Source organism: Triturus cristatus, chromosome 1_1 (genome assembly GCF_964204655.1).
Source record: "Triturus cristatus chromosome 1_1, aTriCri1.1, whole genome shotgun sequence".
Classification (NCBI taxonomy): Eukaryota; Metazoa; Chordata; class Amphibia; order Caudata; family Salamandridae; genus Triturus; species Triturus cristatus.
This window is the reverse complement of record NC_140579.1, coordinates 634877097-635165454: the sequence shown is the minus strand read 5'-3', so window position 1 is coordinate 635165454 and position 288358 is coordinate 634877097. Positions and strand designations below refer to the sequence as shown.

General features: G+C 46.9%; 1 pseudogene across 1 annotated transcript; it reads right to left on the bottom strand.

The window, feature by feature from the left end:
* Positions 1-64498: 64498 nt before the first annotated feature.
* On the bottom strand, positions 64499-261080 carry LOC146870744 (E3 SUMO-protein ligase KIAA1586-like; annotated as a pseudogene). Its single transcript, XR_014979150.1, has 2 exons — positions 260953-261080; positions 64499-66914 (listed from the first exon to the last, which is right to left on the bottom strand). The product of XR_014979150.1 is annotated as an E3 SUMO-protein ligase KIAA1586-like (transcript).
* Between the last annotated feature and the right edge of the window lie 27278 nt (positions 261081-288358).

Below are 288358 nucleotides of genomic sequence, written 5' to 3'. Positions count from 1 at the left end.
AACAGGAGTGTAGAGAAAGTGAAAGTTTGATAAGTGTAGGTGTTGAATAAGAGGTGGAAGATAGTAATACTGAGAAGTTTGAAGAAGAAATTGCAATGTTTAAGGTAATTTGTATTGAAAGACCAAACTATGTTTGTATTTGCTGTTGACATACTCACTATAGAAATCAAACTAGGAATGTTGATCTGTATTTAAAAAGTGAAAGAGAAAACAATGATAAGTGGAAGGAATTTGGTGCTTAGTTGTTCTCCAGAGCTGGTTGATTTAAATACATAGGAGTCCATTCTGATTCAAGCTGTGCACCTGTTTCAGGCTATTGTTCGTATGGAGCCTAAAACAGGTTAATTACCTCCCACAGATTTACAGAGGATTAAAAGGAAGAGTTGTGTATTTACCTTTAGATTTAAAGAAAAATATTGAAACTAATAGTATAGAGAAAGAGGAAACTAAACCTGTAGTTATTCTAGTTAATGGTGTTCCTACGAAGAGTCGCAAAATATGGCAAGAATTGGTAGATGTGAGCAAAGAGCAAAAGGCTACGTTATATCTCATAAAAAACAATCTTTACTACAAAAATGTGTATGTGGACGAAGAATTAATAGTTTTAGGAGATGATAGCGAAATTTGAAGTGGCCAAATTGAGAACGTGGACATCACCAAAAGAGAAGACATTTATGAACATTATAGTGTATATCCTTTACATTCAAAGGAAGTGATTGGAATTACTATTGAATTATTCCAAATGAAGAAAGCGAAGGGAACTCCCATGAGTGTTTGGGGAAAAAAGTCTGGAAGCTTGTTGTTTTCCACAGCTTTTCCCCACTGGAAAAGGTGAACGATATAATGAATGACCAGTACAGATTCCAGCGTCAGAATATCGTACAACCAGATTGTACTCAGAAGATCCAAGATTTCGACAGTGTATTCCATATATATTTCATCTTTTGTTTGAAAGTGACTTGTCTGGACTTTCATATGCAGTGAACCATATATTAAAAACAGGAGTTCATCTTCAGCATGTATCTGCAAAGGAATTCATGGACAAAGTACAACAGAGAAACAATTTAGAATCTCAATTAATTAATTTGATGGCATGGCAACGTGGTACTAATGAGCATTGGTATCATCGTCATGGAGAACTTAAATGTATGTTAAGGAACTTAGGAACCCCTACATGGTTTCTTATGCTAAGCTGTGCTGAATACACATGGGATGATTTACTTTAATTTCTTCTTGAAGCAAATTCAAATATTAAAAACATTGAATTCAAGACAGCTGGTGAACTGTGTTCCTTGGATCCTGTAAGTGTGTGCAGATATTTTAATCATAGGTTTCAAGCTATGATGTCTTATCTGTAATAAAAACAACACACCTCTTGGAAAAGTTATTGATTTCTTATGGAGAAGGGAGTACCAAGCTAGAGGTGCTCCTCATATACATATGCTTGTATGGCTCAAGGATGCACCTAAATTTGGAACTGATTCAGAGGAGACTGTTTTATCTTACATTGAAGAGTATGTTACTTGTGTTATTCCAAAAACAGGAGAAGAAAATACTTTAAGACAACAAGTTTTACGGTTTCAAACTCATCGATGTGGCAGATACCGTCGACAGAAATGCAAGTCAAGAGAAAAGGTTTATACAAAATGTCGTTTTGGATTTCCACGTCCAGTAATTTCAAAAAGAAGAGTCAACAGTTTCATGTCAGCAGTGAGGCATACTATAACTGGGAAATCTCCCAAATATACTTAAAATTCAAAAAGTAGTGACCATTCAAAGTATATTAATGATTACAATCCTGTAGTTTTGTCGATGTGGAATGCAAATATGGATATCCAGTATGTTGCAGATAATTCCATTGCTGTTGCACGCTAGGTTACGTCATATGTAACAAAATCTGAGAAGACGGAGTTGAAAGAAATGTGGGAAGAAATTTCACAAGAGAAGACTCTTAGTAACAAATTGTACAGCTTTAGCTTGAAGATGCTGTCCCATCGAGAGATTGGATCCTATGAATGTTCAGATCGGTTGACATCTGCAAGTTTATATTCAAAGTCAAGAGGAATCATTTGGGTAAGCCTAGGTCTTACTGCAACACGAAATCGAGTATTAAAATCTGTGCAAGAAATTGAATACTTAGCATTAAATGAACCAGAAAGTACAGATATTGTAAAAACAAACATGTTGGATACGAACTATCTTATAAGAAGTCCACATCTGGAAAGCATATGTCTCTATGAAGTACTGCAATATTACAGTTTTAAGAGAAATGTTACAGAAAACATAAATGAACAAAAATATGAAGTCATTGGCTGTGAAGGATGTTTGGTGAAACATACCAAAGGAAATCTCATTAATCACAGGAAACTCAGTTGCGGAACACCAGATAAAAGGGAAATTTACTATTTCGCACTTCTGCATTTGTTCAAGCCTTGACGTACTGAAATGGAATTACTTGGAGATTTTCGGTGCTATGAAGATTCTTTTAATGCATGTAAAGATAGCATTGAATGTACAGTTTTTCCAAATTATCTACAAATGTTGAAGGAAGAAACTGAACAAGAAGCTACTATTGCCGCTGAGATTGCTAGAGGCAGTTCAAGATAGTCAAAGTTCTGCTTCACTGAGTAAAGATCCACTAGGAGAACCAATTCTTGAAAATGAAGCAGCAATAGCCATGAGTGAAGTAGAATCAACAATGCATCAAGCTCAACAAGATATTATGGAGTTGGAAAACTTGAAAGAACAACTAAATATTGAACAGAAAGAAATATATCAACAAGTTACGCAACAGATAGACCATGGTTTACTTCATAAAGAATGCAACTGCACATCATTTAAACCTATTCAAATGTGTATCAGTGTTCAAGCTGGTACAGGAAAAAGTTACTCAATTAAAGTTTTGACCTGTTATCTAGAGAAATCCACTGAATCACATGTATCTTGTGTTGTGACCGCTCCAACTGGGTTAGCAGCACACAACATTAAAGGGATTACATTACATTGTTTACTGATGCTTCCTGTTGAACATGAAAACAAGTGAAATATTACAAGCTATCTGGAGAAGCTTGTTATGAAGTTTCAAGAGTACTAAAGAAAATTAAACTTCTGATAATTGGTGAGGTGAGCATGGTCTCAAACTTAATACTTGCCTTTGTACATTTAAGAATGCAGCAGAATTTAAAAACAGATTATGATATACTATTTCGAGGAAAACGTGCATGTTTTCGGCGATCTACTGCATCTTACTCCTGTAAAAGGGGAACTAGTTTTTAAAACACTTGTGCATGAAGACACCAGGAAATCTTTGGGAAGTATTGGAAATGTGAATATTTGGTCATATTTTGATTACAAAGTACTTGTTAAAAATATGCGACAGGCAAATGATGAAGATTATGGAAGCATTCTTCAAGATATAAGATTGGAGTATTGACAGAACATGGTAAAGAAGCTCTACAAAGTCGGCTACTTACAAACTTGTTTCCAAATGAAGATGTTGCTCCGGAAAAAATATACAAAAAAATTGGAGAAAAGAAATCCATAATTTGCCTAATGCCAACACTGCAAGAGTGTTCTACATTCAATGAAGATCTTTTAAAGCTGGAAAAAGAAGAAATAATAAAAATTGAAACCATTGATAAAATAGAACACGAAGGAATTACTATTATTTTGTCAGAGAAATTAAAAATGAAATTGGATTCTTGCAAAAAGTCTATATCTAGGACTGCTGGCTTAGAAAAGAATTAATATGTTTGTTTAAACTGTAGAGTAATTTTACGGCATAATTTGGATGTGGAAAAAGGTTTAGTAAATGGAGCATTTGGAAAAGTTGTTGATTTTGTTAATTATCCAAAAGAGATGGAATTGAATTTTTGAAGATTAAATTTGATCAGATAGAAGAGGTAAAACAGATTGGATGTTGTGCTGTTCGTTTTTTGCTTGTTAAAGACTTGTATGTTCGTAGAAAACAGTTTCCTCTTTCTTTAGCATATACAGTGACAATTCACAAATCTCAAGGTTTAAGTGTAGACAGTGCTTTGGTAAACATTGGAAGCACCGTGTTTAAAGAGGGCATGGCATATGTTGCATTGTCCCGATTCAGAACTTTATCTGGATTGTATTTGATTGATTTTGATGAGAGAAAGATTAGTGCAGATGCAAATTGTGTAAGAGTATAATCGGTTAAAAAAACTGTATGCTCTCAACTTAGGTGAATAGCCTGTATATGAAAAGTGTGTAGTATGTCCGAAAAGAACATATAAGAAAGTCTGTAGTGAGGTTGGAAATAAGAAAACTCATGAGAAGGTTGAGGTTCCAAAAAAAAAAAAAAAAAGGCACTGTTGAAGATATTGTAGGATATCAGTTAGAAAATAGTTCAGGTATCAATTGCTATGCTAATGTAGTTGTGAACGTCATATTTGTTCTAGAAAATCTTCAACAACAAATTATGGAGAATCGAGAATAAAGGTTTTGTTCTTTACTGCATTCTATTTTTGAAAAATTGACAACCGATAAATCTAAAATCCAAAGTGTTTCTGGCATTCGGCATCTTCTGGATATATGTTCTGGTTCTTCACAATTTACACCTAATGTACAGCAAGATGCTCAAGAATTTCTTATGTTTATGCTTGCAGTATTGGAAGATGAAGGAATACAAATTGAAAATCTGTTTGGACTTCGCTACAGATGGGATCATAAATGTGAAGACTGTTCATTTTCTTCTACCACTGAAATAAACACTGAAAGATTCATATACTTGACAATACCAGATTGCAAAACAGTGTCTTTTAACAAATTAGTAAAATCAGCTAATCAAAATATGGAATGTACTCACTGCAAATCTGAAATGTTATCAACATTATTTATAGAAAGTTTGGACAATATGTAATTTTAATGCTACAACGTTGTAGAGCAGATGGAAGAACATGGGAAACTAAAATTAAAGATTTTGTGGCAAGTCAACTGTCAATTTCAGGAAGAACTTACAAAACAGTAGCAATTATTTTCCACCATGGACCTTCTATAACATCTGGACACTATATTGTGTATTTAAAGTGCAATAAAGGATAGACAAATTGCAATGATGCCCACTTGGAATTCAAATGTCTGTTGCCCGATGAATTACCAAATTCATATCTAATATTTTTGATGCCAAAGTTCTGAGAACATCATTCGGCCTATTGGGAAGATGTCAAGATGAATTAATGAGTATATTTTGGATATTTTCAATACAAACGATTTCAGAAACATCATTTGGCCCGTTGGGAAAATGTCAATATGAATTATGAAGTTTATTTTTGGTATTCTCACTGCAAATGATTTCAGGAACTTCATTCAGACTATATATGGAAGATATCAAGAATTGCTGATTCAATTATCGTTTCTCTTCTTTGATATTGTATTTAGAAAAATGCTTTAGAAAAAAGCATTTAACATATTTGATCTTTGTATTATATGCAATGTTATTGAGGATGTTTATTTTAGGAAATGTGAACAGATAGTTGAGTTTGTTGTAAATATTTTGAACACAGATTTGGTTTTTTTTAACAATCTTATTGATTGTATTGTTTTGCCTGCTGCTACATGATGATCAACATTGAAATCACTGTCTATGGTGAAATTCAATGGAATCTGAGAACAGCAAAAAGGCAAACTGAATATGTTATGTAATTGTAAAATGATGTTGTGTACTTTAAACTATATTATGTTATAACTGTATTTTTTCTTCTCTTTTACAGACCAAAGTTCCAAAGTTTGAAACTTTTTAAAATGTAACTTATAAAAAAGAACTGAAAAAATTGTTTAAATGACTTTCATATCTACTATCGAAAAGGTAAGATTAAGTAACCCAAACACTACCCATGCACTACAACATTCACCTCTGCACTACCCATACAGTCCTCTAACAACCTAGACACTACTCATTTATACCTTCAATTACCCATGTAGTACCCATGCAGTCCAGCAATCCCGTCACTCTCCATGCACTCCTCCAATCACCCAACCAGTACCATGTACTTATCCAATCACTCCGCCAATACCCAAGCACTTATAAATTCACTCAGGCACTCTCCTTGCAGTACTCGAATAATCGTATCAGCACCCATGTCCTCATGCAATGACCCAGTCACTAACACATGCACTGCTACAATCCCCTATTGACTACCCATACAGTCCTCTAACCACTTACACACTTCTCATTCGCTCCTTCAATTCCCCAGGTAGTACCCATGCACTCCAGCAATCGCCCTCTCACTCCCTGTGCACTCCTCCAATCAGCCAGCACCATGTACTAATCCAATCACTTTGCCACTACGCAAGCACTTATACCTTCACCATGAACTCTCCTTGCAGTACTTTAATCATCCAGTCACTACCCATGTACTCGGGCAATGATGCAGGCACTAACACATGCAGTCCTCTAACCACCTACACACTTCTCATTCGCTCCTACAATTCCCTTGGTAGAACCTATGCAGTCTAGTAAACACACTGTCAATCCCTGTGCACTCCTCCAATCACCCAGCCAGGACCATGTACTTATCCAATCCCTCCGCCAACACCCAAGCACTTATAAATTCACCATGCACTCTCCTTGCAGTACTCTAATCATCCAGTCACTACCCATGCAGTAACACATGCACTGCTACAATCACATGTGCACTACCCATGCAGTCCTCTAACCACCTAGACACTGCTCATTCACACTTTCAATTACACATGTAGTACCCATACAGTCCAGCAATCACCGTCACTCCTTGTGTATTCTTCCAACCACCCACTCAGTACCATGTACTTATACAATCACTCTGCCAATACCCAAGCACTTATACATTCACCATGCACTCTCCTTGCAGGACTCCAATTATCCAGTCACTACCCATGTAGTCATGCAATGATCCAGGCACTAACACATGCACCGCAACAATCCCTGTGCACTGCTACAATCCCTGTATACTACCCATGCAGTCCTCTAACCACCTACACACTGCTCATTCGCACCTTTATTTTCCCAGGAACTACACATGCACTCCAGTAAACACACTGTCAATCCCTGTGCACTCCTCCAATCACCCAGCCAGAACCATGTACTTATCCAATCCCTCCGCCAACACCCAAGCACTTCTAAATTCACCATGCACTCTCCTTGCAGTACTCTAATCCTCCAGTCACTACCCATGTGGTCATGCAATGACCTAGGCACTAACATGCACTGCTACAATCCCCTGAGCACTTCCCATGCAGACCTCTAACCACCTACACACTACTGATTCACTCCTCCAATTACCCAGGTAGTACCCATGCACTCCAGAAATCCCTGTCACTACCCATGTACTCCTCCAATCACCCAGCCAGCACTATGTACTTATCCAATCCCTCCGCCAACACCCAAGCAGTTATAAAATCACCATGCACTGTCCTTGCAGCACTCCAATTATCCAGTCACTACCCATGTATTCATGCAATGACCCAGTCACTAACACGTGCACTGCTGCAATCCCTTGAAGACTACCTATGCAGTCCAGTAATCTCCCTGTTACTATCTATGCAGTCCTCCAATCACCCAGCCAGTCCTATGTCCTTATCCAATCACTGCGCCAAAACCCAAGCACTTGTAAATTCACCATGCACTCTCCTCGCAGTACTCTAATCATCCAGTCACTACCCATGTACTCATGCAATGACCCAGGCAGTAACACATGCACTGATACAATCACATGTGCACTACCCATGCAGTTCTCTAACCACCTAGACACTGCTCATTCACACTTTCAATTACACATGTAGTACCCATACAGTCCAGCAATCACCGTCACTCCTTGTATATTCTTCCAATCACCCACTCAGTACCATGTACTTATACAATCACTCTGCCAATACCCAAGCACTTATACATTCACCATGCACTCTCCTTGCAGGACTCCAATTATCCAGTCACTACCCATGTAGTCATGCAATGATCCAGGCACTAACACATGCACTGCAACAATCCCTGTGCACTGCTACAATCCCTGTATACTACCCATGCAGTCCTCTAACCACCTGCACACTTCTCATTCGCTCCTACAATTCCCCTGGTAGTACCTATGCAGTCCAGCAATCACCCGGTCACTCCCCGTGCACTCCTCCAGTCACTCAGCCACTACTATGTACTAATGCAAACACTATGCCAATACCCAATCACTTATAAATCTACTCAGGCACTCTCCTTATAGTATTCTAATGTTTCAGTCAGCAGCTATGTACTCATGCAATGATCCAGGCACTAACTGATCACTGCTACAATCCCCTATGCACAACCCATACAGTCCTCTAACCACTTATACACTTATTTGCTCCTTCAATTCCACAGGTAGTACCCATGCAGTCCCGCAATCACACTGTCACTCCCCGTGCACTCCTCCAGTCACCCAGCCACTACCATGTACTAATCCTAACAACTATAACACCTATAGTGGTAAAAGACTGACAGGGGGATTGCTGGAGTGCATAGGTAGTCCTCTGGGGATTGCAGCACTACATCGGGTTAGTGCCTGGGTCATTCTATAAGTACATGGTTAGTGACTGGATGATTAGAGTACTGCAAAGAGAGTACATGGTGAATTTATAATTGCTAGGGTATTGGAGCAGTGATGGGATAAGTACACAGTGCTGACAAGGTGATTGGAAGAGTGCTCACGGAGTAACAGGGGGAATGCTGGAGTGCATAGGTACTGCGCTGGCGATTGTAGCAGTGAATGTATTAGTCCCTGGGACATTGCATGAGTACATGTGTACTTACAAATTCACCATGCACTCTCCTTGCAGCACTCTAATCATCCAGTTACTACCCATGTACTCATGCAATGGCCCAGGCACTGACTCATGCAGTGCTACAATCCCAAGAGCACTACCCATGCAGTCCAGCAATCCCCTTGTCACTCCGTGAGCACTCTTCTAATCACCCTGTCACCATCGTATACTTATCCAATCACTGTGCCAATACCCAAGCACTTATAAATTTACCATGCACTATCCTTACAGTACTGTAATCATCCAGTCACTATCCATGTACTGATGCAATGGCCCAGGCACTAACACATGCACTGCTACAATCCCCAGTGCACTACCCATGCAGTCCAGCAATCCCTCTGTCACTCCCTGTGCACTCTTCCAATCACTCTGTCAGTACCATATACTTATCTAATCGCTTTGCCAAAACCCCAGCACTTCTAAATTAACCATGCTGTCTCCTTGCAGCACTCTAAATCATCCAGTCACTACGCATGTACTCATGCGATGGCCAAGGCACTAACTCATGCAGTGCTACAATCCCAAGAGCACTACCCATGCAGTCCAGCAATTCCCCTGTCACTCCCTGAGCACTCTTCCAATCACCAAGCCAGCACCATGTACTTATCCAATCACTCCGCCAAAACCCAAGCACTTATAAATTCACCATGCACTCTCCTTGCAGTACTCTAATCATCCAGTCAGTACTCATGCAATGACCCAGGCACTAACTCATGGCAAATACAGAGGAGGTCATGCTAATCACAGGGGTACTCCAACGCATAGTGTTCCCTAGTGTATGTAGGTGGTTTCACTGTATTCCAAGTGTCTTTTAGCATAGCACTGGCTCTAGGCCTGGTTAGTCAGAGTCAGTTACCACCAGGACCCATCAGCAAAAAGTTGGGGGCAGAGGAGGACTTTCTGCTCCTCTGTTGGTTCTTCCTGCACATCTCTTGCTTCTTCCTGCACTTTTCTTCGTCTTTCTGGACTTCTGTTGCCTCTTTCTGCATTTGTCTTGCTTCCTTCTGTGCTTTTTTTCCTCTTTCTTCACATGTCCTACCTTTGTAGGCATAGTTAGAAATGAGTATTTATAAAACCTTTGAAATTCACTGAAAAAACCATAGGTTTCTGGGACGTTATAGTTAGAAATGAGCATTTAAAAAAAACTTAGAAAATTCCCTGAAAAAACAGGTTTCAGGGACATTAGTTGGGCATTTCAATCGTACAAAACCAGAGAAATTCGGCCATTATAGTTAGTTCAGCTAACTATAACTCGAGCCCCGTAATGCACTGCTGATGACGTCACATATTACATCACTCATGACATGGTCAGTGACATCACTGATGACATCTCAAATGACATCACTGATGACATCATCCACGTGATAATCTGATGCACCTCCTCATACCCTCATATAAATTAATACACCCACTCTAAAATACAGTTTACCATTTTCGAAATCATAGACACACCAATACCAGTTAGTACATACCCACTCACTAATTCCTAGGTCTACACACACATCCACTCACTCACCCATACAGTCACTCATACATGCCGTCAACCATCAATACTGCATTATCATATGAACTTACATATCTATACAGATACTCACACCGCCACTCATCTAGAGTTACTCACACACCTAGTCATTCATGCAAAGAATCAATCACACTCCCATTTACTCACCTATACAGTTATACACACACCACCTCACTTATTCAAACATATACTAACACATACTTACACTCTTATACAATAACTAATACAAGCACACACAGATCTATACAGCCACTCTCACAATCACTCACTCTCACATATAGTCATTTATACACTTCAACACTCATATACTGCCTTTCACATAAGCGGTGACTCACACATGTACCACTGAGGCATCCATTCACTCACCAACACACCTATACAGCCCTTCACAGATGCACCCTTCAACCCATACACCCAGTGAATCACCTACTCACACATCTATGTAGTCACACCCCCACCCACCCACACAAGCACCCATACAGATACTCAGACACCCAATCAATAAACCATATTGATCCTCATTTAGCTACTCACTAACCCATGCAACCGCTTACACGCCAACTGACAAACTAAACTGTGTGACTGTCTGGATCAGTCACTAACCCATGCATGCAGGAAGACATTTAATCACTCACTTATAGTCAGTCATGCACCTACCAAATCATCAATCCAGACACTTACAAAACCCACCCATTCTTCAATACAACTTTGCATATATATATAAAACATTTAAATTTTATAGAAACACAGTCACTGGATGATGTCATCAGTGATGTCACTGACCAAGACATGAATGATGTAATATGTGACGTCATCAGCAGTGTATTGCGGGGGCGCGAGTTATAGTTAGCTGAACATATATAACAGCCGAATTTCTCTGGTTTTGTATGACTGAAATGTCCAACTAACTATAACATCCCTGAAACCTGTGGTTTTTTCAGTGAATTTCTAAGGTTTTTTTAAATGCTAATTTCTAACTATAACGTCCCTGAAACCTGTTTTTTTCAGTGAATATAGATATATATATATATATATATATATATATATTTAGTAGCATTTACTTACGTGTTATTGATAAGCAGCATCCGATATTGGTATTGTTGTTTTCTGTAGCATAAAGTGAAACCGATTTACACAAATATATTTTCAAATAATTAACTTTTGGTAGCAACCTACCTCTTATATTGTTCCGGAAACACTCAATGTTTTTATGTTCGCTCCTCTGACGGTCTTTATTGGAGAAAGTGGTGGAGCTGGTAGCTGCAGGATATATTCAGCTTCTTGAATTATAGATTGTGGTATTGTATTTGCAGACTTTCTTGATATTTGTTTGTTTTGTTAGGATTAGAAGATTGTTTTTGATAATGAAATTACGGATGAGAATTCAATTTTGTTCTTTAGTTTGGTTGTAATAATAGTCATTGTAACACGTAGCTTTCATCGATCCCGTTTCGTCTGCCAGAGCAAGACGATATAATAATTTGTTTACCTGTTTAGCATTTCTATAAGACGTTTTGCTTTAACATTTAATAATGTTAGAACGTATTGCCTTTTGATATTGGTGTTTCTTCATGTTTGGTTTCTTTAAGATCTTGAATAGAAATCATCTGAAATGAGAAAAGTAGAAGTTAAATTATACATTTGTTTCATTTAAATTGCTATCCATAAGGCTGTGATCACTATAATATGATTCTAATGTAACATACTGTTGTAATTCTTCATTAGTGTATGTATGATCTAGTAATGAATTGGAGTCTATTGTGTAGTTTTGTATTTTTTTGGCTGCAGTTAAATTGTGTGTGCATATATTCTAACAGTAGAGTAGTGTTTTGTGATTGATTTTTTAAATCTGTTGAAATCACCCATGATTATATATTTATAATTAGGATAGAAGTTTAATATATTTGTTAATAATTGCAATAGTGTTTGAATTCGTACATGTGCTGGTTTGTACAATATTACAATTAAGTAGTTTTTATTATTATGTTGAGTAAAATGTAAAATGTCAATTTCTTTTTTAATGAAAAATCCACAGTATCAAAAAATAGAAATACACATAAATCAATAATCAATAGAGAGTAGTAATTCAACAAAATTTCCTTGTAAAAAAAGAAAAGCTCAAGCATAAATACATGGAGCAACATCTAACTACAATAGACAATGATATCAAAACCATTCGCTAAATTTAACACGAGTGTCAATCCATCATATAATCAATCATAGCCCTTCACACGTAGAGACCAGATTTCCACCTTCTGGGGCCTTTGACAGAATACAAGCTAAATTCTAAATTAAAGGAATTACAAAACTTGGCACGCCACATCTCAAAGGGTGGTGCCTTTGACTGTAACCAAGAGGACGCTATACATAAACACATGCTACAGCCGTAGCAATGAAGATTAAGTAACGAAATCTGTGCATTGGCATTCTACGACATAAGTCCTCCCCAATCCCTAACAACATCATGGAGACAGATTTTTATACACAATCCAGTGACTTCTGATAGGAACCTTTCCATACGTCCTAACAAAACAGTTAAATTAGGACACAAATAAAATATATGGAGGATAGCAGCATTATCCGCACCACACCAAAAACATTTCCCATTGTTTTGACCCCCCCAATTTTAACACACTCACAGGGGTGTGGTACAGATTGAATAAGGTTTTAAAGTGCTGTGACTTTAAATTGGCAGCCAAGAGAATTTTCCCTGCAATATGACTCGACTTCTCCAAGGAGATCCAATGGTCTACAAGCCAATTGCCCCATTTGGAATTATATTTCTCCAAGTCATCTACCCTCACTTTTTACCTAAAAAAATCCCATATTTGAAGAAATTTGAAATACTGGGTTTTAGGTAAATGATATTTATCCGCCAAATATGAAAAGGAGGAGCATATCGCCCAAGACTGATAAAAATCACCAATTTGGATAATACCTTTAGATCGTCAGCTAGTTACAACATGGTCCCAGAAGATCGATGGAAGTAACTTTTCTGCAGCTGTGGGTGTGTAACATAACTGTGGTTTCTGCATATTTTTCCGAACTATATTCCAAACTTTATGAACAGATGCCAAAACTATAAAACTGGTTCTTTTGTAATATCTGCCATCAATTCTTTTAAACAAACAGTTGTACGCATCAGGGCCCAAAACCATCTGATATAGTGAAGGGGCCTCAGTTAAGTTATTCATTTCCTCTCCAGTCAAAATACGTGTATTCACCAAGATACACGCATAGTAATAAAAGGCAAAATCAGGAACCGACCACCCACCTCTATCCCGAGGAAGAGTCATGAAGCGAGCAGCTTTACGTGGTTTCCCGGGGGCCCACCGATATCTGGCACACAGAGATTGTAAGTATTGAAGTTGACATGGAGATATTTCCAAAGGGACTGCTCTAAAAAAAAGTACATGACCCTAGGCAAAATATTAATTTTAAGAAGATTAGATCTACCGACCAGTGAGAGGTGCAGGCTCTCCCATTTCTCTATTGATAATTTCACTTTAGCAATAATAGTGTTCCAATTGACCTCTACTAACTCCTTCAAACATGCTCAAATCGGAATGCCCAGATATGTAACTTCTTTGACTATGCTAGAATCGTTAGCCAAAATTTGACTTGTGCACAGAATTTGTGTTTTTGAGGTATTCAGTTTATACCCTGAGACCGAGCCGGACTCCTGTGCCAGATATTCAATTTCTGGTAGAGCCACAACAGGATTGGCTGTTATAATCGCAATTTCATCGGCGTAGGCCAAACCACGAAAATAATCCTGTTGTACAATGAAAGGTGCAATAGGGTCACTCCGCTCAAACAGGTTTATAAAAGGATGGATATAGAGTGCGAATAGGAGTGGGGAACAGGGACATCCCACCCGTGTGCCTCTGGAGATCTGAATCGTCTCCGACAAATAGCCCATTGAGTATATTTTGGCACTAGGAGAACGCTATAAAACCCGAAGTGCCTGGATATATCCCTAGCCGAACCCCAGTTGCTGTAGGAACCCCCCCAAAGAAAGTCGAACGCAACACGTCCAGTTATTTGTAATGTTGGTCTAGCTAGGACCGCTACACCCCTGTTCATTGTAGATTGTTTTGAGGCTACTAAAACCACATAGCCTAGTTCTGATAAAATCTTGCGCTTGCCTCATGGTATATGTGTTTCCTGCAAACACACTAAATCAGTCTGAATCACCCAAAGCTCTGCGACCACTCTTTGGCCATCCTGATGGAAAACGAGACCGCCTGCCATATGTGCGGCGGTCCTGTGAGGGAGATTAGGATGCGCCTGCCACACTGGCGGGCACATCATGCATTTTTAACATTGCAGCAGGTGGTGCTTTAAGCAGCACCCGCCGCAAATGGTAAAAATGCATGTTGTGCATTTGCATGCACAAAGTGGCAGGCACCGCGCTGTGCCTGCCGCATTGTGCATGAAAATGCCCCCATGTGCGCCCCCAACTTTCTGGGGGCCCGCTACGGGCCCCCAGCTGCAAAGACCACGAGCCTTTCCAGCACAATTATCATAATATGGATGGCGGTGTCTCACAGACACCGCCTCCATGTTATGGCCTTTTTCCACCTGGTCGACGAGTCGACCGGCGGACGGTCTTTCCGTCTGCCGGGGTCCGCCATATGGCGGGCGGGGAAGGATGCATGGCGGTGGTGATCCACCCTACATCCTAATCGACCGCTGGGTCTCTTATTATAACTGTTGAGCCCACACACATTAAAAGTGCATATCCGAAGACCTAACTTAGCCATAAATTAAACATAGATTCCACAATCTTGTTGATTCTAAAATAGCATAACCTTAAAGCTCTCAAGTATTCACTGCCACTGTGGACTATTATTATTTTTTTTAAACCCTCCCTCCCCCCAACCCCACCCCCTGACCATACCCCCCCACCCTCCTAAGCTGGCCCCACCCCTTCAATGAGGCTTTAGGACAAATAGTCCTGGTGATGACAAGCTCCCGCCACCCGTAGATCCCCTCACTCCTGTACACCACTCTATGTGCAAAAAATACATCAACTGCCCCTAAAGTAAAATGAGAATAGAACCCACTTTAGCATAACAAAGAGGATGCAGTACAATGCTATATATATATATATATATATATATATATATATATATATATATATATATATATATAGCAAGAACAAATATCATCCATAGGGTGCCAAGAAAAAAGGAAGAGGGAAAAAGGGAAGAAAAAGAGCCCAGCAGAGCGGACCAGCCAGTACTCTAACCGAGAGAGAGGAGCAGAAACAAAAAGCTAGCCACATTGAAATTTTACACATTCTGTAGAGGAATGAGGCATATTAAATAAAAATGGGCATATCCAGAGCATCCGTTAGCAAAACGAGCAGCTACTTAATTTCAGAGATTGAAGAAATTCTTTGGCTGGTATTTCCGAGGTAAAAAAATAAAAATAGAGTATGCGCTTTATACAGGACTTTTCCCTTAGCTGGATTAAGTAAGAATGCTTGAGCCCCTTTAGCCTGAAATGGTGCAATTAACTGGCGTAATTGCCAGCGCTTTTTGACCGTTTGATGACAAAAATCTGGTCGGACAAAAAACTCAGCATCTTTCCCAGCTCTTTTTTTAATCAGGACGTGCTAACTCAAACAGCTTCACGTGCAAGAAAATTATTAAGAGAGATTAGAATTGCTCTAGGCCGGTTTGCTGTTTGTCCAGGTCGATAACGGAGAGAAAACTGAAAGCGATGTGCCCTCTGAATCTCTCTCTGCCAGTCCCACTGCGTAAGTTCAGGGAAGGCCTCAGGAAACAGTTCACTAATAAACATGCGCGGATACGGTCCTTCCATGCCCTCAGGATTTTGAAGCACTCTCAAGTTGTTTCGACAGGACCAATTTTCTAGGTCAACCAGCTTTCATTTAGTATCCACTTTCATGGCTCAAAAGGACTCAGTCAGGGCCTTCTGTGCGGTCAGTTCATCCTCCAAGCCTGATATACAAGCTTCTGCCTCATTAAACCTCGTAGTAAACTCTGTACAGGTCTTAGCTATATGACGCACTGAGTTTTGCAGCTTACAGCAGGAACTTTGGGCCCTCTGGCTCACTGCACTTGTCTCCTCCCTATGCGTCATAATAGATTGATAAATCAAGGCTAATGAGACCTCTTCTGATGGCGATTGTATTGTTTTTTGCTTTGAGGCTATCCATGCGGTCGCCATGCCTAGTGCCAATATCTGTTTCAGTTGAATAGGAATAGTCCCATTGTAGAGCACTGCAAGAATTACTGCTATCTAACTGGTTAGCACCTTCCCCAACAACAGGGTTCTTACGAATTGTCCGGGGGCCATCATCCGACGAATCCCCTCCAGGATCCTCCGGGAGCGTGCTACTGTGATCACTCAAGCTGCCATCCTGTAAAGCAGTCTTGGCCTGTATCTTTAGACCCGGCTCCAAATCATCACTAGAGGAATCTGAGTGATCCAAGAGGGAAAAAAAAAAGTAGTCCCCAGAATCTCTTTTATTGGAGATTTGATATTTTGGGTCACCGTCTCCTTGCCAAAACCTGTATTTTCAATAGTTTCAGCGCTAGAGATATGAGTTGCCTCCAAACCACTGTTATTTATTACAGTTCCGGGGGTAGGTGGAATATCTGAGATCTGTAAAGAGCCCATACATATGGCTCCGCCAATCATTTGGGTATCATTAGAAATAGATAATGAGCCAAGCACGATTTCACCCATATCAGTTCGTGAACTGACAGCATCTTTCCCCCCAAATTCCTGTCCTCCCAAAAGATCTGCTCCATTCCTACCCCCTGTAGCCAGCAACAAAAAGTCTGCCTGTGGGGGCTGCATCGTTTATTTTTTGTCCTTCCCCACTGAAAATAATAAGGGGATAGTGCGCTTACCAGAAATGTCTTTAGTAATTTTATCAGCTGATACTGCAGTCGAGGCTTCGGCAGAGTCTTTTCACCCGGTTTTCAAATTAGAGCTTGCCACCGTCTTAATGCTTAACAGGGTGTCTCCTGAAGCAGCGGGGGTCAACCACAGGGTGCAGCCTTCCTCTCCCAGATTTGGGAGGCATCGTCTGCAGAGGACCGCCTTCTTCCCTCAGGCTGCTGTCAGACACAGCTTCCGTAAGTCAGCTTCAGCGCAGATTCCTCGCGACACTCCAAAAGACCCTTCACCAATAGGGCAATAACAATGAAACGCAGCATGCCAGCACCGCTGCTCCAAAAAAACGAAGGAGACCCCCGTCGGATGTCTGCCAACACAGCTCGGTAGGCACACTCTCCCCTCCCTCAGCAGATTAAATCTTCATGTGAGTGCGGGAGTCCGGGAGCAAACAGCTCAGTCGTCCGAGCTTGCAGACGCCATCTTGCCTCCGAAAAATTTCAATGTCTTGTTGTGTTTCATAAATTGGTAGTAAAAAAAATGTTTTTTGTAATAAATAGCAATTCCATGATTTGTTTGTTGGTTGTGGAATTTGTCAAATATAATCAGATGATATTGATTAACTAAATAGCGAGTGTTATCTGCTTTTTTGGTTGTTTATTTCTGTTAGACATAGAATATCAGTATTCATGATATCAGCTATTGCTTTGAAATATTTTTGTAGTAACCTTTTATTATGTACAATAATAGAATGTGTGCTGTATTGTGCCATTTGTGGTACTCACATTTGCAATGGCATTTTTGTTTTTAATCTTAGCATTTCTTCATGTACTTTTGGATGTACTAGTATTTTGTTTTCATCAAAGTTTTTAATGTACATGTTTGATAATGATTTTGCTCTGCTTAAAGCTACATAATGTAAGTAATGTATTTTGCTATTTTTAAAGTGTATATAAAGTGGTTCAATTGTTTCGCCTTGTATCCTATGTATAGTACGTCCAGATGATTGGCGTAATGGAAATTGTTTGCATATAATTGTAATAATAATTTTTGTGAATTGAAAATGCCTTGATATAGGATGTATTGGTGTCCAATTATGTGAAATGTTAATGTGATATAAGTGTGTGTTTTGTAGTCTTGTAATTTTCCCTACATTTTCAATATCAAAACTAATCCAAATTACAATTGTTGTGTTAATAGCTTCAACAAATTCTACTATACCTGTTGCACCATTAGTTAAGCCATTGTTAACATTAATATAACAAGTAAAATCATAGCGTAATTTTAATGCAATGTGTAATATGTATGAAAGGCCCATAGTTTTTGTTTGATCAGTTGGTAATTGTTTGAGTATTGTTTGCTTTACTTGTTCTGTAAGATCTGAAGCAACTGTATCAATTGCTACTGTTGTGTAAACTGGATATTGTTGTATATGTTGCATTAACCCCTTGAGTGCCCCGCCCTTTCCCCGCCCTGTGCCGGCCCTTTCATTAGCGGGCGGGGTTCATGACGAGATAGTCTCGTCATGGGCACAGCGCAACCGCGGCCCATGACGAGACCATCTCGTCATGGGCACTCAAGAGGTTAAAACTTCATTATTATTATATGGTATTAACTTCTTTGTTAGTTGACATAATATATGGAATAGTTTTGCAAATACTGGTATGTGGTTGTATATCATGTAATTTAATATGTGAAATATCAGTGATTGTTTTCCTTCTCTTAATCTGTTCAGTAATTCTGCAAATGGAAGGTCATTTAGTTGCCTCAATAATTTTGTGTGTTCAAATAATTTGAAATGTGTTTTCCCTAAGTTAGTACTTAATGGTCCATATGAATGTTTGCAATTGTCAAATATGTATGTGTCAAAAACAGGTTTTAATTGATAGAAATCTCCAATCGCTAAAATGGAGATTCCTCCAAAGGGTTGGTTAGATGTTTTTATTTCTTGTAATCTGTTATGTATGATATTGAACATATTTGTTCCAACCATTGATATTTCATCTATTAGTAGTTTAAGATGCATTAGCTGGTTTTGAAGTGCACTTTTGTGTTCATGAGTTAGTGGTTTATAATTTAACATTTGTGATACAGGTATTTTAAATGTACTATATAATGTTTTTCCATTTATGTTATGTGCTGCTTTGCCTGTTGGAGCTGTAAGCAATATATAGATGTCTAGATTTTCTCCTGCTTTGCTATTGAAGTAACGTAATAATGTTTGATAAAGTGCAGTAATAAGAAAGCTCTTTCCAACTCCTGCACCACCAGTACAAAATGTAGAACAGGGTGCTTCTTCAGTTTTTATCCAATGTAAATGATAAAGTTTAGTTGTTCAGTAGTTAAATTATGCATTATATCATTGTATTTGTCATTCGGTAGGAAGGATATAATTAGTTAATACTTCTTCAGTAGTGCTTCTAATGCCTAAATCTAATGACAAGTCATATAGCAGTTGTCAATTGAATTGGACATCAATGGATATGGTATCAGATGGGACTCTAGCTATTGGTGATACTGGAGGTGTGTGTATTATATCATTGTTGATATTGCTGATAGTATTTGTAAGCATTTCATTATGGTTTTTATAGTTGTTGTGATGTATATCGACAGTGTCCTTAATTTGAATATATCTTTCATAGTATGTGTCCTTATTACAAATTATTTTTTCTTCTTCTCTCCATGGGTAATAAGGCATTAGCAACTCTCGATAATTTTCGGAGCCATCGGTTTTGTTAAATCTGCAATAGTGAATAATTGTAGTTTTTTTGCGTTTTGTATACTCTGTGGCTATTTGTTCATGATGCAAGTCATCTATTTCAAGTTTTTTCTCATCTGAGCTGTAAAACTTGTTTTCTAGAAGTAAATTGTCACGGTCATTTTGATTTTTTGTTTTTATTGTTTTCATTGTACATGGGTGCAGTCGGCTAATGTACATTGTTCTAATGTTTTTGGGAGTTTGCTGTATTTTACAATAATATTGTATGTTCCTGGATGTATCTGGGAATGAGTTTATAGTATCTAGGTCACTCATTAAATAGGTCTGTTTTGCTAGTGGGTTTGTATTAATGAATACAAATGATCTAGAACTTTTCCGTAAAGGAATATGAAGAATAATGTAAGCTGTTTCTTGTGCACTTATTTCAGTACAGTTTAAGAACTTGCTACCTATGTGCTTTAGTCGATGTTAAATATTTGGATTGTGGTATACTTTTGCTGCTTGTGAAATTATTTTACTCATCCCGCGTTATGATTTGCTAATATATGAAACAATATATACAGCACAAGCATCTAAAATGCACTGTAAATCTATGTTTGCTTGCCATGCTTGTAAAATTATAGAATTATAGTTATTAAGAAAGTATTCAGCTGGTATCCTTCTTAAAAAGTAGTTGTTTTTTACATAATTGATTTTATACATTTAATATATTGTTCTACATTTAATTGCATATATAAAATGTATAAAAGTATAACTATTAAATTCTTGTGTATTCATAGTTGCATGTATTAGTTTAATATGCTGTAGTAACTATCTGTTTTCTCTAGTGTTAATGGTTCTAGTATCAGTTTGTGGCATTGGCTATTTAGTGTACCGATATTGTGCAGGTTCTTTTATGTGGCAATTTTTTGTGTGTCCATGTCTTTGTAGTGGTAATAAAGGTTCTAGTTATGGATCATGTGTTTTTGCACAGGTGATGTACTTATTGATAAAAGTAATTACTTCATTTAGTTCCGATTTGCCATATTGTGGAGCATTTCCAATCCACATTAAAGCATGTATATGTGGTGATCCTCATTGTTGAAATTCAACTCTATAAAAGTAATCTATTATTTTGCCAATGGGGTTACTTTCATGTAATAAAATACAATCAAATAATTTTCAACTTGAAAGTCAAAATGGCGTGCACATGTAATAGGATTCTGTTGTATTAATGTGCATTTAGTTCCCCAAGACATATTTTCAAATTCTTCTTTTGTGCATCCAATCCTATTTTCGATACGTAATAATATAATAATTAAATGATACCATTTTGTTTCTGCAGCTGATGAAGTTTTAAAAAATGTTGGTAATCCACATTGTCTTATTGCAGAAAGATCTTTTTTGCAATGTTCCCAATATGGTGGGGAACTACGAATAGTTTCAAGTATTTTGTATCCTTCATTGTACAGTAGAATGCTTTCTAAATTGTTTGTCTTTTGCAGTTATAACTTAAAATGTTTTCTAAGTGATATGTATATTTTGCCTTGCATTTGTTTTAAGTGTAATTATTTTAGTGTAAAGAAAATATTATAGATTTAGCTACTCTTCTGTCACAGTTTCTTAATTCCCATTGACATATTGTACTGTAATGTACAGGTACGGGTCTATCTTTATTAATAGGCCTTAGATCAGAAACATTTGTTGGAAAAGCTAAATATTCAGAATCTTTATCTTCATATAAACCTCTTGGTGCGTTATGATCTGCAGGTGCAAAACTTAAGATTTTAATGTTACTTAACAGTTTTATATAGCGCGCTGGCTAGACCCGGAGGTATCGGAGCGCTTTACAGGGGTTGGAAGTGGGAACAAGTTACAAAATGGCATTAGTACAAAAATGAAAAGCATGAAAAATATGAGCTAAATGTGAAGAAAAATAGATAGCTAAACAGAACAATAAGCAGTTCATTAAGTCTATAACAGTATTTAGATAGATGTGCGAGCGTGGGAGGCCAGGGATGGAGGGGGGAACGTTATGAGTTAGGGAAATAGCGAAGAGGGAGAGAGGACAGGAGAAGGCATGTAGGAGAAGGCAGTAATTATATGGGAGCTAGTAGAAGGAGGGTGGGGGAATGGGTGAGGGGGAAAGGCGGGGGAAGTGAGACAGGTATGATGTAGTGTGAAAACGTCGTACCATCCTGGGCATGAAGTGGGACCCTGAAAGGAGGCCAGAATTAAGGACCTCAGTGTTCGTGGAGAAGGTGTCGCTAGAGATCCTTTTTGAAGCGGACGTATGAGGGGTTGCAACATAAATCTTTGGGGAGTGAGTTCCAGATAGTAGGAGCAAAACCATAGAAATAGCGAGATTGGGTGGATTTCTTGTGTACCAAGGGAGGTACCAGTATGAGGGTATTGATGCTCCTCAAGTCTCTGTAGCAGCCCGCTTTGTGAAGTTTTTGTGAGATACAGTGGGGTTTGAAGATGCAAGGAGTTCTTGTAGGCGGATCTACCTTCGATTGGAAGCCATTGGAGATCTTGGAGGATGGGGGGGAGATGTGATCGAACTTCTTGCAATCGGAAATAAGCCTGGCCGCGAGGTTGAGGACAGACTTGATTGGGGCTAGATGGACTTTAGGTGTTCTGGCGAGTAAGGCGTTGCCATAGTCCATTATGGAGAGGACTAGTGATTGAACAACAGATTTGAAGTCATCAGCAGGAATAAAGGGTTTGATTTTTTGAGGTGATGTAGGGAGAAGACCGCTTTTAGCTGCGTTTTTTATGTGGGGGGAAAGGCTGATGTTTTGGTCAAGGCTTCTACCGAGAGATTTTACTGAGCTGGAGGAAGACAAGGAGCAGTCGAGAGCTTTAAGGTCAGAGAACCAATGTTGAATGGGGAGCTGGTTGTTTTTGGGGGCGAAGAGAATGACTTCTGTTTTTTTAGGGTTGAGTTTCAAGTGGTTGAATCTTAGTTAAGGTATCATTGAGGTGCAGAATGTCTGCATGGGATTTGATTTTATAGTAAAGTTGGGTATCGTCTGCATAGAGGTGATAGTTGATACCTGCTTGCTTTAGAATGAGGGTGAGGGGCTCCATAAAGAGGTTAAATAGAGAGGGAGAGAGAATAGACCCCTGGGGAACACCCAAGGAAACAGGAATAGGTTTAGAGAGGCAATTGTTGATTTTAATTTGTTGCGTTCTGTGCTGAAAGAAGGAGGTGAACCATTCGAGAACAGGACCATTGAAGTCGAACCGACCCTTGAGGGTGTTGAGTGGTTGACAGTATCGAAAGCAGCAGAGAGGTCGAGAAGGGATGCCTCCCCTTTGTCGAGGGAGTGATGGATGTCATCAACAAAGTTGAGCATCGCAGATTCAGTGCTACAGCCCTTACGGAAGCCTGACTGTAGTGTCCAAAAGGTTAAATGAGTCGATGTGTTTGCCCAGTTGGAGCAAGACGCATTTTTTGAGGGCCTTGGATAGAAGGGAGATAGGACGCAAATGGTTAAGGTCATTAGGGTCAGCCGTAGTATTTTTGAGGATGGGAGAGATTTGGCCGAGCTGGAGGGAGACGGGGACACAGCCAGTGGCCAAGGAGGAGTTGATGATGGTAGTCCAATAAGGCGCAATGATGTGCTTTAAATCTTGAACGAGGAAGGCAGGGAGCGGGTCAAAGGTGTGAGAGGAAGGTTTAAGCTTAGAGATGATGTTGAGGACTTCTCGCTCGGTAACTGGCCTAAAATAAAGCCAAGATGCGTTATTTTCTAGCTGTGGGCAGGCGGGGAAAAGTTCCAGGGGGGCACCAGAGTGCTGGAGAGGGACAGAGTCAGGAGGGGGTGAGGGAATCAGAGGACGCTTGGGTGGGAGGACATAGAGTGGCGATGAGCTCTGTGGTGGGGGGATAAAGCAAAGGATAGATCGATCTTGGCAATTTTATCAGAAAAGAAGGAAGCAATTTCCTCAGATCGTTCAATAGAGGCAGTCAGTTTGGGAGGGGCAGAAGCTGTTTGATTTTTGATAATGCTGAATAGTTCCCTGGGTCTATTCTTGGCTCGGTCAAGCTGAGCGCGGAAGAAGGCCTTTTCATTGAGGATGTTTTGTTTATAATTGGCCCTAGCGGTCCTGAGGAGGGCAAGATTAAGGGGGGAGGGATGCTGCCTCCATGTGCGTTCGGTCGTCCTAAGCGCGCGTCTCTCACTGTTGAGATCAGCGTTAAACCAGGATTTGGAGGGAATATTTTTTAGTGATTTTAATTTGGCCGATGCAATTTGGTCAAGGACCTCAGTGATGGATTTGTTTTGGTGTTCAGTAAGGTCATTAGTATTAAGTGATGGAGGAGGAAGTTGGAGTTTTGCTTTGATTTTATACTCCAGATCGCGCGGAGGAATCAGGTGGAGATTTCTGGTTAATTTCTTAGGTTTGATGTTTTTGGGGGAAGGGGGAGGAGCAGCGCTATTGATCGTGAAGAGGATGAGGTGATGGTCCGACCAATCAATCGGGACAATTTGCAAAAGGGAAGCCAGGTCTTTGCTAGTGATGATAGCGTCGAGAGTAGCCCCTTTGGAATGTGTAGGTGAAAGACAAAGTTGAGTCAAGTTTGTAACGTCAAGGAGGTCATTGAGGGTGCTAACCGAGGGATCAGTGTTATTGTTCCAATGAATGTTGAAGTCACCAAGGAAGATGTTATTGGGGTTGGAAATCGAGGCTTGGGAAAGTAGGTCAGACAATTGCTCCACAAAGGGCAAAGGGTCACCAGGGGGATGGTAAATGTGTAGCCGAATAGAAGGGGCCCCCTGAACTTTTAGTTCGGCTCCCATGTATTCGAAGGAGGTTTGATCCGAATTCTTGATAAGGGTGAGTGGGAGTTCATCTTTATAAATAATGGCTAGTTCCCTCCCCCCCACCAAGTTTGTCAAGCAGGGGGGAAAGCATGCCAAGAATCGATGAGGAGTGAGCCTTGAACCAGGTTTCCGTAAGGAAAGCGATGTCAATAGCTTCACTAAGGATAGTTTCCGAGATTTCAGTAGCATGTCGTGCAGCCGATCGACAGTTGACCAGCATGCATTTGAGGGGTATATGGTTGGTTTCGGGGAGCAGCCAGAATGGATGGTGGTGAGTTACTGTGGGGGCCTGGGCGAGCCAGGGGAGGTGGGTATACGGATTGTCCCCAGGATCACAGGAATAGGGGAGTGAGGTGTTGGAGGATCGGTAGTAGCAGTGCGTTGTGGAGAAGGCATGGGCGGGCCAGTGGAGGAAGGGAAAGGTTACTACCCAGTGTCGTTGGAATGGTGGGGTAAGGCATAAGCGAGGCAACAGTCAAGGTACTGGGTGGGTAAGTATTGTTGAAGTCCCCAGGGTAAGGGGAGGAGTGATGGTTCGGTGCTTGGGAAGGGATAGGGAGACAGTTACCAGGAAGTCCATCGTCTGAGATGTCGTAAGGGAAAGTGCATCCTTGTAGCGGGAAAGAAGTGTTCGTAGGTGAGTCGCTGAGTGAGAGTTGATGATTGGCTGGTTTAGTTATAGAGAGTGCATTAAAGTCTTTCCGGAGAGATGAACGTTCCGACGTCAAGATGGAGAGGTGAAGTTCAATGTTAAGAAGCGATTGGGTTAAAAGCGTAGATGGTAGGGAGGATAAGAGGCCAGAGAGGAGCAGGGCATGGTCCGCATTAGCCAGGGAGAGAGGAGTGGGAAGTATATGTGGAGGGAACCCAAGGGGAGGGGGGTGTTCAAGATGGTCGATTGAGGAAGGCTTGTAGTGTGGGCATCCACATACCCGGAGGTCTGGTGGTTGTTATGAGGAGATGAGAGGGAAAGGGGCAAGTGATGGGAGGTGATATCTCTTTGGGGGAGAGAGACATTAAGATAGGAGGGGAATGGTGTCCATCGTGGAGCAGCAGGGGGGCTGATGGGAGGGGACTCGGTGTGTAGGGGGTCAGAGTAGGGGGCTCAGACTCAAAGCCCTCAGGTTATGGCAGCTTATTTAAAAAGTCTCCATACGGCCCAGTGACGGTCTACAGATTCCAATCTGATTTGTGCTGGTGACGAGGTAGCTGGAAGATCGTTCTGTACATTTTTTTGACTGTTTTATCTAATAGCGCACTATTCTGTTAGCGCCTTACACCCGTAGGTTAGAGTTGGAATGACCTTTGCCTGGGCCACCTGGAGGATTGGAGCGAAAGATGGGCCATTTAGTTTTTTTTAATGTAGTTAAGTGCGAAGGACAACGCAATTCCTTATTTTTTCAATTTAACTTTGCATATCTGCTGTAGTTGTTAAAAAAGACTCCTAAATACTTATGGCATCTGGTTGCTTCTATTCTTTCTATTCTAACCATGCCGGATATTTGGGCCCTGATGTACGGACCACAAGAATTTTAGTTTTCTTGTTGTTTATCTGCAGCCCATTCTTGTTAGAATATGTGGCAGTTGCATCCAAGAGACCTTGTAATCCTATCTTGGTATGACTAAGAAGGACCAGGTCGTCGGCGTACAGATGATTGGACAGACAAAGGCTACCTATCTTGGGTGGATGTGAATTGACTAGATTGAGGGCTGCCGGAAGATCAGACAGGAATAGATTGAAAAGTGTGGGAGCAAGGACGCACCCTGGCTTGAGGCCTTGCGTTGTTGGTACTGGTCGAGACAGTCAAGAGCCGTCTTCGATCTGGATCCTGACCCACGAGTACTGATGCAAGAGCTGCAAGGCCCTAAGTAAGCTATTTGGAATGTTCAGTAGGGAGAGTTTCTGCCACAGCTTGGTCCTGTTGACCTTGTCAAAGGCCGATTTGTAGGCTATGAACCCCATGTATATGGGCTAGTACTGGATTTTGCCTGGTCGATCAGAGAGAAAGTGTGATGAGGTTGACCATTGTGCCAGTGTTGCTCATCAAACCAGTCTGATTTGGCTTGCGTCGGCCCATTCTCGTAGGGAATTTAGCAGCATGCCTGCGAAATATTTTGCATCATTGTCGATTAAGGTGACCAAGTGGTAGTTACCAGGAGAATTTTTGTCGCCACCTTCGAAAAACGGAACGAGGATCGATCCTTGCCATCAGGCCGGGATGGTACACTTTTCTAAGATGGAAAGGTAGAGTGGGGCTAGCTGAGTGGCCCAAAAAGCTGGATCCTCCTTGAAAACGGCTGGTGGAATGCCACCACGACCATGCGGCCCATCCTTAGGACCTTTTTCGATCTGCTATTGTATTGTTGTCACTGTGTATGAGTGCCTGAGAGGTGACTTGTCGTGAGGCAGAGGCTGCGCCTCCGGGGCCATGCTGCCCTCAGTATCATTAGACTGTATGTCAGATCGGGCTGTGGAGGGTCATTGAAATGGTTATAGAGAAAGAGGTACCATTCAGACTCCAGTATGTTGGACGATGCAACTTTGGGGGCCCTACCCCCTAAGCTATTTATGGTGCACCAAAACCTCACAGGGTTGCTGGACCTTATATCGTATTGTAGTCTGGCCCAAAAACTTCCAGGAGTTCCTTCGTTGTTCCCGTTTGGCCACGTTCAGTTGACAACGTGCCTCTCTTAGTTTAGTTAAGGTAGTTGGGTCAATTGGCATCGTTTTCAGTTTCCGCCACAACCGATTCATGCTTCGTTTGGCAGACCATATTGCGGGAGCATGAGAGGTCGTTGTTTGGGCCCAGTCGCTTGTACATACTGTATAGGTTTTGCAAAAATGGCTGCTAGGCAGTCCGAGAACATTGCCCAATTCGCAATTGGGCCATCCGTTGACCTACTGGTGTTCACAATTATTTGCTTTGCGTCTGTCGCCAGGAGCTGAAGGTTATTAGCTGAGCACTTGATACATTTTAGATTGCTAGTGAAGCTTTTGAAGCCCTGGTCCACTGCCTAATCATATTGCAACAGCCCAATGATCAGGGAAAGTTCTTGGGGACGGTGATCACTATCCATTTTGTTGCAAAAACCAAAAGAGGAGACTTGGTTCAACAGGGGGAGGCTGGCAAAAGAGTAGTCAATCAGAGAAGCTCCGTTTTAGATAGAAATGAGAGACCAGGCTGCTTATCAGAATAGAAATGGCCATTGAGGGCTCTAAGGCCAAGATGTTCCAGATTGCCCTGGAGGGCTCGACCCTTTAGGTCCACTTTACCCCACCTGGGGCGGTCCTTTGATGGAATTGCCCAGTCGCCTTCCTGCAGCTGTTACCTCGTTCCGTTAGAGGTCAAACATCAGCCACATGTTGAAATTTCCAGATACCAAAAGGTCTGCGTTAGGATTTCCAGATCTCACATTTAGTACAGTAGAAGTCAACACGTCGGTTAAGGCTGACCTGGAAGCTGAATTTGGGTGAATGTAAACATTCATTATAATTAAGGTCCTCAACTGACCATTTGAGGATCTAAGTGACGTGTCTACTATCTGGAACCCCTGGGAGTTGCTTACTCGATCCCAGGAGCTAACTGCACTGGTGGCTGATATCTAAATTACTAGACCACCACTGCAGCGGCTGGGGGACTTTGATTTGATTGCAGGGACTTGATGGATTTTGAACCCTTCCAAGTGCTGCGGTTCCAATAGCCATGACTCTTGCAACAGAATTTCGAAAGCGCGTAGATAGGATACTGTGGCCTTGTCCCCCAGTTTGTTTGCTAGGTCATTAATGTTCCAAGAACATATATTTAGGGGGCTGCCTTCGTGATCACTGTAGCCATTTCTTTGTCATTGCAGCAATCTGGTTGAGTTTAGAGACCCCGCCAGCCATGACCGAGTGTCAGCTTGCTCCGCTCCCATGGTTTGGGTAGACTGACCATCACTTGAATTTTTTAGGCTTTAGGTAGTGTTTTGCTCATTGCACTCCTCGAGACCGAGAACTTGCTTTGGCCGGCACGTTGTCAAGGACGTAGGGCTAGCCTGGTTCCTACCGGGAGAATGGAAATGCCCCACTGTTTGAAGGTTTCCATGTGCCTCAGAATCTTGCTTGCTGTCTCCGCAGATCGCCAGGTAACTTTAGTGGATTCGTTTGACTGACCATGGCCTGGTGCAATAAACTCAATAAAGAGAATCTCTTGCGATGTAACTTCTTTCATCAGGCCTGTTGCTTGCATCAGCTTCAAGATGTTCCCACAATTTAAAATGTCAAAGCTACCTTTTGATTTATATTCTGGGTAGAATAAGGTCTAGGCTGGAGGTGCTTGAGCTATATTGGTAGACGGATGTCCTTTGGGCTTGCTTGCAGGTTGATTACTCACTGGATCGCAGCTGGAGTGGCTTCTTTGGCCGGGTTTCCTGAGGGGGTCTTCCCACCCCGCGGTTACCACAGAGAGCCCCAAAGATATCCCCGCCCCATGACCACAGCGCAGGTGGCACACTGGATTTCCTTGAGCTCCATTGGGCTGCACCCGGGCCAGTGTGCATCCCACTGGGTTGGGCGGGATGAGGTAAACTAACGCTGCCAGATGGATCTGTTAGCCAGGTGCACCCTGGCCCCTCTGCTCGGCATGGAGGTGCAGAATCAGAGGCTGGTCCTTGGGTATTGTCGGAAGCCTTAATTGAGCTCCTTTTTCCTGTGGCCTCAGGGTCTTCCCCAACTGCTTCAGCCTTCGCCACAATAAGAGCTAGAGAAGCTGACTGCTGCTTTTCTGCCTCATTAAGTGAAGGAGTTAGGTTTCCCGCTTCTTTTACGGACTCATGTGCCCAGTTTGGATCCTTGTGTCCGGTCAAGTCTGTACGTGTGGGAATGTTAAAGAGTGGATAAAGGTCGGAGTCGTGTGTTATGCGGCAGATCTTGTTGTGACCCTTTCTCCTTTTGGTACATTTCCCCTTGCAGTTAGCATCCTCCGTGTCCTGGCTGGTGGAAGTATGGAAGTGGACCCCTGAGTTGTCGGCACCTACGGGCTCTTGTGGGTTATTGCTGCCGCAGTACATGTCCAAAGACCCCAGGGGCAATGGTGAGGCCATCACCTGGTCCCCCTTGCCCATGGGTCTGCTGCCCCTTGCACATTGCTGGCATATTTTGTGCCCGTGACGCCGATACCTTCGCTTGAAGTGGTAGACTTTGAGTTAGTGAATTCCTTTAGGTCCGCCAAAAGCTTCAACATCACCTACGAGAGTGCACTTAATTTGCCTATTATTGGTGAACAAATGCAAAAACAACAGTTGATGGACAGAATACAGAACAATGTCATACATTCACCCCAGTACAGAGATCTGGGCCTAAATCCATCGTTTTTTAGCTCACCATGCCATTCCAGCTTGGACCCAGCCATATGCAAATCAGTCTTGACCCTGTGCCTCATGGGAACAGTCCAGCCCGAACTGCCAAACCAGGTCCTCCCTGGACTGGAAACAAGCATCCTAGGACCGGTTTCAGGGTTTCACCCCTCTTCAGCCAGGATAGCTTGATTCCAGTGGCATGGAGAGCACGGGCTGGACTGTTCCCATGAGGGTCAGACTGATTTGCATATGGCCATGTGTGAACTGGGGTGGCGAAGTGAGCTAAAGAATGATGATGATGGATTAAACCCAGATCAGTTGACTGGGGGTGAGTGCTTGCACTGTTCAACACTCGGTCCATCATCCCCTTTGGTTTTGCTTTATTATTGGTGAACAATCGCAGCTTTGACGCGGGTGGTCGTTGCCCGCCTGGGCCTGTCTAATCAAATTGTTTAAGTTTGTGATTTTGTCATCTATATTGGTGACATACACGGCCAGTGTGTTTAATAAGCGGATTTAAATGTCTATTTTGTTGGTTTGGTATGTCATAGCGTCTGCTGACCTCTAAGATATTCAGTGGTGTGACCCAGGCCGATTCTGGTTTGAATTTCTCCTTCCCCTCATTTGGAACCGGTGAGGGAGCAGGGTGATCAGGGGCATCTGTCCCATACGATGAGAGCATCATTTCCCACTCTTTAGATTGAATGTAGGAAATGTCCTTGTCTGGGTCAAAGGAGTCATCGTCATAGGGAGATAGTAAGATCCGTCCCTGCCTCTGAGGTGTTTTTGGGACGGGCTCACTCACGCCATCCCCGAATTGTGGTGGATGCTCTGTTAGTTTAATATCTTGAACGATCTCTCCAAGATTCCCTTGTTGCAGAGCATTGGACATTTCTCTGCCACGGTCGCCGCTCCTACCTCTTTGTCCAAGCTAGGAAAACCAAGTGGAATTTCGCCACCTTCTTTAGTTGAGGAGGAGAGTAAGGACTGAGCAGGCGGAAGGTTTTACTAAGAGTGTGTACGCTTCCTGTGGAAGGCCTGCTGTATTCTCAATTATTTCATGCCCTTCCATTGACATAGCCTCAAGACTGGCCAACGGGGTAATTGGTAGACCCCTTAGGGTGCGTAAAGCTCTGCAAGTTTGCTTGTGGCTAGATGATTTGCCGGATTACCAAGATTAGTGTTGGCATCAGTGCTTCCCTTGCTAACAATCACAGTTGGGCTCAAGGGAAAGGGTAAGCCCTTAATACTCATGTTACTGGAGAAGATGGCGGAGACAGCATCTTTCAGAAAGGCAAATTTGGTCATGATATTTGGTTTCAGGTAGACAGGCTTGGGACCTACGGGTCCGGAATCCAAAGTGTGAGGTTAGGGAGTGTTAGCTATATTACTTGATGGTAAATTTAGTGTCAGATCGAGTATCTGGTCGGTATCTACTGTAGATTTTCGGTGAGCTGCCTTCTGCTTCTTTTTCTTGGGTGAGCCGCGGAACCCGTTTCCCAGATCGCATCCTGCAGGTTCTGTAGATTTGACAAACTGGGGGGGGGGGGGGAGAGGGGGAATAGGGGGGCAGGGCCAGAGAGAACGAAGAGGCGAAGTCACAAGGAGTCAGAAGCACAGGGGGTCAAGTAAGCAAGGGAGCAGAAAACAGAGCAGGGCACACTGGCGAGCCGCAAGCCGCACCCAGCCTAGCTGAGCCACTTCCACACGCTCTCTGGGCACCTACTCCGCAGCCGCCCCCATTCGGCAGTAGCGCTCTTTCTTGCTCTTAACTGCTGATGATTGCTGCCGAGTACTGCTGCTGGGTACTACTTTCCGCCCTGTGGCTGACCTACTAGTCAGCTTTCCATGCTGCCTCGTTCACGTCCAGTCCCTTCTGAGCGGCAGCCGCGGTTTGGAAGATCGACCACGATGTGGAGTGCTGAGTGCTGGTGCCGAGTGCCTGGAGCAAGGGGCTGTCTCAATCGCGGAAATGGAGCAGATTAGCAGTGAGCGGGCATTGCTCGGACCATGGGCAGACTCGATCCAGGTCCCGGCCTCGGTCCGTCTTAGCCCATTTCCTCCATGATGCTCCACTCTGCTGTCATCGTTCCACTAACGCAGTACACCGCGCTCCACTCATCACGGCCCCCCGTGACCCTGCGGCCCCTACCCAGCTCTGTCGCTCCTCACTGCTGCTGTAGTAGGTATAAGTGTATTGCTAAGTATATGTGTATGTTTTATTAGAATGTGAATTATATATTAATGTAGATGGTTGATCTATATTTACTATGCTGTTAGGATTCTCCAAAATATTGTGGTCTGTTTGTGTAGTAGGTGTAATATTTGTTAATGTATTTTTATATGTTTTTGTAGTATGGTCATATATGTTTTTAATAATTGTTAGTGTTTTTTTGTGCGGTTTCTTTTTTGTGTTTTTTGAAGTGATTGCTATTTAATTGTATTGATATCTATTGTAATTCATACAAATGCAACATTATCTGCATTAGGTAGCTTTATACTGGTAGCCAGCTTCATTATGTATTCTATTTGTTTTTCAAAGGTATTTATTTGAATAGTAATGCATGTTCCATTAGGATAAGGCATTCCTTTGTTATCTCGGCTATGTGAGTCAAATATAAAGTATGTATTTATAGTTTTAACAATTGAAATTACATATGTATCTATGCATAGTAATATGCCAGAATGTAAATTTAGTGCAAAAGTTAATGTTGTTGTACTGTCTGGATGTAAAGGATCAAATGGTGTGAATAGGTTTTTAAAATAAGGTTTACAGAGCTTAATAGAACATACAATGGTATTGTGTTGTATGTAATTAGGTAAATCTTCTGGATGCATTAACATTTTCTTATTAAGAGACTGCATTTCTATATATAAGGTTGTAATTTCCTTCAAAGTTAATATTGCATTGATGTCATTATTTTTGGTTATTATTGTATCAGTTTTAGTAGTAGATGTGTGTCTTGTGAACTAAATATGCAGATGTGTTAGCAGTATGTGCATTATATACTGATGTAGATGGTGGTAGTAAATTAATTGTGCTGTTACTAACTTGTATACTACAGAAACAGACAAAACAATGTCACAAGTGTATTGCTAACTATAGTGCATATGTGTTAATAGTATTTGCATTATATTGATGTAGATAGTTCTTATATCTTTATTATGTTTTTGGTGTTACTTTTTTAGGGCATTACTTTTTTGTGGTAGGTATTAGTGTATTGCTAACTATATTGGCACATGTTTTAGTCATATGTATATTATATAATGATGTAGATGGTTGGTCTGAATTTACTATGCTATTGCTATTAGTATTTTTTTTCTGTTTCTATAGTATCTATAATTGTTTTTCCAAATGCATTTGAATATGCTTTAGTAGTAAGCACATACATTTATTTTATTGTTGCAGGTGCTGCTTTGTGTTGGTTTCTTTGCAGTGCTTTTTTGCAGTGAATCTTTTTTAATCTTATTTAGATCTATGGGAGTTAATTAAAATGCAACATAATCTGCAAATGTAAAATGTATTCCATTAGTTTATTGAATGTAATTATTTGAATAGTTATGCATGTTCCATTTGGGTGAGGCATTCCTCTGTTATCACAGCTATGTGAATCAAATACAAATTATGCATTGATATTGTTCATAATGGAAATTACATAGGTATCCGTGCAATGTGTAATGCCCGAATGTAAACTTAGTGAAAATGTTAATGCCGTTTCAATATCTGGATATAATGGATCAATAGGTTTTAATATGTTTCCAAAATAAGGGTTACAGAGCTTAAAAGAATACACGTTATTGTGTTGTATGTAGTTAGGTAAATCATCAGGATGCATAAGTATTTCTTTATTATTGGAATGCATGTCTGTATATAAAGCATCTCCTATGTTCATAATATAATGTAGATCTTCTGTAATCCATGTATGTGTAGGTTAGTAGTAGTTATGTATAATTGCAGATGTGCTATTTGGTAGACATTGTTTTCCTCTTGAATTGGGAGTAAATCTTTCATGTCCTTGATGATAGTTCGCTTGTATTATTGTATTCAAATTTATATGTAAAGAGATATGTTGCTTTTAATAGCTCTATGTATCTATTTATTTATCTATGTAATAGATAGATAGATAGATAGACACAGCAGCGGCTCTTTTCTTTCGGCATCCGGCGCTCTTGACGGTGCGAACAACGTGGAAACGGCAGAGCCAGCCGTTATTATATCCCAAACAGTATTCCTTTTACAGAATTATTCCACACACACTCACTGGTATCGCAGTGTTGTAAATCCAATTTTAATTACGGCAATAGCATTTTACAAACAGGTTCATAACCAAACGCGTTTCAGTCTGCACACAGACCTTGTTTACGGGTAGCAAAACGTTTCAGCCATTGTTTTTTATACACTAGCCACATGATGTTACATCACATCCTAGTTTGTTTGTCGCCTTGCATTCTGGCCCTTGTAATGTAATAAAGAAAAAAGAGAGAAGAAAGTGGAGTGTGCGATTTATGTGATTATCTCCATCATCACTTTAATGACAATATCATTGTTTCGAATAGTGGTGCCAAGCCTCTTTTTTGAGGAGGGGGGAGGGGGGGGGGGGGGGTTCTGAGCCTTTTCATGAGGTGAACATAAGGTATGTCAATTTTAATGCGATACCATGCATTGTATAATGCCTACAATGGCTCCAATTTGATATCATATGCTTCTTACCAAGTTTATTTGTACTTTATTTGTATAATCATACCCACTGGTGGGTCTTTTTTAATAATAATATACTGCCCGTACCCAGGTTATCCAGTATATTTACCTCTCCTGTTGCTCCCATTATTCCTGAGTAGTATTACCCTCTGTTGGGTGTTATTTTTTAATAATCTTTTTAATCTCAAGGTAGCTCGGGCTAATTATATGCTCTTTTATCACTATCTAATGTGTGTATATATATATATCTGTATTTATTTATACTTTAAAAGTTTAGAAATGCCTTCTAGTGGGTGGTTTCCTTTGTTGTACAAAACCTATACCTTATTGCACCCAGTAGTGGATATATCCCCATAAAATCGTGAAAAGCGTGATTTAAAAATTACATTTAGAGAATACACTCAGGTCTTTCCATGTAATAACCATATTCCTGTCTGGATAGAGAGGCATTTACCAGAGTTAATTTCTGACTGTGGTATACTCTATCCAATATAGTTTACCAATTTCCTGGACCTTATTGTTGTTGATTAAACAAACTGCTTTATAAATGAGTACATCTCCTCGTCCTTATTAAGACCATAAGGTGCCAGAGTTCTGAACTACAAAATGTGGCGCGATTCCTTCTGTCTCAAAGTTTTTTCTCGATTGCCACCTCTCACATGACAACCGACCATTTCTACAGTATAAAAACTTAATTTCTTCCAGTCACTTTCATGGTATCTCTCCATATGTTCCGCAACAGCATAGCTTCGGTCTTTGTTTATTGTAGCTCTTACGTGCTCAAGAATGCGTTTTTTTAGTTCACACACTGTGCTCCCCACGTGCTTCAGTTTGCACGGACATTCGATTATATAAATCACATATTGGCTTTTACAGTTAATCAGTTGATTGATTTTCCATTTCTTTTGATTTGCCATTGTTATCTTTTTTGTATTGTGCGCTATTTGACAAACTTTGCAAGTCGAACATTTGTAAAATCCTTTTGTTTGTAACCAGGTCTTCTGTTTTTGCATTTCAAAGTGACTATGAACTAATTCATCTTTTAAGTTTTTAGCTCTCCTATATGTGATTTTTGAATGATTTCCCACCACCTTTGCCATAGTGGGAACCAAAACCAGAATGTTCCAATGTTTCCGTAGGGTTTGCTCAATTTGTTTTGACTGTGTAGAAAGTGTTGTGATTAATCGGATTACATCCCCCTCCTCTTCTTTCTGTGATTTGTTGTTCCTGATGATATCAACTCTTTTTTGATTTTCAGTTCTTTTCAAACAACTTGTCAATACTTTTTTATTGTATTTTCGTTTCCTGAATCTCATCATGGTTTGTTTACTGTGTTTGCACCATTCATGTTCCTCCGAACAAATTCGTCGCATCCTTAATAGTTCTCCATATGGGATGTTTATTTACAATGGTTGCTTGATGGAATCTCTCCGCATGTAGTGTAGCATTGCTTGCTGTACTCTTCCGATGCAGTGTTGTATGCATTTTCGTCTCCACGATGTAAATCTCCGTAGCCAGGAAAACCACTCTGTTGTTACTGATGTTATACGTGAAATGTAGATTGGTGTCAGTGTTGTTTAGGATGTTAAAATATGAGTCACAATCTTCTTCTGACCCATCCCAGATTATGAGGAGATCATCTATGTATCTCATCCATGATACTATTTTCTCCACATATCGGTCATTTTTGGTCTCCCATGCCACTTAAGATTATTAAAAAAATAACACCCAACAGAGGGTAATACTACTAAGGAATAATGGGAGCAACAGGAGAGATAATATACAGGATAACCTGGGTACGGGCAGTATATTATTATTAAAAAAGACCCACCAGTGGGTATGATTATACAAATAAAGTACAGATAAACTTGGTAAGCAGCATATGATATCAAATTGGAGCCATTGTAGGCATTATACAATGCATGGTATCACATTAAAATTGACATACCTTATGTTCACCTAATGAAAAGGCTCAGAACCCCCCCCCCTCAAAAAAGAGGCTTGGCACCACTATTATTAGAAACAAGGATATTGTCATTAAAGTGATGATGGCGATAATCACATAAATTGCACACTTCACTTTCTTTCTTTTCTCTTTTTTCTTTATTACACTAAAAGGACCAGAATGCAAGGCGATAAACAAACTAGGATGTGATGTAACATCATGTGACTATTGTATAAAAAACAATGGCTGAAACGTTTTGCTACCCGTGAACAAGGTCTGTGGGCAGACAAACGCGTTGGGTTATGAACCTGTTTGTAAAATGCTGTTGCCGTAATTAAAATTGGATTTACAACACTGCGACACCAGTGAGTGCGTGTGGAATAATTCTGTAAAAGGAATACTGTTTGGTATATAATAACGGCTGGCTCTGCCGTTTCCACGTCGTTCGCACCGTCAAGAGCGCTGGATGCCGAAAGAAAAGAGCCGCTGCTGTGGTAATTCAAAACTGAATTCGGTATCGGTCAACGCCGGCAATATCGGAAAGGATGCGCCGACGCGCAGAAGCCGAAAGGAGGAGGACGTTCGAACCACAAGCCGGAGGGCGACGGGGAAAGCTGAATCCTCTGACTAGGTGAGTGTGCAATACAAAAGTTGCTTGTGCTATAATTGAAAAACAAACAATGTAAGCCGGTTGAGCTCCGAATGTATAACGTGCAAGATAGTACGCGATAGGCATTCACTAATATGCCGCAGACTGTTCTGAAATAAGGAAACAAAGCGCTGTTACGACAAGGAGCCTGGTATTTAAAAAAGCTAAAATAGAACAATCAAATAGTGGCAAAATGGCAACACCAACAGGTTCAATAATGGATAAGAGAGAGGCAAAAAGAAATGAAATAATGGTTTCTTTCTTCGAAGAACAAGTGGCCACAAACAGTGGAAACGGAACACAAACTACACCAAGAAATATTGATATCAGGGCGAAATTGAGGCTGTGGGAGAGTCTATCCAAAAAATAAATAAACAAATGGTGGCAGGTAACTTCATTGAAAAAGTATCTGGAGATTAAGAGCGTGCCAAGGGGACTAAGGATTAACCTGATGCCAAACCACCAGGATACAAGCAGTGACCTGTTACATGAATGGGGGGGGCGGGGGGGGGGGGGGAACATATCCTCGGATCTTCAATGGGCCTGATGGAAATTCTTATTAAGCATATAACAGTAGCATTGGAAAAAACAACACTACAACTGAAGGAATTAGAAAATGAGTTGGATAAAATAGAATTAAATGCAGATTTGTCCAAATTCAAACTGGATTTAGAATACCAAATAGAGAAACATGAAGAGGCAGTACAACTGCGCAAACAGGTAAAATTCCAAAGAGATAAGGAAGATTATTCTGAAGAGCGTTTTTTTACATACGCAAGAAAGTATGATGTTCTGAAACAACAAGACACACTGGATTTAGCGACAAATATATCCAGCAGTGTGTCGTCTCTTATATCAACGGATGCGAGTGAAAACGAAGGAGAATCAGGAGGTGCACGTCCCAAATTTAATTTTTTAGGGGAAATGAGGCTGGCCCTCCAACAGCGAAACTGGGAGAAGAGCATGGGGGCGCAACCAGGAATGGGCAGAGGAAGAGGCAGGGGAAGAGGCCGCCCAAAAACAAGCAAACCAGAAGAGGCAAGCGCATCAACAGACCCCAAAAAAACAGGAACAGGGACAAGAAGTACGAGACAGAAGAACTAGAAGAATCCCAAGAGCTGGAAGTTATCAATTTATCAAAAAGAACAATAACAGAAACAGAGTCAAATACTCAAACGAGGTCTGTCTTTTTGTCCTACTAATGAAATGGATTTGGCTCAAACCAGAATAGATATATACAAATATATCAGAAAATTAAAACTCGCAAAAATATTTAAAGAAAATCCAAAGATGCTTGAATATAAAAAAAACACATGGAGACACCCATAATGGAGTTAAAAGCAGGAGATGAATCTCATTTTATTGCGCTAATGGAGCTAGACAAGGATAACAGTGAATTACCCAATGAATTGGAGGAATATTGCATACAACTGGGGGAAGGAAGTAGTGGAAAGAAATCTAAATCCTAAAATAAAGTTTTCTGTTTAACTGCATTTATGGCTAGTATAGTATCTGTCAAACTAAATGTTAACGGTGTGTCACATATATTTTGCCCTAGGCATTCATGTGTTTTCTCTTCCTCGACCCCTCCACATGAGTACAGTGTAGAAAAATGTTTGGTCCAAACATTATCTTCTAGGAACCTATCCCTAGATGAGGCACTATCTTTGGTGCCCCTAGCTATGAGGCTGTTTTTGGATCCCACTATGGCAAAGGTGGTGGGAAATCATCCAAAAAATCACATATAGGAGAGCTAAAAACTTAAAAGATGAATTAGTTCATAGTCACTTTGAAATGCAAAAACAGAAGACCTGGTTACAAACAAAAGGATTTTACAAATGTTAGACTTGCAAAGTTTGTCAAATAGCGCACAATATAAAAGAGATCACAATGGCAAATCAAAAGAAATGGAAAATTAATCAACTGATTAACTGTAAAAGCCAATATGTGATTTATATAATCGAATGTCCGTGCAAACTGAAGTACGTGGGGAGCACGGTGTGTGAACTAAAAAAACGCATTCTTGAGCACGTAAGGGCTACAATAAACAGAGACCGAAGCTATGCTGTTGCGGAACATATGGAGAGATACCATGAAAGTGACTGGAAGAAATTACGTTTTTATGCTGTAGAAATGGTCGGTTGTCATGTGAGAGGTGGCAATCGAGAAAAAACTTTGAGACAGAAGGAACATTTTGTCATTCAGAACTCTGGCACCTTATGGTCTTAATAAGGACGAGGAGATGTACTCATTTATAAAGCAGTTTGTTTAAATCAACAACAATAAGGTCCAGGAAATTGGTATACTATATTGGATAGAGTATACCACAGTCCGAAATTAACTCTGGTAAATGCCTCTCTATCCAGACAGGAATATGGTTATTACATGGAAAGACCTAAGTGTATTCTCTAAATGTATTTTTTAAATCGCACTTTTCACGATTTTATGGGGATATATCAACTACTGGGTGCAATAAGGTATAGGTTTTGTACAACAAAGGAAACCACCCACTAGAGGGCATTTCTAAACTTTTAAAGTATAAAAGTATAAATAAATACAGATATATATATACACACATTAGATAGTCATAAAAGAGCATATAATTAGCCCGAGCTACCTTGAGATTAAAAAGATTATTAAAAAATAACACCCAACAGAGGGTAATACTAAGGAATAATGGGAGCAACAGGAGAGGTAATATACAGGATAACCTGGGTACGGGCAGTATATTATTATTTAAAAAGAGCCACCAGTGGGTATGATTATACAAATAAAGTACAGATAAACTTGGTAAGCAGCATATGATATCAAATTGGAGCCATTGTAGGCATTATACAATGCATGGTATCGCATTAAAATTGACATACCTTATGTTCACCTAATGAAAAGGCTCAGAACCCCCCCCCCCCCTTCAAAAAAGAGGCTTGGCACCACTATTATTACAAACAAGGATATTGTCATTAAAGTGATGATGGCGATAATCACATAAATTGCACACTTCACTTTCTTTCTTCTTTATTACACTACAAGGACCAGAATGCAAGGCGACAAAGAAACTAGGATGTGATGTAAATCATGTGACTATTGTATAACAAACAATGGCTGAAACGTTTTGCTACCCGTGAACAAGGTCTGTGGGCAGACTGAAACGCGTTGGGTTATGAACCGGTTTGTAAAATTCTGTTGCCGTAACTAAAATTGGATTTACAACACTGCGATACCAGCGAGTGCGTATGGAATAATTCTGTAAAAGGAATACTGTTTGGGATAGAATATATATATATATATATATATATATATATTTATTTGTGTGTGTGGATCGATATATACATATATATATATATATATTCACTGAAAAAACCATAGGTTTCACACACGTTATAGTTAGGAATTAGCATTTAAAAAACCTTGCAAATTCACTGAAAAAACCATAGGTTTCACACATGTTATAGTTAGCGGAAATTTTACTGATAAAAAACCAGTGAAATTCCCCCGTTATAGTTAGTGCAGGCAACTATAACTCACGCGACCGCAATCCTCTGCTGATGCTAATACTGTATTTAGACACTTATTTGCCCATGTCTTCTTCCATACATTTTTAGCTATACATATATTACAAATATTTTTCTTTCATAAAGACACATATGTCATCAGCAGAAGATTGCGGTCGCGTGAGTTATAGTTGCCTGCACTAACTATAACGGGGGAATTTCACTGGTTTTTTATCAGTAAAATTTCCGCTAACTATAACATGTGTGAAACCTATGGTTTTTTCAGTGAATTTGCAAGGTTTTTTAAAAGCTAATTCCTAACTATAACGTGTGTGAAACCTATGGTTTTTTCAGTGAATTTGTACGTTTTTTTAAATGCTAAGTTACTTTACGCCATTCGTGGCGTGCGCGCCCACTTAACGCCACCAAAAGCACAGGGGGTGGGGTCAATGTGGATAGTGGTTTTTTATTTCGATTTTATATTTTTATTATAATTTAATGCAATTTTTTTTATTTCATTTTTTGTAAGCCTTTTTTTAATAATTTATGTACTATATCCTGCATTATCGAACGGTTTTTTTTTATGCATTTTTTTCCGTGCGCGTACGGTAAGCTGACGCTACGCGCTTGTAAAATACGCGTACGGTAAGCTGACGCTACGCGCTCTGGACGTAATTAGTGCAGCGCGCCTACGTGATACGTGCGTGCCGTACGCGTATACCCGGAAGCAACGTCGCGGTTACGCAGGGGCGTGTAATGCGCATGCGCGATACGTGATACGTGCGTGCCGTACGCGTACACCCGGAAGCAACGTCGCGGTTACGCAGGGGCGTGTAATGCGCATTCGCGAAAGTGACGTAAGCGCTGCGTAAGCGCACCGTAAGCGTCACGTGCGCGCACGGTAGGCCATGTGACTTACAAAGAACACTTTTTATTGGTTGAAATTACTTTCACTTCCAGAAACTTCCCACACCACACCCATTCCCCTCTTTACTGCTTGAAAGAACACTTTTCATTGGTTGATACTACTTTCAGTTCCAGATTCTTCCCACACCACACCCATTCCCCTCATTTCTGCTTGTGATTCTCTAGGAGCAGGAGCTGGATTGACATTGGGATACAATGGCAGAACAGCAGAGCTCTTCTGAGAGTGAGGCCAGCCGCACCACCATGATCCAGAGAAGGAGGAAACAAAAGACTTCTTTTGTATGGGAGTATTTCACTTTTCCAGAGGGGGAGAAAAAGGTCAATGCTCCAAAGGTCACTTGCATACTTTGTGATCGTGTTTTATCAAGAGGAAATCCAAGTAGGAAATATTCCTTTGGAAATCACTCTATGATGAGACACCTTCAGGACAAACACCCAAGGACCTTTGCTCGACATACTGGAGAAAACTCTTCAGTAAGTCACCAGAGCCCAGCCTCAGATGCTCAGCCGAGTACATCATCGGCAGCTCAGCTGAGCCCTTCCTCTGTTGTTGGAGCATCACCTTCTTTTGCGAGTGTTGAAATGAGGTGTACAAAATGTGGTGGTCTTATTGTTTTTGGGGAGGTCAGTCTTCCCCTTATTAACAATAAGATAGACCAGCATGTTTGTAGACGCTCATAATACTCCCATTCTTTCTTTCCTCCATCCCTGTATGAACCCAACGGCTCTTATAAGAGCCAACCTTACCTCACCATTTTTTTTTTTTATTTTTTTTTAAGCTTCCCTTTTCGCAATTTTTTTTTTTTCCGTGCGCGCACGGTACGCGTAATTCCGCAGGTCGCCGTGCGCGTACGCTACGCGCATACGGCGATTTTTCGAAAAAAATTTTTTTTTATTTTTGCCCTTGAGGGTCCTTCTGGGACCCCCTGACCAAGGCTAGGGGGTCAGGAACTGTCGAGCCTGCCCCCTTTTCACATTATCCACCTTTTTTATTCACCCCCCTGACAGTTCGAGAGAGAAAATGGCGGCCGCCACTTCCTGGTTTCGACCGATTCGAATGTTTACTAAGATCTAACAGCCAATCAGAATCGCGCTCGCGCACGCCACCGTACGCGTACGGTAAGCTTACGGTAAGCGCACCGTAAGCGCACGGTAAGCTTCCACAGATATATATATTGATTTAAAGGCTATTTTCTCAGGATCTACTGAACAGATTTACACCAAACCTACAAAAGGCACTTCCTTGACCTGAGGACTACCTCTCTGCCAAATTTCTAGTAATTCTGTTCAGCCGTTCGGGCTGTAGCTCGTTCTAAAGGTCCTATGGAAAAATGCATGGGAAAAACGTGTTTTGGGACCCCCCTTTTATCTCAGCCCCCGCTTGACGAATCCCCCCCGAGACTTTCAGGGTAGGAGCGGAGCGTAGCGTAGCGCCCCACCTATTTTGAGAAATTCGCGAGGATTCGTCGACCGGCGCCAAAGTTATTCAAAATAGAATGTTGAGGTTTTCCTATGGAAAAGTGGTCCTAACTATAACTACCTACTGGCGACCGCCAGTAGGTAATATATATATATATATATATCCAAGCAAAACTCCGAGCACGGAGCCCCAGACCCTGCAGGGCGGCCTCACATCAATGGGCACGGAGCAGCCCATCCAATAACACTCCATTAACAAAACACCGTGAGGCCCAATACCAGAGTTGAAGCATTTAATTCGTAGGCACAGCAGCGCAATGTAATCTCTCTCTCCTTCCTTACGCGTTTCGGCTTCTGCCTTGATCACAGGTGGAGACAGTGAACTGTAACGTTTGTTAATGCGCGCTTTAAATTTGAAAAGTCACGTGACAACTAATAAAGAATACAGTTCCCATGATGCAGTTCGTTGGCAAATGTAATACATGGAACGTAGATACCTCCATATGCTTTCATGATAAAAGTTCGTTTACATTACCACATCAGTTGTCATAGTGGGTTTATTCCTTCATGTTGTCCAGTGATGAGTTTATCATGGCAGGTGCTCTTATATCAAAAGGGGGCCTTACGACAATGCCTGTCCTCCGGCACGATTAGAGCAGGAAATCATCCTGCCCCAAATCCCTTCCTGCGCCGTCACAACTTCGCCAAATTAGCTTTTCCTCATGTGGGCTTGCGACGGTGAGTGGGTCAGACTCCGAAATTAAATCCAAGCAAAACTCCGAGCACGGAGCCCCAGACCCTGCAGGGCGGCCTCACATCAATGGGCACGGAGCAGCCCATCCAATAACACTCCATTAACAAAACACCGTGAGGCCCAATACCAGAGTTGAAGCATTTAATTCGTAGGCACAGCAGCGCAATGTAATCTCTCTCTCCTTCCTTACGCGTTTCGGCTTCTGCCTTGATCACAGGTGGAGACAGTGAACTGTAACGTTTGTTAATGCGCGCTTTAAATTTGAAAAGTCACGTGACAACTAATAAAGAATACAGTTCCCATGATGCAGTTCGTTGGCAAATGTAATACATGGAACGTAGATACCTCCATATGCTTTCATGATAAAAGTTCGTTTACATTACCACATCAGTTGTCATAGTGGGTTTATTCCTTCATGTTGTCCAGTGATGAGTTTATCATGGCAGGTGCTCTTATATCAAAAGGGGGCCTTACGACAATGCCTGTCCTCCGGCACGATTAGAGCAGGAAATCATCCTGCCCCAAATCCCTTCCTGCGCCGTCACAACTTCGCCAAATTAGCTTTTCCTCATGTGGGCTTGCGACGGTGAGTGGGTCAGACTCCGAAATTAAATCCAAGCAAAACTCCGAGCACGGAGCCCCAGACCCTGCAGGGCGGCCTCACATCAATGGGCACGGAGCAGCCCATCCAATAACACTCCATTAACAAAACACCGTGAGGCCCAATACCAGAGTTGAAGCATTTAATTCGTAGGCACAGCAGCGCAATGTAATCTCTCTCTCCTTCCTTACGCGTTTCGGCTTCTGCCTTGATCACAGGTGGAGACAGTGAACTGTAACGTTTGTTAATGCGCGCTTTAAATTTGAAAAGTCACGTGACAACTAATAAAGAATACAGTTCCCATGATGCAGTTCGTTGGCAAATGTAATACATGGAACGTAGATACCTCCATATGCTTTCATGATAAAAGTTCGTTTACATTACCACATCAGTTGTCATAGTGGGTTTATTCCTTCATGTTGTCCAGTGATGAGTTTATCATGGCAGGTGCTCTTATATCAAAAGGGGGCCTTACGACAATGCCTGTCCTCCGGCACGATTAGAGCAGGAAATCATCCTGCCCCAAATCCCTTCCTGCGCCGTCACAACTTCGCCAAATTAGCTTTTCCTCATGTGGGCTTGCGACGGTGAGTGGGTCAGACTCCGAAATTAAATCCAAGCAAAACTCCGAGCACGGAGCCCCAGACCCTGCAGGGCGGCCTCACATCAATGGGCACGGAGCAGCCCATCCAATAACACTCCATTAACAAAACACCGTGAGGCCCAATACCAGAGTTGAAGCATTTAATTCGTAGGCACAGCAGCGCAATGTAATCTCTCTCTCCTTCCTTACGCGTTTCGGCTTCTGCCTTGATCACAGGTGGAGACAGTGAACTGTAACGTTTGTTAATGCGCGCTTTAAATTTGAAAAGTCACGTGACAACTAATAAAGAATACAGTTCCCATGATGCAGTTCGTTGGCAAATGTAATACATGGAACGTAGATACCTCCATATGCTTTCATGATAAAAGTTCGTTTACATTACCACATCAGTTGTCATAGTGGGTTTATTCCTTCATGTTGTCCAGTGATGAGTTTATCATGGCAGGTGCTCTTATATCAAAAGGGGGCCTTACGACAATGCCTGTCCTCCGGCACGATTAGAGCAGGAAATCATCCTGCCCCAAATCCCTTCCTGCGCCGTCACAACTTCGCCAAATTAGCTTTTCCTCATGTGGGCTTGCGACGGTGAGTGGGTCAGACTCCGAAATTAAATCCAAGCAAAACTCCGAGCACGGAGCCCCAGACCCTGCAGGGCGGCCTCACATCAATGGGCACGGAGCAGCCCATCCAATAACACTCCATTAACAAAACACCGTGAGGCCCAATACCAGAGTTGAAGCATTTAATTCGTAGGCACAGCAGCGCAATGTAATCTCTCTCTCCTTCCTTACGCGTTTCGGCTTCTGCCTTGATCACAGGTGGAGACAGTGAACTGTAACGTTTGTTAATGCGCGCTTTAAATTTGAAAAGTCACGTGACAACTAATAAAGAATACAGTTCCCATGATGCAGTTCGTTGGCAAATGTAATACATGGAACGTAGATACCTCCATATGCTTTCATGATAAAAGTTCGTTTACATTACCACATCAGTTGTCATAGTGGGTTTATTCCTTCATGTTGTCCAGTGATGAGTTTATCATGGCAGGTGCTCTTATATCAAAAGGGGGCCTTACGACAATGCCTGTCCTCCGGCACGATTAGAGCAGGAAATCATCCTGCCCCAAATCCCTTCCTGCGCCGTCACAACTTCGCCAAATTAGCTTTTCCTCATGTGGGCTTGCGACGGTGAGTGGGTCAGACTCCGAAATTAAATCCAAGCAAAACTCCGAGCACGGAGCCCCAGACCCTGCAGGGCGGCCTCACATCAATGGGCACGGAGCAGCCCATCCAATAACACTCCATTAACAAAACACCGTGAGGCCCAATACCAGAGTTGAAGCATTTAATTCGTAGGCACAGCAGCGCAATGTAATCTCTCTCTCCTTCCTTACGCGTTAGGGAACTGTATTCTTTATTAGTTGTCACGTGACTTTTCAAATTTAAAGCGCGCATTAACAAACGTTACAGTTCACTGTCTCCACCTGTGATCAAGGCAGAAGCCGAAACGCGTAAGGAAGGAGAGAGAGATTACATTGCGCTGCTGTGCCTACGAATTAAATGCTTCAACTCTGGTATTGGGCCTCACGGTGTTTTGTTAATGGAGTGTTATTGGATGGGCTGCTCCGTGCCCATTGATGTGAGGCCGCCCTGCAGGGTCTGGGGCTCCGTGCTCGGAGTTTTGCTTGGATTTAATTTCGGAGTCTGACCCACTCACCGTCGCAAGCCCACATGAGGAAAAGCTAATTTGGCGAAGTTGTGACGGCGCAGGAAGGGATTTGGGGCAGGATGATTTCCTGCTCTAATCGTGCCGGAGGACAGGCATTGTCGTAAGGCCCCCTTTTGATATAAGAGCACCTGCCATGATAAACTCATCACTGGACAACATGAAGGAATAAACCCACTATGACAACTGATGTGGTAATGTAAACGAACTTTTATCATGAAAGCATATGGAGGTATCTACGTTCCATGTATTACATTTGCCAACGAACTGCATCATGGGAACTGTATTCTTTATTAGTTGTCACGTGACTTTTCAAATTTAAAGCGCGCATTAACAAACGTTACAGTTCACTGTCTCCACCTGTGATCAAGGCAGAAGCCGAAACGCGTAAGGAAGGAGAGAGAGATTACATTGCGCTGCTGTGCCTACGAATTAAATGCTTCAACTCTGGTATTGGGCCTCACGGTGTTTTGTTAATGGAGTGTTATTGGATGGGCTGCTCCGTGCCCATTGATGTGAGGCCGCCCTGCAGGGTCTGGGGCTCCGTGCTCGGAGTTTTGCTTGGATTTAATTTCGGAGTCTGACCCACTCACCGTCGCAAGCCCACATGAGGAAAAGCTAATTTGGCGAAGTTGTGACGGCGCAGGAAGGGATTTGGGGCAGGATGATTTCCTGCTCTAATCGTGCCGGAGGACAGGCATTGTCGTAAGGCCCCCTTTTGATATAAGAGCACCTGCCATGATAAACTCATCACTGGACAACATGAAGGAATAAACCCACTATGACAACTGATGTGGTAATGTAAACGAACTTTTATCATGAAAGCATATGGAGGTATCTACGTTCCATGTATTACATTTGCCAACGAACTGCATCATGGGAACTGTATTCTTTATTAGTTGTCACGTGACTTTTCAAATTTAAAGCGCGCATTAACAAACGTTACAGTTCACTGTCTCCACCTGTGATCAAGGCAGAAGCCGAAACGCGTAAGGAAGGAGAGAGAGATTACATTGCGCTGCTGTGCCTACGAATTAAATGCTTCAACTCTGGTATTGGGCCTCACGGTGTTTTGTTAATGGAGTGTTATTGGATGGGCTGCTCCGTGCCCATTGATGTGAGGCCGCCCTGCAGGGTCTGGGGCTCCGTGCTCGGAGTTTTGCTTGGATTTAATTTCGGAGTCTGACCCACTCACCGTCGCAAGCCCACATGAGGAAAAGCTAATTTGGCGAAGTTGTGACGGCGCAGGAAGGGATTTGGGGCAGGATGATTTCCTGCTCTAATCGTGCCGGAGGACAGGCATTGTCGTAAGGCCCCCTTTTGATATAAGAGCACCTGCCATGATAAACTCATCACTGGACAACATGAAGGAATAAACCCACTATGACAACTGATGTGGTAATGTAAACGAACTTTTATCATGAAAGCATATGGAGGTATCTACGTTCCATGTATTACATTTGCCAACGAACTGCATCATGGGAACTGTATTCTTTATTAGTTGTCACGTGACTTTTCAAATTTAAAGCGCGCATTAACAAACGTTACAGTTCACTGTCTCCACCTGTGATCAAGGCAGAAGCCGAAACGCGTAAGGAAGGAGAGAGAGATTACATTGCGCTGCTGTGCCTACGAATTAAATGCTTCAACTCTGGTATTGGGCCTCACGGTGTTTTGTTAATGGAGTGTTATTGGATGGGCTGCTCCGTGCCCATTGATGTGAGGCCGCCCTGCAGGGTCTGGGGCTCCGTGCTCGGAGTTTTGCTTGGATTTAATTTCGGAGTCTGACCCACTCACCGTCGCAAGCCCACATGAGGAAAAGCTAATTTGGCGAAGTTGTGACGGCGCAGGAAGGGATTTGGGGCAGGATGATTTCCTGCTCTAATCGTGCCGGAGGACAGGCATTGTCGTAAGGCCCCCTTTTGATATAAGAGCACCTGCCATGATAAACTCATCACTGGACAACATGAAGGAATAAACCCACTATGACAACTGATGTGGTAATGTAAACGAACTTTTATCATGAAAGCATATGGAGGTATCTACGTTCCATGTATTACATTTGCCAACGAACTGCATCATGGGAACTGTATTCTTTATTAGTTGTCACGTGACTTTTCAAATTTAAAGCGCGCATTAACAAACGTTACAGTTCACTGTCTCCACCTGTGATCAAGGCAGAAGCCGAAACGCGTAAGGAAGGAGAGAGAGATTACATTGCGCTGCTGTGCCTACGAATTAAATGCTTCAACTCTGGTATTGGGCCTCACGGTGTTTTGTTAATGGAGTGTTATTGGATGGGCTGCTCCGTGCCCATTGATGTGAGGCCGCCCTGCAGGGTCTGGGGCTCCGTGCTCGGAGTTTTGCTTGGATTTAATTTCGGAGTCTGACCCACTCACCGTCGCAAGCCCACATGAGGAAAAGCTAATTTGGCGAAGTTGTGACGGCGCAGGAAGGGATTTGGGGCAGGATGATTTCCTGCTCTAATCGTGCCGGAGGACAGGCATTGTCGTAAGGCCCCCTTTTGATATAAGAGCACCTGCCATGATAAACTCATCACTGGACAACATGAAGGAATAAACCCACTATGACAACTGATGTGGTAATGTAAACGAACTTTTATCATGAAAGCATATGGAGGTATCTACGTTCCATGTATTACATTTGCCAACGAACTGCATCATGGGAACTGTATTCTTTATTAGTTGTCACGTGACTTTTCAAATTTAAAGCGCGCATTAACAAACGTTACAGTTCACTGTCTCCACCTGTGATCAAGGCAGAAGCCGAAACGCGTAAGGAAGGAGAGAGAGATTACATTGCGCTGCTGTGCCTACGAATTAAATGCTTCAACTCTGGTATTGGGCCTCACGGTGTTTTGTTAATGGAGTGTTATTGGATGGGCTGCTCCGTGCCCATTGATGTGAGGCCGCCCTGCAGGGTCTGGGGCTCCGTGCTCGGAGTTTTGCTTGGATTTAATTTCGGAGTCTGACCCACTCACCGTCGCAAGCCCACATGAGGAAAAGCTAATTTGGCGAAGTTGTGACGGCGCAGGAAGGGATTTGGGGCAGGATGATTTCCTGCTCTAATCGTGCCGGAGGACAGGCATTGTCGTAAGGCCCCCTTTTGATATAAGAGCACCTGCCATGATAAACTCATCACTGGACAACATGAAGGAATAAACCCACTATGACAACTGATGTGGTAATGTAAACGAACTTTTATCATGAAAGCATATGGAGGTATCTACGTTCCATGTATTACATTTGCCAACGAACTGCATCATGGGAACTGTATTCTTTATTAGTTGTCACGTGACTTTTCAAATTTAAAGCGCGCATTAACAAACGTTACAGTTCACTGTCTCCACCTGTGATCAAGGCAGAAGCCGAAACGCGTAAGGAAGGAGAGAGAGATTACATTGCGCTGCTGTGCCTACGAATTAAATGCTTCAACTCTGGTATTGGGCCTCACGGTGTTTTGTTAATGGAATATATATATATATATATATATATATATATATATTTGTGTGTGTGCGTGTGGATCGATATATATATATATATAGATAGAGAGAGAGGTTTGTAGTGTTTTATGTATTGTAAAGTGTATTTATGAGCAAAGATGTTTGATGAAGTGTAGAGTAAAAATTGTTTTGAAGTGATCTTACCTCGATAATGTTTTGATTGTGAAAAAAGTATCTGCAAGAGAAATGGGAATAAAAAGTATATATATATATATATACTACGAAACGCGTCATGCCTTGAATTGCCCATTAAAGCTGCTGGACCTGCTGTGCGCGTGTGTGGCTCGTTCTTCTTCTCAGAAGGGAACTTGGTTTGGATATTATGTGCGCGGCCACAGCGCACTTGAGCCCCCACCCTACAAGTTGTTCAGTGTTATAGTGGCATAACTTCTGGGATTACCTCGCGGACCGGGGAAACACTGAACCTCCGCAATTTGCAGCAGTTACCTACCCGCTGGATGGACCGTGACTGCACGAGGGGGCATCTTGCACTGTTGGGATGTTCCGAGGTCTCGGCTGCGCTTTGCGGAAGGGTGAGCGTCCAGGCCGGCTGCTTTTTCCACTAGCTAGATCCAGGTACATTGGGAGAAGAGGCAGTCACCGCCCACCTGGGCAGTACCTACGCCGTTTGACTGCCTTGACAAAAACTCGGAGTGCTGAGTTTTGAGATACTCCCTAGTACCTGCCAGATGACTACAGCCAATCGCAGTGAGACAAGCTGGTTTAAAAGGTGGACACTTACGAGCATTCATGACTTAAAGGCATTTGAAAAAGTTTGACTACGAAACGCGTCATGCCTTGAATTGCCCATTAAAGCTGCTGGACCTGCTGTGCGCGTGTGTGGCTCGTTCTTCTTCTCAGAAGGGAACTTGGTTTGGATATATATATATATATATATATATATATATATATATATATATATTTATTATCTACTGGCGGTCGCCAGTAGATAGTTATAGTTAGGACCTATTTTCCATAGGAAATCCGCAACATTCTATTTGGAATAACGTTGGCGCCGGTTGACGAATCCTCGCGAAATTTTCCAAACTTTTGGCCAGCTCCGCTCCGCTCCTACCCTGAAAGTTTTGCAGGGATCCGTCAAGCGGGGGCCGAGAAAAAAGGGGGGTCCCAAAACACGTTTTCCCCATGCAATTTCCCAGAGGATCTGTTGTCGCAGCTACAGCCCGAACCGCTGAACGGAATGACACCAAATTTGGCAAAGAGGTAGTCCTCAGTTCAGACTCGTGCCTTTTGCATATATGGTGTGAATCTGTTCAGTAGTTCCTGAGAAAATTAGGGTAAAAAAGTTAGTGATATCTATGGCCGCGGAGGATCCGCGGACCGTAAGCGCACCCTCCCCGAACCGTGCGCGTACATTCCCGATCGCGCGCTGAATGCTAATTGGCTGTCGAGTGTCTCTCTACATTTGAAACCAGGAACTGTTGGCGGCCATTTTCTGCCTCGGTAGAAGCAAGGCTGCAGATGCAAGGGGAATAAGTGTGTAAAACATATAAAGGGGGCAGAGTGGAAATACTCTGACCCTCTAGAGGTGCTTAGGGGGTCCCAAAAGGACCCCCTGGGGCCCCCATTTTTTTAAAAAATAAAAAACACGGGGAAATGCGCGCACGGTGCGTGCATCCTATCGCGTTGGATGCACGGATTCTCTTGCGGTGGGTGCGCGGTTCCACGGCAACGTTTTTTTAAAAACGACAAGAAATCATTGGTTGTATGACAACTTTCTACACTGAAAGGTAGGGTGTATATTTCTGTTTTTTAAAGGTATGATTGTTATTGGTTAACAAAAACAGATTGTAAGGAACATTATATATGATAAGCTGATATGTTGAAAAGTCAAGCACACTTCCTGTCTTGTGTAGGAACATTGTGTGCTGAACTTGTGACCTGTGAGCTCAGTGCAGTGTTCCATGACCTGTTTCTATGGTAACAGGCTGAAGGCAGATTGGGGGAAGGTTTGAAATGTATTTCAATTGGAAAGGGTTGGAATGTTTAACCAATAGAAATGTGTGTTTGCTTTTGAGTTTATGTGCGAAGGATTGTGACTTGATGTTTACATGTATATGTGTGGAAAATGAAAGGGAAACTTTTTCATTCTTTGCTTTTGCTGAGAGGTGCACAGTGCAGAGATTCTGTAAAAGAAAATATGGTGAGTGATTGATATACTTCTTAATCTACAAAAGAACTTGAAAGATGAGTTATTTAATTGTGAGGGGATGTATGTAGACTATTTTGATTTTATGAATTTGTGAAATGAGTTATGTTATGTTTCTATACTAAAATGTAGTACTACTTCTAGATGAAGAAATGTGTTTTGGTATAGTGCAAGGGATAGTGTTGTTTGTCTAGAATCACACAGTGAGTCTGTGTGCATTTGGGAACCACTGTGAGAGAAGCATTTGGTAACATTGTGTATTTGCTGACAGATAACTGTTTTAACTTGGCATGTTGTCAAGTTTTAGTAGCATTAGAAGACAGTTATGGCTTATGCTTTCATTAAATGAGTCAGGCATTGACAGTAAATTGCAGTCGTGAAATATGTAGATTGTGTGCAGTTCCCTTTCCACATGCACTGTAGTGAATGAGTTTTGGTAAACTCATAGGGATAGTGGTGCTTGTCTAGAATCACACTGAGTTAGTGTGTATTTGGGATCAGTGTGAGAGAATGATTTGGTAACATCATGTATTTGCTGACAGATAACTGTTTTAAAATCTGTCATGTTGTGAAGTTTTAGTAGGATTAGAATCCAGTCTTTGCTTATGCGTTGATTAAATGAGTCATGCTTTGACACTGATGTGGTGTACTTAAATATGTAGATTGTGTGCAGTACCATTAACTCTTCCAGAGTAGTGAATGAGTTTTGGTAAACTCCTAGGATAGTGTTGCTTGTCTAAAATCACACTGAGTCTGTGCATTTGGGTAAGGATTGGGAGAGAAGCATTTGGTAACATCGTGTATTTGCTGACATATACCGGTTTTAAAACCGGTCATGTTGTGAAGTTTTAGTAGCATTAGAAACCAGTCTTTGCTTATGCTTTGATTATATGAGTCAGGCTTTGACATAAAAGTGCAGTCCTGAAATATGAAGATTGTGTGCAGTTCGCTTACCACTTCCACAGTAGTGAATGATTTTTGGTAAACTCCTAGGTATAGTGGTTGTTGTCTAGAATCACACTGAGTCTGTGTGCATTTGAGAACCACTGTGAGAGAAGCATTTGGTAACATTGTGTATTTGCTGACAGATAACTAATTTAAAACCTCTCATGTTGTCAAGTTTTAGTAGCATTAGAAGCTAGTCTTTGCTTATGCATTGATAAAATGAGTCCGGGTTTGACACTAAGGTGCAGTACCATGTACTATTCTGTTCACTGTGGCAGAACTGAAAATTTAAAAGTTTTACCTAAGCACTGTCCTAGAAGTAGTCTGATTATTTAGTCAGTTTCTAAGTACCAAATAGACTGCTTCGAATGTCTATGTATGGAGTATGCATGTAGTGTTCTAACGTACTATACACTTGTCTTTTACACCTTCAATTCCCTAGTCAGTATCCATACACTTCCAGGAACCATCCTGTCACTTCCTTTGCAGTCCTCTAGAGACCCATTCAACAGCATGTACTAATCCATTCACTGTTCCAAAACCCAAACACTTATAAATTCACCAAGACACTCTCTTTCCAGTACTCTAATGATTCAGTCACTGCCTAATTATTCATGCACTGAGCCAGGTCTTAGCACATGGACTTGTTCAAACCCCTATCCACTATGCATGCAGTCCTCTAAGCACCTACACACTTGTCTTTCACACCTTCAATTCCCCAGTCAGTATCCGTTTACTTCCAGCAAACACCCTGTCACTCCATTTGCACTCCTCTAGTGACCCATTCAGCATCATGTACTAATCCATTCACTGCGCTAAACCCTAATAAATTCACCCAGGCACTCTCCTTGCAGTACTCTAATCATTCAGTCAGTACCCAAGTACTCATCCAGTGACCCAGGCCTTAGTATATGGACTGCTTCAAACCCTTATCCACTATGCATGCAGTCCTCTAACCACCTACACAATTGTCTTTCTCACCTTCAATTCCCTAGTCAGTATCCATACACTTCCAGGAAATACCCTGTCACTCCCTTTGCAGTCCTCTAGTGACCCATTCAGCACCATGTACTAATCCATTCAATGTGCTTAAACCCAAACACTTATAAATTCACCAAGATACTATCTTTGCAGTACTCTAATCATTCAGTCAGTGCCTAAGTATTCATACACTGAGCCAGGCCTTAGCACATGGACTGCTTTAAATGCCTATGCAGTATGGATGCAGTCCTCTAATCACCTACACAGTTGTGTTTCACACCTTCAATTCCCTAGTTAGTATTCATACTCTTCTAGCAAACACCCTGTCACTCACCCAGTGTGTCTCCTTATAGTACTTTAATCATTTAGTCAGTTAGCATGTAGTCTTTTAGTGAGGTAGGCTTTAGGGCATAAACTGCTTCAAAGTAGTATGCACTATGCATGTAGTGTTTTAACGATCGTCACACTTGTGGTTTAGGGCTATAGTTTCTTAGTCAGTTTTTATATAAAATGTGTTTGTACAGTAATGGAATAGTATAAATTTGAAAGTTATTAATATACATTTATTTGTGATTCTTTTTTACAGATACAGAACAGGAGTGTTTCTCATCTGTTTGCACTCTTCTCGTGCAAGATTGTTTGGATGAAGGGTCCTTAGGTGTTTCATAATACTTGCTGTGCCGCACGAGTATTTTTTGTTAGGATCCCCTCGTAACAGAACTCTTTGGCAAATCTTGCGAATGAAGAAGGTGGCATTGGTCTTTGTTTGCCCCTTGGAAAAAGTTAAAAATTTCTTCACCACTGAAGAAAAACGTTGTGGGCGTGGTGCCTTCTGCAAAAAATTTCTCAGATTCGGTAAATATTTTAAAGCAGCAACATTTACAGTTTTTGTAAGTTAAACTTATAAAATTTTGTTAGCTGTATGCATTTTATATATCTGTGATTTCTTTCTTGTGGTATTTTGTTGAGAATACCATGTTGGTTTTTTTTTAAACAAACTTTCTGATTTTCCTTGTTGTTTTGTATTATTGTTGTTACATTTTGTTTATTAGTTTATTGTTCATATATTTGTTAATAAAAAAATAAAGTTTGAAAATAGTTTATCGTTTATATATTTATTATAAAAAATAAAGTTTGAAAAAAAAATAATGTTTTTGGTTGTTCTCTTAACTGCTGTGCGACTCTTTCTTGTTATTATTACTGTTATTTGATGGAGTCCACCATGGTGTTAAATTTTGGGGCACTTATCGCTGGAATACTGGTGATATCTGCAGTTTGCACCAACTTCTGAATAGTGTGTTAGATTTATCTCAACTTTACTTCTGTTAAAGTGCTAATAATGAAATGGAGAGTAGCCGTTCCCGTGCAAAAAGACACGAGGTGCACCTTTGCGATTTATTCTAAATACTAAAATCCTGTATTGTATTGCACTGAGGTATTGGCTGCACTTACAGTGTACACACAAAATCTATTAAGGAATCTCATTGTATTTATATTGATTGGAACAGTGCGTCAGGTGCTGGATCTTGACGAGATACACTGCTCAGTTCGTATATTGTTGTGCACAGGAAAAAAAAAACACATCACAACTTTCACACCAATTGCAATGCGAAACAAATTCCGGCAATAAGACACGTTAGCACCAGGGATTTTACACCTGCTTTCTGCTGGTGTTAAGCAGGACAACTACCTGCACCATGAAAGGGAACACAGCCAAGAGCCACACCAGAACACCCAGAGGTGCCATAGAGTCAATGAGCATGATACCGGGATACCCATGAGGGCCAGAAGACTCATCTCAACAACTCCAGGACTGCCAATGCCCCCCAAACCCACATCTTAGTAAGTGTGTCCCTGTGGTCATTGTCTTAGCATGATAGGCACGAGCCCTGCAACATCACAGTGTGCTGTCACCTCAGCGTTGGCAGTGAGCCTGGATGTGTAGCTACGTACGCATCCTCCTGCATGCACAACTGGCGTGTGCTGGTCTGTTGTTCACAGGTCAGTGTAGGGGTGTGCCTATCCAGCAAGGGGAACGGGGTGTCTCGGACATGTCCGTGTACAGGAAGTGCGGTAAGTGTGTCTCTGTGTTCTGCTGTGGCCTGTTACAAGAGCCGCAGCAGTCGAAGTTGTAAAGTGGAATGCACCACCTCCAAACGGCACTGTGATGTTGTAGTTGGAATGTAGCAGGACATGCGCAAATAGGCATTACAATGGCGTCCCGTACGAGTGCACGAGATACAACAGCTCACCGTACAAGAGTGTGGGGGCTCGTGGGAGGGAGGAGCAGCCGTTTGGCAACATAACACACAGTGAACTCGACCATGTGCCACATGCTGGGAATCTCATCCATGATGACCACGGTCGCAGACATCCCACAACACCAACGACTGGCCTTTGTACACATCCTGTATGAATGCAGCATGGTTTTCACTTCTATGCTCGTTCAGTGGTGTGATGTTGGCAGGTTGTGTGACTTGTGCTCCTTGTTGGTGTTTCATTTTGGCCACTGTTAGTCTATATGTGTGTTGTACTTAATTGTGCATGTGTGCCATTCTGCCCATCTCCCCCCCCCCTCCCTGCTTCTTCCTCTTCCTAGTGCTGTTGTGTCTATAATTTTGTTGCTGCACACATAAATACATGTAAAGAATAAATTAGAATAGTTCCTTGATTCTTTTAGGTTTCAAAACTTCTCTATTGGTTTCTTTTTAATTTTCCATATAAACCTTTTTTTTAATATTCAACAACACATAGAAGTCAGAAGTGCAACGTATTCTATCAACACACTTTCTAGAACATTCTACAATACGTGCAGGTTAAAAGTTCATCAATTTTTTTAAACTTTACGATATTTTTTTGTAACATTTTCTTGAACATTTAACGACACGTGCAGGTTAAAACTTGACGATTGTTTTAAGTTCGAACAGTGCCTTCCAAATGCAAGTAGCAGGTGTGGTTGAGCTGAGCAAATTTTATCCTATGATATGTACTCCACGTTGAAACTGCTTTTTCTTAACCAATCACAAAGATGCTTTTCCACAAAACTAATGTGCACCCTACTTTTAAAAAAGAATGCTTTTCATGATATCTTTAGAGATAAGTTATAGATAGGAATTAGCATTTAAAAACCTTTGAAATTCACTGAAAAAACCATCGGTTTCAGGGGCGTTATAGTTAGGAATTGGCATTTAAAAAACCTTAGAAATTCACTGAAAAAACCATAGGTTTCAGGGGTGTTATAGTTAGCTGGACATTTCCCTCGTAGAAAACCCTAGAAATTCCCCTGTTATAGTTAGTTCAGCTAACTATAACTCGCGCCCCCGCAATGCACTGCTGTTGACGTCACATATTACATCACTCATGACATGGTCAGTGACATCACTGACGACATCACTGATGACATCACTGATGACGTCATCCATGTGATAAATTAGTGCATCGTCTCACACCCTAATATAACCTTTGATACACCGACTCAAAATTTCAGACGGCCTTTTTGACAACCATAGATACTCCAATACCAATAACTACTCACCCACTCATTGACTTTTAGGTCTACATACATCTCCACTCACTCACCTGTACAGTCACTCATACTTACAGTCACTCTGTGCATTTATACACCTATATAGACACTCACACACCGCCAGTTATCCATTGAGGTACTGACACATCTAGTCAGTCATGCAAATAATTAATCACAGTAAAATGTACTCACCTATACAGTTAAAAACACTCAAGTTCACTTACTCATAAAAATACTAACAAATTCTGTGTCTTCCTGCAGAAAAACAAACAGCACATGACACAGATATCCTTGCACTATGGCGCATACAGCCACTCCCAAAATCTCACACACTCACATATAGATAGTTATATACTCATACACACATATACACTGCGTTTCACATATGTAGTTACTAACACATGTACAACTGAGATATACATTCAATCACTAACACACACACATACTCACCCAACCATACAGTCCATCACAGATGCACTCTTAAAACCATGCACCCACTGAATCACCCACTCACACATCTAGTCACAGAGTCACACACACCCTACCCACACAAACACTCAGGCACCCATACAGATATTCAGACAACCAATCAATAACCCATATAGACACTCATATAGCTATTCACAAAACCATGCAGCCACTTATACACCAACACACAGACACATACAGACATTCACAGTTTAGTCACTAGTCTGCAGTAAGATACATTTAATGACTCACTTATAGACTCAGTAACGCACCTAGAAAATCATCCATTCACACACTTGTACACCCACTCATTCTTCAACAGGCCTTTCCCTATATATATTAAACTAAAACTGTTCAGAAACACATACTCAATGGATGATGTCATCAGTGATGTCATTTGAGATGTCATCAGTGATATCAGTGATGTCACTGACCAGGTCATGAGTGATGTAATATGTGATGTCATCAGCAGTGCATTGCGGGGGCGCGAGTTATAGTTAGCTGAACTAACTATAACAGGGGAATTTCTAGGGTTTTGTACGAGGGAAATGTCCAGCTAACTATAACACCCCTGAAACCTATGGTTTTTTCAGTGAATATATATATACGCAGATTTTTTTAAACATGACCTTGGGCAAATTACTGAAATAATATAGCATTAAGCCCTCTGACATAAAAAACAAAGCAATATGTTTGGCTAAAAGCAAAATATTTATTTTGTTGTTAGGGCAGTACTTGCATTACAATTATAATTAACAGTGTAAGGTATAATGCTGTTGATCCTGGTCAATTGCAATGTTTGCATGCTATGGAACGTTTTGTAAAACACCAGGTGAAATTAAGCAGTAGTAGTATAATGGTATAAATGGAAATGTTACTCTGTAAAGGTATAGCGTAAAAAGGAACTATGGCGTCCTTGAAGATAAAAAACAAAGTTTGAGTCTTAGTATCAAAACATTCTGTGATTCTGTTTAAATTACTTAAATAATATATAATTATGTGCTGCTTTAAATAAGCAATCCAATATGTTTAGTAGTAGAAGCGAAATGTAATTTTGTTGTTAGAGCATACCCTGTATTCTACTTAAAATAAACAGTTTACGCTATAACGCATTGATCCTTGTTAAAATTTTTAATGTTTAAAGGCTATGGATAGTTCTGTAAAGCATAAGGTGACATTAAGCAGTAATATTGACGGAAATGCTATTGTGTATAGTCATAGCATAAGAGGCAAAAATATGTAATACTAATGTTATATAGCATATTACGATATAAATTAAAGTTTGAGTTTTAGCAGTACCACCAATCTGTGCTCCTGGGCAACTTATGTAAATAATTAATTATTAAGCGCTACGTTAAAAAAAAGAAGATATGCAATAAGTTTGGATGCCAAAAGCAAAATAATATTTGGTTGTTAAGGTACTCCATGCACCATAAGTAGAATAAATAGTATAAGCTAAAATGCATTGATCTTGCCCATAATATTTCATGTTTGAATGCTTTGGAAAGTTCTATAAAACACCAGATGAAATTAAACAGTAGCAGTATAAATGCAAATGCTATTGTATATTGTGAATATGTGTCGAGCAGTGATTAATGCTTTTGGCTTGAGGTTGCTTTAGTTGTGAGGCAAGGAAAGAAGACAAGGGGAAAAACAGAGAGGATATTTCATTCAATCAATCAATTAAATAATGTATAAAGCGCACTACATACCCGCAAGGGTTTGAAGGCGCTGAGGGTGGGGAGTGGGGAGGGGGGTGCTGTTGCTACTGGTCGAACAGCCAGGTCTTGAGTCATCTCCAGAAGGTTAGAAGGTCTTCGGTTTGTCTTAGGTTGAGGGGGAGGGTGTTCCAGGTCTAGGCGGCGTGGTGGGAGAAGGATCTGCCTCCGGCTGTGGATCTACGGATGCGTGAGACGGTAGTCAGGGAGAGGTCTGCAGAGCGGAGTTTCCGGTTGGGTACGTAGAAGGAGAGTCGACTGTTGAGGTAGGCTGGGCCTTGTGGAGTGCCTTGTGTGCGTGGATCAGGAGCTTGAAGGAGATGCTTTTGTCGACGGGGAGCCAGTGCAGGTTCCTCAGGTGGGGGGTGATGTGGTCGCGGCGCGATGACATTGATGACAAACACTGCATGGCTGCGCATGTGTTTCCACTTTACATTAGTTATTCATTTTGGATTCTTTACCAAGCTGCACCACAGAGGATGTGATGCATGGAATGCGTTTCCACTTTACATCAGTTATTCATTTTAGATTGTTACCAGGCTGCGCCACAGAGGATGTGATGCATGGAGGAGATGCCGTGTTACAATTTAGGTAGGTGAGGGACACCAAGATTTCTCTTATTAGTAGTCAGCCGGAGTGGTATTTCCTGGTGTTCTAGAAATAAAGGGCCCTATTAGATTAACTAGTTGAACAATAAGAGGCTGTGGCTTTAATGCCTGGTGAAATAATTTGCATAAAACACTGCATGTAACAAACTCTTTAGAGCTAAAAAACAAAGTTAAGTGTTGACGCTGGACCAACATCCTGTGGTCCTGTGCAAATTACTTAATATTTACAAAACATACATTAACAACACCATGACCCAAGAGTTAGAAAAATATTACAAAGTCTTATCACAGTAAAAAAAAAAAACTAAAAAAACGTATTGCAGTAGTCAACAGCATGTCATAAAACACAGTATAAAAATTGCAAAATAATAATTAGGCACACAATACCAACATTACAAAAATACTTTTAAAAAAAAACATGTACATGTACAAGTAAAAAGAAATAAAGGTGTAATACAAAAGGTAAACCCGTTTTGCTATCACGCTGTACACTTAAGAGAAATAAAAAATACACGCTAATTGAAACATTAATAAAATGTAGTTAAAATATAAGACTACACATTGTAAAATTACAAATACACCATGTTGTGGCATCATGATCTGAATATTATACCATTAAATACGTACACATTTACATTATCAAAACACTGCCTCTACATCTCCCCAACTTCGCTGCTCTGCTCCAAAACCAATTGTATAATGCAAACAATATGTTACGGCATTAAGGTCTGCAGATTGTATAATTAAATACGCTCAAATTCACACATGAAAACCCTACCTTTCCGTCTTCCTACTTCCGGTGGTCTGCTACCGGCCCGGCCGAAATAAAGAATGTTTACCTATTATGTGAGGGCTGCATGTTTTACAAAAAAATAAACACTCATTTACCCCATGAAAACCCTACCTCTCCGTCTTTCTAGCTTCGGTGCTCCGCTATTGGGCGGGCCAAGATAAATATGCTTAGTAATAAGAGGGCTGCAGATTATATAGAAAAAAAATTAACTGACATTTACACCATGAAAGGTCTACTACTTTGTCTCCCTAGCTCCTCTGCGCTGCTATGCGCCAACATGAATCATGCTTACTAATTACAAGAGGGCTGCAGATTCTACAAAAAAAACTAACGCACATTCGCAACATTAAAACCCTACCTCTCCATCTCCATAGCTCCGCTGCCCTGCTTCAAAAGCAATTGCATAATACAAACCTGTTATAACATTAAAGTGTGCAGATTGTTTAATTAGATACACGCACATTCGCAACATCAAAATCCTACCTCTCCGTGTCCCTAGCTGCTATGCTATTGGGAGGGCCAAATAAGCATGCTTAGTAATTATGAGACGGCTGCAGAATATTAAAAAAAAAAAAAACGTTTACCTATTTTGTGAAGGCTGAATGTTTTACCCAAAATAAAACACACATTTACCCCGTTAAAACCCCCCGTCTCCGTCTCCCTAGCTGTGCTGCTATTGGGCAGGCTAAGATAACTCATGCTTACCAATTACAAAGGGGTTGGATATTCTACCAAGAATAAACACACATTTGCAAAATTAAAACCCTACCTCTGTCTCCATAGCTCCGGTGCTCTGCTATTGTGTGGGCCAAAATAATGCATGTTTTCTTATTGAAAACGGGCTGTAGATTATACGAATATAAAAAAACAGGACATTCACACCATAAATACCTTACCTCTCTGTTTCCCTAGCTCCAGTACTCTGCTATGGGGCCGGCAAAAATAAAGCATGCTTACTTATTACAAGAGGGCTGCATATTATACAATTGAATACATGCATGTTCACACCATAAAACTGCAGAATATACAATAAGAGACACGCACATTCACACGATAAAAACCTCTACTATCAGGGAGGGCCAACATAAGCATGCTTACTAACTATAAGAGGGCTGCAGATTATAAAAAAAAATAATTACAAAGTCTACCTCTCTCTCTCCCTAGCTCCAGCGCACTGCTATCGAGCCGGGCTGTCGAAAAAACACACAGCAAAATAAACGCACGATCGCAAAATAAAAACACTACCTCTCCGTCTCCCTAGCTACGCTGCGTTGCTATCGGGCCGCCACAAATAAGCATGCTTATTAATTAACAAACATATACAAAAATACGAAAGTAGGAGACGACTGCAGATTATATCCAAAACACTAACAAACATATACAAAAATACGAAAGTAGGAGACAACTGCAGATTATACCCCCCAAAAAAACACACATTCACACGATAAAAAAAAGCCTACATCTACGTCTCCCTAGCGCCGGTGCTCTGCTATCGGGCCGGGCAGTCGGAAAAACACAAGAGCAATAAACTCAATGGCAAGTTACAAAACAATAACATGGCAGCCATTATTAGTGTTAAAGCGGCCGCAATGTTAAACGGCCATTACACAAATGGGGAAAATAAGTGCTTACCCAGTAATTAAAGAACACCGTGTAACGCCGCAAGTAAAAGATCCAGTCCGGATGGGCCGTCCCAGAAGGAGACAGGGCGGTAACAAGGAGGGACTAAGAAGCCTCATTTACAATTAAAAGCCAGCGTTTAGCATGAACGATGATGCAAGCCAATGGAAAAAAGGGGCAGGGCTTCCACTCCAGTACTAAAATCTCCTTGACTACAATATGCCTCGGAGAGCGAGCAGCGCTGCAACGCTAGGCGAGACCTAAAAAGGAAGGTTTGGGCCTGTCAAGTGGGTTATCTTGCCAGGTCGACATGGCAGATTAAAACTGCACACACAGGCTCTATAAAGGCAGGCCTGTGACACGTTTAAAGGGCTACTGCAGTGGGTGGCAGAATCAGTGCTGCAGGCCCACAAGTTCCATTTAATTTATAGGCCCTTGGCACATGTAGTAAACTTTACTAGGGACTTATAAGTAAATTAAATATTCCAATTGTGAATAAGCTGTTACCATGTTTTAGGGACAGAGCACCTTTACTTTAGCACTGGTCAGCAATGGAAAAGTGCCCAGAATCCTAAAGCCAGCAAAAAATGAAGTCAGCAAAACAGGAGGTCAGAAAGCACAAAAAAAGTTAGAAGAAACCGCACCAAGGATGCTAGATCTAACTATGGCAATGCCATATACTTCAGTCTACCCAAATACCTCTCATATGAAATGCAGGTTATTGGAGGAAATGGAGGCTACTCAGAACATAGCTGCACATTCGGGTCTTCCACACTGAGAAAATGGGCTTCTTTAATGGCCACCAACAGTGACTTGATCATTTACAAAAGCAGGTAAGATTACTAAACCTCAGCAGTAATCTCAAGATGCATCTAGATAATGGCACGTTACAGGTGGTAGTCCACTTCTGTCGGAATGCAGCATAGAACATGTGGGATTCTGTGCCTACAAAAAGGAACATGGAAACATTAGGCATATGCCTGGCAGGGTACTATCTATGGAGCAAAGTTAAGAAACATTTTAAAGAGATGTTGACTATTTAACATATCTACAAGGGATTTTAATGGGGAATGAAAATCTGATGTCCATAGTCAATTTCCATGTACTGAAGGACTTTACGCAGCAGGAATGCTGAAATCAGAAAAAGCATAATATAATCCCAAGAGTTTCTTGTACACTTATTTGAAAACTCCTTACCAGCAATTGCAACAATACATTCAGAAGGGTAGAGGAAACATCTTGTACATTTACTGCTTGGTTTACAAGTCATATGTTTTCATTATATCTTTATTTAACATTTTAAAAGTAAACATACCTTCAAACTCTAAATGACTTATTAGAATGGACAGCAGCACAGATCTGCATAACCAATTGTTACAGTAGGACTGCAAGAAATCTAGAATAGCAAAAATACAGACACGTCTAGCTCAAAATCTCCCAGAATCCCTTTAAGTGTTCTTTATCATCTTTCTTCTGGTGTGGTTTCTCACAATGTCTTTCCTCAGCTGATCGCCTTCCTTTCACTAGCTAGCTTTCTACATAGGACAATGGTTCAAAAACATTGAGAGGCGGCCATTAAGATTCAGCCATAAACATGAAGAAACAGTGGCTGCATGAGATTATCTTGTTGGAGAAACAATTACATTCATGGCCCCAAGTCCTCTCTCACAGTCTGCACCGTTTGCTGGCAGAGTTTCCATGCACACAACTAATTCTTTAAGTATTTCCGGGCATCTCTTGCCACCAGAATCTGTAAAGCACCTGTAAGCGTCTATGGTCTCTCTTAGGGGCAGACTAAAAGTTGAACATAGCTGTTTAATTTCAACTTCTCCATATAAAATAGGTTTGTCACCGACTGGTAAATTCTCCTGATTAAGCACGCTGAAGCTTTCAAATAATTCTGCATATGAGCCTACCCTACATCGTTCATTAAGCATTACTGACAGACTTTGATAAAATTGCCTTGGGTTAAGCGAACTGAAGTTGACCCTTTTTTCAGAAATCTGAATACTCATGAACTGCCCTTCGACTGCTGCCCTCTGAGCAATAGTAGCAAACTTTCCAGGTGTGTCCTTCCTAGCTGTAAATCTACAAACCTGATTTAGCAAACATCTGTGAGCATTAACAATGGTCATGTCATGCCTCTTTAGCAATTCTGATAAGTCACTGAGTTGCTCGAGCGCATCACACATTAACCCTAAATCTTTTATGAAGGAAGAAGAAGTGAGTTTATTTAGAAGCCCTTCGTATTTGCCCCTATCTCGTGTGGGCCTCGATGGGTCCCTGGAGGCATCTTCAAAATGCTTTTACAAAGCTGGAAAGCAGTGCCACACAGCTTGAACAGCCCCATAACTCGATGCTACCCACCTTGTGTCAAGTATTCTGCCAATTTTCTGTAGCTCCATAACCAGTTCATTAGCAGTCATTTCCAGCTGCCTTGCATTCCTAGGTGACATGCTGTATGTTGCATACAACAAGTCCATGAAGATTTTAAAATGATTGATTCCAGCACCATAGTCAATTGTTTCTGCCACAACGAGCTTCAGGCGGTGTGCTAAACAATGCCACAACAATGCAATATTCGGAAAGTCTGACCTTAGTAACTGTAACTTCTTTGTTAAACACAACGGCTGCCCCATCTGAGCACAGGGCAATCCAGATATCATGCAGAAGGTTCACAGAGAACCCAATATTTTCAAAATACTGCAAGAGAGCCATCTTAGTGGCCAAGGAATTAATTTCTTGTAGCTTCACTCGACCAAAGAAAACAGTCACTGGTTTACTCTGGTCACCAAAAGCACCACGCAGATAGATAATTAATGCTGGTTAGTTGATTATATTAGTGCTCTCATCAACAAGCACAGTAATCTTTGGCTTGTGGTCCTTGATGTAACAAACCAGTTAGCTCTGCATTTCTACTGCTATGTGTCGGAGTATTTCAGCAGCTGTGACATTGCTGTGTAGCACACGACCAATAGCACTGCCACTCATTTCCAGGAGTTTAATTAAATTTGGGTAATCTGTAAAAGGGCAATTGTTTTTTGCTAAGTAGTAAGCAGTTATAAAAACTCTGCATGTGCTGTCCAGGCGGGTGACGTTGCTTTGTTGAACTGCTTCTTCCACTGTGTGATTTGAGCGTTTCACAAATTTATTCCGCAACCAAGTGAGCGCCACTTGCCTTATGCTCTGAAATCTTTTTCCTAATCTGCTTTTGCCGGAAAGATTTTTTAGTACCAGAGGGACCAACCTTTCCTTCTGTCCACTCAGAGCTTATTCTCATCCCATGGACACTACCACCAGCTGCTTTCACCTCTTTGCAAACAGAACATCCAACATGACCTGAACTCCGGTATAACCAAGGATTTGCCTCTTTAAAATAGAGGCAATCTGGAAGCTGGGTGACCTCTACTACGGATGCTTCATGCAATGTATCCATAGGCACAGAATCCATATCAGGTCAGATATGATGAACATTATCACTGTGTCAAGTTGGACTAGCCTCGTCACTATTCATGTGTTTTTGGGATTATGGCAGAAAGTCCAAAATCGAAGTCTGCAGAGATTGGAGTTTCAGGAGTGCTCCTGCTGACAGCGCTGTCATATTAAAGGAAGAATTGATGAGGGGCCCTCTGCTTGTAATTTGTTTCCAGCGGGTCATGCCTTGCTTTACTTGTCTCACCATCCAATCTGTAAATGAAACAAGACAAGTTTACTTCACTAAACAAGTGAACAGCTCTGAATCAGGCATCCACAAAGAACAGAGACGGCCCTCATTGCGGCCAACGATGACATCAGAAGCATCCTCGACCAAGGAGAAATGGCCGCACACATCCTCCTCAACTTCTTCGCAGCTTTCGATGCGGTCTCACACAAGTCACTCATCAGAAAGCTTCAGCACTTAGTAACTGCGGACCGGCCCACAAGTGGATATCCTCTTTCCTAACGGACAGAACTCAACAAGTTAAGACTTCCCCCTTACACCTCAGAACCAAAGAAACTAATCTGTGACGTCCCTCAAAGATCGTTGCTCAGTCCAAGACTCTTCAACGTCTACATGCAGCCCCTCGAGGACATTGTCAGAGCCCACAGCATCAATACAGTATCCTTAAAGGATGACACATTGCTCATCCTCATCGACTTAACCAGCACTATCAAAGCAAACTTAGCTAACTGCATGAGCAACGTCGATGCCTGGATGAAAAACAACTACCTCCAGCTCAACACCGACAAACTAAAGTCCTAAACTTCGGCAACTACTCCCTCTGGCACCCCTCTTGGTGGCCCTCCAAATTTACTCCCCAACCACCCCTGCGGACCATGCCAAGAACCTTAGCATCATCTTGGACGCCAACCTCTCCATGAGCAGACAGATCAACGCCGTCTCCTTATCATGCTTCCACATCCTGCGAATGCTACGCAAGATTTTAAAGTGGATCCCACTGAACACCAGTAGAACAGTCACCCAGGCTCTTCTCACATGTAGACTAGATTAAGGAAACGCCCTCTACATTGGAAACCTACCCATGTCCTATACAGACTCCAAACCACCCAGAACGCCGCCACCAGTTTCATCCTGAACACCGCATGAAATGACCACATCTCTCCACCCCTCAACAATCTCCACTGGTTCCCAGTCCAAGTAAGTTGTAAGTTCAACTTACTCACCCACACCTAAAAAGCTCTCTACAACACCGGTCCAGCTTACCTCAACCACCGCCTCAGCTTCTACCAACCCACCAGACACCTTCGATCTGCATCCCATGCAAGAGCACACATCCCTCACATCAAGACCACCAGAAGCGAAGGACACTCATACCTCGCAGGTAAGACGCGGAACAACCTCCTGAAACACCTCAGAACCTCTCCTTCCCTCATTAGCTTCCAAGGAACCTCAAGACATGACTCCTTCAGACGATAAAGGCATGATTCGCCTCTTCTCAGGCCTGCCCTTCTCAGAACCTGGATGCCCTCATGGCTGATTAGCCGCACTCTATAAATGCACATAACATGATAGAAAGCAACATTATCAAGTAGTGGTGAACTGAACAGTTGCCTGCAGCATAAAAACCACTACAAAAATATTCCACTGGTGTATTGTAGTACCAACCTTCATATGCAGGCAAACCGGAGATAAGCACAGTGAGAGAACTTATCGGAGATAAGCACAGTGAGAGAACTTAAGTATTATTATTATATTTCAACTACTCTCGAACCAATCCAGGACCTGGACAACATTCACCATTTCCAAGCTGTTTCAACAGGTTTCTACTAAGTACTCCAATTAAAGCACATGCTACAGCAGTAAACCCAGTGCCAAAGGCTGTACAAGTCATTAAATGTTCTTTGCAAGATTTACAGGCCGGAGCGGTTAGTGAAGGAGATGGCTAATAATGACCACTAGAGTCCTACACAAAATGGATATAACTGTATTAGAACACCCAACAATTCCAAGAGGGAAGAAATCTTTAAATTAAGAAGAGAGAAACATAAGGAGGACCTATTCTAGCCATTATTAGCCCTCTGCCACTCCATTGTACTTAATGGGCTCACACCGGCCCGTACTGTTAATTAGTATTACACTATGTCTTTGATTATGAATCCAAAAGCAGTTTGTTTTATAGGCTATAACCGAATGGCAGAGACCATATTCATGTCACTTCTCAGGAAAAGAGAAAGGTGGGAAATAATTACCATTTACTCCATATGTGGTACCAGTAGGATCGCCTTATGACTCTTCAGAACAGGGTCGCATTAGACGTCATACTTGCAGACCAAGGTGGGGTATGTACAGTGATCCAATCAAGTTGTTGTGTTTTCATTCCAGATAACACTCCAACTGTTTACCAGGCCATTTCCAAACTGCATAAGATCTCCGAATCTATACACGTGGATAAAGGAGATTGGTCATTGATGGGGTGGTTCTGGGAACTGATATCCGCCTGGGGATGGAAGATTCTGATAGTCATTGGGATGATCTTAGCCATTCTTTTCCTGTTCTGTCTGTGTATACAGTGTGCTCCTGCAGTATGTGGCCTCTGTGCTACATCATGTGTAAGGAAACCTGTATCAAGGGACGAGCTAAGTAATAGGATGATACTACAGCAACATCTCAACGACTTTATGAATATAGACTTGGACTCAGACCTAGACTCAGACTGACGTGAGTATAGGTTAATTGCCTATGTAAGGGCAAAAGGAGGGTCTGTGGTACCTTAAATTCTGGACCCGTGTTATAAACATCGTCGTATCATGACGATTTTGGTATCAGCAGACCGCAAATGATTATGATACTATGAACAAGTATTTTCGCCATGTTTGGGTGAAGAAATCACCCTGAAATCATAGTTTCCGTTCTGATCCCTCGGGTTCCATTTTAGAACGACAGCCATTTTGTGATTGCCCTCACATAGGCCAATGACTAGGCCAAAAATCGAGTCTGAAGGACACATACACCCTTGCTGACTCCTCTGTGACCTGGGCAAGCTAACTCCACTGCCCGAAGCCAAACCAGTTCGGCCAGTTCCTTTCCCAGTGGTCGAACGAGATTAGTATCAAGGCCCAACATATCGTAAAACCCTTTGATCACACACAAACTATGGTTAATCTTCTACACACCTGTCCCTGTTTCCTTCTTTATGACTTGCTTTACGAGGAGGAGGTGCCCGATTATATTGGAGGTCTGTCGCTATCTGATGGAAGCAATGAGCCTTGCCGGGTAATTGATTAAGGGCTGGACAATGGGCTTGTCATCATGACTTTGCTTTTTCTTTGTAGTGAAAATATGTGAATGGTCAACTGTAAAATAAGGAATGTTTGCCTAAAGCACAATATTTTGTATAAAAGGAGAAGGCTGACTTTGTAAGTTTGAGCAGTCTCCTGAGAATATACACCGTGTTGTACTTCTAGGATACCTGTTACTGGCTGCGGCCAATAAATTCGATCTTTGACTTCACCTAGAAGACTCTGTGTTTCTGTAGTCTGAAACAGGAAGAACTCGAAGTCTTTGGGTGTGTCCCCTGGCACCGCTGGGTTCTGAAAAACCCAGTACTTCACATATTCTATTTTTACCTCTACTAACAGTTCTCATCAGTGTTGAACCTTTCATAGCATCCTCCCAATTCTAATCCCCCTCTAGTGTCTACCTCTTGCAGCTCCCTCCCTTCGTGTGCTGCTCTTTCCATATACAAGCCTGTAGTTTTTGCTCAGTCATTAAACACCCCCTCAACTCACTCCAAAATCCCCTCCTGGTTCCCTTTTAAGCCATCTGCTAATTCACCAGCTTCTCTTCTAGAGCCCATGTTGTCTTTTCATTTCCATCTATCCACACCCCCTCATAACCTTGCTTTCCCTGCTCTACAGATCCAGCTATGAATCATAGCGTCTCCCCTCACTTCTGTATTTTCATTTGCTTTCTCTGCCACACCAACACCTCATCTCCTACCTACCTTCCATTACTCCAATCTATAGCTCCCACTCTCGTACACCAACCTATCTATCAGCAAAGGCAGCCGAGCCTATGGAGAAAGCAGTCTGTTAGATACAAGGACGGTCCTCAAAGGTACCAATGGGATGAGGAAGAGCCAGGTGCTTTTCATGCGCCTGGCAACACGTTTTCACACTGGGCCTCTCAGAAATCCTTTCAATTTTTATTTTCTAGTTTCTCAGTTTACCAATGGCATTACTCCGTTCAGGCACAGTTCCCAAATGTCAGTTTTCAGCCAACTGCACTGTTTTGCATTTCAAATGTTTCGACACTGCTTTTCGCACATTACTGTGCGCCTTAATGCATACAGGTCGTAAGTGATACACATAGTGAAAGACAGAAAAACCGCCCGATCGTACAGACGGGAGCTGAAATTTTAACATGAGTACCTGAACTAGGCTGCTCAGGAAGATATGAGAATAACCAGCGGGTCCACTAAGATTTTATAAGTTGTATGGCTGAATACTGAGGAGAAAAGGAGGGATCTAAAGCCATTAGAGCCCATCGTACCTCTAAGGAAGCAGAAATAATAGAAAAAAATTCTTCATAGCGGAGGATAAACAAAATTCATTAAAGAGTCCTATAGCCCATCATTCCTCCAACAAAGTTGAAAAATCTGAGAAATTTACTCAATATTGGAGGATTGATTAAAGTTATTGGAGAGCTTAATTGACTCCGGGAGTGTATCAAATATCCGAGGGCGTCATGTGTACAACAACTACACAGATGATTGTCACAAAATCTGTGTCCTGAAGAAGGTGGTTGATTAGGATATGATCCACCGAAACGCCGCGTCGACAACTACATATTTTTAAACATTTTAGTGGTTAAAATTAAAATGTGAATAAATGAAATGTACTTTGCATCCATTAAATTGATTATCTGATATGTAATGTGATTATTGTTATTGTGTACAGACAATGATAGCGGAATAGTATTACATTGAGATCTGGAGGCAAACAACAGAGTATATAATAGTCCCCATCATTTTAATATTCAAATTGTGTTTACATGTGTGATTACACTGCAATACATTTTTTAATAAATTGTTTAAATTGTATTTACTCCTGCAAAGATTTTTTGGGTGGGAACTTTGGAATAGTGTTGTGGAATTGGGGTATAAACACAGCTAACATGGCCACATGTTGAAGAGTTCAGAATTGGAGAGTGTGGATTAGTAGTTTGAAGAGTGGGTAGTTTGGAAAATAATAGCACAGAACCTTGGGGGGGACACCATTTTGTTGTTTCATAAGTGATACACATCATTCAAGGGCTCTCACTATTATAAATTTAGCCACGAGTAACACACCATTGTGAGAAGTTGGCCTGGCATATGCTGGTCACTAGTTATAGTGGCCAACTCGCACCAGTCCAATTCGACCCTTATGGTAGATAGGTTTAAGACAACCTTTTAAAGAAAACTATCCTAGTGGTAGCTGTGGAGAGCAGCCTTCAGGCTAAGTCTCCGAGGAATGTAAAGCAGCTTGTTTTACCTTATAATCTCTTGAATTACCAAATGAAAGGACACCACACAGGTATATATATCAAATATATATGTATTTATTACTAGACACACTCTACTAATCTCTTTATGAGATTAGAAGTCAGGAACATATGCCAATATCAACGTTTCACAGTAAGTTAAGCATAAATATGGCTGGGGCCCTAGGGGCGTACCAGACCATATACTAAAAAAGAGGTTTAGGAAAGTCGACTTGCAAGGGGACAAGGCCTATGGCCTGTAGAATCGCTGGGGCTTCACTGATCCACCCAAGGCAGGTAAGTAAAGGACCCACGGGAGACGCGTGCAGTGTGAGAACACAGCCGCGGGTTCCCTATTGATTTCAATAGAGCAAGTCGCGGTTGGATTTTTAAAGTTTAAGGGTACTTCTAGAGAGTCTACAAGCAAGCCACTTACAAGGTAAGTAGTTAGTCATGTTTCACTGATGAATTCACCGTACATATGATACCACATATCGAACCCTTTGGGTTCCATTTTCGAACAGTAGCCATTTTGTGGTTGCCCTCACATAGGCTGCGCACTAAGGCCATGCTCAGGCCTAAAGGACACGTACATCTTCTGTGACTTCTCTCTGACCTGTGCAAGCCGACTCCGCTGCCCGAGGTCAATCCTGTCCGGCCGGTTCCTTTCTCGCGGCCTAATGTGATTAGCATCAGGGCTCGACCCATCATAAAGCCCCTGTTCGCACACGATCCCTGACTAAGCTGTATTCACACCTGACTCTGTTTCCTACTTTATGGCTTGTTTTACGAGCAGGAGGTGCCCGTTTTATTGGGGTCTGCTGTTATCTGATGAGGGTTCTGAGCCTCGCTGGGTACAATGACTGTATGCTTAATGAACTGAAATGTGGGATTGTCATTATGGCTCTGCTGTTCCTTTGAAACTAAAATATGTGAATGACCACTTGTAAAACAGGGGCGGTGTTGCCCCCAAAGCGTAATTTTGTGTATATAAGTAAAGACTCGTTTTTGGTTCAGGAGCAGTCTCCTGAGAACATACATTGTGTTGTACTTCTCGGATATCTGTGATTGGTCTGCAGCCAATAAATACGATCTTTGATTTCACCTAGAAGACTCTGTGTTTCTGTAGGTCTGAAACAGGAAGAATCCGAAGTCTTAGGGTGTGTTCCCCTGCACCGCTGGGTTCTAAAAACCCAGTACTTCAGTTGGCGCCCAACTCGGGGCGATTTCAGTGGTACCGGTCCAAGCCAGAGGTTCGTGAGGAGCTTCGTGTGGAAATTCTGGAGGAAGGCCGCCACTTCATCGACCCCTGCATGTCGACGTGGTCTGAAAGTCTTTTCTGCGAGGTTCTCCGCGTCCCGACGGCTACGAAGGACTGCTGCCCTGATTAATCGCCCTGTTTTTGACCCTTGACGATTTGATAGAGCGAAACAATTGAGAGAGTCTTCTGGTGAAGTCATCGATACCTCAGTTAAGTATAAGTGGAGCGTCTCCCAGTTTGTTTGGTATCCTTCGGGATTTTGGTATCCTTCGGGATCGCTTTGATTTGGGTCTTGCAAGTGCCAAAGCCAGAGGACTCGTGTATTCACGAGACTATCGTATTCGATAATCCTTTGAAGTTTGAAACTAGACTAGTGAGCAAAGATGCCTGATTCTAGTATATTTGGAAATTTGTTTTGTTTTGGTTGTAAAAGGGACTCCCGATTGGAGGATTCGTGTCCGGTTCCTCCAATTGGAACTCCAACTTATGAGCTTTATGTGAAACATGGCGTGGGCCCCATTACGTATAATGAAGTATGGGTCCGATACACCAGAAAGGATGGTGTTTTAAAATGGCCCCAAAATGGTAGTTTCGACACAGAGATCCTAGATAATTTAGAAGTTAAATTCTTCAAGAAGAAAGCCCGGCCGGCGATGTTTGATTCCTTCCGCCTATGGCGAAAGGAAGCCAAACAAAAAGAAATTAAATTAGCAAAGAAAAATAAAAGAGAGAGAGGTATGTCGATAATGCAAGCAGCTTTGCAGTTTAAGGATAATGAAGAGGACCGAATGAATGAGCAGTTGCACAGGCAACGCAAACTAGTCAATGATAAATGTTACCCAGTTTTGCCACCCCTTCAACAAGATGAGTCAAAAGAGAAAGATTCCCTAATGTCACATTTGCTAAGTTCGCCACCCCCTTATGCGCAAAATGCTACAGCGCCTCCACAACCCGTGAATGTGCAGCCTCCAGCTAATGCGCAGCAAGCTTTCCCGCAGCCGCCAGCTCCTCCTCAGCCGGCTCCTGTCCTGGTAGCACAGCCTTCCCAAGGGCCGCCGATTTTGCTACCCACCACTTCTGTGCACCTTGCGACTTTCCCTAGCACATCAGCTGCCTCTCTTGGTGCCCCACCTGCTGCTACCCCTGTATCTGTATCTGCACCCGTCTTCCTTCCCTCTGTTTTTCCCCCGGTTCTTGCCTCGACTTCTCCTTCTGCAAGACAACGACTAGCTAGTGCTGTCACTAGTCTCATATCACCCCTCTTTGGGTCATCTACTACGACCCCTGGTCCACAACGTAAGCAGTTACGTAGTCAAATACCTGGTTCTAGAGAGAAAGAAGAACTGGACCGCATGGCACGTAGATGGATTGTTTATCCTTCTAGATATGATGTAGAATCTGTTGTTAATGTTTTTCATCAGTGGGAAGCGCCTCAACAGCGGTACGTTTTTGAGAAAATGTGTGAAATCCTATGTGAGGAATTGGAAGATAATGATTTAGACTCCAGTCCACAAGAGTTGTGTCAAGTGCGATTTGAATTTGGAAAAGGTACGATTGTGGGTTCTGATGTTGAGAAAGCAGTTGCGACACTGCTGTCTTTCAGGAATGGGGATTGTCAGCAGTCGTTGTTTGGACAGGAATTCCCTGAAGGGAAACATGTAAAAGCGCGACAATACCCGATGCGTGAGGTTCCTCCAGTTTGGAGACCTGGTGATGCTGCTGCTAATCCACCTGTTTTGCCACATTTTCAGCGTGTTTGGGTACATGTTCCCTGGAAACGATCTGAAGTTTTAGCCCTTAAACAGACATTGCCTGACCCCCGTAAGAACCCTGCAGGATATTATAAGGAGTTATCGCAGACTGCAGAATCGTGTGTCATGAACCTGGCTGACCTAGATATGTTGTTCGGAAATGTTGTTCCACAGCCTTTGTGGGGATTGATTCGTAATGCAGATCATGCTGCAGAACTAGGTGACACATGGGCTAATATCATTAATGCGGACAATAGACAGGTCGGTGGTGCCAAGCCTGAGCCCGTGGTAGCAGAACTCCCTGGTAGAATAATTAACTATATGAAAACTTTAATGCCCGCAATACGTGTAAATTGGGATAAATTATCCGCATGCAAACAGAAGAAAGATGAAACCGTGTCCGATTTCTTCACCAGGTTTGAAGAAACATTTATCGACCACAGTGGTCAGGACATGAGTACAGAAGGTGGCCAACGGTTATTTGTTGATAAATTTGTGCATAATTTGCTTCCAGAGTTGTGTAAGAAATTAAAAGATTCGGAGAGTTCTTGGGCCGTTTCCTCTTCAGCGCAAATACTGGCTACTGCGCAGTATTATGAAAATAGGGATAAAGATGAGAAGGATAGAACAGACAAGAAAACGAAAGAGTTGAAAACGAAGGTTCTTTTACAGCAGGCTTATCCGCCACGTGCAGGTCAGAATAATTATAGGCAAACCCAGGGTATCTATCAGCAACCCCAACAATTCCAGAATAATCAGCAAATGTATGGTTATTATCAACCACGTGTCCCTATTGGTCCCAATCAATGTTCATATTGCAAGGAGGAGGGTCACTTTAAAAATAATTGTCTTAGATTGTTGCAGCGCACAAATAATGCTTATGGCGCAAGAGGTAGAGGTGGCCAGCAAGCCCCAAGAGGTAGAGGGCGTGGAAATGTTCCCCAGAACGCGCGTCTTCTTCCGCCTCAAAATACGATGAATAGTTTTGCTCAACAAGCCAATGCGACTGGCAAGACAGCGCAGTACTATAATAATGACTACTATGCAGAAGATGATAATAAGGAAGGGAATGATTACTAGGACAGCCATAGACAGAGAGAGGGAGTTGTTTCAGTGCCAGTGGATCAGAGCGGACCGTATGTTAAGGTGACTACAGCGGGTGTAACAGAGCTCTTTCTGCTGGACACTGGTGCTGCAAAGAGTTCTATTATGCGCTCAAAACTCCCTGGCGCGCCTTTGTCTGGCAAAATGAATGTTTCCGTAGGTTTTTCTGGCGCCCCGGTTAGGAACCCGATCTCAAGTCCTATGGCCCTTTCTGTTGGACCTTGTGAGCTGAAAGCACCCCTCATCCTAACGACAGGATGTAATGAAAACTTGTTAGGATTGGATCTGTTGAAGAGATTATATGCGACATTATATTGTTCCCCCTCAGGAGTACAACTTACGCTGGGTAAGGAAGTGATTTCTCCCATGTATTTGTCAAAGAATGAACTACCAGCTGAATTGTCGTCTCTTCCTGATGCCCTTTGGGCCACTGGCCCTAATGATGTGGGCCTTTTGGAAATACCGCCGTACATTGTCACTTTAAAAGCCAATGTTAAATTGCCCCGCATTCCCCAGTACAAGATCTCTAAGGAAGGTGAAAAAGCGTTGTTAGCAATTATCTATGATTTAATTGAGAAAGATGTGATTGAAGAGACAAGAGGCAACGTTTGCAATAGTCCGGTTCTGCCGGTTTTAAAACGTACTGACCCTTCTCAGCCACCTGTCTACAGATTTGTGATCGATCTTAGAGAGGTCAATAAGGTTGTTGTGCCACAGTTTCCAGTCATCCCTGATAGAACTGCCTTGTTGACTATGATCCCAGCTTCCGCTGATTGGTTCTCAGTAATTGATTTAAAGAATGCTTTCTTTAGTATCCCGATTGCAGAGGAGAGCAGGGATATTTTTGGCTTTTGTTTAGGAGGTCGAAGTTTCCGTTTTAAACATGCTCCACAGGGCTACTGTGAAAGCCCATCAATATACAGTCAGGTTTTAAAAGCACAGCTTGATGCCCTTGTTTTACCTAAAAAGTGCTACCCTTATCCAGTATGTTGACGATTTACTAATCGCCGCAGATACTGAGGAGATTTGTAAAGAAGCTACATCATCATTGTTGCGTCATCTGTCTACCTTCCATCACAAAGTGTCTCTCTCTAAGCTGCAATATTGTCGACAAGAAGTGGCCTATTTAGGTCATCTATTCTCGAAGGAGGGAAGGAAGCTGACCCCAAAAAGAATCCAAGCCATTGCACAATTAAGCGTGCCAAAGACAAAGAGAGAAGTGCGTGCTTTCCTGGGCATTACTTCATATTGTAGGCACTGGATCCCGAGTTTTTCTTTATTGGCAAAACCATTGCTAGCATTAACATATAAAGATATACCAAATCCTGTCCCATGGTCTGAAGAGTGTCAGAAAAGTTTTGTGGAATTACGTAAGACATTATGTTCAGCTCCTGTGTTGGGTACCCCCGACTATAGTAAGCCTTTTACCTTGTATGTTTATGAAAGGGACGGTTGTGCATTGTCAGTACTAACACAGCCTTTTGGAGACAGACCGCGCCCATTTTTCGTCGACTTTGGACCCTGTAGCGAGGGCATTGCCAAGTTGTTTAAGAGCTACAGCGGCAGCAGCTGCGTCTATTCGACAGTCTGCTGGACTAGTGATGAATAACACATTGATTGTAATGGTTCCTCATGCAGTGGACACATTGTTAAATAGGACCAAGACACAGCATTTAACTAATGCTCGATTGTCAAGTTACGAGTTGACGCTGCTAGCAAGTCATGTGCACATAAAGAGGTGCAATACGTTGAATCCAGCCACATTATTGCCAATTTCAGCAGACACAGATGAGGTTGAACAGCATGATTGTCTGTTCAGAACAGAAGAAGAAACAAAAGGGAGAGTGGATCTTAAAGATACTCCCCTGGTTGAATGTGACGGTACCTTATGGGTGGATGGTTCATGCTTCAAGCTTCCGAATGGTGATACGACTGCTGCGTATGCTGTCACGACTCTGCACACGATTGTTGAAACTGCACGCATACCTCATAATTCGGCTCAAGCAGCAGAATTAATTGCACTCACAAGAGCATGCGTGTTGTCAAAAGGAATGAAAGTGAACATATATACTGACAGTCAGTACGCTTTTGGTGTGGCCCAAAGTTTTGGGCGTTTGTGGAAAGAACGTGGGTTCCTGACTTCGCATGGAACTAAGATTCAGAATGGTCAGTTAGTGAATGATCTCCTTGAGTCGCTGACCTTGCCATTCATTACAAGTTGCGATTGTGAAATGCAGCGCACACAAGAAGGTTACCGATGATGTTGGGCGTGGTAATGCATTTGCTGACGAAACCGCGAAAGAAACAGCAAAAGATGTGACAAACCGAATGTATGTTGCAGGCCCTGCAAGATGGGTTGGTGATGTTGGAATGTGTGAAGACACGATAGAGAGTGTGAAGTCCCTTCAAGCTGAAGCCACAGAGAAAGAATTAAGTATGTGGAAAGAGAGTAAGGGTAAATTAGATGAAAACGGTTGTTGGATTTATCTGTCAGAACACCGGCGATGGTTGTTACCTGATGCATATGTGCTTCCAGTGGTTACGATGGCGCATGGAATGGCACATATCAGTGTGAAAGGGATTTGTAAGTTGTTGGCTCCAGTATGGCAGAATGCTGGAATCCCTAAATGTGCAGAGAATGTAGTCAAAAATTGCATGGTATGTCTGAAATACAATCCTGGTAGGGGAACCCCAACTCCACCTGGTCATTTTGCGCCTCCATCATATCCTTTTGAAGTTCTGCAACTAGACTTCATCCACATGGAAAGATGCAACAATTTGAAATATGTACTGGTTGTTGTTTGTGCCTTTTCAAAATGGATAGAAGCATATCCCCTAAAAGACAATACTGCCTTATCCACAGCTAAAGCCCTAGTTAAAGAATTTTTCCCTAGGTTCGGAATGCCAAGGATGGTATGGAGTGATAACGGGAGTGAATTTGTAGGCCGAGTGATGAAGGATGTGTGTGAGGGACTAGGCATTAAGCAAAAGTTCCACGCTGCAAATCACCCCCAATCAGCTGGATTAGTAGAGTGCTACAATGGCACCTTGAAGCTTAAGTTGGCCAAAATTCAGGCGAGCTCCGTTCTTAAATGGCCTGACGCTCTGCCCTTAGCACTCCTATCAACAAGAATGACTGTGCATTCGCGAGTGGGACTTAGTCCGTATGAGATTGTGTTTGGCCGTCCGGCCAATGTATGGGGAGTGCCAAGGCCGACAAAGTTCAGTGAAATCGAATATCCAGTACTATTTGATTACCTGTATGAATTGACGGCTAAATTGCATGTCTTACACCAACAGGTTCACGATACTCTGCCCCAGGCCTCTGAAGCTCCAGGACACCCTATTAATCCTGGAATGTGGGTGCTAATTAAAAATTTTCAACGTACGAAGAATGATGAGCCCCGTTGGATCGGCCCCCACCTAGTCCTGCTATCGACGAGGTCAGCAGTTCGAGTGAAAGGGAAAAAGAATTGGATACACGGCATACATTGTAAGAGGATCCCTTTACCCCTACCGTATGATCGGTGGGTCCAGGAAGGGATCGCTGACTCCGAGGCTGAGACTGTGCCTCGTTTTGTGCCATTTAGCGATGCACGCGTAAAGGGGACAAATACAGAACGAGAAAGTGACGACATTCTGCAAGAAGCTATATCGCCATCAATTCGATTGGATACCACAGAGCCTGAACTCTTGTTTCAAGACCAGACAGTGCCTGGCAGAAACAGGTATAATTTGAGGCCAAGAACTATGGACAAATAAAAATTATTTTTCTTTGATATCTTCAAAAGTGCAGCTCTCTCAACTGAAAAACTTTTTGACTTTTTGTTTTTCGAACCACCATCCGGGTTCAGCTGCAGGGTCGCGGTGCCAAGACTTTGGGGTACAAGCCGAAGACGCTAGGTCGACAGTTCTGGTTGGTCTAGGGCGTTCCCTGAACTGACAGGTGTACTCCTTAGCAGAAGATACTCATCCGCCGCGAGCAGCACGATTAGAGGATGGAGTTTTTCAGGATGAAGAGGCCCACCGAGGAAATAAATTTCAAGAGCAGAATATGTAAAATAATGAATAGCAAATGTTTTGTAGTATTATGTCTGTTTGTGCTATCTAGCATAATGATGTTTTCTGTAGGTTGTGTATTATTGTCTTTCAAAGTGCCATTTGCACCCACTGTACAGCCCACACCTCTTCCTACTGTTTTTCCACACTCTTTCCACCCTCTGCCAGAACACGAACAAGCTAGACGTGCTGAGTTTGTAAACAATTTGTTCATTCAACTCCTGCACCAGCACCAACTAGTTATGAATACAACGAACTGCTGGGTGTGTGGTTTGATGCCGCACACCATTAATAAGGGCATCCCATATCTAGTACTGCCGTTTAGCTATAATGGTTCATCATGGGCATTCCAGACCATGTTTCTTTTTGCGCTTGAAACCTACTCCCAGCGACCACCGCGTTCCATTAGACCTAACTCGAACAATAAAGCATTGATGAAAGGAGTTGCAGATATGAGTAGAGATATCTATGCATATACATCTATTCCCAAGGATGAGTTGCGAGCCTATGTAGATTGGAACGCGACTGGGTATAGCATCAGCTTGGGCGAAAAACAGCGCAAAAGTTCATCTCCGATTTGGGTCGTACCCCACATAGGCCGGTTCTGTCTACAAGGCAATGGTCAGAATCCAAGAGCTCAACTAGGGAAGAGTAACTGTACTGAAACATACACTTTTCCATCACAGTTTTCCCCTGCGTTTTTGGCTGCCAAGGGTACATACTTGCAATGCTCGAGCATATACATGGTTGCCCCCTGATTTCTCGGGCACGTGCTATGTTGCGAATTTGCTACCGCCAACATTTACTGCCGCCTCTGATTATCACAAGACCAGAGTTGTGAGAGGCGTTGTTAGTAAGGAAGATACTGCCGGTCAGGAAGCGGGAGACTTTTTCCTGGGTTTCCTGCCGTTTTGGGGACCAATGGTCAATAGTCGGAACCTGAGACAACTGACCCGTGTAGTTGAATCCACTGTTAATGTAACGGCCGGTGCCCTTGGTAACTTGACAGCTGAGCTTCAAGCAGATCGCCTGATGACGTTGCAGAACCGTATGGTTCTAGACGTCATACTTGCAGACCGTGGTGGGGTATGCAAGGTTATCCAATCGAGTTGTTGTATTTTCATACCAGATAACGCTCCGACAGTCTACCAGGCCATTTCCAAACTGCATAAGATTTCTGAATCCATTCACGTAGATAAAGGAGACTGGTCAATGATGGGGTGGTTCTGGGGACTGATATCAGCTTGGGGATGGAAGATTCTAATAGTCATTGGAATGATCTTAGCCATTCTTTTTCTGTTCATGTATACAGTGTGCTCCTGTAATGTGTAGCCTCTGTGTTACATCATGTGTAAGGAAACCTATATCAAAGGACGAGCTAAGCAATAGGATGATGCTACAGCAACATCTCCATGACTTTATGAATATAGACTTGGACTCAGATTAGTATAGTTCTTGCCTATGTAAGGGCAAAAGGAGGGTCTGTGGCACTGTAAAAATCGGAACCGTGTAGGTGGCATGGTCCCACCATGCCAATTTTGGTATCAGCGAACCGCAAATGAGCAACGCAGTATGTATGAGTGTTTTCGTCATGTTTCACTGATGAATTCACCGTGCATATGATACCACATATCGAACCCTTTGGGTTCCATTGTAGAACAGTAGCCATTTTGTGGTTGCCCTCACATAGGCTGCGCACTAAGGCCATGCTCAGGCCTAAAGGACACGTACACCTTTTGTGACTTCTCTCTGACCTGTGCAAGCCGACTCCGCTGCCCGAGGTCAATCCTGTCCGGCCGGTTCCTTTCTCGCGGCCTAATGTGATTAGCATCAGGGCTCGACCCATCATAAAGCCCCTGTTCGCACACGATCCCTGACTAAGCTGTTTTCACACCTGACTCGGTTTCCTACTTTATGGCTTGTTTTACGAGCAGGAGGTGCCCGTTTTATTGGGGTCTGCTGTTATCTGATGAGGGTTCTGAGCCTCGCTGGGTACAATGACTGTATGCTTAATGAACTGAAATGTGGGATTGTCATTATGGCTCTGCTGTTCCTTTGAAACTAAAATATGTGAATGACCACTTGTAAAACAGGGGCGGTGTTGCCCCCAAAGCGTAATTTTGTGTATATAAGTAAAGACTCGTTTTTGGTTCAGGAGCAGTCTCCTGAGAACATACATCGTGTTGTAGTTCTCGGATATCTGTGATTGGTCTGCAGCCAATAAATACGATCTTTGATTTCACCTAGAAGACTCTGTGTTTCTGTGGGTCTGAAACAGGAAGAATCCGAAGTCTTAGGGTGTGTTCCCCTGCACCGCTGGGTTCTAAAAACCCAGTACTTCACTGCATAGGTGTCTTTTGGTGTCGGGTCGTGTCGTCGTTTTCTATGGAAGCCGAAGAAGTTTTGCTGCTTGTGAAGACTGGAGAAGTGTCCGGTGGAATCCAAGGCTGGATTCAAGATGAAGAAGACCTGAAAGCAGAAGGGACAATGTTCACAGTCACTTGCTAGTGACCCGGGGCCAGGAAGATGGATGCCCACGGAAGTCAGGTGATTTCAGGTGATCAAGGGTGTTTTGACTCTCCAGCCACGAGGTCCAGGAGGCGTCCCACGAAGTCTGCAGCTTAATGAGGTGTCGGAAACCGGATTGGAGCCAACAAGCCTTGGCAACAGGAAGTCTCGTGGAAATTGAAGAAAGTCAGGGGTGTAGACCAGCAAGGTCTGAGGGACTCACCCAGCGAGGGTAAGTCAGGGCAGGCCTGGAGCAACCAGGGGAGCCCTTTGGTTCGATGAGAAAGTCTTCAGGGAACCCACAAGCCAGCCGGCAAGGGATCGCAAAGACGCCTCGTGAGGATTCGCTTCACAGGAGCCCACGGTCACTCGGGACGAGGTAGGCCTCTGATTTTCGAGGTAAATCCTGCTGGAGGCTTGGACCACAGGTGGTCCAATGCACAAGTTTGTAGAACGTCGTGAAGGGGTTGCACTCGACAATAGTGCACGGTACCCGGGTATTGCTGTTTCTCGTCACTCGTGGGGTCCACTCGCCTCAGCTTTGCTGGGGACTCACAATGGCCGTCGAGAAGTCAGGAAATCCACTTCCGGGGATGCAGGGACTTCGGACTCCAGCAGGAGCGGGACAGTTTGTGACCGTTGATTCTAGTTTTTGGTGCCTGCCAAGCAGGAGAGTCACTCCTTGACTCCAAGGGAGATCCTTCAGTCTTCCAAAGGTAGTGGAACATCGAAGGGCCAGGATTCCTCTTGTAGAGCGTCGTCCAGGGATATCTGATTTGCAATGGCAAGGTTTCCCTATCTTATACTAAAGAAAGGGAGGGACTAGCTCTATGACCACTCCTATGGGAGGGTCAGGGGAGTGGGTGGTTACACCCACTTCCCTTTGTCCAGTTTCGCGCCAGAGCAGGGGCAGGTAGCCCCTGAACCGGTTTGAGCTGGCATATGCACAGAGGAACCTACTGCTCCCCCAGTGCAGGACTACAAAGCACTCTAGGAGTGCACCCACCAAGTCCCAATACACTAAATCCTGTCTGGAAGGTGGTTACACCTCCCTGTGCCTGGATGCCTATTGTTGGGCCTCCTCCCCTGCGAGTTTCAGTCAGCAGCAGGAGGGCAGCCCAGTGTCTGTGCTGGTGGCATCCATTTTGTGATGCCAGGGCTCTTTCAGATTTCTACCGTGTTTCCACAGTAGGTACATGTCTTCCCCTCTAGAAGGGTGGGATCATACTCCCATACCAGTTACTGGTGTGGGGGTATGATTTCAAGTTGTTTGACACCAAAGACAACATGTTTTGATGCAGTCATTCCAAAAATAAAATTTACCGCTAGGTTATAATGCACTTAAGAGTATATGGTTTAACCACATCCACAAACAGCCACAGAGAATATACTCTGCCTGCCAGCTGCAGAGGGGCCCTGCTCAGGCAGAGGCACCCCCTCACATTGCAAACCAAGCACCCTGCCCTCAGGATTGATGGGGCCTGCCTTAGGGGTGACTGATAGGTTTATATGTGTGTGTGTATGGTGAGATATAGGGAATCTATACCTCAGTGAGGAGTGCTAACACTACCCTACCCAGGCTGCAGCAGAAGGCCTGTGGTGTCAGATTTAGTCTGCTTCCCAGGGGTGGCATAATACATGCTTCAGCCCCTGGTAGGCCTGTGAAGTACCTATGCCCTTGGAACCTAAGGTACCATGTACTAGGGACTCATAAGGTACCACAGTATCCAATCACAAGTGCATCCAATATGCACTCCAAGCTGTTTAGAAAGAACAGAGACTGGGGCCCTGAATAGCAGGGATCCAGCCAGACTATAGCCAGAAACCAGGGTTAACGTCAGAAAAAAAGTGGGGGCAACATAAGTGCAGATCCTACTCTCCTATACAACCCCCCCCCCCCCTCAAACACGCAGGGACACTGAACTAACCTTGACCAGTTGAGTCTTCGTGTTCTAAGTGGAAATACCTTGAGAGTCCATCTGCATTGGCATGTTGGGTCCCAGGTCTATGTTCCACTGTATAGTCCATCCCCTGTAGGGAAATGGACCACCTTAGCAGTTTAGGGTTTTCACCTTTCATCTGTTTAAGCCATAGGAGGGACTTGTGGTCAGTCTGAACTATTAAGTGAGTGCCAAACAAGTATGGCCTCAGCTTCTTCAGGGCCCACACCACAGCAAAGGCCTCCCTCTCTATAGCTGACCAACGTTTCTCTCTAGGGGTAAGCCTTCTGCTTATAAAAGCTACTGGCTGGTCTTGACCATCATTCAGTTGAGACAGTACAGCTCCCACACCCAGCTCAGAAGCATCCGTTTGGACAATGAACTTTTTGGTGTAGTCTGGACTCTGTAGGATGGGGGCAGTGCAATTGGCCTGCTTTAGGTCTTCAAATGCCTTTTGACAGCTAGCTGTCCACTGAACCTTTTTTGGCATTTTCTTTGAGGTAAGATCATTTAAGGGGGTCACTATAGATCCATATCCCTTAACAAACCTCCTATAGTACCCAGTCAGGGCTCTTTCAGATTTCTACCGTGTTTCCACAGTAGGTACATGTCTTCCCCTCTAGAAGGGTGGGATCATACTCCCATACCAGTTACTGGTGTGGGGGTATGATTTCAAGTTGTTTGACACCAAAGACAACATGTTTTGATGCAGTCATTCCAAAAATAAAATTTACCGCTAGGTTATAATGCACTTAAGAGTATATGGTTTAACCACATCCACAAACAGCCACAGAGAATATACTCTGCCTGCCAGCTGCAGAGGGGCCCTGCTCAGGCAGAGGCACCCCCTCACATTGTAAACCAAGCACCCTGCCCTCAGGATTGATGGGGCCTGCCTTAGGGGTGACTGATAGGTTTATATGTGTGTGTGTATGGTGAGATATAGGGAATCTATACCTCAGTGAGGAGTGCTAACACTACCCTACCCAGGCTGCAGCAGAAGGCCTGTGGTGTCAGATTTAGTCTGCTTCCCAGGGGTGGCATAATACATGCTTCAGCCCCTGGTAGGCCTGTGAAGTACCTATGCCCTTGGAACCTAAGGTACCATGTACTAGGGACTCATAAGGTACCACAGTATCCAATCACAAGTGCATCCAATATGCACTCCAAGCTGTTTAGAAAGAACAGAGACTGGGGCCCTGAATAGCAGGGATCCAGCCAGACTATAGCCAGAAACCAGGGTTAACGTCAGAAAAAAAGTGGGGGCAACATAAGTGCAGATCCTACTCTCCTATACAACCCCCCCCCCCCCCTCAAACACGCAGGGACACTGAACTAACCTTGACCAGTTGAGTCTTCGTGTTCTAAGTGGAAATACCTTGAGAGTCCATCTGCATTGGCATGTTGGGTCCCAGGTCTATGTTCCACTGTATAGTCCATCCCCTGTAGGGAAATGGACCACCTTAGCAGTTTAGGGTTTTCACCTTTCATCTGTTTAAGCCATAGGAGGGACTTGTGGTCAGTCTGAACTATTAAGTGAGTGCCAAACAAGTATGGCCTCAGCTTCTTCAGGGCCCACACCACAGCAAAGGCCTCCCTCTCTATAGCTGACCAACGTTTCTCTCTAGGGGTAAGCCTTCTGCTTATAAAAGCTACTGGCTGGTCTTGACCATCATTCAGTTGAGACAGTACAGCTCCCACACCCAGCTCAGAAGCATCCGTTTGGACAATGAACTTTTGGGTGTAGTCTGGACTCTGTAGGATGGGGGCAGTGCAATTGGCCTGCTTTAGGTCTTCAAATGCCTTTTGACAGCTAGCTGTCCACTGAACCTTTTTTGGCATTTTCTTTGAGGTAAGATCATTTAAGGGGGTCACTATAGATCCATATCCCTTAACAAACCTCCTATAGTACCCAGTCAGGCCTAAAAAGCCTCTCACCTGTGTCTGGGTGGTTGGAGCTACCCATTCCATTATGGTCTGGATTTTGCTCTGCAATGGTTGAACCTGGCCTCCACCTACAAGGTGGCCCAGGTACACAACCTGACTCTGCCCTATCTGGCACTTAGTGGCCTTGATAGTGAGGCCTGCTTTTTGCAGTGCCTCCAAAACATTTCTGAGGTGGACCAGGTGATCCTGCCAGGTGGAACTAAAGACAGCAATATCATCTAGATAAGCTGAGCAATAAGTTTCCACACCTGTCAGAACTTTATTCACCAACCTCTGAAAAGTGAGAGATGCATTTCTCAAAGCAAAGGGCATCACCACAAAGTGGTAGTGCTCACCAGGGGTTGAAAATGCTGTTTCGGCCTTGGCATCATCAGCTAACTTGATTAGCCAGTAGCCAGCTGTTAGGTCAAATGTACTCAGATATTTGGCTGAGGTCAAAGTATCAACGGATAGGCATCAGTCCTGGTGACTGCATTGAGGCCAATGTAGTCTACACAAAACCTCATTTCTTTCTTACCACCCTGGGTATGAGGTTTAGGCACAAGGACTACTGGACTAGCCCAAGGGCTATCTGAAGGCTCAATTACACCTAGTTCCAACATTTTCTGGACTTCAGTCCTGATACAGTCCCTGACATAGTCAGGTTGCCTATAGATTTTACTCTTTACAGGCAGACTGTCTCCCTTGTCCACCTCATGGGTGCACCAGGAAGTCTGACTAGGGGTCAGGAAAAACATATGTCTGAACTGCTGCAGAACTTGTCTGCATTCAGTTTGCTGATGGTCAGTAAGGCTGCTTGCCAAAGCAACACCATCTACTGACCAATCATCATGGTTCTGTGAGAGCAGGTCAGGGAGAGGGTCACTCTCCTCCTCCTGTTCCTCATCAGTTGCCATGAGCAAGCCCATGTCAGCCCTGTCAACATATGGTTGACATGGAGCATCTTAAGGGAACTCCTGAGAGTTCCAAGATTCACCAAGTAGGTGACTTCTCCCTTTTGCTCAACAATTGTATGGGGGCCACTCCACTTGTCTTGGAGAGCTGCTGGGGCCACAGGCTCCAACGCCCACACTTTCTGTCCTGGCTGGTATACAGTCAGCACAGCCTTTTGGTCATGCCAAGCTTTTTGTAGTTCTTGGCTTGCCTCCAGGTTTTTAGTTGCCTTCTTCATGTATTCAGCCATCCTAGAGCGGAGACCAAGTACATAGTCCATCACATCCTGTTTGGGAGGTTTGAGAGGTAACTCCCAGCCCTCCTTCACCACACATAATTGACCTCTTACAGGATGCCCAAACAGAAGTTCAAAAGGGCTGTAGCCAACCCCCTTCTGTGGGACCTCTCTGTATGCAAACAGAAGGCAGGGAAGTAAAAGGTCCAATTTTCGCCTAAGCTTTTCAGGGAGGCCTTTAATCATTCCCTTTAGGGTTTTGTTGAACCTTTCAACTAACCCATTGCATTGTGGGTGATAGGGAGTAGTGAACTTGTAGTTTACACCACACTCCTTCCACATTGCTTTTAGATACCCTGACATGAAGTTGGTACCTCTGTCAGATATAACCTCCTTAGGGAAACCCACTCTGGAGAAAACTCCAATGAGGGCTCTTGCCACCACAGGGGCTGTGGTGGTCCTGGGGGAAATTGCTTCTGGGTACCTGGTGGCATGATCCACTACCACCAGGATAAACCTGTGCCCAGATGCTGTTGGAGGGTCAAGGGGACCAACAATGTCAATCCCTACTCTTTCAAAGGGCACCCCCACCACAGGTAGTGGTATCAGGGGGGCCTTTCTTGTGCCACCTGACTTGCCACTGGCTTGGCAAGTGACACAGGAGCGACAAAACTCCTTGGAGTCCTCTGACATGTGTGGCCAATGAAAATGTGGAACAAGCCTGTCCCAGGTCTTGTTTTGGCCCAAGTGTCATGCTAAAGGGATGTCATGTGCTAGGGTCAAGAGGAACCCCCTAAACTTCTGAGGTATTACCAACCTCCTGGTGGCTCCAGGGGTAGGATCTCTAGCCTCAGAATATAGGAGCCCTTCATCCCAATAAACTTTATGGGACCCACTAGCACTCCCAGCAGCCTCAGCAGCAGCCTGCTGTCTGAGGGGTTCAAGAGAAGGGCAGCACTGTTGCTCCTTACTCAGATCTTCCCTGGAAGGTCCCCCTGCCCCCAAGAACTCAACCTGATCAGGCTCAAGTCCCTCTGGGGCAGTTCCTTCTTCAGGATCTGCTTCTCCTCCCTCAGGAGGGGAATCTGAGATCTGAGACAGAGGGGAAGGCACTGCCTTAACCCTACTGCTCCTCCTCTTGGGTAGCACCTGGTCCATACTTTCAGGATCCAGAGCTGGTTCAGTTTGATGCATTTTGGCTTGTGACCTGGTCACAGCAAATACCTCTGCAGGTATGCCCAACATCTCAGCATGAGTGCATAATTCTACTTCAGACCAGGCGGAAGCCCCTAGATCATTGCCCAATAGACATTCGACAGGGAGGTCTGCACTGACTACTACCTTCTTGAGGCCAGTTACCCCTCCCCAGGAGAAATTCACAACTGCCAGACTATAGTTGGTCCTGACATTGCTTGCATTGGTAACCTGGTACATTTCACCCAGGATGATCTGCCCAGGGTCCACAAGATCCTCTGCCACCATGGTGACACTAGCACCTGTGTCCCTGAATGCCAAAGCCTGTTTGCCATTTATTACAGACTGCTGTTTATATTTGCCCAGATTACTGGGGCTCACTAGGAATGACATATCAATGTCTCCATCACAAATCAGCAATGCCTGAGTGGGTACTCTGACTAGGCCAGAGTCCCCTTCAGAACCCAGGGTCAACCCTACCACACCCTTATTCTGATTACCACCCCCACCAGTAGCTGCACTAGGGGGAACAGTTGCCTTAGGGGCAGGAGTGGTGGTGGTTTGGTCTTTGGACTTGGTACAATCAGAAGTCCAGTGCCCTTTCTGTTTACAGAATTTGCACCAGGGCTTCTTTTGGCCTTTTCCCTTTGTAGACTGTGAATCCCCACCAGATGCAGATTTTTGGGGCCCTTGTGAAGACTTCTGGTCTTTTGACTTATCCCCACCTTTCTCAGAGCCTTTAGGATCATGCTTCTTAGGGTCACCCCCTTGGTTCTGGATTTTCTGCCTCACCCTGGTTCTGACCCATTTGTCTGTCTTCTTTCCCAATTCTTGGGGAGAAATCAGAGTCCACCAGGTATTGATGCAACAACTGGTTTTGGCAATTATTAAGGATTTGTTCTCTCATCATAAGATTATACAATCCCTTAAAATCAGTAACTCTACTACCAACCAGCCAATCCTCCAGAGCCTTGGTTGCACAATCAACAAAGTCAGTCCAGTCCTGAGTCTGTGCTTTCTGGGTGTCTCTGAACTTCAACCTGTACTGCTCAGTGGTTAAGCAAAACCCATCTATTAATGCACTTTTCAGGACTTCATAGTCATCAGCATCCTCTACTCTAACAGTGAGGAGCTTGTCTCTACCTTTATCTGAAAAGGAGAGCCACAAGGTTGCTGCCCACTGTTTCTGGGGAACCTGTTGTACTCTACATGCCCTCTCCATAGCAGTAATCCATTTGTGTATATCATCCCCACTCTGGTAGGAAGGAACAACCTTGGACAGGTGCCTATGGTCTGGAATGTAATCTCTGACTCTAGGGACACTGGTGCTGCCACCAGGGGGTTCTAACCCCTCTTTTCTAGAAGCTCTCTGGAGCTCAAAGGCTTCTTTATCTAATGCCAACTGCTTGGCCTTAAGGGCAAACCTTGCTTCCTCATACTGCAGCAGTTTGTACATTCTTTCAGTGGAGGTCTCTCTTCTATTAAAGTATGAGCTCCTCTGATGGACAGATTCTCTGCCAGAGTGATATGAGTGGTCAGAGTCTCTAGAAAGGGACCTAGGCCTCTCCTCCACTCTGTCAATTCTCTTAGGGAGAATTCCTCTGTCCTTTTCAGACCCATGTGGGTCTGGCCCTTCAACCACAGAGTCCTGGTCATCTTGATTTTCATCATCTGACCCAGACACTGTAATTGACCCACTCCCTGATTCAGATCTGTTAGCTCCTAGAGCCAACCTCAGATCATCTTCTATCAGCAGATCTATCAGGCCTAGTGTGGAGGGACTCTGTCCTAGCTTTAGGTGTCTTGCAACACACATGGCCTTCAAGTCAAAGAAGGTCATGTCCTTATACGGAGGCTGGGTGGACCCACTGGCTCCATCCCTTGAGGACATTCTAGTGTTGTGCAGTGTTGTACTAACTACACTAGTTTGTGGCCTACTGAGCCTAGCTTGAACTGTAGCAAGGGTGTGCTATCCCTTCACTCACAGCTCTAAGTTCAGTAGAACTTATTGATACTAAGCTGGACTTTTTTTAATGTACCTTGAGTACCTTAAGTGGTTTTCAGTTAGTAATTCAAATAGAGATTTTCTGGTAAAACAATGGCAAGCTTGAATCCCACACGCTGCCCACCAATGTGTGAAGTTGGCCTGGCATATGCTGGTCACTAGTTATAGTGGCCACCTTGCACCAGTCCAATTCGACTCTTAAGGTAGATAGGTTTAAGACAACCTTTTAAAGAAAGCTATCCTAGTGGTAGCTGTGGAGAGCAGCCTTCAGGCTAAGTCTCTGAGGAATGTAAAGCAGCTTGTTTTACCTTATAATCTCTTGAATTACCAAATGAAAGGACACCACACAGGTATATACATCAAATATATATGTATTTATTACTAGACACACTCTACTAATCTCTTTATGAGATTAGAAGTCAGGAACATATGCAAATATCAACGCTTCACAATAGGTTAAGCACAAATATGGCTGGGGTTCTAGGGGGCGTACCTGACCATATATGAAAAAAAGAGGTTTAGGAATGTCGACTTGCAAGGGGACACGGCCTAGGACCTATGGGGCCTCACTAATCCACCCAAGGCAGGCAAGTAAAGGACCCACGGGAGACGCGTGCAGTGTGAGAACACAGCCGCGGGTTCCGTATTGATTTGAATGAAGCAAGTCGCGGTTGGAATTTTAAAGTTTTAGGGTACTTCTAGAGAGTCTACAAGCAAGCCACTTACAAGGTAAGTAGTTCGAGGGCCAACACCCACAGGAGCACCGGAGTGCACGAGTTACCTCACCCAAGGAAGCCGGGTGCATAGGTGTCTTTTGGTGTCAGGTAGCGTTGTCGTTTTCAATGGAAGCCGAAGAAGTTTTGCTGCTTGTGAAGACTAGAGAAGTGTCCAGTGGAATCCAAGGCTAGATTCAAGATGAAGAAGACCTGAAAGCAGAAGGGACAGTGTTCAGTCACTTGCCAGTGACCCGGGGCCAGGAAGATGGATGCCCACGGAAGTCGGGTGATTTCAGGTGATCAAGGGTGTTTTGACTCTTCAGCCACGAGGTCCAGGAGGCGTCGACGATGACCAGGAGGTGGATTCGGAGTGTCCCACGAAGTCTGCAGCTTACTGAGGTGTCTGCAACCGGATTGGAGCAAACAAGCCTTGGCAACAGCAAGTCTCGCGGAAAGTGAAGAAAGTCAGCGGTGTAGACCAGCAAGGTCTGAGGGACTCACCCAACGAGGGTAAGTCAGGGCAGGCCTGGAGCAACCAGGGGAGCCCTTTGGTTCGATGAGAAAGTCTTCAGGGTACCCACAAGCCAGCCGGCAAGGGATCGTGAAGACGCCTCGTGAGGATTCGCTTCACAGGAGTCCACGTTCACTCGGGACGAGGTAGGCCTCTGATTTTCAAGGGAAATCCTGCTGGAGGCTTGGACCACACGTGGTCCAATGCACAAGTTCGTAGAACGTCGTGAAGGGGTTGCACTCGACAATAGTGCACGGTACCCGGGTATTGCTGTTTCTCGTCACTCATGGGGTCCACTCGCCTCAGCTTTGCTGGAGACTCACAATGGCCGTCGAGAAGTCAGGAAATCCACTTCCGGGGATGCAGGGACTTCGGACTCCGGCAGGAGCGGGAAAGTTTGCGACCGTTGATTCTAGTTTTTGGTGCCTGCCAAGCAGGGGAGTCACTCCTCGACTCCAAGGGAGATTCTTCAGTCTTCCAAAGGTAGTGGAACGAAGGGCCAGGATTCTTTTTGTGAAGCGTCGTCCAGGGATATCTGATTTGCAATGGCAAGGTTTCCCTATCTTATACTAAAGGAAAGGGAGGGACTAGCTCTATGACCACTCCTATGGGAGGGTCAGGGGAGTGGGTGGTTACACCCACTTCCCTTTGTTCAGTTTCGCGCCAGAGCAGGGGCAGGTAGCCCCTGAACCGGTTTGAGCTGGCATATACACAGAGGAGCCTACTGCTCCCCCAGTGCAGGACTTCAAAGCACTCTAGGAGTGCACCCACCCAGCCCCAATACACTAAATCCTGTCTGGAAGGTGGTTACACCTACCCGTGACAGGATGCCTATTGTTGGGCCTCCTCCACTGCGAGTTTCAGTCAGCAGCAGGAGGGCAGCCCAGTGTCTGTGCTGGTGGCATCAATTTTGTGATGCCAGGGCTCTTTCAGATTTCTACAGTGTTTCCACACTAGGTGCATGTCTTCCCCTCTAGAAGGGTGGGATCATACTCCCACACCAGTTACTGGTGTGGGTGTATGATTCCAAGTTGTTTGATACCAAACACGACATGTTTTGATGCAGTCATTCCAAAGTTAGCATTTACAGCTAGGTTATAATGCACTTAAGAGTATATGGTTTAACCGCATCCACAAACAGCCACAGAGAATAGACTCTGCCAGCTGCAGAGGGGCCCTGCTCAGGCAGAGGCACCCCTTCACATTGTAAACCAAGCACCCTGCCCTCAGGATTGATAGGGCCTGCCTTAGGGGTGACTGATAGGTTTATGTGTGTGTGTATGGTGAGATATAGGGAACCTACACCTCAGTGAGGAGTGCTAACACTACCTCACCCAGGCTGCAGTAGCAGGCCTGTGGTGTCCGATTTAGTCTGCTTCCCAGGGGTGGCATAATACCTGCTTCAGCCCCTGGTAGGCCTGTGAATTACCTTTGCCCTTGGTACCTAAGGTACCATATACTAGGGGCTCATAAGGTACCACAGTATCCAATCACTAGTGCATCTAATATGCACTCCAAGTTGTTTAGAGAGAACAGAGAGACTGGGGCCCCCTCATCACAAAACTCAGGCTTGAGAGCTCCACTCTGAGTCATGGAACTCCAAGGTCCTTGCAACCTAGGGGTTACCCCTACTGTCTGAGCCCTGGGAATGTTTCTGAGCAGGATAGCTCTGCTGTCAGAAGCCTGCCTATTAAATATGCATTATCTGAGGGGTAGCTGTGACGTGCGATACCGCCGCTGTGTAGATTGTAATCTGAGGGATACCTATGCTCTTTAAAACCAGAGCCTATATAAACTGTGTAACCTCTGCTCTCCTGATGCCCGCTACTGTGATGTCTGGGTAACTTGAGGGAAAGCTCTGCTGCCTTCGGCCAGACAGCTCTGCTGAATGACGCATCTGTGTTACCTGAGGGATGGCCCTGCTCTAGAACAACAGATAATGGAGGGTCGTGCGAGCGCGTGGTCAAAGGTGGCCGCTGCGTGAGTGTCTTCGCGCGTTTTCAGCCCGTTTTTAATCCTAAAACGCCGAATTCTGTCAGAAAAGTGCCCTGGAGGAGGTCGCTGCTTTCATGAAGGTCTTACCTGCACTGTGGAGCAATTCCAGATGTTTTTGCACGGCGGAAGTGGGTTTTTACACTGCCTGGTTCCTGCTCCCTGCACAGCATTCAGGTACAGCCAGGCTTTCTGTCAAGGGGACGGAGCAAGCTTTCAGGAAAGGGCCTGGCTTGGGCCTAGCCACTCCCCCAGCCCATTTTAGCTGCTGCAACAGTCATTCCTTGGTGTATTCCACAGCTTTCATTGCCTCCTTCGTTATTTTGTTTCTGCAATTATATTTCTGACTCTTTTTCACTTTAAAATGGAAAATAAGAGTTCTGTTAATAAAAGGAGGCAGCAAGTTTCTCCTCCTCCTGCTAAATCAAAAGTAGTGGAGTCTTCTGAACCCTCACTGTCTTTAATATTGGAGGAAATTCAGGCACTTCGTGCCAATACAGATACTATTGCATCTGAAGTAAAAAATATGCGTAAAGATATGGCCAGCCTGCCAATGAAAATATCAGATAATTCCATCAAAATACAAGATAATAAGGTCAAACTTGACTCATTTACTCCACTGGTGGCAAAAAACATTCCTATGTGCTCAACATTATTGGACTTGGAAAATCGTAACAGACAATATAATCTACGCATATTTAATTTACCTGAAAATGTTGAGGGGGAGAACTGTAGACTATATTTGGAGAACGTATTACCTGGTCTTCTACAAATTAAATTCTCAGAAAAGTTTGAAATTGATAAAGCTCACAGGACTCCCTCACACAGGAACCCTCAGCACACAAAAACGCGACAAATGATTTTTAAAGTTCTTTGACACCACCATTTGGTTCTAATCAGATAAGCAGCTAGAGAAATACCTTCATTGATGGTTAATGGGAATAAAATATTTATTCATCAAGACTTAGCCAAAGAAGCGGTTTCAAATTGCAAAGAATTCACTGCTCTTCGTCCTCAACTTCGCAGTTTAGGCTATAAATACGGTCTTTTTGATCCATCGACGATGCGCATTTGGAAGGATAATTTTTCTAAATCTTTTCAACGTCCAGAAGATTTGAAGCATTTTTTTGGATCATCAGTCTCAGCACTCTATAGATTTCAATGACTCTGCTACTTGATTTTTGCCGGTTGTGTTTTTTTTACTTTTTCTGACAGTACTGAAAATTTCTCTTTAATGGGCTCCAGCGGTTTCGGTCATGCTTGTAAAGCGTGTGTGCGTTTCACATTTCCCATTTATGTCTTCGGTTTGTCGTTTTTTCCATGTTTTTTCATTTTTCCTTTCCTTCTTTATCTGGAGCTACCCGTTTCTCATTCTCTTGATCCTCTTTTATCTTCCTCTTCTTGAACTCTTTTCTCCTTTCTTCTATTATGGCTAATATTCATAATATTTAAGTAATTTCATTAAATGTTAAAGGATTGCGCCATCCAGTTAAACGTACAAAAGTTCTAGATTACCTAGGTAGTTGCAAAGCTGATGTTTGTTTTATACAACAGACTCATATAGATGATAACATTTTAGATTATATGAAGAAGAAATGGGTAGATGCTATGGTCTCTTCTCCTGCCAATGGTAAAAAAAATGGTGTAGCTATTCTCTTTGCAAAAAAACTACACTGTCAAATTTTGAGTAAAACTTCTGATAAGGATGGTAGATATATACACTCGTTAAAATTAAAGTTCATGACTCATTTTCTATTTTTATTAAATGTTTATGGTCCTACAGCAGATGATTCTATTTTTTGGACTAACCTTACAACAGAGGTTCTAAAGGTCGGTAATGTCCCTTTAATTGTTGGAGGTGATTTTAATGTCATCCTTGACTCTTTATTAGATAGATTATCTCTTACTAAGTTTCACCCTTCTAAAGTCTATTTTGCTTTCAAATCATTTATTCAAGCCACTAAATTAGTTGACATTTGGAGGTTACATTTTCCTATAGAAAAATGTTACACATTCTTCTCAAATCCTCATAATTCCCATTCTAGAATTGATTGTTTATTGGTTTCCAGGCACCTAATTAGTTCAATAACTGCTTCTAATATTGGTAACATTGATATCTTAGACCATGCTATGATTTCTTTGGTTTTGAACTTGGAATCAACTTATACTAAGCAATCTAGATGGCGAATGAACACTAGTATAATTTTGAATGAGTATAACAAGCCCAAACTTTTAGTTGCTATTCAAGAATATTTTATACTTAATCCTGAACGGTCTACTTCTATGTTCAATAGATGGGATGCTTTCAAAGCTTATATTAGGGGCGTAACAATATCTATTATGGCTCATGAAAACAAAACCTTTCATACTACTGTTAGAGACTTACAAAAACAAATTGCGAAATTTGAACGACTTTTTATTACATCCAACAGTACTCAATATAAATTTAAACTACAAAAATTGTGTTATGAATTTAATTCAATCCTTAGTAAAAGAGCAGGTATTCAAATTTCTAATGCTAAAGCCAGATTTAGTTTTAATGCCAATAGATCTGGTAAACTATTAGCTAATTATTTGCGCATAAAAAAAGATAAAACTCAAATCAACTCACTTCATGGTCCTCATGGTAATATTGCTCTCTCTCACAATTAAATTGTTAATGAATTTTTGAATTTCTATTCAGCATTATATAATAAACCCGATTTTCAGGAGGTCTCCTTAATCGATTCCTTTTTAAATTCATGTAAATTACCCAAGATTTCACAATCCAATAAAATTGGACTTGAGGCACCTATTACCAAAGATGAAATACTATCCGCTATAAAACCTCTTAAAAAGAACAAATCTCCGGGTCCTGATGGGATCCCAGCGGAATTCTAAAAAGAATTTCAGTCACACCTTTTACCATTTTTGCACCAACTTTTTACGTATTTTGGATCCACTGGATCTACCTCTGGTTCTTTTACAGAAGCTTTAATTATAGTACTTCCAAAACCAGATAAAGATCCCACCAGTGTGTCTAATTATCGTCCTATATCTTTAATTAATCAAGACTGTAAATTATATGCTAAAATACTTGCTACTAGATTGGGCCCCATATTAGATTCTATTATACACTCTGACCAATCTGGTTTTATGAAGAATAGATACACTGCTAATAATACGAGAACGTTGCTACATATTATTGAGCAAAGTTCTACTTTATTGGTGCCATCTGGAATTTTAGCCTTAGATGCTGAAAAGGCATTTGACAATTTTTATTTCATACGTTATCCTCATTTAATTTTGGAGATACCTTTATTCGCATGATTTCAGCTCTATATTTTGCCCCTACTGCTCGTTTATTTATAAATGGCCAAGTTTCAACGCAATTTTCACTTTTTAGAGGTACAAGACAAGGATGTCCTCTTTCTCCTCTCTTATTTTTAATTGGCATTGAACCTTTTCTTAATTCAATTAGAAATTGTGTTCATATTAAAGGAATCAATATTAAGGATGTTACTGTTAAAACCCTTGCTTATGCGGATGATGTGCTTTTATTTCTTAGTGATCCTATATCTTCTTTTCCCTCATTAATGGATATTATAACAAAGTATTCTACAGTTTCTGGATACACTTTAAATACCAACAAAACTGAATTATTTCCCTTAAATGTTTATTGCACTCCTGATATACTTCCCATGCATGAAATTATTTTCCAAAAGAATAAGTTAAAATATCTTGGAATTTTATTTTCCTCTTCCATAAAAAAATCGACAATAAATCTAAATTGTGATTTTATCCTAAACTATATTAAAGACAAAACGACTAAATGGTCATCATTACATCTTTCATGGTGGTGTAGGATGGATTCTCTTAAAATGACTATAGCTCCCAAAATATTCTATACCCTTGCCATGGTTCCTACTCAATTTCCATTAAAGTTTTATAAAGATGTTGATAAACTTTTGTCAAAGTTTTTATGGAACAACAAACCTCCTCGTATTAATTATAAAAAATTAAAAGTTTCTAAACGTAATGCTGGATTTGGTATCCCAGACTTTTTTCTTTATCATAAAGCTTTTATTTTAAAACAAAGTTCATTATGGTTTAATTGCTCCTTTTTAAATAATTCTCCTGTATTGTGTTGCAGGCCTCCTCTTCTCTTCTTCCCTCCCCAACCCCAGGACTCAGGTGTTGGAGCTCCTCTTTTGAACAAGGTCACCTCCAAGACAGCGAGGGGGGGGAGCCTAGGGGGAGGGCTCCTGGGAGAGGACGGTGACCCACCTCTACTCCCGGCTATGTGTAATGGGCAGCAGAAGAAAGGGGTGACAGATTGGGGCGGGGATTATGGGAGCTAACATGACAGAGGTGGGGGAGGGAGTCATGTTCAGTGAATGATGGAGAGGTGGAGGGGATACAGTGGTGAGAGGATAGTGAGGTAAAGCAGTGGGGGGTAGATGAGGCGAGTGCGAGGAGATAAAGGTGTGTAATGGGGAAGTGGATGAATGGGTGAGTATTTGCAAGGTAATGGGGTGGGCGAGATTAGGACCGTTAGTGGCAGGCGTGCAACGCCCATGGGGCTAAAAGGGATTTAATGCCTCCCCACCCCTCGCATGGTGTAACAAAGGCCCCCGCAGTGCGGTGGGAGGGCCAAGCTCCAGGGGGCCCCCTCCACACAGCACCCTGGCCGGATAGCTCCTGGGTGAGTTCAAAAGGGGCGCCCTCCATGAACTTTGCAGGGGGGCCCCCCCTCAAGATTAGTTACGCCACTGCGGGCCGCCTCCTCTCTTCTCGCCTCTGCCTTCATCTCACTCTGCAGCGACAGCAGTGCGGCCTTGCTTACTTGTCCAGCTATCATTGGATTCTAGCGGTTGGTGGGGGAGATAAAAAGGAGCCAGGAGAGATGAAAAAAAAAGTGTCAGAGCTGTGTCGGGGGGACGCTCTCGACTCCTCTCAGGCACACACCAGAGGCGCTCTTATCTGCGGCTGCTCCCGCTGTTATTGCCGGCTTCAGTCAAGTGATGAGCTATTACGGATCCAGTGGCTTTTTCATTTACTCCCCCACCCTGTTAAAGCTCCGCTGCCTTACGGGGATTCGGGATGTTGACAGGGAGGCAACTTCTTAAAAAACTACCAGTGGAACTACAAATGCTTCCTCTGGTCGTGGTGTGCACCTTTTTCACACATGCCCCTTTCTCCGTATTCGCCCCACGCGCACTTTTCAAGAGCAAACCAGAAAGTATTAGCATGCAACACCGACATGTATTCTGGGGACATTAACAAAACAGGACCCGGTCAAAAACACGGCTATTTACAACAAGCATTTGCAATGCAATAGGTCTCGCATTTACGCGGAGTTTAAGCTATTGGCATTGTAAATGACAATGCCTTTTATTTATGTTTTAAAAACGAAAACAAATATAAAAGGCATTGTTATCTGCAATGTCAAAAGCTCAAACTCGCATAAATGCAAGACCTATTGCATTGCAAATGCTTGTTATATAGTACTTTAAAGCAGCATTCCTCACTTTTAGCCACTCAAGGCAGCACCAGAACACGTTATCGATGATGTGAGAGTCCAAGTTCGTTTTTTTATAGCGGTTTAATATCAGCACTTTAATCACACTCAAAGCAGCACCAGACCATATTACCAATAACATAAATAAGCGCATATGTATTCAATCCCAGCGTAGATTTATACAGCGCTTTACCTTTATTAGACAGCACCAGGACATATCAATGGCGTACGGAGACTGAAATCTTTACCAGAGCATGGCAGTTTTTATATAGCGCTCGGGAAAAGTAAGGGACAAGGCACGGGGAAATGAAGTGATTGGCCAAACTGGGCTCTACGGTTGACTAGCGATCCATATGTATGTCCTTTTGAAAAGAGTCAATTAAGCCTCACACGGGTGGGGCGGGTTTGAGGGCGTCAAGAAGGAGAGGGCGGTTCCAAACGGGAACCGTATGAAAGAGATGTTTGTCTGATAATATGGTCACTTTTTTTGAATTATTTTGTGATGCTCTGACAGTGACGGTGTGCTATATTTGGACACATCAGTGCGCTTAGGAAAAAGTAAACATAACAGCAAGACAGTTAATAACAGGACAAGAGCTATAATGTATGTATAGGAGCAACGGTGCTTATGTGCATGGACACGGGGGTCAGCAGTAATTATTTGTGAGAACTTGTGTGCGTGCATTTGTGTGTCCCCGCCAGGCATGGAATCCAAAGCAAGCAGGAATAGCTTTGGAAAGACGTCCAAACATGCTCGAGTCCTACCAAAAGAAGTCCAACGCTACATAAAGGAAAAGACAATAAATGCAAGCAGTGGCATAAAGTAACAATAAAAAAAGAGAAAGGCATAACACAATAATTGCCAGTCATTCTTCCCATCAGTAAAACACGCGAGTTCATCGCCTAAACAAAATGTTTAAAAAGAGCAAGTAAAGGAAACAAACATCCATTTAAATGTAATCCACTAAAAGTTATTTTATGTGAAACTGTGACATCTTTTCCTGGGTAAGAGAAGAGGAAATAGAAAGGCGCAGCACATGTTCACTTGTCAAAGCTACTTGGACGTCAATTCCATGACGAATCAAATGTGGGACAGGCGGTACTCGAGAAAGAAAACTCATGTTTACGTTTCTAACTGAGCACTATGTTATGCTGCTTTACAGTATGAATATGCTGGAAGAGAGAGTTACTCATCTGTAGGACGGGGCGGAACTTCCACTGATGCAGCAGCTACAGTGGCACCTGGGCACAGAGGCGTGAGCCACGTAAACGTGTTATTTGTCAATTCCTGGTTTCCATTTGGTGGGGTAGCCGTGTGCCCTCCAGTGTGATCTAGAATGTTCTTTTAAATAGCAGAAGTGAAAAGGGGCAATGAACTGGTCTAGTACAAAGCGAGAGCAAGTCGGTAACTATGTCCCAAGTTTTAAGAGCAGCTTTTAACACAAGACAAGCCTGGCGGAGCATGGCGCGCGCGCTTGGCGGGGGAGCGCATTCCAGGCGGGGGAGCAGACCCTTTGAAGTACGATGACAAAAGCGGATTGCATGGCGGCACGATGCACGTGATTGTGCGCGTGCTCGCCAAGCACTTTTGGGAGCTCCTTTACTAGAGTCTCGCATAGCTATTGCGATCGCAATAGCTAGGGAAGACCTAACAAGCATTTGCAATGCAATAGGTCTCGCAACTGCGAGTTTTGGAGCTATTGGTATTGTAAATGGTATTGTAAATGACAATGCCTTTAATTTATTCACAAGCATCAGGCATGAGACATCCACAAGCATCAGACATCAGGCACGAGACATCCACAAGCATCAGGCATCAGACATCAGGCATCCACAAGCATCAGACATCAGGCATCAGACATCAGGCATCAGACATCCACAAGCATCAGACATCAGGCGTCAGACATCAGGCATCAGACATCAGGCATCAGGCATCAGGCATCAGGCATCAGGCATCAGACATCAGACATCAGACATCCACAAGCATCAGACATCAGGCATCAGACATCCACAAGCATCAGACATCCACAAGCATCAGACATCAGACATCCACAAGCATCAGACATCCACAAGCATCAGAAATCAGGCAGCAGACATTAGGCACCCACAAGCATCAGACATCCACAAGCATCAGACATCCACAAGCATCAGACATCCACAAGCATCAGACATCAGGCATCAGACATCAGACATCAGACATCAGACATCAGACATCAGACATCAGGCATCCACAAGCATCAGACATCAGGCATCAGACATCCACAAGCATCAGACATCCACAAGCATCAGACATCAGACATCCACAAGCATCAGACATCCACAAGCATCAGAAATCAGGCAGCAGACATTAGGCACCCACAAGCATCAGACATCCACAAGCATCAGACATCCACAAGCATCAGACATCAGGCATCAGACATCAGACATCCATAAGCATCAGACATCAGACATCAGACGTTAGGCATCCACAAGCGTCAGGCGTCAGACATCCACAGGTGTCAGGCGTCAGGCATCGTCAGGCATCCACAGGCGTCAGACATCCACAGGCGTCAGACATCCACAGGCATCAGACATCAGACACCAGGCATCCACAAGCATCAGACATCAGACACCAGGCATCCACAAGCATCAGACATCAGACATCAGGCATCAGGCATGCATCAGACATCAGGCGTCCGTCATCAGGCGTCCGTCATCAGGCGTCCGTCATCAGGCGTCCGTCATCAGGCGTCCGTCATCAGGCGTCCGTCATCAGGCGTCCGTCATCAGGCATGCATCAGACATCAGGCGTCCGTCATCAGGCGTCCGTCATCAGGCGTCCGTCATCAGACATCAGGCATCAGGCATGCATCAGACATCATCAGGCGTCCGTCATCAGGCGTCCGTCATCAGGCGTCCGTCATCAGGCGTCCGTCATCAGGCGTCCGTCATCAGGCGTCCGTCATCAGGCGTCCGTCATCAGGCGTCCGTCATCAGGCGTCCGTCATCAGGCGTCCGTCATCAGGCGTCCGTCATCAGGCGTCCGTCATCAGGCGTCCGTCATCAGGCGTCCGTCATCAGGCGTCCGTCATCAGGCGTCCGTCATCAGGCGTCCGTCATCCAAATGCATCAGACATCCACATGCATCAGACATCCACATGCATCAGACATCCACATGCATCAGACATCCACATGCATCAGACATCAGACAGCCACAAGCATCAGGCATCCGACATCAGGCAACATACAGCCACAAGCATCAAACATCAGACATCAGGCAACATACAGCCACAAGCATCAAACATCAGACATCAGGCAACATACAGCCACAAGCATCAAACATCAGACATCAGGCAACATACAGCCACAAGCATCAAACATCAGACATCAGGCAACATACAGCCACAAGCATCAAACATCAGACATCAGGCAACATACAGCCACAAGCATCAAACATCAGACATCAGGCAACATACAGCCACAAGCATCAAACATCAGACATCAGGCAACATACAGCCACAAGCATCAAACATCAGACATCAGGCATCAGACATCCACAAGCGTCAGGCGTCAGACATCCACAAGCGTCAGTCATCCACAGGCGTCAAGACATCCACAGGCGTCAAGACATCCACAGGCGTCAAGACATCCACAGGCGTCAAGACATCCACAGGCGTCAAGACATCCACAGGCGTCAAGACATCCACAGGCGTCAAGACATCCACAGGCGTCAAGACATCCACAGGCGTCAAGACATCCACAGGCGTCAAGACATCCACAGGCGTCAAGACATCCACAGGCGTCAAGACATCCACAGGCGTCAAGACATCCACAGGCGTCAAGACATCCACAGGCGTCAAGACATCCACAGGCGTCAAGACATCCACAGGCGTCAAGACATCCACAGGCGTCAAGACATCCACAGGCGTCAAGACATCCACAGGCGTCAAGACATCCACAGGCGTCAAGGCATCCACAGGCGTCAAGGCATCCACAGGCGTCAAGGCATCCACAGGCGTCAGGCATCCACAGGCGTCAGGCATCCACAGGCGTCAGGCATCCACAGGCGTCAGGCATCCACAGGCGTCAGGCATCCACAGGCGTCAGGCATCCACAGGCGTCAGGCATCCACAGGCGTCAGGCATCCACAGGCGTCAGGCATCCACAGGCGTCAGGCATCCACAGGCGTCAGGCATCCACAGGCGTCAGGCATCCACAGGCGTCAGGCATCCACAGGCGTCAGGCATCCACAGGCGTCAGGCATCCACAAGCATCCGACGTCAGGCATCCACAAGCATCCGACGTCAGGCATCCACAAGCATCCGACGTCAGGCATCCACAAGCGCCAGGCATCCACAGGCGCCAGGCATCCACAGGCGCCAGGCATCCACAGGCGCCAGGCATCCACAGGCGTCAGGCATCCACAGGCGTCAGGCATCCACAGGCGTCAGGCATCCACAGGCGTCAGGCATCCACAGGCGTCAGGCATCCACAGGCGTCAGGCATCCACAGGCGTCAGGCATCCACAGGCGTCAGGCATCCACAGGCGTCAGGCATCCACAGGCGTCAGGCATCATGCGTCAGGCACCAGGAATCAGGCACCAGACAACCACAAGCATCAGGCATCAGACAGCCACAAGCATGAGACATCCACAAGCATCAGACATCAGGCAACACACATCCACAAGCATCAGGCATCAGGCATCATACATCAGGCATCAGGCATCAGGCATCAGGCATCAGGCATCAGGCATCATGCATCACACATCATGCATCACACATCGGGCAACACACATCCACAAGCATCAGGCATCAGACATCCACAAGCATCAAGCATCAGGCATCAGGCAGACATCCACAAGCATCAGACATCAGACAGCCACAAGCATCAGACATCCACAAGCATCAGACATCAGGCAACACACATCCACAAGCATCAGGCATCAGGCATCATGCATCAGGCATCAGGCATCAGACATCAGACATCAGGCATCAGACATCAGGCATCAGACATCATGCATCGGACATCATGCATCAGACATCATGCATCAGACATCATGCATCACGCATCAGACATCCACAACCATCAGACATCAGGCATCAGACATCCACAACCATCAGACATCAGGCATCAGATCCACAAGCGTCAGGCATCAGACATCCACAAGCGTCAGGCATCAGACATCCACAAGCGTCAGGCATCAGACATCCACAACCATCAGACATCAGGCATCAGACATCCACAACCATCAGACATCAGGCATCAGACATCCACAAGCATCAGGCATCAGACATCCACAAGCGTCAGGCATCAGACATCCACAAGCGTCAGGCATCAGACATCCACAAGCGTCAGGCATCAGACATCAGACATCAGGCATCCACAAGCATCAGGCATCCACAAGCATGGGGCATCCACAAGCATCAGACATCCACAAGCATCAGACATCAGGCATCAGACATCCACAAGCATCAGACATCCACAAGCATCAGACATCCACAAGTATCAGACATCAGACATCCACAAGCATCAGACATCCACAAGTATCAGACATCAGACATCCACAAGCATCAGACATCCACAAGCATCAGACATCAGGCATCAGACATCCACAAGCATCAGACATCAGGCATCAGACATCCACAAGCATCAGACCTCAGGCATCAGACATCCACAAGCATCAGACATCCACAAGCATCAGACATCCACAAGCATCAGACATCAGATGTCAGGCATCAGACGTCAGGCATCAGACATCATGCGTCAGGCGTCCGACATCATGCGTCAGGCGTCAGACGTCAGGCGTCCACAGGCGTCAGTCATCCACAGGGGTCAAGACATCCACAGGCGTCAAGACATCCACAGGCGTCAAGACATCCACAGGCGTCAAGACATCCACAGGCGTCAAGACATCCACAGGCGTCAAGACATCCACAGGCGTCAAGACATCCACAGGCGTCAAGACATCCACAGGCGTCAAGACATCCACAGGCGTCAAGACATCCACAGGCGTCAAGACATCCACAGGCGTCAAGACATCCACAGGCGTCAAGACATCCACAGGCGTCAAGACATCCACAGGCGTCAAGACATCCACAGGCGTCAAGAAATCCACAGGCGTCAAGACATCCACAGGCGTCAAGACATCCACAGGCGTCAAGACATCCACAGGCGTCAAGACATCCACAGGCGTCAAGACATCCACAGGCGTCAAGACATCCACAGGCGTCAAGGCATCCACAGGCGTCAAGACATCCACAGGCGTCAAGACATCCACAGGCGTCAAGACATCCACAGGCGTCAAGACATCCACAGGCGTCAAGACATCCACAGGCGTCAAGACATCCACAGGCGTCAAGACATCCACAGGCGTCAAGACATCCACAGGCGTCAAGACATCCACAGGCGTCAAGACATCCACAGGCGTCAAGACATCCACAGGCGTCAAGACATCCACAGGCGTCAAGAAATCCACAGGCGTCAAGACATCCACAGGCGTCAAGACATCCACAGGCGTCAAGACATCCACAGGCGTCAAGACATCCACAGGCGTCAAGACATCCACAGGCGTCAAGACATCCACAGGCGTCAAGGCATCCACAGGCGTCAGGCATCCACAGGCGTCAGGCATCCACAGGCGTCAGGCATCCACAGGCGTCAGGCATCCACAGGCGTCAGGCATCCACAGGCGTCAGGCATCCACAGGCGTCAGGCATCCACAGGCGTCAGGCATCCACAGGCGTCAGGCATCCACAGGCGTCAGGCATCCACAGGCGTCAGGCATCCACAGGCGTCAGGCATCCACAAGCATCCGACGTCAGGCATCCACAAGCATCCGACGTCAGGCATCCACAAGCATCCGACGTCAGGCATCCACAAGCGCCAGGCATCCACAGGCGCCAGGCATCCACAGGCGCCAGGCATCCACAGGCGCCAGGCATCCACAGGCGTCAGGCATCCACAGGCGTCAGGCATCCACAGGCGTCAGGCATCCACAGGCGTCAGGCATCCACAGGCGTCAGGCATCCACAGGCGTCAGGCATCCACAGGCGTCAGGCATCCACAGGCGTCAGGCATCCACAGGCGTCAGGCATCCACAGGCGTCAGGCATCCACAGGCGTCAGGCATCATGCGTCAGGCACCAGGAATCAGGCACCAGACAACCACAAGCATCAGGCATCAGACAGCCACAAGCATGAGACATCCACAAGCATCAGACATCAGGCAACACACATCCACAAGCATCAGGCATCAGACATCATGCATCACACATCATGCATCACACATCGGGCAACACACATCCACAAGCATCAGGCATCAGACATCCACAAGCATCAAGCATCAGGCATCAGGCAGACATCCACAAGCATCAGACATCAGACAGCCACAAGCATCAGACATCCACAAGCATCAGACATCAGGCAACACACATCCACAAGCATCAGGCATCAGGCATCATGCATCAGGCATCAGGCATCAGACATCAGACATCAGGCATCAGACATCAGGCATCAGACATCATGCATCAGACATCATGCATCAGACATCATGCATCACGCATCAGACATCCACAACCATCAGACATCAGGCATCAGACATCCACAACCATCAGACATCAGGCATCAGATCCACAAGCGTCAGGCATCAGACATCCACAAGCATCAGACATCCACAAGCATCAGACATCAGGCATCAGACATCCACAAGCATCAGACATCCACAAGCATCAGACATCCACAAGTATCAGACATCAGACATCCACAAGCATCAGACATCCACAAGTATCAGACATCAGACATCCACAAGCATCAGACATCCACAAGCATCAGACATCAGGCATCAGACATCCACAAGCATCAGACATCAGGCATCAGACATCCACAAGCATCAGACCTCAGGCATCAGACATCCACAAGCATCAGACATCCACAAGCATCAGACATCCACAAGCATCAGACATCAGATGTCAGGCATCAGACGTCAGGCATCAGACATCATGCGTCAGGCGTCCGACATCATGCGTCAGGCGTCAGACGTCAGGCGTCCACAGGCGTCAGTCATCCACAGGGGTCAAGACATCCACAGGCGTCAAGACATCCACAGGCGTCAAGACATCCACAGGCGTCAAGACATCCACAGGCGTCAAGACATCCACAGGCGTCAAGACATCCACAGGCGTCAAGACATCCACAGGCGTCAAGACATCCACAGGCGTCAAGACATCCACAGGCGTCAAGACATCCACAGGCGTCAAGACATCCACAGGCGTCAAGACATCCACAGGCGTCAAGACATCCACAGGCGTCAAGACATCCACAGGCGTCAAGACATCCACAGGCGTCAAGAAATCCACAGGCGTCAAGACATCCACAGGCGTCAAGACATCCACAGGCGTCAAGACATCCACAGGCGTCAAGACATCCACAGGCGTCAAGACATCCACAGGCGTCAAGACATCCACAGGCGTCAAGGCATCCACAGGCGTCAGGCATCCACAGGCGTCAGGCATCCACAGGCGTCAGGCATCCACAGGCGTCAGGCATCCACAGGCGTCAGGCATCCACAGGCGTCAGGCATCCACAGGCGTCAGGCATCCACAGGCGTCAGGCATCCACAGGCGTCAGGCATCCACAGGCGTCAGGCATCCACAGGCGTCAGGCATCCACAAGCATCCGACGTCAGGCATCCACAAGCATCCGACGTCAGGCATCCACAAGCATCCGACGTCAGGCATCCACAAGCGCCAGGCATCCACAGGCGCCAGGCATCCACAGGCGCCAGGCATCCACAGGCGCCAGGCATCCACAGGCGTCAGGCATCCACAGGCGTCAGGCATCCACAGGCGTCAGGCATCCACAGGCGTCAGGCATCCACAGGCGTCAGGCATCCACAGGCGTCAGGCATCCACAGGCGTCAGGCATCCACAGGCGTCAGGCATCCACAGGCGTCAGGCATCCACAGGCGTCAGGCATCCACAGGCGTCAGGCATCATGCGTCAGGCACCAGGAATCAGGCACCAGACAACCACAAGCATCAGGCATCAGACAGCCACAAGCATGAGACATCCACAAGCATCAGACATCAGGCAACACACATCCACAAGCATCAGGCATCAGACATCATGCATCACACATCATGCATCACACATCGGGCAACACACATCCACAAGCATCAGGCATCAGACATCCACAAGCATCAAGCATCAGGCATCAGGCAGACATCCACAAGCATCAGACATCAGACAGCCACAAGCATCAGACATCCACAAGCATCAGACATCAGGCAACACACATCCACAAGCATCAGGCATCAGGCATCATGCATCAGGCATCAGGCATCAGACATCAGACATCAGGCATCAGACATCAGGCATCAGACATCATGCATCAGACATCATGCATCAGACATCATGCATCACGCATCAGACATCCACAACCATCAGACATCAGGCATCAGACATCCACAACCATCAGACATCAGGCATCAGATCCACAAGCGTCAGGCATCAGACATCCACAAGCGTCAGGCATCAGACATCCACAAGCGTCAGGCATCAGACATCCACAACCATCAGACATCAGGCATCAGACATCCACAACCATCAGACATCAGGCATCAGACATCCACAAGCATCAGGCATCAGACATCCACAAGCGTCAGGCATCAGACATCCACAAGCGTCAGGCATCAGACATCCACAAGCGTCAGGCATCAGACATCAGGCATCAGGCATCCACAAGCATCAGGCATCCACAAGCACGGGGCATCCACAAGCATCAGACATCCACAAGCATCAGACATCAGGCATCAGACATCCACAAGCATCAGACATCCACAAGCATCAGACATCCACAAGTATCAGACATCAGACATCCACAAGCATCAGACATCCACAAGTATCAGACATCAGACATCCACAAGCATCAGACATCCACAAGCATCAGACATCCACAAGCATCAGACATCAGGCATCAGACATCCACAAGCATCAGACATCAGGCATCAGACATCCACAAGCATCAGACCTCAGGCATCAGACATCCACAAGCATCAGACATCCACAAGCATCAGACATCCACAAGCATCAGACATCAGACGTCGGGCATCAGACATCGGGCATCAGAAATCAGACATCAGACATCGGGCATCAGACATCAGATGTCAGGCATCAGACGTCAGGCATCAGACATCATGCGTCAGGCGTCCGACATCATGCGTCAGGCGTCAGACGTCAGGCGTCCACAGGCGTCAGTCATCCACAGGGGTCAAGACATCCACAGGCGTCAAGACATCCACAGGCGGCAAGACATCCACAGGCGTCAAGACATCCACAGGCGTCAAGACATCCACAGGCGTCAAGACATCCACAGGCGTCAAGACATCCACAGGCGTCAAGACATCCACAGGCGTCAAGACATCCACAGGCGTCAAGACATCCACAGGCGTCAAGACATCCACAGGCGTCAAGACATCCACAGGCGTCAGGCATCCACAGGCGTCAGGCATCCACAGGCGTCAGGCATCCACAGGCGTCAGGCATCCACAGGCGTCAGGCATCCACAGGCGTCAGGCATCCACAGGCGTCAGGCATCCACAGGCGTCAGGCATCCACAGGCGTCAGGCATCCACAAGCATCAGGCATCCACAAGCATCCGACGTCAGGCATCCACAAGCATCCGACGTCAGGCATCCACAAGCATCCGACGTCAGGCATCCACAAGCATCCGACGTCAGGCATCCACAAGCATCCGACGTCAGGCATCCACAAGCATCCGACGTCAGGCATCCACAAGCGCCAGGCATCCACAGGCGCCAGGCATCCACAGGCGTCAGGCATCCACAGGCGTCAGGCATCCACAGGCGTCAGGCATCCACAGGCGTCAGGCATCATGCGTCAGGCATCATGCGTCAGGCACCAGGAATCAGGCACCAGGAATCAGGCACCAGGAATCAGGCACCAGGAATCAGGCACCAGGAATCAGGCACCAGACAACCACAAGCATCAGGCATCAGACAGCCACAAGCATCAGACATCCACAAGCATCAGACATCAAGCAACACACATCCACAAGCATCAGGCATCAGGCATCAGGCATCAGGCATCAGGCATCATACATCAGGCATCATACATCAGGCATCAGACATCAGGCATCAGACATCATGCATCAGACATCATGCATCAGACATCATGCATCAGACATCATGCATCAGACATCATGCATCAGACATCATGCATCAGACATCATGCATCAGACATCATGCATCAGACATCAGGCAACACACATCCACAAGCATCAGGCATCAGACATCCACAAGCATCAAGCATCAGGCATCAGGCAGACATCCACAAGCATCAGCCATCAGGCATCAGATCCACAAGCGTCAGGCATCAAACATCAGGCATCAGACATCCACAAGCATCAGGCATCAGACATCCACAAGCGTCAGGCATCAGACATCCACAAGCGTCAGGCATCAGACATCAGACATCAGACATCAGGCATCCACAAGAATCAGGCATCCACAAGCATGGGGCATCCACAAGCATCAGACATCCACAAGCATCAGACATCAGGCATCAGACATCCACAAGCATCAGACATCCACAAGCATCAGACATCCACAAGCATCAGACATCCACAAGCATCAGACATCCACAAGTATCAGACATCAGACATCCACAAGTATCAGACATCAGACATCCACAAGCATCAGACATCCACAAGCATCAGACATCCACAAGCATCAGACATCAGGCATCAGACATCCACAAGCATCAGACATCCACAAGCATCAGACATCCACAAGCATCAGACATCCACAAGCATCAGACATCCACAAGCATCAGACATCAGGCATCAGACATCCACAAGCATCAGACATCCAAATGCATCAGACATCAGACGTCAGGCATCAGACATCATGCGTCAGGCGTCAGGCATCAGACATCCACAAGCGTCAGGCGTCCACAAGCGTCAGGCGTCAGACATCCACAAGCATCAGGCGTCAGACATCCACAGGCGTCAGGCGTCAGGCATCCACAAGCAGGCGTCAGGCATCCACAAGCAGGCGTCAGGCATCCACAAGCAGGCGTCAGGCATCCACAAGCAGGCGTCAGGCATCCACAAGCAGTCAAGACATCCACAGGCGTCAAGACATCCACAGGCGTCAGACATCCACAGGCGTCAGGCGTCAGGCATCCACAAGCAGGCGTCAGGCATCCACAAGCAGGCGTCAGGCATCCACAAGCAGGCGTCAGGCATCCACAAGCAGGCGTCAGGCATCCACAAGCAGGCGTCAGGCATCCACAAGCAGTCAAGACATCCACAGGCGTCAAGACATCCACAGGCGTCAAGACATCCACAGGCGTCAAGACATCCACAGGCGTCAGGCATCCACAGGCGTCAGGCATCCACAGGCGTCAGGCATCCACAGGCGTCAGGCATCCACAGGCGTCAGGCATCCACAGGCGTCAGGCATCCACAGGCGTCAGGCATCCACAGGCGTCAGGCATCCACAGGCGTCAGGCATCCACAGGCGTCAGGCATCCACAGGCGTCAGGCATCCACAGGCGTCAGGCATCCACAGGCGTCAGGCATCCACAGGCATCCACAAGCATCCGACGTCAGGCATCCACAAGCATCCGACGTCAGGCATCCACAAGCATCCGACGTCAGGCATCCACAAGCATCCGACGTCAGGCATCCACAAGCATCCGACGTCAGGCATCCACAAGCGCCAGGCATCCACAGGCGCCAGGCATCCACAGGCGCCAGGCATCCACAGGCGCCAGGCATCCACAGGCGCCAGGCATCCACAGGCGTCCGGCATCCACAGGCGTCCGGCATCCACAGGCGTCCGGCATCCACAGGCGTCCGGCATCCACAGGCGTCAGGCATCATGCGTCAGGCACCAGGAATCAGGCACCAGGAATCAGGCACCAGGAATCAGGCACCAGGAATCAGGCACCAGACAACCACAAGCATCAGGCATCAGGCATCAGACAGCCACAAGCATCAGACATCCACAAGCATCAGACATCAGGCAACACACATCCACAAGCATCAGGCATCAGGCATCAGACATCATGCATCAGACATCATGCATCAGACATCATGCATCAGACATCATGCATCAGACATCATGCATCACACATCATGCATCACACATCAGGCAACACACATCCACAAGCATCAGGCATCAGACATCCCCAAGCATCAAGCATCAGGCATCAGGCAGACATCCACAAGCATCAGACATCAGGCATCAGATCCACAAGCGTCAGGCATCAAACATCAGGCATCAGACATCAGGTATCAGACCTGCATCAGACATTAGGCAACACACATCCACAGGCATCAGACATCCACAGGCATCAGGCATCCACAAGCATCAGACATCAGGCATCAGACAGCCACAAGCGTCAGGCCTCAGACATCAGACATCAGGCGTCCACAAGCATCAGGCATCCACAAGCATCAGGCGTCCACAAGACGTCGGGCATCAGACATCAGATGTCAGGCATCAGACATCAGACGTCAGACATCAGACATCAGACATCAGACGTCAGGCATCAGACATCAGACATCAGACGTCAGGCATCAGACATCATGCGTCAGGCGTCAGACGTCAGGCGTCAGACGTCAGGCGTCAGGCGTCAGGCGTCAGACGTCAGGCATCCACAAGCGTCAGGCGTCCACAAGCGTCAGGCGTCAGACATCCACAGGCGTCAGGCGTCAGGCATCCACAGGCAGGCGTCAGGCATCCACAGGCAGGCGTCAGGCATCCACAGGCAGGCGTCAGGCATCCACAGGCAGGCGTCAGGCATCCACAGGCATCAGACATCCACATGCATCAGACATCCACATGCATCAGACATCCACATGCATCAGACATCCACAAGCAGGCGTCAGACATCCACAGGCGTCAGGCGTCCGACATCAGGCATCAGACATCCACATGCATCAGACATCCACATGCATCAGACATCCACATGTCTCAGACATCCACATGCATTAGGCATCAGACATCAGGCATCAGTCATCAGGCACCCACAAGCATCAGACATCCACAAGCATCAGGCACCCACAAGCATCAGACATCCACAAGCATCAGACATCCACAAGCATCAGACATCAGGCATCAGACATCAGACATCCACAAGCATCAGACATCAGGCATCAGACGTTAGGCATCCACAAGCGTCAGGCGTCAGACATCCACAGGCGTCAGGCATCCACAAGCGTCAGGCGTCAGACATCCAAATGCATCAGGCATCCACAAGCATCAGACATCAGGCATCAGGCATCGACATGCATCAGACATCAGGCGTCCGTCATCAGGCGTCCGTCATCAGGCGTCCGTCATCAGGCGTCCGTCATCAGGCGTCCGTCATCAGGCGTCCGTCATCAGGCGTCCGTCATCAGGCGTCCGTCATCAGGCGTCCGTCATCAGGCGTCCGTCATCAGGCGTCCGTCATCAGGCGTCCGTCATCAGGCGTCCGTCATCAGGCGTCCGTCATCAGGCGTCCGTCATCAGGCGTCCGTCATCAGGCGTCCGTCATCAGGCGTCCGTCATCCACATGCATCAGACATCCACATGCATCAGACATCCACATGCATCAGACATCCACATGCATCAGACATCCACATGCATCAGACATCCACATGCATCAGACATCAGACATCCACATGCATCAGACATCCACATGCATCAGACATCAGACATCCACATGCATCAGACATCCACATGCATCAGACATCAGACATCCACATGCATCAGGCATCCGACATCAGACATCAGACATCCACAAGCATCAGGCATCCGACATCAGACATCCACAAGCATCAGGCATCAGGCAACATACAGCCACAAGCATCAAACATCAGGCATCAGGCAACATACAGCCACAAGCATCAAACATCAGGCATCAGGCAACATACAGCCACAAGCATCAAACATCAGACATCAGGCAACATACAGCCACAAGCATCAAACATCAGACATCAGGCAACATACAGCCACAAGCATCAAACATCAGACATCAGGCAACATACAGCCACAAGCATCAAACATCAGACATCAGGCAACATACAGCCACAAGCATCAAACATCAGACATCAGGCAACATACAGCCACAAGCATCAAACATCAGACATCAGGCAACATACAGCCACAAGCATCAAACATCAGACATCCACAAGCGTCAGGCGTCAGACATCAGGCATCCACAAGCGTCAGGCGTCAGTCATCCACAGGCGTCAAGACATCCACAGGCGTCAAGACATCCACAGGCGTCAAGACATCCACAGGCGTCAAGACATCCACAGGCGTCAAGACATCCACAGGCGTCAAGACATCCACAGGCGTCAAGACATCCACAGGCGTCAAGACATCCACAGGCGTCAAGACATCCACAGGCGTCAAGACATCCACAGGTGTCAAGACATCCACAGGCGGCAAGACATCCACAGGCGGCAAGACATCCACAGGCGGCAAGACATCCACAGGCGGCAAGACATCCACAGGCGGCAAGACATCCACAGGCGGCAAGACATCCACAGGCGGCAAGACATCCACAGGCGGCAAGACATCCACAGGCGGCAAGACATCCACAGGCGGCAAGGCATCCACAGGCGTCAGGCATCCACAGGCGTCAGGCATCCACAGGCGTCAGGCATCCACAGGCGTCAGGCATCCACAGGCGTCAGGCATCCACAGGCGTCAGGCATCCACAGGCGTCAGGCATCCACAGGCGTCAGGCATCCACAGGCGTCAGGCATCCACAGGCGTCAGGCATCCACAGGCGTCAGGCATCCACAGGCGTCAGGCATCCACAGGCGTCAGGCATCCACAAGCATCCGACGTCAGGCATCCACAAACATCCGACGTCAGGCATCCACAAACATCCGACGTCAGGCATCCACAAGCGCCAGGCATCCACAGGCGTCAGGCATCCACAGGTGTCAGGCATCCACAGGCGTCAGGCATCCACAGGCGTCAGGCACCAGGAATCAGGCACCAGGAATCAGGCACCAGACAACCACAAGCATCAGGCATCAGACAGCCACAAGCATCAGACATCCACAAGCATCAGACATCAGGCAACACACATCCACAAGCATCAGGCATCAGGCATCATACATCAGGCATCAGGCATCAGACATCAGGCATCAGACATCAGGCATCAGACATCAGGCATAAGACATCATGCATCAGACATCATGCATCAGACATCATGCATCACACATCGGGCAACACACATCCACAAGCATCAGGCATCAGACATCCACAAGCATCAGGCATCAGACATCAGGCAGACATCCACAAGCATCAGACATCAGACAGCCACAAGCATCAGACATCCACAAGCATCAGACATCAGGCAACACACATCCACAAGCATCAGGCATCAGGCATAATACATCAGGCATCAGACATCAGACATCAGACATCAGGCATCAGACATCAGGCATCAGACATCATGCATCGGACATCATGCATCGGACATCATGCATCAGACATCATGCATCAGACATCATGCATCACACATCATGCATCAGACATCATGCATCACACATCAGGCAACACACATCCACAAGCATCAGGCATCAGACATCCACAAGCATCAAGCATCAGGCAGACATCCACAACCATCAGACATCAGGCATCAGATCCACAAGCGTCAGGCATCAAACATCAGGCATCAGACATCCACAAGCATCAGGCAGACATCCACAAGCGTCAGGCATCAGACATCCACAAGCGTCAGGCATCAGACATCAGGCATCCACAAGCATCAGGCATCCACAAGCATCAGGCATCCACAAGCATGGGGCATCCACAAGCATGGGGCATCCACAAGCAGACATCCACAATCATCAGACATCAGGCATCAGACATCCACAAGCATCAGACATCCACAAGCATCAGACATCCACAAGCATCAGAAATCAGGCATCAGACATCCACAAGCATCAGACATCCACAAGTATCAGACATCAGACATCCACAAGCATCAGACATCCACAAGCATCAGGCATCAGACATCCACAAGCATCAGACATCAGACATCCACAAGCATCAGACATCCACAAGCATCAGGCATCAGACATCCACAAGCATCAGACATCAGGCATCAGACATCCACAAGCATCAGACCTCAGGCATCAGACATCCACAAGCATCAGACATCCACAAGCATCAGACATCAGGCATCAGACATCCACAAGCATCAGACATCCAAATGCATCAGACATCAGACGTCGGGCATCAGACATCAGACATCAGGCATCAGACATCGGGCATCAGACATCAGACGTCAGGCATCAGACATCAGGGATCAGACATCGGGCATCAGACATCAGACATCGGGCATCAGACATCAGACATCGGGCATCAGACATCAGGCATCAGGCATCAGACATCAGGCATCAGACATCGGGCATCAGACGTCGGGCATCAGACGTCAGACATCAGACGTCAGACATCAGACGTCAGGCATCAGACGTCAGGCATCAGACATCAGGCGTCAGGCGTCAGGCGTCAGGCGTCCACAAGCGTCAGGCGTCAGACATCCACAGGCGTCAGGCATCCACAAGCATCCGACGTCAGGCATCCACAAGCATCCGACGTCAGGCATCCACAAGCATCCAACGTCGGGCATCCACAAGCGCCAGGCATCCACAGGCGCCAGGCATCCACAGGCGTCAGGCATCCACAGGCGTCAGGCATCCACAGGCGTCAGGCATCCACAGGCGTCAGGCATCCACAGGCGTCAGGCATCCACAGGCGTCAGGCATCCACAGGCGTCAGGCATCCACAGGCGTCAGGCACCAGGAATCAGGCACCAGACAACCACAAGCATCAGGCATCAGACAGCCACAAGCATCAGGCATCCACAAGCATCAGACATCAGGCAACACACATCCACAAGCATCAGGCATCAGGCATCAGGCATCATGCATCAGGCATCATGCATCAGACATCATGCATCAGACATCATGCATCAGACATCATGCATCAGACATCATGCATCAGACATCATGCATCAGACATCATGCATCAGACATCATGCATCAGACATCATGCATCAGACATCATGCAACACACATCCACAAGCATCAGGCATCAGACATCCACAAGCATCAGACATCAGGCATCAGACATCCACAAGCATCAAACATCAGGCATCAGATCCACAAGCGTCAGGCATCAAACATCAGGCATCAGACATCCACAAGCATCAGGCATCAGACATCCACAAGCGTCAGGCATCAGACATCCACAAGCGTCAGGCATCAGACATCCACAAGCGTCAGGCATCAGACATCAGACATCAGGCATCCACAAGCGTCAGACATCCACAAGCATCAGACATCCACAAGCATCAGACATCCACAAGCATCAGACATCAGGCATCAGACATCCACAAGCATCAGACATCAGGCATCAGACATCCACAAGCATCAGACATCCACAAGCATCAGACATCCACAAGCATCAGACATCAGGCATCAGACATCCACAAGCATCAGACATCCACAAGCATCAGACATCCAAATGCATCAGACGTCGGGCATCAGACATCAGACATCAGACGTCGGGCATCAGACATCAGACGTCAGACGTCAGACATCAGACATCAGACGTCAGACATCAGACGTCAGACGTCAGGCATCAGACGTCAGACGTCAGGCGTCAGACGTCAGACATCAGACGTCAGGCATCAGACGTCAGACGTCAGACGTCAGGCGTCCACAAGCGTCAGGCGTCCACAAGCGTCAGGCGTCCACAAGCGTCAGGCGTCCACAAGCGTCAGGCGTCCACAAGCGTCAGGCGTCCACAAGCGTCAGGCGTCCACAAGCGTCAGGCGTCCACAAGCGTCAGGCGTCCACAAGCGTCAGGCGTCCACAAGCGTCAGGCGTCAGGCATCCACAAGCAGGCGTCAGCCAATCCACAGGCGTCAAGACATCCACAGGCGTCAAGACATCCACAGGCGTCAAGACATCCACAGGCGTCAAGACATCCACAGGCGTCAAGACATCCACAGGCGTCAAGACATCCACAGGCGTCAAGGCATCCACAGGCGTCAAGGCATCCACAGGCGTCAAGGCATCCACAGGCGTCAAGGCATCCACAGGCGTCAAGGCATCCACAGGCGTCAAGGCATCCACAGGCGTCAAGGCATCCACAGGCGTCAAGGCATCCACAGGCGTCAAGGCATCCACAGGCGTCAAGGCATCCACAGGCGTCAAGGCATCCACAGGCGTCAAGGCATCCACAGGCGTCAAGGCATCCACAGGCGTCAAGGCATCCACAGGCGTCAAGGCATCCACAGGCGTCAAGGCATCCACAGGCGTCAGGCATCCACAGGCGTCAGGCATCCACAGGCGTCAGGCATCCACAGGCGTCAGGCATCCACAGGCGTCAGGCATCCACAGGCGTCAGGCATCCACAGGCGTCAGGCATCCACAGGCGTCAGGCATCCACAGGCGTCAGGCATCCACAGGCATCAGGCATCCACAGGCGCCAGGCATCCACAGGCGCCAGGCATCCACAGGCGCCAGGCATCCACAGGCGTCAGGCATCCACAGGCGTCAGGCATCCACAGGCGTCAGGCATCCACAGGCGTCAGGCATCCACAGGCGTCAGGCATCCACAGGCGTCAGGCATCCACAGGCGTCAGGCATCCACAGGCGTCAGGCATCCACAGGCGTCAGGCATCCACAGGCATCAGGCACCAGGAATCAGGCACCAGGAATCAGGCACCAGGAATCAGGCACCAGGAATCAGGCACCAGGAATCAGGCACCAGGAATCAGGCACCAGACAACCACAAGCATCAGGCATCAGACAGCCACAAGCATCAGACATCCACAAGCATCAGGCATCATACATCAGGCATCAGGCATCAGGCATCAGGCATCAGGCATCATGCATCAGACATCATGCATCAGACATCATGCATCAGACATCATGCATCAGACATCATGCATCAGACATCATGCATCAGACATCATGCATCAGACATCATGCATCACACATCAGGCATCACACATCAGGCAACACACATCAGGCAACACACATCAGGCAACACACATCCACAAGCATCAGGCATCAGACATCCACAAGCATCAAGCATCAGGCATCAGACATCCACAAGCATCAAGCATCAGGCAGACATCCACAAGCATCAGACATCAGGCATCAGATCCACAAGCGTCAGGCATCAGACATCAGACATCAGGCGTCAGGCATCAGACATCAGGCGTCAGGCATCAGACATCAGGCGTCAGGCATCAGACATCATGCGTCAGACATCATGCGTCAGACATCATGCGTCAGGCATCATGCGTCAGACATCATGCGTTAGGCATCAGACATCATGCGTTAGGCGTCAGACATCATGCGTCAGACGTCAGACATCCACAAGCGTCAGGCGTCCACAAGCGTCAGGCGTCCACAAGCGTCAGGCGTCCACAAGCGTCAGGCGTCCACAAGCGTCAGGCGTCAGACATCCACAGGCGTCAGGCATCCACAAGCAGGCGTCAGGCATCCACAGGCAGGCGTCAGGCATCCACAGGCGTCAGACATCCACAGGCGTCAGGCGTCCGACATCAGGCATCAGACATCCACATGCATCAGACATCCACATGCATCAGACATCCACATGTCTCAGACATCCACATGTCTCAGACATCCACATGCATTAGGCATCAGACATCAGGCATCAGACATCAGGCATCAGACTTCCACAAGCATCATGCATCAGGCATCAGGCATCAGACATCAGACAATACACATCCACAGGCGTCAGACATCCACAGGCGTCAGACATCCACAGGCGTCAGACATCCACAGGCGTCAGACATCCACAGGCGTCAGACATCCACAGGCGTCAGACATCCACAGGCGTCAGACATCCACAAGCGTCAGACATCCACAAGCATCAGACATCCACAAGCATCAGACATCCACAAGCATCAGACATCAGGAATCAAACATTCACAAGCATCAGACATCATGCATCAGACATCAGGCAACACACATCCACAAGCATCAGACATCAAACATCGGGCATCAGACATCGGGCATCAGGCATCAGACATAGGGCATCAGGCATCAGACTTCCACAAGCATCAGGCATCAGACATCCACAAGCATCAGGCATCAGACATCAGACATCCACAAGCATCAGACATCAGGCAACAAACATCCACAAGCATCAGACATCCACAAGCATCAGACATCAGGCAACACACATCCACAAGCATCAGACATCAGGCATCAGACTTCCACAAGCATCAGGCATCAGACACCCACAAGCATCAGACATCCACAAGCATCAGACATCAGGCAACACACATCCACAAGCATCAGACATCAGGCATCAGACTTCCACAAGCATCAGGCATCAGACACCCACAAGCATCAGACATCCACAAGCATCAGACATCAGGTATCAGACATCATGCATCAGACATCAGGCAACACACCACAAGCATCAGGCATCCACAGAAATCAGATCAGGCATCAGGCATCCACAGGAATCAGGCATCAGGCATCAGACATCATGCATCAGACATCATGCATCAGGCATCAGGCATCAGGCATCATGCATCAGACATCATGCATCAGACATCATGCATCAGACATCATGCATCGACATCATGCATCCACAAGCATCAGGCATCAGACCACCGCAAGCATCAAACATCATGCATCAGACATCAGGCAACACACATCCACAAGCATCAGGCATCAGACTTCCACAAGCATCAGACATCAGGCATCAGACAGCCACAAGCATCAGACATCCACAAGCATCAGACATCCACAAGCATCAGACATCCACAAGCATCAGACATCAGGCAACACACATCCACAGGCATCAGGCATCCACAAGCATCAGGCATCAGACATCCACAAGCATCAGGCATCAGACATCCACAAGCATCAGACATCAGGCAACACACATCCACAGGCATCAGACATCCACAGGCATCAGGCATCCACAAGCATCAGGCATCAGACATCGGGCATCAGGCATCAGACAGCCACAAGCATCAGACATCAGGCATCAGACATCCACAGGCGTCCGGCATCCACATGCGTCAGGCATCCACAGGCGTCAGGCATCCACAGGCGTCAGGCATCCACAGGCATCAGGCATCCACAAGCATCAGACATCAGGCATCAGACATCAGACATCAGGCATCAGACATCAGGCATCAGGCATCAGACATCATGCATCAGACATCATACATCAGACATCATGCATCAGGCATCAGACATCCACAAGCATCAGGCATCAGACATCCACAAGCATCAGACATCCACAAGCATCAGACATCAGGCATCAGACATCCACAAGCATCAGACATCCACAAGCATCAGACATCAGGCATCAAACATCCACAAGCATCAGACATCCACAAGCATCAGACATCCACAAGCATCAGACATCCACAAGCATCAGGCATCAGACATCCACAAGCATCATGCATCAGACATCCACAAGCATCAGACATCAGGCATCAGACTTCCACAAGCATCATGCATCAGGCATCAGGCATCAGACATCAGACAATACACATCCACAGGCATCAGACATCCTCAGGAATCAGGCACCAGACATCAGGCACCAGACATCAGGCACCAGACATCAGGCACCAGACATCAGGCACCAGACATCAGGCACCAGACATCAGGCACCAGACATCATGCATCAGACATCATGCATCAGACATCATGCATCAGACATCATGCATCAGACATCATGCATCAGACATCCACAAGCATCAGACATCCACAAGCATCAGACATCATGCATCAGACATCCACAAGCATCAGACATCATGCATGAGACATCAGGCAACACACATCCACAAGCATCAGACATCAAACATCGGGCATCAGACATCAGTCATCAGACATCAGACATCCACAAGCATCAGACATCAGACATCCACAAGCATCAGACATCATGCATCAGACATCAGGTAACACATCCACAAGCATCAGGTAACACACATCCACAAGCATCAGGCAACACACATCCACAAGCATCAGACATCCACAAGCATCAGGCATCAGACATCCACAAGCATCAGACATCAGGCATCAGACATCATGCATCAGACATCATGCATCAGACATCCACAAGCATCAGACATCAGGAATCAAAAATCCACAAGCATCAGACATCCACAAGCATCAGCCATCATGCATCAGCCATCAGGCAACACACATCCACAAGCATCAGGCAACACACATCCACAAGCATCAGGCAACACACATCCACAAGCATCCGGCATCAGACAGCCACAAGCATCCGGCATCAGACAGCCACAAGCATCAGACATCAGGCATCAGACAGCCACAAGCATCAGACATCAGGCATCAGACATCCACAAGCTTCAGACATCAGGCATCCACAAGCATCAAACATCCACAAGCATCAGACATCCACAAGCATCAGACATCAGGCATCCAACATCCACAAGCATCAGACATCCACAAGCATCAGACATCATGCATCAGACATCAGGCATCAGACTTCCACAAGCATCAGACATCAGACATCAGGCATCAGACATCAGACATCAGGCATCAGACATCCACAAGCATCAGGCATCAGGCATCAGACATCCACAAGCATCAGGCATCAGACATCCACACGCATCAGGCATCAGACATCCACAAGCATCAGACATCCACAAGCATCAGACATCCACAAGCATCAGACATCCACAAGCATCAGACATCCACAAGCATCAGACATCCACAAGCATCAGACATCCACAAGCATCAGACATCAGGCATCAAACATCCACAAGCATCAGACATCCACAAGCATCAGACATCAGGCATCAGACATCAGGCATCAGACTTCCACAAGCATCATGCATCAGACATCCACACGCATCATGCATCAGACATCAGGCAGCAGGCATCATGCATCAGACATCAGGCATCAGGCATCAGGCATCAGGCATCAGGCATCAGGCATCAGGCATCAGGCATCAGGCCACACATCCACAGGCATCAGGCAACACACATCCACAGGCATCAGGCAACACATCCACAAGAATCAGACATCAGGAATCAGACATCAGGCATCAGGCACCAGACATCAGACATCAGGCACCAGACATCAGGCATCATGCATCAGACATCAGGCAACACACATCCACAAGCATCAGGCATCAGACATCAGACATCATGCATCAGACATCATGCATCAGACATCATGCATCAGACATCATGCATCAGACATCATGCATCATGCATCAGACATCATGCATCAGACATCATGCATCAGACATCAGGCAACACACATCCACAAGCATCAGGCATCAGACATCCACAAGCATCAAGCATCAGGCATCAGGCAGACATCCACAAGCATTAGACATCAGGCATCAGATCCACAAGCATCAGGCATCAAACATCAGGCATCAGACATCCACAAGCATCAGGCATCAGACATCCACAAGCGTCAGGAATCAGACATCCACAAGCGTCAGGAATCAGACATCCACAAGCGTCAGGCATCAGACATCCACAAGCGTCAGGCATCAGACATCAGACATCAGGCATCCACAAGCATCAGGCATCCACAAGCATCAGGCATCCACAAGCGTCAGGCATCAGACATCCACAAGCGTCAGGCATCAGACATCAGACATCAGGCATCAGGCATCCACAAGCATCAGGCATCCACAAGCATCAGGCGTCCACAAGACGTCGGGCATCAGACATCAGACATCGGGCATCAGACATCAGATGTCAGGCATCAGACGTCAGACGTCAGGCATCAGACGTCAGACGTCAGGCGTCAGACGTCAGGCGTCAGACATCAGACGTCAGGCGTCAGATGTCAGACGTCAGGCGTCAGATGTCAGACGTCAGGCGTCCACAAGCGTCAGGCGTCCACAAGCGTCAGGCGTCCACAAGCGTCAGGCGTCCACAAGCGTCAGGCGTCCACAAGCGTCAGGCGTCCACAAGCGTCAGGCGTCCACAAGCGTCAGGCGTCCACAAGCATCAGGCATCAGACATCCACAAGCATCAGGCATCAGACATCAGGCAACATACATCCACAAGCGTCAGGCATCCACAAGCGTCAGGCATCAGACATCAGGCAACATACATCCACAAGCATCAGGCATCAGACATCAGGCAACATACATCCACAAGCATCAGACTTCAAACATCAGACATCAGGCATCAGACATCCACAAGCGTCAGGCATCAGACATCCACAAGCGTCAGACATCCACAGGCGTCAGACATCCACAGGCGTCAGACATCCACAGGCGTCAGACATCCACAGGCGTCAGACATCCACAGGCGTCAGACATCCACAGGCGTCAGACATCCACAGGCGTCAGACATCCACAGGCGTCAGACATCCACAGGCGTCAGACATCCACAGGCGTCAGACATCAGGCATCAGACAGCCACAAGCATCAGACATCAGACATCAGGCATCAGACATCAAACATCCACAAGCATCAGACATCAGGCATCAGACATCCACAGACATCAGGCATCCACAGGCGTCAGGCATCCACAGGCGTCAGGCATCCACAGGCGTCAGGCATCCACAGGCGTCAGGCATCAGGAATCGGGCACCAGACATCCACAAGCACCAGACATCCACAAGCATCAGCCATCCACAAGCATCAGCCATCCACAAGCATCAGCCATCCACAAGCATCAGACATCAGGCATCAGACATCCACAAGCATCAGACATCCACAAGCATCAGACATCAGGCATCAAACATCCACAAGCATCAGACATCCACAAGCATCAGACATCAGGCAACACACTTCCACAAGCATCAGACATCAGACATCATGCATCAGACATCAGGCAACACACATCCACAAGCATCAGGCATCAGACAGCCACAAGCATCAGGCATCAGACAGCCACAAGCATCAGGCATCAGACAGCCACAAGCATCAGACATCCACAAGCATCAGACATCAGGCATCAAACATCCACAAGCATCAGACATCCACAAGCATCAGACATCAGGCATCAAACATCCACAAGCATCAGACATCCACAAGCATCAGACATCCACAAGCATCAGACATCCACAAGCATCAGACAACACACATCCACAGGCATCCACAAGCATCAGGCATCAGACATCCACAAGCATCAGGCATCAGGCAACACACATCCACAGGCATCAGACATCCACAGGCATCAGACATCAGACATCAGGCATCAGGCATCAGGCATCAGACAGCCACAAGCATCAGACATCAGGCATCAGACATCCACAGGCGTCAGGCATCCACAGGCGTCAGGCATCCACAGGCGTCAGGCATCCACAGGCGTCAGGCATCCACAGGCGTCAGGCATCCACAGGAGTCAGGCATCCACAGGAGTCAGGCACCAGGAATCAGGCACCAGGAATCAGGCACCAGACAACCACAAGCATCAGGCATCAGACAGCCACAAGCATCAGACATCCACAAGCATCAGACATCCACAAGCATCAGACATCAGGCAACACATCCACAGGCATCAGGCATCCACAAGCATCAGGCATCAGACATCAAACATCGGGCATCAGGCATCAGACATCAGGCATCAGACAGACATCCACAAGCATCAGGCATCAGACATCAAACATCGGGCATCAGGCATCAGACATCAGGCATCAGACATCCACAAGCATCAGGCATCAGACATCCACAAGCATCAGGCATCAGACATCCACAAGCATCAGGCATCAGGCAGACATCAGACATCATGCATCAGACATCATGCATCAGACATCATGCATCAGACATCATGCATCAGACATCATGCATCAGACATCAGGCAAAACACATCCACAAGCATCAGGCATCAGACATTCACAAGCATCAGGCAGACATCCACAAGCATCAGGCAGACATCCACAAGCATCAGGCAGACATCCACAAGCATCAGGCAGACATCCACAAGCATCAGGCAGACATCCACAAGCATCAGGCAGACATCCACAAGCATCAGGCAGACATCCACAAGCGTCAGGCATCAGATCCACAAGCGTCAGGCATCAGACATCAGGCAACATACATCCACAAGCATCAGACCTCAAACATCAGACATCCACAAGCGTCAGGTATCAGACATCCACAAGCGTCAGGCATCAGACATCCACAAGCGTCAGGCATCAGACATCCACAAGCGTCAGGCATCAGACATCCACAAGCGTCAGGCATCAGACATCCACAAGCGTCAGGCATCAGACATCCACAAGCGTCAGGCATCAGACATCCACAAGCGTCAGGCATCAGACATCCACAAGCGTCAGACATCCACAGGCGTCAGACATCCACAGGCGTCAGACATCCACAGGCGTCAGACATCAGACATCCACAGGCATCAGGCATCAGACATCCACAGGCGTCAGGCATCAGACATCCACAGGCGTCAGGCATCAGACATCCACAGGCGTCAGGCATCAGACATCCACAGGCGTCAGGCATCAGACATCCACAGGCGTCAGGCATCAGACATCCACAAGCGTCAGGCATCAGACATCCACAAGCGTCAGGCATCCACAGGCGTCAGACATCCACAGGCGTCAGGCATCCACAGGCGTCAGGCATCCACAGGCATCAGGCATCCACAGGCGTCAGGCATCCACAGGCGTCAGGCATCCACAGGCGTCAGGCATCCACAGGCGTCAGGCATCCACAGGCGTCAGGCATCCACAGGCGTCAGGCATCCACAGGCATCAGACATCCACAAGCATCAAACATCAGGCATCAGGCATCCACAAGCATCAGGCATCCACAAGCATCAGACATCCACAAGCATCAGACATCCACAAGCATCAGACATCCACAGGCGTCAGACATCCACAGGCGTCAGACAGCCACAAGCATCAGACATCAGGCATCAGACAGCCACAAGCATCAGACATCAGGCATCAGACATCAAACATCAGGAATCAGACATCAGGCATCCACAAGCATCAGACATCCACAGGCGTCAGGCATCCACAGGCGTCAGGCATCCACAGGCGTCAGGCATCCACAGGCGTCAGGCATCCACAGGCGTCAGGCATCCACAGGCGTCAGGCATCCACAGGCGTCAGGCATCCACAGGCGTCAGGCATCCACAGGCGTCAGGCATCCACAGGCGTCAGGCATCCACAGGCGTCAGGCATCCACAGGCGTCAGGCATCCACAGGCGTCAGGCATCCACAGGCGTCAGGCATCCACAGGCGTCAGGCATCCACAGGCGTCAGGCATCCACAGGCGTCAGGCATCCACAGGCGTCAGGCATCCACAGGCGTCAGGCATCCACAGGCGTCAGGTATCCACAGGCGTCAGGCATCCACAGGCGTCAGGCATCCACAGGCGTCAGGCATCCACAAGCATCAGACATCATGCATCAGACATCAGGCAACACACATCCACAAGCATCAGACATCAAACATCGGGCATCAGACATCAGGCATCAGGCATCAGACATAGGGCATCAGGCATCAGACTTCCACAAGCATCAGACATTAGGCATCAGACATCAGACATCCACAAGCATCAGGCATCAGACATCAGACATCCACAAGCATCAGACATCAGGCATCAAACATCCACAAGCATCAGACATCCACAAGCATCAGACATCAGGCAACACACATCCACAAGCATCAGACATCAGGCATCAGACTTCCACAAGCATCAGACATCAGGCATCAGACACCCACAAGCATCAGACATCCACAAGCATCAGACATCAGGTATCAGACATCATACATCAGACATCAGGCAACACACCACAAGCATCAGGCATCCACAGAAATCAGATCAGGCATCAGGCATCCACAGGAATCAGGCATCAGGCATCCACAGGAATCAGGCATCAGGCATCAGGCATCAGGCATCAGGCATCAGACATCATGCATCAGACATCATGCATCCACAAGCATCAGGCATCAGACCACCGCAAGCATCAGACATCAGGAATCAAACATTCACAAGCATCAGACATCCACAAGCATCAGACATCATGCATCAGACATCAGGCAACACACATCCACAAGCATCAGGCATCAGACATCAAACATCGGGCATCAGGCATCAGACATCAAACATCGGGCATCAGGCATCAGACTTCCACAAGCATCAGGCATCAGACTTCCACAAGCATCAGGCATCAGACATCAGGCATCAGACAGCCACAAGCATCAGACATCCACAAGCATCAGACATCCACAAGCATCAGACATCCACAAGCATCAGACATCAGGCAACACACATCCACAGGCATCAGGCATCCACAAGCATCAGGCATCAGACATCCACAAGCATCAGCCATCAGACATCCACAAGCATCAGACATCAGGTATCAGACATGCATCAGACATCAGGCAACACACATCCACAGGCATCAGACATCCAAAGGCATCCACAAGCATCAGGCATCAGACATCGGGCATCAGACATCAGGCATCAGACAGCCACAAGCATCAGACATCAGGCATCAGACAGCCACAAGCATCAGACATCAGGCATCAGACATCCACAAGCATCAGGCATCAGACATCCACAAGCATCAGACATCCACAAGCATCAGACATCAGGCATCAAACATCCACAAGCATCAGACATCCACAAGCATCAGACATCCACAAGCATCAGACATCCACAAGCATCATGCATCAGACAGCCACAAGCATCAAACATCAGGCATCAGACAGCCACAAGCATCAGACATCCACAAGCATCAGACATCAGGCATCAAACATCCACAAGCATCAAACATCCACAAGCATCAGACATCCACAAGCATCAGACATCCACAAGCATCAGACATCAGGCAACACACATCCACAGGCATCAGGCATCCACAAGCATCAGGCATCAGACATCCACAAGCATCAGGCATCCGACATCCACAAGCATCAGACATCAGGTATCAGACATGCATCAGACATCAGACATCCACAGGCATCCACAAGCATCAGGCATCAGACATCGGGCATCAGGCATCAGACAGCCACAAGCATCAGACATCAGGCATCAGACAGCCACAAGCATCAGACATCAGGCATCAGACATCCACAAGCATCAGGCATCAGACATCCACAAGCATCAGACATCCACAAGCATCAGACATCAGGCATCAAACATCCACAAGCATCAGACATCCACAAGCATCAGACATCCACAAGCATCAGACATCCACAAGCATCAGACATCCACAAGTATCAGACATCCACAAGTATCAGACATCCACAAGTATCAGACATCAGGCATCAGACATCCACAAGCATCATGCATCAGACATCCACAAGCATCAGACATCAGGCATCAGACTTCCACAAGCATCATGCATCAGGCATCAGGCATCAGACATCAGACAACACACATCCACAGGCATCAGACATCCTCAGGAATCAGGCACCAGACATCAGGCACCAGACATCAGGCACCAGACATCAGGCACCAGACATCAGGCACCAGACATCAGGCACCAGACATCAGGCACCAGACATCAGGCACCAGACATCAGGCACCAGACATCAGGCACCAGACATCAGACATCATGCATCAGACATCCACAAGCATCAGACATCCACAAGCATCAGACATCCACAAGCATCAGACATCATGCATCAGACATCCACAAGCATCAGACATCCACAAGCATCAGACATCAGGCAACACACATCCACAAGCATCAGACATCAAACATCGGGCATCAGACATCAGGCATCAGTCATCAGACATCAGACATCCACAAGCATCAGGCATCAGACATCCACAAGCATCAGACATCAGGCAACACACATCCACAAGCATCAGACATCAAACATCGGGCATCAGACATCAGGCATCAGTCATCAGACATCAGACATCCACAAGCATCAGGCATCAGACATCCACAAGCATCAGGCATCATGCATCAGACATCAGGTAACACACATCCACAAGCATCAGGTAACACACATCCACAAGCATCAGGCAACACACATCCACAAGCATCTGACATCCACAAGCATCAGGCATCAGACATCCACAAGCATCAGACATCAGGCATCAGACACCATGCATCAGACATCATGCATCAGACATCATGCATCAGACATCATGCATCAGACATCCACAAGCATCAGCCATCATGCATCAGCCATCATGCATCAGCCATCAGGCAACACACATCCACAAGCATCAGGCAACACACATCCACAAGCATCAGGCAACACACATCCACAAGCATCCGGCATCAGACAGCCACAAGCATCAGGCATCAGACAGCCACAAGCATCAGACATCAGGCATCAGACAGCCACAAGCATCAGACATCAGGCATCAGACATCCACAAGCTTCAGACATCAGACATCCACAAGCATCAGACATCAGGCATCAAACATCCACAAGCATCAGACATCCACAAGCATCAGACATCAGGCATCAGACTTCCACAAGCATCAGACATCAGGCATCAGACTTCCACAAGCTTCAGACATCAGGCATCTACAAGCATCAAACATCCACAAGCATCAGACATCCACAAGCATCAGACATCAGGCATCAAACATCCACAAGTATCAGACATCCACAAGCATCAGACATCATGCATCAGACATCCACAAGCATCAGACATCATGCATCAGACATCCACAAGCATCAGACATCCACAAGCATCAGACATCATGCATCAGACATCAGGCATCAGACATCCACAAGCATCATGCATCAGACATCCACAAGCATCAGACATCAGGCATCAGACATCAGACAACACACATCCACAGGCATCAGACATCCTCAGGAATCAGGCACCAGACATCAGGCACCAGACATCAGGCACCAGACATCAGGCACCAGACATCAGGCACCAGACATCAGGCACCAGACATCAGGCACCAGACATCAGGCACCAGACATCAGGCACCAGACATCAGGCACCAGACATCAGGCACCAGACATCAGGCACCAGACATCATGCATCATGCATCAGACATCCACAAGCATCAGACATCATGCATCAGACATCATGCATCAGACATCATGCATCAGACATCCACAAGCATCAGACATCATGCATCAGACATCCACAAGCATCAGACATCAGGCAACAAACATCCACAAGCATCAGACATCAAACATCGGGCATCAGACATCAGGCATCAGTCATCAGACATCAGACATCCACAAGCATCAGGCATCAGACATCAGACATCCACAAGCATCAGACATCATGCATCTGACATCAGGTAACACATCCACAAGCATCAAGTAACACACATCCACAAGCATCAGGCAACACACATCCACAAGCATCAGGCAACACACATCCACAAGCATCAGACATCCACAAGCATCAGGCATCAGACATCCACAAGCATCAGACATCCACAAGCATCAGGCATCAGACATCCACAAGCATCAGACATCAGGCATCAGACATCATGCATCAGACATCATGCATCAGACATCATGCATCAGACATCATGCATCAGACATCCACAAGCATCAGACATCCACAAGCATCAGACATCCACAAGCATCAGACATCCACAAGCATCAGACATCAGGCAACACACATCCACAAGCATCAAGCATCAGGCATCATGCATCAGGCATCATGCATCAGACATCATGCATCAGACATCATGCATCAGACATCATGCATCAGACATCATGCATCAGACATCATGCATCAGACATCATGCATCACACATCAGGCAACACACATCAGGCAACACACATCCACAAGCATCAGGCATCAGACATCCACAAGCATCAAGCATCAGGCATCAGGCATCAGGCAGACATCCACAAGCATCAGACATCAGGCATCAGATCCACAAGCGTCAGGCATCAAACATCAGGCATCAGACATCCACAAGCATCAGGCATCAGACATCCACAAGCGTCAGGCATCAGACATCCACAAGCGTCAGGCATCAGACATCAGACATCAGGCATCCACAAGCGTCAGGCATCCACAAGCATGGGGCATCCACAAGCATCAGACATCCACAAGCATCAGACATCAGGCATCAGACATCCACAAGCATCAGACATCCACAAGCATCAGACATCAGGCATCAGACATCCACAAGCATCAGACATCAGGCATCAGACATCAGGCATCAGACATCCACAAGCATCAGACATCCACAAGCATCAGACATCCACAAGCATCAGACATCCACAAGCATCAGACATCCACAAGCATCAGACATCAGGCATCAGACATCCACAAGCATCAGACATCCAAATGCATCAGACGTCGGGCATCAGACATCAGACGTCAGGCATCAGACATCAGACGTCAGGCATCAGACATCAGACGTCGGGCATCAGACATCAGACGTCGGGCATCAGACATCAGACGTCGGGCATCAGACATCAGACGTCAGGCATCAGACATCAGACGTCAGGCATCAGACATCAGACGTCAGGCATCAGACATCAGACGTCAGGCGTCCACAAGCGTCAGGCGTCCACAAGCGTCAGGCGTCCACAAGCGTCAGGCGTCCACAAGCGTCAGGCGTCCACAAGCGTCAGACATCCACAAGCAGGCGTCAAGACATCCACAGGCGTCAAGACATCCACAGGCGTCAAGACATCCACAGGCGTCAAGACATCCACAGGCGTCAAGACATCCACAGGCGTCAAGACATCCACAGGCGTCAAGACATCCACAGGCGTCAAGACATCCACAGGCGTCAAGACATCCACAGGCGTCAAGACATCCACAGGCGTCAAGACATCCACAGGCGTCAAGACATCCACAGGCGTCAAGACATCCACAGGCGTCAAGACATCCACAGGCGTCAAGACATCCACAGGCGTCAAGACATCCACAGGCGTCAAGACATCCACAGGCGTCAAGACATCCACAGGCGTCAAGACATCCACAGGCGTCAAGACATCCACAGGCGTCAAGGCATCCACAGGCGTCAAGGCATCCACAGGCGTCAAGGCATCCACAGGCGTCAAGGCATCCACAGGCGTCAAGGCATCCACAGGCGTCAGGCATCCACAGGCGTCAGGCATCCACAGGCGTCAGGCATCCACAGGCGTCAGGCATCCACAGGCGTCAGGCATCCACAGGCGTCAGGCATCCACAGGCGTCAGGCATCCACAGGCGTCAGGCATCCACAGGCGTCAGGCATCCACAGGCGTCAGGCATCCACAGGCGTCAGGCATCCACAGGCGTCAGGCATCCACAAGCATCCGACGTCAGGCATCCACAAGCATCCGACGTCAGGCATCCACAAGCGCCAGGCATCCACAGGCGTCAGGCATCCACAGGCGTCAGGCATCCACAGGCGTCAGGCATCCACAGGCGTCCGGCACCAGGAATCAGGCACCAGGCGTCAGGCACCAGGAATCAGGCACCAGGAATCAGGCACCAGGAATCAGGCACCAGGAATCAGGCACCAGACAACCACAAGCATCAGGCATCAGACAGCCACAAGCATCAGACATCCACAAGCATCAGACATCAGGCAACACACATCCACAAGCATCAGGCATCATACATCAGGCATCAGGCATCAGACATCAGGCATCAGGCATCATGCATCAGACATCATGCATCAGACATCATGCATCAGACATCATGCATCAGACATCATGCATCAGACATCATGCATCAGACATCAGGCATCACACATCAGGCAACACACATCCACAAGCATCAGGCATCAGACATCCACAAGCATCAAGCATCAGGCAGACATCCACAAGCATCAGACATCAGGCATCAGATCCACAAGCGTCAGGCATCAAACATCAGGCATCAGACATCCACAAGCATCAGGCATCAGACATCCACAAGCGTCAGGCATCAGACATCCACAAGCGTCAGGCCTCAGACATCAGACATCAGGCATCCACAAGCATCAGGCGTCCACAAGCATCAGGCGTCCACAAGCGTCAGGCGTCCACAAGCGTCAGGCGTCCACAAGCGTCAGGCGTCCACAAGCGTCAGGCGTCCACAAGCGTCAGACATCCACAAGCAGGCGTCAAGACATCCACAGGCGTCAAGACATCCACAGGCGTCAAGACATCCACAGGCGTCAAGACATCCACAGGCGTCAAGACATCCACAGGCGTCAAGACATCCACAGGCGTCAAGACATCCACAGGCGTCAAGACATCCACAGGCGTCAAGACATCCACAGGCGTCAAGACATCCACAGGCGTCAAGACATCCACAGGCGTCAAGACATCCACAGGCGTCAAGACATCCACAGGCGTCAAGACATCCACAGGCGTCAAGACATCCACAGGCGTCAAGACATCCACAGGCGTCAAGACATCCACAGGCGTCAAGACATCCACAGGCGTCAAGGCATCCACAGGCGTCAAGGCATCCACAGGCGTCAAGGCATCCACAGGCGTCAAGGCATCCACAGGCGTCAGGCATCCACAGGCGTCAGGCATCCACAGGCGTCAGGCATCCACAGGCGTCAGGCATCCACAGGCGTCAGGCATCCACAGGCGTCAGGCATCCACAGGCGTCAGGCATCCACAGGCGTCAGGCATCCACAGGCGTCAGGCATCCACAAGCATCCGACGTCAGGCATCCACAAGCATCCGACGTCAGGCATCCACAAGCGCCAGGCATCCACAGGCGTCAGGCATCCACAGGCGTCAGGCATCCACAGGCGTCAGGCATCCACAGGCGTCAGGCACCAGGAATCAGGCACCAGGCGTCAGGCACCAGGAATCAGGCACCAGGAATCAGGCACCAGGAATCAGGCACCAGGAATCAGGCACCAGGAATCAGGCACCAGACAACCACAAGCATCAGGCATCAGACAGCCACAAGCATCAGACATCCACAAGCATCAGACATCCACAAGCATCAGACATCAGGCAACACACATCCACAAGCATCAGGCATCATACATCAGGCATCAGGCATCAGGCATCAGGCATCAGGCATCAGGCATCAGACATCAGACATCAGACATCATGCATCAGACATCATGCATCAGACATCATGCATCAGACATCATGCATCAGACATCATGCATCAGACATCATGCATCAGACATCAGGCAACACACATCAGGCAACACACATCAGGCAACACACATCCACAAGCATCAGGCATCAGACATCCACAAGCATCAAGCATCAGGCAGACATCCACAAGCATCAGACATCAGGCATCAGATCCACAAGCGTCAGGCATCAAACATCAGGCATCAGACATCCACAAGCATCAGGCATCAGACATCCACAAGCGTCAGGCATCAGACATCCACAAGCGTCAGGCCTCAGACATCAGACATCAGGCATCCACAAGCATCAGGCGTCCACAAGCATCAGGCGTCCACAAGCATCAGGCGTCCACAAGCATCAGGCGTCGGGCATTAGACATCAGACGTCAGGCATCAGACATCAGACGTCAGACGTCAGGCATCAGACATCATGCGTCAGGCATCAGACATCATGCGTCAGGCGTCAGACGTCAGGCATCCACAAGCGTCAGGCGTCCACAAGCGTCAGGCGTCCACAAGCGTCAGGCGTCCACAAGCGTCAGGCGTCAGACATCCACAGGCGTCAGGCGTCAGGCATCCACAAGCAGGCGTCAGGCATCCACAGGCAGGCGTCAGACATCCACAGGCGTCAGGCGTCCGACATCAGGCATCAGACATCCACATGCATCAGACATCCACATGCATCAGACATCCACATGTCTCAGACATCCACATGTCTCAGACATCCACATGCATTAGGCATCAGACATCAGGCATCAGACATCAGGCATCAGACATCAGGCATCAGTCATCAGTCATCAGACATCCACATGCATCAGACATCCACAGGCGTCCGTCATCAGGCGTCCGTCATCAGGCGTCCGTCATCAGGCGTCCGTCATCAGGCGTCCGTCATCAGGCGTCCGTCATCAGGCGTCCGTCATCAGGCGTCCGTCATCAGGCATCAGACATCCACATGCATCAGACATCCACATGCATCAGACATCCACATGCATCAGACATCCACATGCATCAGAAATCAGAAATCATGCATCAGACATCAGACATCCACAAGCATCAGGCATCAGACATCAGGCAACATACAGCCACAAGCATCAGACATCAAACATTAGACATCAGGCATTAGACATCCACAAGCGTCAGGCGTCAGACATCAGGCATCCACAAGCGTCAGGCGTCAGACATCAGGCATCCACAAGCGTCAGGTGTCAGACATCCACAAGCATCAGGCGTCAGTCATCCACAAGCGTCAGGCATCATTCATCCACAAGCATCAGGCATCATTCATCCACAGGTGTCAGGCGTCAGGCATCCACAGGCATCAGACATCCACAGGCGTCAGACATCAGGCATCCACAAGCATCCAACATCCACAAGCATCCGACGTCAGGCATCCACAAGCATCCGACGTCAGGTATGCACAAGCATCCGACGTCAGGCATCCACAGGCGTCAGGCATCCACAGGTGTCAGGCATCCACAGGTGTCAGGCATCCAGCATCCACAGGCGTCAGGCACCAGGAATCAGGCACCAGGAATCAGGCACCAGGAATCAGGCACCAGACAACCACAAGCATCAGACATCCACAAGCATCAGGCATCAGACATCCACAAGCATCAGGCATCAGACATCCACAAGCATCAGGCATCAGACATCCACAAGCATCAGGCATCAGACATCCACAAGCATCAGACATCCACAAGCATCAGACATCCACAAGCATCAGACATCAGGCATCAGACATCAGACATCAGACATCAGGCATCAGGCATCAGACATCAGGCATCAGGCATCAGGCATCAGGCATCAGACATCAGACATCAGGCATCAGGCATCAGACATCAGACATCCACATGCATCAGACATCCACAAGCATCAGACATCCACAAGCATCAGACATCAGGCAACACACATCCACAAGCATCAGACATCAAACATCGGGCATCAGACATCAGGCATCAGTCATCAGACATCAGACATCCACAAGCATCAGGCATCAGACATCCACAAGCATCAGACATCATGCATCAGACATCAGGTAACACACATCCACAAGCATCAGGCAACACACATCCACAAGCATCTGACATCCACAAGCATCAGGCATCAGACATCCACAAGCATCAGACATCAGGCATCAGACATCATGCATCAGACATCATGCATCAGACATCATGCATCAGACATCCACAAGCATCAGCCATCATGCATCAGCCATCAGGCAACACACATCCACAAGCATCAGGCAACACACATCCACAAGCATCAGGCAACACACATCCACAAGCATCCGGCATCAGACAGCCACAAGCATCAGGCATCAGACAGCCACAAGCATCAGACATCAGGCATCAGACAGCCACAAGCATCAGACATCAGGCATCAGACATCCACAAGCTTCAGACATCAGGCATCCACAAGCATCAAACATCCACAAGCATCAGACATCCACAAGCATCAGACATCAGGCATCAAACATCCACAAGCATCAGACATCCACAAGCATCAGACATCAGGCATCAGACTTCCACAAGCATCAGACATCAGGCATCAGACTTCCACAAGCTTCAGACATCAGGCATCCACAAGCATCAAACATCCACAAGCATCAGACATCCACAAGCATCAGACATCAGGCATCAAACATCCACAAGTATCAGACATCCACAAGCATCAGACATCAGACATCATGCATCAGACATCATGCATCAGACATCATGCATCAGACATCATGCATCAGACATCATGCATCAGACATCATGCATCAGACATCATGCATCAGACATCATGCATCAGACATCATGCATCAGACATCAGGCATCAGACATCAGGCATCAGACATCAGACATCAGACATCCACAAGCATCATGCATCAGACATCCACAAGCATCAGACATCAGGCATCAGACTTCCACAAGCATCATGCATCAGGCATCAGGCATCAGACATCCTCAGGAATCAGGCACCAGACATCAGGCACCAGACATCAGGCACCAGACATCAGGCACCAGACATCAGGCACCAGACATCAGGCACCAGACATCAGGCACCAGACATCAGGCACCAGACATCAGGCACCAGACATCAGGCACCAGACATCAGGCACCAGACATCAGGCACCAGACATCAGACATCAGGCACCAGACATCAGGCACCAGACATCAGACATCATGCATCAGACATCCACAGGCGTCAGGCATCCACAGGCGTCAGGCATCCACAGGCGTCAGGCATCCACAGGCGTCAGGCATCCACAGGCGTCAGGCATCCACAGGCGTCAGGCATCCACAGGCGTCAGGCATCCACAGGCGTCAGGCATCCACAGGCGTCAGGCATTCACAGGAGTCAGGCATCCACAGGAGTCAGGCATCCACAGGAGTCAGGCATCCACAGGAGTCAGGCACCAGGAATCAGGCACCAGGAATCAGGCACCAGACGACCACAAGCATCAGGCATCAGACAGCCACAAGCATCAGACATCCACAAGCATCAGACATCCACAAGCATCAGACATCAGGCAACACATCCACAGGCATCAGGCATCCACAAGCATCAGGCATCAGACATCAAACATCGGGCATCAGGCATCAGACATCAGGCATCAGACAGACATCCACAAGCATCAGGCATCAGACATCAAACATCGGGCATCAGGCATCAGACATCAGGCATCAGACATCCACAAGCATCAGGCATCAGACATCCACAAGCATCAGGCATCAGGCAGACATCAGACATCATGCATCAGACATCATGCATCAGACATCATGCATCAGACATCAGGCAAAACACATCCACAAGCATCAGGCATCAGACATTCACAAGCATCAGGCAGACATCCACAAGCATCAGGCAGACATCCACAAGCATCAGGCAGACATCCACAAGCATCAGGCAGACATCCACAAGCATCAGGCAGACATCCACAAGCATCAGGCAGACATCCACAAGCATCAGGCAGACATCGACAAGCATCAGGCAGACATCCACAAGCGTCAGGCATCAGATCCACAAGCGTCAGGCATCAGACATCAGGCAACATACATCCACAAGCATCAGACCTCAAACATCAGACATCCACAAGCGTCAGGCATCAGACATCCACAAGCGTCAGGCATCAGACATCCACAAGCGTCAGGCATCAGACATCCACAAGCGTCAGGCATCAGACATCCACAAGCGTCAGGCATCAGACATCCACAAGCGTCAGGCATCAGACATCCACAAGCGTCAGGCATCCACAGGCGTCAGACATCCACAGGCGTCAGACATCCACAGGCGTCAGACATCCACAGGCGTCAGACATCCACAGGCGTCAGACATCCACAGGCGTCAGACATCCACAGGCGTCAGGCATCAGACATCCACAGGCGTCAGGCATCAGACATCCACAGGCGTCAGGCATCAGACATCCACAGGCGTCAGGCATCAGACATCCACAGGCGTCAGGCATCAGACATCCACAGGCGTCAGGCATCAGACATCCACAAGCGTCAGGCATCAGACATCCACAAGCGTCAGGCATCAGACATCCACAAGCGTCAGGCATCCACAGGCGTCAGACATCCACAGGCGTCAGACATCCACAGGCGTCAGACATCAGGCATCAGACAGCCACAAGCATCAGACATCAGGCATCAGACAGCCACAAGCATCAGACATCAGGCATCAGACATCAAACATCAGGAATCAGACATCAGGCATCCACAAGCATCAGACATCCACAGGCGTCAGGCATCCACAGGCGTCAGGCATCAACAGGCATCAGGCATCCACAGGCATCAGACATCAGGCATCAAACATCCACAAACATCAGACATCAGGCATCCACAAGCATCAGGCATCCACAAGCATCAGACATCCACAAGCATCAGACATCCACAGGCGTCAGGCATCCACAGGCGTCAGGCATCCACAGGCGTCAGGCATCCACAGGCGTCAGGCATCCACAGGCATCAGGCATCCACAAGCATCAAACATCAGGCATCAGACATCAGACATCCACAAGCATCAGACATCAGGCATCAGGCATCAGACAGCCACAAGCATCAGACATCAGGCATCAGACATCAAACATCAGGCATCAGACATCAAACATCAGGAATCAGGCGTCAGGCATCCACAGGCATCAGACATCCACAAGCATCAAACATCAGGCATCAGACATCAGACATCCACAAGCATCAGACATCAGGCATCAGGCATCAGACAGCCACAAGCATCAGACATCAGGCATCAGACATCAAACATCAGACATCAGACATCAAACATCAGGCATCCACAGGCGTCAGGCATCCACAGGCGTCAGGCATCCACAGGCGTCAGGCATCCACAGGCGTCAGGCATCCACAGGCGTCAGGCATCCACAGGCGTCAGGCATCCACAGGCGTCAGGCATCCACAGGCGTCAGGCATCCACAGGCGTCAGGCATCCACAGGCGTCAGGCATCCACAAGCATCAGACATCCACAAGCATCAGACATCAGGCATCAGACATCCACAAGCATCAGACATCCACAAGCATCAGACATCAGGCATCAGACATCCACAAGCATCAGACATCAGGCATCAGACATCAGGCATCAGACATCCACAAGCATCAGACATCCACAAGCATCAGACATCCACAAGCATCAGACATCCACAAGCATCAGACATCCACAAGCATCAGACATCAGGCATCAGACATCCACAAGCATCAGACATCCAAATGCATCAGACGTCGGGCATCAGACATCAGACGTCAGGCATCAGACATCAGACGTCAGGCATCAGACATCAGACGTCGGGCATCAGACATCAGACGTCGGGCATCAGACATCAGACGTCGGGCATCAGACATCAGACATCAGGCATCAGACATCAGACGTCAGGCATCAGACATCAGACGTCAGGCATCAGACATCAGACGTCAGGCGTCCACAAGCGTCAGGCGTCCACAAGCGTCAGGCGTCCACAAGCGTCAGGCGTCCACAAGCGTCAGGCGTCCACAAGCGTCAGACATCCACAAGCAGGCGTCAAGACATCCACAGGCGTCAAGACATCCACAGGCGTCAAGACATCCACAGGCGTCAAGACATCCACAGGCGTCAAGACATCCACAGGCGTCAAGACATCCACAGGCGTCAAGACATCCACAGGCGTCAAGACATCCACAGGCGTCAAGACATCCACAGGCGTCAAGACATCCACAGGCGTCAAGACATCCACAGGCGTCAAGACATCCACAGGCGTCAAGACATCCACAGGCGTCAAGACATCCACAGGCGTCAAGACATCCACAGGCGTCAAGACATCCACAGGCGTCAAGACATCCACAGGCGTCAAGACATCCACAGGCGTCAAGACATCCACAGGCGTCAAGACATCCACAGGCGTCAAGGCATCCACAGGCGTCAAGGCATCCACAGGCGTCAAGGCATCCACAGGCGTCAAGGCATCCACAGGCGTCAAGGCATCCACAGGCGTCAGGCATCCACAGGCGTCAGGCATCCACAGGCGTCAGGCATCCACAGGCGTCAGGCATCCACAGGCGTCAGGCATCCACAGGCGTCAGGCATCCACAGGCGTCAGGCATCCACAGGCGTCAGGCATCCACAGGCGTCAGGCATCCACAGGCGTCAGGCATCCACAGGCGTCAGGCATCCACAAGCATCCGACGTCAGGCATCCACAAGCATCCGACGTCAGGCATCCACAAGCGCCAGGCATCCACAGGCGTCAGGCATCCACAGGCGTCAGGCATCCACAGGCGTCAGGCATCCACAGGCGTCCGGCACCAGGAATCAGGCACCAGGCGTCAGGCACCAGGAATCAGGCACCAGGAATCAGGCACCAGGAATCAGGCACCAGGAATCAGGCACCAGACAACCACAAGCATCAGGCATCAGACAGCCACAAGCATCAGACATCCACAAGCATCAGACATCAGGCAACACACATCCACAAGCATCAGGCATCATACATCAGGCATCAGGCATCAGACATCAGGCATCAGGCATCATGCATCAGACATCATGCATCAGACATCATGCATCAGACATCATGCATCAGACATCATGCATCAGACATCATGCATCAGACATCAGGCATCACACATCAGGCAACACACATCCACAAGCATCAGGCATCAGACATCCACAAGCATCAAGCATCAGGCAGACATCCACAAGCATCAGACATCAGGCATCAGATCCACAAGCGTCAGGCATCAAACATCAGGCATCAGACATCCACAAGCATCAGGCATCAGACATCCACAAGCGTCAGGCATCAGACATCCACAAGCGTCAGGCCTCAGACATCAGACATCAGGCATCCACAAGCATCAGGCGTCCACAAGCATCAGGCGTCCACAAGCGTCAGGCGTCCACAAGCGTCAGGCGTCCACAAGCGTCAGGCGTCCACAAGCGTCAGGCGTCCACAAGCGTCAGACATCCACAAGCAGGCGTCAAGACATCCACAGGCGTCAAGACATCCACAGGCGTCAAGACATCCACAGGCGTCAAGACATCCACAGGCGTCAAGACATCCACAGGCGTCAAGACATCCACAGGCGTCAAGACATCCACAGGCGTCAAGACATCCACAGGCGTCAAGACATCCACAGGCGTCAAGACATCCACAGGCGTCAAGACATCCACAGGCGTCAAGACATCCACAGGCGTCAAGACATCCACAGGCGTCAAGACATCCACAGGCGTCAAGACATCCACAGGCGTCAAGACATCCACAGGCGTCAAGACATCCACAGGCGTCAAGACATCCACAGGCGTCAAGACATCCACAGGCGTCAAGACATCCACAGGCGTCAAGACATCCACAGGCGTCAAGGCATCCACAGGCGTCAAGGCATCCACAGGCGTCAAGGCATCCACAGGCGTCAAGGCATCCACAGGCGTCAGGCATCCACAGGCGTCAGGCATCCACAGGCGTCAGGCATCCACAGGCGTCAGGCATCCACAGGCGTCAGGCATCCACAGGCGTCAGGCATCCACAGGCGTCAGGCATCCACAGGCGTCAGGCATCCACAGGCGTCAGGCATCCACAAGCATCCGACGTCAGGCATCCACAAGCATCCGACGTCAGGCATCCACAAGCGCCAGGCATCCACAGGCGTCAGGCATCCACAGGCGTCAGGCATCCACAGGCGTCAGGCATCCACAGGCGTCAGGCACCAGGAATCAGGCACCAGGCGTCAGGCACCAGGAATCAGGCACCAGGAATCAGGCACCAGGAATCAGGCACCAGGAATCAGGCACCAGGAATCAGGCACCAGACAACCACAAGCATCAGGCATCAGACAGCCACAAGCATCAGACATCCACAAGCATCAGACATCCACAAGCATCAGACATCAGGCAACACACATCCACAAGCATCAGGCATCATACATCAGGCATCAGGCATCAGGCATCAGGCATCAGGCATCAGGCATCAGACATCAGACATCATGCATCAGACATCATGCATCAGACATCATGCATCAGACATCATGCATCAGACATCATGCATCAGACATCATGCATCAGACATCAGGCAACACACATCAGGCAACACACATCAGGCAACACACATCCACAAGCATCAGGCATCAGACATCCACAAGCATCAAGCATCAGGCAGACATCCACAAGCATCAGACATCAGGCATCAGATCCACAAGCGTCAGGCATCAAACATCAGGCATCAGACATCCACAAGCATCAGGCATCAGACATCCACAAGCGTCAGGCATCAGACATCCACAAGCGTCAGGCCTCAGACATCAGACATCAGGCATCCACAAGCATCAGGCGTCCACAAGCATCAGGCGTCCACAAGCATCAGGCGTCCACAAGCATCAGGCGTCGGGCATTAGACATCAGACGTCAGGCATCAGACATCAGACGTCAGGCATCAGACATCAGACGTCAGACGTCAGGCATCAGACATCATGCGTCAGGCATCAGACATCATGCGTCAGGCGTCAGACGTCAGGCATCCACAAGCGTCAGGCGTCCACAAGCGTCAGGCGTCCACAAGCGTCAGGCGTCCACAAGCGTCAGGCGTCAGACATCCACAGGCGTCAGGCGTCAGGCATCCACAAGCAGGCGTCAGGCATCCACAGGCAGGCGTCAGACATCCACAGGCGTCAGGCGTCCGACATCAGGCATCAGACATCCACATGCATCAGACATCCACATGCATCAGACATCCACATGTCTCAGACATCCACATGTCTCAGACATCCACATGCATTAGGCATCAGACATCAGGCATCAGACATCAGGCATCAGACATCAGGCATCAGTCATCAGTCATCAGACATCCACATGCATCAGACATCCACAGGCGTCCGTCATCAGGCGTCCGTCATCAGGCGTCCGTCATCAGGCGTCCGTCATCAGGCGTCCGTCATCAGGCGTCCGTCATCAGGCGTCCGTCATCAGGCGTCCGTCATCAGGCATCAGACATCCACATGCATCAGACATCCACATGCATCAGACATCCACATGCATCAGACATCCACATGCATCAGAAATCAGAAATCATGCATCAGACATCAGACATCCACAAGCATCAGGCATCAGACATCAGGCAACATACAGCCACAAGCATCAGACATCAAACATTAGACATCAGGCATTAGACATCCACAAGCGTCAGGCGTCAGACATCAGGCATCCACAAGCGTCAGGCGTCAGACATCAGGCATCCACAAGCGTCAGGTGTCAGACATCCACAAGCATCAGGCGTCAGTCATCCACAAGCGTCAGGCATCATTCATCCACAAGCATCAGGCATCATTCATCCACAGGTGTCAGGCGTCAGGCATCCACAGGCATCAGACATCCACAGGCGTCAGACATCAGGCATCCACAAGCATCCAACATCCACAAGCATCCGACGTCAGGCATCCACAAGCATCCGACGTCAGGTATGCACAAGCATCCGACGTCAGGCATCCACAGGCGTCAGGCATCCACAGGTGTCAGGCATCCACAGGTGTCAGGCATCCAGCATCCACAGGCGTCAGGCACCAGGAATCAGGCACCAGGAATCAGGCACCAGGAATCAGGCACCAGACAACCACAAGCATCAGACATCCACAAGCATCAGGCATCAGACATCCACAAGCATCAGGCATCAGACATCCACAAGCATCAGGCATCAGACATCCACAAGCATCAGGCATCAGACATCCACAAGCATCAGACATCCACAAGCATCAGACATCCACAAGCATCAGACATCAGGCATCAGACATCAGACATCAGACATCAGGCATCAGGCATCAGACATCAGGCATCAGGCATCAGGCATCAGGCATCAGACATCAGACATCAGACATCAGGCATCAGGCATCAGACATCAGACATCCACATGCATCAGACATCCACAAGCATCAGACATCCACAAGCATCAGACATCAGGCAACACACATCCACAAGCATCAGACATCAAACATCGGGCATCAGACATCAGGCATCAGTCATCAGACATCAGACATCCACAAGCATCAGGCATCAGACATCCACAAGCATCAGACATCATGCATCAGACATCAGGTAACACACATCCACAAGCATCAGGCAACACACATCCACAAGCATCTGACATCCACAAGCATCAGGCATCAGACATCCACAAGCATCAGACATCAGGCATCAGACATCATGCATCAGACATCATGCATCAGACATCATGCATCAGACATCCACAAGCATCAGCCATCATGCATCAGCCATCAGGCAACACACATCCACAAGCATCAGGCAACACACATCCACAAGCATCAGGCAACACACATCCACAAGCATCCGGCATCAGACAGCCACAAGCATCAGGCATCAGACAGCCACAAGCATCAGACATCAGGCATCAGACAGCCACAAGCATCAGACATCAGGCATCAGACATCCACAAGCTTCAGACATCAGGCATCCACAAGCATCAAACATCCACAAGCATCAGACATCCACAAGCATCAGACATCAGGCATCAAACATCCACAAGCATCAGACATCCACAAGCATCAGACATCAGGCATCAGACTTCCACAAGCATCAGACATCAGGCATCAGACTTCCACAAGCTTCAGACATCAGGCATCCACAAGCATCAAACATCCACAAGCATCAGACATCCACAAGCATCAGACATCAGGCATCAAACATCCACAAGTATCAGACATCCACAAGCATCAGACATCAGACATCATGCATCAGACATCATGCATCAGACATCATGCATCAGACATCATGCATCAGACATCATGCATCAGACATCATGCATCAGACATCATGCATCAGACATCATGCATCAGACATCATGCATCAGACATCATGCATCAGACATCAGGCATCAGACATCAGGCATCAGACATCAGGCATCAGACATCAGGCATCAGACATCCACAAGCATCATGCATCAGACATCCACAAGCATCAGACATCAGGCATCAGACTTCCACAAGCATCATGCATCAGGCATCAGGCATCAGACATCCTCAGGAATCAGGCACCAGACATCAGGCACCAGACATCAGGCACCAGACATCAGGCACCAGACATCAGGCACCAGACATCAGGCACCAGACATCAGGCACCAGACATCAGGCACCAGACATCAGGCACCAGACATCAGACATCAGGCACCAGACATCAGGCACCAGACATCAGACATCATGCATCAGACATCCACAGGCGTCAGGCATCCACAGGCGTCAGGCATCCACAGGCGTCAGGCATCCACAGGCGTCAGGCATCCACAGGCGTCAGGCATCCACAGGCGTCAGGCATCCACAGGCGTCAGGCATCCACAGGCGTCAGGCATCCACAGGCGTCAGGCATTCACAGGAGTCAGGCATCCACAGGAGTCAGGCATCCACAGGAGTCAGGCATCCACAGGAGTCAGGCACCAGGAATCAGGCACCAGGAATCAGGCACCAGACAACCACAAGCATCAGGCATCAGACAGCCACAAGCATCAGACATCCACAAGCATCAGACATCCACAAGCATCAGACATCAGGCAACACATCCACAGGCATCAGGCATCCACAAGCATCAGGCATCAGACATCAAACATCGGGCATCAGGCATCAGACATCAGGCATCAGACAGACATCCACAAGCATCAGGCATCAGACATCAAACATCGGGCATCAGGCATCAGACATCAGGCATCAGACATCCACAAGCATCAGGCATCAGACATCCACAAGCATCAGGCATCAGGCAGACATCAGACATCATGCATCAGACATCATGCATCAGACATCATGCATCAGACATCAGGCAAAACACATCCACAAGCATCAGGCATCAGACATTCACAAGCATCAGGCAGACATCCACAAGCATCAGGCAGACATCCACAAGCATCAGGCAGACATCCACAAGCATCAGGCAGACATCCACAAGCATCAGGCAGACATCCACAAGCATCAGGCAGACATCCACAAGCATCAGGCAGACATCGACAAGCATCAGGCAGACATCCACAAGCGTCAGGCATCAGATCCACAAGCGTCAGGCATCAGACATCAGGCAACATACATCCACAAGCATCAGACCTCAAACATCAGACATCCACAAGCGTCAGGCATCAGACATCCACAAGCGTCAGGCATCAGACATCCACAAGCGTCAGGCATCAGACATCCACAAGCGTCAGGCATCAGACATCCACAAGCGTCAGGCATCAGACATCCACAAGCGTCAGGCATCAGACATCCACAAGCGTCAGGCATCCACAGGCGTCAGACATCCACAGGCGTCAGACATCCACAGGCGTCAGACATCCACAGGCGTCAGACATCCACAGGCGTCAGACATCCACAGGCGTCAGACATCCACAGGCGTCAGGCATCAGACATCCACAGGCGTCAGGCATCAGACATCCACAGGCGTCAGGCATCAGACATCCACAGGCGTCAGGCATCAGACATCCACAGGCGTCAGGCATCAGACATCCACAGGCGTCAGGCATCAGACATCCACAAGCGTCAGGCATCAGACATCCACAAGCGTCAGGCATCAGACATCCACAAGCGTCAGGCATCCACAGGCGTCAGACATCCACAGGCGTCAGACATCCACAGGCGTCAGACATCAGGCATCAGACAGCCACAAGCATCAGACATCAGGCATCAGACAGCCACAAGCATCAGACATCAGGCATCAGACATCAAACATCAGGAATCAGACATCAGGCATCCACAAGCATCAGACATCCACAGGCGTCAGGCATCCACAGGCGTCAGGCATCAACAGGCATCAGGCATCCACAGGCATCAGACATCAGGCATCAAACATCCACAAACATCAGACATCAGGCATCCACAAGCATCAGGCATCCACAAGCATCAGACATCCACAAGCATCAGACATCCACAGGCGTCAGGCATCCACAGGCGTCAGGCATCCACAGGCGTCAGGCATCCACAGGCGTCAGGCATCCACAGGCGTCAGGCATCCACAGGCATCAAACATCAGGCATCAGACATCAGACATCCACAAGCATCAGACATCAGGCATCAGGCATCAGACAGCCACAAGCATCAGACATCAGGCATCAGACATCAAACATCAGGCATCAGACATCAAACATCAGGAATCAGGCGTCAGGCATCCACAGGCATCAGACATCCACAAGCATCAAACATCAGGCATCAGACATCAGACATCCACAAGCATCAGACATCAGGCATCAGGCATCAGACAGCCACAAGCATCAGACATCAGGCATCAGACATCAAACATCAGACATCAGACATCAAACATCAGGCATCCACAGGCGTCAGGCATCCACAGGCGTCAGGCATCCACAGGCGTCAGGCATCCACAGGCGTCAGGCATCCACAGGCGTCAGGCATCCACAGGCGTCAGGCATCCACAGGCGTCAGGCATCCACAGGCGTCAGGCATCCACAGGCGTCAGGCATCCACAGGCGTCAGGCATCCACAGGCGTCAGGCATCCACAGGCGTCAGGCATCCACAGGCGTCAGGCATCCACAGGCGTCAGGCATCCACAGGCGTCAGGCATCCACAGGCGTCAGGCATCCACAAGCATCAGACATCCACAAGCATCAGACATCCACAAGCATCAGACATCAGGAATCAAACATTCACAAGCATCAGACATCATGCATCAGACATCAGGCAACACACATCCACAAGCATCAGACATCAAACATCGGGCATCAGACATAGGGCATCAGACATCCACAAGCATCAGACATCAGGCATCAGACATCAGACATCCACAGGCATCAGACATCCACAAGCATCAGACATCAGGCAACACACATCCACAAGCATCAGACATCAGGCATCAGACATCCACAAGCATCAGGCATCAGACATCCACAAGCATCAGACATCCACAAGCATCAGACATCAGGCATCAAACATCCACAAGCATCAGACATCCACAAGCATCAGACATCCACAAGCATCAGACATCCACAAGCATCATGCATCAGACAGCCACAAGCATCAAACATCAGGCATCAGACAGCCACAAGCATCAGACATCCACAAGCATCAGACATCAGGCATCAAACATCCACAAGCATCAAACATCCACAAGCATCAGACATCCACAAGCATCAGACATCCACAAGCATCAGACATCAGGCAACACACATCCACAGGCATCAGGCATCCACAAGCATCAGGCATCAGACATCCACAAGCATCAGGCATCCGACATCCACAAGCATCAGACATCAGGTATCAGACATGCATCAGACATCAGGCAACACACATCCACAGGCATCAGACATCCACAGGCATCCACAAGCATCAGGCATCAGACATCGGGCATCAGGCATCAGACAGCCACAAGCATCAGACATCAGGCATCAGACAGCCACAAGCATCAGACATCAGGCATCAGACATCCACAAGCATCAGGCATCAGACATCCACAAGCATCAGACATCCACAAGCATCAGACATCAGGCATCAAACATCCACAAGCATCAGACATCCACAAGCATCAGACATCCACAAGCATCAGACATCCACAAGCATCAGACATCCACAAGCATCAGACATCCACAAGCATCAGACATCCACAAGCATCAGACATCCACAAGTATCAGACATCAGGCATCAGACATCCACAAGCATCATGCATCAGACATCCACAAGCATCAGACATCAGGCATCAGACTTCCACAAGCATCATGCATCAGGCATCAGGCATCAGACATCAGACAACACACATCCACAGGCATCAGACATCCTCAGGAATCAGGCACCAGACATCAGGCACCAGACATCAGGCACCAGACATCAGGCACCAGACATCAGGCACCAGACATCAGGCACCAGACATCAGGCACCAGACATCAGGCACCAGACATCAGGCACCAGACATCAGGCACCAGACATCAGACATCCACAAGCATCAGACATCCACAAGCATCAGACATCCACAAGCATCAGACATCATGCATCAGACATCCACAAGCATCAGACATCCACAAGCATCAGACATCAGGCAACACACATCCACAAGCATCAGACATCAAACATCGGGCATCAGACATCAGGCATCAGTCATCAGACATCAGACATCCACAAGCATCAGGCATCAGACATCCACAAGCATCAGGCAACACACATCCACAAGCATCAGACATCAAACATCGGGCATCAGACATCAGGCATCAGTCATCAGACATCAGACATCCACAAGCATCAGGCATCAGACATCCACAAGCATCAGGCATCATGCATCAGACATCAGGTAACACACATCCACAAGCATCAGGTAACACACATCCACAAGCATCAGGCAACACACATCCACAAGCATCTGACATCCACAAGCATCAGGCATCAGACATCCACAAGCATCAGACATCAGGCATCAGACATCATGCATCAGACATCATGCATCAGACATCATGCATCAGACATCATGCATCAGACATCCACAAGCATCAGCCATCATGCATCAGCCATCAGGCAACACACATCCACAAGCATCAGGCAACACACATCCACAAGCATCAGGCAACACACATCCACAAGCATCCGGCATCAGACAGCCACAAGCATCAGGCATCAGACAGCCACAAGCATCAGACATCAGGCATCAGACAGCCACAAGCATCAGACATCAGGCATCAGACATCCACAAGCTTCAGACATCAGACATCCACAAGCATCAGACATCAGGCATCAAACATCCACAAGCATCAGACATCCACAAGCATCAGACATCAGGCATCAGACTTCCACAAGCATCAGACATCAGGCATCAGACTTCCACAAGCTTCAGACATCAGGCATCCACAAGCATCAAACATCCACAAGCATCAGACATCCACAAGCATCAGACATCAGGCATCAAACATCCACAAGTATCAGACATCCACAAGCATCAGACATCATGCATCAGACATCCACAAGCATCAGACATCATGCATCAGACATCCACAAGCATCAGACATCCACAAGCATCAGACATCATGCATCAGACATCAGGCATCAGACATCCACAAGCATCATGCATCAGACATCCACAAGCATCAGACATCAGGCATCAGGCATCAGACATCAGACAACACACATCCACAGGCATCAGACATCCTCAGGAATCAGGCACCAGACATCAGGCACCAGACATCAGGCCTCTCAAAACAAGGGAGCCTAGGGGGTTAAAGGGTAGGTGGCCCCCCTCTCAAAGTCATGAAATACAACAAGACCTACCCCGTACACAAATTTATTTAAAAATTCTTAAGTAGTGCGCAGGTACTCAATGTCTGTAGTGCCTGCCTCGCTCTCACTCAATGGTGTTCTTACCACATATATATAAAAAGAGTTGTTGACCGCTATAACCGGGTGCAGTCACTTGGCGGTGGCAAAAACAACGTGATACTTAGTGTTAAAAAGTTTCCCCATCCTGTAGTGCTGTAAAAACCTGCTAGTGATCAGATCAAAACCAAGGAAGGTTAAAGAGGTAAAGAAGGTGTGATAGGACGTCAGCGCCTCACGGAAGCAGCCCCAACGAGGTATATGTAGACAGGTACTCGCCTACTACCTCCTGTTGTCATCATCGGTCGCTGCCGCCCAAACAGAAGCAGTAAAGGTGGAAAGGAAATTTATAATGTGCGTCACTCAAACCCTCGTGATAGTCCTAATGACTAGTGTCTACAGGGCAACCTATGTATTGAAATGGTGTATACTAATCTACAAAGAGCAGGAAGTGTCGACCCAAATTTGGTGATTTGAGCCTGATCAGGACTCAAATCACTCGAAAATAAAACCGAGCAGCACTACACTGGCTATACGGTACTTTATTCTCAGCTGTGTCGCTGCTCATTTAAAAACCGACATGTTTCGTTGCCTTATTTACTTTACCGGCAACTTCATCAGGGCTGGGGTCGACTGGTCTCTCTGCAACGCTGGTGTAAACCAGCAATAACTTTTGGTCAGCACCTGGGGGAAACATAATTAAAAACACATATACTCAGTATCTCACCCACCCGGTCACAACTGGTCTTACCGAGCAAATGCTCATCATCCATATCAATGGGTTCACGCTTAACAGGGATATTTACCCTCAAGATGCTGTTTGGCAGCATACCTGCACCTTCATTGTGTAAGTGTCTGAGGTATTTTGCACCAACCCTTTGGCTGTTTCATTCAGAGCTGCGGAACTTCGTTTCTGAAAAGTGCACACGTAAAACATACATATATCACACACAGTAGGCTTAAAAAGTTGGTATAAGAACTGTTGAGACACCACAATTTAAGTGTCATGTCTCAGCTCTTTAGCTGTATCCAAGTGTTGGCCGAGCCCTACCGTAATGTCTCAATTAAGAGTTCTGAATTCACCATTGAATGCTTTGGTGCTATAATTGGTTTCCTAAGCGGTTACACATAGATACCAACTAGCGCTGTCTAGCATATTCAACATGGTTGCCTGCTATTTGAAAGTCCATGTTAACTTGCTACTACGCGGCTGAGTCAGCGTGTGCTTGTTAAGCCTTACCGAACACCCTGCCGTCCCCCCTCCTCGTGGAGAATGCGTCCTGCCCTCGTTATCTAACGTGAAGAAGAGAGCACCCCCTGCTTGGCCCGGAGTCCCGGGTCTTACCTCATCAGTCTGAGCGTCGGTACTGGACTCACCCTCGATCACTGGGAGGTGGCCCGCTTCCTATTTAAATGTGTAATTCGCGCGGTGGCCGCGCATGCGCATTCAGTTGTTAAGGGTGCCGCGCATGCGCAAAGAGTTCTTGAAGGGGTGGGCTGCCATCTTAGATAAACCGCTACTATCAACTGCACTGTGGTAGTTATCTACCTGATTATTTGGAATGTTAGTGTCAGCTCCTGACTCAAAGGAAGGGAGGTGGCCCGCTTCCTATTTAAATGTGTAATTCGTGCGGTGGCCGCGCATGCGCATTCAGTTGTTAAGGGTGCCGCGCATGCGCAAAGAGTTCTTGAAGGGGTGGGCTGCCATCTTAGATAAACCGCTACTATCAAATGCACTGTGGTAGTTATCTACCTGATTATTTGGAATGTTAGTGTCAGCTCCTGACTCAAAGGAAGGGAAAGAAAAGGCAAAGTATGATGTGACAACCTCCTCCCTGCTTAAATAATGTGCAATGCGAGCAATAGGTGTATTTATGCGTCTAGCCCGGTGTGTTCATATCTACTCTTCAAAAGGCTATTTATAAGGGCGGTAATGGTTGTGGTGGAATCCTACATCTCAACCACGCCCCCGTCAGAGGGTTTGGGAGTGTATGCCTGACTCCGCTTGGTTCTGTGGAGGTAGTACTAGGTCGATGACCGCACATAGGAATGTGTAACCATGACGTAATGTTGTTTTTATATTTATGGTGGTAGACAGATGTTATAATACCACCTTACTCCATTCAATGAGGTCATTGAGTCCCTGTTGGTCTACCTTCTCCTGGTAAATCCAGCGGGCCTCTTTTGTCAAAAGCCTTGCTTCCATATTGTAGGAATCGCCCATAACACGTTCAAGGACTACCCATTTGACATCTCTGGGGTTATGTCCAATTGTCAAGAAGTGTTGTACCAACTTGGTGGTCAATTTGCCTGCCCTGATGGTGCTGAGGTGTTCCTGTATTCTAATTTTCACCTTGCGGGTGGTAAGACCAATATAGTGCATGCCACAAGGGCACGTTAGCCTGTAGATGACGTTCTGAGTGTTGCAGTTGCTGAATGAATTCAGATGCCAGATCTTCCCATTACTCAAAGAGACATTCTTAGTAACGGTGGTGAGCTCACACACTGAGCATCCCCCACATTGGTAATGCCCTGGTGGAATACTAGTGTCCGTGGACTTGGTCTGGGGTCGTGAGTGCACTAAACGGTCACGCAGATTAGTGGACCGCTTAAACGCAAATCGCGGGTGTGGCATCGTCATAGTTGGAGTATTAAGTAAAGGCCAATGTTTTCTGATGACTTGTCTGATTTTGGTAGACAAGGGGCCAAAGGTAGTGACAACCGGGATACAATCGCTCTTCGTTTTAGGTGTTCTTTCTAATAGAGCAGCTCTCGGGGTGTTCATGGCTCGTTTACGTGCTTGTTTGATGATCTTGGTGGGATATGATCTCTCCTCCAGCTTGTTGGATAGGACTTGGGCTTGTGTAATGAATTCCTCTGTAGACGAACAGTTCCTGCGGTATCGCAAGAACTGTCCCACAGGTAAGTTGTCTCTCAGTGCTCTGGGGTGATACGACCTGTAATGCAACAGGGAATTCTTGTCGGTTGGTTTTTGATGAACATTGGTGACAATCTTGCAATTTTCTGCCCTGATGTCTAAGTCCAAGTATGTGGCTGTGACGTCACTGATGGACCAGGTGAATTTCAGACAATCATCCAAGTTGTTCAACCACACGAGGAACTCTTCCAAGTCAGTCCTCGATCCCGTCCATATGCATAGAACGTCATCTATGTATCGCTTCCAGAGGACAATATTCCTCTGGAAGGGGTTGTCATGGTGTAGGACGTATCCAGCTTCAAATTGCCCCACATAGATGCACGCTAAACTGGGAGCAAATGTAGCTCCCATGGAAGTCCCGGACACTTGCAGATATAGCTGGTTTTTATAGGCAAAGAAGTTCCTTGTGAGGGCCAGTTCGACACACTGGAGCACGAATGATTGTGGGACATCATAGAACCATTCACACGATTCCAGGGCCCGTGCTGCTGCCACCAGCGTGGCTGCCTGGGGAATGCTCGTGTATAATGATTCGATGTCAATTGTCACCAGAAATTGATGCTGTGGGTCATACTCGATGTCTTGGAGGATCCTCAATACGTCGGTAGTGTCCTGGACGTAGGAGGGCTGCGTAATCACACATTCCCTGAGGAAAAAGTCGGCAAATTGGGACAATGGTTCCAGTGTAGATTGAATGCCCGAGACTATCGGCCGCCCGGGAGGGGGCCTTTGTGCTTTATGAATCTTCGGGACAATGTAGAAAGCCGGGACCCGTGGTTTATCGTTGATAAGGAAATCAGCCTCCTTGGCCGTCAGCCATTTCTTTTCTTTGGCCTCTGCGACCATAGTGTGGATAGTCGCCTGGAGGATCTTGGTGGGGTCCCTCATCAACGGTTGATAATTTTGGCGAGCACCCAAAAGCCTGGACACCTCGGCTTCGTAATCAACTGTGTTGAGCACAACCACTGCCCCGCCCTTATCTGCAGGTTTGATGGTAATAGTGTCGTTCTGCTGCAGAGATTGTACAGCTAGCCAGTCAGCATGAGTCATATTGCTGCGGTTGTAGCTGTGTTGCTGTTCCTCGAGGACAGTGATGTCCTGTATCACTTTTTGTTCGAAAACCAAAACCTCAGGGCCAATAGAATGCATGGGGGGACAGAATCGGGAGGGGCGTCTGAGATTAGTAGAGAAGACCGATGGGGCTTCTGCTTCCTTTCCCTCAAAAAATTTTTTGAGTTTTATTTTCCTCATTAAGCCATGCAATTCACTCCTCAATTTGAAGCTGTCATGCTTTGGTGTCGGAACATATCCCAAGCCCTTGTTTAGAACCCTCTGTTCATCAATTGTTAATACATGTGATGATAGATTGACCACAATGTTGTTTTCCTTCTTTGTTATTAGAGCGGTGTTCTGCCCCTGCTGCGTGTGATCCTGGGTGAGGAATTCTGCCACTGTACGTTGTTGTTGTGGCGTCCTCTGCCTCTGCCTCTGCCCCTGTGGCTGGTCCCTCTCTGGTCCGGGGGGCGCTGTTCTAAAAAATTCCTCAGTAGGACCCCTAGATCTTCATTGGACCTATCCGTGGTGTTGAACCTTACTCTTTGATTGGTGCCTGGGATGGAGCCTGAGGTGGAAGGTTGCTCAGTGAGGTCGTCATCCTCACTGCTCGTGTTATCAAACGTCCAGTTATTGAACGTGCGTCTACCTTGGCGTCTGCCACCCCTAGTCCCTCGTGTGTAAGATGGTAATTCTTGAGGTTGCTGGTAATGGCTGTCCTCGACATACGGGAATGCCCATTCGTGGCTGAACCTTTCAAGGTTCCTTTTGAGTCCCTTGATCTTTTGGTTCACCATATAGATCTGATATTCCGCCACATCATTCTGGATGATTGTAAATTGCTCCTTCAGATCTTTTATGGTGGTATCAGCTTTAAGAGCTGTTTCCAGATCTAGAATTTCCTTGAGGAGATCCTCACTCAGCCTTTTGGCAGTATTTATAATTAATACCAACCAGTCGCGGGTACACTTGTTAGCTATATAGCTCCAATCTACTCGAAACCGCTTGTCCTCCAGGAAAATCCTGGGCTCTATGCGGACTAGTAGACTGGCTGGTGCTGCCCCTGCTCTGAGGTATTCAGTCATGAGGGCGCCATGTAGGGCTATCCTAATTTGTCGTTTTTTAATGTTGGACAGTTTTTCCCATTCTTCCCTAGCTGAACCTACGCCACTCAAGGGTGCATTAGGGAGGAGTGATGGACCTGACAAGATAGAGGCAATGTGGTCGTCTGTGAAGGCCAAACAAAAGCGGTCCATGGTGTAAACCGGAACTATCTACGGGGGGTAGTGCGGAAAAAGGCGGACAGTACCTCAGCTATACTGTGCTGGACAAAGGACCTGACCGGAGACGTGAGATACCAAGTGAGTGTTCCCACAAGCTGTGGGAAGTGATCTGGTATGTGTGCCTAGAATGTGAACTTAAAAATTGCTCTCACGGCTAAGCTGCCGTTCTCAAATCTCTCAAAACAAGGGAGCCTAGGGGGTTAAAGGGTAGGTGGCCCCCCTTACCACATATATATAACTCTTTTTATATATATGTGGTAAGAACACCATTGAGTGAGAGCGAGGCAGGCACTACAGACATTGAGTACCTGCGCACTACTTAAGAATTTTTAAATAAATTTGTGTACGGGGTAGGTCTTGTTGTATTTCATGACTTTGAGAGGGGGGCCACCTACCCTTTAACCCCCTAGGCTCCCTTGTTTTGAGAGATTTGAGAACGGCAGCTTAGCCGTGAGAGCAATTTTTAAGTTCACATTCTAGGCACACATACCAGATCACTTCCCACAGCTTGTGGGAACACTCACTTGGTATCTCACGTCTCCGGTCAGGTCCTTTGTCCAGCACAGTATAGCTGAGGTACTGTCCGCCTTTTTCCGCACTACCCCCCGTAGATAGTTCCGGTTTACACCATGGACCGCTTTTGTTTGGCCTTCACAGACGACCACATTGCCTCTATCTTGTCAGGTCCATCACTCCTCCCTAATGCACCCTTGAGTGGCGTAGGTTCAGCTAGGGAAGAATGGGAAAAACTGTCCAACATTAAAAAACGACAAATTAGGATAGCCCTACATGGCGCCCTCATGACTGAATACCTCAGAGCAGGGGCAGCACCAGCCAGTCTACTAGTCCGCATAGAGCCCAGGATTTTCCTGGAGGACAAGCGGTTTCGAGTAGATTGGAGCTATATAGCTAACAAGTGTACCCGCGACTGGTTGGTATTAATTATAAATACTGCCAAAAGGCTGAGTGAGGATCTCCTCAAGGAAATTCTAGATCTGGAAACAGCTCTTAAAGCTGATACCACCATAAAAGATCTGAAGGAGCAATTTACAATCATCCAGAATGATGTGGCGGAATATCAGATCTATATGGTGAACCAAAAGATCAAGGGACTCAAAAGGAACCTTGAAAGGTTCAGCCACGAATGGGCATTCCCGTATGTCGAGGACAGCCATTACCAGCAACCTCAAGAATTACCATCTTACACACGAGGGACTAGGGGTGGCAGACGCCAAGGTAGACGCACGTTCAATAACTGGACGTTTGATAACACGAGCAGTGAGGATGACGACCTCACTGAGCAACCTTCCACCTCAGGCTCCATCCCAGGCACCAATCAAAGAGTAAGGTTCAACACCACGGATAGGTCCAATGAAGATCTAGGGGTCCTACTGAGGAATTTTTTAGAACAGCGCCCCCCGGACCAGAGAGGGACCAGCCACAGGGGCAGAGGCAGAGGCAGAGGACGCCACAACAACAACGTACAGTGGCAGAATTCCTCACCCAGGATCACACGCAGCAGGGGCAGAACACCGCTCTAATAACAAAGAAGGAAAACAACATTGTGGTCAATCTATCATCACATGTATTAACAATTGATGAACAGAGGGTTCTAAACAAGGGCTTGGGATATGTTCCGACACCAAAGCATGACAGCTTCAAATTGAGGAGTGAATTGCATGGCTTAATGAGGAAAATAAAACTCAAAAAATTTTTTGAGGGAAAGGAAGCAGAAGCCCCATCGGTCTTCTCTACTAATCTCAGACGCCCCTCCCGATTCTGTCCCCCCATGCATTCTATTGGCCCTGAGGTTTTGGTTTTCGAACAAAAAGTGATACAGGACATCACTGTCCTCGAGGAACAGCAACACAGCTACAACCGCAGCAATATGACTCATGCTGACTGGCTAGCTGTACAATCTCTGCAGCAGAACGACACTATTACCATCAAACCTGCAGATAAGGGCGGGGCAGTGGTTGTGCTCAACACAGTTGATTACGAAGCCGAGGTGTCCAGGCTTTTGGGTGCTCGCCAAAATTATCAACCGTTGATGAGGGACCCCACCAAGATCCTCCAGGCGACTATCCACACTATGGTCGCAGAGGCCAAAGAAAAGAAATGGCTGACGGCCAAGGAGGCTGATTTCCTTATCAACGATAAACCACGGGTCCCGGCTTTCTACATTGTCCCGAAGATTCATAAAGCACAAAGGCCCCCTCCCGGGCGGCCGATAGTCTCGGGCATTCAATCTACACTGGAACCATTGTCCCAATTTGCCGACTTTTTCCTCAGGGAATGTGTGATTACGCAGCCCTCCTACGTCCAGGACACTACCGACGTATTGAGGATCCTCCAAGACATCGAGTATGACCCACAGCATCAATTTCTGGTGACAATTGACATCGAATCATTATACACGAGCATTCCCCAGGCAGCCACGCTGGTGGCAGCAGCACGGGCCCTGGAATCGTGTGAATGGTTCTATGATGTCCCACAATCATTCGTGCTCCAGTGTGTCGAACTGGCCCTCACAAGGAACTTCTTTGCCTATAAAAACCAGCTATATCTGCAAGTGTCCGGCACTTCCATGGGAGCTACATTTGCTCCCAGTTTAGCGTGCATCTATGTGGGGCAATTTGAAGCTGGATACGTCCTACACCATGACAACCCCTTCCAGAGGAATATTGTCCTCTGGAAGCGATACATAGATGACGTTCTATGCATATGGACGGGATCGAGGACTGACTTGGAAGAGTTCCTCGTGTGGTTGAACAACTTGGATGATTGTCTGAAATTCACCTGGTCCATCAGTGACGTCACAGCCACATACTTGGACTTAGACATCAGGGCAGAAAATTGCAAGATTGTCACCAATGTTCATCAAAAACCAACCGACAAGAATTCCCTGTTGCATTACAGGTCGTATCACCCCAGAGCACTGAGAGACAACTTACCTGTGGGACAGTTCTTGCGATACCGCAGGAACTGTTCGTCTACAGAGGAATTCATTACACAAGCCCAAGTCCTATCCAACAAGCTGGAGGAGAGATCATATCCCACCAAGATCATCAAACAAGCACGTAAACGAGCCATGAACACCCCGAGAGCTGCTCTATTAGAAAGAACACCTAAAACGAAGAGCGATTGTATCCCGGTTGTCACTACCTTTGGCCCCTTGTCTACCAAAATCAGACAAGTCATCAGAAAACATTGGCCTTTACTTAATACTCCAACTATGACGATGCCACACCCGCGATTTGCGTTTAAGCGGTCCACTAATCTGCGTGACCGTTTAGTGCACTCACGACCCCAGACCAAGTCCACGGACACTAGTATTCCACCAGGGCATTACCAATGTGGGGGATGCTCAGTGTGTGAGCTCACCACCGTTACTAAGAATGTCTCTTTGAGTAATGGGAAGATCTGGCATCTGAATTCATTCAGCAACTGCAACACTCAGAACGTCATCTACAGGCTAACGTGCCCTTGTGGCAGGCACTATATTGGTCTTACCACCCGCAAGGTGAAAATTAGAATACAGGAACACCTCAGCACCATCAGGGCAGGCAAATTGACCACCAAGTTGGTACAACACTTCTTGACAATTGGACATAACCCCAGAGATGTCAAATGGGTAGTCCTTGAACGTGTTATGGGCGATTCCTACAATATGGAAGCAAGGCTTTTGACAAAAGAGGCCCGCTGGATTTACCAGGAGAAGGTAGACCAACAGGGACTCAATGACCTCATTGAATGGAGTAAGGTGGTATTATAACATCTGTCTACCACCATAAATATAAAAACAACATTACGTCATGGTTACACATTCCTATGTGCGGTCATCGACCTAGTACTACCTCCACAGAACCAAGCGGAGTCAGGCATACACTCCCAAACCCTCTGACGGGGGCGTGGTTGAGATGTAGGATTCCACCACAACCATTACCGCCCTTATAAATAGCCTTTTGAAGAGTAGATATGAACACACCGGGCTAGACGCATAAATACACCTATTGCTCGCATTGCACATTATTTAAGCAGGGAGGAGGTTGTCACATCATACTTTGCCTTTTCTTTCCCTTCCTTTGAGTCAGGAGCTGACACTAACATTCCAAATAATCAGGTAGATAACTACCACAGTGCATTTGATAGTAGCGGTTTATCTAAGATGGCAGCCCACCCCTTCAAGAACTCTTTGCGCATGCGCGGCACCCTTAACAACTGAATGCGCATGCGCGGCCACCGCACGAATTACACATTTAAATAGGAAGCGGGCCACCTCCCTTCCTTTGAGTCAGGAGCTGACACTAACATTCCAAATAATCAGGTAGATAACTACCACAGTGCAGTTGATAGTAGCGGTTTATCTAAGATGGCAGCCCACCCCTTCAAGAACTCTTTGCGCATGCGCGGCACCCTTAACAACTGAATGCGCATGCGCGGCCACCGCGCGAATTACACATTTAAATAGGAAGCGGGCCACCTCCCAGTGATCGAGGGTGAGTCCAGTACCGACGCTCAGACTGATGAGGTAAGACCCGGGACTCCGGGCCAAGCAGGGGGTGCTCTCTTCTTCACGTTAGATAACGAGGGCAGGACGCATTCTCCACGAGGAGGGGGGACGGCAGGGTGTTCGGTAAGGCTTAACAAGCACACGCTGACTCAGCCGCGTAGTAGCAAGTTAACATGGACTTTCAAATAGCAGGCAACCATGTTGAATATGCTAGACAGCGCTAGTTGGTATCTATGTGTAACCGCTTAGGAAACCAATTATAGCACCAAAGCATTCAATGGTGAATTCAGAACTCTTAATTGAGACATTACGGTAGGGCTCGGCCAACACTTGGATACAGCTAAAGAGCTGAGACATGACACTTAAATTGTGGTGTCTCAACAGTTCTTATACCAACTTTTTAAGCCTACTGTGTGTGATATATGTATGTTTTACGTGTGCACTTTTCAGAAACGAAGTTCCGCAGCTCTGAATGAAACAGCCAAAGGGTTGGTGCAAAATACCTCAGACACTTACACAATGAAGGTGCAGGTATGCTGCCAAACAGCATCTTGAGGGTAAATATCCCTGTTAAGCGTGAACCCATTGATATGGATGATGAGCATTTGCTCGGTAAGACCAGTTGTGACCGGGTGGGTGAGATACTGAGTATATGTGTTTTTAATTATGTTTCCCCCAGGTGCTGACCAAAAGTTATTGCTGGTTTACACCAGCGTTGCAGAGAGACCAGTCGACCCCAGCCCTGATGAAGTTGCCGGTAAAGTAAATAAGGCAACGAAACATGTCGGTTTTTAAATGAGCAGCGACACAGCTGAGAATAAAGTACCGTATAGCCAGTGTAGTGCTGCTCGGTTTTATTTTCGAGTGATTTGAGTCCTGATCAGGCTCAAATCACCAAATTTGGGTCGACACTTCCTGCTCTTTGTAGATTAGTATACACCATTTCAATACATAGGTTGCCCTGTAGACACTAGTCATTAGGACTATCACGAGGGTTTGAGTGACGCACATTATAAATTTCCTTTCCACCTTTACTGCTTCTGTTTGGGCGGCAGCGACCGATGATGACAACAGGAGGTAGTAGGCGAGTACCTGTCTACATATACCTCGTTGGGGCTGCTTCCGTGAGGCGCTGACGTCCTATCACACCTTCTTTACCTCTTTAACCTTCCTTGGTTTTGATCTGATCACTAGCAGGTTTTTACAGCACTACAGGATGGGGAAACTTTTTAACACTAAGTATCACGTTGTTTTTGCCACCGCCAAGTGACTGCACCCGGTTATAGCGGTCAACAACTCTTTTTATATATATGTGGTAAGAACACCATTGAGTGAGAGCGAGGCAGGCACTACAGACATTGAGTACCTGCGCACTACTTAAGAATTTTTAAATAAATTTGTGTACGGGGTAGGTCTTGTTGTATACCAGACATCAGGCACCAGACATCAGGCACCAGACATCAGGCACCAGACATCAGGCACCAGACATCAGGCACCAGACATCAGGCACCAGACATCAGGCACCAGACATCAGACATCATGCATCAGACATCATGCATCATGCATCAGACATCATGCATCAGACATCCACAAGCATCAGACATCATGCATCAGACATCCACAAGCATCAGACATCATGCATCAGACATCCACAAGCATCAGACATCAGGCAACAAACATCCACAAGCATCAGACATCAAACATCGGGCATCAGACATCAGGCATCAGTCATCAGACATCAGACATCCACAAGCATCAGGCATCAGACATCAGACATCCACAAGCATCAGACATCATGCATCAGACATCAGGTAACACATCCACAAGCATCAGGTAACACACATCCACAAGCATCAGGCAACACACATCCACAAGCATCAGACATCCACAAGCATCAGGCATCAGACATCCACAAGCATCAGACATCCACAAGCATCAGGCATCAGACATCCACAAGCATCAGGCATCAGACATCCACAAGCATCAGACATCAGGCATCAGACATCATGCATCAGACATCATGCATCAGACATCATGCATCAGACATCCACAAGCATCAGACATCCACAAGCATCAGACATCCACAAGCATCAGACATCCACAAGCATCAGACATCAGGCAACACACATCCACAAGCATCAAGCATCAGGCATCAGGCATCATGCATCAGACATCATGCATCAGACATCATGCATCAGACATCATGCATCAGACATCATGCATCAGACATCATGCATCAGACATCATGCATCAGACATCATGCATCAGACATCATGCATCAGACATCATGCATCACACATCAGGCAACACACATCAGGCAACACACATCCACAAGCATCAGGCATCAGACATCCACAAGCATCAAGCATCAGGCATCAGGCAGACATCCACAAGCATCAGGCATCAGGCAGACATCCACAAGCATCAGACATCAGGCATCAGATCCACAAGCGTCAGGCATCAAACATCAGGCATCAGATCCACAAGCGTCAGGCATCAAACATCAGGCATCAGATCCACAAGCGTCAGGCATCAAACATCAGGCATCAGACATCCACAAGCATCAGGCATCAGACATCCACAAGCGTCAGGCATCAGACATCCACAAGCGTCAGGCATCAGACATCAGACATCAGGCATCCACAAGCGTCAGGCATCCACAAGCATGGGGCATCCACAAGCATCAGACATCCACAAGCATCAGACATCAGGCATCAGACATCCACAAGCATCAGACATCAGGCATCAGACATCCACAAGCATCAGACATCAGGCATCAGACATCCACAAGCATCAGTCATCAGGCATCAGACATCCACAAGCATCAGACATCCACAAGCATCAGACATCCACAAGCATCAGACATCCACAAGCATCAGACATCAGGCATCAGACATCCACAAGCAGGCGTCAAGACATCCACAAGCAGGCGTCAAGACATCCACAGGCGTCAAGACATCCACAGGCGTCAAGACATCCACAGGCGTCAAGACATCCACAGGCGTCAAGACATCCACAGGCGTCAAGACATCCACAGGCGTCAAGACATCCACAGGCGTCAAGACATCCACAGGCGTCAAGACATCCACAGGCGTCAAGACATCCACAGGCGTCAAGACATCCACAGGCGTCAAGGCATCCACAGGCGTCAAGGCATCCACAGGCGTCAAGGCATCCACAGGCGTCAAGGCATCCACAGGCGTCAAGGCATCCACAGGCGTCAAGGCATCCACAGGCGTCAAGGCATCCACAGGCGTCAGGCATCCACAGGCGTCAGGCATCCACAGGCGTCAGGCATCCACAGGCGTCAGGCATCCACAGGCGTCAGGCATCCACAGGCGTCAGGCATCCACAGGCGTCAGGCATCCACAGGCGTCAGGCATCCACAGGCGTCAGGCATCCACAGGCGTCAGGCATCCACAGGCATCAGGCATCCACAAGCATCCGACGTCAGGCATCCACAAGCATCCGACGTCAGGCATCCACAAGCGCCAGGCATCCACAGGCGTCAGGCATCCACAGGCGTCAGGCATCCACAGGCGTCAGGCATCCACAGGCGTCAGGCACCAGGAATCAGGCACCAGGAATCAGGCACCAGGAATCAGGCACCAGGAATCAGGCACCAGACAACCACAAGCATCAGGCATCAGACAGCCACAAGCATCAGACATCCACAAGCATCAGACATCCACAAGCATCAGACATCAGGCAACACACATCCACAAGCATCAGGCATCATACATCAGGCATCAGGCATCAGGCATCAGGCATCAGGCATCAGACATCAGACATCATGCATCAGACATCATGCATCAGACATCATGCATCAGACATCATGCATCAGACATCAGGCATCACACATCAGGCATCACACATCAGGCATCACACATCAGGCAACACACATCAGGCAACACACATCAGGCAACACACATCAGGCAACACACATCCACAAGCATCAGGCATCAGACATCCACAAGCATCAAGCATCAGGCAGACATCCACAAGCATCAGACATCAGGCATCAGATCCACAAGCGTCAGGCATCAAACATCAGGCATCAGACATCCACAAGCATCAGGCATCAGACATCCACAAGCGTCAGACATCAGGCATCCACAAGCATCAGGCGTCCACAAGCATCAGGCGTCCACAAGCATCAGGCGTCCACAAGCATCAGGCGTCCACAAGCATCAGGCGTCGGGCATCAGACATCAGATGTCAGGCATCAGACATCAGACGTCAGACGTCAGGCATCAGACATCATGCGTCAGGCATCAGACATCATGCGTCAGGCGTCAGACGTCAGGCATCCACAAGCGTCAGGCGTCCACAAGCGTCAGGCGTCCACAAGCGTCAGGCGTCAGACATCCACAGGCGTCAGGCGTCAGGCATCCACAAGCAGGCGTCAGGCATCCACAGGCAGGCGTCAGGCATCCACAGGCGTCAGACATCCACAGGCGTCAGGCGTCCGACATCAGGCATCAGACATCCACATGCATCAGACATCCACATGCATCAGACATCCACATGTCTCAGACATCCACATGTCTCAGACATCCACATGCATTAGGCATCAGACATCAGGCATCAGACATCAGGCATCAGACATCAGGCATCAGTCATCAGTCATCAGTCATCAGACATCCACATGCATCAGACATCCACATGCATCAGACATCCACAGGCGTCCGTCATCAGGCGTCCGTCATCAGGCGTCCGTCATCAGGCGTCCGTCATCAGGCGTCCGTCATCAGGCGTCCGTCATCAGGCGTCCGTCATCAGGCGTCCGTCATCAGGCGTCCGTCATCAGGCATCAGACGTCCGTCATCAGGCATCAGACATCCACATGCATCAGACATCCACATGCATCAGACATCCACATGCATCAGACATCCACATGCATCAGAAATCAGAAATCATGCATCAGACATCAGACATCCACAAGCATCAGGCATCAGACATCAGGCAACATACAGCCACAAGCATCAGACATCAAACATTAGACATCAGGCATTAGACATCCACAAGCGTCAGGCGTCAGACATCAGGCATCCACAAGCGTCAGGCGTCAGACATCAGGCATCCACAAGCGTCAGGTGTCAGACATCCACAAGCATCAGGCGTCAGTCATCCACAAGCGTCAGGCATCATTCATCCACAAGCGTCAGGCATCATTCATCCACAGGTGTCAGGCGTCAGGCATCCACAGGCGTCAGACATCCACAGGCGTCAGACATCAGGCATCCACAAGCATCCAACATCCACAAGCATCCGACGTCAGGCATCCACAAGCATCCGACGTCAGGTATGCACAAGCATCCGACGTCAGGCATCCACAGGCGTCAGGCATCCACAGGTGTCAGGCATCCACAGGTGTCAGGCATCCGGCATCCACAGGCGTCAGGCACCAGGAATCAGGCACCAGGAATCAGGCACCAGGAATCAGGCACCAGACAACCACAAGCATCAGACATCCACAAGCATCAGGCATCAGACATCCACAAGCATCAGGCATCAGACATCCACAAGCATCAGGCATCAGACATCCACAAGCATCAGGCATCAGACATCCACAAGCATCAGGCATCAGACATCCACAAGCATCAGACATCCACAAGCATCAGACATCCACAAGCATCAGACATCCACAAGCATCAGACATCCACAAGCATCAGACATCAGGCATCAGGCATCAGGCATCAGGCATCAGGCATCAGGCATCAGGCATCAGGCATCAGGCATCAGGCATCATGCATCAGACATCATGCATCAGACATCATGCATCAGACATCCACAAGCATCAGACATCCACAAGCATCAGACATCAGGCAACACACATCCACAAGCATCAGACATCAACATCGGGCATCAGACATCAGGCATCAGTCATCAGACATCAGACATCCACAAGCATCAGGCATCAGACATCCACAAGCATCAGACATCATGCATCAGACATCAGGTAACACACATCCACAAGCATCAGGCAACACACATCCACAAGCATCTGACATCCACAAGCATCAGGCATCAGACATCCACAAGCATCAGACATCATGCATCAGACATCATGCATCAGACATCATGCATCAGACATCATGCATCAGACATCCACAAGCATCAGCCATCATGCATCAGCCATCAGGCAACACACATCCACAAGCATCAGGCAACACACATCCACAAGCATCAGGCAACACACATCCACAAGCATCAGGCAACACACATCCACAAGCATCCGGCATCAGACAGCCACAAGCATCAGGCATCAGACAGCCACAAGCATCAGACATCAGGCATCAGACAGCCACAAGCATCAGACATCAGGCATCAGACATCCACAAGCTTCAGACATCAGGCATCCACAAGCATCAAACATCCACAAGCATCAGACATCCACAAGCATCAGACATCAGGCATCAAACATCCACAAGCATCAGACATCCACAAGCATCAGACATCAGGCATCAGACTTCCACAAGCATCAGACATCAGGCATCAGACTTCCACAAGCTTCAGACATCAGGCATCCACAAGCATCAAACATCCACAAGCATCAGACATCCACAAGCATCAGACATCAGGCATCAAACATCCACAAGTATCAGACATCCACAAGCATCAGACATCAGGCATCATGCATCAGACATCATGCATCAGACATCATGCATCAGACATCATGCATCAGACATCATGCATCAGACATCATGCATCAGACATCATGCATCAGACATCATGCATCAGACATCATGCATCAGACATCATGCATCAGAGATCAGGCATCAGAGATCAGGCATCAGGCATCAGGCATCAGACATTCACAAGCATCATGCATCAGACATCCACAAGCATCAGACATCAGGCATCAGACTTCCACAAGCATCATGCATCAGGCATCAGGCATCAGACAACACACATCCACAGGCATCAGACATCCTCAGGAATCAGGCACCAGACATCAGGCACCAGACATCAGGCACCAGACATCAGGCACCAGACATCAGACATCAGGGACCAGACATCAGGCACCAGACATCAGACATCATGCATCAGACATCATGCATCATGCATCAGACATCATGCATCATGCATCAGACATCATGCATCAGACATCCACAAGCATCAGACATCATGCATCAGACATCCACAAGCATCAGACATCATGCATCAGACATCAGGCATCAGACATCATGCATCAGACATCATGCATCAGACATCCACAAGCATCAGACATCAGGCAACAAACATCCACAAGCATCAGACATCAAACATCGGGCATCAGACATCAGGCAACAAACATCCACAAGCATCAGACATCAAACATCGGGCATCAGACATCAGGCATCAGTCATCAGACATCAGACATCCACAAGCATCAGGCATCAGACATCAGACATCCACAAGCATCAGACATCATGCATCAGACATCAGGTAACACATCCACAAGCATCAGGTAACACACATCCACAAGCATCAGGCAACACACATCCACAAGCATCAGACATCCACAAGCATCAGGCATCAGACATCCACAAGCATCAGACATCCACAAGCATCAGGCATCAGACATCCACAAGCATCAGACATCAGGCATCAGACATCATGCATCAGACATCATGCATCAGACATCATGCATCAGACATCATGCATCAGACATCCACAAGCATCAGACATCCACAAGCATCAGACATCCACAAGCATCAGACATCAGGCAACACACATCCACAAGCATCAGGCATCAGGCATCAGGCATCATGCATCATGCATCATGCATCAGACATCATGCATCAGACATCATGCATCAGACATCAAGCATCAGACATCATGCATCAGACATCATGCATCACACATCAGGCATCACACATCAGGCATCAGACATCATGCATCACACATCAGGCATCAGACATCCACAAGCATCAGGCATCAGGCAGACATCCACAAGCATCAGGCATCAGGCAGACATCCACAAGCATCAGGCATCAGATCCACAAGCGTCAGGCATCAAACATCAGGCATCAGACATCCACAAGCGTCAGGCATCAGACATCCACAAGCGTCAGCCATCAGACATCAGACATCAGGCATCCACAAGCGTCAGGCATCCACAAGCATGGGGCATCCACAAGCATCAGACATCCACAAGCATGGGGCATCCACAAGCATCAGACATCCACAAGCATCAGACATCAGGCATCAGACATCCACAAGCATCAGACATCCACAAGCATCAGGCATCCACAAGCATCAGACATCCACAAGCATCAGACATCCACAAGCATCAGACATCAGGCATCAGACATCCACAAGCATCAGACATCAGGCATCAGACATCCACAAGCATGAGACATCAGGCATCAGACATCCACAAGCATCAGACATCAGGCATCAGACATCCACAAGCATCAGACATCAGGCATCAGACATCCACAAGCATCAGACATCCACAAGCATCAGACATCAGGCAACACACATCCAAATGCATCAGACGTCGGGCATCAGACATCAGACGTCGGGCATCAGACATCAGACGTCAGGCATCAGACATCAGACGTCGGGCATCAGACATCAGACGTCAGGCATCAGACATCAGACGTCAGGCATCAGACATCAGACGTCAGGCATCAGACATCAGACGTCGGGCATCAGACGTCAGGCATCAGACATCAGACGTCGGGCATCAGACATCAGACGTCGGGCATCAGACGTCAGGCATCAGACGTCAGACGTCAGGCGTCAGGCATCAGACGTCAGGCGTCAGACATCAGACGTCAGACGTCAGGCATCAGACGTCAGACATCAGGCATCAGACGTCAGGCATCAGACATCAGACGTCAGGCATCAGACATCAGACGTCAGGCATCAGACGTCAGGCATCAGACATCAGACGTCAGGCATCAGGCATCAGGCATCAGACATCAGACGTCAGGCATCAGACATCAGACGTCAGGCATCAGACATCAGACATCAGACGTCAGGCATCAGACATCAGACGTCAGGCATCAGACATCAGACGTCAGACATCAGACATCAGACTTCCACAAGCATCATGCATCAGGCATCAGACAACACACATCCACAGGCGTCAGACATCCACAGGCGTCAGACATCCACAAGCAGGCATCAGGCATCCACAAGCAGGCGTCAGGCATCCACAAGCAGGCGTCAGGCATCCACAAGCAGGCGTCAGGCATCCACAAGCAGGCGTCAAGACATCCACAGGCGTCAAGACATCCACAGGCGTCAAGACATCCACAGGCGTCAAGACATCCACAGGCGTCAAGACATCCACAGGCGTCAAGACATCCACAGGCGTCAAGACATCCACAGGCGTCAAGACATCCACAGGCGTCAAGACATCCACAGGCGTCAAGACATCCACAGGCGTCAAGACATCCACAGGCGTCAAGACATCCACAGGCGTCAAGACATCCACAGGCGTCAAGACATCCACAGGCGTCAAGGCATCCACAGGCGTCAAGGCATCCACAGGCGTCAGGCATCCACAGGAGTCAGGCATCCACAGGCGTCAGGCATCCACAGGCGTCAGGCATCCACAGGCGTCAGGCATCCACAGGCGTCAGGCATCCACAGGCGTCAGGCATCCACAGGCGTCAGGCATCCACAGGCGTCAGGCATCCACAGGCGTCAGGCATCCACAGGCGTCAGGCATCCACAGGCGTCAGGCATCCACAGGCGTCAGGCATCCACAAGCATCCGACGTCAGGCATCCACAAGCATCCGACGTCAGGCATCCACAGGCGCCAGGCATCCACAGGCGCCAGGCATCCACAGGCGTCAGGCATCCACAGGCGTCAGGCATCCACAGGCGTCAGGCACCAGGAATCAGGCACCAGGAATCAGGCACCAGGAATCAGGCACCAGGAATCAGGCACCAGGAATCAGGCACCAGGAATCAGGCACCAGGAATCAGGCACCAGACAACCACAAGCATCAGGCATCAGACAGCCACAAGCATCAGACAGCCACAAGCATCAGACATCCACAAGCATCAGACATCTGGCAACACACATCCACAGGCATCAGGCATCAGGCATCAGGCATCAGGCATCAGACATCAGGCATCAGACATCAGGCATCAGACATCAGGCATCAGACATCAGGCATCAGACATCCACAAGCATCAGACATCAGGCAACACACATCCACAAGCATCAGACATCAAACATCGGGCATCAGACATCAGGCATCAGTCATCAGACATCAGACATCCACAAGCATCAGGCATCAGACATCCACAAGCATCAGGCATCATGAATCAGACATCAGGTAACACACATCCACAAGCATCAGGTAACACACATCCACAAGCATCAGGTAACACACATCCACAAGCATCAGGCAACACACATCCACAAGCATCTGACATCCACAAGCATCAGGCATCAGACATCATCAGGCATCAGACATCATGCATCAGACATCATGCATCAGACATCATGCATCAGACATCATGCATCAGACATCATGCATCAGACATCATGCATCAGACATCCACAAGCATCAGCCATCATGCATCAGCCATTAGGCAACACACATCCACAAGCATCAGGCAACACACATCCACAAGCATCAGGCAACACACATCCACAAGCATCCGGCATCAGACAGCCACAAGCATCCGGCATCAGACAGCCACAAGCATCAGACATCAGGCATCAGACAGCCACAAGCATCAGACATCAGGCATCAGACATCCACAAGCTTCAGACATCAGGCATCCACAAGCATCAAACATCCACAAGCATCAGACATCCACAAGCATCAGACATCAGGCATCAAACATCCACAAGCATCAGACATCCACAAGCATCAGACATCAGGCATCAGACTTCCACAAGCATCAGACATCAGGCATCAGACTTCCACAAGCTTCAGACATCAGGCATCCACAAGCATCAGACATCCACAAGCATCAGACATCAGGCAACACACATCATCAGGCATCAGGCATCAGGCATCAGGCATCAGGCATCAGGCATCAGACATCAGGCATCAGGCATCAGACATCCACAAGCATCAGACATCCACAAGCATCAGACATCCACAAGCATCAGACATCAGGCAACACACATCCACAAGCATCAGACATCAAACATCGGGCATCAGACATCAGGCATCAGTCATCAGACATCAGACATCCACAAGCATCAGGCATCAGACATCCACAAGCATCAGACATCATGCATCAGACATCAGGTAACACACATCCACAAGCATCAGGTAACACACATCCACAAGCATCAGGCAACACACATCCACAAGCATCAGGCAACACACATCCACAAGCATCTGACATCCACAAGCATCAGGCATCAGACATCCACAAGCATCAGGCATCAGACATCCACAAGCATCAGACATCAGGCATCAGACATCATGCATCAGACATCATGCATCAGACATCATGCATCAGACATCATGCATCAGACATCATGCATCAGACATCATGCATCAGACATCATGCATCAGACATCATGCATCAGACATCATGCATCAGACATCATGCATCAGACATCATGCATCAGACATCATGCATCAGACATCATGCATCAGACATCCACAAGCATCAGCCATCATGCATCAGCCATCAGGCAACACACATCCACAAGCATCAGGCAACACACATCCACAAGCATCAGGCAACACACATCCACAAGCATCCGGCATCAGACAGCCACAAGCATCCGGCATCAGACAGCCACAAGCATCAGACATCAGGCATCAGACAGCCACAAGCATCAGACATCAGGCATCAGACATCCACAAGCTTCAGACATCAGGCATCCACAAGCATCAAACATCCACAAGCATCAGACATCCACAAGCATCAGACATCAGGCATCAAACATTCACAAGCATCAGACATCCACAAGCATCAGACATCAGGCATCAGACTTCCACAAGCATCAGACATCAGGCATCAGACTTCCACAAGCTTCAGACATCAGGCATCCACAAGCATCAAACATCCACAAGCATCAGACATCCACAAGCATCAGACATCAGGCATCAAACATCCACAAGTATCAGACATCCACAAGCATCAGACATCATGCATCAGACATCAGGCATCAGACATCCACAAGCATCATGCATCAGACATCCACAAGCATCAGACATCAGGCATCAGACTTCCACAAGCATCATGCATCAGGCATCAGGCATCAGACAACACACATCCACAGGCATCAGACATCCTCAGGAATCAGGCACCAGACATCAGGCACCAGACATCAGGCACCAGACATCAGGCACCAGACATCAGGCACCAGACATCAGGCACCAGACATCAGGCACCAGACATCAGGCACCAGACATCAGGCACCAGACATCAGGCACCAGACATCAGGCATCATGCATCAGACATCATGCATCATGCATCAGACATCATGCATCAGACATCCACAAGCATCAGACATCATGCATCAGACATCCACAAGCATCAGACATCATGCATCAGACATCCACAAGCATCAGACATCAGGCAACAAACATCCACAAGCATCAGACATCAAACATCGGGCATCAGACATCAGGCATCAGTCATCAAACATCAGACATCCACAAGCATCAGACATCAGACATCCACAAGCATCAGACATCATGCATCAGACATCAGGTAACACACATCCACAAGCATCAGGCAACACACATCCACAAGCATCAGGCAACACACATCCACAAGCATCAGACATCCACAAGCATCAGGCATCAGACATCCACAAGCATCAGACATCCACAAGCATCAGGCATCAGACATCCACAAGCATCAGACATCAGGCATCAGACATCAGGCATCAGACATCATGCATCAGACATCATGCATCAGACATCATGCATCAGACATCATGCATCAGACATCATGCATCAGACATCATGCATCAGGCATCAGGCATCAGACATCATGCATCAGACATCATGCATCAGACATCATGCATCAGACATCATGCATCAGACATCATGCATCAGACATCATGCATCAGACATCATGCATCAGACATCATGCATCAGACATCATGCATCACACATCATGCATCAGACATCATGCATCACACATCAGGCAACACACATCCACAAGCATCAGGCATCAGACATCCACAAGCATCAGGCATCAGGCATCAGGCAGACATCCACAAGCATCAGGCATCAGATCCACAAGCGTCAGGCATCAAACATCAGGCATCAGACATCCACAAGCGTCAGGCATCAGACATCCACAAGCGTCAGGCATCAGACATCCACAAGCGTCAGGCATCAGACATCAGACATCAGGCATCCACAAGCATGGGGCATCCACAAGCGTCAGGCATCAGACATCAGACATCAGGCATCCACAAGCATGGGGCATCCACAAGCATCAGACATCCACAAGCATCAGACATCCACAAGCATCAGACATCAGGCATCAGACATCCACAAGCATCAGACATCCACAAGCATCAGACATCCACAAGCATCAGACATCCACAAGCATCAGACATCCACAAGCATCAGACATCAGGCATCAGACATCCACAAGCATCAGACATCCACAAGCATCAGACATCCACAAGCATCAGACATCAGGCATCAGACATCCACAAGCATCAGACATCCAAATGCATCAGACGTTGGGCATCAGACATCAGACGTCGGGCATCAGACATCAGACGTCAGACATCAGACGTCAGGCATCAGACATCAGACGTCAGGCATCAGACATCAGACGTCAGGCATCAGACATCAGACGTCAGGCATCAGACGTCAGACGTCAGGCATCAGACGTCAGGCATCAGACATCAGACGTCAGGCATCAGACATCAGACGTCAGGCATCAGACATCAGACGTCAGGCATCAGACATCAGACATCAGACGTCAGGCGTCAGGCATCAGGCATCCACAAGCAGGCGTCAAGACATCCACAGGCGTCAAGACATCCACAGGCGTCAAGACATCCACAGGCGTCAAGACATCCACAGGCGTCAAGACATCCACAGGCGTCAAGACATCCACAGGCGTCAAGACATCCACAGGCGTCAAGACATCCACAGGCGTCAAGACATCCACAGGCGTCAAGACATCCACAGGCGTCAAGACATCCACAGGCGTCAAGACATCCACAGGCGTCAAGACATCCACAGGCGTCAAGACATCCACAGGCGTCAAGACATCCACAGGCGTCAAGACATCCACAGGCGTCAAGACATCCACAGGCGTCAAGACATCCACAGGCGTCAAGACATCCACAGGCGTCAAGACATCCACAGGCGTCAGGCATCCACAGGCGTCAGGCATCCACAGGCGTCAGGCATCCACAGGCGTCAGGCATCCACAGGCGTCAGGCATCCACAGGCGTCAGGCATCCACAGGCGTCAGGCATCCACAGGCATCAGGCATCCACAAGCATCAGGCATCAGACATCCACAAGCGTCAGGCATCAGACATCCACAAGCGTCAGGCCTCAGACATCAGACATCAGGCATCCACAAGCATCAGGCGTCCACAAGCATCAGGCGTCCACAAGCATCAGGCGTCGGGCATCAGACATCCACAAGCATCAGACATCCACAAGCATCAGACATCAGGCAACACACATCCACAGGCATCAGGCATCAGGCATCAGACATCAGACGTCAGACGTCAGGCATCAGACGTCATGCGTCAGGCATCAGACATCATGCGTCAGGCATCAGACATCATGCGTCAGGCGTCAGACGTCAGGCATCCACAAGCGTCAGGCGTCCACAAGCATCAGGCGTCCACAAGCGTCAGGCGTCCACAAGCGTCAGGCGTCCACAAGCGTCAGGCGTCCACAAGCGTCAGGCGTCAGACATCCACAAGCAGGCGTCAGGCGTCAGGCATCCACAAGCAGGCGTCAGGCATCCACAGGCAGGCGTCAGGCATCCACAGGCGTCAGACATCCACAGGCGTCCGACATCAGGCATCAGACATCCACATGCATCAGACATCCACATGTCTCAGACATCCACATGTCTCAGACATCCACATGTCTCAGACATCCACATGCATTAGGCATCAGACATCAGGCATCAGACATCAGGCATCAGACATCAGGCATCAGGCATCAGACATCAGGCATCAGACATCAGGCATCAGACATCAGGCATCAGACATCAGGCATCAGACATCAGTCATCAGTCATCAGACATCCACATGCATCAGACATCCACATGCATCAGACATCCACAGGCGTCCGTCATCAGGCGTCCGTCATCAGGCGTCCGTCATCAGGCGTCCGTCATCAGGCGTCCGTCATCAGGCGTCCGTCATCAGGCGTCCGTCATCAGGCGTCCGTCATCAGGCGTCCGTCATCAGGCGTCCGTCATCAGGCGTCCGTCATCAGGCGTCCGTCATCAGGCGTCCGTCATCAGGCGTCCGTCATCAGGCATCAGACATCCACATGCATCAGACATCCACATGCATCAGACATCCACATGCATCAGACATCCACATGCATCAGAAATCAGAAATCATGCATCAGACATCAGACATCCACAAGCATCAGGCATCAGACATCAGGCAACATACAGCCACAAGCATCAGACATCAAACATTAGACATCAAGCATTAGACATCCACAAGCGTCAGGCGTCAGACATCAGGCATCCACAAGCGTCGGGCGTCAGACATCAGGCATCCACAAGCGTCAGGTGTCAGACATCCACAAGCATCAGGCGTCAGTCATCCACAAGCGTCAGGCATCATTCATCCACAAGCGTCAGGCATCATTCATCCACAGGTGTCAGGCGTCAGGCATCCACAGGCATCAGACATCCACAGGCGTCAGGCATCCACAAGCATCCAACATCCACAAGCATCCGACGTCAGGCATCCACAAGCATCCGACGTCAGGTATGCACAAGCATCCGACGTCAGGCATCCACAGGCGTCAGGCATCCACAGGTGTCAGGCATCCGGCATCCACAGGCGTCAGGCACCAGGAATCAGGCACCAGGAATCAGGCACCAGGAATCAGGCACCAGACAACCACAAGCATCAGACATCCACAAGCATCAGGCATCAGACATCCACAAGCATCAGGCATCAGACATCCACAAGCATCAGGCATCAGACATCCACAAGCATCAGGCATCAGACAGCCACAAGCATCAGACATCCACAAGCATCAGACATCAGGCATCAGACATCAGGCATCAGGCATCAGGCATCAGGCATCAGGCATCAGGCATCAGACATAAGGCATCAGACATAAGGCATCAGACATCATGCATCAGACATAAGGCATCAGACATCATGCATCAGACATCATGCATCAGACATCATGCATCAGACATCATGCATCAGACATCATGCATCAGACATCATGCATCAGACATCATGCATCAGACATCATGCATCAGACATCCACAAGCATCAGGCATCAGACATCCACAAGCGTCAGGCATCAGACATCAGGCATCAGATCCACAAGCGTCAGGCATCAGACATCCACAAGCATCAGGCATCAGACATCCACAAGCATCAGGCATCAGACATCCACAAGCGTCAGGCATCCACAAGCGTCAGGCATCAGACATCAGGCAACATACATCCACAAGCATCAGGCATCAGACATCAGGCAACAAACATCCACAAGCATCAGACTTCAAACATCAGACATCAGGCATCAGACATCCACAAGCGTCAGGCATCAGACATCCACAGGCGTCAGACATCCACAGGCGTCAGACATCCACAGGCGTCAGACATCCACAGGCGTCAGACATCCACAGGCGTCAGACATCCACAGGCGTCAGACATCCACAAGCATCAGGCATCAGACAGCCACAAGCATCAGACATCAGGCATCAGACATCAAACATCCACAAGCATCAGACATCAGGCATCAGGCATCCACAGGCATCAGGCATCCACAGGCGTCAGGCATCCACAGGCGTCAGGCATCCACAGGCGTCAGGCATCCACAGGCGTCAGGCATCCACAGGCGTCAGGCATCCACAGGCGTCAGGCATCCACAAGCATCAGACATCCACAAGCATCAGACATCCACAAGCATCAGACATCCACAAGCATCAGACATCCGTAATCAAACATTCACAAGCATCAGACATCGACAAGCATCAGACATCATGCATCAGACATTAGGCATCAGGCATCAGACATCAGGAATCAAACATTCACAAGCATCAGACTTCCACAAGCATCAGACATCTGGCATCAGACATCAGGAATCAAACATTCACAAGCATCAGACATCCACAAGCATCAGACATCTGGCATCAGACATTAGGCATCAGGCATCAGACATCAGGAATCAAACATTCACACGCATCAGACTTCCACAAGCATCAGACATCAGGCATCAGACATCCACAAGCATCAGACATCAGGCATCAAACATCCACAAGCATCAGACATCCACAAGCATCAGACATCAGGCAACACACTTCCACAAGCATCAGACATCAGACATCAGACTTCCACAAGCATCAGACATCAGGCATCAGACATCCACAGGCGTCAGGCATCCACAGGCGTCAGGCATCATGCGTCAGGCACCAGGAATCAGGCACCAGGAATCAGGCACCAGGAATCAGGCACCAGGAATCAGGCACCAGGAATCAGGCACCAGGAATCAGGCACCAGGAATCAGGCACCAGACAACCACAAGCATCAGGCATCAGACAGCCACAAGCATCAGACATCCACAAGCATCAGACATCAGACATCAGGCATCAGACATCAGACATCAGACATCAGACATCAGACATCAGACATCACACATCACACATCACACATCACACATCAGGCATCACACATCAGGCAACACACATCCACAAGCATCAGGCATCAGATCCACAAGCGTCAGGCATCAAACATCAGGCATCAGACATCCACAAGCATCAGGCATCAGACATCCACAAGCGTCAGGCATCAGACATCCACAAGCGTCAGGCCTCAGACATCAGACATCAGGCATCCACAAGCATCAGGCATCCACAAGCATCAGGCGTCCACAAGCATCAGGCGTCGGGCATCAGACATCAGATGTCAGGCATCAGACATCAGACGTCAGACGTCAGGCATCAGACATCAGACGTCAGACGTCAGGCATCAGACATCATGCGTCAGGCATCAGACGTCAGGCATCCACAAGCGTCAGGCGTCCACAAGCGTCAGGCGTCAGACATCCACAGGCGTCAGGCGTCAGGCATCCACAAGCAGGCGTCAGGCATCCACAAGCGTCAGGCATCAGACATCAGGCAACATACATCCACAAGCATCAGGCATCAGACATCAGGCAACATACATCCACAAGCATCAGACTTCAAACATCAGACATCAGGCATCAGGCATCAGACATCCACAAGCGTCAGGCATCAGACATCCACAGGCGTCAGACATCCACAGGCGTCAGACATCCACAGGCGTCAGACATCCACAGGCGTCAGACATCCACAGGCGTCAGACATCAGGCATCAGACAGCCACAAGCATCAGACATCAGGCATCAGACATCAAACATCCACAAGCATCAGACAGCAGGCATCAGACATCCACAGACATCAGGCATCCACAGGCATCAGGCATCCACAGGCGTCAGGCATCCACAGGCGTCAGGCATCCACAGGCGTCAGGCATCCACAGGCGTCAGGCATCCACAAGCATCAGCCATCCACAAGCATCAGACATCAGGCATCAGACATCCACAAGCATCAGACATCCACAAGCATCAGACATCCGGAATCAAACATTCACAAGCATCAGACATCGACAAGCATCAGACATCATGCATCAGACATCAGGCAACACACATCCACAAGCATCAGACATCCACAAGCATCAGACATCTGGCATCAGACATCAGGAATCAAACATTCACAAGCATCAGACATCCACAAGCATCAGACATCTGGCATCAGACATTAGGCTTCAGGCATCAGACATCAGGAATCAAACATTCACAAGCATCAGACTTCCACAAGCATCAGACATCAGGCATCAGACATCAGGCATCAAACATCCACAAGCATCAGACATCCACAAGCATCAGACATCAGACATCAGGCATCAGACTTCCACAAGCATCAGACATCAGGTATCATGCATCAGACATCAGGCAACACACCACAAGCATCAGGCATCCACAGAAATCAGATCAGGCATCAGGCATCCACAGGCATCAGGCATCAGACATCATGCATCCATAAGCATCAGGCATCAGACCACCACAAACATCAGACATCAGCAATCAAACATTCACAAGCATCAGACATCCACAAGCATCAGACATCATGCATCAGACATCAGGCAACACACATCCACAAGCATCAGGCAACACACAGCCACAAGCATCAGGCATCAGACAGCCACAAGCATCAGGCATCAGGCATCAAACATCCACAAGCATCAGACATCCACAAGCATCAGACATCAGGCATCAAACATCCACAAGCATCAAACATCCACAAGCATCAGACATCCACAAGCATCAGACAACACACATCCACAGGCATCAGGCATCCACAAGCATCAGGCATCAGACATCCACAAGCATCAGGCATCAGGCATCAGACATCCACAAGCATCAGGCATCAGGCAACACACATCCACAGGCATCAGACATCCACAAGCATCAGGCATCAGGCAACACACATCAACAGGCATCAGACATCCACAGGCATCAGACATCCACAGGCATCAGACATCCACAGGCATCAGACATCCACAGGCATCAGACATCGGGCATCAGGCATCAGGCATCAGACAGCCACAAGCATCAGACATCAGGCATCAGACATCCACAGGCGTCAGGCATCCACATGCGTCAGGCATCCACAGGCGTCAGGCATCCACAGGTGTCAGGCATCCACAGGCGTCAGGCATCCACAGGCGTCAGGCATCCACAGGCGTCAGGCATCCACAGGCGTCAGGCACCAGGAATCAGGCACCAGGAATCAGGCACCAGGAATCAGGCACCAGGAATCAGGCACCAGGAATCAGGCACCAGGAATCAGGCATCAGACAACCACAAGCATCAGACATCCACAAGCATCAGGCATCAGACAGCCACAAGCATCAGACATCCACAAGCATCAGACATCCACAAGCATCAGACATCAGGCAACACACATCCACAGGCATCAGGCATCCACAAGCATCAGGCATCAAACATCGGGCATCAGGCATCAGACATCAGGCATCAGACATCAGACATCAGGCATCAGACATCAGGCATCAGACATCCACAAGCATCAGGCATCAGACATCCACAAGCATCAGGCATCAGGCATCAGGCATCAGGCATCATGCATCAGACATCATGCATCAGACATCATGCATCAGACATCAGGCAAAACACATCCACAAGCATCAGGCATCAGACATCCACAAGCATCAGGCAGACATCCACAAGCATCAGGCAGACATCCACAAGCATCAGGCAGACATCCACAAGCATCAGGCAGACATCCACAAGCATCAGGCAGACATCCACAAGCATCAGGCAGACATCCACAAGCATCAGGCAGACATCCACAGGCGTCAGACATCCACAGGCGTCAGACATCCACAGGCGTCAGACATCCACAGGCGTCAGACATCCACAGGCGTCAGACATCCACAGGCGTCAGACATCCACAGGCGTCAGACATCCACAGGCGTCAGACATCCACAGGCATCAGCCATCCACAAGTATCAGACATCAGGCATCAGACAGCCACAAGCATCAGACATCAGGCATCAGACAGCCACAAGCATCAGACATCAGGCATCAGACAGCCACAAGCATCAGACATCAGGCATCAGACAGCCACAAGCATCAGACATCAGACATCAGGCATCCACAAGCATCAGACATCCACAGGCGTCAGGCATCCACAGGCGTCAGGCATCCACAGGCATCAGGCATCCACAGGCATCAGACATCAGGCATCAAACATCCACAAACATCAGACATCAGGCATCCACAAGCATCAGACATCCACAAGCATCAGACATCCACAAGCATCAGACATCCACAAGCATCAAACATCAGGCATCAGACAGCCACAAGCATCAGACTTCAGGCATCAGGCATCAGGCATCCACAAGCATCAGACATCCACAAGCATCAGACATCCACAAGCATCAGACATCCACAAGCATCAGACATCCACAAGCATCAGACATCCACAGGCGTCAGGCATCCACAGGCGTCAGGCATCCACAGGCGTCAGGCATCCACAAGCATCAGACATCCACAAGCATCAAACATCAGGCATCAGACAGCCACAAGCATCAGACTTCAGGCATCAGGCATCAGACAGCCACAAGCATCAGACATCAGGCATCAGACATCCACAAGCATCAGGCATCAGGCATCAGACATCCACAAGCATCAGTCATCAGGCGTCAGACGTCAGACGACCACAAGCGCCAGGCGTCAGACATCCACAGGCGTCAGGCGTCAGGCATCCACAGGCGTCAGGCATCAGACATCAGACATCAGACATCAGACATCAGACATCAGACATCAGACATCAGACATCAGACATCCACATGCATCAGACATTCATCAGGCGTCCGTCATCAGGTGTCCGTCATCCAAATGCATCAGACATCCACATGCATCAGACATTCACATGCATCAGACATCCACATGCATCAGGCATCAGACATCCACATGCATCAGACATCCACATGCATCAGACATCAGACATCCACATGCATCAGACATCAGACATCCACATGCATCAGACATCCACATGCATCAGACATCAGACATCCACATGCATCAGACATCCACATGCATCAGACATCAGACATCCACATGCATCAGACATCCACATGCATCAGACATCAGACATCCACATGCATCAGACATCCACATGCATCAGACATCAGACATCCACAAGCATCAGGCATCCGACATCAGACATCAGACATCCACAAGCATCAGGCATCAGGCAACATACAGCCACAAGCATCAAACATCAGACATCAGGCATCAGACATCCACAAGCGTCAGGCGTCAGACATCCACAGGCGTCAAGACATCCACAGGCGTCAAGGCATCCACAGGCGTCAAGACATCCACAGGCGTCAAGACATCCACAGGCGTCAAGACATCCACAGGCGTCAAGACATCCACAGGCGTCAAGACATCCACAGGCGTCAAGACATCCACAGGCGTCAAGACATCCACAGGCGTCAAGACATCCACAGGCGTCAAGACATCCACAGGCGTCCGGCATCCACAGGCGTCCGGCATCCACAGGCGTCCGGCATCCACAGGCGTCCGGCATCCACAGGCGTCAGGCATCCACAGGCGTCAGGCATCCACAGGCGTCAGGCATCCACAGGCGTCAGGCATCCACAGGCGTCAGGCATCCACAGGCGTCAGGCATCCACAGGCGTCAGGCATCCACAGGCGTCAGGCATCCACAGGCGTCAGGCATCCACAGGCGTCAGGCATCCACAGGCGTCAGGCATCCACAGGCGTCAGGCATCCACAAGCATCAGACATCCACAAGCATCAGACATCCACAAGCATCAGACATCAGGAATCAAACATTCACAAGCATCAGACATCATGCATCAGACATCAGGCAACACACATCCACAAGCATCAGACATCAAACATCGGGCATCAGACATAGGGCATCAGACATCCACAAGCATCAGACATCAGGCATCAGACATCAGACATCCACAGGCATCAGACATCCACAAGCATCAGACATCAGGCAACACACATCCACAAGCATCAGACATCAGGCATCAGACTTCCACAAGCATCAGGCATCAGACACCCACAAGCATCAGACATCCACAAGCATCAGACATCAGGTATCAGACATCATGCATCAGACATCAGGCAACACACCACAAGCATCAGGCATCCACAGAAATCAGATCAGGCATCAGGCATCCACAGGAATCAGGCATCAGGCATCAGGCATCAGACATCATGCATCAGACATCATGCATCAGACATCATGCATCAGACATCATGCATCAGACATCATGCATCCACAAGCATCAGGCATCAGACCACCGCAAGCATCAGACATCATGCATCAGACATCAGGCAACACACATCCACAAGCATCAGGCATCAGACATCAAACATCGGGCATCAGGCATCAGACATCAAACATCGGGCATCAGGCATCAGACTTCCACAAGCAACAGGCATCAGACTTCCACAAGCATCAGACATCAGGCATCAGACAGCCACAAGCATCAGACATCCACAAGCATCAGACATCCACAAGCATCAGACATCCACAAGCATCAGACATCAGGCAACACACATCCACAGGCATCAGGCATCCACAAGCATCAGGCATCAGACATCCACAAGCATCAGGCATCAGACATCCACAAGCATCAGACATCAGGTATCAGACATGCATCAGACATCAGGCAACACACATCCACAGGCATCAGACATCCACAGGCATCAGGCATCCACAAGCATCAGGCATCAGACATCGGGCATCAGGCATCAGACAGCCACAAGCATCAGACATCAGGCATCAGACATCCACAGGCGTCCGGCATCCACATGCGTCAGGCATCCACAGGCGTCAGGCATCCACAGGCGTCAGGCATCCACAGGCGTCAGGCATCCACAGGCGTCAGGCATCCACAAGCATCAGACATCAGGCATCAGACATCATGCATCAGACATCATGCATCAGACATCATGCATCAGACATCATGCATCAGACATCAGGCATCAGACATCAGGCATCAGACATCCACAAGCATCAGACATCCACAAGCATCAGACATCCACAAGCATCAGACATCAGGCATCAGACATCCACAAGCATCAGACATCCACAAGCATCAGACATCAGGCATCAAACATCCACAAGCATCAGACATCCACAAGCATCAGACATCCACAAGCATCAGACATCCACAAGCATCATGCATCAGACATCCACAAGCATCAGACATCAGGCATCAGACTTCCACAAGCATCAGGCATCAGGCATCAGACATCAGACAATACACATCCACAGGCATCAGACATCCTCAGGAATCAGGCACCAGACATCAGGCACCAGACATCAGGCACCAGACATCAGGCACCAGACATCAGGCACCAGACATCAGGCACCAGACATCAGGCACCAGACATCAGGCACCAGACATCAGGCACCAGACATCAGACATCATGCATCAGACATCAGACATCATGCATCAGACATCATGCATCAGACATCATGCATCAGACATCATGCATCAGACATCATGCATCAGACATCATGCATCAGACATCATGCATCAGACATCATGCATCAGACATCCACAAGCATCAGACATCCACAAGCATCAGACATCCACAAGCATCAGACATCATGCATCAGACATCCACAAGCATCAGACATCATGCATGAGACATCAGGCAACACACATCCACAAGCATCAGACATCAAACATCGGGCATCAGACATCAGGCATCAGTCATCAGACATCAGACATCCACAAGCATCAGGCATCAGACATCAGACATCCACAAGCATCAGACATCATGCATCAGACATCAGGTAACACATCCACAAGCATCAGGTAACACATCCACAAGCATCAGGTAACACACATCCACAAGCATCAGGCAACACACATCCACAAGCATCAGACATCCACAAGCATCAGGCATCAGACATCCACAAGCATCAGACATCAGGCATCAGACATCATGCATCAGACATCATGCATCAGACATCATGCATCAGACATCATGCATCAGACATCCACAAGCATCAGACATCAGGAATCAAAAATCCACAAGCATCAGACATCCACAAGCATCAGCCATCATGCATCAGCCATCAGGCAACACACATCCACAAGCATCAGGCAACACACATCCACAAGCATCAGGCAACACACATCCACAAGCATCCGGCATCAGACAGCCACAAGCATCAGGCATCAGACAGCCACAAGCATCAGACATCAGGCATCAGACAGCCACAAGCATCAGACATCAGGCATCAGACATCCACAAGCTTCAGACATCAGGCATCCACAAGCATCAGACATCCACAAGCTTCAGACATCAGGCATCCACAAGCATCAAACATCCACAAGCATCAGACATCCACAAGCATCAGACATCAGGCATCAAAACTCCACAAGCATCAGACATCCACAAGCATCAGACATCAGACATCAGACTTCCACAAGCATCAGGCATCAGACATCAGACTTCCACAAGCATCAGACATCAGACATCAGACTTCCACAAGCATCAGACATCAGACATCAGGCATCAGACATCCACAAGCATCAGGCATCAGGCATCAGACATCCACACGCATCAGGCATCAGACATCCACAAGCATCAGACATCCACAAGCATCAGACATCCACAAGCATCAGACATCCACAAGCATCAGACATCCACAAGCATCAGACATCCACAAGCATCAGACATCAGGCATCAAACATCCACAAGCATCAGACATCCACAAGCATCAGACATCAGGCATCAGACATCAGGCATCAGACTTCCACAAGCATCATGCATCAGACATCCACACGCATCATGCATCAGACATCAGACATCAGGCATCAGGCATCAGGCATCAGGCATCAGACATCAGACATCAGACATCAGACATCAGGCATCAGGCATCAGGCATCAGGCATCAGGCCACACATCCACAGGCATCAGGCAACACACATCCACAGGCATCAGGCAACACACATCCACAGGCATCAGGCAACACATCCACAAGAATCAGGCATCAGACATCAGACATCATGCATCAGACATCATGCATCAGACATCATGCATCAGACATCATGCATCAGACATCATGCATCAGACATCATGCATCACACATCAGGCAACACACATCCACAAGCATCAGGCATCAGGCATCAGACATCCACAAGCATCAAGCATCAGGCATCAGGCATCAGACATCCACAAGCATCAAGCATCAGGCATCAGGCAGACATCCACAAGCATTAGACATCAGGCATCAGATCCACAAGCGTCAGGCATCAAACATCAGGCATCAGACATCCACAAGCGTCAGGCATCAGACATCAGACATCAGGCATCCACAAGCATCAGGCATCCACAAGCATCAGGCATCCACAAGCATCAGGCGTCCACAAGACGTCGGGCATCAGACATCAGACGTCGGGCATCAGACATCAGACGTCGGGCATCAGACATCAGACGTCGGGCATCAGACATCAGACGTCGGGCATCAGACATCAGACGTCAGACATCAGACGTCAGGCATCAGACATCAGACATCAGGCGTCAGGCATCAGACATCAGACATCAGACATCGGGCATCAGACATCGGGCATCAGACGTCAGGCATCAGACATCAGATGTCAGGCATCAGACATCAGACGTCAGGCATCAGACATCAGACGTCAGGCATCAGACATCAGACGTCAGGCATCAGACATCAGACGTCAGGCATCAGACATCAGACGTCAGGCATCAGACATCAGACGTCAGGCGTCAGATGTCAGGCGTCCACAAGCGTCAGGCGTCCACAAGCGTCAGGCGTCCACAAGCGTCAGGCGTCCACAAGCGTCAGGCGTCCACAAGCGTCAGGCGTCCACAAGCGTCAGGCGTCCACAAGCGTCAGGCGTCCACAAGCGTCAGACATCCACAGGCGTCAGGCGTCCGACATCAGGCATCAGACATCCACATGCATCAGACATCCACATGCATCAGACATCCACATGCATCAGACATCAGGCATCAGGCATCCACATGCATCAGTCATCCACATGCATCAGACATCCACATGCATCAGACGTCCGTCATCAGGCGTCCGTCATCAGGCGTCCGTCATCAGGCGTCCGTCATCAGGCGTCCGTCATCAGGCGTCCGTCATCAGGCGTCCGTCATCAGGCGTCCGTCATCAGGCGTCCGTCATCAGGCGTCAGTCATCAGGCGTCCGTCATCAGGCGTCCGTCATCAGGCGTCCGTCATCAGGCGTCCGTCATCAGGCGTCCGTCATCAGGCGTCCGTCATCAGGCGTCCGTCATCAGGCGTCCGTCATCAGGCGTCCGTCATCAGGCGTCCGTCATCAGGCGTCCGTCATCAGGCGTCCGTCATCAGGCGTCCGTCATCAGGCGTCCGTCATCAGGCGTCCGTCATCAGGCGTCCGTCATCAGGCGTCCGTCAGGCGTCCGTCAGGCGTCAGACATCCACATGCATCAGACATCCACATGCATCAGACATCCACATGCATCAGACATCCACATGCATCAGACATCCACATGCATCAGACATCCACATGCATCAGACATCCACATGCATCAGAAATCAGAAATCATGCATCAGACATCAGACATCCACAAGCATCAGGCATCAGACATCAGGCAACATACAGCCACAAGCATCAGACATCAAACATTAGACATCAGGCATTAGACATCCACAAGCGTCAGGCATCAGACATCAGACATCAGGCATCAGACATCCACAAGCGTCAGGCATCAGACATCCACAGGCGTCAGACATCCACAGGCATCAGACATCCACAGGCATCAGACATCCACAGGCATCAGACATCAGGCATCAGACAGCCACAAGCATCAGACATCAGGCATCAGACATCAAACATCCACAAGCATCAGGCATCAGACATCCACAGACATCAGGCATCCACAGGCATCAGGCATCCACAGGCATCAGGCATCCACAGGCGTCAGGCATCCACAGGCGTCAGGCATCCACAGGCATCAGCCATCCACAAGCATCAGCCATCCACAAGCATCAGACATCAGGCATCAGACATCCACAAGCATCAGACATCCACAAGCATCAGACATCCGGAATCAAACATTCACAAGCATCAGACATCGACAAGCATCAGACATCATGCATCAGACATCAGGCAACACACATCCACAAGCATCAGACATCCACAAGCATCAGACATCTGGCATCAGACATCAGGAATCAAACATTCACAAGCATCAGACATCCACAAGCATCAGACATCTGGCATCAGACATTAGGCATCAGGCATCAGACATCAGGAATCAAACATTCACAAGCATCAGACTTCCACAAGCATCAGACATCAGGCATCAGACATCAGGCATCAAACATCCATTGGTGACCACTGTGCCCTCGGCCTGGTCGCTCACACACCTCCCGCCTGCTCCTTACCTGCTGGACCTCCTGCTGCCGCCTGCCGCCTGAGCCACCACAGGGCCGCCGAGCGCCGCCCCAGCCGCCACAGGGCCGCCAAGCGCCGCCACCGAGCCCCCTGGTTTCCCGCTGCTGCCCACGAGACCCCGCCCCCCCGCCCGCCGATTGGTTCCCGCGCTCCCCGCCTCCCCGCAGACCCTCCCTCCCGGCTCCCCTCTTAAGGGGACCCTCTCCCCCGTCCCAGGTGTGACCACTGTGCCCTCGGCCTGGTCGCTCACACACCTCCCGCCTGCTCCTTACCTGCTGGACCTCCTGCTGCCGCCTGCCGCCTGAGCCACCACAGGGCCGCCGAGCGCCGCCCCAGCCGCCACAGGGCCGCCAAGCGCCGCCACCGAGCCCCCTGGTTTCCCGCCGCTGCCCACGAGACCCCGCCCCCCCGCCCGCCGATTGGTTCCCGCGCTCCCCGCCTCCCCGCAGACCCTCCCTCCCGGCTCCCCTCTTATGACGCCCCCAGAGCGACCGCGCAGCGGACGCGCGCAGCGGGAGCACCGAATGAGCGCCGAAGGTGCGCCAAAGGTAAGCCCGTCTGCGCCCGTCCGCGCCTGGGCCGCGCTCAGTGCCAGGACCCCTGGCCCCCGCAGACCCCAGCCCACCCGCCTGACTTACGATGCCGCCACCCTCAACGCACTCAACACCGGCCGAACCCCCGGGTGCTACCGAGCCACCCCGAGACGCACCCACGGACCCTTCAGCTGCCTCACCTGCAAGTTCACCTGCATCCGGACCTGCCCCGCACCAGCACCCGCCAAGCCGAACACCAGCAGCAACCACCTCAAGTGCATCCTGCTCAACACCCGCTCCGTCCACAGACACGCCGTTCAACTCTGGAACCTCCTCGACACCACAGCTCCTGACGTTGCCTTCCTCACGGAAACCTGGATGAACGACTCCTCAGCGCCCGACATCGCCATCGCCGTCCCAGAGGGCTACAAGATCATCCGGAGAGACCGCGACAACCAGACTGGAGGAGGCATCGCCATCATCCACAGAGACACCATCCGTATCTCGACCAACGCCGACAACACCCTGACATCCGCCGAACACCTGCACTTCCAGATCCACACCGACCCCAAGACCACCCTCAGAGGCACCCTGATCTACCGACCCCCGGGACCACGCACTCAATTCAGCGAAGACATCGCCGACTTCATCAGCCCGCACGCCCTCCCCTCGGCCGACTACATCCTCCTCGGGGACATCAACTTCCACCTGGAGAACAACAACGACCGCAACACCACCACCCTGCTTGACAACCTCGCCACCCTCGGACTCAAGCAGCTGGTGACCACCCCCACCCACCTCGCCGGACACACACTCGACGCCATCTTCTCGTCCAGCAAAGACATCTCCTTCAGCCACGCCACTGGACTCCACTGGACGGACCACAGCTGCATCCACTTCACCTTCAAAAGAACCACGGTCCACCACCACCAGCAACAGGCCGCACGAAGAAGCTGGAACAAGATCACAGCCGAACAACTCACCACATCCCTGAGCCAGCACCCTCCCGCCAGCTCACCGAACCCCAGCCAAGCCGCCGACAACCTCACGAAATGGATCTCCACCTGCGCGGACGAGCTCGCCCCTCTGAGGACCCCACCCAGCAGACCCGGAAGCAAGAAGGCCCCTTGGTTCACCGACGAACTCAAGAGCTCCAAGAAGAACTGCCGAGCCCTCGAGAAAGCATGGAGAAGAGACCCAACGCCGGACAACATGACTACCCTCAAGCTCGCCACCCGAAGGCACCATCAACTGATCCACGCCACCAAGAAAACAGCATTCAAGGACCGGTTGGACAACAACGCACACAACAGCAAGGAACTCTTCAACATCGTCAGAGAGCTCTCCAACCCCAACGCCGGAACCAACGACATCACCCCATCGCAAGACCTCTGCAACTCCCTCGCCTCCTACTTCCACAACAAGATCGCTGACATACACAACAGCTTCAGAACACAACCAACGCTCCCCACGACCAAACCAACGCCCCCCACCACCACCCTCAACGCCTGGACACCGATCAACCTCGAAGACACCATCAGCACGATGAACTCCATCCACTCCGGTTCCCCAACCGACCCCTGCCCTCACCACATCTTCAACAAGGCCGACGCTGTCATCGCACCCCACCTGCGGGACATCATCAACACCTCCCTCAACACCGCCACCTTCCCTGAGAGCTGGAAGCACGCCGAACTCAGCGCTCTACTAAAGAAACCAACGGCGGACCCCACCGAACTCAAGAACTACCGCCCCATCTCGCTCCTCCCGTTTCCTGCCAAAGTCATCGAGAAGACCATCAACAAGCAACTGGCAGCCTTCCTCGAGACGACTGGTTCCCTCGACCCTTCCCAGTCAGGCTTCCGGGCCAACCACAGCACCGAGACCGCCCTCATCGCTGCCACAGACGACATCCGAACCCTGTTGGACAACGGAGAAACAGCGGCCCTCATCCTCCTGGACCTCTCCGCGGCATTCGACACTGTCTGCCACCGCACCCTAGTGCAGCGCCTCAGCAACGTCGGGATCAAGGAGAAGGCACTGGAATGGATCATCTCCTTCCTCACCGGAAGGACACAGAGTCCGCCTGCCCCCGTTCAGATCAGAAGCCACGGAAGTCACCTGCGGCGTCCCTCAGGGCTCCTCGCTCAGCCCCACCCTCTTCAATGTCTACATGAGCCCCCTTGCGGCCATCGCACGCCAACATAACCTGAACATCATCTCCTACGCCGATGACACCCAGCTGATCCTCTCCCTGACCAACGACCCCGCCACCGCCAGAGCCAACCTACACGAAGGGATGAAAAACGTGGCCGAGTGGATGACGACCAGCCGCCTGAAACTGAACACAGACAAGACGGAAGTCCTCATCCTGGGCTCCTCACCCTCCGCCTGGGACGACTCCTGGTGGCCCCCTGCCCTGGGCAACGCACCCAAACCGACAGACCACGCACGCAACCTGGGCTTCATCCTGGACTCCTCCCTCTCCATGACCAGACAAGTCAACGCCGTCTCCTCGTCCTGTTTCAACATCCTGCGCATGCTACGTAAGATCTTCCGGTGGATCCCCACCGAGACCAGGAAAACAGTCACCCAGGCCCTCGTCACCAGTCGACTGGACTACGGCAACGCCCTCTACGCCGGTACCACCGCCAAGCTCCAGAAGAGACTCCAGCGGATCCAGAACGCCTCGGCGAGACTCATCCTCGACGTCCCCAGACGAACTCACATCTCCAGACACCTGAGAGACCTGCACTGGCTCCCGATCAACAAAAGAATCACCTTCCGGCTCCTCACCCACGCACACAAAGCCCTACACAACCAAGGCCCGACCTACCTCAACAGCCGCCTCAACTTCTACGCTCCCAAACGCCACCTCCGCTCGACCAGTCTCGCCCTCGCAGCCGTCCCCCGCATCCACAGAGCGACAACAGGAGGTAGATCCTTCTCCCACCTGGCCGCCAAGACTTGGAACGCCCTCCCCACCGAACTACGCCTGACCCAAGACCACCTCTCCTTCAGGAAGAAGCTCAAGACCTGGTTGTTCGAGCAGTAGCGGACCCCCCCCCCCCCCAGCGCCTTGAGACCCTCCGGGTGAGTAGTGCGCTTTATAAATGCCTTTGATTGATTGATTGATTGATCCACAAGCATCAGACATCCACAAGCATCAGACATCAGACATCAGGCATCAGACTTCCACAAGCATCAGACATCAGGAATCAGACATCCACAAGCATCAGGCATCAGGTATCATGCATCAGACATCAGGCAACACACCACAAGCATCAGGCATCCACAGAAATCAGATCAGGCATCAGGCATCCACAGGCATCAGGCATCAGACATCATGCATCCATAAGCATCAGGCATCAGACCACCACAAACATCAGACATCAGCAATCAAACATTCACAAGCATCAGACATCCACAAGCATCAGACATCATGCATCAGACATCAGGCAACACACATCCACAAGCATCAGGCAACACACAGCCACAAGCATCAGGCATCAGACAGCCACAAGCATCAGGCATCAGACAGCCACAAGCATCAGGCATCAGACAGCCACAAGCATCAGACATCCACAAGCATCAGACATCAGGCATCAAACATCCACAAGCATCAGACATCCACAAGCATCAGACATCAGGCATCAAACATCCACAAGCATCAAACATCCACAAGCATCAGACATCCACAAGCATCAGACAACACACATCCACAGGCATCAGGCATCCACAAGCATCAGGCATCAGACATCCACAAGCATCAGGCATCAGGCAACACACATCCACAGGCATCAGACATCCACAAACATCAGGCATCAGGCAACACACATCCACAGGCATCAGACATCCACAAGCATTAGACATCAGGCAACACACATCAACAGGCATCAGACATCCACAAGCATCAGACATCCACAGGCATCAGACATCCACAGGCATCAGACATCCACAGGCATCAGACATCCACAGGCATCAGACATCCACAGGCATCAGGCATCAGACATCGGGCATCAGGCATCAGACATCGGGCATCAGGCATCAGACATCGGGCATCAGGCATCAGACATCAGGCATCAGACAGCCACAAGCATCAGACATCCACAAGCATCAGACATCAGGCATCAAACATCCACAAGCATCAGACATCCACAAGCATCAGACATCAGGCATCAAACATCCACAAGCATCAAACATCCACAAGCATCAGACATCCACAAGCATCAGACATCCACAAGCATCAGACAACACACATCCACAGGCATCAGGCATCCACAAGCATCAGGCATCAGACATCCACAAGCATCAGGCATCAGGCAACACACATCCACAGGCATCAGACATCCACAAGCATCAGGCATCAGGCAACACACATCCACAGGCATCAGACATCCACAAGCATTAGACATCAGGCAACACACATCAACAGGCATCAGACATCCACAAGCATCAGACATCCACAGGCATCAGACATCCACAGGCATCAGACATCCACAGGCATCAGGCATCAGACATCGGGCATCAGGCATCAGACATCGGGCATCAGGCATCAGACATCGGGCATCAGGCATCAGGCATCAGACATCAGGCATCAGACAGCCACAAGCATCAGACATCAGGCATCAGACATCCACAGGCGTCAGGCATCCACATGCGTCAGGCATCCACATGCGTCAGGCATCCACATGCGTCAGGCATCCACAGGCGTCAGGCATCCACAGGCGTCAGGCATCCACAGGCGTCAGGCATCCACAGGCGTCAGGCATCCACAGGCGTCAGGCACCAGGAATCAGGCACCAGGAATCAGGCACCAGGAATCAGGCACCAGGAATCAGGCACCAGAAATCAGGCACCAGAAATCAGGCACCAGAAATCAGGCACCAGAAATCAGGCACCAGGAATCAGGCACCAGGAATCAGGCACCAGACATCCACAAGCATCAGACATCCACAAGCATCAGGCATCAGACAGCCACAAGCATCAGACATCCACAAGCATCAGACATCCACAAGCATCAGACATCAGGCAACACACATCCACAGGCATCAGGCATCCACAAGCATCAGGCATCAGACATCAAACATCGGGCATCAGGCATCAGACATCAGGCATCAGACATCAGGCATCAGACATCAGGCATCAGACATCAGACATCAGACATCAGACATCAGGCATCAGACATCAGGCATCAGGCATCAGGCATCAGGCATCAGGCATCAGACATCCACAAGCATCAGGCATCAGGCATCAGGCATCATGCATCAGGCATCATGCATCAGACATCAGGCAAAACACATCCACAAGCATCAGGCATCAGACATCCACAAGCATCAGGCAGACATCCACAAGCATCAGGCAGACATCCACAAGCATCAGGCAGACATCCACAAGCATCAGGCAGACATCCACAAGCATCAAGCAGACATCCACAAGCATCAGGCAGACATCCACAAGCATCAGGCAGACATCCACAAGCATCAGGCAGACATCCACAAGCATCAGGCAGACATCCACAGGCGTCAGGCATCCACAGGCGTCAGGCATCCACAGGCGTCAGACATCCACAGGCGTCAGACATCCACAGGCGTCAGACATCCACAGGCGTCAGACATCCACAAGTATCAGACATCAGGCATCAGACAGCCACAAGCATCAGACATCAGGCATCAGACAGCCACAAGCATCAGACATCAGGCATCAGACAGCCACAAGCATCAGACATCAGGCATCAGGCATCCACAAGCATCAGACATCCACAGGCGTCAGGCATCCACAGGCGTCAGGCATCCACAGGCATCAGGCATCCACAGGCATCAGACATCAGGCATCAAACATCCACAAACATCAGACATCAGACATCCACAAGCATCAGACATCCACAGGCGTCAGGCATCCACAGGCGTCAGGCATCCACAGGCGTCAGGCATCCACAGGCGTCAGGCATCCACAGGCGTCAGGCATCCACAGGCGTCAGGCATCCACAGGCGTCAGGCATCCACAGGCGTCAGGCATCCACAGGCGTCAGGCATCCACAGGCGTCAGGCATCCACAGGCGTCAGGCATCCACAGGCGTCAGGCATCCACAGGCGTCAGGCATCCACAGGCGTCAGGCATCCACAGGCGTCAGGCATCCACAGGCATCAGGCATCCACAAGCATCAGACATCCACAAGCATCAAACATCAGGCATCAGACAGCCACAAGCATCAGACTTCAGGCATCAGGCATCAGACAGCCACAAGCATCAGACATCAGGCATCAGACATCCACAAGCATCAGGCATCAGGCATCAGACATCCACAAGCATCAGTCATCAGGCGTCAGACGTCAGACGACCACAGGCGTCAGGCGTCAGGCATCCACAGGCGTCAGACATCAGACATCAGACATCAGACATCAGACATCAGACATCCACATGCATCAGACATTCATCAGGCGTCCGTCATCAGGTGTCCGTCATCCAAATGCATCAGACATCCACATGCATCAGACATTCACATGCATCAGACATCCACATGCATCAGACATCCACATGCATCAGACATCAGACATCCACATGCATCAGACATCCACATGCATCAGACATCAGACATCCACATGCATCAGACATCCACATGCATCAGACATCAGACATCCACATGCATCAGACATCCACATGCATCAGACATCAGACATCCACATGCATCAGACATCCACATGCATCAGACATCAGACATCCACATGCATCAGACATCCACATGCATCAGACATCAGACATCCACAAGCATCAGGCATCCGACATCAGACATCAGACATCCACAAGCATCAGGCATCAGGCAACATACAGCCACAAGCATCAAACATCAGACATCAGGCATCAGACATCCACAAGCGTCAGGCGTCAGACATCCACAGGCGTCAAGACATCCACAGGCGTCAAGACATCCACAGGCGTCAGACATCCACAGGCGTCAGGCATCCACAGGCGTCAGGCATCCACAGGCGTCCGGCATCCACAGGCGTCAGGCATCCACAGGCGTCAGGCATCCACAGGCGTCAGGCATCCACAGGCGTCAGGCATCCACAGGCGTCAGGCATCCACAGGCGTCAGGCATCCACAGGCGTCAGGCATCCACAGGCGTCAGGCATCCACAGGCGTCAGGCATCCACAAGCATCAGGCATCCACAAGCATCAGACATCCACAAGCATCAGACATCAGGAATCAAACATTCACAAGCATCAGACATCATGCATCAGACATCAGGCAACACACATCCACAAGCATCAGACATCAAACATCGGGCATCAGACATAGGGCATCAGGCATCAGACATCCACAAGCATCAGACATCAGGCATCAGACATCAGACATCCACAGGCATCAGACATCCACAAGCATCAGACATCAGGCATCAGACTTCCACAAGCATCAGGCATCAGACACCCACAAGCATCAGACATCCACAAGCATCAGACATCAGGTATCAGACATCATGCATCAGACATCAGGCAACACACCACAAGCATCAGGCATCCACAGAAATAAGATCAGGCATCAGGCATCCACAGGAATCAGGCATCAGGCATCAGGCATCAGACATCAGGCATCAGGCATCAGGCATCAGGCATCATGCATCAGACATCATGCATCAGACATCATGCATCAGACATCATGCATCCACAAGCATCAGGCATCAGACCACCGCAAGCATCAGACATCATGCATCAGACATCAGGCAACACACATCCACAAGCATCAGGCATCAGACATCAAACATCGGGCATCAGGCATCAGGCATCAGACTTCCACAAGCAACAGGCATCAGACTTCCACAAGCATCAGACATCAGGCATCAGACAGCCACAAGCATCAGACATCCACAAGCATCAGACATCCACAAGCATCAGACATCCACAAGCATCAGACATCAGGCAACACACATCCACAGGCATCAGGCATCCACAAGCATCAGGCATCAGACATCCACAAGCATCAGGCATCAGACATCCACAAGCATCAGGCATCAGACATCCACAAGCATCAGACATCAGGTATCAGACATGCATCAGACATCAGGCAACACACATCCACAGGCATCAGACATCCACAGGCATCAGGCATCCACAAGCATCAGGCATCAGACATCGGGCATCAGGCATCAGACAGCCACAAGCATCAGACATCAGGCATCAGACATCCACAGGCGTCCGGCATCCACATGCGTCAGGCATCCACAGGCGTCAGGCATCCACAGGCGTCAGGCATCCACAGGCGTCAGGCATCCACAGGCGTCAGGCATCCACAGGCGTCAGGCATCCACAGGCGTCAGGCATCCACAGGCGTCAGGCATCCACAAGCATCAGGCATCAGGCATCAGGCATCAGGCATCAGACATCAGGCATCAGACATCCACAAGCATCAGACATCCACAAGCATCAGACATCCACAAGCATCAGACATCCACAAGCATCAGACATCCACAAGCATCAGACATCCACAAGCATCAGACATCCACAAGCATCAGGCATCAGACATCCACAAGCATCAGGCATCAGACATCCACAAGCATCATGCATCAGACATCCACAAGCATCAGACATCAGGCATCAGACTTCCACAAGCATCATGCATCAGGCACCAGACATCAGACATCATGCATCAGACATCATGCATCAGACATCATGCATCAGACATCATGCATCAGACATCATGCATCAGACATCATGCATCAGACATCATGCATCAGACATCATGCATCAGACATCATGCATCAGACATCATGCATCAGACATCCACAAGCATCAGACATCCACAAGCATCAGACATCCACAAGCATCAGACATCATGCATCAGACATCCACAAGCATCAGACATCATGCATCAGACATCATGCATCAGACATCATGCATCAGACATCATGCATCAGACATCATGCATCAGACATCATGCATCAGACATCATGCATCAGACATCCACAAGCATCAGACATCCACAAGCATCAGACATCATGCATCAGACATCCACAAGCATCAGACATCAAACATCGGGCATCAGACATCAGGCATCAGTCATCAGACATCAGGCATCAGTCATCAGACATCAGACATCCACAAGCATCAGGCATCAGACATCCACAAGCATCAAACATCCACAAGCATCAGACATCCACAAGCATCAGACATCCACAAGCATCAGACATCAGGCATCAAACATCCACAAGCATCAGACATCCACAAGCATCAGACATCAGACATCAGACATCAGACATCAGACATCAGACATCAGACATCAGACATCAGACATCAGACATTAGACATCAGGCCACACATCCACAGGCATCAGGCAACACACATCCACAGGCATCAGGCAACACACATCCACAGGCATCAGGCAACACACATCCACAGGCATCAGGCAACACATCCACAAGCATCAGACATCCACAAGCATCAGGCATCAGACATCAGACATCATGCATCAGACATCATGCATCAGACATCATGCATCAGACATCATGCATCAGACATCATGCATCAGACATCATGCATCAGACATCATGCATCACACATCAGGCAACACACATCCACAAGCATCAGGCATCAGGCATCAGACATCCACAAGCATCAAGCATCAGGCATCAGGCAGACATCCACAAGCATCAAGCATCAGGCATCAGGCAGACATCCACAAGCATTAGACATCAGGCATCAGATCCACAAGCGTCAGGCATCAAACATCAGGCATCAGACATCCACAAGCGTCAGGCATCAGACATCAGACATCAGGCATCCACAAGCATCAGGCATCCACAAGCATCAGGCATCCACAAGCATCAGGCATCAGACGTCGGGCATCAGACATCAGACGTCGGGCATCAGACATCAGACGTCGGGCATCAGACATCAGACGTCAGGCATCAGACATCAGATGTCAGGCATCAGACATCAGATGTCAGGCATCAGACGTCAGGCATCAGACGTCAGATGTCAGGCATCAGACGTCAGGCGTCAGGCGTCAGGCGTCAGGCGTCAGGCGTCAGGCGTCAGATGTCAGGCGTCCACAAGCGTCAGGCGTCCACAAGCGTCAGGCGTCCACAAGCGTCAGGCGTCCACAAGCGTCAGGCGTCCACAAGCGTCAGGCGTCCACAAGCGTCAGGCGTCCACAAGCGTCAGGCGTCCACAAGCGTCAGGCGTCCACAAGCGTCAGGCGTCCACAAGCGTCAGGCGTCCACAAGCGTCAGACGTCCACAAGCAGGCGTCAGGCATCCACAGGCGTCAGACATCCACAGGCGTCAGGCGTCCGACATCAGGCATCAGACATCCACATGCATCAGGCATCAGGCATCAGGCATCAGGCATCAGGCATCCACATGCATCAGACATCCACATGCATCAGACGTCATCAGGCGTCCGTCATCAGGCGTCCGTCATCAGGCGTCCGTCATCAGGCGTCCGTCATCAGGCGTCCGTCATCAGGCGTCCGTCATCAGGCGTCCGTCATCAGGCGTCCGTCATCAGGCGTCCGTCATCAGGCGTCCGTCATCAGGCGTCCGTCATCAGGCGTCCATCAGGCGTCCATCAGGCGTCCATCAGGCGTCCATCAGGCGTCCATCAGGCGTCCATCAGGCGTCCATCAGGCGTCCATCAGGCGTCCATCAGGCGTCCATCAGGCGTCCATCAGGCGTCCATCAGGCGTCCATCAGGCGTCCATCAGGCGTCCGTCATCAGGCGTCCGTCATCAGGCGTCCGTCATCAGGCGTCCGTCATCAGGCGTCCGTCATCAGGCGTCCGTCATCAGGCGTCCGTCATCAGGCGTCCGTCATCAGGCGTCCGTCAGGCGTCAGACATCCACATGCATCAGACATCCACATGCATCAGACATCCACATGCATCAGACATCCACATGCATCAGACATCCACATGCATCAGACATCCACATGCATCAGACATCCACATGCATCAGACATCCACATGCATCAGACATCCACATGCATCAGAAATCAGAAATCATGCATCAGACATCAGACATCCACAAGCATCAGGCATCAGACATCAGGCAACATACAGCCACAAGCATCAGACATCAAACATTAGACATCAGGCATTAGACATCCACAAGCGTCAGGCATCAGACATCAGGCATCCACAAGCGTCAGGGGTCAGACATCAGGCATCCACAAGCGTCAGGTGTCAGACATCCACAAGCGTCAGGCATCATTCATCCACAAGCGTCAGGCGTCAGGCGTCAGGCATCCACAGGCGTCAGGCGTCAGGCATCCACAAGCATCCAACATCCACAAGCATCCAACGTCAGGCATCCACAAGCATCCAGCATCCGGCATCCACAGGCGTCAGGCATCCGGCATCCACAGGCGTCAGGCACCAGGAATCAGGCACCAGGAATCAGGCACCAGGAATCAGGCACCAGACAACCACAAGCATCAGACATCCACAAGCATCAGGCATCAGACATCCACAAGCATCAGGCATCAGACATCCACAAGCATCAGGCATCAGACATCCACAAGCATCAGGCATCACACAGCCACAAGCATCAGACATCATGCATCAGACATCATGCATCAGACATCATGCATCAGACATCATGCATCAGACATCATGCATCAGACATCATGCATCAGACATCATGCAGACATCAGGCATCAGGCATCAGACATCAGACATCAGGCATCAGACATCAGACATCAGACATCAGACATCAGACATCAGGCATCAGACATCAGACATCAGACATCATGCAACACACATCCACAAGCATCAGGCATCAGACATCCACAAGCATCAGGCAGACATCCACAAGCATCAGGCAGACATCCACAAGCATCAGGCAGACATCCACAAGCATCAGGCAGACATCCACAAGCATCAGGCATCAGATCCACAAGCGTCAGGCATCAGACATCAGGCATCAGATCCACAAGCGTCAGGCATCAGACATCAGGCATCAGATCCACAAGCGTCAGGCATCAGACATCAGGCATCAGATCCACAAGCGTCAGGCATCAGACATCCACAAGCATCAGGCATCAGACATCCACAAGCATCAGGCATCAGACATCCACAAGCGTCAGGCATCCACAAGCGTCAGGCATCAGACATCAGGCAACATACATCCACAAGCATCAGGCATCAGACATCAGGCAACATACATCCACAAGCATCAGACTTCAAACATCAGACATCAGGCATCAGACATCCACAAGCGTCAGACATCCACAGGCGTCAGACATCCACAGGCGTCAGACATCCACAGGCGTCAGACATCCACAGGCGTCAGACATCCACAGGCGTCAGACATCCACAGGCGTCAGGCATCCACAGGCGTCAGGCATCCACAGGCGTCAGGCATCCACAGGCGTCAGGCATCCACAGGCGTCAGGCATCCACAGGCGTCAGGCATCCACAGGCGTCAGGCATCCACAGGCGTCAGGCATCCACAGGCGTCAGGCATCCACAAGCATCAGACATCATGCATCAGACATCAGGCAACACACATCCACAAGCATCAGACATCAAACATCGGGCATCAGACATCGGGCATCAGGCATCAGACATAGGGCATCAGGCATCAGACTTCCACAAGCATCAGACATTAGGCATCAGACATCAGACATCCACAAGCATCAGACATCAGGCATCAGACATCAGACATCCACAAGCATCAGACATCAGGCATCAAACATCCACAAGCATCAGACATCCACAAGCATCAGACATCAGGCAACACACATCCACAAGCATCAGACATCAAACATCGGGCATCAGACATCAGACATCCACAAGCATCAGACATCAGGCATCAGACATCAACAGGCATCAGACATCCACAAGCATCAGACATCAGGCAACACACATCCACAAGCATCAGACATCAGGCATCAGACTTCCACAAGCATCAGACATCAGGCATCAGACACCCACAAGCATCAGACATCCACAAGCATCAGACATCAGGTATCAGACATCATGCATCAGACATCAGGCAACACACCACAAGCATCAGGCATCCACAGAAATCAGATCAGGCATCAGGCATCCACAGGAATCAGGCATCAGGCATCCACAGGAATCCGGCATCAGGCATCAGACATCATGCATCAGACATCATGCATCCACAAGCATCAGGCATCAGACCACCGCAAGCATCAGACATCAGGAATCAAACATTCACAAGCATCAGACATCCACAAGCATCAGACATCATGCATCAGACATCAGGCAACACACATCCACAAGCATCAGGCATCAGACATCAAACATCGGGCATCAGGCATCAGGCATCAGGCATCAGGCATCAGACATCAAACATCGGGCATCAGGCATCAGACATCCACAAGCATCAGGCATCAGACTTCCACAAGCATCAGGCATCAGACAGCCACAAGCATCAGACATCAGGCATCAGACAGCCACAAGCATCAGACATCCACAAGCATCAGACATCCACAAGCATCAGACATCCACAAGCATCAGACATCCACAAGCATCAGACATCAGGCAACACACATCCACAGGCATCAGGCATCCACAAGCATCAGGCATCAGACATCCACAAGCATCAGACATCAGGTATCAAACATGCATCAGACATCAGGCAACACACATCCACAGGCATCAGACATCCACAGGCATCCACAAGCATCAGGCATCAGACATCGGGCATCAGACATCAGGCATCAGACATCGGGCATCAGACATCAGGCATCAGACAGCCACAAGCATCAGACATCAGGCATCAGACATCCACAAGCATCAGACATCAGGCATCAGACATCCACAAGCATCAGGCATCAGACAGCCACAAGCATCAGACATCAGGCATCAGACATCCACAAGCATCAGGCATCAGACATCCACAAGCATCAGACATCCACAAGCATCAGACATCAGGCATCAAACATCCACAAGCATCAGACATCCACAAGCATCAGACATCCACAAGCATCAGACATCCACAAGCATCATGCATCAGACATCCACAAGCATCAGACATCCACAAGCATCAGACTTCCACAAGCATCAGACTTCCACAAGCATCAGGCATCAGGCATCAGACATCAGACAACACACATCCACAGGCATCAGACATCCTCAGGAATCAGGCACCAGACATCAGGCACCAGACATCAGGCACCAGACATCAGGCACCAGACATCAGGCACCAGACATCAGGCACCAGACATCAGGCACCAGACATCAGGCACCAGACATCAGGCATCAGACATCATGCATCAGACATCATGCATCAGACAGACATCATGCATCAGACATCATGCATCAGACATCATGCATCAGACATCATGCATCAGACATCCACAAGCATCAGACATCATGCATCAGACATCCACAAGCATCAGACATCCACAAGCATCAGACATCAGGCAACACACATCCACAAGCATCAGACATCAAACATCGGGCATCAGACATCAGGCATCAGTCATCAGACATCAGACATCCACAAGCATCAGGCATCAGACATCCACAAGCATCAGACATCATGCATCAGACATCAGGTAACACACATCCACAAGCATCAGGTAACACACATCCACAAGCATCAGGCAACACACATCCACAAGCATCTGACATCCACAAGCATCAGGCATCAGACATCCACAAGCATCAGGCATCAGACATCCACAAGCATCAGACATCAGGCATCAGCCATCATGCATCAGACATCATGCATCAGACATCCACAAGCATCAGACATCAGGAATCAAAAATCCACAAGCATCAGACATCCACAAGCATCAGCCATCATGCATCAGCCATCAGGCAACACACATCCACAAGCATCAGGCAACACACATCCACAAGCATCAGGCAACACACATCCACAAGCATCCGGCATCAGACAGCCACAAGCATCAGGCATCAGACAGCCACAAGCATCAGACATCAGGCATCAGACAGCCACAAGCATCAGACATCAGGCATCAGACATCCACAAGCTTCAGACATCAGGCATCCACAAGCATCAAACATCCACAAGCATCAGACATCCACAAGCATCAGACATCATGCATCAGACATCAGGCATCAGACATCCACAAGCATCATGCATCAGACATCCACAAGCAGCAGACATCCACAAGCATCAGACATCATGCATCAGACATCAGGCATCAGACTTCCACAAGCATCATGCATCAGGCATCAGGCATCAGACAACACACATCCACAGGCATCAGACATCCTCAGGAATCAGGCACCAGACATCAGGCACCAGACATCAGGCACCAGACATCAGGCACCAGACATCAGGCACCAGACATCAGGCACCAGACATCAGGCACCAGACATCAGGCACCAGACATCAGGCACCAGACATCATGCATCATGCATCAGACATCATGCATCAGACATCATGCATCAGACATCCACAAGCATCAGACATCATGCATCAGACATCATGCATCAGACATCCACAAGCATCAGACATCCACAAGCATCAGACATCAGGCAACAAACATCCACAAGCATCAGACATCAAACATCGGGCATCAGACATCAGGCATCAGTCATCAGACATCAGACATCAGACATCATGCATCAGACATCATGCATCAGACATCATGCATCAGACATCATGCATCAGACATCATGCATCAGACATCATGCATCAGACATCAGACATCAGACATCATGCAACACACATCCACAAGCATCAGACATCCACAAGCATCAGCCATCATGCATCAGCCATCAGGCAACACACATCCACAAGCATCAGGCAACACACATCCACAAGCATCCGGCAACACACATCCACAAGCATCCGGCAACACACATCCACAAGCATCCGGCATCAGACAGCCACAAGCATCAGGCATCAGACAGCCACAAGCATCAGACATCAGGCATCAGACAGCCACAAGCATCAGACATCAGGCATCAGACATCCACAAGCTTCAGACATCAGGCATCCACAAGCATCAGACATCCACAAGCATCAGACATCAGGCATCAAACATCCACAAGCATCAGACATCCACAAGCATCAGACATCATGCATCAGACATCATGCATCAGACATCATGCATCAGACATCATGCATCAGACATCATGCATCAGACATCATGCATCAGACATCATGCATCAGACATCATGCATCAGACATCATGCATCAGACATCCACAAGCATCAGACATCATGCATCAGACATCCACAAGCATCAGACATCAGGAATCAAAAATCCACAAGCATCAGACATCCACAAGCATCAGCCATCATGCATCAGCCATCAGGCAACACACATCCACAAGCATCAGGCAACACACATCCACAAGCATCAGGCAACACACATCCACAAGCATCCGGCATCAGACAGCCACAAGCATCAGGCATCAGACAGCCACAAGCATCAGGCATCAGACAGCCACAAGCATCAGGCATCAGACAGCCACAAGCATCAGGCATCAGACAGCCACAAGCATCAGACATCAGGCATCAGACAGCCACAAGCATCAGACATCAGGCATCAGACATCCACAAGCTTCAGACATCAGGCATCCACAAGCATCAAACATCCACAAGCATCAGACATCCACAAGCATCAGACATCCACAAGCATCAGACATCCACAAGCATCAGACATCATGCATCAGACATCAGGCATCAGACTTCCACAAGCATCAGACATCAGGCATCAGACTTCCACAAGCTTCAGACATCAGGCATCCACAAGCATCAAACATCCACAAGCATCAGACATCCACAAGCATCAGACATCAGGCATCAAACATCCACAAGTATCAGACATCCACAAGCATCAGACATCATGCATCAGACATCAGGCATCAGACATCCACAAGCATCATGCATCAGACATCCACAAGCAGCAGACATCAGGCATCAGACTTCCACAAGCATCATGCATCAGGCATCAGGCATCAGACATCAGACAACACACATCCACAGGCATCAGACATCCTCAGGAATCAGGCACCAGACATCAGGCACCAGACATCAGGCACCAGACATCAGGCACCAGACATCAGGCACCAGACATCAGGCACCAGACATCAGGCACCAGACATCAGGCACCAGACATCAGGCACCAGACATCAGGCACCAGACATCAGGCACCAGACATCATGCATCAGACATCATACATCATGCATCAGACATCATGCATCAGACATCATGCATCAGACATCATGCATCAGACATCATGCATCAGACATCATGCATCATGCATCAGACATCATGCATCAGACATCAGACATCAGACATCCACAAGCATCAGACATCATGCATCAGACATCCACAAGCATCAGACATCCACAAGCATCAGACATCAGGCAACAAACATCCACAAGCATCAGACATCAAACATCGGGCATCAGACATCAGACATCAAACATCGGGCATCAGACATCAGGCATCAGTCATCAGACATCAGACATCCACAAGCATCAGGCATCAGACATCAGACATCCACAAGCATCAGACATCATGCATCAGACATCAGGTAACACACATCCACAAGCATCAGGTAACACACATCCACAAGCATCAGGCAACACACATCCACAAGCATCAGGCAACACACATCCACAAGCATCAGGCAACACACATCCACAAGCATCAGACATCCACAAGCATCAGGCATCAGACATCCACAAGCATCAGACATCAGGCATCATGCATCAGACATCATGCATCAGACATCATGCATCAGACATCATGCATCAGACATCATGCATCAGACATCATGCATCAGACATCCACAAGCATCAGACATCAGGAATCAAAAATCCACAAGCATCAGACATCCACAAGCATCAGCCATCATGCATCAGCCATCAGGCAACACACATCCACAAGCATCAGGCAACACACATCCACAAGCATCAGGCAACACACATCCACAAGCATCCGGCATCAGACAGCCACAAGCATCAGGCATCAGACAGCCACAAGCATCAGGCATCAGGCATCAGACAGCCACAAGCATCAGACATCAGGCATCAGACATCCACAAGCTTCAGACATCAGGCATCCACAAGCATCAAACATCCACAAGCATCAAACATCCACAAGCATCAGACATCCACAAGCATCAGACATCAGGCATCAAACATCCACAAGCATCAGACATCCACAAGCATCAGACATCATGCATCAGACATCAGGCATCAGACATCAGACATCAGGCATCAGACATCAGGCATCAGACATCAGGCATCAGACATCAGACATCAGACATCAGGCATCAGACTTCCACAAGCATCAGACATCAGGCATCAGACTTCCACACGCATCAGGCATCAGACATCCACAAGCATCAGACATCCACAAGCATCAGACATCCACAAGCATCAGACATCCACAAGCATCAGACATCAGGCATCAAACATCCACAAGCATCAGACATCCACAAGCATCAGACATCATGCATCAGGCATCAGACATCAGGCATCAGACATCAGGCATCAGACATCAGGCATCAGACATCAGGCATCAGACTTCCACAAGCATCATGCATCAGACATCCACACGCATCATGCATCAGACATCAGGCAGCAGGCATCATGCATCAGACATCAGGCATCAGGCATCAGACATCAGACATTAGGCATCAGGCAACACACATCCACAGGCATCAGGCAACACACATCCACAGGCATCAGGCAACACACATCCACAAGAATCAGACATCAGGAATCAGACATCAGGCATCAGACATCAGGCATCAGGCATCAGGCATCAGACATCAGGCATCAGACATCAGGCATCAGACATCAGGCACCAGACATCAGGCACCAGACATCAGGCACCAGACATCAGGCACCAGACATCAGGCACCAGACATCAGGCACCAGACATCAGGCACCAGACATCAGGCACCAGACATCAGACATCAGGCAACACACATCCACAAGCATCAGGCATCAGGCATCATACATCAGGCATCAGGCATCAGACATCAGGCATCAGACATCATGCATCAGACATCAGACATCAGGCAACACACATCCACAAGCATCAGGCATCAGACATCCACAAGCATCAGGCAGACATCCACAAGCGTCAGGCAGACATCAGGCATCAGATCCACGAGCGTCAGGCATCAGACATCAGGCATCAGATCCACGAGCGTCAGGCATCAGACATCAGGCATCAGACATCCACAAGCGTCAGGCAACAGACATCCACAAGCGTCCGGCATCCACAGGCGTCAGGCATCCACAGGCGTCAGGCATCCACAGGCGTCAGGCATCCACAGGCGTCAGGCATCCACAGGCGTCAGGCATCCACAGGCGTCAGGCATCCACAGGCGTCAGGCATCCACAGGCGTCAGGCATCCACAGGCATCAGACATCCACAAGCATCAGACATCCACAAGCATCAGACATCATGCATCAGACATCAGGCAACACACATCCACAAGCATCAGACATCCACAAGCATCAGACATCCACAAGCATCAGACATCAGGAATCAAACATTCACAAGCATCAGACATCCACAAGCATCAGACATCATGCATCAGACATCAGGCAACACACATCCACAAGCATCAGACATCAAACATCGGGCATCAGGCATCAGACATCCACAAGCATCAGAAATCAGGCATCAAACATCCACAAGCATCAGACATCCACAAGCATCAGACATCAGTCAACACACATCCACAAGCATCAGACATCAGACATCAGGCATCAGACTTCCACAAGCATCAGGCATCAGACATCCACAAGCATCAGGCATCAGACATCCACAAGCATCAGACAACAGGTATCAGGTATCAGACATCATGCATCAGACATCAGGCAACACACCACAAGCATCAGGCATCCACAGAAATCAGATCAGGCATCAGGCATCCACAGGAATCAGGCATCAGGCATCCACAGGAATCAGGCATCAGACATCATGCATCAGACATCATGCATCAGACATCATGCATCCACAAGCATCAGGCATCAGACCACCGCAAGCATCAGACATCAGGAATCAAACATTCACAAGCATCAGACATCCACAAGCATCATGCATCAGACAGGCAACACACATCCACAAGCATCAGGCATCAGACATCAAACATCAAACATCGGGCATCAGGCATCAGACATCAAACATCGGGCATCAGGCATCAGACTTCCACAAGCATCAGGCATCAAACTTCCACAAGCATCAGGCATCAGACAGCCACAAGCATCAAACATCCACAAGCATCAGACATCAGGCATCAAACATCCACAAGCATCAAACATCCACAAGCATCAGACATCCACAAGCATCAGACATCCACAAGCATCAGACATCAGGCAACACACATCCACAGGCATCAGGCATCCACAAGCATCAGGCATCAGACATCCACAAGCATCAGGCATCCGACATCCACAAGCATCAGACATCAGGTATCAGACATGCATCAGACATCAGGCAACACACATCCACAGGCATCAGACATCCGCAGGCATCAGGCATCCACAAGCATCAGGCATCAGACATCGGGCATCAGACAGCCACAAGCATCAGACATCAAACATCGGGCATCAGACATCAGGCATCAGACATCAGACATCCACAAGCATCAGGCATCATGCATCAGACATCAGGTAACACACATCCACAAGCATCAGGCAACACACATCCACAAGCATCAGGCAACACACATCCACAAGCATCAGGCAACACACATCCACATGCATCAGACATCCACAAGCATCAGGCATCAGACATCCACAAGCATCAGACATCAGGCATCAGACATCATGCATCAGACATCATGCATCAGACATCATGCATCAGACATCATGCATCAGACATCATGCATCAGACATCCACAAGCATCAGACATCAGGAATCAAAAATCCACAAGCATCAGCCATCATGCATCAGCCATCAGGCAACACACATCCACAAGCATCAGGCAACACACATCCACAAGCATCAGGCAACACACATCCACAAGCATCAGGCAACACACATCCACAAGCATCCGGCATCAGACAGCCACAAGCATCCGGCATCAGACAGCCACAAGCATCAGGCATCAGACATCCACAAGCTTCAGACATCAGGCATCCACAAGCATCAAACATCCACAAGCATCAGGCATCCACAAGCATCAGGCATCCACAAGCATCAGGCATCCACAAGCATCAGACATCCACAAGCATCAGACATCAAGCATCAGACATCAGGCATCAAACATCAGGCATCAGACTTCCACAAGCATCAGACATCAGGCATCAGACTTCCACACGCATCAGGCATCAGACATCCACAAGCATCAGACATCCACAAGCATCAGACATCCACAAGCATCAGACATCCACAAGCATCAGACATCCACAAGCATCAGACATCCACAAGCATCAGACATCATGCATCAGGCATCAGACATCAGGCATCAGACATCAGACATCAGGCATCCACAAGCATCATGCATCAGACATCCACACGCATCATGCATCAGACATCAGGCAGCAGGCATCATGCATCAGACATCAGGCATCAGACATCAGACATTAGGCATCAGGCATCAGGCATCAGGCAACACACATCCACAGGCATCAGGCAACACACATCCACAGGCATCAGGCAACACACATCCACAAGAATCAGACATCAGGAATCAGACATCAGGCATCAGACATCAGGAATCAGACATCAGGCATCAGGCATCAGGCACCAGACATCAGGCACCAGACATCAGACATCATGCATCAGACATCAGGCAACACACATCCACAAGCATCAGGCATCAGACATCCACAAGCATCAGGCAGACATCCACAAGCATCAGGCATCAGATCCACGAGCGTCAGGCATCAGACATCAGGCATCAGACATCCACAAGCGTCAGGCATCAGACATCCACAAGCATCAGACATCAAACATCGGGCATCAGGCATCAGACATCCACAAGCATCAGAAATCAGGCATCAAACATCCACAAGCATCAGACATCCACAAGCATCAGACATCCACAAGCATCAGACATCCACAAGCATCAGACATCCACAGGCATCAGACATCAGGCATCAGACATCAGACATCAGGCATCAGACATCAGACATCAGGCATCCACAAGCATCATGCATCAGACATCCACACGCATCATGCATCAGACATCAGGCAGCAGGCATCATGCATCAGACATCAGGCATCAGACATCAGACATTAGGCATCAGGCATCAGGCATCAGGCAACACACATCCACAGGCATCAGGCAACACACATCCACAAGAATCAGACATCAGGAATCAGACATCAGGCATCAGACATCAGGAATCAGACATCAGGCATCAGGCACCAGACATCAGGCACCAGACATCAGGCACCAGACATCAGCCATCATGCATCAGACATCAGGCAACACACATCCACAAGCATCAGGCATCATACATCAGGCATCAGGCATCAGGCATCAGACATCATGCATCAGACATCAGACATCAGACAACACACATCCACAAGCATCAGGCATCAGACATCCACAAGCATCAGGCAGACATCCACAAGCATCAGGCATCAGATCCACGAGCGTCAGGCATCAGACATCAGGCATCAGACATCCACAAGCGTCAGGCATCAGACATCCACAAGCGTCCGGCATCCACAGGCGTCAGGCATCCACAGGCGTCAGGCATCCACAGGCATCAGACATCCACAGGCATCAGACATCCACAGGCATCAGACATCCACAAGCATCAGACATCAGGCATCAGACATCAAACATCAGGCATCAGACATCAAACATCCACAAGCATCAGACATCAAACATCCACAAGCATCAGACATCAAACATCCACAAGCATCAGACATCAAACATCCACAAGCATCAGACATCAAACATCCACAAGCATCAGACATCAAACATCCACAGGCGTCAGGCATCCACAGGCGTCAGGCATCCACAGGCGTCAGGCATCCACAGGCGTCAGGCATCCACAGGCGTCAGGCATCCACAGGCGTCAGGCATCCACAGGCATCAGACATCCACAAGCATCAGACATCCACAAGCATCAGACATCCACAAGCTTCAGGCATCCACAAGCGTCAGGCATCAGACATCAGGCAACATACATCCACAAGCATCAGGCATCAGACATCAGGCAACATACATCCACAAGCATCAGACATCAGACATCAGGCAGACATCCACAAGCGTCAGGCATCAGACATCCACAAGCGTCAGGCATCAGACATCCACAAGCGTCAGACATCCACAGGCGTCAGACATCAGACATCCACAGGCGTCAGACATCAGACATCCACAGGCGTCAGACATCAGACATCCACAGGCGTCAGACATCAGACATCCACAGGCGTCAGACATCAGACAGCCACAAGCATCAGACATCAGGCATCAGACATCAAACATCAGGCATCAGACATCAAACATCCACAAGCATCAGACATCAGGCATCCACAAGCATCAGACATCCACAGGCGTCAGGCATCCACAGGCGTCAGGCATCCACAGGCGTCAGGCATCCACAGGCGTCAGGCATCCACAGGCGTCAGGCATCCACAGGCGTCAGGCATCCACAAGCATCAGACATCAGGCATCAGACAGCCACAAGCATCAGACATCCACAAGCATCAGACATCCACAAGCATCAGACATCAGGAATCAAACATTCACAAGCATCAGACATCCACAAGCATCAGACATCATGCATCAGACATCAGGCAACACACATCCACAAGCATCAGACATCAAACATCGGGCATCAGGCATCAGACATCCACAAGCATCAGAAATCAGGCATCAAACATCCACAAGCATCAGACATCCACAAGCATCAGACATCAGGCAACACACATCCACAAGCATCAGACATCAGACATCAGGCATCAGACTTCCACAAGCATCAGGCATCAGACATCCACAAGCATCAGGCATCAGACATCCACAAGCATCAGACAACAGGTATCAGGTATCAGACATCATGCATCAGACATCAGGCAACACACCACAAGCATCAGGCATCCACAGAAATCAGATCAGGCATCAGGCATCCACAGGAATCAGGCATCAGGCATCCACAGGAATCAGGCATCAGACATCATGCATCAGACATCATGCATCAGACATCATGCATCCACAAGCATCAGGCATCAGACCACCGCAAGCATCAGACATCAGGAATCAAACATTCACAAGCATCAGACATCCACAAGCATCATGCATCAGACAGGCAACACACATCCACAAGCATCAGGCATCAGACATCAAACATCAAACATCGGGCATCAGGCATCAGACATCAAACATCGGGCATCAGGCATCAGACTTCCACAAGCATCAGGCATCAAACTTCCACAAGCATCAGGCATCAGACAGCCACAAGCATCAAACATCAGGCATCAGACAGCCACAAGCATCAGACATCCACAAGCATCAGACATCAGGCATCAAACATCCACAAGCATCAAACATCCACAAGCATCAGACATCCACAAGCATCAGACATCCACAAGCATCAGACATCCACAAGCATCAGACATCAGGCAACACACATCCACAGGCATCAGGCATCCACAAGCATCAGGCATCAGACATCCACAAGCATCAGGCATCCGACATCCACAAGCATCAGACATCAGGTATCAGACATGCATCAGACATCAGGCAACACACATCCACAGGCATCAGACATCCACAGGCTTTAGGCATCCACAAGCATCAGGCATCAGACATCGGGCATCAGACAGCCACAAGCATCAGACATCAGGCATCAGACATCCACAAGCATCAGACATCAGGCATCAGACATCCACAAGCATCAGACATCCACAAGCATCAGACATCAAACATCCACAAGCATCAGACATCCACAAGCATCAGGCATCAGACATCCACAAGCATCAGGCATCAGACATCAGACAACACACATCCACAGGCATCAGACATCCTCAGGAATCAGGCACCAGACATCAGGCACCAGACATCAGGCACCAGACATCAGGCACCAGACATCAGGCACCAGACATCAGGCACCAGACATCAGGCACCAGACATCAGGCACCAGACATCAGGCACCAGACATCAGACATCATGCAGACATCATGCATCAGACATCATGCATCAGACATCCACAAGCATCAGACATCATGCATCAGACATCCACAAGCATCAGACATCATGCATGAGACATCAGGCAACACACATCCACAAGCATCAGGCATCAGACATCAAACATCGGGCATCAGGCATCAGTCATCAGACATCAGACATCCACAAGCATCAGACATCAGACATCCACAAGCATCAGGCATCAGACATCAGACATCCACAAGCATCAGACATCATGCATCAGACATCAGGTAACACACATCCACAAGCATCAGGTAACACACATCCACAAGCATCAGGCAACACACATCCACAAGCATCAGACATCCACAAGCATCAGACATCCACAAGCATCAGACATCAGGCATCAGACATCATGCATCAGACATCATGCATCAGACATCATGCATCAGACATCCACAAGCATCAGACATCAGGAATCAAACATCCACAAGCATCAGACATCCACAAGCATCAGCCATCATGCATCAGCCATCAGGCAACACACATCCACAAGCATCAGGCAACACACATCCACAAGCATCAGGCAACACACATCCACAAGCATCAGGCATCAGACAGCCACAAGCATCAGACATCAGGCATCAGACAGCCACAAGCATCAGACATCTGACATCCACAAGCATCAGACATCAGGCTTCAGACATCCACAAGCATCAGACATCAGGCTTCAGACATCCACAAGCATCAGACATCAGGCATCAAACATCAGGCATCAGACTTCCACAAGCATCAGACATCAGGCATCAGACTTCCACACGCATCAGGCATCAGACATCCACAAGCATCAGACATCCACAAGCATCAGACATCCACAAGCATCAGACATCCACAAGCATCAGACATCCACAAGCATCAGACATCCACAAGCATCAGACATCCACAAGCATCAGACATCCACAAGCATCAGACATCCACAAGCATCAGACATCATGCATCAGGCATCAGACATCAGACATCAGACATCAGACATCAGGCATCCACAAGCATCATGCATCAGACATCCACACGCATCATGCATCAGACATCAGGCAGCAGGCATCATGCATCAGACATCAGGCATCAGACATCAGACATCAGGCATCAGGCATCAGGCATCAGGCAACACACATCCACAGGCATTAGGCAACACACATCCACAGGCATCAGGCAACACACATCCACAAGAATCAGACATCAGGAATCAGACATCAGGCATCAGACATCAGGAATCAGACATCAGGCATCAGGAATCAGACATCAGGCATCAGGCACCAGACATCAGGCACCAGACATCAGACATCATGCATCAGACATCAGGCAACACACATCCACAAGCATCAGGCATCAGACATCCACAAGCATCAGGCAGACATCCACAAGCATCAGGCATCAGATCCACGAGCGTCAGGCATCAGACATCAGGCATCAGACATCCACAAGCGTCAGGCATCAGACATCCACAAGCATCAGACATCAAACATCGGGCATCAGGCATCAGACATCCACAAGCATCAGAAATCAGGCATCAAACATCCACAAGCATCAGACATCCACAAGCATCAGACATCCACAAGCATCAGACATCCACAGGCATCAGACATCAGGCATCAGACATCAGACATCAGGCATCAGACATCCACAAGCATCATGCATCAGACATCCACACGCATCATGCATCAGACATCAGGCAGCAGGCATCATGCATCAGACATCAGGCATCAGACATCAGACATTAGGCATCAGGCATCAGGCATCAGGCAACACACATCCACAGGCATCAGGCAACACACATCCACAAGAATCAGACATCAGGAATCAGACATCAGGCATCAGACATCAGGAATCAGACATCAGGCATCAGGCACCAGACATCAGGCACCAGACATCAGACATCATGCATCAGACATCAGGCAACACACATCCACAAGCATCAGGCATCATACATCAGGCATCAGGCATCAGGCATCAGACATCATGCATCAGACATCAGACATCAGACAACACACATCCACAAGCATCAGGCATCAGACATCCACAAGCATCAGGCAGACATCCACAAGCATCAGGCATCAGATCCACGAGCGTCAGGCATCAGACATCAGGCATCAGACATCCACAAGCGTCAGGCATCAGACATCCACAAGCGTCCGGCATCCACAGGCGTCAGGCATCCACAGGCGTCAGGCATCCACAGGCATCAGACATCCACAGGCATCAGACATCCACAGGCATCAGACATCCACAGGCATCAGACATCCACAGGCATCAGACATCCACAGGCATCAGACATCAGGCATCAGACATCAGGCATCAAACATCAGACATCCACAAGCATCAGACATCAAACATCCACAAGCATCAGACATCAAACATCCACAAGCATCAGACATCAAACATCCACAGGCGTCAGGCATCCACAGGCGTCAGGCATCCACAGGCGTCAGGCATCCACAGGCGTCAGGCATCCACAGGCGTCAGGCATCCACAGGCGTCAGGCATCCACAGGCGTCAGGCATCCACAGGCGTCAGGCATCCACAGGCATCAGACATCCACAAGCATCAGACATCCACAAGCATCAGACATCCACAAGCTTCAGGCATCCACAAGCGTCAGGCATCAGACATCAGGCAACATACATCCACAAGCATCAGACATCAGACATCAGGCAGACATCCACAAGCGTCAGGCATCAGACATCCACAAGCGTCAGGCATCAGACATCCACAAGCGTCAGACATCCACAGGCGTCAGACATCAGACATCCACAGGCGTCAGACATCAGACATCCACAGGCGTCAGACATCAGACATCCACAGGCGTCAGACATCAGACATCCACAGGCGTCAGACATCAGACAGCCACAAGCATCAGACATCAGGCATCAGACATCAAACATCAGGCATCAGACATCAAACATCCACAAGCATCAGACATCAGGCATCCACAAGCATCAGACATCCACAGGCGTCAGGCATCCACAGGCGTCAGGCATCCACAGGCGTCAGGCATCCACAGGCGTCAGGCATCCACAGGCGTCAGGCATCCACAGGCGTCAGGCATCCACAAGCATCAGACATCAGGCATCAGACAGCCACAAGCATCAGACATCCACAAGCATCAGACATCCACAAGCATCAGACATCAGGAATCAAACATTCACAAGCATCAGACATCCACAAGCATCAGACATCATGCATCAGACATCAGGCAACACACATCCACAAGCATCAGACATCAAACATCGGGCATCAGGCATCAGACATCCACAAGCATCAGAAATCAGGCATCAAACATCCACAAGCATCAGACATCCACAAGCATCAGACATCAGGCAACACACATCCACAAGCATCAGACATCAGACATCAGGCATCAGACTTCCACAAGCATCAGGCATCAGACATCCACAAGCATCAGGCATCAGACATCCACAAGCATCAGACAACAGGTATCAGGTATCAGACATCATGCATCAGACATCAGGCAACACACCACAAGCATCAGGCATCCACAGAAATCAGATCAGGCATCAGGCATCCACAGGAATCAGGCATCAGGCATCCACAGGAATCAGGCATCAGACATCATGCATCAGACATCATGCATCAGACATCATGCATCCACAAGCATCAGGCATCAGACCACCGCAAGCATCAGACATCAGGAATCAAACATTCACAAGCATCAGACATCCACAAGCATCATGCATCAGACAGGCAACACACATCCACAAGCATCAGGCATCAGACATCAAACATCAAACATCGGGCATCAGGCATCAGACATCAAACATCGGGCATCAGGCATCAGACTTCCACAAGCATCAGGCATCAAACTTCCACAAGCATCAGGCATCAGACAGCCACAAGCATCAAACATCAGGCATCAGACAGCCACAAGCATCAGACATCCACAAGCATCAGACATCAGGCATCAAACATCCACAAGCATCAAACATCCACAAGCATCAGACATCCACAAGCATCAGACATCCACAAGCATCAGACATCCACAAGCATCAGACATCAGGCAACACACATCCACAGGCATCAGGCATCCACAAGCATCAGGCATCAGACATCCACAAGCATCAGGCATCCGACATCCACAAGCATCAGACATCAGGTATCAGACATGCATCAGACATCAGGCAACACACATCCACAGGCATCAGACATCCACAGGCTTTAGGCATCCACAAGCATCAGGCATCAGACATCGGGCATCAGACAGCCACAAGCATCAGACATCAGGCATCAGACATCCACAAGCATCAGACATCAGGCATCAGACATCCACAAGCATCAGACATCCACAAGCATCAGACATCAGGCATCAAACATCCACAAGCATCAGACATCCACAAGCATCAGGCATCAGACATCCACAAGCATCAGGCATCAGACATCAGACAACACACATCCACAGGCATCAGACATCCTCAGGAATCAGGCACCAGACATCAGGCACCAGACATCAGGCACCAGACATCAGGCACCAGACATCAGGCACCAGACATCAGGCACCAGACATCAGGCACCAGACATCAGGCACCAGACATCAGACATCATGCAGACATCATGCATCAGACATCATGCATCAGACATCCACAAGCATCAGACATCATGCATCAGACATCCACAAGCATCAGACATCATGCATGAGACATCAGGCAACACACATCCACAAGCATCAGGCATCAGACATCAAACATCGGGCATCAGGCATCAGTCATCAGACATCAGACATCCACAAGCATCAGACATCAGACATCCACAAGCATCAGGCATCAGACATCAGACATCCACAAGCATCAGACATCATGCATCAGACATCAGGTAACACACATCCACAAGCATCAGGTAACACACATCCACAAGCATCAGGCAACACACATCCACAAGCATCAGACATCCACAAGCATCAGACATCCACAAGCATCAGACATCAGGCATCAGACATCATGCATCAGACATCATGCATCAGACATCATGCATCAGACATCCACAAGCATCAGACATCAGGAATCAAACATCCACAAGCATCAGACATCCACAAGCATCAGCCATCATGCATCAGCCATCAGGCAACACACATCCACAAGCATCAGGCAACACACATCCACAAGCATCAGGCAACACACATCCACAAGCATCAGGCAACACACATCCACAAGCATCAGGCATCAGACAGCCACAAGCATCAGACATCAGGCATCAGACAGCCACAAGCATCAGACATCTGACATCCACAAGCATCAGACATCAGGCTTCAGACATCCACAAGCATCAGACATCAGGCTTCAGACATCCACAAGCATCAGACATCAGGCTTCAAACATCCACAAGCATCAAACATCCACAAGCATCAGACATCAGGCATCAAACATCCACAAGCATCAGACATCCACAAGCATCAGACATCATGCATCAGACATCAGGCATCAGACATCAGGCATCAGACATCAGGCATCAGACATCAGGCATCAGACATCAGGCATCAGACATCAGGCATCAGACTTCCACAAGCATCATGCATCAGACATCCACAAGCATCAGGCATCAGACATCCACAAGCATCAAATTGTAGTAACAATGGGGTAACCCAGTATCCCTCAGAACCTGGGCGATTATATATCAAACAAACAATGGTTCTGTCGGGTATGCACTATTTCTTTAAACATTGAATCAATCAAAGGTTAATTTCATGAAAGACAAATTCTCATAAGCAACACACATAGAGACCAAAAGAGGGGGTATATGAAAAGTTTTATAAATTACTTCATTTTATAAATCCCCACAATCAATTTGTATGGCTGTCACTATAAAAAGTAAACTGTAGTTTGTGACAAAGTGAAGAGTGGTGCTCAGTGCTGTAGTGAGGTGCGTAATATATACAAAGTGACTTTCGTGATAACGACGTTTTAAAAGGCCAGAATACAACGGCTGTTTGAATAGGTCTGTAGACTGAATAAATGAGTCTTTATACAGGGTCTTTCAGCTGGTCCAGGGGATATGTCGACGTTTCAACCCAGGGGGGCATTACTGTCTTAGTCAATGCGGGTCTTCATCAGGACAAGGAAATGGGGGACAGCCTGGAGAATAATAATGTATGGTCAGGTGTGTTGACGTGAGAGGCTGAATAAATCACAGTATGTAGGGTTATAGGGTAAAGGACTCACCAACTGGGGCCCGTGGTGATTCAGAGGGCTGGTGTGCATGCAGTAGCAAAGGGGTACTGCTGGTGTTCTTCCAAAGTGGGTATCCTAATTGGGAAAATTCGCATAATAAGATCTCTAATTGTTTAAATTCGGTGATTTACTGAAACTTAATATCGAGGTTGCGGTCGACTTACCCACTGAAGGGAATCGACCACTGTCTTCCGAATTCTAAAGACCTCGATGTGGTGGAAGGTTACAGGCAATCGTCCTGTCTCTTGTGATCACTCTGATTCTACGAAAAAGGGGGGAGGGGATTAGTCACCTATTGTGAGGATCGCATCTGAGCTATTGCGCCATTAGCTGTTATACTACAGCGCTTACCTCAATGATAATGGTGCCAGGAAAAATGAATTAGTTCCGGTCCGTGGGTGCAGGCTAACGTCCTATCTGCTCGAGCTCCGACACCAAGTGTGCCGCTGGGCGTCTATTTCATGGTAGGGCAGAGCGCGTGTACGTAGCGTGTGTGGTCGCCTCCAGGGCTCGTTGCTAAGCAACACGCTAAACGTATGACGTACCTCCGTCATATGAGTCAAAGGAAAAGCGTCCCGGTCTTGTTGCTAGGCAACCGGCTACGTGGTGCATGCGACTCAATATGCGTCTATGGTAGGGCAGAGCGCGTAGACTCGATGCATTCAACTATGTAAGGGGCATTACAATAGAATCTCATCAAGAACAGTGAATGGACAGGTGAACTGGGCGCATTTAAGAGTATACGTGGGGCTCTGAGAGGTGTAGAATCATATAGTTAGAATCCCACCCGATGGAGGTCAGGTCAGCGGTTTAGAGCCAGCATGGTTGATTCGGACAAATAATACATTTAAACAACAATATACAATTAAACAAAAATGTACAAACTTTCTTGGATTAAAACAACCAGAGATCAATGCATAGAATCGCTGATGCTGCGTTATAAAGGGAGTAAGCTATACATTGTGATTAATGTTACTGAGTTCATGTTTGTGGTCACGACCTGAATGAGTTGAGGATTCTAGAGCGAGGGTGAGTCGAGGGACCCACAGGCTCAATTGTTGTATGTTTTGTGCATACAGGTAAACAGACATGGGAGACTCAGAGTGTTATCCCATGTCTCTTTGATCACGTTCAACCCATTAATAACAGAGTTGGGGGAATGGGTGAGCTGAATACATTCGAGTGTATGCGAGGGGCTCTAAACATTTTAGATGATGGGACATGAAAGACTCAGAGTATTAGAGTTGTCCCATTTGTCTAGCGGTCTCTTCAATCTCGTTCAACCCGTTATGAACAGAGTTGAGTGAATGAATCCATTTGCATTCTTTGTAATTTAGGACCCCAGATAATGAGCCACCTCTCGCATTGGGACTGATCTTTTCTATAATCCACCATTTTATGCTATTTGGAGAATGGTTATGTGTCGTAAAATGCTCCACCATGGGTGCTCCCTGTACCTTGCATTTTATTCTGCTCATGTGTTGAAGAATTCTGGCTTTAACTTTCTGAATGGTTTGCCCTATATATATCAGACCACAGGGGCAGAGGATGGCATATATGACGTGGGAGCTGTTGCAATTTGTAAAGAGAGGTTGTTTGTATGTTTTGTTGTTGTACGTGAAGGTCGTGCCTTCTTGACATTGGTCACAGGCCTTACACTGTCCACATTTGTGGTGCCCACTGAGTGGAGAGAGTCCAAGGTAGTTTCTTAGTCCTTGTTGCTTCGGTGGTTCTAAGAATGCTCTGACGACCGTGTTCTTGATATTTTTACCTCTCTTGAAGGCAAAGATCGGGTCTTGCTTAGTGTCAAGTTCACTTGCAACCAAGTTCCAATATTTCTTCACAATCTTTTTGATGATGTTGCTCTTGGTGTTAAAAGTCGTTACACAGACGATGTTGTCCGATTGTGTGTCTTTGTCCTTTACCTCCAAGAGTTCCTCACGTGGGCAATACCAAGCTCGTTTTTTTGCTCTTTTGAGGAGTCCTGTTGGGTAGCCTCTTTCTTTCAGGCGAGTCACGAGATTGTCTGCTTCTTGGAAGAAATCCGATCGTTTTGTACAATTTCTTCTCAGTCTGAGGAATTGTCCGTAGGGCAAATTATCTCTCAGGTTGCGTGGGTGATGCGAGTTGTACATCAGCAATGTGTTTCTCTCCATAGGTTTCCTGTAGAGATCGCAGTACAACAGACCTCCTTCAATTCGAAACGTGAGGTCCAAGAAATCTATGGACTCCTTACTACTCGTCATAGTAAATTTGATATCACTTGATCTGGTATTTAACCAGGCGTGAAATTCATTTAGCTCATTTGTGTCTCCAGACCAAACCATTATCACGTCGTCGATATATCGTTTCCATATCGCGATCTGATTCAGGTATGGGTTTTCATCACAATACAAATGTTCCTCTTCAAAATCATCCATAAAGATATTGGCCAGGCTCGGCGCGTATGTAGCTCCCATCGCTACGCCCTTACACTGGAAATAAAACTGTTTCTTAAAGATGAAATAATTCTTTTTCATAGCGATCTCTAGGAGCGAGATCAGAAAGTTAGTAGGGATCCAGTGTGGTCTCGGTCGTTCGTCCAGTGTTTGTCTCATGATGTCCAGGGCTTTGTCCTGTGGGATAGATGTGTAGAGGGAAGATACATCGAGTGTTACCAGAAGCTGCTTATGCGTATCAAAGGCTTGTCCTTCCAGAAGTTGAATGATGCATAGAATCCCTCACGAAGGATTTGGTTTTTGGGACTAGCGGCTGTAAGAAATGGTCTATGAACTGGTTTAACGGTTCCAATATTGAGCCACAACCGGACACAATCGGCCTTCCCGGTGGTTTCACTATCCGCTTATGCACTTTAGGAAGTGTGTAGATTGTAGGGATCCTTGGTTCCTTTTTGTTTAGGAAGTCATGTTCATGTTGGCTGAGGAAGCCGGAATTCATTCCTTCCTTGGTTATGTTCTCTATCATGACTTTCAGGGTGAGCGTGGGATCCCGTGGAGTCGGTAGGTAACTCTCCCGGTCACTCAGTTGAAGTTCTATCTCTTCCACATAGTCACACATGTTCTGTAGCACCACGGCACCACCCTTATCGGCCGCTTTGATGACAATAGAATCATTGTTGCGCAGGGAGTTCAGTGCGAGTTTTTCTTCCTTGCTAATGTTGAAATGAATATATTTCCTTTCATTCATCAGTTGCATAGCTTCTTGTAGGACAATCTTCTCAAATGCCAATATCTTTTCGCTCATTAGATAGGAACCCGGTGTAAAGGTGGAAGTGGGTCTAAAGCTTGTGGCGGTTGTTCTCGGATTGTAGATATTTTTGCTAAAATAGTATTTTAGTCTAATCTTCCGAAAGAACTTCTGAAGTTCCAGTTTGACTTGAAACGAGTCAGGTATGACAGTGGGCACAAAAGACAGCCCCTTGGCAAGGACATTTCGTTCAGCAATGGACATAATGTGAGTTGACAAATTTATTATAGGTTCACTTTGATCTAGCATATTGACGTTGTTGAGGGGTTCAACCTGGCTTAATGTAACATTTTCAATAGTCTGTGGTGCTATGGTGTCAGTGTTAGGGGAGCTGTTAGTGGTCACATCATTGGGAACAATATTAGTATTCTGCATGGTCAACACCTTATTATTGTCCCTAGGGGTGCTACAGTTAGCTCTCTGGATTTCTACCATCTGTAGGTTTGTCTCCGGGTTGAGATCTCCCCGTGCGTTTCTGGTTGGTAGAAGCGAACCCGTGATGTTCCTTGTTGTGTGTTCCTGCCTCTGTTCCAACCCCTTGGTCTTTCCCAGTTCTGTGATCTCCCCCCTCCTCTGTTTGTCTGTCGGTAACCCTCCCCTAAAAAATGTGGGCCCTGGTTACCTTGGTTACCTTGGAAGCTAGTGGTGGGTCTCTCTGAGTCTGAATCGGAGCCACTGCCTACTGTTGAGTCTGAAAATGTTTTGAACCTCCTTGGGCCCTGCCTGCTTCTGTTGGTGAAGAAACCCTGGCTGTCCTGTTGGTAGTAATCATCAGCCAAGTAAGGGTAGGTTATATTCTTATCGTAACTTCTTATGTCTTTTGCTAGTTTGTCTAATTTCCTGTTTAATGTGACAGTATTGAAGTCAACCAATGCTTTTTCAGCTCTTTCTAGGGCTTCTTTTGCGTTCAGGAGGGCTCTATCCTCAAGTATCTCTTTCTTTAGGTCAGAGATTTCTTGCGTGAGTTTTTTGACGTACTCAATCGCAGTTTCAACCCCTAAGACCATCCAATGTCGAGAGCAATTGTTTGCCACGAAGCTAAAGCCCTCTCTGAATTTTGGGATGTCTATAAATATAGCAGGTTCGTTGCGTACTTGCAATCCTTTTGGGATTATATTGGATTGCAGATACTTAGTTAGTACGTGCCAGTGAAGGCGTGATCTGATGAGTTTCTTTTCCAATCTTTCAATTTTGGCAAGTTTCTCATTCAAACCTGTATCTACTGAGACTCTGTCAGATCCTAGAAGGAAGTTAGAGGCGCCCTGGTCTTGTATTAGCCTTGCTATATAGTCTTCGCTATATGACAGAGTTTCTCTCTCAGACATACTACGAAGATGGAAGTATGAACAATGAATAATTGACAATTTCAAAGAACAATGAATGAGAGCAAAAACCCTCGCAGGTCAAAACCTGCACGAATCAAATTGTAGTAACAATGGGGTAACCCAGTATCCCTCAGAACCTGGGCGATTATATATCAAACAAACAATGGTTCTGTCGGGTATGCACTATTTCTTTAAACATTGAATCAATCAAAGGTTAATTTCATGAAAGACAAATTCTCATAAGCAACACACATAGAGACCAAAAGAGGGGGTATATGAAAAGTTTTATAAATTACTTCATTTTATAAATCCCCACAATCAATTTGTATGGCTGTCACTATAAAAAGTAAACTGTAGTTTGTGACAAAGTGAAGAGTGGTGCTCAGTGCTGTAGTGAGGTGCGTAATATATACAAAGTGACTTTCGTGATAACGACGTTTTAAAAGGCCAGAATACAACGGCTGTTTGAATAGGTCTGTAGACTGAATAAATGAGTCTTTATACAGGGTCTTTCAGCTGGTCCAGGGGATATGTCGACGTTTCAACCCAGGGGGGCATTACTGTCTTAGTCAATGCGGGTCTTCATCAGGACAAGGAAATGGGGGACAGCCTGGAGAATAATAATGTATGGTCAGGTGTGTTGACGTGAGAGGCTGAATAAATCACAGTATGTAGGGTTATAGGGTAAAGGACTCACCAACTGGGGCCCGTGGTGATTCAGAGGGCTGGTGTGTATGCAGTAGCAAAGGGGTACTGCTGGTGTTCTTCCAAAGTGGGTATCCTAATTGGGAAAATTCGCATAATAAGATCTCTAATTGTTTAAATTCGGTGATTTACTGAAACTTAATATCGAGGTTGCGGTCGACTTACCCACTGAAGGGAATCGACCACTGTCTTCCGAATTCTAAAGACCTCGATGTGGTGGAAGGTTACAGGCAATCGTCCTGTCTCTTGTGATCACTCTATGATTCTACGAAAAAGGGGGGAGGGGATTAGTCACCTATTGTGAGGATCGCATCTGAGCGATTGCGCCATTAGCTGTTATACTACAGCGCTTACCTCAATGATAATGGTGCCAGGAAAAAATGAATTAGTTCCGGTCCGTGGGTGCAGGCTAACGTCCTATCTGCTCGAGCTCCGACACCAAGTGTGCCGCTGGGCGTCTATTTCATGGTAGGGCAGAGCGCGTGTACGTAGCGTGTGTGGTCGCCTCCAGGGCTCGTTGCTAAGCAACACGCTAAACGTATGACGTACCTCCGTCATATGAGTCAAAGGAAAAGCGTCCCGGTCTTGTTGCTAGGCAACCGGCTACGTGGTGCATGCGACTCAATATGCGTCTATGGTAGGGCAGAGCGCGTAGACTCGATGCATTCAACTATGTAAGGGGCATTACAATAGAATCTCATCAAGAACAGTGAATGGACAGGTGAACTGGGCGCATTTAAGAGTATACGTGGGGCTCTGAGAGGTGTAGAATCATATAGTTAGAATCCCACCCGATGGAGGTCAGGTCAGCGGTTTAGAGCCAGCATGGTTGATTCGGACAAATAATACATTTAAACAACAATATACAATTAAACAAAAATGTACAAACTTTCTTGGATTAAAACAACCAGAGATCAATGCATAGAATCGCTGATGCTGCGTTATAAAGGGAGTAAGCTATACATTGTGATTAATTATCACTCAGGTTGCGTGGGTGATGCGAGTTGTACATCAGCAATGTGTTTCTCTCCATAGGTAGAGGGCGTAGCGATGGGAGCTACATACGCGCCGAGCCTGGCCAATATCTTTATGGATGATTTTGAAGAGGAACATTTGTATTGTGATGAAAACCCATACCTGAAGCAGATCGCGATATGGAAACGATATATCGACGACGTGATAATGGTTTGGTCTGGAGACACAAATGAGCTAAATGAATTTCACGCCTGGTTAAATACCAGATCAAGTGATATCAAATTTACTATGACGAGTAGTAAGGAGTCCATAGATTTCTTGGACCTCACGTTTCGAATTGAAGGAGGTCTGTTGTACTGCGATCTCTACAGGAAACCTATGGAGAGAAACACATTGCTGATGTACAACTCGCATCACCCACGCAACCTGAGAGATAATTTGCCCTACGGACAATTCCTCAGACTGAGAAGAAATTGTACAAAACGATCGGATTTCTTCCAAGAAGCAGACAATCTCGTGACTCGCCTGAAAGAAAGAGGCTACCCAACAGGACTCCTCAAAAGAGCAAAAAAACGAGCTTGGTATTGCCCACGTGAGGAACTCTTGGAGGTAAAGGACAAAGACACACAATCGGACAACATCGTCTGTGTAACGACTTTTAACACCAAGAGCAACAACATCAAAAAGATTGTGAAGAAATATTGGAACTTGGTTGCAAGTGAACTTGACACTAAGCAAGACCAGATCTTTGCCTTCAAGAGAGGTAAAAATATCAAGAACACGGTCGTCAGAGCATTCTTAGAACCACTGAAGCAACAAGGACTAAGAAACTACCTTGGACTCTCTCCACTCAGTGGGCACCACAAATGTGGACAGTGTAAGGCCTGTGACCAATGTCAAGAAGGCACGACCTTCACGTACAACAACAAAACATACAAACAACCTCTCTTTACAAATTGCAACAGCTCCCACGTCATATATGCCATCCTCTGCCCCTGTGGTCTGATATATATAGGGCAAACCATTCAGAAAGTTAAAGCCAGAATTCTTCAACACATGAGCAGAATAAAATGCAAGGTACAGGGAGCACCCATGGTGGAGCATTTTACGACACATAACCATTCTCCAAATAGCATAAAATGGTGGATTATAGAAAAGATCAGTCCCAATGCGAGAGGTGGCTCATTATCTGGGGTCCTAAATTACAAAGAATGCAAATGGATTCATTCACTCAACTCTGTTCATAACGGGTTGAACGAGATTGAAGAGACCGCTAGACAAATGGGACAACTCTAATACTCTGAGTCTTTCATGTCCCATCATCTAAAATGTTTAGAGCCCCTCGCATACACTCGAATGTATTCAGCTCACCCATTCCCCCAACTCTGTTATTAATGGGTTGAACGTGATCAAAGAGACATGGGATAACACTCTGAGTCTCCCATGTCTGTTTACCTGTATGCACAAAACATACAACAATTGAGCCTGTGGGTCCCTCGACTCACCCTCGCTCTAGAATCCTCAACTCATTCAGGTCGTGACCACAAACATGAACTCAGTAACATTAATCACAATGTATAGCTTACTCCCTTTATAACGCAGCATCAGCGATTCTATGCATTGATCTCTGGTTGTTTTAATCCAAGAAAGTTTGTACATTTTTGTTTAGTTGTATATTGTTGTTTAAATGTATTATTTGTCCGAATCAACCATGCTGGCTCTAAACCGCTGACCTGACCTCCATCGGGTGGGATTCTAACTATATGATTCTACACCTCTCAGAGCCCCACGTATACTCTTAAATGCGCCCAGTTCACCTGTCCATTCACTGTTCTTGATGAGATTCTATTGTAATGCCCCTTACATAGTTGAATGCATCGAGTCTACGCGCTCTGCCCTACCATAGACGCATATTGAGTCGCATGCACCACGTAGCCGGTTGCCTAGCAACAAGACCGGGACGCTTTTCCTTTGACTCATATGACGGAGGTACGTCATACGTTTAGCGTGTTGCTTAGCAACGAGCCCTGGAGGCGACCACACACGCTACGTACACGCGCTCTGCCCTACCATGAAATAGACGCCCAGCGGCACACTTGGTGTCGGAGCTCGAGCAGATAGGACGTTAGCCTGCACCCACGGACCGGAACTAATTCATTTTTCCTGGCACCATTATCATTGAGGTAAGCGCTGTAGTATAACAGCTAATGGCGCAATCGCTCAGATGCGATCCTCACAATAGGTGACTAATCCCCTCCCCCCTTTTTCGTAGAATCAGAGTGATCACAAGAGACAGGACGATTGCCTGTAACTTTCCACCACATCGAGGTCTTTAGAATTCGGAAGACAGTGGTCGATTCCCTTCAGTGGGTAAGTCGACCGCAACCTCGATATTAAGTTTCAGTAAATCACCGAATTTAAACAATTAGAGATCTTATTATGCGAATTTTCCCAATTAGGATACCCACTTTGGAAGAACACCAGCAGTACCCCTTTGCTACTGCATGCACACCAGCCCTCTGAATCACCACGGGCCCCAGTTGGTGAGTCCTTTACCCTATAACCCTACATACTGTGATTTATTCAGCCTCTCACGTCAACACACCTGACCATACATTATTATTCTCCAGGCTGTCCCCCATCCTTGTCCTGATGAAGACCCGCATTGACTAAGACAGTAATGCCCCCCTGGGTTGAAACGTCGACATATCCCCTGGACCAGCTGAAAGACCCTGTATAAAGACTCATTTATTCAGTCTACAGACCTATTCAAACAGCCGTTGTATTCTGGCCTTTTAAAACGTCGTTATCACGAAAGTCACTTTGTATATATTACGCACCTCACTACAGCACTGAGCACCACTCTTCACTTTGTCACAAACTACAGTTTACTTTTTATAGTGACAGCCATACAAATTGATTGTGGGGATTTATAAAATGAAGTAATTTATAAAACTTTTCATATACCCCCTCTTTTGGCATCAGACTTCCACAAGCATCATGCATCAGACATCCACAAGCATCAGGCATCATGCATCATGCATCAGACATCAGGCATCAGGCATCATGCATCAGGCAACACACATCCACAGGCATCAGGCAACACACATCCACAGGCATCAGACATCCACAAGAATCAGACATCAGGAATCAGACATCAGGCATCAGGCACCAGACATCAGGCACCAGACATCAGGCACCAGACATCAGACATCAGGCACCAGACATCATGCAACACACATCCACAAGCATCATGCATCAGACATCCACAAGCATCAGGCATCAGACATCAGGCATCAGACATCCACAAGCATCAGGCATCAGACATCAGGCATCAGACACCCACAAGCATCAGACATCAGGAAGCAGGAATCAGGCATCAGGCATCAGGCATCAGGCATCAGGCATCAGAAATCCACAAGCATCAGACATCAGGCATAAGAAATCCACAAGCATCAGGCATCAGGCATCAGGCATCAGACATCAGACAGTGTGCTCAGTTGTATTATGTCCACTGGAATAATAGCAAAGTAAACAAAGCAAAGTACTACCTTGTACTACAAAAATATGTGCGCTGCTATTAATATAAAGCTTAGCGTGCAGCGCAGTTATGTGCTCATGGCAACCTAAAAACAAACAAAAATGTAAAAAAAGACCGCGCTCTGTTGGCATTAAATAATGCTAAAGACGTACATCGTAAAGCCCTGCGCTCTGAAAATAAAGAAACCCATTTTGAACATGCAGGCTTTTGTAAGCACATGATAACGTCAATGTTTAAAAAGACAAACAAGACAAGCCCGGCGGAGCGTGGCGCGCGCCCTTTGCGGGGGAGCGCATTCCAGGCGGGTGAGCGGACCCTTTGATGTAGGATGCCAAACGGATTGCATGGCGGCACGATGCACGTGATTGTGCGCGTGCTCGCCATGCAATCCGCTTTTGGGAGCCCCTTACTATAGTCTCGCATAGCAATTGCTTACGCGATAGCGAGGCGAGACCTAAAAAAGAACAAGCATTTGCAATGCAATAGGTCTCGCATTTACGCTGAGTTTAAGCTATTAGCATTGTAAATGACAATGCCTTTTATTTATGTTTTAAAAACGAAAACAAATATAAAAGGCATTGTTATCTGCAATGTCAAAAGCTCAAACTCGCATAAATGCAAGACCTATTGCATTGCAAATGCTTGTTATATAGTACTTTAAAGCAGCATTCCTCACTTTTTAGCCACTCAAGGCAGCACCAGAACCCGTTATCGATGATGTGAGAGTCCAAGTTCGTTTTTTTATAGCGGTTTAAAATCAGCACTTTAATCACACTCAAAGCAGCACCAGACCATATTACCAATAACATAAATAAGCGCATATGTATTCAATCCCAGCGTAGATTTATACAGCGCTTTACCTTTATTAGACAGCACCAGGACATATCAATGGCTTACGGAGACTGAAATCTTTACCCGAGCATGGCAGTTTTTATATAGCGCTCGGGAAAAGTAAGAGACAAGGCACGGGGAAATGAAGTGATTGGCCAAACTGGGCTCTACGGTTGACTAGCGATCCATATGTATGTCCTTTTGAAAAGAGTCAATTAAGCCTCACACGGGTGGGGCGGGTTTGAGGGTGTCAAGAAGGAGAGGGCGGTTCCAAACGGGAACCATATGAAAGAGATGTTTGTCTGATAATATGGTCACTTTTTTTGAATTATTTTGTGATGCTCCAACAGTGACGGTGTGCTATATTTGGACACATCAGTGCGCTTAGGAAAAAGTAAACATAACAGCATGACAGTTAATAACAGGACAAGAGCTATAATGTAGGTATAGGAGCAACGGTGTTTATGTGCAAGGACACGGGGGTCAGCAGTAATTATTTGCGAGAACTTGTGTGCGTGCGTTTGTGTGTCCCCGCCAGGCATGGAACCTAAAGCAAGCAGGAATAGCTTTGGAAAGACGTCCAAACATGCTCGAGTCCTACCAAAAGAAGTCCAACGCTACGTAAAGGAAAGGACAATAAATGCAAGCAGTGGCATAAAGTAACAATAAAAAAAGAGAAAGGCATAACACAATAATTGCCAGTCATTCTTCCCATCAGTAAAACACGCGAGTTCATCGCCTAAACAAAATGTTTAAAAAGAGCAAGTAAAGGAAACAAACATCCATTTAAATGTAATCCACTAAAAGTTATTTTATGTGAAACTGTGACATCTTTTCCTGGGTAAGAGAAGAGGAAATAGAAAGGCGCAGCACATGTTCACTTGTCAAAGCTACTTGGACGTCAATTCCATGACGAATCAAATGTGGGACAGGCGGTACTCGAGAAAGAAAACTCTCATGTTTACGTTTCTAACTGAGCACTATGTTATGCTGCTTTACAGTATGAATATGCTGGAAGAGAGAGTTACTCATCTGTAGGACGGGGCGGAACTTCCACTGATGCAGCAGCTACAGTGGCACCTGGGCACAGAGGCGTGAGCCACGTAAACGGGTTATTTGTCAATTCCTGGTTTCCATTTGGTGGGGTAGCCGTGTGCCCTCCAGTGTGATCTAGAATGTTCTTTTAAATAGCAGAAGTGAAAAGGGGCAATGAACTGGTCTAGTACAAAGCGAGAGCAAGTCGGTAACTATGTCCGAAGTTTTAAGAGCAGCTTTTAACACAAGACAAGCCCGGCGGAGCATGGCGCGCGCGCTTGGCGGGGGAGTGCATTCCAGGCGGGGGAGCGGACCCTTTGAAGTACGATGCCAAAAGCGGATTGCATGGCGGCACGATGCACGTGATTGTGCGCGTGCTCGCCATGCAATCCGCTTTTGGGAGCACTTTTGGGAGCCCCTTTACTAGAGTCTCGCATAGCTATTGCTATCGCAATAGCTAGGCGAGACCTAAAAATAAATGAAGCACTATGGTTTCCCATCCGCTGCCAGTCAACAGAACTAGAGTGCTTAGCACATCACTTAACTGTTATGTTTTCCCCGTTAGGTCCTACAACAAGCAACCTCGTGCCAAATTTTAAAAAAACAAGCACTCACTAGGCATCCGCTGTTTACTTTTGCATCGCGCTTTCACTTTAAAGTGAAAGCGAGATGCAAAAATAAACACGCGGCGCCATGTCTCCATTTTTGTCCGGCCCAATTGGAGAGCCGGACTGGCGCGTGCAAGGCAGCGTGACGAAGCTTCTGATGAGAAACTTTGTCACGACATCCGTAATGCAGGCTATCCAGTCCGGGTGGGCCGGTCAAAAAAGCCAAAGGGAGGCAACTAAAAACCCTCCTTTCCAATGGGAAGCCAGCGTTTACCATAAACGCTGACGCTACCCAATGGAAATGAGGGGCGGGGCTTCGAGGCCCCTTCTGAAACTCCTCACGGACAATAAATCTCACCGAGCGAGCTGCGGATGCACGCAGATACGCTAGCTGAGACCGAAAAAAAAAACTATGATAATGTAACCATGAAAGTTGTTCTGAGAAAGCTAAGAATGTTAGCCAAGGACAAAGGGATATGTGGACACACTCTGATATCTGCTGCTTCTGCCTGTTTGAGTGGGGCAAAAGCCTATTTTCCAAAGGCAGCTGGACACATTTAACGGGATAGCTGATAATTGAGGTGTGCAGAGACTGATGCACAGAGTCTGTGGTGCCAGTGCAAAGAGGTGCATCTGCAGGTGGTTTGCTGAGTTCAGTGAAGATTGCACATAGGATGATTGCTGCTTCAATACAATCGAAACACTTCTCCATTACATGCACACACCGTTCCTTGAGTACATGAGTCAGAAGTTGGAATGCACTTACATTTCACTTGTACTAGCTTTGAAAGCGAGTCATAGCAACCGTGAAAGCAAGGAAGGCTAGGGAAGATGCCCAGGTGTGAGAGAACAACATGGGGGCAAAGAGAGAAGCACCTGGGTGAAAGCAACATGGGGCATTTGGGGGGAGAGAAGTACACAGTGAGAGAGAGGAACACAGAGCAAGGGGAGAAGCACATGGATGAGAGAGCAACACGGAATGCGTGGCAGAAAGAAGCTCAGAAGGAAGACAGTTTGAAACCACATGCACTCATGGAGTGCTTAAGCAAAACAAGAAAAGCAGTTCCATAAAAGAGAGCAGTGGAAGGACACTAGTAAAGAGGTTATCCTTCAGGGGAGTGGCAAACACAAGATGAACAAGAAGCAAGTAAATGTGACAATAAAACTAGCCAATAGTAAGCAACAGGCAGGCTTTAAGTTCACTGTCAGTTCTTGGTAAACTTGCACTGTCTAGTAGGCTTGATTTACTCAAGATAACCATGTCTAACCATCACCTTGCGATTGCAGCCTCAAGACTAGAGACGCTTTGAGTAGAAAGGCCCGTTTTTGGTGAGGGGTTTGGATTACAGGAGGAGGATTGCTCAGTCTACATAAGTGAAGCCTGCAGTATTTGCGCAGTGCCCAATAAGTTATGCTACAATTCATTGTTCCCGCTTTCAATTACATAGATATTCACTAATTCAAACATTTTATGCAGCAAAAAAAAATATTCAGTGTTCACACAAACATAGCCATAAATATAAAAGCTGTGTGATAGGGAGAGTGGTCCCACATATTAAAATTAAAATGTACGCTTTTCATTTGACCAGGAAATCGGTCTGTTAATGTACCTGCTTCATATATCTCTGTGCAAAGTAGGAATCTCATATTTGAATTCTGGAAGATCCACTCGCCTTTCCATCCTTCCAATGTCGATAAAATGCCCGAGTAGGAGGGACCCCCACGATAATGTTTGCCCTGCCCCCCAACAAAGGTCATCACAGCTCTCTATAAAACTTTCTGCCTGCAGCAGTAGGAATGGATGGCAATAGGCCAGGAACCCTTGCTGTGTCGATTCCCCCAGACATCTCTATCAGAAACGGGGTGCCGTAGACAAAGCGATGGGAACCTTTAGAGGTCAATCGCAGACGTCATAGCCTGCGTACACCCTATCCGTCTATCTCAGTCAATGTTTCTAATCTCTTTCATGAGACCAGAGCTCAAGGCGAGTTCTTTGTATGACGCTATCTGGCGGTCACTATCAAAATATAGGGATAACATTGTCACCATTAAATTTGCTATGTTTTCAAAAAAAATAAATGAGCTTTTCTGTCTGGCCTTTTTTCCTTTTCTAGGAACGTTCGGGGCGTTCGGTGTGACCTTGGGCCGGCAGCGGCACCCGGCCTGGGGTAGCCGCGGCATGTTTCTGTCTAAATCTCCTTAGCATTTCCATGACAGGATCATAAGCTGGCAGGCCGAAGGCGGCAGCTGTTGAATCTCTACCGCCGCTCCCCCACTCCCCCAATCGAAATACCAATGGAATTTGCTCTAATGTTTTGCAGGAAAGGCACAACACCTAGCTAACAAGCGTGGTCGCAAAACGAAAACAAGCAACGGGAGTGCAGCAATTGAGGCCCAGTGATAAATGCACCCCCACTCCTTTCACAAGCACATGAGGCGTCTGCTCTTCTAACAAGCCGGATGTCACCCGCTTTACGGCAGTCTTCAGCAACAAGCATGGTACACTTTCGCTTTTGTCCGTTGTGAAAGCTTTCTTGTCTTTATGGGGCCATGTGTTTGACACACATGGCCCCATAAAGATAAGAAACCTTTTGCGACGTACTGAAGGCAGACGAGCCTATCCAAATGGGACGGCTCAAAAAGCCAAAAGTGATTGTCACAAAGAGCTCTTTCCCAATGGCTGGCCACCGTTTAGCATAAAGGGTGACGCCGGCCAATGGGAAAGAGGGGCGGGGCTTAAAGCCGTTACTGAAAGCTCCTCAAAAACATAAAATCTCGCCAGCGAGACTGCGCATGTGCACAGCCCACGCCAGGCGAGACCTAAAAAGGAGGAACAGAAAAATCAATCTAAACAAGAAACACCACATAGTAGTATAGCTGCTTACACACAATGGCAAAGGCAGATCAAAGGAAAGCAATTTGTTATATATTACCTACCTGCAGTCGCCAGTAGGTAGTTATAGTTAGGACCTATTTTCTATAGGAAATCCGCAACATTCGATTTGGAATAACGTTGGCGTCGATTGATGAATCTTCGCGAAATTTTCCAAACCTTTGGCCAGCTCCGGTCCGCTCCTATCCTGAAAATTTCACGGTGATTCGTCAAGCGGGGGCCGAGAAACAAGGGGAGTCCCAAAACATGTTTTCCCCATGCATTTTCCCATAGGACCTGTTGACGCAGCTACAGCCCGAAGTGCTTAACGGAATTACACCAAATTTGGAAAAGAGGTAGTCCTCAGTTCAGACTCGTGCCTTTTGCTTAAATGGTGTAAATCCGTTCAGTAGTTCCTGAGAAAATCAAAAGTAAAATCACATATATATCTGGGCGGAGCCTAACCACACTTCTCATCGTGAGATTTGATTGGCTGTCAGCACTTCATCCAAGAAGTGTTGGCAGCCATCTTGGGACCAATATACATGATAGCACCTCATTAAAAAGCATTGCAGTTAATAGAAGGTTTTAAGACTTTAGTTACATTATAAATCATTTGTTGATGGTACCATACTCATTTTAGGAATTGTGGTGTGTTCTAAGGTGATTTTACCATGTGAAAAAGCCTTCTGCTGCGATATCATGAATCATGTTTGAGAGAAAACTATTTTCTCATGCTTTTTCCCACAGTGGTTTGGAAGGTGATCTATAAGCTAAACTGAGAGCATATTTTCTGTAAATTCACATTATCTTTCTCAGTCGTGTGATAATGAAGTCTGACATTCTCAGTAAAACATGTACATCCAACAAGGGCAGAGACTGTCAGTTGATTCCTTTGTGTTCTACTGCAGCTTCCCAGAGTGTTCTAAAGAACAACTAGAGCGCTAACAGTCCTACTTCTGACAAACGTATGGCACACCTAAAGCCATCTTGGTTGGAATAAAGTGGTAACTCTTAAAACATTTAATTTAAAAAGGAACAAAATGAGGGGGTTCATTTTGTCATAGAAAGTATGATTAGTGCTGCAGAAAGAAAAATTAGGGCACATTTTGAGTGACTTCTCAAATCCTCTTCTATTTCATTGAAAAATTCTGACATGCAGACTGAAACATGCACTTTGAATACCAGCAGCAGACTTCCCTGGTGAGCAGTAGCTTTACTACAGTGATCTAATGAGCAACTAGAGTGCTAACATTCAGAATTTATGGCAAATGTGTGACACATCTGAATGCCTTCTAGATGGAACCAAAGTAACAAACTGAAAGTATTTCCTACTGATGAGACTGCATTAAATGAGCAAATTAGGAAACTTCATAACAAATAAATCTCCCAAAATGGCCATCAGAGACAAAAGAGCCCAAATACAGCACAAATATCACCCAGATGTAGCCCACATGTAGCCCAATGACAGAAGTGTGCAAAACACTTATTTTTTGTGTATTTGCAGTTTTATATAGTGCAGACTTGTCAGGTATTGGAGTGCTTTACATGAGCATTGGTTACATCACACAAGATCAAATTCATTTTGGTTGTAGACATGGGGAGATTAAGTGATTTGACCAGAATCACAGAATGTTGAGCTGAAGCAGAAACTCCAACCTGGTTCCCCAGTTGCAAAGTCTGCAGCTCTGGAAGTAACACCACATCCTCTACCCTAGGTGCAACATTTAATCAAGTGGTCAACTGGATAAAAAAACATAAAGATTACAAATAATTTAAAAGTGCTTTGTCGCTATTTGAAAACTCAGAAAATATGTCCTCATTTTAGTTTTTTAGAGCACTAACCATAATTTTGATGCAAATAAGACCCTCTCATATATGTAATTTCTAAAGGAAATACTCTAGGTATTACAGTTTTGATTACATCAAGATGACGTCAGGCGTTCCACACTTTTGTAATAAATATAGAATGTTAGCAATCTAGTGGTTCATTGGGATACTGTTGAGAGGCAGAGGCCAGGGGCACGGACTCTGAAAATTGAAGGCAGGTAGGAGAGTGCAGATGCAACAATTTGACCACACTGGGCAGGCAGGAAGGGCAGTGGCAGCACAACAGACTATGGAGGGCAGTGGAAAAGGGGGCAGGGGCAACAAACCAACAATACAGGACTGGCGAGAGGCTGTGGCAATATAATAGACCATTGTGGGCAGAAGGAAGAGGCAGTGGTAGTACAACCATACATACCAACAGACCCGTTTCAGCCAGAAAACGTCCAATGTTTTTAAGCTCAAATGGGCTTTATTTGAGCTGTCTCCTATCTACAATCTCCTCTTTTTCAATGCAACTCAAAGGGGAAAATCAATACCCCAGTGTTTTTCCAAAATCTCCCTCTTACCAAGTTCAAAATGTTCGCAAGTATGGTACATTGGATCATGGAAGGCAGGAGGGATTGGGGTAGGGACATGGACTCGGATAACAGAGGACAGGAGTGACATGGAGAGGTGCAACAAACTGACCCTACAGGACAGGCATCAGGGTTTGCAGCAGCACAATACACCACACAGCGCATGCGGGACGGGAGTGCAGCACAACAATCCATAGAAAGCAATAGGGAGGGGACAGGACCATGCACATGGACAACAGAGAACTGTGGGGAAAGAGGCAATGGTAGCTAGCTGACCATAATGGACAGACAGGAGAGAAAGCTGCAGCATAACAGACCATAAAGGGCAGGAGGGACGGATCAGGGGCATTACAATGGAACAGACAAGCCAGGAGGGATGGAATAGGGGTCTGCACATGGAAACAGAGGGCTGGGGGCAAGAGGGCAGGGCAGTAGCAGCAAGATGACCATGGAGGTCAGGCAGGATGGGCCCTAGAAACAAGACACACCATGGAGAGCAACAATGAGACTATGATGGCATACACACAGACCATGGAGGGAAGGTGGGAGGGGGTCAGGGGAAGCTAGCTGACCACACAGGGAAGGTGGGAGGGGCCGTGGCAGCACAGAAGACCATGCATGGCAAGCGGGAGGGTTAGTAGCAGCACAATGGCTATGATGGGCAAGAAGGAGGGTGCAGGGGCATGCACAAAGGACCATGGAGGATAGAAGGGAGGGTCAGGACCTGGGCACAGACAAGAGAGTTCAGGGGAAGGGGCCCCACAACAGACCGCGCGGGGCAGGCAGGAGGAGCAGTTGCAGCACAACAGACCAGGGAGGGCAGAAGGGTGTGGCAGTAAAATGGACCATGGAGGACAGGAGGAAGGGGATAGGGGCATGGCATGTGGACAGGCAGGGTGGAGGTGGCAGGGACAGGTTACAGTCATCTGACAATGCTAGGCAGGTGGGAGGGGAGTGGCAGCTCAACAGAACACTCAGTAGATAGGAGTGGCAGGTCCATTGAACATAGTGGGCAAAAAGGATGGAGCAGGGGCATGTACAAAGACATCTGAGGGCAGGGGGAAGGAGAATTGTGGCAGCAAGCTAAGCACAGATGCTAAGCAGGAGGTTAATGATGGGCCATATAATTGGGCAATGGTACATCATGCTAAATGGAGGGCAGTGGCAGCACATCAGACCATGCATGGCAGGAGGGAGGAGGCTAGTCCATGGATTCAGACAACAGAGGATAGGGAGGAGGTGGATGGGGCAGCAAGATAACTGTTCAGAGAAGGTGGGTATTAGGAACTTTATTGTTTTTAAAATGTGTGTCTGTGCGAACTACTTAAAATATGAACAAGTATGCAGCATAATCTCACTTTTATTCAGGAAGAAGAGGACGTTTGTGACTGTGACTCTGGGCTCACTTGGCAGAAACACCCCCTAACCCTCCACCCTCCATCGCAAAATGTAATGCCCGTGAAAAGGGTAGGTGGACGCAGTGTTATATAGAACATAGTCCTGAGAGCACGATTGAAAATGAAAACTAGATATAGTATATGGTATAAACTATGCAGCAAAAAGTGTGATATAAGATGAACCGGGGCGTGAAATATAATATGCAATACATTGTGCGCAGTGACAGATTCATTGGAGAGCGCGAGATAGCACAGGCAATAGCGCATGCAATGCGATATGCGCCTTGGAGTGTAATATGCACAGGGCAGTGTTCTGTAACCTAACAAGTCTCTAAAGTTGTAATATAAAATATGTGCTGGGGGGTGTAACGTTGCATATGCACTGTGACAAAGATATGGATCCCAGATTGTAATATGTATGGCATAGCGCTGTGCGTTATAACATAGGCATCGAGGAAGGCACGTTAGATGGGGCAATATAACCGTGCGAAGGGAAGTGTGGCATGACATATTCACGGGGTGGTGTTACAGTGCACATGGGCTAGAGAGTGTCATAGCATACGCACTAGCTGGTGGAATACAACACAGAGGTGTGAGGCACTTGGCGGGCACTGGTGGGTGTAACACAGCATTGGGCTCAGAGCAGGAGCACGCTGTGACTCAAGTGAGGTTCGTCTCCTTTCCAGAGTGTGTTTTATTAACCGTGAGAGGGGTTTCTTGCATAGTTTGGTCGAATTTTTGTTGAATCCCCTTTGAATGGCTTGGTGTGCGTGTATATTAAATGTGCCCATCAATAGCTACCCATGTTTGTATAAATAAACGACAAGGGTGTCTACTTGGAGAGTACCCACCGGCGGGGGGGCCGGGATTAGGCACGGTAGGGCGTCAGACATGTCAGAGCTTCACTAGCTGTGTAAATACAATCCATGTGCATTCATTCTATGCATAGTCGCCTTTTAATTAATATCACGCAAATCGTCATGGTGATAGGTACATACGGTTTGTCCAGCATGTCCTAGGTGTTTTTATAAATATATATATTTTTTTTAAATAATTTTTAAAAAAGGCCATGACCCGGGGGTTGGGGTCCCCGGGGCCGATTAAGGCCTAGGGAGGGCCAAATTTATTTTTTTTCAACAAAAAAAATTAGGGTGCAGGCCCTGGGGGATGGGGTCCCCAGGGCCAGTAAATTAGAAAAAGAAGGGGGGCCACACAGCCCTCCTTCTTAAAAAAATAAAATGAATAAAAGACTGGCATCGCGCCGGAGGCCACGCCCCCTCCTTGCAGCACTCTGCAAACGCGCCCCCTGGCCAGTTGTAAGTTGGAGAATTAATTCCCCTTCAATACTGGGGGGCCCTAAGGGCCAACTAGCCCAACAGGTATCTCCAGTATGCGCAAGGGAGCTGCGTTGCAGACAGGTGTTCTGAGGCCACGCCCCTTTTTACACCTCTATGCAACGCAGCTCTGTGGCGCTTACTGGAGGTACCTAGTGGGCTAGTTTGACCCTAGGGACCCTTAGGATTCAAGGGGACTTAATCTCTCAACTTAGAACGGCCACAGGGCGCGTTTACACAGTGGTGAAGGGAGGGGACGGGGCCTGAGGTGACGTGTGCAAACACGCCCTGTGGCGCGTTTTAAGAGGTAGTTTTAATCCCCTGCCCTGTTATATACTAGGGGCTTACAGAAGAGGTCATGCTGATCACAGGGGGACCCCAACGCATAGTGTTCCCTAGTGTATGTAGGTGTTTTCACTGTATTCTGAGTGTCTTTTAACATAGCACTGGCTCTAGGACTGGTTAGTCAGACTCAGTTACCGCCAGTATCCGTCTGAAAAAGTTGAGGGTACAGGATGATTTTGCAAAAAGGCTTCTTTCTGCTCTTCTGTTTCTTCTTTCTGCACGTTATCCTTCTTCCTGCACTTTTCTTCGTCTTTGAGGACTTCTGTTGCTTCTTTCTGCATTGCTTTTTTTTTCTTTCTGTGCGTTTTTTCTTCTTTCTTCACATGTCCTATCTCTGTAGGCATAGTTAGAAATTAGCATTTAAAAAACCTTTGAAATTCACTGAAAAAAACCATAGGTTTCAGGGGCGTTATAGTTAGCTGGACTTTTCACTCGTACAAAACCATTGAAATTCCCCCGTTATAGTTAGTTCAGCTAACTATATTTCGCGCACCCGCAATGCACTGCTGATGACGTCACATATTACATCACTCATGACATGGTCAGTAACATCACTCATGACATCACTGATGACATCTCAAATGACATCACTGATGACATCATCCTTGTGATAGAGTGGCAGACCTCCTCTCCCCCTAATATAACCTTTGATACACACATTCAAGAATAGAAACTAAAATTTTCAAAACAATGGACATACCAATACCAGTTACAACAACCTATTCAGTAATTCTAAAATCCACATACACATCCACTCATTCACCAACAGTCCTATACAGTCACTCATACATGTACTCACTCATCATATGTACTCATACACCTATACATCCTGTTACACAACACCACTCATCCATAGAGTTACTCACACACATAGTCGCTCATGCTAATAAAGAATCAAACATCCATTTACTTGAATATACTGTTCTACACACACCACCACACTTACTTCTACAGAAACTTACACATACTTAGTATTTTAAACAATCACTTATAGAAACACATACTTATTCATACAGGAACTCTTTCAATCTCTCACTCTCACATATACTCACTTATATACACAAATAGTCACATATACTAGTTTAAAACATATGTAGTTACTCATAAAGACACTATTGAGACAGTCATTCACTCACTAACACACCCATGCACACACATCCACCCATACAGTCCTGCACACATGCTGTCTTCAAACACATACAAACAGTGAGTCACTCATTCATGCACCTATGCACTACGTAATACCCCCCACCGAACCATACAGACACTCATACTGATACTCAAAAAACCAACTAATAACCTATATGGACACTCATGTAGCTACTCACCAACCCATGCAGCCACTTATACACAAAGTGAGAGACTGATACAGATATTTACATATTTAAACATTACTCACTAAGCCATGTATTCACTAAGATACACTTAATCAGTCAGTTATACAATCAATTTTTCAAAAACAAATCATCCATTTAGACACTTATATACCCATTTATTCTTCCATCGACCTTGAGATATACATATATAAAACATATTTAATTTTCAGAAAAACACAGTCACTGGATGATGTCATCAGTGATGTCATGAGTGATGTAATATGTGACGTCATCAGCAGTGCATTGCGGGCGCGCGAGTTATAGTTAGCTGAAGTAACTATAACGGGGGAATTGCAATGGTTTTGTACGAGTGAAAAGTCCAGCTAACTATAACGCCCCTGAAACCTATGGTTTTTTCAGTGATAATATATATATATTATCTACTGGCGGTCGCCAGTAGATAGTTATAGTTACAACCTAGTTTCCATAGGAAATCTCAAAATTCTATTTTGAATAACTTTGGCGCCGGTTGACGAATCCTCGCGAAATTTTCAAAACTAATGGGGCGTTCCGTTCAGCTCCTACCCTGAAAGTCTCAGGGTGATTCGTAAAGCAGGGGCCGAGAAAAAAGGGGGGTCCCAAAACGCGTTTTCCCCATGCATTTTTCCATAGGACCTTTAGACACAGCTACAGCCCGAACAGCTGAACAGAATTACTTGAAATTTGGCAGAGAGGTAGCCATAAGGTCAAGGAAGTGCCTTTTGCAGGTCTGGTGTAAATCTGTTCAGTATTTCCTAAGAAAATAGCATTTAAAAGCATTTATATATGTGGGCGGAGCCTAACCACACATCTCATCCTGGGATCTGATTGGCTGTCAGCACTTCATCCAAGAAGTGTTGGCAGCCATCTTGGGACCAATATACATGATAGCACCTCATTAAAAAGCATTGCAGTTAATAGAAGGTTTTAAGACTTTAGTTACATTATAAATCATTTGTTGATGGTACCATACTCATTTTAGGAATTGTGGTATGTTCTAAGGTGATTTAACCATGTGAAAAAGCCTTCTGCTGGGATATCATGATTGAGAGAAAAATATTTTCTCATGCTTTTACCACAGAGGTTTGGAAGGTGATCTATAAGCTAAACTGAGAGCTTATTTTCTGTAAATTCACATTATCTTTCTCAGTCATGTGAGAATGAAGTCTGACATTCTCAGTAAAACATGTACATCCAACAAGGGCAGAGACTGTCAGTTGATTCCTTTGTGTTCTACTGCAGCTTCCCAGAGTGTTCCAAAGAACTATTAGAGCGCTAACAGTCCTACTTATGATAAACGTATGGCACACCTGAAGCCATCTTGCTTGGATTAAAGTGGTAACTCTTAAAACATTTAATTTAAAAAGGAACAAAATGAGGGGGTTCATTTTTCCATAAAAAGTGCAGAAAGAAAAATTAGGGCACATTTTGAGTGACTTCTCAAATCCTCTTCTATTTCATTAAAAAATTCTGACATGCAGACTGAAACATGCACTTTCAATACCAGCAGCAGTTTTCCCTGGTGAGCAGTAGCTTTACTACAGTGATCTAATGAGCAAAAAGAGTGCTAACATTCTGAATTTATGGCAAATGTGTGACACATCTGAATGCCTTCTTGATGGAATCAAAGTAAAAAACTGAAAGTATTTCCTACTGAGGAGACTGCAGTAAATGAGGAAATTAGGAAACTTCATAAGAAATAAGTCTCCCAAGATGGCCACCAGAGACAAAAGAGCCCAAATGTAGCCCAAATATCACCCAGATGTAGCCCAAGTATAGCCCAATGACAGAATGTCCCAGAATGTTCTTAAAAACAACTAGAGCGCTTACTGTCTTCATTATGACAAAAGTATGGCACACCTGAAGCCATCTTGATTGGAATAAACTGGTAACACTTAAAACATTTAATTTAAAAAGGAACACAATGAGGGGGTTCATTTTGCCATCGAAATTATGATTAATGCTGAAGAAAGAAAATGAGCGCACATTTTGAGTGACTTCTCAAATCCTCTTCTATTTCATTAAAAAATTCTGACATGCAGACTGAAACATGCACTTTTAATACCAGGAGCAGACTTCCATGGGGCAGTAGTTTTACTACAGTGATCTAATGAGCAACTAGAGTGCTAACATTCAGAATTTATGGCAAATGTGTGACATATCTGAATACCATCATGATGGAATCAAAGTAAAAAACTGAAAGCATTTCCTACCGAAGAGACTGCAGTACATGAGGAAATTAGGAAACTTCATAACAAATAAATCTCCCAAGATGGCCACCGGAGACAAAAGAGCCCAAATGTAGCCCAAAATCACCCAGATGTAGCCCAAATATAGCCCAATGACAGAAGTGTGCAAAACACTTATTATTTTGTGTTTTTGCAGTGTTATATAGTGCAGACTTGTCAGGTATTGGAGTGCTTTACATGAGCATTGGTTACATCTCACAAGAACAAATTCATTTTGGTTGTAGACATGGGGAGACTAAGTGATTTGACCAGAATCACAGAATGTCGAGCTGAAGCAGAAACTTCAACCTGGTTCCCCAGTTGCAAAGTCTGCAGTTCTGGAAGTAACACCACATCCTCTCCCCTAAGTGCAACATTTAATCAAGTGGTCAACTGGATAAAAAAACATAAAGATAACAAATAATTTAAAAGTGCTTTGTCGCTATTTGAAAACTCAAATAAATATGTCCTTATTTTAGTCTTTCAGAGCACTAACCATAATTTTGATGCCAATTACACCCGCTCGTATATGTAATTTCTAAAGGAAATGCTCTAGGTATTACAGTTTTGATTACATTAAGATGATGTCAGGCGTTCCACACTTTTGTAATAAATATAGAATGTTAGCAATCTAGTTGTTCATTAGGATACTGTTGAGAGGCAGAGGCCAGGGGCACGGACTCTGAAAATTGAAGGCAGGTAGGAGGGTGCAAAGGCAACAATTTAACCACACTGAGCAGGCAGGAAGGGCCGTGGAAGCACAACAGACTATGGAGGGCAGTGGAAAGGGGGGCAGGGGCAACAAACCAACAATGCAGGACTTGCAAGAGAGGCTGTGGCAATGTAATAGACCATTGTGGGCAGAAGGAAGAGGCAATGGTAGTACAACCATACATGCCAACAGACCCAATTCAGCAAGGAAACGTCCAATGTTTTTAAGCTCAAATGGCCTTTATTTGATCTGTCTCCTGTCTACAATCTCCTCTTTTTCAATGTAACTCAAAGGGGAAAATCAATACCCCAGTTTTTTTTCAAAATCTCCCTCTTACCAAGTTCAAAATGTTCGCAAGTATGGTACATTGGATCATGGAAGGAAATGGGATAGGGACATGGACTTGGATAATAGAGGACAGGAGGGACATGGAGAGGTGCACCAAACTGACCCTGCAGGGCAGGCATCAGGGTTTGCAGCAGCACAATACACCACACAGGGCATGCGGGACGGGAGTGCAGCACAACAATCCATAGAAAGCAAGAGGGAGAGGACAGGACCATGCACATGGACAACAGAGAACAGAGGGGCAAGAGGCAATGGTAGCTAGCTGACCATAATGGACAGACAGGAGAGAAAGCTGCAGCATAACAGACCATAAAGGGCAGGAGGGACGGATCAGGGGCATTACAATGGAACAGACAAGCCAGGAGGGAGGGAGTAGGGGTCTGCACATGTAAACAGAGGGCTGGGGGCAAGGGGCAGGGCAGGAGCAGCAAGATAGCCATGGAGGTCAGGCAGGATGGGCACTAGAAGCAAGACACACCATGAAGAGCAACAGTGAGACTGTGATGGCATACACACAGACCATGGAGGGAAGGTGGGAGGGGCTCAGGGGCAGCTAACTGACCACACAGGGAAGGTGGGAGGGGCCATGGCAGCACAGAAGACCATGCATGGCAAGTGGGAGGGTTAGTGGCAGCACAATGGCTATGATGGGCAAGAAGGAGGGTGCAGGGGCATGCACAAAGGACGATGGAGGATAGAAGGGAGGGTCAGGACCTGTGCACAGACAAGAAAGTTCAGGGGAAGGGGCCTCACAACAGACCACACGGGGTAGGCAGGAGGAGCAGTTGCAGCACAACAGACCAGGGAGGGCAGAAGGGTGTGGCAGTACAATGGACCATGTAGGACAGGAGGAAGAGGATAGGGGCATGGCATGTGGACAGGCAGGGTGGAGGTAGCAGGGACAGGTTACAGTCATCTGACAATGCTAGGCAGGTAGAAGGGGAGTGGCAGCTCAACAGAACACTCAGAGTAGATAGGAGTGGCAGGTCCATGGGACATGGTGGGCAAAAAGGATGGAGCAGGGGCAGGCACAAAGACATGTGTATCAAAGGTTATATTAGGGTGAGAGGAGGTCTGCCACTCTATCACAAGGATGATGTCATCAGTGATGTCATTTGAGATGTCATCAGTGATGTCATGAGTGATGTCACTGACCATGTCATGAGTGATGTAATATGTGACGTCATCAGCAGTGCATTGCGGGCGCGCGAGTTATAGTTAGCTGAACTAACTATAACGGGGGAATTTCATTGGTTTTGTACAAGTGAAAAGTGCAGCTAACTATAACACCCCTGCAACCTATGGTTTTTTCAGTGAATATATATATATATATATATATATATTCACTGAAAAAAACCAAAGGTTTCACACACGTTATAGTTAGGAATTAGCATTTAAAAAACCTTGCAAATTCACTGAAAAAACCATAGGTTTCACACATGTTATAGTTAGCTGGACATTTCACTCGTGAAAAACCAATGAAATTCCCCCGTTATAGTTAGTTCAGCTAACTATAACTCGCGCCCCCGCAATGCACTGCTGATGACGTCACATATTACATCACTCATGACATGGTCAGTGACATCACTCATGACATCACTGATGACATCTCAAATGACATCACTGATGACATCATCCTTGTGACAGAGTGGCAGACCTCCTCTCACCCTAATATAACCTTTGATACACACATTCAAAAATAGAGACTAAAATTTTCAAAAAAATGGACATACCAATACCAGTTACAACAACCTCTTGAGTAATTCTAAGATCCACATACACATCCACTCATTCACCAACAGTCCTGTACAGTCACTCATACATGTACTACTCACTCATCATTTGTACTCATACACCTATACATCCTGTTACACAATGCCACTCATCCACAGAGTTACTGACACACATAGTGACTCATGAAAATAAAGAAAGAAACATACATTTACTTGCATATACATTTATACACACACCACCACACTTACTTCTACGGGAACTTACACATACTTAGTCTTTTAAACAATCACTTATAGAAACACATACTTATTCATACAGGAACTCTTTCAATCTCTCACTCTCACATATACTCACTTATATACACCAATAGTCACATATACTAGTTTAAAACATATGTAGTTACTCATAGAGACACTATTGAGACAGTCATTCACTCACTAACACACCCATGCACACACTCATCCACCCATACAGTCCCCCAGACATGCTGTCTTCAACACATACAAACAGTGAGTCACTCATTCATGTACCTATGCAGTACGTGACACCCCTCACCGAACCATACACACACTCACACTGATACTAAAAAAACCAACTAATAACCTATATAAACACCCATGTAGCTACTCACCAACCCATGCAGCCACTTATACACAAAGTGAGAGACTGATACAGATATTTACATATTTAAACATTACTCAGTAAGCCATGTATTCACTAAGATACACTTAATCAGTCAGTTATACAATCAATTTTTCAAAAACAAATCATCCATTTAGACACTTATATACCCATTTATTCTTCCATCGTCCGTGAGATATACATATATAAAACATATTTAATTTTCAGAAAAATACACATTCACTGGATGATGTCATCAGTGATGTCATTTGAGATGTCATCAGTGATGTCATGAGTGATGTCACTGACCATGTCATGAGTGATGTAATATGTGACGTCATCAGCAGTGCATTGCGGGGGCGCGAGTTATAGTTAGCTGAACTAACTATAACGGGGGAATTTCATTGGTTTTTCACGAGTGAAATGTCCAGCTAACTATAACATGTGTGAAACCTATGGTTTTTTCAGTGAATATATATATATATATATATATATATATATATATATAAAATACAAAAAAAAAAAAATACAAAACTGCATTCAATCCTTAATCCCATTGAAGACAGGACCATACCCTGCGGAATTTTAGCAGAGATCGAGGGCCTCTAGCTTTGGCTAATGCAGTTTCCATTTCAAAGATCTCCCTCAACAAAGACCAGAATTCATTAATACTAGGAGACATGGTATGAATCCAAGAGCGGGCAATACATAAGCGGGCACAGACCGCGGATAATAGAGGCTAGAGATTTTGTATGACCCCCGGGCTCTGAAAACAGTCCCAACAACAACTCTTTCCCCGAGACCGGGTTGTCGTAGCCAACCCAGGTTGCAAGAGTGAGAGTAATATTAGACCAAAAGTCCTTCAGCCTTGGCCATGTAAAAAACATATGGTGTAGGTCAGCAGTGTATTCTTGGCATTTCGGGCAATATGTTTCAGCAGTAGTTGGGTTATTAGCCCATTTAGAACTTCGCTCAGGGGTATAATAAAGCATGAAAATAATTCTATGTTGTAGTTTTAGATTGACAGATATTACAGCTAGATCGATAGTTTGGAGAGATTCTTGTATTTCCTCTTTTGTTATATCGCAGCATAAGATCCGACTTAACTTTGCTGCGATTTGTATGCCATCATTGCTCACCAACCCAATACATTTTTAGGTCTCACTGAGTCAACGCATGCGCCGTCTGCGAGACATTTAGTATCTGGGTTTTCTAAGTGCTGCCACAGGCTTTTGGTGGCCTAGTTCTTGCGCTCATGCGAGCGTGCAGCCGCCATCTGCCTCCCTTCCAGCGCGATCACTTTCACTTTTTTGTGCTGCTGCACGCGCATCACTAGGGTGTCTTTTTTTTTTTTTTTACATTAAATGCTCGTTACGTTCGTGTTTGGAAACTGAGCACAGACTAGTTATTTCTTTGTTTTCTTTGGTTATTACACCTTGGTGACGTGCAGCCTTTAACGCCCGTTCTGTTGCATGGGCTCCCTCCCCGCTATCGCCCCACAGGACCCAACCCAAATACTGAGGATGCGACATGGCAGGCCTCAGCAGCCACAGGCAGAAGCTGCCAGAGACACGTGTTCGTGTGTCATATATGCACACGCAGCTCCTGTGCTCTAGGGGTTCCGCATCCTTTGAACTTTCCCCATTCAGACTATGAGATAGGAGGGTCTCGGGGCCTATCAACACTTTCTGCAGTGGGCGTTTAGTGGGGCTCAAAGGCCTACGGAATCCATTATTCGACTGAAATTGATTTAAAGATTGGAGTTCTGGCCACCCACCCAATGAAAGGCGTTACATATTCATTAAACTCCACCTGCACCACCACACGGGCAGCTGATAGTACATTCTAACTCCAGCCCCCACCCCGCGTCCATATGCCTTCCAGCTAAGTCCATATGCTCTCCACCCTTGTGCAGAGCTAGTACTCTTTTTGTATGCATTAGTAGTACTGCTTGTGTTACAATCCGTTTGAGTACCACTGTCAGCGAATATGCAGTTGGAAAATAACCCACACATTCCTCCCACTTGAGTTTAGAGATGAGTGTTTATTTTGACACTCCCCCGCAGCAGGGCCAATAGATGTATCTCACAGACGCATCACTCCACCTGCGTCCCCGTTTGACCAGTGAATGCTTCCATCTGGTCCATACAAATGGAAGGGATGCTCCTATCTAAAACAAACATGCGCCCGCCACGTTCGCTGCTTTGAGTTGTATCGGTTTGTGCAGACAGGCGCAGGAGTTCTCTCTGAAGGCACCTCGACCTTCTGCTTTCCTCCGCCGGGCTTAATTAAGCGATAAAAGAAAGCACTTTTCAGATCGGGACTGCATCACAGAAAGAGCTCATCCCACTCGCCGGTTCTTATGCTGCATTTGTGGAAGAGACATTCATTTCCACATTACGAGGCAAAGGGTCTCCTGTACAAACGAATGTGCTTGCAGTGTTCGTTGCCCAGTGGTCCTCGATAGGTGTTCACTCATCTACAAAGCAGTGAGACGCCACACAATGAAGGACTCTGCATTCACCATGGGTTGGCCAACTCAGCCACTGCATGCGTCGAGTGGGCAACAGCACATGCCCTCTGGCTTGCGAGACACTGTTTTCAACAATAAAGGGATTGGAGCCGCCCATTGCTTACCATTTGTTGACTTCAGTGTCACTCTTGTTTGCAGCCTTCTAATTGGCCAGCATAAGCCATGTGTCAATGCTGTTGCTTTATTTGGAGCAGGGACCAAGCACAGATTGATTCAAAGTAATCAGAATCCGTCCGCTGTTTGCGCTGTGATCGAGGTACTATTTCTTCTCCCCTCCTGCACTTACACTTCCCCATCCTCTTCCTCCTGCTCACACACCCCTAGTTTTGTTTTTTCCTTAGCCCCCTCCTTTTGCTATCATTTTCGCTGCTCCTTTCTCCCTCATGCTGCCCCCTTGCTTTTTTTTTTAAAACATAAAACGTGGCAAAAAAACAAGCATTGGCATAGCCAATAGGTCTCGCTTTTGGGACCTTATAAGTATTTAGTTATGCAGCACAATATCCTTGGTGCAACAACATTAACTGTTGCATGGCTAAACACTTATAAGGTCCCAAAGGCGAGACTTATTGGCTATGCCAATGCTTGTTTATATATTTTGCCTATAGTTCCTCACCCTCTAGTACAGACAAGTGTAGACAAGATCTCGGAAGGATTAGACAGCGCTAGTAGTCCCCTACCACGAATAAGATAGTTCCTAACTTGTAAGTACTTAAAAAAAATGAGTTTGTGGAAGATCAAATTCTACTTTTAAAGATAAAAAAGTTCAAAAACCCCGTTCGTCATACAACTGACCAACCGCACCACACCCTTAAACTGTCATTCCTTCCCAATCTGGTCGTGGAATATATTTGGAAATAGGGGATTCCCCCATAATACAATGCAGCAATGTAAGTCAGGTATTGCATATGTCTTACAGATTTCACGCCATATATTGGTATTGTCCCCGATTACCTTAATGCGTACCTGCTTAAAATAATTGGGATCAGATGTTTTACATAGTAGAAACCCGGTACTTGGTCCATAGGCCAACTGATATAAAAGTCAGCTGGAATTTATATCAGTTCCCCAAGCAGACTCTGTAGCCGCCCGATGAATGCTGCCCAAAAGCACATGTTAAAATCCGGGAGCTTAAATCCGCCCTGCATGTATGATCATTTTAGATATCGAATAGCTCTTCTAGCCCGTCGGTATCCCCAAATAAAACTGCCCAGGACACTGTCTAAACATTTTTTTTTTAAAAAGGATGATGGCACTTTTATTGGAATTGTACGGAAAAAATATAGGAACTTTGGTAAGATATTCATTTTCACCACATTGCATCTCCCAAATATACTGAGAGGTAGCAGGTGCCAACTTCGCAGCTTGGCCACCACTTTCTTCAGCAATAATTTGTAGTTTAATTAAATAATGTAATTGACTTGGCTACTGAGACATACTCCCAAATAGATAGCCGTACTTGTGACCCCAAGAGTTACTGGGAGAGTGTCTAGTTGAAAGTTTAATATGGTCTGTGTTTTCAGCACATTTAATTTATAGCAGGAGAAGGAGCCGAATCAATGTGCTTCATACATACATTATCCCCGCCATGGCTTTAACTGGATTAACCGAGAAGATAGCAATGTCGTCTGCATATGCGGTTAATGTTAAGTTTGTCCCATTTAAAATAACTGGGACAATATCCCCATTGAGCATTAAATGCTTAATAAATGGCCCGATGTAAATAGTGAACAACAGAAGTGATAAAGGACAACCCTGCCGGGTCCCCCTTTGAACTGAAAAAGAAAAAGAATAACGTTCAGTAAGTTTGATTGCGGCTGCTGAATGGTTATACAGTTTCTGTACTGCTGAGATAAGCCTTTGACCGAAACCCATTTGAGACAGACACCCATAATACTCCCCACGTCACCCGGTCAAAGGCTTTCTCGGCGTCTAACATCAGCATCCCCATCTGCTGGCCTATTAGACCAGAAACATCAAATGTGGCAATTGCCGTGTTAATGTGGGTGGCGGTGTCTCTTCCGGGGACAAAGCGGTGTTGCTGCTCTGAGACTACTGTATGAATTACCCTGGCGAGTCGTACCGCAATCCATGTATATCCAATCAAAATCATAAAGCTGGGAATAAGCGACCAGTATTGCATTTGCTATGTATAAAGGGTCAATGCAAGAGTGTGCGAAATATGTCCACACACGTAAAAAAGATTAAGATTAACTGGTTCACACTAGTGTAGAATATGCACGTTACAGGGACATAGCACGCCGTTTTCGTCAATAAGGGACAGGCATGTCTTATTGGGCTCAGGTCATCCAAGACTTAGGAAGTAAGGGAACAAGCATTGGCATAGCCAATAGGTCTCGCTTTTGGGAGCTTATAAGTATTTAGTTATGCAGCACAACATCCTTGGTGCAATAACATCAACTGTTGCATGGCTAAACACTTATAAGGTCGCAAAGGCGAGACCTATTGGCTATACCAATCCCTGTTGAAGAAGGGAAGGCAAACTAGTGTGTGATGACTTTGCACTACTTCAGTCACAAATGAGCGTGCACAGATCTAAGCACAAGTCAGTGCAGCCTTACTTGACTCGAGATGGGGACAAACATGTGAGTGCCGCAGAGGCTGAAATGTCTAATTAACATGTCAAAGAAGGGTCAATCTTATTTGCTGCAGAGAAGTAAACAGCGTGCACACAAGTGGGCCCTAAACAACATACATGAGTGAAGGCCAGAGTCTCCGGAAGCTAACACACAGCAATGTTCCTTATTAGAGAAATGTCAGTGTGTCCCGAGTGGGACATAAACACGTGTACTGTTGTGGAAAGAAAAACAGAGCACAGAAAAAAAATGCTGGAAATAGGAATATTAGTGCAACGGCCATTGCCCCGTGCAGTGCGCCAAGATATCAAAGCACCAACATGGTAAAATGAGATAAACTACCACTGGAAGGTGTTGTGGGCGACTGTTGCACTGAGAATCATCAAGAGCGTTAGCACTGAGGCAAGGTGTTTTTCTCTGTTTGTCATCAGGATGGGTGGCTCCTGACAAAGACCACATCTGTTACTAGATGTGCTTCTTATGCCAACAGAAAAAGTAAGGAGTCTGTGAGCAGCTGAGAGTGAGCTTCGTGACACAGTCGTTTTGGCTGTTTGTGCTGAGATTGTCAGATGTGTTTATCACAGTCACGCAACCACTAACTGGCGGGAAAGGTGGCATTGCTTGGCAAGCAGCAAATAAGTAAACGACAAATAGCAATGGGAGGTGGGAGAAGACAGCCAAGGGCACATATCGGGTAGACGAGTTACTTTTAATCATCCCAAAACATCAGTGTCTCAACTGAAAGTGCCAACAATAGACCAGCGTTCAACAGCTTGGATTCTAAAAATGGGGAAAAGGCTAATTTACTGATCACGAAATTCTCGCAAACTAATAACGGCTGTTTGTTTTTACTCATTCTAACAAAATGAATAGTGCCATATAACAGACTTTTGCAGGACCTCCCAGGCTAATGTCACAGAAATAAACGAAAAGATAGGCCAATTTCAGCTTTAGCTATTCATGAATGGCATGCTGCTGCTAGTGTACTATGCCTGGTTAGAAGGAAAGAAGCCTGCGAGAGCGTGGGAACTAGGCCAGTGTTTTGACAACCCTCCCTGCGTGCAAAATCTTTTCATCAAATGTGTTACCTGCAACATCCATCTAAAAGTATGTGCGACTGTGCTGAAAATGGATTCTTACCTTCAAACTAAATTATGCTTTCTATCGAATTCCCACTCAGCAATGTGTTTTTAATTTAGGCTACTTCGAACAGGAAGCCACATGAGTCATAGTCTCGGCATGAGGGCACCGCAGCAGACAGCATGTTTCATAAAGAGGCAGAGACTGCAATCCCCTCGGGCACTCGGTGTCTAACAGATCGTTCCGCTTCAGAAAGGCCCTTGCTACAAGTACAGTCTCGCAGGGAAGCCTTGAAACGCCCGCTTCAGGCTGGCAGCACCCTTCCCACTGGCATAAGAACTGCCTGTACCGCTTGGCAACTGCAAACTACTCTACCGACATTGAAAACGCGCACACATTTCCAACAGTGCATTTATGTAGCTTGTTCAATGTCCGCTCGCATCAGTGATGTACCGAAAAGCGTTCAAATACATATTAAACACAGTTTATTCGGTGTTATTTTAGACCTCCAAAGAGGAAACCACCTACGGCTGCCAGAAAACTGCACGACCAACAAAAACAAACAAGCATTGGCCGCGAAAGTGACGCGGCCGCAAAAGGTAAAGAAATCAAGCACACGAGTGCTTCCTTTAATCAGCATCCTTTAATAAGGTTTGTTGTTCGATAAAGTAACTAGCAATCTAAGTGGTCTAAAAACTTCAGTAGCGACAAAGCATTTTCAGACCTCATGGGGGGGGGGGGGGTTTAGCATTTTTGTCATGTGAAGTTAATTGTTCAGAATTTTTACACCGCATCATGAGAAGAGAAATAGAAACGAAAAATGCATTTGTAAAGCGCATTTCCACGTGAAGTTTGTTGTTCAATATTTGCACACCGCCTCGGGAGAAAACCAATGAAATCTAATTGTTATAAGGAGACGAGCTCTGTGGTGGGGGAGGGACATTGAAGCGAGGCGCGCGAGCTTGGCAGAGCGAGAGGAAAGCCAGATGGCGCCTCTGCTCGTGCCTGTGCGCGTAACCGCACACTATATGCCACACAAAGCTGTGGTCGGACTTTGAAAACTCCTCTCCTAATGTCTCGCTAGAGCAGCGCATTAGCTGGCTCAGGCGATACCTAAAAAGAAATGCATTATTCACAGAAAGGAGTATTCGTGGGTGGGCAGTTTTCAAGACCACACGGTGTCACTAGAATCCTCCTGCTTACGAGGGCCTAATGGGACTCCCTTGTACTCGCCGCCTGACCACAATATAAGCAAAAGCCAACACTGTAGCGCAAAGACCATACATGCCAACATTTCAGAAGATCAAAGTGGGAGATTAAAAAAAAATAATCGGGAGAATGGGGTCTTGAATCGGGTTACTGTCATGTATGGGCTTTGGAAGTGTGCTGCTGCAGGATTGTGTAATGTTGGTAAATGAGCACTCGGAACAAGTGTTATCTTTCCGCTATGTTTATTGGCACAACAGTTGAGCAGTTACACCCAGGAGCGCCGGCCACCTCTATCCGTCCGCTCGCTGCCGCGCACACCTCTTCCCCCGCTGCCGCTTACTCCCTCGCGCGCCTCCTGGCGTCAACCTGCGTACCCGCGTCACGTGACGTGACGCGCTAACAACTAGACCGCTACATATCTCCCCCTTTTACCAACCCAACAATAAGTCACTTACAGTTCGCAGTCTAGTTCAAAGTCTTGGAACCTGGAAGGCCTTACTACTTGTCTTCCGCTCCTGGTCACCTTACCGCTTGACCCTCGAGCCCCTTGGCTCTGTGTTTCCTCACGTTCTGTCCCTTCGGCCATCGCTCCCCCACTGTTCCGATTACCTCCCGGCCTGTCCATCTCTGCCATTGGGGTCTCACCCCCTTGCTCTCCTCCTAGCTCCTCTCCTGCACCTGCTTCTTCCCTTTCGTCACTTCCGCTCGCCTTATTCTCTTCATCCACATCTCCCGTGCTTTCGCCTTCCGTCTCCCAATGTTCCCATCTCAATATCTTGTTGCACCGGGCCATGCGGTCCTGCGACCACACGTTCCCGTCACTGAGCAGAGCCGCTCTGTCATACACTTCCTTGACCTGCATGGGCTTGCTGTACTTGCTGTCTCCTTTCCTTTGTAGGGTAGCCAACTTTACTCTCACCCATTCTCCTCTCACTAACCGAGTGTCCTTCACACTCCTCCTCTTGTTGTAGTTCTTGGTGTAGATGGCTTGGGCCCTCTCCATGTTTGCTCTCACGACTGCCGGAGACCATTCACTGGTCACTACCTTCTCCTTCCAGATTCTGTTGTCGTGCGTGAAAGGTTCACGTCCTCTCAATATTTGGAACGGGCTGTACCCTGTGCTTGTGGGCGTTATCCTGTAGGCCCATACCATATTCTCCACCGCCTTTTTCCAGTCTTTGTTGCAGGTGATGGCTGCTTGAATGGCCCCCATCACCACCCTGTTAAATCGTTCCACCAGACCGTTACCTGCCGGATGGTATATGGCCGTGTGCTTTGCCTCGATGCCGTTCCTCCCCATGAAGTGTTTCCATTTTTCTGATGTGAACTGTGGCCCGTTGTCGCTTAAGATGGACTTGGGGATTCCCTCTCGGGTGAATGTTTCCGATAGGAACTCCAGGATGTTCTCCGTGTCCATCGTCTCGCTCACCTTTATCTCTGGCCACTTGGAATACCGGTCGATGAGGACACACACGTACTTTTGTACGCTCTGGTCATCCAGCACCGGCCCTAAAATGTCTATGGACAACTCTTCCCATGGGTTTGCGGGCGTGTCGAATTTCCCCAGAGCCGGGCGTAATGGCCTCAACGTTTTGTCAGCCCCTTGGCATTGGGGGCACTCCCTGACATGTCTCTCTGCTCTCATGTCCATGCCTGGCCACCAGTAATTCTGTTTTGATCTAGCTTTGAGTTTCCCAATACCCAGGTGGCCTTCATGCAAGAGGTCCAGTAGTTTGTTGATGAGATTCGTGGGGGGGATTACTCTGTCTCCCCGATATATGAATATGCCCTCATCTCCCACGGTCAGTTCTTCTCTCACTTCATAAAAAGGTTTGAGGTTGGGTTTCACCTTTTTCTTGTCCGGCCACCCTTGGGTGATGTGGGCTTTTGCCTCCTTCAGGTCCGCATCTTCGTCATACGCAGCTGTCCACTCCTGTCTGCTGATGATCTTCTCTTGATCCTCAATGAGAGCCACCATCTCTCCTCTGTCCGCCGGGTCTTCTTCTCCCGGCTCCATGGCCGCCGCTCGGCTCAGGTAGTCTGCCACTCGGTTCTTGTTTCCCGGGATGTACTCTACATCATATCTGTAGTCCAACAATTTTAGGGACATTTTCGATATCCTGGGTGTGGCGCTGGCGTGTCCACACGATGTCAGAACCTTCACTAACGGCTTGTGGTCCGTTTTGAGCAGGAATCGGGTACCCCATAGGAATTGCCGGAATCTCGTCATGGCCCACACTACCGCTAACATCTCCTTCTCAATGACGCTGTACTTGCCTTCTGTCTCCGTCAGTGCTCTGGAGGCGAAGCTTATTGTCTCCACTTCTCCACTTCCTCGGTCTTGCATGAGTACAGCGCCCAACCCCTTGTCGCTGGCGTCCGTGATGAGTATGGTGGCGCCTTGCGGGTCGTAACCCTTGAGAGGCATTGCTTCTAGGATCCCTTTTTTGATGACTTCAAATTCCGCTTGGGCCTCCGGTGTCCTCCTCCTCTTTGGTAGCCAGTGCAGCGTTTACTGTGCTTGATTACGTGCGAGGGCCGCTCGTGTGCTTTTGTAGGTTGTGGACGGCGTCGTCTCTGTGGCCTGTTTGTGGTTTGGTTATCGTACCGTGGCACTGCCACGCTCCTCGGGTGCTCTGTGCCTGGGGTCGATCTCTGCAGTCGGCCGGGGCGTGTCCCGTGGCTTCCCCCTTCCAGGCGGCCTGTGCGGTGTGTTGTTCGGGCTTGATGGCCTGGTAGCGTGTCTTCCTTCGACTCGTGGGGCCACGTGGTGTGTTGCCCTCTACTGCGCTTCCCCGTCGGTCCGGTCTCCGTCCCGACCTCGTCGCCACTGTAATGTTGGTAAATGAGCACTCGGAACAAGTGTTATCTTTCCGCTATGTTTATTGGCACAACAGTTGAGCAGTTACACCCAGGAGCGCCGGCCACCTCTATCCGTCCGCTCGCTGCCGCGCACACCTCTTCCCCCGCTGCCGCTTACTCCCTCGCGCGCCTCCTGGCGTCAACCTGCGTACCCGCGTCACGTGACGCGCTAACAACTAGACCGCTACAGATTGGACATTTGAAAAGCAAATGCACGTTTTTTTCTTTTCTTTCAGAAGCATGACGGTTGCTGGCAGTGTATATTACCCCAGCCCTCCCCCCCCCCCACCGCCCCCTGTGTGGCAGCCCGGGCTGGAACAGCTTCCCAGGCACACACACAACCGCCCTGAGCACTTCACAGGTCTTTAAAAGACCATTCCCGTGTTAATGAGGCTTTGTTGGGTTTTCACCCCTTCTAGAGCCCCTGCATCGCCACTCTCACTGTTGCTGAAAGAATTAGCACGTTACACAATACCAAGCCTCCCTGTCTGCTGAAACCCCCCCCCCAGGAATCGGGTCTTTGCTTGCAGGAATCGGGAGGCGGTAGACTAGACTTGAAATCGGTAGTCTCCCGCCTGAATCGGGAGGGTCGGCATGTCTGCAAAGACAGACAGACAGACAGCCCCTTTCACTACAACTGTGGTAACCTCCGCTACCTACATAACCATATCACCGCCCCCACGGTTCCACAACCCTCGGGACCAGGTCTCACCATAGTAAAACAGCTCGCAGATGTAGACTCACCTACCTCTCCAGTCCGAAGCCCGTGTTCTGCTATGGGGACTGCCTGGACCAGAGATGCGCTGGATGGTGGCTCAGGTACGGACCAGCCAGCAGCCGCCCTAGACTCGCAAGCACCGCCCTTTCCGCTTCTTGCTTGTGGGCGTACCAGCATTGTTACAGGCTGTCTAAACTCAACTCAAGTGCAGCGTCTTCTACATCCGACGGTGTGAGCGCCAGGCAACGTTAACGTCTTGCTGTTGTTGCCAAAGACTGATTCCGAAACATGACCAATATGTATTGTAAAATCTACTGTATTTGTTTTGTACTTTTCATCCCACCCGCATTTTCAGTTTATCACCCTGATTTCACTGATGCTCAGTTTCACCCGCCAACAAAGCAATAATGCCTCCATTGATTAACGTTTCCTTGTTACCTTCCTAAAATTGTCTATTTTCACCCTCCTACATATCTGAGTTCACCTTCGTACATAAGACAACAGGTTGATTGGCATAGCTTTTTAGTACGGCAATTATGCCACCGTTTCGTTTAATTATCATTTAGGAATATGATATACCACCCTACGATACATATTAAGCGATTTCTTTTTACATGTATTTTTCAATTTGGAGAAAATAGAAGCTTTTGCTGCGTTTGCCAATTTTCGTTTTGCTTGCATTGGCATAGAAATACTGGCCATGTCCGTGTGGGTGCGCTGTACCCTAGAAAATGTTCATTTCAACGATGCACCCAAATGTTGGCTGGATAAAGGACAGTGTTAACTTCAAATCATGAGGCAGTATGTGCCAGAGACAAGAGAGTAGTCAGAAAAAAAATTACCCCTCCATTTGAATCGCGTTTGGCATGCCCTTGAGAGTCAGAAAATAAATTAGCCCTCAGTTTGAATCGCGTTTGGCATGCCCTTGAATGAGTCAGCATGGGAAATGTGCAAAGCCCAAATGTAATTAGGGAAGTTCGACGTGGTGGGCTTTGCACAGTATAATTATTGAAGAATTTACAAAAATCTACACGTTTCCCAGGCATTTTTGGAGGAGTTCTCAAAAAAACATCAGGGTCTGCTCACTGAGGCTGCCCTTCCACATAGTGTGTTATGGGTTCCTCCCAAGAACATAGCGCTGCCTATAAATTTAAAACATCCAGATGGTGCATCTAGCCAATGTACCCAGTTCACACATCTAATTTGCTTTAATGCACTCCTGCGTTCGTATTTCATTTTTTTAAAGTTAGAAATGCAAAAACTAGTGTATATGAAATTAAAATGTATTAAGTATCTCTAACAAAATACCCTGGGCAATACCAATCTTTGGAGACAAGTATCTTACATTTCCTCATCATTTAAGGCAGAAAGCTGTTGAAGGAGAATTCGGCCAGTGAAAAACTATTATTTTCAATTCAATTCAATCAGCTTTATTCGGCAATGAAGTCATAAAAGCACATTTACAAACATTACATATAAATACATTTAAATTACCTAAAAAGATTAAAATTACAATTAAATCTTTAAATAACCGCCAAGCATAAATTCTTGATAAAAGATAAAATCTGAATAGAGTCAGAAACATGGAGATGAGGCCAGCCCATATCAACTTATGTTACACGGATAATAGCATGATACGATTTTATGGTCACGGTACTTGGCTACCTACATGTGGTAGCTACAACAGATGGTATTTACAAAATGCAGTGTTGCTTTAGGGAGAACAGCTTGCTATGTGCTTCAGGGCTTTTGTTCTTATACTCCAAGCCCACCCTAGAAATTTAGCCACCGCTATACAATAGAATGCGAACGGCAATGGTATATCTTCTAATACCCAAAAGTTTGCAGATTGGTTTTAACCATTTTTTCCGTGGTCCTACATACATTGGGTAGAGGAATAATACATGACCTATGCTCTCGCATACTTCAACACGTCTATAACACTTATCAGTATTGGTGCCTTGTCTCCCCCATCTAGAAGTAAATTCAGCAACGGGTAGTGTGCCCACCCGCAACTGGAAATATAGCTTACGATCAGTGGTTTTTTCGATAATGTCCCAGAACTTCTCTAAAAAAGGATGGGCTTTTAAATCAAGAAAGCGGGACGTTAAATGGGTGGAAAGGCCTTGGGTAATTTCCAACTTGTAAACCCATTCCCAATACATCTCTTTCAGTTTTTCTTTAGATGGAAAAACAGTGTTTGCAGGGCTTTTCCAAAGTTCGATCAGGCCTATACTGCTCAAGAGAGATTTTATCCCAAGCAACCATGTTATTTTTTGGGACCTGTCAGATTCTATTATGTCCTCAAACCCACTCCTGTAGTGAATAAGTTCATCAGTACACCAGAGTCGACGCCAATATAATATTGGACGTAGCTTCACCAGATGTTCCAGAGGTTTTTTGCCAAGGTCCAATAATAAAGGTCGCAGTGACGTACTGGAAGGAAGACTTGTGACTTTGCGTAAAAACGCATTTTCTAAGACCTTCAGACTATTCAGATTACTAAAGCCCCAGAGCTCAGCCCCATAAAGGCATGAGCCCAGGACTTTAGTTCCATAGATTTCATGGACTGGAGAAATGGGCTTTGTGAGTGAGGTTTTGAATCTAGTCAGAAGGGCCCCTGCTTTTTGTTTGTGTTGTAACACGGCTCGGTCTAATTGGCATCCCCAGCGCATATCTTTTTGTAGTGATATCCCCAGATATGTGAATGAGGTGACCTCCTCCAAAGGAAGCTTGTTCATGTATATTTTTCCTTTAAAGGATTTTGATCCATTGAATGACATGAACTTCGTTTTTTCCGTGTTAACTTCCAGACACCTTTCTGTGCAAAATTCTTCAAAACACCCGAGGGCCTTTTGTAGGCCACTGGGGGTCTTCGAAATAATCAACGTGTCATCCGCGAACATGCGGATAGGGATGCGTACACCTGCCAGGGCAGGTGCATCGGTGGGGGTCAGTGAGAGCAGACCGGCCACCCCGCTGACGAAGAGCGAGAACAGGGTCGGCGCCAAGACGCACCCCTGCCTCACTCCCCTGCCAACCGGGAAGTCCTCGGTCACCTCCCCCACACCCCCCCACCGCACCCGGGCAACATTTTCCTCATGTAGGCGGATAATCACGGTGAGAAGCTCAGGTGCAATTCCCATTCCCCTCAGGACCTGCCAAAGCTTTCTTCTTGGGACCAGATCAAAAGCTGCTTTTAAGTCCACAAAAACCGCATATAGGGCACCGTTCCCCAAGACCACCGTCTTCCAATATAGGTTGACAAAACGGAAGACTTGGTCAATTGTACTTGTCCGGGAGCGGAACCCTGCCTGCCTTGGGCTCAAAATATCGTAATCGTTCATCCAGGCTTGGGTTATGTAGAGAAACATACGGCCTATAATCTTTTGGACTGAGTCTATTAGACTGATTGGTCTATAGTTGCTAGCAATTGATTTGTCCCCTTTTTTAAATACTGGGATGATTTCAGCACCCTTCCACGAGGGCGGGATGTCCGCTCTCTGCGCAATTGCATTAGCAAGTCGCATGATGTAGCTGGACCAGATGCTTCTATCATTAATAAACATGTCCGCAGGGATTCCGTCCATACCAGGGGCCTTTCCCCGGACAACCCCATCTAGGGCTCTATCCACATCCTTTAAAGAAAATATAGCCTTTTTGTAGTACACATGGGGAAAGGTCTCATTAGGGGTATTTTCATGGGGTGCAGCATACTGGAGTTTGAAATAATCAACCCAAGCGTTCTGCGCCACGTTGTTTTGTGGGCGCTCTGCTATGCCACCACTGTCCCATTTGTACGTGTCCCAAAAGACTTTGCTATTCTTATTCCTGGAGGCATCAAGGAGATCCTTCCATATTTCGTTTTCCCAGGTTGCCTTTGCCTCCTTCTGTGCCTTCCCATAATAGGACCTAGCAGACCTTACGAGTAATGGGTCTTTCTGTTTGAGTGCGCTGTCTAGTTCGTCCCGGGCTTTCCTACACTTGTTATTGTACCAGCCCGCTTTTTTGTAGAGTTTGGGATTTCTATTAGAGGCCGGTTTTAGGAAATATTGTCGCAGGCCTCCAAAAAGCCTTGTGTGGATTTCCACTACTAGTTGATGAGGATTTTGGCCCTCTTCCAATATACCCGGTTCTTCTAGTGCAGAGATGACTTCTTCTTTTATTGCTAAAAGAGCCTTCGGGTCTTCAACGATCCGATCCCATTTTAGATGGCGCATGTCATTAGACAGGTGGTGCTCAGACTCGTAAATGGCTTGTGGCCTTAGTGTGTTGCCTAGTAAGGACGTATTAAATGATAAAACTAATGGGTGATGGTCACTCTCAAGGCGATTAACTACCTTCATATCAGTGAGGTGGGGCCAGAGTTTTACATGAATCAGTATATAATCGATTCTACTTGCCCTGCGACCATTGTCAAAAGTATTTATTCCATGTTTATCAGACAAACTCCTACCATTAGCTGCTCTCATATGATTTCCTAGGCATAGACCACTTAACTGGATTGCTGCCTCCGTCCACCTTTTTACTGGTGCAATCTCAAGAGGTGGGATTCCCCAGCTAGCATCCTCTTCTGCAGTAAGCTGAGATATATCATGGTCCAGGGGCTCAAACGATGTATTAAAATCGCCTGCTATAATGGGTAAGAAGTTCGAGGGCAGGGAATCAATAGTTTCTTCCAGTAATTGTACTACTGGGGACCTTTTTCCTCCCGGCAAATCTCGTGCATAGACGTTAAAGATTTCTAAATTTGTCCCAGACTTTGGAACAATCTTTACAGATAGGATATCGTCACTGATGTTAGATCTTTGGGTGACTCGACATCCTAAATCTTGTTTGAGCCATATGGTTAGCCCGCCAGACGGGCGACCTCTTACGTTTTTTAAGGCTGGGATATAATAATTGAGAAATCCGTTACATAGCAGAGGATCTATTAACCATGTCTCTTGGAAGAGACATATATCAAATTTGGATATGAAGCCCAGCCAGTCAGGGTCTGCAAATTTTTGGCCCAAGCCTGCTATGTTCCAAGAAATCATAGTCAGTTGGCCACGCTCTAACAATCCTCCCTTATTAGGTCTTGGGTTCCATCGTAATGAGCTTGGGCTTTCCCTTACTGGATAAATCAGGTTATTAATGTTAGGAGTACTCACACTAGTTGTAGTACCAAGCACAGTTTTGCCAGCTAAACCATCTGATACTGTAACTAGACTCAGAGGGGATGTTGTCCTGGTCCAATTTATTGGGCAGTGTTTTTCCCCATTCGGGTACTGGTCCAATATTGTTTTCTTAATGGATTTAATACCAAAATCATCATCCTCCATTAAAGTAGTACAAACTGCCCGTTTTTCTACAGGGGTTAGACCTGATTTGCTTGTATTGTTCCTCATACAGTGAGGGTTTAATCGTCAATCGCAGTCTTCCAGGCCGGAAGACCCAATTGCCTCATGCTGTACATTGGGACCTCTGTTATTCCTCGGCCACATATTAGTGCCTCTCTGACCAAAATCCACTAGGTTGGGCTGTTGATATTCGCCATAAAAGAAGGACAAGGGCAGGGAAAGAATGGGGGTACAAGGGTTGGGGTTCTGCCACTGACAGATGTGCTCCACTGCCCTTACATCTCTAAAGTTAATTATAATGCAATCTCCTTCTATTGTTTTCTTTTTTGGGCCCACCCAATTAACTCGACGCGCAAAAAGAATTTCTGTTGATACATTCTGGGGTAGGGGGCGATTGGAGTTTAACCAGTATACACACTTGTTCTTCAATTCCCTGTAGTCCTCCCTTGTGTCTGGACCCAGGGGCTTAACCCCTGCCAATATTATCACGTAGGGTCTGGACTCTGGGGGGAGATGTATACTTGGGGGTTTCCTTGTTGCCAAAATACTGGATTCTTTCCTACCTGGTTCTTTTACTGCTAGACTACTACTAGCTGTTACCAATACATTCCCCCCGCTCACTGAATTGCCCATAGTGGGGGACATAGTGGTATCCCTAGTTACCTTGCCCAACACTGGCGGATTAGTTTTTGTAATAGTTGGGGTAGAGATGGATGCAGCATCGACAGTTGAAACATTTTTGTTAGGAGGCATAACAGATAATTTATCGCACCCCTGGCAATTGGTGACATTTTTCTGCCGAGACTGCGCTGACGAATACATCAGCTCCAAACAGGTCAATCTGTTTTCAATACCGTCCAGTCTGTCATAGATTGGTTGGCAAGTTTTATAAAATATTATCTCCATTTTTCCCCAAAAGTCGTCACCCACGTTTTGCAAGTCCTTGGGTGGGACTAGGGAGGGCGGTGTTAAAACGCTCTCATTCCCACCGACTACAGATACTCCTGGGAGAGCAAGGGATTTCTCAGGGATATCCACGGGGGTGATTCTCCTAGCCTTTGCTGTATGTCCAACATTTTGCGGTTCTCTGCGCTTCCTCTTGGTTTTCAGGTTTTTCATACTCTCTTTGTTGTTCGTGATAGGTGTTTTTGCCTTGGGGTTCGTGGCGGACCGGGTCTTTACACTCTCAGGAACACCAGTGGTTTGAGTTAGGTTTGGTAGTCCCTTTTTTGGTCTAGTGTTAAGGTTAACTCCATCAGAATCTGGGATGCAATGCATAGGTCTTTCGTGAGAGGGAGAATTAATTCCCGATACCTCCAACACAAAGCTTGCATCATTGATATCTATTCCCTGTCCCATGTTTCGAGCCGGGGAATGTACATGGGACAGGTAGCCCAGCGAGGAGCGCTTGTCTGTGAGGGAACCCAATGACAAGCGCTTCTCGGTAAGATCGATCTCCTTGTCCAGGATAGTTGATACTCTTACCAGAAATTGGTCTAGTGTGCCGACCAGAGACTTCCGGCCAGTTACAGGAGCGGTGGTCATTGTTCTGTGGTAAATAAAATTCCTTTACCGGGACTTAATTTGATACAGAAACATAATAAAATAGCTCAGTAAAATGAGAGGCAGAATCCGTGGTATTAGAGGTTCGGAATGGGCTTTATTCCAATGATCGATTATAATCGGTTGCTCCAAGTTCTGTGGAAATATGGATTTTTCTGGTCAGTTATGTCCCCTATCTTGGACCCCAACGGTTCCATGTGCATGTCACAAGTACATGTATGTTCCCTCCAGTTCCAGTTATGAAGACGCAAACACATGCGCGTCCACCGTCAACATGTCCTTTGACAGATCCGCCATGAATAGGCCGGATATTCCATTCCTAAATATGAAAGGCCATCGGCTTTATATGGTTCACTTATGCCACTTTACAGTCCAGGCAAGTAGGCCCTGATTCTGTCATCAAAACTCCTCTTGCCTTCTGCCTCTGAAAGCTCCAGTCCGAGCCTGCATCTGTGACCATGAACTTTGTCTCATTCTCTGCGCAGCTCACGAAGCCTGACATCAGCCCATTCTCTGCCAAGAACTGTATTTCACCTTCGAATTATCTGCCTCCCCCTCAGCCGATGCATTCCTGCCTAGTAGTTTAAGTAAACATTCTTCCAGTTACCAAGCAAAAAGGCCCAACTTCTCTGTCCTCATGCAAGTAATTCATAGCCCTGTTACCATGGAATATTCCTACCCCCTCGCATTCAGTGTAGACACTTAGACGCTTGTACACGCACGCACAGTCAGTATAGAATAGATTCTGTCCGAGAGTCCTTCTTTTGTGGATAACATAGTTCTTTAAACATAGGATGTTAGATATGATTTGGGATTAGGTTGACTTGACCCCCCAGACTTCTCGTCTCCACATATAGAGCTAAATGTCAAATCCCCGTCACCCCCTAGTTACACGTCATACTGCTGCGCGCGCATTTAGGCCAAGTATTATCTTATAGATCCACCTATGTATGACATCATAACCAATCATGTTCCTTTTTACTCATTATTACACCCATTTTCGGTTACGCAGACCAAACGTCAATTTCCTTATCAATTGTTACGCCTACTGTATTCACTTCATTATAATGTATGTACTATAAAAGTTACTTCTTGTCAATAAAGTATGTACTTCACTTCCTGAACCCCCGTGGTGATGGAACTTGAAGCATCCGATTATAATCGATTATTGGAATAAAGCCCATTCCGAAACTCTAATATCACGGATTCTGCCTCTCATTTTACTGAGCTATTTTATAATGTTTCTGTATCAAATTCAGTCCCGGTAAAGGAATTTTTATTTACCACATGATGGCGCCCGAACAGGGACACTTTCTCATCTCACGCGCCGGCGGTGAGTTGCAGGCCCGGTCTCCTGCCACAGCTGGACGGACAATAACGCGTACCAGCAGGATTTCCTGTATCTCCCTCCGGTCAAGCGGGGGCGACTGAGACTGCGATCAACACCCAGACGAGGCGGTGAGAAGTGCGAAGTATCCCGACCAGAGCCTAGCTGAGAGAGCAAGATCCGAGGTATACAGAGACCCACCAGTTCGAAGTCAAGCCCAGTTTCCGACGAGTCGAGTCGAGTCCAGTCCGGTTCAAGTTCAAGTTACCGAGGCCTTCCGTTTCCGAAGCTACCCGGTGAGTACCATTACTGGGGAGGCATTTCTGACGTGCACATAGGTTGTGCCGGTTAAGACGGGTTTGTGTACACAAATCCGGTCTGCACTGTTTTAGCAGTGTATCTGTACTGTTTAGCAGTATATCAAGTATTCCGAAGTATCTAGTTATTGTCAAGAATTAAGCATGGTGATTAGTTATGCAGACGATCATCATTGTTGTTTCAGTTAAAGGTTTAATGTTTTAATGTTAAATGTGTTAAACGTCCTGCATATTGTGGTATGAATGGTTGTCCATTATTGTGCTTTTTTATTAAGTGCGTTCAAGATTAAGTATCAGATCAGTTGTCAATATGCCGCTCTTTTCGAAATTAAGACAGATCACTACTAGAAAAGGGGTACTTGAAGAAGCCGTCCCTATTCCTCCTAGGGATACTCCAGGGCACTTCATGTATCACAAACATGGCTTAGACGCTATATTATTTCTTGATTTATGGGTAGACTACACCAAGGGATTACCAGAAAGTCAGAGATGGCCCGCAGCGGGAACCTGGGATGCAGAGTGCATCATGAAAGTCGAGGAAGAGTTATGGAAAAGGAAAGTCAGACAGTCACAGAAAGACGCCGCTGAGTTATGACGTAAAGAATCTCATAGACGTACGGAAAAAGCACGTAGACAGGAAGAGAAGAGTAAAGAGAGTTCAAGCAAAGTTCAAGACAATCTATTAATTAAGGAAGGTATCCGAGTGAAATCAGAACAAGTAGACAGACAAAGAAATGCCCTTATGAATGGTATGTATCCCCTTCTGGCCGAAGGATTACCTAAGGCTACTCCAGAGATACCGAAAGACTTGCCACCCCCATTATTCCCAATCAAGGTACATCCTAAGGGGCATCCTAGAACCGCAGAAGATGTTTTTCTTTCCTCATATTTAGATGACGCAGCTCCCGAGTATGCTAATTCCGTCCCACGTAGACCGCATACCAGAGAGGTCCAACGCCAAGATCCTGCACCCGTATCCCTACAGCAACAAATCGAGTCACAAGTTCCGGCAAGCACATCTGTTTCTGCATCTGTCCCTACAGGTACTTCTATAGCTGAGTCCACACCTATAGTTGCTGTGTCACGTTCGACGAATCCTTTCACACCCGACGCCCCAGACGGGGCCACGGGAGGTGCTACCAATATTTTTTCTACGCCACCTAGAATAAATAAACTTATTTTTCAAGAGTCAGCGCATTCACGTACACCCAAATTCGTAAGTGATCGTACGCTTAAGGAACTTCTTATAGATTGTAGATATAACCCGGTGCTCGGTAAAGAGGACGAAATGATCCTGGCATCATTACGTATCAGACGAGCCGCAGGGTATTTAGCGAAGCTACCAGGAATATATCATTTTGTTCAAACAGGGCGAGATCCAGAATGTATTAACAGAGCTATGGAATACCAGAAAGTAGAGATACAGGGGGAACTGTTACGTTTCCTCATAAACTGTGTGATCAGAAATCAAGACCGACCGGGGGTAGATCCGGAAGCAATGAAAATTCTTACAAAATGGAGCCAGAATATATCAGAAGGGAGACACGATAAGCAAAATTGTATAATAGCCATGTGCCGAAAGATCCGTAAAGAAATAGAACGCCTACACGAGGAGAGATTAGAGACAGACGAGTTCGAACAAAGCGAGGAAGAAGGGTCAGGACTGCCCGCAGGACAGTCGGACACCATAGCCTATGTAGGTAGAGGAAGATCTTGTAATAGGGATCAGACTAGATGTCATACTGACTCAATACGTCCAATATGTCCAGATAATGACAGGAATTTCCAAATACCTATAATTAACATAAGGTCTAACGAGCATTCGTTCCAAACCGCCGACAAACTACTCCGAGAACGAAGGGGTTATCATTTTCTCGATTCTATGGATGAACAAGATTTAGCAAGGGCAGCTGTCCATTGGGTGGACAGTCCCGGAAAATATAGTGATGAGACAGTAGTACGCACATTTTTGAATCTCACCCCAGATGAGCAGAGGTTAGCTGGGATTTATATGATTCAACAACTCATTATACTATATCAGAGTCAGCATTCGGACCCTGGTCCCTTACCTGACATATTGACTGAATTGCTTATGAATAAATGGAGAGGTCCAGGTACTAAATTAATTAAAGAAATTCTAGTATCAAGAAAGCAGTATATTCTTTTTGTATGCTCAGAGCATGTCTCATTGCCTGTCAAGGAAAGAACCACGTATCACCTGGATAGACAGAATCCCTTACGAGAAGTACACCCAATAAAAGGCGAGGACAATCAGTTTAAACGCGTATTTGTATATACGCCCATATCGAAAATAGAATTGTTAGAAATGAAGAAAGTGGTACCCAGTCATGACAAAGACCCAGCGGGTTTTCACCGAGAAATTAAAGACATGTTACTCATGGGAGAGTATACCTACCCCGACATTATGACAATATTAAAGGTGTTGATGCCTGCTGGCATTTATGAGAAACTCAAGGAAAAAGAGTGGGAGGTAGGCGACCAAAAGATAGAATGGTCAGCATTAGAAGCAGAAGAAAGGGCCCGAGGTCCAGGTTCGGGGCTTGGGGACAAAACTAAAGCACTACCAGGTCTACTAGTACAGGTACTGCCACGTTTATTAACTACGAAAAAGGAAGATTGGGGTACAATTTCAGCCTGTAAACAGAAGCAAGATGAAGACACTAGCGATTACTATGCCCGATTCGAGAAATGTTTTGGTATAAATAGTGGCATAAAAGCAAGTAGCGAATCATACCCGCATCTGTTCGTAACAAAATTAGTGGAAAATGCCCTGCCCCCAGTAAAGAATAGAGTATTAAAATTCGAGAGTACCTGGCAAGGTAACACTCCAACACAAATGTTACAAATGTTACAGTACCACCACAATAGAATTAGAGAGGAACAAGAACATGAACACAGACGCATGAAAGACACGAAAATGAAAATGCTAGTTTCCCAGACAGTTCCAGCTGAAAGACATAAAAAGGGTATGACACATTCCGATTCAGCAGGACCTGTAAAAGGGACATGCAATTATTGTAAAAAGCCAGGTCATTACGTACACGATTGTCCAGTGCTAAAACATAATATCGCCATAGGTAAAACACAAGAAAGATCACGGCCACTAAGACAAGATCAGAATGAACAAGGAGCTATGCAGCATGCCCAGGCCATGCCAGCCGCACAACAGCCAATACAGTTTGTGCCAGCTGCACCACCGTTGCCTGTTGCTGCCACACAGACAACAACACGACAAATGTATCAGACCGCACAGTATGAATATCCCGAGTATCAGCGTTACGCATGAACTAGCCTAGAGAGGGAAGTTGACTTACCCCTTATCGAGATTCCTGTAGATCAAGAAGGACCTTATGTACATAGTGAATTATTAGGTCAAGATAGAAAATTTTTACTCGATACAGGGGCAAGTCGAACAACTATAAAACGTAGTGAAGTTCCAGGGGCACCCCTCTCAGGCTCTCAGAATATTTCCCTTGGTTTTTCAGGAAAACCTATTGTTAATGAAGTATCACAGCCTCTTCCACTTACGATAGGACCTCTGACCCGAACTACAGATCTATTGCTTACTAAATCATGTCCAGAAAACTTGTTAGGAATAAAAACGTTGAAAGCCCTAGGAGCCATAATATGTTGTTCTCCGGAAGGAGTAAGGTTGTTTTTACGTGATTTTAAAGGTCACTATGTATCTAGAGACATGGATCCCCGACTGCAGACTTTACCTACACATCTATGGGCACAAGGCCCTACTGATGTTGGTTGCATGAATATTACACCATATCGAGTCACACTAAAGGCAGGAGTGGTGCTACCACGAATGCGACAATACAAGTTACCACCAGATGCTGTAGCGGCTTTACTACAAATCATTGACGAGCTCATTGCCCAAGGAGTAGTTGTAGAAACAGACTCCAATGTATGTAATTCACCGATAATTCCGATTCTTAAACGAACAGATCCTACAGCTCCGCCAGTATATCGATTGGTTATTGATCTGCGCGAGTTAAACAAATGTATTGTGCCACAATTTCCTGTGGTCCCAGATATCTCGTCATTATTGACAGCTATTGATTCCGAAGCCACATTCTTTACTGTAATTGATCTCAAAAATGCCTTTTTCAGCGTCCCAATAGATCCGGAAAGTCAATATTTGTTCGGATTTAGTTTAAATGGGCGTAGCTTTAAATTCTCCCGCGCACCTCAAGGATTTACAGAAAGCCCCAGCATCTATAGCCAAGCACTGAAACGAGAACTCGACAGCATCCACATGCCAGTTAACACCGCCTTGCTTCAATACGTCGATGATCTGCTGATCACCGCCCGAAGCGAACCCGAATGTGAAAAAGCATCACTAACAGTTTTACAATTTCTAGCCGAAAAAGGGCACAAGGTGTCCCCTTCTAAGCTGCAATTCTGTGTCCAGCGAGTTGTTTATCTTGGACACTCGCTGTCCAAGGAGGGAAGGCAGCTTACACCCGACCGCATTCAGTTAATAGCTAACATGTCAATACCCAAGACACAAAAGGAGGTGCGGGCTTTCATAGGCCTCACTTCATATTGTAGGCAGTGGATCCCTCAGTATGCATTTCTAGCAAAACCACTCATTCAGTTAACCACACAGGAGGCAGCCACATCGACTGTTCTCCCTTGGACTCAGGAACACACACAAGCTTTTGAAAGCTTAAAGAAAGCTTTATGTCAAGCACCCGTTTTAGCAACGCCATGTTACAGAAAACAGTTTACACTTTTTGTTACAGAGCGCGAAGGTACTGCCTTGTCAGTACTCACACAAGAACAAGCAGGAGCACGCAAACCATGTGCTTATTTTTCTAGTACATTAGATCCCGTAGCTCAGGCTTTGCCTGCATGCCTGAAATCAGTAGCAGCGACAGCTTTAGCAATCAGACAAAGCGATGCCATAGTGTTAGGACATCCATTGACAGTTCAAGTACCACACGCAGTAGAGGTTCTTGTAAATAGAACGCAAACACAACACTTGACTATAGCGCGACTTACAGGATACGAGCTTACATTGTTTCAGCCACATATAGAAATCAGACGCTGTAACACATTGAATCCTGCCACACTTTTACCAGTAGTCGGAACAGACCCACTAGCCCATGACTGTATTGAAGTTATTACAATAACAACAAAACCCAGACAAGACTTAACCGATGTCCCATTGTCAGATCCAGACCTGACCTTGTATGTAGATGGTTCATGCATGAGAACAAGTACAGGAGAGTTAGTAGCCGCCTACGCAGTCACAACAGATACTGAAGTCATTGAAACTAATCGTATAAATACTTTGTCAGCTCAAGCCGCAGAACTTATCGCTCTGACACAAGCCTGTATTCAAGCCATGAATAAAAAAGTCAACATATACACTGACTCGCGTTATGCATTCGGAGTTGTACATGACTTCGGCGTGCTGTGGCGAGAGAGAGGTTATTTAACTTCCCACGGTGCCCACATTCAGCACGGACCCCTCATTCATGCATTATTAGATGCAATACATCTACCCACTGAAATATCAATTATGAAATGTAAGGCCCATACGAAGGTTACTGATATCATTTCCCAAGGCAATGATCTAGCCGACAGAACAGCTAAACTGACTGCTCAAACTCAAACCCCCGACATGACAAAGACAATAGTCCCGACACCGACACATTGTATGACAGTTAAAGATCCTACTCTTGACGTAATTGACATACAGACACATGCTACACCAGACGAAATAAAGAAATGGACTGAATTAGGAGGGATCCAAACGGACCAAGGATGGATGATGAAGGAAAAGTCTGTGTGGTTCCTTCCTGATTCAATGGTCCAAGTTATAATTAACACTATACATAGTCCAGCACATCTAGGAGAAAAAGCTATGCTAGACAGCATTCAACACATTTGGTTCAATAAACATTTACGAGCAGCAGCAAAACAAAAGGTCCGTACCTGTATGATCTGTTGTCAGTTCAACCCAGGAAAAAGCGTTCCCGTAGAACAGGGTGGATTTCATACTCCTAATCATCCTTTTGAAGTCCTCCAGATGGATTATATCCAGATGGAACGATGCAGAGGATTCAAATATGTTCTCGTAGTTGTTTGCGCTCTGTCCCGTTGGACGGAGGCATACCCGGTTTCAGATTACACTGCCCCGACTACTGCCAAACAGTTGGTTCGAGAATTCTTCCCACGACACGGTTTACCACGTGCTGTTTACTCAGATAACGGCCAGCCGTTCTCATCCGAATTAATGAAACACGTTTCACTTCTGTTAGGATATCAGTGGAAATTCCACTGTGTCCGACACCCCGAAGCAGCAGGTCTCGTAGAAAGACATAACCAGATACTGAAAATCAGAATGTCCAAAATATGCAGAGAAAAAGGTGTCGACTGGGTAGTAGCGTTACCCGTTGCACTCTTTTACATGAGAATGGTAGCACACTCTCGAACAGGGCTATCCCCGTATGAGGTGATCTTCGGTAGACCACCGAATATGTGGGGGACGCCTGTACCACGCAAAATAACTGATATTGACTGTAATATGCTGACAGATTACTTGGCTTCCTTGATGTCTGCACTACAATCTTCTCGTTCACAGGTAGCTGCAGCCTTTCCCGACAACACTGAGGTGAAACCCCATGACGTTGTTCCGGGTAATCTTGTCTTTGTGAGGAATTTCGACCGAAAGACTCAGCTGGAGCCCAGGTGGAAAGCACCCAAGTTGGTCCTGTTGACCACAAGAACAGCCGTGAAGATCGAGGGCCGCAAGGGCTGGATTCATTCAAGCCACATCAAGAAATTTCATGGACTATCTTCGGATATAGACATTGTGCCCTGCACTCCCTCACAGACTGATACAAAACTCCCTTTTGTTGAACCGAACAAATCTGAAAATTACAAACTAAAGCTTAGGCCCACCAAGTCGAGCAATTTGATTGTTTAAGTCCTCTCCAAGGTGAAGCGGTTGAATTGTCTCTGACATGTATCCCTTGGACCTGAGTAGAGAAAATACCCGAAAAATGTTGAAACGACAGGCGTATTGTAAATCACTGCGTAGCCACTGCATAGTGACATTATTAATTTTGTTTTTATTGAGTCTTTTAATAATTATTACAAGTATGTTGTTGCACATATATTACCCTATTTCTAGACATGTTTATAATGTTGCTGCTGAACATTCTTTTAGTGACTTACCTCCGCATGAATTGTCTTATAGACTTGCGCTGCGCAATAACACTTTCATTAGTATGTTACATCATTCCCATCAGACTAGTAATGCCACCAATTGTTGGGTGTGTGGCCGACTCCCTCCCTATCAGAATTATGAAGGAGTCCTGCCTTTCTTTCCACATCCATTTACACATAATGGCTCCTGTGGAGCATGGTTTAGTTTAATTAATTCCATAGACTCAGACACAGCAGTTTACCAAGATCATTGGGTATGGGGAAATCTGAACCTAGCTTTACTCAAGGTCTGTTACCCTGACAAGGAGGGTCGCCCCAAAAGAACAGGAACTGATCTAGAAAATGAAGTATATGGATTAGGAAATTTTACACCTAATCTCATGATTCTAAATGTCGTATCCGAGGTTGAACTAGTCTTACCCACCATGTCAGTATTCCCAGCGAAGGGTGAATTGTGTGTAAGAAAGGTTGGTTCCATACATATGGGCCATAGTAAATGCACTACTATAGTAGGATTCAGTGATCAAGGAAAATCTTCATTTAGAGCTTCCCGCCACTCCTACTTTATATGTGGTCAGACGACATATATGCGTCTACCCCTAGATTGGGATGGTACCTGCTACATTGCATTCCTTTTGCCACCTGTTTTCCTAGCTACTCCTGATTATTACAGAAATATTCATTTAGTACACAACAGAGAACGGAGAGATCTCCCCATTGTCGATTACACTGAGACGGCATGGGACAAGTATGTAGATTTTAATAAAGGCATCTTTCCCTATATAGGTACTGTTACTAATAGTAAGCTGATACGTAGATTAACTAGAACCCTTGAAGCAGTAGTGAATAAGACTATTTCCGCCTTAGGCAATTTAACGGAAGAGCAGTCTGCTATGCGGATTGTTGTGCTTCAAAATCGTCTTGTCCTTGACGTCATCCTGGCTGATAGGGGCGGAGCCTGTAGGGTCATCGGATCAAGCTACGGCGTATTCATACCAGAAAATTCGCCATCTGTATATAAAGCCATCACTCGCCTTCATAAGATTGTAAGCCAGATACACCAGAACCCAGGCACTTGGACTTGGTCCAGTTGGTTTTGGAATGCGGTATCAGCCTGGGGATGGAGAGTTTTATCCTTCCTAGGTATTGGCCTTCTCATACTATTCAGTTGCTGTCTATGTCTACAAAGTGGACCAGCGATTTGTGGTCTGTGTGCCACATTGTGCATTCCACATCAAGATTTTCATTCAAGATCCCGGAAGAAGAAAGAAGAACAAATGATGCTATATGAACAGATCAATGGATTGATGAAGATTGATATCTCTTGAAGGGCAAGTAGGGGACAAGGAGGGAATGTGGAAATATGGATTTTTCTGGTCAGTTATGTCCCCTATCTTGGACCCCAACGGTTCCATGTGCATGTCACAAGTACATGTATGTTCCCTCCAGTTCCAGTTATGAAGACGCAAACACATGCGCGTCCACCGTCAACATGTCCTTTGACAGATCCGCCATGAATAGGCCGGATATTCCATTCCTAAATATGAAAGGCCATCGGCTTTATATGGTTCACTTATGCCACTTTACAGTCCAGGCAAGTAGGCCCTGATTCTGTCATCAAAACTCCTCTTGCCTTCTGCCTCTGAAAGCTCCAGTCCGAGCCTGCATCTGTGACCATGAACTTTGTCTCATTCTCTGCGCAGCTCACGAAGCCTGACATCAGCCCATTCTCTGCCAAGAACTGTATTTCACCTTCGAATTATCTGCCTCCCCCTCAGCCGATGCATTCCTGCCTAGTAGTTTAAGTAAACATTCTTCCAGTTACCAAGCAAAAAGGCCCAACTTCTCTGTCCTCATGCAAGTAATTCATAGCCCTGTTACCATGGAATATTCCTACCCCCTCGCATTCAGTGTAGACACTTAGACGCTTGTACACGCACGCACAGTCAGTATAGAATAGATTCTGTCCGAGAGTCCTTCTTTTGTGGATAACATAGTTCTTTAAACATAGGATGTTAGATATGATTTGGGATTAGGTTGACTTGACCCCCCAGACTTCTCGTCTCCACATATAGAGCTAAATGTCAAATCCCCGTCACCCCCTAGTTACACGTCATACTGCTGCGCGCGCATTTAGGCCAAGTATTATCTTATAGATCCACCTATGTATGACATCATAACCAATCATGTTCCTTTTTACTCATTATTACACCCATTTTCGGTTACGCAGACCAAACGTCAATTTCCTTATCAATTGTTACGCCTACTGTATTCACTTCATTATAATGTATGTACTATAAAAGTTACTTCTTGTCAATAAAGTATGTACTTCACTTCCTGAACCCCCGTGGTGATGGAACTTGAAGCATCCGATTATAATCGATTATTGGAATAAAGCCCATTCCGAAACTCTAATATCACGGATTCTGCCTCTCATTTTACTGAGCTATTTTATAATGTTTCTGTATCAAATTCAGTCCCGGTAAAGGAATTTTTATTTACCACAGTTCCATCACCACGGGGGTTCAGGAAGTGAAGTACATACTTTATTGACAAGAAATGACTTTTATAGATCATACATTACAATGAGGCGAATGCAGTAGGCGTAACAATTGATAAGGAAAATGACGATTTATCTGCGTAACCAAAAATGGGTGTAATAAGGAGTAAAAAGGAACATAATTGGTTATGATGTCATATATAGGTGGATCTATAAGATAATACTTGGCATAGATGCGCGCGCAGCAGCATGACGTGTAATTGACGTACAACTAGGGGGTGAAGGGGACTTGACATTTAGCTCTACATGTGGAGACGAAAAGTCTGGGGGGTCAAGTCAACCTAATCCCAAATCATATCTAACATCCTATGTTTAAAGAACTATGTTATCCATAAAAGAAGGACTCTCGAACAGAATCTATTCTATACTGACGGTGCGTGCGTGTACAAGCGTCTAAGTGTCTACACTAAATGCGAGGGGGTAGTAATTTTCCATGGTAACGGGGCTATGAATTACTTGCATGAGGGCAGAGAAGCCGAGCCTTTGCTCAGTAGCTGGAAGAATGTTTACTTAATTTGCTAGACAGGAATGCATCGGCTAAGGAGTGAAGCAGATAATTCGAAGGTGAAATACAGTTCTTGGCAGAGAATAGGCTGATGTCAGGCTTCGTGAGCCGCGCAGAGAATGAGACAAAGTTCATGGTCACAGATGCAGGCTCAGACTCGAGGTTTCAGAGACAGAAGGCAAGAGGAGTTTGATGACAGAATCAGGGCCTACTTGCCTGGACTGTAAAATGGCATAAGTGAACCATATAAAGCCGGTGGCCTTTCATATTTAGGAATGGAATATCCGGCCTATTCATGGCGGATCTGACAGAGGACATGTTGACGGTGGACGCACATGTATTTGCGTCTTCATAACTGGAACTGGAGGAAACATACATGTACTTGTAACATGCACATAGAACCGTTGGGGTCCAAGATAGGGGACATAACTGACCAGAAAAATCCATATTTCCACATTCCCTCCTTGTCCCCTACTTGCCCGTTAAGAGATATCAATCTTCATTAATCCATTGATCTGTTCATATAGCATCATTTGTTCTTCTTTCTTCTTCCGGGATCTTGAATGAAAATCTTGATGTGGAATGCACGATGTGGCACACAGACCACAGATCGCTGGTCCACATTGTAGACATAGACAGCAACTGAATAGTATGAGAAGGCCAATACCTAGGAAGGATAGAACTCTCCATCCCCAGGCTGATATCACACTCCAAAACCAACTGGACCAAGTCCAAGTGCCTGGGTTCTGGTGTATCTGGTTTACAATCTTATGAAGGCGAGTTATGGCTTTATATACTGATGGCGAATTTTCTGGTATGAATACGCAGCAGCTTGATCCGATGACCCTACAAGCTCCGCCCCTATCAGCCAGGATGACGTCAAGGACAAGACGATTTTGAAGCACAACAATCCGCATAGCAGACTGCTCTTCTGTTAAATTGCCTAGGGCGGAAATAGTTTCATTCACTACTGCTTCAAGGGTTCTAGTTAATCTACGTATCAGTTTACTATTAGTAACAGTACCTATATAAGGAAAGATGCCTTTATTGAAATCTGTGTATTTTTCCCATGCTGTTTCAGTGTAATCGACAATTGGGAGATCTCTCCGCTCTCTGTTGTGTACTAAATGAATATTTCTGTAATAATCAGGAGGAGCTAGGAAAACAGGTGGCAAAAGGAATGCAATGTAGCAGGTACCATCCCAATCTAGAGGTAGACGCATATATGCAGTCTGACCACATATAAAGTAGGAGTGGCGATAAGCTCTAAATGAAGATTTGCCTTGATCACTGAATTCTACTATAGTAGTGCATTTACTATGGCCCATATGTATGGAACCAACCTTTCTTACACACAATTCACCCTTTACTGGGAATACTGACATGGTGGGCAAAATTAGTTCAACTTCGGATTCGACATTCAGAATCATGAGATTAGGTGTAAAATTACCTAATCCATATACTTCATTTTCTAGATCAGTTCCTGTTCTTTTGGGGCGACCCTCCTTGTCAGGGTAGCAGACCTTGAGTAAAACTAGGTTCAGGTTTCCCCATACCCAATGATCTTGGTAAACTGCTGTGTCTGAGTCTATGGAATTGATTAAACTAAACCATGCTCCACAGGAGCCATTATGTGTAAACGGATGTGGAAAGAAAGGCAGGACTCCTTCATAATTCTGATAGGGAGGGAGCCGGCCACACACCCAACAATTAGTGGCATTACTAGTCTGATGGGAATGATGTAACATACTAATGAAAGTGTTGTTGCGCAGCGCAAGTCTATAAGACAATTCATGCGGAGGTAAGTCACTAAAAGAATGTTCAGCAGTAACATTGTAAACATTTCTGGCAATAGGGTAATATATGTGCAACAATATACTTGCAGTAATTATTAAAAGACTCAAGAAAAACAAGATTAATAATGTCACTATGCAGTGGCTACGCAGTGATTTACAATACGCCTGTCGTTTCAACATTTTCCGGGTGCTTTCTCTACTCAGGTCCAAGGGATACATGTCAGAGACAATTCAACCGCTTCACCTTGGAGAGGACTTAAACAATCAAATTGCTCGACTGGTTGGGCCTAAGCTTTAGTTTATAGTGTTCAGAGTTGCTCTGTTCAACAAAAGGAAGTTTTGAGTCAATGGGTGAAGACACACGAGGTGGGCTGTTTACATCTGCAGGAAGTCCATGAAATTTCTTGATATGACTTGAATGAATCCAGCCTTTCCTGCCTTCAATCTTCACGGCTGTTCTTGTGGTCAGCAGGACCAACTTGGGTGACTTCCACCTGGGCTCCAGCTGAGTCTTTCGGTCGAAATTCCTCACAAGTACGAGGTCCCCCGGAACTACGTCATGGGGTTTCACCTCAGTGTTGTCGGGAAAGGCTGCAGCTACCTGTGAACGACAAGATTGTAGTGCAGACATCAAGGAAGCCAGGTAATCTGTCAGCATATTACAGTCAATATCAGTTATTTTGCGTGGTATGGGCGTCCCCCACATATTTGGTGGTCTGCCGAAGATCACCTCATACGGGGATAGCCCTGTTCGAGAGTGTGCTACCATTCTCATGTAAAAGAGTGCAACGGGTAACGCTACTACCCAGTCGACACCTTTCTCTCTGCATATTTTGGACAATCTGATTTTCAGTATCTGGTTATGTCTTTCTACGAGACCTGCTGCCTCGGGGTGTCGGACACAGTGGAATTTCCACTGATAACCTAACAGAAGTGAGACATGTTTCATTAATTCGGATGAGAACGGCTGGCCGTTATCTGAGTGAACAACACGTGGTAAACCGTATCGTGGGAAGAATTCTCAAACTAACTGTTTGGCAGTAGTCGGGGCAGTGTAATCTGAAACCGGGTATGCCTCCGTCCAGCGGGACAGAGCGCAGACAACTACGAGAACATATTTGAATCCTCGACATCGTTCCATCTGGATATAATCCATCTGGAGTACTTCAAAAGGGTGGTTAGGAGGATGAAATCCACCCTGTTCTACGGGAACGCTTTTTCCTGGGTTAAACTGACAACAGATCATACAGGTACGGACCTTTTGTTTGGCTGCTGCTCGCAAATGTTTATTGAACCAAATGTGTTGAATGCTGTCTAGCATAGCTTTTTCTCCGAGATGTGCTGGACTATGTGTAGTGTTAATTATAACTTGGACCATTGAATCAGGAAGGAACCACACAGACTTTTCCTTCATCATCCATCCTTGGTCCGTTTGGATCCCTCCTAATTCAGTCCATTTCTTTATTTCGTCTGGTGTAGCATGTGTCTGTATGTCAATTACGTCAAGAGTAGGATCTTTAACTGTCATACAATGTGTCGGCATCGGGACTATTGTCTTTGTCATGTCGGGGGTTTGAGTTTGAGCAGTCTGTTTAGCTGTTCTGTCGGCTAGATCATTGCCTTGGGAAATGATATCAGTAACCTTCGTATGAGCCTTACATTTCATAATTGATATTGCAGTGGGTAGATGTATTGCATCTAATAAGGCATGAATGAGGGGTCCGTGCTGAATGTGGGCACCGTGGGAAGTTAAATAACCTCTCTCTCGCCACAGCACGCCGAAGTCATGTACAACTCCGAATGCATAACGTGAATCAGTGTATATGTTGACTTTTTTATTCGTGGCTTGAATACAGGCTTGTGTCAGAGCGATGAGCTCTGCGGCTTGAGCTGACAAAGTATTTATACGATTAGTTTCAATGACTTCAGTATCTGTTGTGACTGCGTAAGCAGCCACTAACTCTCCTGTACTTGTTCTCATACATGAACCGTCTACATACAACGTCAGGTCTGGATCTGACAATGGGACATCGGTTAAGTCTTGTCTGGGTTTTGTCGTTATAGTAATAACTTCAATACAGTCATGAGCTAGTGGGTCTGTTCCGGTTACTGGCAAAAGTGTGGCAGGATTCAATGTGTTACAGCGTCTGATTTCTATATGTGGCTGAAACAATGTAAGTTCGTACCCTGTAAGTCGCGCTATAGTCAAGTGTTGTGTTTGCGTTCTATTTACAAGAACCTCTACTGCGTGTGGTACTTGAACTGTCAATGGATGTCCTAACACTATGGCATCGCTTTGTCTGATTGCTAAAGCTGTCGCTGCCACTGATTTTAGGCATGCAGGCAAAGCCTGAGCTACAGGATCTAATGTACTAGAAAAATAAGCACATGGTTTGTGTGCTCCTGCTTGTTCCTGTGTGAGTACTGACAAGGCAGTACCTTCGCGTTCTGTAACAAAAAGTGTAAACTGTTTTCTGTAACATGGCGTTGCTAAAACAGGTGCTTGACATAAAGCTTTCTTTAGGCTTTCAAAAGCTTGTGTATGTTCCTGAGTCCAAGGGAGAACAGTCGATGTGGCTGCCTCCTGTGTTGTCAACTGAATGAGTGGTTTTGCTAGAAATGCATACTGAGGGATCCACTGCCTACAATATGAAGTGAGGCCTATGAAAGCCCGCACCTCCTTTTGCGTCTTGGGTATTGGCATGTTAGCTATTAACTGAATGCGGTCGGGTGTAAGCTGCCTTCCCTCCTTGGACAGCGAGTGTCCAAGATAAATAACTCGCTGGACACAGAATTGCAGCTTAGAAGGGGACACCTTGTGCCCCTTTTCGGCTAGAAATTGTAAAACTGTCAGTGATGCTTTTTCACATTCCGGTTCGCTTCTCGCGGTGATCAGCAGATCATCGACATATTGAAGCAGAGCAGTGTTAACTGGCATGTGGATACTGTCTAGTTCTCGTTTCAGTGCTTGGCTATAGATGCTGGGGCTTTCTGTAAATCCTTGAGGTGCGCGTGAGAATTTAAAGCTACGCCCATTTAAACTAAATCCGAACAAATATTGGCTTTCCGGATCTATTGGGACGCTGAAAAAGGCATTCTTGAGATCAATTACAGTAAAGAATGTTGCTTCGGAATCAATAGCTGTCAGTAATGACGAGATATCTGGGACCACAGGGAATTGTGGCACAATGCATTTGTTTAACTCGCGCAGATCAATAACCAATCGATAGACTGGCGGGGCCTTTGGATCTGTTCGTTTAAGAATCGGAATTATCGGTGAATTACATACATTGGAGTCGGTTTCCACAACCACTCCTTGGGTAATAAGTTCGTCAATGATTTGTAGTAAAGCCACTACAGCATCTGGTGGTAACTTGTATTGTCGCATTCGTGGTAGCACCACTCCTGCCTTTAATGTGACTCGATATGGTGTAATATTCATACATCCAACATCAGTAGGGCCTTGTGCCCATAGATGTGTAGGTAAAGTCTGCAGTCGGGGATCCATGTCTCTAGACACATAGTGACCTTTAAAATCACGTAAAAACAACCTTACTCCTTCCGGAGAACAACATATTATGGCTCCTAGAGCTTTCAGTGTTTTTATTCCTAACAAGTTTTCTGGACATGATTTAGTAAGCAATAAATCTGTAGTTCGGGTCAGAGGTCCTATCGTAAGTGGAAGTGGCTGTGATACTTCATTAACAATAGGTTTTCCTGAAAAACCAAGGGAAATATTCTGAGAGCCTGAGAGGGGTGCCCCTGGAACTTCACTACGTTTTATAGTTGTTCGACTTGCCCCTGTATCAAGTAAAAATTTTCTATCTTGGCCTAATAATTCACTATGTACATAAGGTCCTTCTTGATCTACAGGGATCTCGATAAGGGGTAAGTCAACTTCCCTCTCTAGGCTTTTTCATGCGTAACGCTGGTACTCAGGATATTCATACTGTGCGGTCTGATACATTTGTCGTGTTGTTGTCTGTGTGGCAGCAACAGGCAGCGCTGGTGCAGCTGGCACAAACTGTATAGACTGTTGTGCGGCTGGCATGGCCTGTGCATGCTGCGGAGCTCCTTGTTCATTCTGATCTTGTCTAAGTGGCCGTGGTCTTTCTTGTGTTTTACCTATGGCGATATTATGTTTTAAAACTGGACAATCGTGTACGTAATGACCTGGCTTTTTACAATAATTACATGTCCCTTTTACAGGTCCTGCTGAATCGGAATGTGTCATACCCTTTTTATGTCCTTCAGCTGGAACTGTCTGGGAAACTAGCATTTTCATTTTCGTGTCTTTCATGCGTCTGTGTTCATGTTCTTGTTCCTCTCTAATTCTATTGTGATGGTACTGTAACATTTGTAACATTTGTGATGGAGTGTTACCTTGCCAGGTACTCTCGAATTTTAATACTCTATTCTTTACTTGGGGCAGGGCATTTTCTACTAATTTTGTTACGAACAGATGTGGGTATGATTCGCTACTTGCTTTTATGCCACTATTTATACCAAAACATTTTTCAAATCGGGCATAGTAATCACTAGTGTCTTCATCTTGCTTCTGCTTACAGGCTGAAATTGTACCCCAATCTTCCTTTTTCGTAGTTAATAAACGTGGCAGTACCTGTACTAGTAAACTTGGTAGTGCTTTAGTTTTATCCCCAAGTCCTGCTCCTGCAGTTCGGGCCTTTTCTTCCGCTTCTAACACTGACCATTCTATCTTTTGGTCTCCTACCTCCCACTCTTTTTCCTTGAGTTTCTCATAAATACCAGCAGGCATCAATACCTTTAATATTGTCATAATGTCGGGATAGGTATACTCTCCCATGAGTAACATGTCTTTAATTTCTCGGTGAAAACCCGCTGGATCTTTGTCATGACTGGGTACCACTTTCTTCATTTGTAACAATTCTATTTTTGATATGGGCGTATATACAAATACGCGCTTAAACTCGTTGTCCTCGCCTTTTATTGGGTGCACTTCTCGTAAGGGATTCTGTCTATCCATGTGATACGTGGTTCTTTCCTTGACGGGCAATGAGACATGCTCTGCGCATACAAAAAGAATATACTGCTTTCTTGATTCTAGAATTTCTTTAATTAATTTAGTACCTGCACCTCTCCATTTATTCATAAGCAATTCAGTCAATATGTCAGGTAAGGGACCAGGGTCCGAACGCTGACTCCGATATAGTATAATGAGTTGTTGAATCATATAAATCCCAACTAACCTCTGTTCATCTGGGGTGAGATTCAAAAATGTGCGTGCTACTGTATCATCACTATATTTTCCGGGACTGTCCACCCAATGGACAGCTGCCCTGGCTAAATCTTGTTCATCCATAGAATCGAGAAAATGATAACCCCTTCGTTCTCGGAGTAGTTTGTCGGCGGTTTGGAACGAATGCTCGTTAGACCTTATATTAATTATAGGTATTTGGAAATTCCTGTTATTATCTGGACATATCGGACGTATCGGGTCAATAAGACATCTATTACTATTACAAGATCTTCCTCTTCCTACATAGGCTATGGTGTCTGACTGTCCTGTGGGCAGTCCTGACCCTTCTTCCTCGCTTTGTTCGAACTCGTCTACCTCTAATCTCTCTTCGTGTAGGCGTTCTATTTCTTTACGGATCTTTCGGCACATGGCTATTATACAATTTTGCTTATCATGTCTCCCTTCTGATATATTCTGGCTCCATCTGGTAAGAATTTGCATTGCTTCCGGGTTTACCCCCGGTCGGTCTTGATTTTTGATCACACAATTTATGAGGAAACGTAACAGTTCCCCCTGTATCTCTACTTTCTGGTATTCCATAGCTCTGTTAATACATTCTGGATCTCGCCCTGTTTGGACAAAATTATATATTTTATCTAGATGCGCAGTCATTCCTGGTAACTTCCCTAAATACACTGCGGCTCGTCTGATACGCAATGATGCCAGGGTCATTTCGTCCTCTTTACCGGGCACAGGGTCATATCTGCAATCTATAAGAAGTTCCTTCAGCGTACGGGCACTTATGAGTTTGGGTGTACGTGAATGTGCTGACTCTTGAAAAGTAAGTTTATTCATTCTGGGTGGCGTAGAAAAAATATTGGTAGCACCTCCCGTGGCCCCATCTGGGGTGTCGGGTGTGAAAGGATTCGTCGAACGTGACACAGCAACTACAGGTGTGGACACAGCTATAGAAGTAGCTGTAGGAGCGGATGCAGAAACAGATGTGCTTGCCGGAACTTGTGACTCGATTTGTTGCTGTAGGGATACGGGTACTGGATCTTGGCGTTGGATCTCCCTGGTATGCGGTCTATGTGGGGCGGAATTAGCATACTCGGGAGCTGCGTCATCTAAATATGAGGAAAGAAAAACATCTTCTGCGGTTCTAGGATGCCCCTTAGGATGTACCTTTATTGGGAACAATGGGGGTGGCAAGTCTTTCGGTTTTTCTGGAGTAGCCTTAGGTAATCCTTCGGCCAGGAGGGGATACATACCATTCATAAGGGCATTTCTTTGCCTATCTACTTGTTCTGATTTCACTCGGATACCTTCCTCAATTAATGGATTCTCTCGAACTTTATTTGAACTCTCTTTATTCTTTTCTTCCTGTCTACGTGCTTTTTCTGTGCGTCTATGAGATTCTTTACGCCATAACTCAACGGCGTCTTTCTGTGACTGTCTGACCTTCCTTTTCCATAACTCTTCCTCGACTTTCATGATGCACTCCGCATCCCAGGTTCCCGCTGCGGGCCACCTCTGACTTTCTGGTAATCCCTTGGTGTAGTCTACCCATAAATCAAGAAATAATATAGCGTCTAAGCC